This window comes from Thamnophis elegans, chromosome 4 (genome assembly GCF_009769535.1).
Source record: "Thamnophis elegans isolate rThaEle1 chromosome 4, rThaEle1.pri, whole genome shotgun sequence".
Classification (NCBI taxonomy): Eukaryota; Metazoa; Chordata; class Lepidosauria; order Squamata; family Colubridae; genus Thamnophis; species Thamnophis elegans.
Window position 1 is genome coordinate 53714273 of NC_045544.1, and position 288358 is coordinate 54002630.

Consider the following 288358-nt stretch of genomic DNA (forward strand, 5'->3'; position numbering starts at 1 on the left):
AAATAAAGCTGACTTATACAATACACTAGAATTTTTTATTCAAAGGTATGTATTATTAACCAAGCAGAAACATTGGATACTTTAGATTATATTGGGCTTTAATAGCAACCTTGTAAAAATTTATTGCATTTTCTGGCTTTTGCAGACACCAGCACAATGTGCATGCCATTGACCTGGCCTACTAAAACAGAGTGACGTTGGAATTATTATTTTAATCACTTGTCAGTTTTCATAGGAATATTGATTGATTTGTATAGGGCTTGGATGGAAAAACCATTATTTGGTTGTTGGCTTGTGTGTTATGGAAAAAACATGAACTAGTCCAGGTTAGTGAACAGCTGCTTTTTTAAACTGTTGTTCAATGTGATTTGTGATCTGAACTTAAAAGGTGATAATCAGGTAGTCTTATGTATCACTAATCATGTTTGGGAAGAAAATGCTACACTTGCTTATATAAATATGTTCAGTATTCACTATAAAAATCTTCTACTACATGGACCATTGGCATGCTTCCAGATTGAAGTTTCTACCTAAGAAATGTAGTGAAGATATGTATGTATGTATGTATGTTTCCTTTAATGGCTGTATTTTGACATAATAATGAACCATAATAGTTACCAGGACTTTGCTGTATCATAATGAACTACTATATTGACAACTACTATGTTGTCCTTAAGATACAAAGTATATCAATTAATTAATATGCAGTATTATATCTGTATTGAAAAACATGTTTTCTTCCTTTAAAGTACAAATAAGACCCAAATTATGGTTTACAAGGGAAAAAACTGGTCCTACCAATGTCTTTTTCCCTACACCTTTCAGGCCTTTAACATTGAAACATAAAACATAACATAAAACTTCACCATCAGTTATCATTTGCAGAGATCAGATAGATCAGAGAGAGATAAGCATCTTGGTATTAAGGGAATCAGTTGGAGGGGGGGCGTCATCTAAGTTTTGGTGATACTGAAATCCAAATTATTTTAAAGATTGGCACATAATGTAATACATTGCTGAATAGACATTTTGGAAGAAAATCCATTTTATAAGATTATCATTGGCCAATCTGAAGTCCTTGAGGAAGTCAACAGAAGCTGCCCACACATGGAAGAAGAAAAAAGTACAAATAGATCAGGGCTCCAGCAACATCAAGAGCATAAAGAATTCCCTGCAGCACTTTACAAGCAGACTGCCATTTTAGAGGAAAACTTGTGCCAGCATTTGTTTGTAATCAACTGAGACCATGAGTAGTCTGGATAATGCAGGTAGTGCTTGAACTGTCAACATTTCCAGAACAATAGGAATTACTCCATGATACTTGCTACAAAATTGGAACAACTGTCTTGCATTTGGAACATTGTGTATACCCTTTCACTTTTTGTTTTTGTTCAACAAGGGCTTTATCATATCCTCTTTAAAACATGTAGAAAGTACTCCTTCCTGTATTGACTCATGTATTACTTAAATTAGTTATTCCAACAATCCATCTTTGGTTATTCCTATATCCAGGATTGGCAAAGATTTGTACACATGTAATGGGACTCTTCCAAACTAATACCAAAAATACATTTACTGAAAATGCTTGAACTGTAACATCAAAGTCAGAATGATAATAAACAGTTATATTTACCAAATTCCTTACAGACTAATCACAACACTCATCGAGGAGCTTTGCTTCTCTTTCCTTTGGGGGCTGAATTACAAAACAAGTCTTCCTATTTAGAACCATTCTGGTGATTGGTTCCAAATAAGTTGTAGTGGAAAAATAAAACCTATTTATCACAATCATTGCCAGAAATTGTGTCAGGTGTGGCCATTGTAAGTTTGATTGTTCTCATTTCCCACCAACTCTTCCTTGTCATACCCACCTCTTCCTGCAAGCATGATGCTAGTCTACCTTATGATGAGATTCGGCATAATCTCATTAACAGCTATATCCCAGACCCAGCAGTCCAGCAAGATGTATCAGGTTGTCTTAAATAAACAGAGGATAAACACGATCTACAAGTAGGTTCAAACCTATCAGCTTCCTAAGGAAGACCATCCTAGTATTTCTTTCATGTCTGCAAAAAATTGCAATATTAGAAAGCCTAAATTTGACTAAAGCATGCATTTTGCTTTGTTGCAATTATGGATCACTTTTTCACAGGAAAAGGCTGTTTATCAATAGCCATGGATATTACTTTCCCCTCCAGTTTTATCCTCCTAATATTCCCATAATCATGTTGGGCTGAAAACCATGACCAGTCTAAAATGGCTGGGAAGGGACTCGAACCCCTCTCTCAATTGGTTTTATCTCTTCTATTGCAGAGAGTTTCTGTTATTAAGTCAGCTTTAAAAGAATATTACGAGAAACAATGAAGTTCTCCTTAACATTTCATGAAAAGTGTCGCCTTTAGTTTTCTAACATTTGATATGAGAGGTTAGTAATAGAATGAATGGTCTCTCCTTGATCCCCGAGAGAATTAAAATGCTGCAGAACTGTAAGTATAGAAGAATTTTCCCAACAGGCTTCATTTTTCTTTAAAGCTTCCTTTCCTACTGAGGCCTGCAGTGATGGCTGCCTGCCAGCAGTGGTATCCAAGCTGCAGCTTTAATATCTGAATGGGAGGGTTGGCTCTTACTGAGTTGTTAATTGTGTGCTGAACACCTTTTACTCAACAGCAATTTATGTGGCTTGTTTGTTTGTTGGGAGGGGATCTGTAGGAGATTAGCCTCCTGTTTCTGCTCTCTTTTTGATATTTAAATGCTTTTACTTCACTTTGCAGATGCATTTTCTAGACAGCCGCATCTCTGTGTGTGAGTGAATGCCCAAGAGCAGCCTTAAGCCAATTACTATTTGTAGAATGAACAATTGATTTTAATAGTTTATGTGTAGCCTTAACAATTCAGCCTTAGGGGGTGGGGAAATGAGCTTGTTTGTTGAAGAGGAAACATATGTAGGGTAAGCGTCTTTGGATTCTTGATGGCTCTTCTCTATTTTCTAATGTTTATGCATTTGTATGTGTAGAAGTCTTATATGTTTTATGTATATAATTGTCATAAAGAATTTGATATATTCTACCTGAAAAATGAATAACATTCTATTCAGTGAATATGGTTTTAATCTCTTTTCATACTGTAGTTTATTATTATCATTATTCTGTGCATGCTTATTCAAGAGAAAGTCTTAGACATCTCACTTGGAATTGCTTAGAAGGACAGTAGGAATAAGGAATAGACTGTGCATGTGTGAGAATGTCCTTGTCTTGCTCTTATAAAAGTACAGGTTGAAACTCACTCTACCCTTTTTTTGCATATAAAAGGATTTGGATTGGCTAAACTGTAGAAGAAAAGCAAGATTTTATTTTAAAAAAGCTATTGGTATTTCAGTCCTCAGGTAATAAGATTTTGGAAGCTTATAGAAGAAGCATTACTTTGGAAGTTGAAATCTTCTTCCGGTGTTTGTGTGTATGTGTGTATTAATTGTATATAACTATCCTCATCATTATGGTTTACCTCTGGGCTATTATACCCAAAAAAGAATCACAAACTGAATTTAGGATGGGAGCATCATTTAACTCCTTTTGACTTCACATTTTCTGTATATTAACTAATTTACTGAAGGAACTGTTGTAGCCAAAAGAGAAGTGGCTTGTTGATCATGATAAATTAAGGAGTTGTAAAACCTCCTCAAGGCACCCAATTTTCCCCTAAATTAATTACATCATGTATTCATCAGGATGTAGCACATAGTCCACCTTTGCTGCTCTCTCTCTCTCTCTCTCTCTCTCTCTCTCTCTCTCTCTCTCTCTCTCTGTGTGTGTGTGTATGTGTGTGTGTATGTGTGTGTGTATGTGTGTAAATCTGGCACTAGAATGATGGGGAATATCTTAAGCATCCCAGAGGAATAGGATGGGGAGTTGAACAAACCCCCTAGAAAAAGCCACTGTAAACTGTATTGCATATCTCCTGTTTGCAACTCCAACTATGCAATCAATAAAAGTCAACTCAAGGGCATCTTCTCATTTTTAAACATTCATCTTATTCAACCCAATTGCCTTTCATTAATTTATGAACTCAGAATTAATTTAACCTCCCATCCTGTCTCTCAAATTACAAAATCCACTTTTTAAAAAATTACTTCTTGCTGGCTGAGAGGTGGAACCAATTTACCCTTTTCTAGCTATAGTGCAATATGAAGCATCTGTCTAGTGCCCCATCAAACTGCTGGCAGATATTTTTGCTGTACTTTGCATTCTTATAAGGGAAAAGTGCTACTACAAAGACAGGCAGGAGTTAATCCTTTTCACTTTCTGTTCTGTGGTAGGAGTTAATCCTTTTCACTGTATTACTGTCCTGAGGTGCAGATAATTGCTACAGAAAAAGAAAATGCACATTGATTTTTCTTCCTTAATTTTCTTTTCTGAATTGCAGTTTGGCACCTACTGCTCCCTCTAAAAGCAGCTGCCAAAGCCACACTCCTGAAGACTAAAACGTTTCAAAATAGAAGTGCAAATGTTTACAATTTTCTGTTTTTAAAACTGCAGGAAAGCAACTTGAGTTAGTAAGGCCTAAATCTATAATAATGGCACAAGGACTGATGATCTATAGAAAATCTTTCTCCAAATGTGAGCTTGCTGTTTACAAGATTTCTTTGGTTTGCAGTATTCCATTGGAGCAAGTATCTTTTGCCAATAAGATTGAAATGCGTTTGCATTTCAGTTGGGACATGGAGCTGGAAAGAATTGCTCAGAAGTCATCATTTTTAGAAGGCAGCCTTCATGAATGAAGTTAACAAGAAGCAGATGGAACTACATTCCATGATTGCTTGTGCTGCTAATAAATTCTGACTGAAGCCAAAAGCTCTGGCATTAGAAGACCGATCTGTAATCCTTCTGTCTAGTGCTTTCCACAGTCTTTTCAAACATAATAGGATGGCATTTTTTGCTTCCAGACAAAGCACTTCTCCACTAGGCCCAACGCAGTCAGAAAAGTTCAAATGTTACATTCCAATCTTTATTTCCTATGTATTTTATTATATTTCATTGTTTTGTTATTTATCGGTGCCAGTAAGAAGCACAGTATTTTACACAAAGAAAACAAATTCCTGCCCCAAGGAGTTTATCATCTAAAATCTGATACCAAGGAATTGGACAGAGGAAGCAACATAAACAAGAATGTATTAATAATATGAGTTTCACTTGTTGAGGCTTAGTTACATAAAGACAGAATAATACCATTAGTATTTACACAGATATAATTCTTAATGTGTTCAGTGGGGCTTACGTTTTGGTAACTATCTTTATATAATGCCTATTATCTTCGGGAAGTTACAGTGCATTTAATAATGTAGTCTGTTACATTATTCTGGATATTAAAATAGTTCTGGAACTTTTTTAATAATTCTAGTGTGCTCAAGTTAACCAATCCATTACGAAGTCAATTAATTGGTAATATATTTTAAAACTAGTAGGTATATAGCCCTGATAATGCTATAAACATTTTAATTCTAATTTAAAGCTGTCCATCAACATCCCCTTCAGTCACAAAAAGTCAATGAGAAATATATGAAAAAACTAAAGTTTTTATAGTAGATATATTACTCTTTTGTATATTGCATTTTGTTCTATTCTAGATGAAGACAGGAGACCAGGGATGTCAAACTCAAGGCCCAAGGGCCAAATCTGGCCCATGGGGTGCTTAGGTCGGGCTGACCTAGAAACAGCAAAGGATCAGTCTGTGGTGCCTCTACCAGTGAAAACAGAGCCTGGGAGGGTTGCATGCAGCCCTCCCAAGCCCCATTTTCACTGGCAGAGGATTGCAGGTGGCCGTTGCAGCTGAAAAGAGAGCTCTGGAGCCCTTTTTTGCTGGCAGAGTGTTCAGGCCACCATAGGTGCCCCCAACACGAGTGATGTTGTGCTGGCCATGCCGACCCTGGCCATGAGAGGTCAAACAGAACCCTGATATGGCCCTTAATGAAATCGAGATTGACATCCCTGCAGTAGACCAACACAAGTTATTTAATTTGCTGGCTTGGACTTATATACCGCTTCATAGTGTTTTACAACCCTCTCTAAGCAGTTTACAGAGTCAGCATATTGCTCCCAACAATCTGGATCCTCATTTTATTGATGTCAGAAGGATGGAAGGCTGAGTCAGCCTTGAGCCGCATCCAGATCAAGCTGCCGGCAGTCAGCAGAATTAGCCTGCAACACTGCATTCTAACCACTGTGCCACCACAGCTCTTTTTATGTTTTCATAGTTTTATCATATTACCATGAGTAGTCAAAATGGTTTCTTCAAAATAAGCAATTAAGCAGTTAAGCAATTTCCAAAGTTGGCAAAGAAATGATGCTCGGCAAACCTTGTGTCCATATAGGACATATTATGACTATGAGCTTGGGTAGAATTCCTTGACTCCTAGCTGCTCATGTCAGAAGCTGATTGCAAAAACTTTAATTATTGCAGTTTACTCATGAGAATCAGTTGTCCAGAGTACATGTAGGCAATCTTACATCTCTCCTTTTTCTGGAGAGACTTTGGCAGCGCATTTACTGTCTGGCCATCAGTCTCCACTGCAATGCCATCCCTATTCCTTCAGGTACATCTGATTCACCATGAACCTTCACTGTAAGTGTCAACAACAGGCCATTGTTACTGAGCAAATATTAGGCTAAAATATTTAAAAACTAAATAAAAATTCCTCAGCTACTCCTTTGAGTAGTTCTGTAGCAGATCACCAGCATTTGGTTTTGAGAAGAATACTATCTTGACTCTGCATGGTGATATCTTATTTTGGCATAACTAGTCTAACTAGTAGAGTTTACTTAAAAGACTTATATGATCACCTGTGGTATGTAGCAAAACTCTGGGTGGCTTAAAAAAACAAACAAACAGTAAAACTAGATTCTAGGGTTTCAACCAAAATTTTCTAAACCCCACCAGATAAAATCCCCCCAGATCCAACTTCACACTATCTCAGTACTTGCTAGCTTTTTACAGTTTTTGGAAGGCAAAAAGGCTGGATACCTGTCAGATCCCAGGGGGTGTGTCCATAGGACAGGGGCAACATTGAAGGAAGGAACCTGGAGCTTGTCCATCCTATGCAACCTGGTGGAACATTATTGCACATATCTTCAGGAGAGGCAGTGCTGCAGATAACATGGTCCAGTTCCATGTAGGGCTTGAAAGGTAATAATCATCACCTTGAATTGCTGAAAATGATTTCAGCCTGGTAACTGGCTCTGTTGTGGTTGAAATACAGCATATCATTGTATCTCTTTCTTCTTACAAGGGTTGTTTTCATGTCACTAGGTAAAGGTAAAAGTTCCCCTGCACATGCGTGCTAATCGTTTCCGGCTCTAGGGGCAGTGCTCATCTCTGTCTCTAAGCTGAAGAGCCAGCGCTGTCCGAAGACTTCTCTGTAGTCATGTGGCTTGCATGATTAAACGCCAAAGGTGCACAGAACGCTGTTACCTTTCCACCAAAGTGGTCCCTATTTTTCTACTTGCATTTTTTACATGTTTTCAAACTGCTAGGTTGGCAGAAGCTGGGACAAGTAATCGGAGCTCATTCTGTTACGCGGCACTAGGGATCTGAACCGCTGAACTGCTGACCTTCTGATTGACAAGTTCAGCGTCTTAGCCATTGAGCCACTGTGTCCCTCTTTCATGCCGCTACAAAACCTTTAAAAAGATGCAACCAACCAATTGTGTTCAAGATTAAAATGAAAAAGCCTCTCTGCAAATGACTGTGAAACAAGCTTTTTTAAAGTTATTGTACACTACTAAAAAAAGAAGTTGCCTTCTGGTTTCATGAGTGGGACCATTACCAACCTTAGTAGTTTATAGGATAAATGCTACATTGTGCCTGGAAAACAAAGAAACAAACAAAAATAATAATTTTGAATGTAGCTCCTGATAACAGATTTTTACCCAAGATATTGTCCTAATATTTGTGAACCCTTTATTTGCACAAAAAATAGATTAGTATTAATTGTATAAAGCAAGAAAAAAAACCTGCACATTTTATATTTGTTGGAAAAAATCTGATTCTATAGACAATAATGTAGACAAACAATGAGAACAGGTTGACCTTTTTCTCCAGCTCATTCTTCCTCTCTGTAACAGGCTTTCTTGTACCCACCTAGAACAGAAGGGAAATTCTGTAGATCTGATTTGTAGCAAGTTCAGGAAAATAGAGAAAACTTTTAGTAAATGTGCTAACAATTCATTAATAAAATAAATAATAGCAATAGCACTTAGACTTATATAATGCTTCATAGCCCTCTTTAAGTGGTTTACAGAGTCAGCATATTGCTCCCAACAATCTAGGTCCTCATTTTACTAACCTCGGAAGGATGGAAGGCTGAATCAACTTTGAGCCAGTCAGGATTGAACAACTGGCAGTCGGCAGAATTGAACTGCAGTATTGCATTCTAATCATTACATCACCAGGGCCCATAAACAAACAAACAAACAAACAAACAAAGTATTGTTCTCTCATAATTCCCTATTGCACAGGTGGTTTTTTTTTCAGATTTACACACTTCTATTTTCTTAATATCTTCCAATCTCAAAGAAACATATTGTGCAAAAACAATGCATTCAGAAGTGTGGTTTTCCTCTATACTGCTCTGAAATGAGACCAACATATCTGGAAAAATATTGGTCTTGTATAGCAATGTGTCTCTGGGCCTTCTCAGATTAAGCCAGTGGGTTATATTTTTGGCTACACTCTTTTCAAACTTGGTATCCTTTTTCTTTTAAGGATTTACTGGTATATTTGGAGGAGCTAGTATATATTTTTTGGAAGATACAAAAGAACTGAAGCCTAACTTTTGTGACTTAACAGCTCCCTTCCCAACCTTCTGGCATATATAGTAACATAATGTGTATTGTATATTTGTTATAACTAATTTATTTTATTTTATTTATTTTATTTATTTAGTTTGTCAAACATGTACAAGATAACAGGTATAAATATAAACATGGACATGAACAAAGGAAATGAGTACAAATAAATGGGACAGTAGGACAGGGAAGGAAGGCACCCTGGTACGCTTATGCATGCCCCCTTTATGGACCTCTTAGGAATGGGGTGAGGTCTACGGTAGACAGTTTAAGGTTGAAGTTGTGGGTGTTTGAGGATGTAACAATAGAGTCAAGTAAAGCATTCCAGGCTTTGACCATATTTTTTCCAAGCAATTTTGTTAATGAAGTGCTAAAAGTACAATGGGAATTTAGTTGACTTAGTTACAGTTATGCACATCAAGAAAAAAGGTCATTTGTTAATTTCAAAACCAAGCTTTTGGGATGTTTTTACCTTGGTCTTTAAAACCAATCACTCTTTTCCAACAAACCTTCCCATTGCCCCCTCCTACCATATTTAACTTCCCAAAACAACAAAGAGATGATAGCTATACATCTCTGGATTCATTTGGATGAAACTCATTACAACTTGTCTTACAATCATTCATTTAGTGACTGAAGTTACAACGGCACTGAAAAAATGACTTACGATTGTTTTTCATACTTATCACTGTAACAGCATCCCTGGAGGTCATATGATCAAAATTCGGATGCTTGGTAACTGGCTCTTACTTATGACTGTTGCAGTGTCTCAGAGTCATGCAACCTTCTGACAAGCAAAGTCAGATTCACTTAACAACTGCGTTATTAACTTAACAGCTGCACTGATTCACTTAAAAAGAATGGCAAGAAAGGTTGTAAAATGGGGGGGAATCACTTAGCAATGGAATTTTTTGGCTCAATTGTGGTTATAGGTCAAGGATGATCTGTATTTCCATTTTCCACCAATTTTAATCAGGATTTCGCTCAAAATATGGTACTGAGATTGTTTTGTGGGTAAGGGGATGCAGCTATGCTGTTACTCCTTGATCTCTTAGTAGCTTTCAGTATTTTTGACCAAGATATTTTTCTGAATTGATTGAGAAGGTGGCTTTTGGAGAGCACTCTTATGGAGTAGTTCTGAACCCTGGAATTTATTGTAGACAATAAATATGACTTTTCAGAATATTTGTATTATGAATGAGAAATGCTATCCATTTCTCAACACATGCCTGAATTGCAAGCTCGCCGTTTTTACAATCTACACTATATTGCCAAAAGTATTCGCTCACCCATCCACATAATCAGAATCAGTTGTGAGCGAATACTTTTGGCAATGTTTTAATGACATTAGAATGTTCAAGCAATGAGGTTTTCTCTCTGTTTCTGAATGTATGTGATAATTGTACAGAATGTTTGGCACCTTCCACTACAGCTTCTCCAAATGTGCTTCACTCATCATATTAGCTCAAAAGGAGAGGCCCACCTTTCAGGAACTTTTCAAAATGAACTGGATGTCTCTGTTGAGTATTTATGGAAGTGACTGCATCTTGCCCGAAGCTAGAAAGTTAATGAACTGGAAATATCAAGGTTTGTAAATCATTTTATATTTGAAACAGGGCTGTGCAACTTATCTTCTGAAAGTTTTATCTTGTCCTGTTTGGTTACTGAGAATGGGAAGGCTGAAGTAACAATAGAATACCCAGCCCAGGTGCTATTATTTGTCAAAGAGGCAAGCTACTTCCCAAGATAAATCTTGAAGTTAAACTTAAAAAAGTTGATCAGTAGAAGAAATGGGTAAGAATTAAAAAAAAAACACCCTGAAGTAACATTGAGAAAATTGAATGCTTATTGTAGGTAAAAAATATTTTTTATAAGAAGTCTTGAGAGTGGCTACCTATTTTTGTTTCACGTTGCAAAGGAGAAGAAATCTATGATAAAAAGGACCAGGTTGTTGCCCCTTGTGAGGCAAGGAATCTATCTCTCTCTCTCTCTCTCTCTCTCTCTCTCTCTCTCTCTCTCTCTCTCTCTCCTCTCTCTCTCTCTCTCTCTCTCTCCTCTCCCTCCCTCCCTCCCTCCCTCCCTCCCTCCCTCCCTCCCCTCCCTCCCTCCCTCCCTCCTCCCTCCCTCTCCCTCCCTCCCTCCCTCTCTCTCTCTCTCCCTCTCCCTCCCTCCCTCCCTCTCTCTCTCTCTCTCTCTCTGAGAGAAATATATTTTACAGCTCTGAAGGAACATAATGATTAACCAAAAAAGTATACTGTGCAATTAATAGAATAATTACTGAAGATGTAGGCATTTGCTGAAAAGTTCTATCAAGGTGTTTTGATGTACCTGTGTTCTCATGTATCAACAACAGATAAGGATGAAAATGTTTTATGTAGGAGTATCTGCAGCATGATGCATAGATTCAGTCATCATGTACTGCATTGCAGAGGATTATTAATACATCATCCTGTATTTTGAGGAAGAAGATGTTCCAATGTCCTTCAGAAGATCTGACTATAGTTCATTTATGTGTTATTAAGTAAACTGAAGAAAGAAATGTAATACTTGCAAGTCATGAAATTTAGACCACAATGTTCCATCAGTCATTTACAATTGGTTTATTTTAGGAAGCTAATTTTTTCATCAAAGCACTCCGACTGTAAATTTATTATATTGCAAACCAATAACTCCAACAAGTATGGAAACAAGCAAACCTGATATGCCACTTAAAAACAAAAACACAAACTGCTTGTTATGTCATAAACTGTCTCTTTATTAGATAATCTTCCAAAGGGCCACCTTTCTCCTCTCCTTGTCTCCCTGTTCTGTGAATTATCTGAAACTATTTCAACAATTTTATTCTTGAAATAAGGATAAAATGTTGTGACAACTACCTTTTGGTGACACAATCATGTTCTAAGAAAATTAGAACATAGCCTCAATAAAGATTTTGGATACTGTCACTATCTATCTATCTATCTATCTATCTATCTATCTATCTATCTATCTATCTATCTATCTATCTATCTATCTATCTATCTATCATCTATCTGCTTCCACTAAAAATAATCCCAAACTATAATGCTATAAAAACCCAGTAGTAATAAACTTTAGTAATAAAGCAATACCAAATTATAGGCTTTAGAAATGTGGAACAAGATTATGACAACAGTGATAGAAGTACCCTAAATGACACAATAGCATGAATCCAGGAGTAACCAGAGACCAGCTTGTGAAAATTTATGAGGAAAATTGTTGAAATGTATGTTGTGGAATAAATTACAGGATAGGATTAACTATCTATAAGATTAAATAGCAATGCAGAACACCTAAAATGAATTTGGGAAGGTATGTGTGTAAGTATGTTAAGGATCTAAGATTCCCATGTTTTCAGTTACCGTAAATAGTAATAATTTCAGTTTATAATTTAGTTTTAAATGGTTTTGGTTCTTGAAATATATTAATACATTCAAAAATGATTATGAAGCTTTCGGTGGAGGATGAGAAGTAAAGTATTTAGTCTATAACTTCTAAGTATATGGTCTTTGCCATATTTGTAGTTGTTGAAGCAAATACTGTTTAGTTTGTGTGGATGACAGAAGCAAAGGTTTAGGATTAGGGTAAAAAGCAGATTTTATGTGTGCTTTTTGAGGTTTGTAAGAATGTTGATTTCAGATAGATTTCTGTTCTGTTCTCTTGAGTTAAAGACAAGGAGTTGGTGTGAAATTGATTAGGAATGTAAGATCTGAGATAGGCATGATATTGTCTAATAATTTCTCAAGGATGATGACTATTCAAAATGAAGTTTGGATTTTTATGATTTGTTATGTTTGGGAAATATAGGACTCTTGAACACTTGGGCCAAAATTACAGCTTATAAGTCCTGAATCAACAAATAGCAGGTGGACCATCCAAATAAGAATTGCTGAATTTATTGAACATTGAAAGAACTTTCCTCAGGACAATACAATACAACTAATATGGGGAAACAATTGACTATATATTTAGGATTGTCTGCTACAATCATAGAAGACTGTTTCTGCAGGAATTATCTACTCTTGTGGAATTATTTATGTGGAAAAAACACTTGGAGTGGTGTCTTAGGGCCTTTTTGACCTTTAAAAATTTTAAGCTTGGGACATTATGCATTAAATAGACTTACAGCTTCTCATTAAAATGTGGTAATAAAGGGCATATTCTATTCTGCTTCACCCATTAAATCAAAGTAGGAGGGAGTAGTATTGAGTTCAGCTGAGAGAGTAGGCATTTGGCCGATGTTAAATGCTAATTAATTTTGCAGTCAGTTGTGAATAGAGAGAGAAAAGCATCTGTAATTGGGAAGTTGGTGCTGACAATACACCAATTTCAAGTTTTTAATAGGCTTTTACAAGCAGTTTAGAACTACTCTGATGAAGAGCTTTGTTGAATGAAAGAGGTAATACAATTTGTGTGTATGAAACATTCATGTTGCCTGCGGCTTCCCCGTATCTCTTACCTCTCTATGTGTGGAAGCCAGAAAAGGCGTATGTCCAGAAACTATGTTTTTAGGCAAATGCTGAAGGAGAAAATGAAGAGGAACGCACTACTTTATGCATTCTCAGTCTTCCAATTTGGGGGTAAACACTGCTGGAAGCAAAAAAAAAAAAAAAAGGGGGGGGGAGAGAGAGAGATTACAAAATTTCCTTTATATGCTGTAAACTAAATTTAAAACTCCTCCGTATTACATAATTTGCTATATAAAAGTTCCATTTTAATATGCTCACCTTCCCATTGAAAGCAAAATCGTGTGTCTACTTTTATTCTTTTTGTACCAACAGATACAAAATAGATACTAGTTACTATCTTCAGTTCATATTTACTTGTGTGTTTTAACTAGGAGTGTTAACTAGGAGTGTTTTAACTGGAGTGTTTTTTCACTAGGAGTGAAGCAGTGGTTGAAGACCAAGCACAAAATGCTTAAGAATGCTCTGTAAAATGTTTTTCCTTCTCAGCTCTGCTTGAAAGAATAATTTGCAGAGGATTGCTCAGTGAAGTGTGCATTTAGTTACCACAGTAGTGTCTATTGTCCTGTTCTGAATTGAATGCTGTCATGTTTCATTTTAAGCTCTTAGCAATGCTCAGAACTGCATTTAGTGCAGGCAATGAGAAAGTTGTGAATCAGGTTCCAGGGAAACCTTTGTGTGTGAGGGGGCTAGTAGTTAAAGGCTGACTCGTGCAATATTTATTTCAAAGCAGCCATATAGACTAATAAGACTCATTTTACCTGAGGGCTCCGGGTGGTAATTTTGCAGCTGCTGGAACTGAAGGATGTCTTCCTCTTGGTTGCACAGGTAGATTATACCTCATTTTGGGTGGGAGGAGGAAAAGGAGGGAGAGAAGTTCAGTCATTGTTTAAAAGTTGGAGGCATTCCATAGTGATGAGGTAAGTGTTGCAGAAAATCTCCCTCGTAAAAGTGCTTGGGACCTCCAGGATATTCATGATATGACAGAAAACTCAAGACGGTAAGAATCTGTAAGACAACTGGATTTGCTAAAAATCTTGAATTCTTGCTCAGTTTTGGGGAGAACTGGGTGGGAGTGGAAAAGGTTACACGATGTTGGGAATTAAGGGGGAGAGTGGAGACCCTCATTTTGGATCACTTGTATTTTTCAGTGGGTTGTTGTACATCACTGTGATGTGCTAAGCTGTAGAGAGCATGTTTATGGACTATAAAGAATGCAAACTTTGTTATTTGAAAAATAGGGGTTAATTTGCTTTGTTGTTGTTGTCTAGATTAACTGAAATGGCAGGGATGTCTATCCATGGTGCTATCAGGGATATCTGTGGTGGCGTGGGGGGATGTGTTCTTGATCCAAACAGCTTGATATTTTTGTGCATGCATGTATTGATCCAGTTCTAGACCATATTGTCCTATTCAAATAAAATTTTATTAGGACATTTTCAGTCAAATGCATATGCCCTATAGCTACACAGCCTCTCCTGTTTTCATGAAATGCAACCTGTGAACACACAATTGATCGATCCAAAAATAAGAAATAAAAATGCAGGCAGTGAATTATATAATGTTTAAAACTTGTAGATGGTATAGCATGAAAATATGTATTCCTCTGAGTCATAGTGTCTAGATTAGATACTTTCATTCATTTAAGTGTATTAACCATTGATATAAATAGCTCTTTGAAACACATTATAGTATTTTAACTTTTGAAGTTCCTAGAGACAAGAGATGTTTTTGTAACTGTTGTAACAGTTAAAGGGTTAGCATTACTGAAGTCATAATCAAAAAAGCATGAACTAGTATAGTTCTTTTTAGAACTTCATATCATTTGCATTGGAAAGCTGGGTTCATATGTGTTTTTAAAATGCATGTTTTTAATTTTAGTTATCTGTGGCTGTGGAGGTAACATAGTTCTCAAACTTTCAGAGAAACTATATCTACAGTTTTGTCTGTGTGTGTATGTTTAATATTTGTTTAGAATATCAGCAAGCAGTATGTAACCTCACAGGGAGGAAGTCAGATAGGGTGGGGAACATTACTACATTTGTGGAAAGTTATGAGTGAGAAAGGATCACGTTACTAAACCACATTTCCTAGCAGTGTGTTGATAAGTGCAATTAGTTCTCTTTCTAGCATTTAGCCAAACCAAACCAACTTAACACACCTTTGTCAATTGAAGATACTAAGAAAATATGGAGAATTTGACTTTCTGACCTCTGAATCAAGTTTCAGGTTGGAGTTAAATAAGTTGTCCATGTGCCATCATGGAGATTTCATTCAAATCTACCCCACTGTAGTTTTATCTACATTTATCTCTTATCTGATAGCAAATGATATGAAGAATAGGAGAACTATTGAAATGAATTATCTAACTAATCGTCATAGATTGAAAATAACTGAGTAAAAGTTGCCACTTTGAAAGCTCTGTGTTAAGCATCATAGTTAGTCTTACTATGTTTTTTCATTGATGAGATTTTTGTAGAAATATCTTGCAGATGAGTCTTTGAGTGCCTTTAGTTTATAATAGATATTTTGGAAGAAGACATGAACTTCAAAAGATGGGATAATGCTACAAATGGATGAAGATTTTTCCCCCTGAGTTTGAAAGGGAGTTAAAGGGTGTGTCAAAATGATTGTATGGCTTAATTTATTAGTTTTTGGGTGCTTAAAATTAATACTTAATTTTTAAGATGGTTATTTACTTTTGAGATTTGAAAAGTAGTGATTAGTGGGCAATTGAAAGGCTACAAAAAAGGGAAGGTTTCAGATATTGGTTTAGTCCTGGGCTGCAGATTGCTCTTTCCTGTCATAGGATCACAGAAATTGAAGGAATCTCAAGGATAATGTGATGTATAGGATATTACTTACTAGTTTCTTCTTTTCTTTTCTTTTATTTTTTTCTTCTAGCAAAATTCCAAAGAGTGTAAAGGCTTATTTGCAGCTAGGCAGCAGTACCTAGCCATTTGAGTTATTTGTATCTTTGATGTAAGTAAGAAAATGCCAATCCTTGCCAGGTTAAAAAATAATAACATGATGAGAAAAATGTACCTTGGTATGCTGCCAATTGGTGTAGACCAGACCCGTCTAAATAGAAAATATGCTGAATTATTTTACTATATAATATTACTCTGAACTTTCTAGCTAGCATACAGCAGCAATTCTGTCAACAAGCACACTTTTCATTTTCTTTTATTTTCATGTGAATCCTGAATCTAGTCCAAAACATACATATTGTTTGCAGGCAGGGTTTGAAGAGGAATAAGAATGGGATTGCATTTACTGGTATCCCCTCATCTATCATTGGTCTCTCTCTGTATGTCTGGATTATGACATATCTTTGTGTGTATATTTGATAACAACTTATGTTCATTGATTTTTGATTTAGAGACAAAACTATTATATTCAGGTGACATCACTAGAACTGGTTTTCTCTTGTTATTTGTCAAGCTTCTGTTTCTGAAGGCTTGTGACATTAAAATCTATTACAGTTGTTTTTCATTGCATTTGGGAAGAATAAAAAGTCATAAAATTAGAATAAACACTGTTTTTCTTTTGTTAAACTGTAGGAATTCTCAGATTCTCTTTGTGTAGTGTTGACAAAGCAAATACAGTTTAGTGGTACTTTTGGGCTGTCTGTAATTGAGACAACATAGCAATGAACAGGAAGAAAGGCTATAGGATGATTGAATGAAATAGGAACTCTGTACTTCAGCTGAGATATCTAAAGCAGCTTATCAAATATACTCTATTGTATTTTATGTTTTAGCTAGATGTCTTCTGATAAATTAAAGGAAAGGTTTTCCATTTATCTCATTTACCCAGATTTCCAATCGGTCTACTACTGAAGAGTAGTTATTATTCTTTACTTTGTAATTTAAAATGTTCTTTGATCAGAAATCAAAGGAAATAATTTTTCTGTTACTTTGCTGAAGAAATGCACACTTTATTGCTTATAATAAATCTTCAGTTTTCAGTAATTATAGTGGCAACAATAATTAACTTCATATTACATAGATAAACCATAACAATGCTCTTGTATTTAAACCAACTCTTGATGCCATGCAATTCTTATGTCAGGATAATTGAAGGGGCTCACAGTTAAAGTCTTCAGGAACTAGTTTAAATAACTTGTAGACATTTCCTTAAATTAAAATGTTAAAAATAATTAAAATTCTAATTTGAACAACCCAATAATTATGGCAAACTACTATAAAAGTTATGTCTATAAATGATATTCCAGGAGAATGTAATCTAGTTAATCAGAACAACATGTCATATATCAAGATTAACCAAGAAAAGGAAAAGGGAACTGATGGTTCAACTTGACTTCATTGAGTCACAGTAATAAAAGGAGAAAGCATAAAATGTGGTACAGACAAACCTATCAGTACATTTACAGAGCCTATCAACTCACTAATATTTTTTTCTGATCTTCAAAGGTTACATTTTTCAAAACATAGGAGATTTTCAGTGCAGATCCTTCCTTTAATCAAAATATAAATGCTATCAATAATATTTCCAAGGTGTTATTTGAATAATTTATTAATATCTAGGAGTTAATGTTCATATACTATGCTGCTTTTCAGCAATAATGGTTCCAAAAGGAAGGATACATAAAGAAGACAATATGAATACTCTATTCATATAGTTTTTGTTAAACATAATTCCAAGATATAGGGATATGGCACGCTTAATAAATAAACATGAGTAAATATGGGAATCCAGCCAAACCAGACATTTCATTTCTTTTATTAATGGCTTATTAGGGTTTCCTGCAATTAAAATAGCAACATGTCCAGTAAAATATGAATTCATACACACAAGCTGGATAATGCAGTTAAGAGACCTTTGGAGTAGGCATCATAATAAATCTAATGAAGAAGAAAATGAGAAGAGAATCAATTTTTGATTGTCAATAGCTTACAGATTTTTTCAACAAAACAGCTTATACAAAGCACCATTCTTCTACAGTGAGGGCTGGGAGGTACAGTTGTTGTTAACATAATGAATTACAGGGAATAATTATGGCAACATGCAGATACATAATAGTAAAACTATTTACGTAAATGCAGCTCAAACAATTCCCGATGATTTCTGCAGCAGATTGGGCATTCTCTTTTGTTGGATATTATGATGCAGTTGATATTATGGATGCTGTTGATTCGTTGTTGATATATATGGACTCAATGGACTATTTCTCAGAAAGGCAGGAGATAAAGCCACTACAGAAATCACTCACAGATGTACTGTTGAATCTGTATATCTGTATATTATTTGTTGTTAGGAATTATAGTCTCTCCCCTGCTCACTATACATTTTTGTGTGACAGTGGTTTTCTTCGTAGTCATATTAAGTGTTGCAGTTGTTTAAGAATTTCTATATTGTTGGAATGGGTATTTCTGAACTTCTAAGTTTCTATGGATCAGAGATTAATAGTTTTGTTTATATTCAGGCAGGCAAGCTATACTAATGGATTTTTTTTTCTTCAACTTAATTTAGAATCCATTAAAGTTTTTTTTTATTTCATTCTGGGGTTCTTTTTTTTTTGCAATTTTGTCTAGGTTGGCCTAGTTATCATTTTGATCATCTACTTTAGAAAGATGTGTAAAATCAAGTGGGTTTTTTGCCGCAAATAGGGACATATGAATGCTGATTTTTTAAAAAAGCTATTTCAAATGAAGTTAAAAATAAAGAAAGATAGGAGTCCCTACTGGGTAGATTGATTCATTGGGTTGTTGTTTATATGCAGGTGTTCTGCAACAGATTCCTCCTGCTCTGCTTGTACTCATTGAAGTGTCTGAAGATGACCTTCCATATGATTACTTTTCTGTGCATAAGTAAAATGGTTTTTAATGAAATCAGTATACATGCAAAATTGATATTTATTTTTCCTCTCTCCTCAAGATGGCTACAGGTCTTAATGGGTTGCCTCCAGTAATGGTAGCACAGCTCCCAGAAGACAGGAAACAACCTACATGAGAGAAGACCGACACTTCCTGTACTGTGGAATCAAAGCGATGGAATTGTCAGACAGTGACCGACCGGTTAGCTTCAGCTCAACATCTTCCTCAGCATCCTCCAGAGATAGTCACTGTTCCTGTGGCAGGCAGAACAACCTTGGTTTCCAACAGTCATCTGGGTTTGTTCAATCAGGACAAGGAAGTGGGGGCCATAAGTTGGAGCTGCACCAACCCAACAGTTGCCCAGCAAAGAGCTAAGAAAAAATAACCCTATCAAGGAACAGCTCTCTGATGGAAATATTGGAAGAAAGCCAAATATGCCACGAAAACCTGAAACAAAGGAAAATAACAAAAATTATGTCATGTCACTGATAGTTGAGTCTACAAGTCCAAAACTCCTGTATGTTGACAGAGTGGTCCAAGAAATTCTAGAGGACTGAAAGAACATGTGCAGGATTTAAGAAGTATTGTGAAGTGTAAGTGTGTTTTCCCTCCTCATTTAAGTTCAGCCACAATGTAGAATGTATAACTGAAATTTAATAGAACAGAATACCAGGATCAAGGTTTGCAATAAATGGTTGCTGTGAGAAGCACAGGCAGCTAGAAGTTGATACATCTCTTCTGGTTGTATGAAACAACACATTTCTTATTTGCAGAGTTTATCCTTCGAGACAGACAACATGATTACTAATTAATAACTTAAAATACCTTTTGTTAAATGGTTCTTTTTCAGGTTTATTGAAGTTATTAAGGTTTTGTTTATTTATTTTATTGATCCACAAAATCTGATATTTATAATTGTACACATAGCAATGATAGTTGTTACTTTAAAGTTATCGCCATTTACACAAGGCATAGTCAGTTAGCACTATTGAGTTTGAGGATGATAAAGTGATTTTCTTTCTAGCTGCAATCTCAAGAGAAGTTGCCCATTGTATTATACTTTTTATGGGAAGAAAACACTTATTTGAACCAGGAGAGAATATAATATTGAGCCGTTCAATGTCTGCAAAATACACGTTCCCTGAACTCATTTCCGTTCCCTTCCCTTTTTGAAGTTATACTTGTAATTATGCAAGATGTACATGTACCATATATAAAGGTACTTTTTGGAAACAGACTTTACTAACTTATTTTTTGCAAGTAGGCTGGTGTTAGAGCTTTCCCATTAAATCGGGCTGGTAAAAGAAGCTTCCTGAATTTCCATTGTAACCAAGACCCTTAGACCTTTAGAAGCTGAAAACCTAAGGTTGAGTAGAATTAAAATCAGGGATTAGTGGTACCTTACTTCTACTTACACAAAAATAAATGGTGTTTATTTCTAGTTCCTGGGATATAAAATGTTAAATTTGAGACTTCATATGTTTCAAGATTTAGACTATATCACCGGTTCTATTAGTTCATGACTTTTAAACAATATTCTTACAGGTGAGGATTATTGTATTATTAATTACTTCATTTTTGTTATTTCTTTGACCTGTTAAATGTGGACATACATTTTACACATAATGTGGAAATGTTTAATGTATGGCTTTGGGCAATTTTCTTTTTAAGTACATCACTAATCAGGGAAAGAAAATACTAGTCTGATGATGCACGCAGAAGCAGACAGAGAGGCAAATCAGATTATCAGGATTGATATACAAAAGCATGTTGAAAAAGAATTAATCTGCAGAAACAAGTCTTTTCCTGCATATCTGTATTTGGTATCTTAACTGCTGATGTACAGTAAGATCCATACAGGAAAGAATTTAAATACCCTTAAACAAAACTGAAATAAAGATATAAAGCAGCAGAGCTACTGACATATTGTATAAATAAGGGAGTCATTTAAAATGTTTAGTACTGCTGACATAGTATTAAATACCTTATTCTCAGTTAAAAAATACTGCTTACTAATAAAAGTATCATATGAATTTCAACAAACATGGCAGTGTTCATTTGAAACATAACTAGAAATAATCTTGCTCAAAGAGGAAAAAAATGAAAATATCATAACGCTAGAATTTATTATAGGAAAATATTATAATTTTGTACAAATTCCTGAACGCATTAAAATATCTGAAATGCATGCCAGTTCAGTAGTAATAGATTTTTTTTTAGAAAATATTTTTAAATGTACATTTAGAAAGTAGTAAAATGGCATAAAACACTTTCTAAATAGGAACATTTTCTAACTATAGCTGATTAAAAAATCTTTTAAGCAGGCAAAGTTCTACAAATAGATCCTGAAATAGTCACTTTTTTATTTTAGAGATCTGGTGTTTCAGTATCATGGTAGATAGTGATTACTGTTTGTGATATCTATTAGTTAATTTTACTTTGACAATTGGTTTTAAGTATTTATATTCTAATCGTTTATTTAATTGGCTTCACATTATTACCTACAATTTTATCATTAATTAGCAGAAAATTAGTTTTAATAAGTAATAACATTGCAATGGTAGCTCATGCAGGTTGGGTTCTTTGCTGTTTTTCTTGAAAATGTTTCATTACCAGGCTGGGTAACATAATCACAAATAGTAGTATTAACTGTCATTTATTCCTAAAGACCAAATACCTTTTCCTTGTTTCAAGTAGGTGAATATTCTTATTTTGATGGCTAGAGTTGTTCATTTTATTTAAAATTTAAATGAAAATAGTAAGGAGATCAAAAATGCTTGAGTGAGGAGAAAAGATATCCTAGAACAAATATTAATACAATCAAAGCTACATTCATTAAGAAAGTTCTGTTTTTATAATAGAAAGTTTAATTTTCAGCAGATGTCTTTGGAGGGAAAATTGGTTCTTTTCTTTCTGGAAATTGAAAAAGGTGTTTAAGCTGTTGATATAAATAAACGGCCACTGTAATTGTAATTATTTTTGTTTACTGGATGTAAACACACTCTGATTGTTCCTTTGGTTTTTGTCAATAGTTATGCTTTTAAGTTGTTTCATTTGTTTTAAAAGAAATAATTTAAAATAAATAGCTGATGGTACAGTGAAGGGATAGAGCCTATTGGAGTAGCAACATGCAAAAAGAGGTTTTTAAACCTTTGCCCTGTCATGGCACTAATTAAAATCACTGTTTACCCAATAAAGTGCTGTTTATAATAGAAAAGATGCTCTGTTGTTGCCAATGGTAACTTTTCTTCCTCGTGAACAACAGCGAGGAAGAGTTTCCAATTAAATTTTTAGCAAAGAGAAAGGGTTGTATACTTCCCTTTAGGACAGTTCCTATTTTGGATCTTGCACATCACTGATATGCATTCATGTGTGCAGACACAAAGCAAATGACAAGACAAGCACCACATCTAGATTTGTTGCACAAAATATATTAGTATCTTAGCTTTTCTCCTTAAAAAAAAAAGCTTTCATTTTGAAAATTTGGAAAACATATTGAAAGAAGTAGAACCATTAATATACAATATGGCTATACTGAACTATGGAAAAGCATTTAAATAATTAGTATTGAAGACCTAGTTGTGAGAAATGTCTCTAATAAGTCACAGCCAAAACTGAGAAAGAGTGAACAAACTTTTATGACTGAATTGAGTTGGAGAAAAATGAGCTATGAAAAAAAATATCTGCAAATTTCATCAAGCTCATTACCTACCAGCCCACTATTATGGATGGCCACAAATATAGGTCCACAAAGGTTACCTTGGTTCTCCATGGTTTTGTATTCAAAGATTAAAAAATAATACGAAGGGAGAGTTGTATTTATTGAGTAAATAGAAGGCTGTGTTCTAAGGGATTCAAATTTTAACTCATCTTCCTTTTCACCCGCAGTGACAAATCCAAAAATTAACTTTCTGTCCCTTTAACTGATTGGATACAAGAATCTCTACAAATACTTTATATATTATTTATGAATCAATTATTTTTATGTAACTTCTAATGAATTCCAATTAATTCTAAAGTGTCAAAATCTCTTATATAGCTTGATGACGTTTCCAAGTTTTCCCTAATTTAATTAGTTGTAGGGTCTGTCAGGGCCACTGAGTTCCAAATTCCCCTAATATTTCTAAAATAAAGCACAGTATTTCATGCAATTTAAAGCTAGTGTTTACAATCCACATGAATTAGAATACAGTTTTTAAAGCATTTATTTATGTATACATGAATGTATACATCAATATTGATTAATTGTGGAAAATAAAACATCTAATAGAGCTAAATCATATTTTTCCTATGTTCAATCATGTCCAATTCTCAAGAGACTGCCTGGACCCATCCCTGCAGTTTTCTTGGCAAGGTTTTTCAGAAGTAATTACCTCCTTCCTAAGTCTGAGAGAGAACGGCTGGCCCAAGATACCCAGGAGGATTTGTGGCTAAGGCAGAACTAGAACTCACATTCTCCTGGTTTCTAATCTGATGCCTTAACCCAGGGGTCTCCAACCTTGGCAACTTTAAGACTTGTGGACTTCAACTCCCAGAATTCCTCAGCCAGTGATGCTTAACCACTACACCATGCTGGGTCTCTGGTAAATAATAAGATAAAGATTAGTTAATAAATAATGTTTATCTGATCATTGAATACCACAGGCTTCAAATTCTGTTTTACTTATCATTAATCTTTATTTATTTATTCCCCTCGCCCCAATCCACTCTTTTTTGTTTTGTTTTGTTCTGTTAACTCCTCTCTCATACTAATTGATTTCATTAGGCTGATTCTCATGTATTCTGATCTGTACTACTACCCTGTTTCCCTGAAAATAAGATCTCCCCAGGTAATAAGCCCAATTTGGCTTTTGAGCGTATGCGCTAAAATAAGCCCAGCCCCCAAAATAAGCCCAGCCCCCAAAATAAGCCCTCCCTGAAAATATTGCAAACACAGCAGCAGCTATGAAGTGACCATGCTCGCCGTCTCCTGCACCTCAAAAATAATAAGACCTCCTTGAAAACAAGGCCATAAGCGCCTTCGGAGAAACACGGTATCAGTCATCTTTTTAGTCTTTTTTCTGTTATTACAAGCTGGTTTTTTTTGTTTTGTTTTTGTTTTTATGCTGAGGGGCATATTACAACTATGAGAATGTTTATAAGTTTGTCCAGAAAATTCCCTTCTTTTTTTTGTAATTTTCTGTAGTCCAGTTCATGTGCTTAAGTAAGAAGGGGAACAACTGTGGAAGGTATAATGCTTCAGTCAGGCTCAGTATATAGAGATTTGCCACCTCTTTCTTTGTCACTAATGCCAAATGGTTCACAGATAGTTTTTAAGAAAATATATATAAAATATGTGGCTCTGTGCTATTTTTCAAGGTGTTAGCTGCACATCTACTAATGGAGTTTAATAAATGAACCATGCCTTTTTGAGGCCAATATTATACATAGTCATTAGAACAGAGAAGTTTTGTGTCAGGATTTGTTGCGTCCTCCTAACGCAGCTGGCAGCCAAGCCACACCTCACAATAACCTGATTGGCCCAGGCGCGGCTGGCTGCCGGCAGGAGAATTGCATCTCTCCCATTGGCTGGCCGCCTGACAGCTATCCATATAAATAGGGCTACGCCATCTCCGAGTTCGAGGGGCTCGCACCCAACTGGTTGATGGATTCCGCTTCCACTATTTCAGGGGGCCAGGGTAAGATGCACCTCCGCGTCTTACTAGCCGGCCGCCCTTTTCCCATGGTGCTCGATACCGGCTCCTTGAGAACCATCGTTTCCTGGGACACTCTCAAATGACTTTTCCCCCACTTCACGTGGAAACGACTGTCTTCTGCCCCTTGCCTCCTCCGGGACTACCAGGGGTCTCCTATTCCTGTCCTGGGGTGCCTCCTATTCCTGTCCTGACCGTTGCCGGTCCAGTATGGGCGGTTCCATGGTCCCTTGCCCCTCATAGTGATCAGGAACTCCTTGACCTCTCTCCTGGGGCTAGACTGTTTCCGGGCCTTCAGTTTGTCCATTGCTGGCATTAACTCCCTTTGGCTGGCTTCTGACATTGACCTGTTGGTTTCCGAGTTCGCTGATGTTTTCAGCGAGTCCCTGGGTTGTTATAAAAGCACTCCAATCTCCTTAAACCTAGACCCCCTGGTGGCCCCTATTCGCCTCAAAGCCCGCAGAGTGCCATTGGCGCTGCAGGCTAAGGTGGACGCTGAGCTAGACAAACTCATCTCCCAGGGCATCCTCGAGCCCGTGGATGATGCCCCTTGGGAGACCCTTATTGTCCTAACCCTTAAGTCGGATGGCTCCCTGAGGGTCTGTGCAGAGTACAAGGCCACTGTCAATAAAGCACTACAGGCCCAGCCCTACCCAGTCCCCGTCGTCCAGCATGTGCTGCATTCCTTGGGCCAGGGCAAGATTTTTGCAAAATTGGACCTGGCCCAGCGTATCAGCAGCTGCCTGTGGACGACGCCACTGCCACCCGCCCAGACAATCGTCACGCACTGGGGGGCGTTCCGCTGTACGCGGCCTGCAATTTGGCATCAGCGTCACCCCTGGCCTTTTCCAGGGTCTTATGGAGCACCTGCTCCATGGCATCCCTGGCGTGATGCCGTACTTCGATGACGACCTGATTGCCGCTCCAGACCAATCAGGACTCATCTCCACTCTCCGGGCCGTCCTCTCCCGTTTCCGCGCCTCAGGTCTCCACTGAAGCGCTCTAAATGTCACCTTGGGGTTCCCGCTGTCGATTTCCTCAGCTTCCCGCGTGGATACCCAAGGCATCCACCCCTCTCCCGCTAAGGTGGAAGCCATCACCAATGCCCCCACCCCTTCTAGCAAGGCGGAGTTGCAAGCCTTTCTGGGGCTCTTAAACTTTTACGCCGCCTTCATTCCCCATAAGACTCTGGTGGCAGAGCCCCTGCACCACCTCTTGGATTCCTCCGCCCCCTGGGCCTGGACCAGCCGCGAGGTGCATGTGCTCGCGGCTGTCAAGCACCTTCTGACAGCTGCCCCCATGCTTGCGCAGTAGGACGAACGCCTACCCCTCCTCCTCACCTGTGACACCTCCCCTTATGGTGTGGGTGCTATGTTGAGCCACTCTTTCCCTGATGGCTCTGAAGCACCCATCGCCTACTACTACTGAAAGAAATTACAGCCACCTGGACAAGGAAGCTCTCGCGGCCGTAGCTGGAGTGAAGAGGTTTCATCACTACCTCTACGGCCGCCCCTTCACCCTCCTAACAGACCATAAGCCCCTCCTTGGCATCCTGGTGGGGAATTGCATGCCCCCCCATCCTCTCACCACGCATGTTCCGATGGTCTGAGTTTCTTTCCGCTTACTCTTACCAGCTGCACTACCAGCTGGGTAAGCATATGGACCATGCGGATGCCTTAAGCAGGTGTCCGCTGCCTCTGCCGCTCTCCGACCCCGCCACCTCCGTGGCCTCCGGCGTCTTCCTTGTCAACGACTTGGAGCTGCCACTCTCCACCTCGGACATTGCGCACTCCACCACCTCTGACCACTTCCTCTCCCACGTTTTGGACACTGTTCGCCGGGGCTGGATGGCAGATTCTCGGGCTCCCAAGTTCCTGCCTTTCCTCTGCCGCCGCACCGAACTCTCCATTCTCCAGGGATGCCTCCTCTGGGGTTCCTGGGTAGTTGTGCCACCTTCCCTACTCCAGCTGGTGCTCCGTCAGCTCCACGAGGGCCATCCTAGGATCGTCCACATGAAGGCCCTCAGCCGTGGATATCTGGTGGCCCTCCATGGATGCCGACATTGCTGGCTGGGTGCAGCAGTGCCCTCCTTGCCAGGCTGTCTGGCCCATCCCCCCTCTTCTCCTCCCCGGGAATGGGAAACCCCCTCCTCCCCCTGGAGCCGCCTCCACACGGACTTCTTCGGCCCCGTCGATGGGCGCTCCTTCCTACTCGTTGTGGATGCCCTCTCTAAATGGGTAGAAGTCATCCACGTGCGCTCTGTCACCTCAGCTGCTACCATCCATGCCCTGAAGTGCCTTTTCTCAACCCATGGCCTCCCTGATACATTGGTGACCGACAACGGTCCCCAATTCACCTCCGCCGAATTCCGCCTCTACCTCGCCAGCCTGGGGATCCGCCATGCTCCGGTGGCTCCCTACCATCCCGCCAGCAACGGCATGGCGGAGCATGCTGTTCGCTCCGCCAAGGAAAGCCTGGCCCGCCTCAGCCCCTTGCCCTGGCCAGCCCACCTGTGTACCTACCTAAAAGCCCAGCACTCCACCGCCTGTGCCACCACCGGCAAATCCACGGCCGAGGTTCTCATGGGCCGCTGCCTCTGCACCACTCTGGACTGGCTGCACCCCCACTTCTCTCCCCTGTCTGCTTCCCTGGAGGCCACCCCCAGGGCTTTCTGTGTGGGGGAGGAGGTCTACGCCCAGAATTACTCGGGCGAGCCGAAGTGGGTCCCGGCCGTGATTCAGGAACTAACGGGACCCTGTTCCTACAGGGTCCAACTTGGTGACGGACAAATTTGGTGGCGCCATATAGACCAGTTGCGCCGCCGCGCAACAGCCCAGCCACCCAGACCGCAGAGCCTTGCCGCTCTGGCCTCTCCGCCTGACCCTAGCCTCCAACCGCAACTGCAAGCACCACGGCACACACCACCAGGCGACCTCCCACCACCAACCACCGTGACCGCTAACTTGCCTGCTAACTTCGGTGCGAGGCTAGGGGCTGGGCCTCTGGTTCCGCTCCACCTCCCGGACAGGACTCCTCCTCCATGGTCCGTCCCTCTTCGGCGACCACACCCGAACTAAGGCGGTCCCAGCGCTTGCGCAGTCGGCCAAAATACTTGGACAACTACGCATGCGCCATCCAGGGGGAAGGGGTGTTGCGTCCTCCTGACGCAGCCGGCAGCCAAGCCACGTCTCGCAATAACCTGATTGGCCCAGGCACGGCTGGCTGCCGGCGGGAGAATTGTGTCTCTCCCATTGGCTGGCCGCTTGACAGTTATCTGTATAAATAGCTTTCAGGTGGCGCTGTCCAGTGCGCGCGTTCTGAACTGTTACTTGTTCCTGACCTGTTAATAAACGTTCTGCAATTTACCTCACGCCTCGCCTCATACTTAAAAGGATTCTTAATATCCTGTGACTTAAAAGCTCCATCTCCCTCAAAATATTATTTCTTTTTATATATGGGTCTATGTTTGTGTATATGTTTCCAGAACTGAGGATAATGTTTTGCTTTGCACTTAGTTAATCCAGGAAATATTTATAAATGTATCTCTCTGTTCCAGACATTTGACAATTGAAGTCCATGCATTTAAAGTTACTGGGATTGAGAAAAACTGTTATATAAACTTTAACCTCCATGATAGACAGCCTAAACACACTAAACATTATGATACTGGTATAATCAGCCAGTATCTAATTATATGCCTAGTGGCATTTTCCATGGTGTGGTTAAAATTACTTGAGAAAGGATGAGTTGTCTCCCTTCTCACATGTTATCTATGAACACATAGATTTTTGCCTGTATTACCCTCCATTATTTACATGTGTAAATAATGATGACTTGTAAAGCTGCAAACCATTATAATGGAAAATACATTACATGGAAAAGTATTTCTATTTTCAAAGGCACCTGAAATTCCAAGATACTTACTGATAAATGTTCATGAAAAAGAAATGAATACAGATTGGTAGAAATAGGAACTAAATGCTTTATTTAACTTATTCGGTTCAATTACTAACTAAAACAGTGAAGTACATTATTAACAGCTTTCACAATAAAGCCTTACCCAAGATGTTAAATAGGTCAAAAATTTTATTTCAAACCCAGTAAAGAGCAAATCCTTGTTTATAACAACAATGGTACACATGGATGGTAGTGCAAAGTATTTTTGCTCTAATTGCTGGTCATTCATTTGAACTATTTATAGTTTGAATTTAGGACTAAACGTACGTACTTTGCATAAGTCTCCATAAAGTTCTAGAATAAAACATCTATAAAATCAAAAGATTAAAAATGAAATGCTGAACATATAGGATATAGGCATGTATATTCATGCTATTATTTGCATCCGCTACTAAGACCCCTGTATTTTCAGGAAAGCAGTTTGGATAGCGGAAGCATGTACTAACAACAAAGGATTGTGTTTTTGAAGCTGCTGACAACAGTATAAATCCAGATAGTGGCCATCTTAAAATGTATAAAATTCTTCTAACAAAGATATGTAATATGACATGCTTAGAGACATACAAACTGATCATGCTAGACCCCAGAAATCAAGAAATACTAAGCCTGTGATGATGAACCTATGACACACGTGCCACATGTGGCACACAGAGCCCTCTCTGCGGGCACAGAAGCTGTCGCCCTAGCTCAGCTCCACTGCGCATGCAGACGCGCCTCCTGACAGCCAGCTGGTTTTTAGGTTTCTGCTGTGCATGCGTGGGGGGGTGGGGCTCATGCGGGAGATATATGTGCATGTTCAGGGGGCATGCACAGGGGTCATGCGCACATGTGCAGGACAGCAGCGCACAAAGGGTTGTGTGCACATGTGCATCTGAATTCCTGAAATATTAGATGTTCAGTATTGAGTATTCCCAGTAACCTTGTTCATTGTTGGGATTTTTGCCTCTAAATTTTGTTTCAGAGTTAAGTTGGAGGAAGTTGGTTTAGTATCTGTTCTGGTTGCAATTATATAGTACTGTGTAGCCCAAATCTTTCTGAAGAAGTAGTAATAAGAAGTAACAGAGACTTCCACAACCAGTTAACTTAATTTACTTGGCTATACAAAAGTATTGAACCAAGTTTCTGAGTAGTATTTTGAACTAATAAAGTAATTTGAAATTAGGATTACTAGTTTAAATAACAGGAAAAGATAGATAGAAATAGGCAAACAATTCTTGAAATGAAAGAAGATAATGATTTTACTGCAAGGTAGGCATGCATTTTCTTGTGTTTATATATTATCTGCAAATAGGATGAACAATGAGATGTCAGGTTTGCTAATGGCATCAAATTATTTACAGCAGTTACTATAAGATCATATCCCTAAACTAGGAGCATAAGCATTAAAAAGAGAAATGATATAGAATTGAAATAAATGAGTGCTGATAAATATCTCAAGGTAGAAGTAATTGACTCCTGAAAGGCATGTTTGGCTTTTGAGTGACAGCTACACATTCATCTGAAAAGAAAAGGTCAGCAGAAGTCTCCAAGTTGTCTTCAAAAGTAGATTGATATAAAGATCATTAGTAATTTATAAGGTGACCAGACGTCCCAATTTCAGCGGGACGGTCACGCTTTATAACAATTTGTCCCGTGTCCCGGGCCGTTTTTAAAAAGTCCCGATTTTCTGGCTTCATGTTGAAAGCCCAGTGGTTTTGCTTAAGAAATCCTAACCGGGGCAAGACAAAAGACACCCTGTCTAATCCCTCTCTCTGTCTCAGTACTTTCATTGAAGATATTAAAACTTTAAAGCAAGAAAACGGACCCCCCCACGCCCCTTTTACCTCATTTTATAAGAAAAAATGACCAAGTACCATAGAGCTCCAGGAAATTCTTGGCTAGAGGGGCTGCCAGTGTTACTTCCTGGATTTTCCGGAGGGGAGGGGCACAGAGGTTGGAGGTCAGCTCGTGTGGAAGAAAAAATGGTGGCAAAAGTTTCTTTGAAAAATATTTCCCTGACTAATTTCACCATTTTAATTTGATCAGTTCTTTGTATTAACATCTACATCATTCTGGATTGACTTGTGCCTGCTGGTAAGTGAGCTGGGTTTTTTTCTTTTATTTTTTTAATGTATTTTAAAATAATATTTTATTTATTGTGCATAGGATTTTTTAAAATAGTTTTATTCTGTGTGGGTTCTTTTTTTAAATTGTCTTAGACTATTTAAAAAAAGATTCTATCCAAAATACAAAATACCAGTTACAGTTATTCACTTAAGAACTGTGGCAAGAAAAGTGGAATAGTGACCAAAGTTACAATGGCATTGAAAAAAGTGACTGATGACCATTTTTCACACTTAGCGACCATTTTCACACTTAGCGACCGTTGCAGCATCCTCATGGTCACGCAATCAAAATTTTTGATGTTTGGCAACAGATTCGTATTATGAGGTTTCAGTGTCCTGGGGTCATTTTAATTGCCTTTTGACAAAGGCAATTTGGGAAACCAGATTCACTTATGTTGCTAACTTATCAGTTGCAGTTATTCACTTAAAAAGTGTGGCAAGAAAGGTGGTATAGTGACCAAAGTTACAATGGCATTGAAAAAAGTGACTTATGACCATTTTTCACATTTGGCGACCATTTTCACACTTAGCGACCGTTGCAGCATCCTCATGGTCACGTGATCAAAATGTTGATGTGTGGCAAGAGTTACAATTTATATTTGTAAATTGTAGTTATGTTGAAATGAAAAAAATTACAATACTATTTTTGCGTTATATTTTTGTTGCTCCGTATAAAATTTTTAATCAAGGGCCTCCCCCCCCCCCCGCCCCGGTCAAAGGTGTCCCTCTTTACCAATCTGAAAATCTGGTCACCTTAGTGATTTATGACATGCAACTGAGAGCAGGTCTTTTATATATATATAAATATATATATATAGTGTTGTGCGTTCTTACCCTGAGAGTAAAGGTGATATGTAAGGGCAAGTACTTTTTAGCCTGCAGCCATCTGGAAGGAGGCTAAGCATGGAGGCTGCTTCAGGCCAAGTACAGTTAAAGAGGAAGGAATCTGTATTTCATACTATTCAACTTATTTTTTTGTTGACAAAAATGCCCAGAGCTGTAATTGATATTATGTTTATATTTCTGACCATTACCATTGAAGTCAATGCTCAATCCAAAAGTTGGAAAAAGTGAGAAAAAAGTGAGTCTATACCTACTAATGTCTATTTATAAGAATTGCCTTGTAAAAAGACCTTTACGTGAATCTTGGTTGATTGTCAGTGATTTAAAATACTTTTTAAAGGACTATAAGGAAAAACTTGCAAGAACCTGTTACAAAAAACATGAATGTGAGGTAGATAATTTATAGGTTTTGATCATATAATTTTATTGTAGAATGTAAATTAGGGGGTATCTCAGAGACTTGCTTGAAAATCTGAGTCTCTGGAGTTCATGATGTTCATGGAGAATTAGGTTCCTTTGTTTTCCATTTACTAATTCCCCAATTCCCATCCTCCAATCTCCCAGTAAATCTTGTGCTTATGGCAGAAGATAAGGGAAGAATTTTCTCCTTCTTGGTAGCAATTTGCTTCTTGCTACTCTTCAAAAATATTGTTTTGATAGAAGTTATGACCACGCTTAATAAAAAGCTGGTTGCCCAGGACAGAAATTTTTGCAACTCAGGCATGAAAATGATACTTAATTGTGATCGGATTTGAGAATGGGAAACTGCTATTATTTCTACCTTGTCTCTGTTAAAGAAACTGAACTTTTGTTCTATTCCAACAGCAGAGTAGCCAAAATATTGTGATATAAAGGTTGATACATTGTTCTGATAAAATATAAATATTGTTCAAAAAAGTGGCTAAATTTTGTGATATAGCACATTGTTAAAAACAGGTGAACATATTCATATAGTAAGTCATAAATCCTCTTAGCAATCTAGTTCTTTTTATTCACTTGGTTAATATGCCTAGTGTAGTAACCTTTTCCGAGTGAGTGTCCAAAGTGCATGCGTGAACCTGCCCAAACCCCCAAAATGCAATGTGTGAGCAGCCCCACACATGTGCCCCACACCCCGTAAATGCATGCCTCCTGCAAATGCATGTGTGTTTCCCCCACACGTGCTCCGCCCCCATGCATGCTCACAAGGGCCCCCCTCACATGTTCCAATGTCACCCAATGACCAGGTGGCCAGCGGGAGGCATGCGCACATGCACAGTGGAACAGAACTAGGGTGACAGCTCGCGTACCCACAGAGTGGGCGCTGCGTGCTACCTGTGGCATGCATGCCATAGGTTTGCCATCATGGGCCTAGAGAAATGGCTCACCTTGTGACCACAAGTGAGTCCAAAATTTCTGTTGCTAAGTGAGGCAGTTATTAAGTGAGTTTTGTCTCATTTCATGACCTTTCTTGCCACAGTTATTCAGTGAATTACTGCAGTTGTTAACACAGTTGTTAAATAAATCTGGCTTTCCCGTTGACTTTGCTTGTCAGAAAGTTGCAAAAGGCAATCCCATAACCCCAGGATACTGTGACCGTCGTAAATACAAGCCAGTTGCCAAGTGTCCGAACTTTGATTGTGGTCATGGGGATACTGCAATGAACATAACTGTGAAAAATGGTCATAAGTCACTTTTTTTAGTGCTGTTGTAACTTCGAGCGATCACTAAATGAAAGGTGGTCATCAAGAACTACTTGTACTCTGTCCCAGTATATTTCTTCAGAACAGAGCAGACAAATGTCTGCAGGATCCACAGTAAAAAGAGTACTAGAGGACCATTTGGCTCAAGGACTTCACAGAGACATCCCCACATGGACATATAGGCTGAGGTAGCAGCATATTTTTTATAATACCCTGACAGAGCTGTGTGGGGCAATATGTCCAATCTGATAAGAAGAAAGGCCATCAAAATTTCAGCACTGGGATGGGGGAAAGATATACAGTATGCCATAATATTTGATTTTATGGAAAAATAATTGCCCCATCGTATTTTCTGATATTTCACTTAACTTTCATCAGATCCTATTTATCTGTACCGTGATCATATATAAAGGAGTCTGAACAATTACACCAAAATTTAATCCTTGTTTCATATCCTCATTGCTCTAAGTTAAGCTTGTTGTCTTGTACTCTACCTGGAGATGACGTTGAAGACAACATAGAAGATAACAATTTGCTACAAAAAGCATATGGCCTGCTTGTTGGCAAGTATTATTCACCATGAGTATATTATATCTGTTCTTAAGACTGCCCAGAGAATTTCAGTTGAGAGGGCTGGTTTAATCTACAAAGCTGTGTATATTTTGTCACTCCACCTTCAACTGGTTATCTAGCTTGGTCATCAGGGGAAAAACCCTTAAACGTTTGTTGAAATGGGGGTGGGGGGGTTGGTGGAGATGAAACCAGAAGTTTCTATTATAGAATAATCTCCCCTTAGATGTTATGTTAGCCCCAACTATGGTTGCTTTCTGGAAGGTGGTAAACTGAGTTTCTTTTAGAGGGCTTTTGAGAATCTCTTATTGTATGTAGCCATGGAAGCACTGTGGCTAATATTATTACAAGTATTTAATGCTGTTAGTTAATGGATATTATTGTGGATATTGTGTAATGTATATTACTGAATTAAGGGTTCCTTTCTTTTCCATTCTGACATATTACATGATATTATCACTTGAAACTTTGGTATTATTAACTCAGGCATTCTTGTTTTGAATCAGTAGGATATTTATATGCAGAAAATCCAAAAGGGATGAAAAATGAGTGGGTTTTTGGTTGCATTTCCAATTATTTTGTCAAATTGTTGGAGCAGATATAATATGCAGACTGTAAACTTTATTAAATTAGTTTTAATTCCATGGTTGGTTTAGGAGGTTGGTCTTTTTCTTTTGTTTCCCAGCAGATACTGAGTTTGCTTTAACAATAAACAGTCTGGTGTGTTTATTGGGGATTTTCCACACTTTTTTAAAATCAGGATTTCAAACGTTCACAGCTTGCTATCATATTGTTAGTATTTTCCATTGGGCTGTTTGGGTCAAATAATTTTTAAACAGGAAAAAAATGATTAAGGCTATAAAACAAACTCGTGGTTGTGTAGCTTTGATCATTTTCCATGCAGGACAGACTGAGAGATCATGTTCCATTTTTAATGGCTTTCTAGGACGGGTTTGAGGAGCTATTAAATGACAAGGCACAATACAGAGCTCTAATTTGAAAACTCTTGAGTTATTTATTTATTGGGTTGGTTAGTTCCCATGAATTATTTTGAACATAATGATCTTCAGAAGTGGGTTTTATAGAGCTGATTTCATCTCTGTGGCTACAATCCCAGTTAAGGTTAGTTAGAAAGTCTTAGGGTGAGCTGAGTGAACAAAGTTTCATTCTCCATGATACTCATTACTTTGTATCATAAAATTTAAACATGCTGTTTTTGGCAAGATAGTTAAATTCCCATGCCAGTAGAGTTTCTATTGGACTTCTTTTTAATAAGCACTTTCAAATGGTAAGACAAAATAGCTGCATTTGGTGATACAATTGTTTGTAGCACTTGTTCTTGCCTTTAATAACTACTACTTCTTGCGTCATCAGATGTTGGCGATCATAACTAAATAACTTAATAACTAAAGAGGACATTCAGAGTTTACATGATCATTTTGGTGCTTAGGGCATAGATATACAGTACCCCATCTGCAACTTTCCAAAACTTTCAACATTTGGCATTTCAGTGCATTGAGGTACTGTTATAGCTATATACCCATGATGGTGAACCTATGGCAGCTCTTCTGGTTTCTGGCACATACATACGCACCGGCCAGCTAGTCTTCACACACGCTGGAGTGCCAGAAACCCAAAGACCAGCTGGACAGTGTGCATGCATGCGCTGGCCATCTGGTACTCTGGTGCATGCGAAGACCAGCTGGTGTGTGCGAAAAACCTGAAGACCAGGTGGACAGCATGGCATTAGCCAGTTGGTCTTTGGGTTTCCAGCTCACTGGTATGCCCACGCATGCACACACATTTCCCAGTTTGGGCACTCGATGCCAAAAAGGTTCGCCATCACTGCTATACACTATTCAAAAATAAATGACTGGATGTGAAATAAATATGTTAACAATGTTTTAGAAGGAGAAGCAGCAGCACCCTCATTTACACAGGCCTCTTTCCCAGAAACTGAACAATATTTAATTTTGCATTATAAATTTTGATAGTAATCTGAGGAAAAGTCTAGTAGTGTTAGGTTGACCTTATTTTATTGGCAAGTTCTGTACCATGATTTGCAAACAGACAGAATTCAAGTAAAATAGTTCAGCACCTTTGTTTCCAAACCCTATTAGAAAAATTAGGTTAACCATGCCAAAATCCAATTTACATTTTGATGGATTTCTTATTGTCATACTTGAGTGATCATTATCTGCAGTCCAGTTTCAATATAGTACAATACAGTTTCTGTTTCTTTGTTTTACGTAAAGAATAGAGCTATCCGTGTTTTCTGATACTTCGTTTTTTTATAATAAACGATCTTTGCTTTCACACAGTTCTCTATTTTTTCCTTTGGAAGCAGTTGTTAAACTCTTAAATGAATAGAATGAAAAACATAAAAGGCCCCCAAAATAAAAAGCAGAACCTGACAATATTCAATTAAAAAAACGCTTGTCAGTAAAATTGGATATTTGGTCCAAATGATTAATTTCAGTTTCTTGTAGGCATGATTACAATGCCTTCAAATTGGGACTAATGTGAGGAAAGAGAATTATGAATTCCTTTATAAAGTACCATTTAAAAAGTCTTATTATGCTTATCAATAGTTGAAGCTCTCTATTTTGGTTTTTAGAGCAAGCTTATTTCATGCTGGTACAACCAAATTTGTATTGTATTTCAAATTTGGAAAGATCTACCATTGTATTAGCTTATTTTTCCACTCACTGACTCAGATTCTGGGTATGTTTGTATATGTAACAATAGTTTCTCCTTTATGAGTTTCTTAATCTTTGCTACAAGGCAAAGGGTCACTGGGGATTTTCAGGAAACCCTGGGGATATTGTTACAGTGACTTAATGCAATAACATATTTAAGAGGACAGATCTTAAGAATGAGGTCATAAGATAATGTAATTGGAATGAAAAATAAAGGTGCAGAGAGTGTACACTGTAGCATTTAGATGTCATGGCCCTTAATTGTTAAAACCCTCCAGTATGTAGATATATAATTACATTTACCTAAAGTCACCTTTTTTCTTAAATGGAAGTAAAATTATAGTTTAATGAGGAAAACAGACAAAACAGTTATTTTACAGGAATAATTGATTTATGACAGTTATCTAGCAATAATTGGATAAGAATCCTTATGTCCAGGTTATTGAGCTAAAAGTTGCACTATTGTACCTTGTTTCCATGTATGAAAAGTCTTGATGTTTCAACAGGTGGCAACATATGGCTGTTAAAATCTAGGTTTGGAAAGACAACAGCAAACCATTTTCATACTCTTGTCAGGAAAACTGGATAGACATATTCATGGAGTTTGCTGTTTGAAACTGTTGGTAGAGTAGAATGCAAGTAGAAATATTGAAGTTGGGTACTCAGACTGAAAAAACAGGAAGCAGAGACCATAAAAGAACATGTAAAAGTTTTGGAAATCTACTTGTCAAGACTCAGGCTAATGCCGTGGTGGCGCAGTGATTGGAATGCAATATTGCAGGCAAATTGCCCACTGCCAAGAATTCAGTCCTGACCGGCTCAAGATTGATTCAACCCTTCTGAGGTGGGTAAATGAGGACCCAGATTGTTGAGAGCAATATGCTGACTCTGTAAATGGCTTAGGGAGTGCTGTAAAGTACTATGGAGTGGTATATAAATCTAAGTGCTATTGCTACCCTGGCAGATACTCGCAATCAGAAAAGCAGGATTTTCACTGAGTGTTCTTTAACCAAATGTATTGAAAGAATACAGAAATCTTGGCAAATGGATATGTTTACTTTAGAACTCAATTATTTTTAGCTGAATTAGGAAAGGATTTCTTGATCTTCCTAGCCACTTTTTGATATGCTAGGAAAGTAGCTATCCATTTTCTTGGTAAAAGAAAAACTGTGCAGATCTTCTGGGCTTATAATATTTTGCAAACTACCAATTTCTTTCCCAGAATATGAGAAAACCATTCCAAAAGTCCTGCTTTATTGAATATTCTAAAGATGTTTAAGAGTGTAGGGTAGTTTTGCTGCAGGAACTTTGTTCCTCTCTATGGTTTGTGACTGATGTTATCTGGTCTTCAAAACTAAACATGTCGAAATTGATGAAAAAGTAGATAGTAATACCAAAACTGCAGATTAGACTTGATGAAAAAGGCAATGGCATATCACTTCCATACTTCTACCAAGAAAATGAATGAATTCATGAAATCCCCAGTAGGTGAACTTAATTTAAGGAATTTTACTTTAATCAAAGAGGAATGAAAATGGTTATAAAAACAGTAAAGTGAGATAGAGTTCTTTTTCTTGATTCATTTATAGTTCTTATTCATCTCTCCCCAAATGCAGTCTCTATGTTCATATACTTTGCATCTGTTTGTGCAAACAAATTCCCGAGAATATATTCTAGTATACCATATTATACATTATGTGTAACTAGAGAGCTAAATAGACAGTTGAATATTCTGTTCTTTACAAGTTGACAATAATTACATTTATGTTGCCTTTTTGAAACATTAAAAACATTTATTTTGCTAGCTCTGAAATAATTACATTTTCCCCAGAAATCTGCTTAGGTTTTATGAAACCCAGGTATGTTAATAATACTGGGGTGCGGGGGAGAATTACTATAGGAAGATGTCATTGATTTTATTGGGTATTTAATGGAGATGATTAAGCTGTCACTAGGGGTGAAATCCGAATACATTTGCAACTTGAAAAACATACAGGGTATAGTCTTAGCAGCACAGTATGTTCAGTCTTTGAGAGCATTTCTTTCATATTGGTGAACAGATAAAGTATTGTTATCTCCCATAATAGAAGGCCTGTTCGGGATGGACTCACTGAAGGGATTACAGTAATATAGAGTGAAATTGATCTGGCAGAGACTCATTTTACACAGTTAAAGGTAGTTTCATTTTCTGGGGGGGAAATGAGCAGGCAACATTAAGGCACCCTTTTCATTTGTTTCATAGGATTACCTTGATTGTATCACTGACCAATCCAAGCTGTCTTTGGGTACAGAGGAGCGATCGGCTTTGTTTGGAAACATAAAAGATATTTATCATTTCAATAGGTAAGTAAATATTAAAGTGAAAGCATATGTAGAAATGATACATTAACGCCTTTCCTGCTTTTTTTTTTTCCTTTTCAGGAAGATTAAAGGATGAAAGTTGAACAAAATGAATAAAGAAAATTGGGGGAGGGCAGTACTTGAAACAGATTAACAGTATTATAATCTTCAGAGTGAGGGTAAAAAAGGGTAATAAAAGACATTTCCAGAGCTGTATCGTGTGTCCCTGTGACATTCCTTCATATTGTTAGTGATTTAAAATGTTCTTACCGTATTTTCCCCAAAATACGACATGTCCTCATAATACAGCCATGGCACATTTTCTGGTGGGCAAAAATATAACCCCCCGCCCACATATAAGCCCCCTGAACAACCCCCCACCTCCGGCCAGGCAGAGCACCGCTCACCAACCTAGCAGTACCCCCGAAGGTGCCAAGCCACGGGAACCTGGGGGGAAGGCAAAGGTGATCACGTTGTTTGGCGCCTTTGGGATACCGCTAGGTTGGTGAGTAGTGCTGTGCCCAGCTGAAGAGGGGGTTGCTGGGCAGCTGCTCTCTTGCGAACGGGCTTCAAGAGCCAGGCACAGCCTCATGGGCGAATGGCTCTCACGCTCATGAGCAGCCACCCAGCAAACCCCCTTTGCAGGAACCATTCACTGACCTAGGAAGTACCGCCAAACCGCGTGAGTGCCTGTTCGCCGCCGCTCGGCTCCTGTGGCTTGGCGCCTTCCAAATGCCAGTGAATGGCGCTCTGCATGGCTGGAGAGGGGGGTTGTGCAAGTGGCTGTTCCGCTCTGCTCACCCACCTCCTAGCCTCACGATGCATGACCCAGCTGAAAGACTCGGGTTGGAAGCCGCGGAAAAAGCCAGGCTGGGATGGTGCCAGCGCTGGCGCCCTGGCTCCGTAATGAGAGCTGGACCATGCATCGTGAGGCTGGGAGGCGGGTGAGAGAGAGCGGAACAGACGCTCGCACATCCCCCCTCTGCAACCGTGCAGAGCACCATTCACTGGCATTGGAAGGCGCCAAGCCGCGGGAGCCGGGCAGCGGCGAACAGGCGCTCACATGGCTTGGCGATACCCTAGGTCAGTGAATGGCGCTGTGCCCGGCTGCAAAGGAGGTTTGCTGGGTGGCTGCTCGTGAGCGTGGTTGCTTCATGGCTGTGGTGTTGCGCTGCTGTGACAACACAACACAGCCATTCGCCCATGAGGCTGTGCCCGGCTCTTTGGGAGCCCGCTCGCAAGAGAGCAGCCACCTGGTAACCCCAAAACAATAAACCCCCATAATAAAGCCCCAGCCATATTTTGTAGGTAAAAAGAAAATAAGACCCTGTTGTATTTTTGGGGAAACACGGTAGTTTAATTTTGAGACTGACCTGTGCATGGCCAGAAATTGGAATAAACAGAGCCACATGCCAGTGAATGTTTAGGAACATATCTGCTCCTTTTCTGATGGTCGTCTTGCCACAAAATCATCAAGGGCAATGCTTCTAGAAAATTTGTGCATAATACTGGGAAGGACTTGGGTATTTTGCAGTTTTAGTTTCTTTTATGCCTGTCATTTAATTATGCTACAAAATGGGCCTGTTTCAGAGAGGTTATCTCCACTATTAAAACATGTTTTGCTTTCATTGAAGCTGCAAAGATCCTTCTAAAATCAAATTTGAAGTTTGGGGATTTGCTTATCCAGAGAAGCACAAATGGCAGCTGGAGAGTTTATATCTATTTTAGTAAGTCACCCACAAGAAAACATATACTGGGCATCAAGGATATTTGTCCTTGTCACATCTGGACTGGATTGTGGAACATAATTTGCATTTGTATACCTTTGATAATGACTTTGATATTTCAGCTGATTTGGTTTTGAAGGAACTAAAGCAGGGCTGTCAAACTCCTGGCGCATGTGCCGGATGTGTCACGCACTGGCCATGCCCATGTTCAGTTTAGCGATGGGGGGAGGGAAGTTCCAAAAAATCACATAAAGCCACCGTGATGACATGAGTTTGACACCCCTGAACTAAAGTAAAGGTAAACTACTTCTTGGAGTGATTAAAGACAATTTTAGGCTTTTGGTTGTATATACTGGTATACAATCATTTTCAGACTATTCCAGATTGAAAATGGGAGCAGGACCTATAAATGGCTGTAACAAAGCAAACATTTAATTTAAATTGAATTAAAATTTAAATGAATTATGAAATTATGAATTTCATTTATATGGATCCTTTCCGTGTATTTAAATGATTCCTTCTCCTATCATATTAAAATCACGCATGTTGAAATTCTTGAAAACTTTGGGAAGGAACAAAAGTTGTGCTAGATGATCAGATCCTACCTCATCAGCTCTATAATTCATATAATATGAACTCATTCAGATGTGCCCTTATTCTTACTTTTGTAGATATAAAAACTGGATGTTAAATCCTTCTAGCTAGCTAAAAGCCAGAGTCATCTGAACTTCTAAAGGACAGCAGTGGGCCGGCAGGCAGAAATTATTCCTAATTATTGCCACAGAAATGTATGCCCCCTAGGTCTCATCAAATTATATAGCTTCAGGGAATTGACCTGTTACCTGGTCATTCTGCAAGAACAAGAGAGATGGACAGAAATGGTGGGAGACAGGGAGTCCCACCCATTTTTGCTGTTAAGTTTAAAATAAAGAACATACTTTTAATTGGTTGCTAAATTCACTTTTTATCTATTGCCAGAATATTAAAATTGTCTACAACTTTATCATATTTCAACTTATTTTATATAAAGAATTAAACTTCACCTCTTAAAGCAAATTAGGCAGCTGTAATAGCTGCATTGTGTCTGCTTTTCATCAACCTTCCATTTGTAAAGGCTTATTAAACTTAGCTCCCAAATATTTAATTTAAAATTAAGTATTTGTTTACCGTTTGAATTATTTCATGAACCACGTGTCATAATAATAATAAATCTTAGCTCAAACCTTTTGGCCAGGTATGCTTTTCAATAGAAATCTGTGGGATCTATGGGACCCATTTTAGATACTGCCTCATTTCCTATTTCCACTTTTGGGAGTAATAGCTTTTTAAAAATCAAAACTGGAATATTAGTTATTTTCCATTTTATTTGTGTAGCTAATATTCTGCTTGGAAAATGGGAGAGGTTTTTTTTCCCCATTTATTCTGCCACAGTGAATTTGGCTGACTTGGGTCATGAATCTAGATGTATCATAAGAACTAATATTAGCAATGCTTCTTCATAGTTACATCACAGTTACATCATAATGTGCAACTGTGTCATAATTGGGAACCTTAGAGAACTGGTCACCAAGCATGGGAGTTAAACTGAGCATGTCATAATTAAAGGTAGAAGTAGAATTAACTATAGTAATGAGAACTCTTGTGAATCTATCAATCCTGCCATATCATGAAAACAGTTGTGTAGAAATACACAAGACAAATATATTGTCCATTTCCTACCTGTTATTCATACACATCTTGTAATCAGTGTGCCATAACAATAAAGTATCAGCTTCTCAGAATCACATATATCTTCATATGTTAGAAAAGAATTTGGAGGATTATAGTAGATTAGAAAGTTTTTTTACATTGTTTCTTTATTTCCAGTTGCCAGCTCAGATTACTTTGGTACCCTCATATAAACATACATATCAGTACATATTTTGCACAAATGCAAAACTGCAAACCAGATGCGGGAGACAAAGGTTAACTGATACATAGCATGAGTAACTGAGCTTGGAAGAAACAAGCCTGTACATGCTAAATGAATAGTGAGCCACATTATCTTTGAGCTTCCAACATACATCAGATCAAATTGTAATTGGTAATTTATTCACAGATAAAGTGATGATACGGAAACTATCCAGGAGGCTGTAGCATCCTAACTATCTTCAGAATCTCAAAACTACAAGTTTATAATTTCAATTTAATTTTCCACTTTCCTAAGTTAAAACAAACATACTGTATTTTCAAAGGAAAGAACAATTTGAACATACAGTATTGCAGCATAGACAGCAAAAAGTGTTATGGTGCTTGTGAGCTGAAATGTGTTCAGTGTAGCCAAATCCAACATACCAAATGTTGTTTAAAAAGGAACCCAGTTAGTAAGTTGGTATAAATGTCTTTTATCTGATTTGAAGGGCTTCTGTACATCCCTGAATACAGAATAGCATTATGTGGATGAATGAAAAGTAGATTCATATATTGAGTGAACCTATAATGTGTTTGGTTTGGTTTCCCTTAGCGTGATACAAAAACTCTTTTAATTATGCTATTGACAAAGGGACACTTCAGAGTTGGCTTTCACTAACCGTGCATATATGATGTATCCAATAAACATGTTTTTTGAGGGGCCTGCCTGCCTCAGAGTTCTGATTTCTTTGGATGCATTACTCGGAATGCTGACATGTAGCCTATTGTAATGTATTTAACAAATTGTGTTCAAACAAACCAAGGCTTAATACATGTGAATCCACTTGAAAACCATTCAGAGCTAGTAGGCAAAAAGTCACACATGCAGCCTATTTATTACAAAACAGTTTTGCATGTGCTGCAGGAAGCTGTGTATCATTTCGCTTTCTGTTTCCTAGTATTAAGCAGCGAAAAATCCTTAAGTGCTAAAGAGATGCAGAAAAATGTATATTGGCATTGTGGGGGGAGGCAGTATTGCAATGATGCACATGTATTGTATATGTACATGTTTTTACAATCATTGTAAAACAGAGCCAGTAGTTGCTTTTTAAAATCCTTATAAAGATAGAAGCTGAAGTAGGGAAACAGTAATGCAAGCAAGCCAAACAGACATTTATTCAGAACATTAATGGAATTATAAAAAGAAAAACTGATAAGAAACCTCTAATTACTTTTTAGCATTATAGTAGGAAACACAATGAATTATGCTAGAATCTTAAATGCAGTGCCAATTTTAACTGTAGGCAGTATATATATTGGCATATGATGATAATAATTGCAGTATTGTTCTTTTTTTAACTAGTGAACTTCTGCAAGATTTGGAAAACTGTGAAAATGATCCTGTAGCTATAGCAGAATGCTTTGTTTCTAAGGTAAGTGATTATATTATCTTTTGATGTTAGATAAATACTGAAGATCTTCAGTATTTTGCATTCTCAGAATATATAAATGGAAGATCATTCCATCAGTTCCCAAATGCCTATAACAAATAAGTCATAGGATGCAAATCTTTTTTTTTTACAAATTACTGTATGGACTTAGCTTATATTACCTTTCCACTAAATTTTCCTGAATTGGGGAAGCAATATGAAAATATTCCAAGCTTAAGTCATTATTTAATTTTACTTTGGCCTTAGTCTTATATGAATTGGCTCTTACAAATCTATTAGAATGGATGAGAGTTTAGGTAAAACACATCTCTTTTTTTGAATTATTTGATTTGAAAATATGTGCATATTTGATAAAAATAACTGATTCATCTCTTTTTGCTAAAACTATATATATATATATAGTTTTATATGTATATAGAAATATAGTTTTATATACATATAGAACTGTATATATATATATGTATATACATATATATATATATATATATCGTTTTATATGTTTGTGTGTGTGTGTATATGTGTATATATTTCTTTCTTTCTTTTCTTTCTTTCTTTTAGATATTTGAACATCTTAATATTTTTCTCAATAGTTATCTTTTTCCTTTTGTAGACTGATATAATATGTAACATCATCTGTCAGCCGTACCCTGCAAAGTTACTGACTAATTATGTTTGGCAACTCCATTTTTTATTCTTAAAAAGTTATTTGGATTAATGTTACTGCATACAGACATAATATAAAAGATTAAAAATGGAACGGGGAGGATATCAAACAGCTTAAAATCAGTACTAGTTCCTATTCACCCCAACTTTGCTGTTTCTTTTCTTTTCCTTACCTACTAGATCTCTTCCTAGTATTTTGCAAATATAAAAATAAATATTACCAGATGTTGAAGAATTGCAAGGATGAATTTTTTAGTTCAATGTGGATTTCTGCTATAAGTGTCAAATACTCTCTCTGTCTCTGTCTCTCTCCCTCCCTCCCTCTCTCTCTCTCTCTCTCTCTCTCTCTCTCTCTCTCTCTCTCTCTCTCCAATTGGTTTTTCCTTTCTTCTTTCTCTCCTAGTCTGGTAAGGCTGACGGAGGCATTTAAGTCAATGACCCTGTGCATTACAGAAGCAGCAGTCTAGATTTTGTGATGGCACATCTTTGACTCTTGCTTAAAATTGGTTCTCAGTCTTTGATATGTTTATGTTTAGAAATAAGAGGACAGCTTTGTCCTTTCAGGTGGTCACCAGAGGGGAAATGTTGAAAATAGGCAAGTGTAGGCAATTTGGCTAGTCATCCCCTCCTCTTTCTTCCCTTGACAAAGGGAGTTTTTAAGCTTCACACAGTAGTTTCTACTGGCCAGACATATTTATATCTAAAAAGAAATGTATGTTGATTTGTAGTTAGTAGCTCTCTTGTTTTAAGTACTGCATTTTGCTAAGGCTTGCATGAGTTGAGGGCTGCAGATTTATGGCTGTCTGTTGGCCACTGTCCATATTACTCAGTTCACCCTGAACATCAAAGAAGCCCTTTTAGGTACTGTAATCAGGAATATATGAAAGTAAAACTAGAAGTGCAGGTTTTAATGAAACCATAAATATATTTTAATTCAAAGGTTGACAACTTTGTTCAGCAATCTGAATTCGGTATTCTTTTGCCCTGACTTATAGCCTCCTTCCTTTTATAATTTGGAAGGTAAGGGCTGTAAATACAGTAAAAGCACTACATTGCAATGGTTATGGTAGTCAAAGTACAGCTTATTAAGTTAAGTTTGTGCAACAAAATATATTTCTAGGTTGCATCAGTACAGCTACACGGTGAATATCTGATTTAAAAGGGGGCAGCACACAAATATTTTACTTTGTTTGAGTCACACAAAAATGATTTTCTCTCTCATTTTGTGAGTTTTGTGAATTCCAATTGACTTGATAACTGAATCTTAACACTGGTATGGATGCCAGAAGATGGCCATACTAATTTGTTTTCCAACACTTTACTGCTACCTCCTATTAGCACTGCCTGCTTGCAGTAAATGCTTTATTCTGATACACCCACCCTTGGCAGTGGTGCAAATCCCAGCGTTATTGGGTATTATGTTATATTCGATATTTGATGATTACATGGAAAAGGAATACTGACAGCATAGTGAACAAAAGTCTCACACAGCCAGTGCCAGAGATCATCAAATGTTGGGCAGCAAGGCCAAAGGTTCTTGTTTATGGATACTTCTAGACAGAGTCACTTTCCATTTTTTTAATTTTTAACAGTGGCTAATACAGAAATGCCAAGTATTAGTAATGGAATGGCTGCAGCAACTGAAAACAAGCAGTTTGCAGACTAAACGTTTTACAAAAGAACTGATAGCTTAAAATCCTTTTAAAAACCCAGCATTTTAAAATCAGGGGAACAGATTCATCTTCCCTCCTTTTGTATGATCCTCAAATCTCCTTCTGGTGCAGTTTCAAAGATGACCTCACCCCATTTCTAAGAGGTCCATAAGTGCACCATTGTGTCTATCCTCCCTGTCCTACTGTACCCATTTATTTGTACCCATTTCATTCATATTCATGCTTATTCTTATACCTATTATCTTGTAAATGATTGAATGAATCAAATAAATAAATAAAAAAATAGATGTAATTTGCTGATATGGTTTGCAAGAAATATGTTATAGGAGTAGAAATGTGTTTGTGTAATATTGAATGTCAGCTATTATTGATGCATTTTTATTGATGTATATCAGACTAGTTGAGATCATTTCTTAATTTTTTAAAACCTCCTTCCAGTTTGGTAAAGTATGAGAATTTTTTTAAAAAAATTCACAATTAACAAAAGGGTGTAACAATTTTTAAAATAAATGCTTTTTTTTTTTTTAAAGAGCCTTCACAGCCAGTGTTTGTGAATGTTCAGCATGGTTATATAGCGAACTTGATATTTTCTGCCTTTTGCTCATAAATGCTTACTTATGTACAGATTGGGCGTGACTTCAGTAATGAACATTTCATTTGGATGACACTGAAGAAATCCCTAACTTAATATATGCAATAACTGGAGTGATTCTACCAGCTATAATAACAGAGTGTAATGTCTCTGCTTTAAATTATGGTTAACATGATTACTACTTCATTGCAGGCGGTAGATTTCTACAGTAGTTGTTAGTTCAAAGCATTATATGTAGGCTGTGATGTAAGCTTATTATGTCTCATGCCAATGAGGGCTGCTACATGAATTTGAAGTTTAAAGATAAAATATCAGCAGTGGCTATATGGATTTTTTAAAAATTATTAGGTGGGATGGTCACAGATTAAGACAGCTTTTTGAGCTGAATAGTGTTTTTTATCACCGTATTTTTCAGAGTATAAGGCACACCTTTTTCCCTCAAAAAAGAGGCTGAAAATCTTGCCCCCTTCGCCAAAATCGCTGTGCATAGCTTCTAGGAAGCTTTTAGAGAGCTCCTGGGGCTGGGGAGGGCAGAAATGAGAAAAAAACCCCACTTTTTGTTCAATTTTACCCCCCCCCCCCAGCACTCTATTAGCTTCTAAAGGCTATCCATGCCCTTTTTAAAAAGAAAAATGGGCCCATTTTTGCGAAAAACAGGCTGTTTTTTGCTTGTTTTTGCCCCCCTCCCCAGAGCACTCTGTAAGCTCCCTAAAGGCTATTCATGCCTTTTTGGGGGGAGGAAACGGGGCAGTTTTCAGGAGGTTTGCAGAGTGCAAAAACTTTTTAAAAAATTTTCCTCTTCAAAACCTTGCTGCGTCTTATACTCCGGTGCGTCTTATACTCCGAAAAATATGGTAACTCTGAAACACTATGCAAAAAAAGATAGACATGCTATACACACTCAGATATTGTTGCATATTGAAAAAAATGTTCCATGAATGTTTATCCTTCTGTTTAGCTGCTGTTCCCCAATCAGCTTTGAGCAGTTTACACAATTTAAAGTAATTTAGTCCATTAAAACACATCTACAGCCACATATCTACGTAAACAAGGGTAAGGCCAACAGCACTTGGTAGCACCTTTTCCAGGTGCAACCATGAATGCAATTTCTGTCTAAGTTGTCATCATGAACATTGTAATCTCTCTGTTAATGCACATTGGCTACGGTTGGTTGTACTAAAAGAAGACGTCTAGATGCGCTAGTGTTAATTAACCTGAGGATTTTTGAGGAATTGGTTTAAGAGAATCTGTACAGGAATAATGCTTTTGATCATATATATTTTACATAAAATTGTTACGTAAAATTTTAAGTTAATGTAATTTAATTGTTACCTAAAAGTTAAATAAAATTGTATGTAGTTTTCTTTTCCCAAGGGTTTTCTTCAAGTTCAAGGATGTAAAACATTCTTTATAAAACATAATGTATTTTAAATTATATGATCCTTATGGAGGTCAGAGGTACTTCACTGTTTTTAAAAAATAATCTAATAGGTTGGTGGGATGCTTATTTGTAGCTGAAAACCATCTTTCATATACCTTTTTAACTATTGGAATAAATAGATGGGTGAAAGCCTTCAGTCACTCATTTTGGAATGGAATGGATTGGCTTTGAAAACATGCTTAATCTCTGGGACTGGCCAATATCATTTTATTATGTCAATGTACTGCCTTCTGTGCTCATTACTGATTGATTTCTGGCTGCTTCAAATTAAATCTAGTTAGTCATGTTATCTTATTTTTCTGTGGACCTTCTGTCAAATAGATGTTTCCAGGTTCTAAATAAATCTTTCAATTTGTTTATGTACAGAGTGAAGATTTCCACATATATACACAGTATTGTACCAATTATCCAAGGTAGGAGCAACTTTGTGTGTGTGTGGCTGTCTGTCTGTCTGTCTGTCAGTCAGTCAGTCTGTCTCTATATCACTCTGTTTCCCATTGTATATTTTCAAAAGATAATATTTGTTAGGGCTGTAGAGCACTTTGAAACTGAAGGCAAACAGGTGCATGGGTCTGGGTATATAGCATAGGCCTATGCTTTCATGCATTTCCTTCTATAGTTGCTGCAGAATCCTTAGAAAAAATGTCCTTGGTTTAAGGAGGGCCAGAGAGGTGAAACATTTATGGACCCATGGATAGACCTTTTTACATTGGAATTCAAAGTCCTGAAAAAGCCAAATGAATATTACCTTTTTACGTTGCCTAAAATTTGAAATGATCACTTAATCAGGATTAATCTTGGAAGATTTATGGAAAATTTATGGAAAGTATGGGGAGGGGGGAATTGTAGAGAAAAGCCGAGGTGGCGCAGTGGTTAAATGCAGCACTGCAGGCTACTTCAGCTGACTGCAGTTCTGCAGTTCGGCTGTTCAAATCTCATCGGCTCAGGGTTGACTCAGCCTTCCATCCTTCCGAGGTGGGTAAAATGAGGACCTGGATTGTTGTTGGGGGCAATATGCTGACTCTGTAAACCGCTTAGAGAGGGCTCAAAGCCCTATGAAGCGGTATATAAGTCTAACTGCTGTTGCTATTGCTAAAATGGATGCTCCTTTTCACAATGATGTCTGAACATACAAATATGCTAAGCCATTATTATTTGTACAAGAAGTTAAGCAAGATTGATATACTTATTACATATAGTAATAATGAAATATTTGTGGGGTTATTTCCTAAGTTTTGACCCAATTGTTCATAAGCTGTTGCTTGGCATTCACCTGCATTTTATGCTCTTTAGTTAATAGTTAATTGTTTTAATTTGTTTTTAATGGATTTTGTTATTATGTTTGTTTATATATGTTTTAATTTTTTGCTATGTTCACTCTGTAAGCCACCCAGAGTCATGTATATGAAGTAGTTGGTTATATACATTGAATGAGAGGATAAGTAAGTAAACAAATAACTAAATGATGAATGATGAGAATGCATTGAGGCAGATAGGAGGAATCTTTAAAGTAGCATTTCTGTTAGATATTGTTTGGTTCAACTATGGTGGCTTCTTAGGTTAATATCTTACAATTGTATGGGAGTTTCCATCTTTAAAATGTCTTCCTAATTTCCTTGTCCTTCAACAAGTATGAATTAAGCTTCTGTACAGAAGATGATAGACAGCGTTTGTGTGAGGCAAATAAAAAGGAGGGAAAAAGTAAGATTCTTGCATTGATTTGCTTCTACAGACTTTTTTTTTAAAGGTTTCTGCCCTATTTTCCCCAAAAGAGAGAAGCATTGGAATGGGGTGGTGATTTTCCCCTGATGTGATTCAGAAACGATATGGTGGAATCTAATAGTTCTTCTCATTAAAAAAAAATCTAATAACTTTTTTTCTTTAAAATCCATTCTAAACAGAAAACAATTTTAGGGGGGAAAAGTCCCTGTTCAGATATGTAGACTGTCCCAAATCCATCTAGCTTATAAATTGCTGAACTGTCAGACTGAATAGCAAAAAAGCAAACGTGGTTGAATTGGTGGTTTTCTGCATAATTAACAGGTTAACAATGTTCTGAAAGCTGTGTTTGTATGCTTTACAGGTCAGTGGCTGTACTCACCGAATGCATGAGAAACAAGTCCTTAGCCAAGTTTTTCAGAGAAAGACAAGAAGCTTTACAACATTCTCTTCCTTTGGGATCCTATCTTTTAAAGCCTGTTCAAAGAATACTGAAATATCATTTACTTTTGCATGTAAGTAAAACGCTTTGTCAATGAACTTTTGTCTACACTCTATTCAACCTACAAAGGCTAAATTATACATTTATACTTTTAAAGAACTGTCTTTGAATTGGCCACTTTTATTTCACACAGAAAAAACAAACAAACTGTGATCTGTAACGTGCTGAATTTGTACTGCTCACTTCCACTTTTACCCCCTGTTGCCTGAGTTTTCTGAAAGTCCCAGTGTGGTCTGCGTCATTTACCCACAATGTTTGTAACCCCATCTCATGCTGAGTGACTGGTGTGTTTACAGTGTCCTAAGCCTTGTACAAAGAGTTCCACATAACATCTGATAGATCCTGAAATAAAAGAGTAAACAAATATTTTGAGTATATTACCAGTATTTTAGTTGCTTACATAGTATTCCATTCTGTTTCTTTGCAGTAGCTTGGGAGATTCTCATTGAAAAAATTGTTGTAAATAGTAACATATAGTCTAAAAGTGTATTTCTCTGCCTTAAAGCATGTGACTATGCATTCAAAGAACAATGTTTTTGGCATATATGTTGATTACCCCTTCAGTTTACCATTTAAACATTTTTCAAAAATCTGGGGTTATTTTTAATTCTTTTATCATATGCTTCCTATTAAGAAATTAAGTATAACTCAAAGCCCAGAAGTGTACATTTGAAGAGGGTGTATACATTTCCAATATCGGCCATGCCTAATTCTCAATGTAATTATCCCACTAAAGTTTCATAGCCAGGATTTAAATGCAAGAAAACTGCATCCAAATATTAAATGAGTGATTCATTTTGAATGTCCATAAATACGATCCAGGAAGCTGCCAGTATAATGCCACTGAGTGATGAAGTGATAACTGTAGCCTCAAGGCCATATGCATGTCCTCATAATACTGTCTCCAGATTGCTACTTTTAACTCAGAAAGATTGAAATAAAGTAATAAGAACTAAGGCTGTAAAACTGTTTTTAATTAATTAAATTAAAAACAAATGATATTTTGTTTAGGTTCCACCCATTTTCTGCAGCATAGCTTGGCTCAACCATTCAAGTGCTAATTGGTCCCCTTGACCTGGAAATATGTGCATAGCTACTCTAAGGCATGTCTGTACATTATTAAAGGATTTACAAATTAAAACACAATCTATTATCTGTGAAGAGCAGTTAACTGAAGGCAAAATAAATCATCTCCTTGATGCTTCCCACCAAGGATTGCATAACAAGGATATTTCTCACATAAAATGGTCTATTGATCTGTGTTCAGCTTTACCTAAAGTCACATACTTTACATAAGCTGGCATGCTTGTTGTGTCTTGCTAACTGATCACTGATATCAAAGGAAACATTAATGATGTTTAAGCATTTTTTGAGCCTACCCAACAGATAATTATAACATTTTCCCAGCCAACTAAGCAACTGTAATTAAGTATTTGCAGTAGTTTCATGGCTGTCAGTTCCCTCAGCAGATCCCGGTGTTCATATTAAACAGGGTCAATGATAAAAGATTAAATTTACATGTGACAAAATAGCAATCGCTTGTTACTTGATTCCCTGTGTATTCAAGACTCTGTTTTGACTTTGGTGGAAAATAGGAATTAGGACCAGAAAGTTAGAAGAAATGATTAATTCTCAAGTCCCAACATATTCTGGCTTTTACTGTTTGAACACACTGAACATAGACACGCCCAATATGAAATTTAATTTCACATTTCCTATATAGTCTAGCTTGGCCAAAACCGCTTTGATACAATTCTTATGATTTCAAAGGGGTATAAAACAACCATTTCTATCTTATCAGTTTCTTCCTGACCTATTAAGAACATCTTCATTTCAGCAACTCCACTTTTCTATTTATATCTCCAGTATAAAACCAAAAAGTCCCAACTTAAAGAATATCAAACCAGGAAAAGCATGGAGAGGAAGAGAGGCTTGAGAAGATTATACACTTCAACTGATTTCTAGTCAGGAAGTGGAGATAAAAAATCTTTTTTGTATAGTCTGCACTGTTACAGTTGAATTCTTCGGGGTACTATGAGGATACTTTTTGAGATATCTGATTTTGTAAATCCACAAAATGGGCTGCAGCCAGAATATTAATTGTACTTCTTAGACAGATCTTGTTTTCAGATGTTTAAGTGTTACAAACAACACACTCTTCAATTGATTCTTAACAGGAGATAGAAAACCATCTTGACAAGGACACTGAAGGTTATGATGTTGTGTTAGATGCCATTGATACAATGCAGAGGGTGGCATGGCATATCAATGATATGAAGAGGAAGCATGAACATGCCATTAGATTACAGGTGAGTCGAAATGCATCCTTCATCAACTGTGTTCTGTCTTTTGTTTGGATTTTGTTCATATGCTTTGGACAAATGTTTGACTCATTGAAAAGATTATTGTTTTTAGTATTTTGAACATCAAAATGCCCACTTGCTGAACCATTTCCAAAGCAATATTTAACATGTATTTGATTTATTCATACAAGCTTCTTCAAAGGCAGAATGAGAGTTGTATAGAAATGTTTGCTTCAACAATAGACTAGAAAATATATCCTCAAACAGAGCCCAAAGTTTAATTATTCCTATTTTGTACTTTGGGGATCTTGATAATAACAGGTGGTCCTCAGTTAATGACAATAATTGGGATCAGAATTTTTGTCACTAAGCAATAATACAGTCATTAAGGACAATATGTGATTGTGCCACTTAGAGGTGGCAGTTCCAGCAAGGATTGTGCAGGTTGTTAAAAGAGGACTTCACATAAGTGCAACTTTTGATTTCTTGCCAGCTTCCCCATAGATCATGTGACTGTGGGAAAGCTGTGCCAGCCACAATTTTGCAAACTGGTCTTAACTACCACTGAACTATTGTTAAACAAGGATTAAATCAAAACAAACTATAATGGTTTAGATTAGAAAATAATTATCTTAAGATATTCTAGCACACTCTGTTTTTAATGTGCTGCATCCTGCCCTCTCTTTCAGGAAATACAAAGCTTACTTACGAACTGGAAAGGCCCAGACCTTGCGAGTTATGGAGAGCTGGTGCTAGAAGGAACTTTCCGCATCCAGAGGGCCAAAAATGAACGCACGTTGTTTCTCTTTGATAAACTGCTGCTTATTACAAAGAAGAGAGACGAGACATTTACTTATAAAGCTCATATCTTGGTATGGCAAGTTGCAATTTTGGGGGAAGATTAAGGGAGTAATGAGTGTGTATCCTACAAGGGAGCGGAAGTGGGATATTTTACTAATCCTTATTGTTTCTTTAATAGAACTTCTGGGTTTTCTTTTTTTCCTCTCTTCTGTTAGTTTTCAGCAGAGATGGAAAAATAAAAGTTCCCTATAGTGTAAACATAGAAAAAATTTAAATGCAACAATAAATAAAAACAATTGACCTTATTTTTTTTAAAAAAATCATTCTGGCATATGTATAAGGATAGAGTCTGATGAAGAATGGGATATATTGTTTAGTCAGCCTTCAGCTTTTAAAAATCATTTGCTGCTTCCTTTCCCGCTTTCCTGTTTCTGACTTCATCCTTTTAATTCTTTGCTTTTCCTTTATTGCTTTTTTTTCCTGAACCTTTCTCAGGATAACTCTGAACAAGTAGCTGTTATCAAAACCCTCCACAGTTGCTCTGCTTATCAGTTTTCTTTGCTTTTCATGGTTTGTTTCTTACCTTTGCCTGGCCTCTTTTTTCCCCATTTGGTCAACTTGGTACATTTCTAAACATTCCACAATATAATTAACTTTTTTTTAAAAGAGTCTATCTGATTTTTCCTTCTGCATCTCTTGGAACTGATGGTTTTTGTTTTTGTTATAGTGCGGCAATCTTATGCTGGTAGAAGTCATACCGAAAGAACCTCTTAGCTTCAGCGTCTTCCATTATAAAAATCCCAAGATGCAGCATACCGTTCAGGTATTTTAAAATCACCGTAGACTGAATATATTAATAGATAATTAAATATTCATTAAATATAATATTAAATCTGAATTTCTCATAATTACATATCCCATGAAGCAGCACTATAATTAAATTCATAGATTTAATTCTTATCTTTATAGCTGCATGTAGTTCCTATTCCTTATTATCTAAAGTTTTTTCTCTTTTCCCTTCTTTTGGAGAGGAATATGTGATTCTACTTTAAAGTATAAAACTTAGGTTTTATAATAAAAGGCAAGGTAAAAATAAAGTTTCCCTGCAATAATATGGAAAGATGGTTTGTCATTGCCTTCTTTCCGCATGTATTTTAAATTTCCCTGTCTAGTTTGCAATTCTGAGATTGTTTGGCAATCTCTCATCCAATGTACTAATTAGAGCCCATCCTGTACAACTTTCTTACCTCAGCACTGATTAGTTTCAGGCTAGCACTTAGTTGAATCCATTTTTATCAAAGATAGAAAAATATGGATTTATTTTCAAGCGAGCGTTGTGCCTAAAATTGTCTGTGATAGTTGGTGATCTCTGTGTAACTGTGTGGCATGTACACTGTGCTTTAGTTTTGACAAACAAGAAAATTGTAATCGTTTTTTGGAAAAAGAGCCAGCTTTTCAATTTGAAGTCAGATCTTCTCCACATTCCGATAACCTTTACTGATTTTTTTTCCTTCTGGTATTTCAAGAGCTCTAATTTTTTTCTAACTGTCTTGCCCTTTTGAAATAGGCAAAATCACAACAAGATAAGCGCCTTTGGATTCTTCATTTGAAAAGATTAATTCTAGAAAACCATCCTGCTAAAATTCCAGCTAAGGTAAAACCTTTTTATCATTTTTTTTTAAAAAAGAAAGCATTTTACTTTTCTCTTGAAGGAACATCTGTGCAGCCGTGTCATTACATATAGTACTTTCATAGCATCAGTTTAATATTCCTTTGGATCAGGCCACTTCAAACAGTTTTGCCTTTGAAAATATTATTACATTACTTTATTATGATAATCGATCTTCTGCCTAATTTTTGATGAGCAAAATATTAAATTATTAAAATATTTACAGAGACCAGGACAGGGAGAGCATGATTTCTGGAACTCTTTTCAACCTCTTTACCACTTGTTATCATAGCAGGCATCTGAAATACTGAAGGAGGGATAGTGGATCTGCATTATATTGATGTGTATTTGAATGCACTGGGAAGAACAGGGTGGGCTACCTGTATTTTGCTCTGTGTCATGTGACTGGGCAGGAGGATAACTTAGAAAGAAGCACTTGGCTACTTTTTTGAACAGTTGCCTAAGTCTATCTCAGTAGTAGGTTCCGGATCCCATTGCAACTGATATGCTGCAATGGGGCCGAGCGTCCACCACGTGCACATGAAACAGCACGCGCATGCATACCCACCGTCCGCGACGCTCCATCTGTTTGGCGGAGTGTTGCCCAGGTGCCTTACTCTCCGTGCACTTGTAAAAATGCCCCGGTTGGCTCAAATAGTGGTAAGGAGAATGGGTGGGCGAGTGGGCCCTCCAGAACACCGTACAGGAACGGTACCTGGTGCTCCCAGCAGGCACCGGTATGCCCATACCGGGGCGTACCGGTTGTATCCCACCACTGGTCTATCTCCCCCTCCACACAATGCATTGGGGAACATGTTCTGCATTTTTGTTGTTGTTGTTGACAGTCTAATCAAGGCCATTTTCAAACTCGCTGGCTTCACCTGCCAGCCCAGATTTGATCCCATTCTCTCATCATTTTGTACTAACATATATGGTCTCTTCACTGTTTCAATTGGGAGTGTTTCCCTATCATATTTAGAGATGTCTATATTTCTCTACTGTTCTGCATGCCAGTAGTGATCTTCCAAGGACCATCCTTTCATTATCAATCTATTCTTGCAATTCTGGAAGAAATGCAGATTGTTTTTTACTCATTAAATATACTGCAAAATGAATGCAGTTTGAATAGTAAGGTAAAGGTAAAGGTTCCCCTTGCACATATATGCTAGTCATTCCCGACTTTAGGGGGTGGTGCTCATCTCTGTTTCAAAGCTGAAAAGCAGGTGCTGTCCAAAGACATCTCCGTGGTCATCTGGCCGGCATGACTAAACGCCGAAGGTTCACAGAATGCTGTTACCTTCCCACCAAAGGTGTTTCCTATTTTTTCTACTTGCATTTTTACATGCTTTCGAACTGCTAGGTTGGCAGAAGCTGGGACAAGTAACGGGAGCTCATTTCATTATGCAGTGCGAGGGATTCGAACTGCCGAACTGCCGACCTTTCTGATCAACAAGCTCAGCGTCTTAGCCACTGAGCCACTGTGTCCCTGAATAGTAATGTGCAGTTATTCTGTACCGAACCAGTAATAATATTTTTTCTACAAAACTATCCAAAGATTTCATGGGACACTTTCTGTCTCCAGAATAGGAAAATCTACTCTTTTTTTAAACCAATTTGTATTCTATTCTCCTATCTTTTATTTGGCTTTGACTTCTGCTTACTTCACTGCTGCTATTTCAGCCAAGCAATACTGAAACATCAGAAGCAGCATTTTCATTCATGGAGTCTGTCTCTAGGCCTGTAATACTTAAATAGTCTAGAGTCTTTACTTTGGCAATATGTACATTGAACAATCCTTGGAAGCTTATCCATGTCAAATTATTTATTCTTTTAGTATTTTTATCTTGTTTTCTGTAACGGAAAAATGCTCCCCGGTAACAAACAAGAAAAATAAGTTTTTACTATGCCAAGTGGATGGTGTTCAGGTCTTGGAAGGATATATTCCAGGAAATGAAAGAGTGATTTAAGGTGATTTAAATATAAATTCGACGTTCATACAGCAAAATCTGAAATGACTGATTTGTACAAAATCTGGGGAGGGAAAGGGATGAGTTTCTATTTCTTATCAGTTACCAATACACACACACACACAGACACAGACACACACACACCCTTTTCTAATGTCTTCATTATTACATTTTAAAATTAATCCTTTTTTAAGGATGGAAGAAAAGAATAAGTTGATAAATTCTTAACTGAACTGGGATCTGATTCCATTTCTTTTCCCTAAAAATCATTTTTTTCATTTGTTGAATTGATCCGCATATTGATTATACAACCTTGGATATAATTACAACTTTTCCACATTAGAGGCCCTTCTACTTGTTTAAGAAGGGGCATCTGCTTTTTTGATGATGTCTTTCAAACAGATTTGATTCAGCCTTTGACAATGTATCTTAAATATTCCAAATGTTATTCTAACCCTCAACTTCTTTTCAGATGGAATGATAGTATTAGATAGGTACTGGTACAGGCTGCGTATTTGAATTTCATGAGTAGGAGTCAGAATTGAATCAGGAGGAGGTGGCGCAGTGGTTAGGGTGCAGTACAGCAGGCCACTTCAGCTGACTGTTATCTGCAGTTCAGCGGTTCTAATCTCACCGGCTCAAGGTTGACTCAGCCTTCCATCCTTCCGAGGTGGGTGAAATGAGGACCCAGACTGTGGGGGCGATAGGCTGACTCTGTAAACCGCTTAGAGAGGGCTGAAAGCCCTATGAAGCGGTATATAACTGCTATAACTGCTATCAATGCAGAATGTTTATTTGTGCACTTCAAATATATTGACACAGATGTTGTCACCTTTGTTCTCTGACAAATAGTATTTCCTAGGACACAATGAGGAAGCACTAAATAGCAATAGCACTTAAACTTATATACCGCTTCACAGTGCTTTATAGCCTTCCCTAAGCAGTTTACAGAATCAGCATATTGCCCCCATCAACTTGGTCCCCTCATTTTTCTGACCTCAGAAGAATAGAAGGCTGACTCAATCCTGAGCTGCTCAGAATTGAACTCCTGGAGTGAGCAGTGAATTAGTCCTACAACACTGCTGGCAGGCCAAAGATTCTTAAAGGAACCTGTGTACTGCATTCTAATCACTGCACTACCATGGCTCTGAAACAATAGAGATGAAATTAATAATTATGCCAAAACATTTATATATTAGAAAGATGAATTCATAATCAGCTATAATTGTGTATTTGCTGTACGACTATAAGACTTGGCTAAATGGCAGCAATCATATATGTGGAAAGCAACTATGCTGTGAGAAACTATTCTTTTTAATGCATTTTATTTATTGATATGTCACATTTAAAATTAAATATAAAATAAATATAAAAATAAATTGCTCAGTTTCTTCAGATAATACTAGACTATAATTCATATCATTTCTGACTATCCACTAGTTTGTTGGTTGTGAGATGATTTTGAGTTTTACAGTATTTAGAGGATCACCCATACCTGGTACATGCCATCATTTTCATAAACCAAATGTTAGCATATATTTTTTGAGTGAGATAACATTTTGTAGAGAAAATAATAAAGGGTTTTTATGAAGTTACTGTAGTTATAGGTTGGTCTTTACATTTGAGGTTGTACACTTGCTACACCTAGTGGACAATAGCTGAAGTACTCCTTTAATCTTGCAGATTTATTGTATACAATTTTGCCATGTGAAAACAATGTAGGGTGCATTTTTCCCATCAACATGTTTTTTTTAAAATACACACACACAGGGTAAAAACAAAATGCAGGTTTCTTTGTTTGGGTTTGGTGTGTTATCATTGGGTGAGAGAGAAATTCTTCATACTTTTTAATCTGGTGATCCTTGACAGCAATGTCTTTCTAGGTCGTTCTTTATATTATTTTACTATAAAATCAGAAATAAGACTGACTGATCAGAAAATAGTCATGAATGAAGCATTTGGAGTGCGGGGAAGGGGCAGGAAGGGATTGACTCGCTTGTTTCTAAAAGTATCGCTCTAAACTACATATTGGTTTGTTGAACACTGTGTTGGGGCATACATATTTGTCAAGATTAATCTCTGGTTTATCAGAGAGTCAGAAATTTATATGATGATTATATTCTGCTTTTCCTCCTAGACCAAAATGCAATGCGATCTAATTAATCTTAAAGTTATCACATTACTTTAAGTGTCATAACTGAGTAGGGATTTAAATTGGATCTTTATAATCCCTTTCCAATCTTGTGATAATTCAATTTTTGCTAATTGATCATTCAATTCAATATTTCTACCACAATTTCAAATTTTGTTAGTAGCCTTGAAAGCCTGCAAGAGCAGGGAAGGCATGATATAAATCAAATAAATAATTTGTATCCAATATTTCTTTTTCAGGCCAAGCAAGCAATTCTTGAAATGGATGCAATTTGTAAGTATATCTTGTTTAAATAATTAAACTGCATTTCTATTTCTAAAGATGGGAAATAAATATTGAGAGATGAAGATATTTAATGAACATAGTTGATGCTAGCTGTCACTAGGTTTCTGAGGGCTATGTAAGGTCTGTTGAATAACTATGTGAGACACATGTACGTCTCCCTTAAAATGTTGCTATTATGCAAACTCACAAATGATACCTGGCTCACTCTGTTTCCAGACAATCTGACTTTTGTAGGTGTCCTATTTGTAATGTAGGACTGCAGATCAAGTTGCTTAGCTGCCCATGTAACATAATAAAATTTCCACAAGCATCCTTATGATATTTTCTTTTTAACTTCCTCTTATATACAATAAAAAGTTCTTGGTGGATGGGTGTGCATTTGTGTATATTATCTGTCTGTGTCTGTACATATGGGGAGCTTTTATAGTTCAGAGACATTGTGCTTCCTGAGAAATAAGGTCAGATTATAGCTATGCTTAACCTCTATATTTTATTTTTCCCTGTATATGTGAGTGGGATTAAATTTACTTAAAGACCCTTTTAAATAATATTTTTTGTATTCTTGTATTGATATGTTCACAATCCACTGTGTTATATAATGTGTGTGTGTATGTGTGTATAGGTGTAGGAAGAGTTGTGCTATGATGTGGCTTGTTTGCATCCAGTATATGTCAGATGATCAAAAATATTATGTGATACTGTTGTTTTTATGTTCATTTTTTATTATACCCTGCCAATCATCTGTTAAGGCTACATGTGAATTCCTTCAGCATGCCTACTTTACCAAGAGCTGTGAAACTTGCCTAAAACGATTGGGTCATCTCTGGAGAATTATTATTATTATAAGAAAGAAAATTAAAGGGTTTTCTTGAAGGGGACAAATGAATCCTATTCTGATGTGTTGTGATTTCTGCCTTTAGCTGCATGTACCTATATAAATCTCAGCATGAATCCTATTTCTGGATCGTACTCCATTGTGGCAGATCATTCAAAAGTGTAGTTGTGGCTGAATCTTATACATAAAGCATTACTTTCAAAATCAAAAAACTTTTTTTTTAAAATAGATCACCCAGGGTTCCATTACAGCCCAGAAGAAATGAAAGCTTCAAGTAACTCTAAAGAGGGCATCACTCCACAAAGGATGAGAAGGAAATCAGGTAATACATTTTGCTTTAGGTATGCTTATATTTACAATTAGGGACGCAGTGGCTCAGTGACTAAGGCGCTGAGCTTGTCAATCAGAAAGTTCGGTGGTTTGAATACCTAGTGCTGCGTAACGGAGTGAGCTCCCATTACTTGTCCCAGCTTTTGCCAACCTAGCAGTTCGAAAGCATGTAAAAAATGCAAGTAGAAAAATAGAGACCAGTTTGGTGGAAAGGTAACAGCGTTCTGTGTGCCTTCATTGCTTAGTCATGCTGGCCACATGACCACGGAGACGTCTTTGGACAATGCTGGTTCTTCGGCTTTGAAACAGAGATGAGCACTGGCCCCTACAACTAGCACATATGTTTCAAATTTCATAGGAATAAAATACAGATTTAAGACTGAAAATAAAAGCAATATAAAAGTTATAATGTGAGCCACAGTAGGAATGATCTTTAAAGAATTCATATATTCATACAAGTGGTGGGTTTTGGCTCTTGTTGCAATCAGTAAGCTGCAATGGGATCTGAGCATGCACCACGCACATGCATGTGCACTCACCACCTGCAACACTCCAGCTGCTCAGTGGAGTGTTGCGCAGGCGCCGTACGCTGTGCATGTGTGCACAGATAGCCCGTTTCCTTCAAATATAGGTAAGGAACGAGGGCGGGCGGGTGGGCGGGCCCTCCAAAGCACCGTTCTAGTATGGTGGCTGCTGTTTCTGTCAGGCACCAGTACACGCATACCGGGGCGTACCGCCTGCAACCCACCACTGATACATACTGGCCATATTATGGTAGAAATATACTTTAACTTCACAATTTAGCAGTAGCTTGCGATTACACTCAGTAGTGGGGTTTGTTACTGAATAGCCACATGAGGTTGCACTGCAAATAACCTCTTTGAGCAGATTTGTCTCTCTCATGAATCCACACTTCATTTTTTAAATAATCTACATATGTGATATTTTTATGTGGAGATATAAAAAGTATACAACAGATACCTCTGTAACATACTCATCTTTATAAAATACAAAATATGATACATTCATCATTTCTGGTTGAATTCACTAGTCTCCAAAAATTGTTGCTTTTCCTGGTGGAAGAAATGGACATGAGATAGACTGAAATAAATGGCTCCTTGCCCTGTGCCCTACATAAACGCTGATTATACCAAATAAAACAAGTCACCTTTTCCACATACAATTTCAGAGGCCTCAAACCCACCTCTATTGGTATCCATGCAGTAATTGCTTTGTCTGCCCTCAACTGCCTTGTGCCTTCTCTTTTTAGAAGAGTGGTGTCAGGCCCAAACAACCAAGTTCCCACACAATTACTGTATTTTTCAGAGTATAAGACGCACCAAGGTTTTGAAGAGGCAATTTTACGCACCAAGGTTTTGAAGAGACAAATTTTAAAAAAGTAGGTAGATAGATAGAGGGAGAGAAAGAAAGATAAAAACAGTAGGTAGGTAGGGAGAGTGAGAGAGAAAGTGTGTAGGTAGGTAGGTAGATAGAGGGACAAATTTTACAAATTTTTAAAAAGTAGGTAGATAGATAGAGGGAGAGAAAGAAAGATAAAAACAGTAGGTAGGTAGGGAGAGTGAGAGAGAAAGTGTGTAGGTAGGTAGGTAGATAGAGGGATAGAGAGAGAGAAATAGAGAAATACAGGAGATAGGTAGAAAGAGAGATAGTAAGGTAGGTAGATAAAGGGATAGAGAGAGAGAGAAATAGAGATAGAGAGATAAATACAGTAGGTAGGTATGGAGAGAGTGAGTGTGTGTGTAGAGGTAGGTAGAGAGAGAGATAGACAGAAATAGGAAGAGTTGGAGAAATACAGTAGATAGGTAGGGAAAGAGAGAAAGAGTAGGTAGGTAGATAGAGGAGGGGAGAGAGAGAGAAATACAGAAGTTAGATAAGGAGAGAGAGAGTAGGTAGGTAGATAGGTAGGTAGGTAGGTAGGTAGAGGAGAGAGAAATACAGTACATTAGGTAGGGGGCAGAGAGAGAGAGAGTAGGTAGGTAGGTAAATCTTTCCAGGTGTATTTATCCATGTGCTGGAGAAGGAAATCTCTGACAATCTGCAGCACCTAAGACTTTGTTTCTGCTGACACAGCACTTGATCAATGTAATTCTCATCAATCAGTTAAAGAGCTTCCCAAAAGGAAAAAAAAAACGTTTTTGCACTCTGCAAACCCCAAAATGGCCCGTTTTTTGTGAAAACAGGCCCAGTTTTTTTTTCCAAAAATAGCTTTGTGGGGGGGGGGCTTGCAGAGTGCCTCTGGGAGGGAGTGGGGGGGGGAAAAATTAGCAAAAAAGGCCCATTTTTCACAAAAACGGTCCCGTTTTTTGTCCAAAAAATTGCATGCATAGCCTTATGGAGGCTTATAGAGTGCTGCTGTGGGCTGGGGGGGGGGCAAAAATGGCCCATTTTCTGCTCATTTCTGCCCTCCCCATTTTGGTGAAGGGGGCGAGGCTTCGGGAGGCAAAAAAATGCTGTATTCGATGTATAAGACGCATCCAGATTTTCAGCCTCTTTTTTGATGAAAAAAAGGGCGTCTTATACTCCGAAAAATATGGTAATTACTTTATTTCTCATGCCTGTTTCAGAGGAGTCTTCCCAGACTGGTGGTTTGGGCCAGACTAGATAAGGTTCAATGACAACCAATTGGATTTTGCCTTCTTGTGTGTCTATGTACACACTAATTTTCTGCTTGACTTCTCCTCCCCACCCTCCGGCTTGGCCAGTGTCTCCAACAAACCATGAAGTGCCTGTATGGTGTTCCCACTGCAGATATGAAGCAAGGATGTCTGCAGACTTGGTTTTGGCTACCTTAGTCACTTAGCAACTTCTCTCTTCAGGTACAGCTGAGATGGAGCAGCACTTGCAGCTGCTTCTTCTGAGATACTAGAAGGGCTTTGATGCTCTAGGACAGTGTTTTTCAACCACTGTGCCATGGCACACTAGTGTGCCGTGACAAAGTGTAAGGTGTGCCGTGGGAAAAACACTTTATATATAGTCAATATAGGCACAGAGTTAATTTTTTTTAACATTTTCTAATGGTGGTGTGCCTCGTGATTTTTTTCATGAAAAAAGTGTGCCTTTGCACAAAAAAGGTTGAAAAACACTGCTCTAGGACATGGGTGTCAAGCTTGCAGCGTCACGTTCCCATCACATGATGTATCGTGACGTTCATTTTCTCCCTTCGCGGAGCTGGGTGGGCTTGGCCTGCATGTGACACATCCACCTGTTTGACACTCCTGTTCTAGGAAGATAGCGTATCTACAGGCCATTTCCTTCCTAAAGGCCAAGGAATAAAACCAAGTTGTCATTAACACTGCTTGTCAATCTTGTGCTAATGAATTCCACATTTTGAAAGCATGATAAGTTTCTCTGTAGTGCAGTTGAATGACATTGAAATATATAGTGTTTAATTCTTCCTGAAATAGATTCCTTTATTTTTCAGGTAGAGTTGTATAGGAAATCTGTTGAGGTAGTTTGGTTTCAGCAGTTACATCAAGATCTAAGAATTCCATTTCCAGGAACCTTTGTAATTTCAGCTTGGTAGTTATAAAAGCTGAATGTATCTGGGTGTAAGAGACATGTAAAATTAAATAATATACTTAACATGTTTACAACATTTAAAAATAAAAATATTAATAAATACATGTTTTCCACACAGAACCTTCTTCCAGAGTTCATAAAATCACAAAATCAAGTGGTAAGTTACATAATATCAAAATACAAGATATACTTTAGTTACAATGCATATTTAAGCATGGCACATTTCACTGAAATTATCCATGTAATTAACTTTTATATAGAATTTATATAGGAAATAACATCAAGCCTTAATAAAGATGTGTATCACAAATAATACAAAATTGTGAAGAATAGCAACTTTTCAAATGGGTAGGAAGACATTTCTAGCCCCTGAGTTTGTAAGCATTAAATGGCAAAAATGGTGCTATAGATGCCATCCATTCACCAATCCTTACAAATGTGACTGAACTAAAGGCACCCATCTGTGGTAGATTTACACTGAAGGCATCATTTACACTACTTCAGGCTGCCATGTGAGACTGCACTCTGCTGTAATTAAACTTCTGTTGTTGTTTTAACTGGATCATACTGCTATTTTTAAAAATGGGGCTGTTTTAAAGAGTTGCAGGCTGGTTTTGCATTGGTGTTCCCACACTGCCTAGCCTTAAATTACATTATTTCCTCCTCTAAATGAAAACAAGAAAACAGAGAGACGTGCATGCCTTATTAAGAGGAAGATTTCTCATTGCTTTCTTTCTTTATCTTAACCTTTTTAATTCTATTGGGCATTAAAGTCACTACAGTACTGTGCTACCTATTAGCTGTTTCTGAAGCACTTTTTCCTGCAATGAATAAATTCTATCCAATTAACTAAGCAGCTGAATAGTTTATCTACAGGAAAGAAATGTTTTCTCTTTCCCATCCTCTACCGAAACATAAATTTAAGTGTTCTTAAATTTATTTTTATTCTCCCTGGATAAAGTGGTATACTAAAAGTTAGTATAAATGCAAGTCACCATATGATACTTACGTTTGTTTTTCAATCATTTCAGAAATGGACCCAAATTTGCAAAAGGTAAACTATATTGTTTATTGAAGGAACTGGCAGCTTAAAAAAAAAAAAACAGATGATGAATATTACCCATGACATATCTATCATCTATCTATTTACGGGTAGTCCTCAACTTACAACCACAACTAAGCCCAAAATTTCTGTTGCTAAGTGAGACATTTGTTAAATGAATTTTGTCCCATTTACAATCTTTCTTACCACAGTTGTTAAGTGAATCCCTGCAGTTGTTAAGTTAGTAGCAGGGTTGTTCAGTAAATCTGGCTTCTCCATTGACTTTGTCAGTGGGTAGCAATAGGTGATCATATGACCCTGGGCACTGCAACCATCATAAATTAAGTCAGTTGCCAAGCATTTGAATTTTGATCACGTGACATTGGTGCTCAACGGTCATGTCACTTTTTTCAGTGCCGTTGTAACTTTGAATAGTCACTAAATGAACTGTTGTAAGTCAAGGACTGTCTCTCTGTCTATCATCTGTCTATGCTCTTAAATTAAAATTTTCTATCTGGAAGCTTTACCCTTTTTTCCTGTTTTGAAGTACATCGAAACAAACAATATTTTAATGTAAATATTTTAATGACCATGTTGCAAAAAAGAGGAGGAGATCAGGAACAGGAGCAAACAGTTACATGATAAAACATAGGTGATTATTATATGCAAAAACAGCAGAGGGCACACCATAGAGATCAAGAAGAGTTATAATACGAATCTTCCAAGCTAAAAGCTGTGCATATATGAGAAATGATTTAAAAAAAACAGTCTACATATGCATGCTCTGCAAAGCACACCACAATATACAAGACATATTTTTAAAGCAGGATTGGAGAATTTCAAAGGTCACCCCAATCTTTGAGCAATGTGTTGAGGGCCAGATGTGAAGACCAAGGACCACAGCAGGCAGAATCATTGAATTGTTCTTTTAAAAACCATTTGAAAAATAAAGACAAGATAAATTGTCTTTTAAAAGAGCATGATTTTAATAGCAAAGTAACATGAAGATGAAGAGCATTGTGGGCTGCTCTGGATACTCTGCTAGGCTGTATAAAAGGTGAACTGCATAACACAGAATATGGAATACTTAAATCTTTATTTTTCCCCCTCTCTATCCCTAGCGGATGAGTACTGAAGGAACCCTGCTATCTCAGACCGAGTTATTCCTCAGTCCCAGGAAGAATCATTCACTGAATTGCCAACGACTAGATTCAAATGAAGCAGCCTATAGCAGTGGTCAGGAGGATAATATTCTCACATATGTTACAGAGCAGACTGATGCTGATGATGAAGAAGAGACCGAACAAGTAAGCACCTTATTTCATGAAATGGGGAGAGAACACATTGATCCATTAATATTCAGTATCATACTATGTTTTCCTAAAAACAGTCTTTTGACTCCCGAAATAAGCACTTGGCCTTATTTTCGGGGAGGCCTTATTATTTTTGAAGTGCAGGAGGCGGCGAGTGGGGGTCACCTCATGGCTGCTGCTGTGTTGCAATATTTTCCGGGAAAGCTTTTTTTCGGGGGGAGGGCTTGTTTTAGCACATGCTCTCAAAAGCCTGATTGGGCTTATTATCCAAGGAGGCCTTATATTCGGGGAAACGGGGTATGTAGAATGGCTCCATGAATCATACTAAGCTGAATATACAACGGGGTATCCTTGCTTTAGCTTTCAGCAACCCAAATCAATTAACAGAGGAGGTTGACATTTTCACATCTGCATCCTAGCCATTGGGGGAATACAATAGGAATTTCTGAGATCTTTTGAACACTGTTGTATTCTGTCCTCTGCCATGGAGCTTAGCAATAAAGGGAGGAATTCTCTCAAAAGAATTTCCTTCCAACACCCAATAGTTATACTGAGCTAACAGAAAGAAATTTGGTAATGTGCTGAGAGGGTGAACATATGAAAGAATAAAAAATGAAAGAGAAGACTGAATAAGGGAAAAAGACTGAGAAACATGATATTAAAAAGTGAGATGCAGAAAGTATAGTTGAAGATGTAATTTCCTCTCCTTGTTGATCCCCCTTCATCCTACCAACATTCATTAATTTAACTGTGCATATATTGGTGTGTTACCAATATTTTAACATAATGACAACAGTTCCAAAAAAAATCTTGTTTGAATTTACTCCATGAGACCATCGTAGATGTCAGTGTAGATAGAAGAATCATACAAAAATAGTCTTCCATGGTATCAGATGAAATATAGCATCTACTTGTTGAAATCAGAATGTTGCTAGGCTTTACTTTGGCTGAAATTAGACATATAGTTTAATATTCGCCCATTTCCACAGAGCACTCAACATTTTCAGCAAAAACCAAAGGGAGGCCGCAAAAGATTGAATAGTCAAGTTACTGAAAATTTTGAGAAGCGAAGGACTTTTAATCTCAACATATGTGAAATTCAGGTAATTGAAAAGTTGTGAAATCATCATAACAGCACCTAACTCTGGTTGAGCTAAAACAACCATAGTAAATATGATTGGATTAACTGTTTAATATTTGGATGGGAGTTTAACAGAGAACATCAGAGATGTGGCTTAGAATAACAAGCAGAAATAATATACAAGGAAAATGAGTGCTAAACCATGTCTGTAATGATATTAAGAAATGTATGTGGACATGGATATGAACCCATTCAAATTCCAATAATTTCCTTTAAAAATATCATAGAAAACTGATTTTTTCATGTGTTGAGAGATGCAAATGAAGTAAAAAAAGGGAGAAAAATCAGAGGCTACAACACAATAATCAATAAAAACAAAAAGTTGTATGGGATCATTTAATACTGTTTGCACATCCTATTATCTATCATCCCCTTCTCTGTGACTTATCCCTAGGAAAGAAAAAAAATGTTGATAATCAATAGGTTCTACTTAATGCTAATTAAAACAAGCTTACATCTAAGTATGAGTCAGGATGAAGTAGCATTATAAGATTCGGTTCCAACTCCTGTGGACATGTCATCAACTTTCCAAATTTTGGGTTTCAAAAGGCACAAGGTGCTTATAGAAAAATATCATTTTATGTGTACAGACAAACATAAAGGTTTGCAAGCAAGCAAGAACTCTCTGGTATCCCGGTTCCTTGCATGTTATTTAGTTATGGTTTTCATAATAGAATGAACAAGAGTATACGTCTTAAACCTTAGAATACAACAGAACTATCAGTGCCTCCTTCCTATGCAATTTAAGGAATTGTCATTTTTGCTACACAAGAATCAGAAATTTTAGAACTGTTCAGGATTAGCATTGATGTAATTAGAATACAGACTAATAATATTCTATATTTGAAAACTTCACAGAACTCCAAAAAACGTACAGATGAAGCTCCTTCCCAGATGAACACAAAGCTTTCATTTTCCTGCAATGAGGATAGTCGGTTATCTGAACAATTTACTCCCCAAAACAACTCATTTGTGGCAAATATTTTGGGGAGAACAGCTGCAGTGAGAAATATCTGGACAGACCATCAAATTCGGCAAGCATTGTTCCCAAGTAGACGACCTCTGCAAGACAATATAGATGATGATGATGATGATGATTACCAAATGTTCATGCCATCAGACTCCACATCCAATTTAACTTCCATTGCATGTGAAGAAAGGACCCCATCAAACCGTCCTTGCAGTTGGCATTTAGGACTAGTCCATAAAAATGATATTTCCAACCTGAACTCCCATAGAATTATGAGGCGGGCCAGCAGCGCTGGTGAAAGTAAAACTGGAGCAAGATATAGAAAGAATTACCATGATCAAAGTGCCTCTTGGAATGAAATTAAAAACTCCAGAAGTGACATGGACAATCTTCAAGAATGTCAGGAATCTTCAGAAGAATTGACTATAGATGACATAGATCATGTCTATGACAACATAAGTTTTGAAGATTTGAAGTTAATGGGGCTGGCTCAGAGGGAAGAGTCCAACCATGCCCCACAAGGGTCAGCTAAAGATTCACTCTATGAGACATATGACGAAGACTATTCTTTCAAAAAAACTCAAGCATCTCAAAACAGGACTTGTATTCCTAGCAGAAATGAAGCCATTCCCAGGAGAGAGCCTTCACCTGTAAGGTCTTATGAGTTAAGGATTAGTGAGGAAAATATCTATGATACCATACGCCTTCCAGAAGAGTCAGTGTCAAATTTCAAAAGTGATCCCCTTAAATGTTCCAAAAAGAGAAGTTTTCTGGGTATGGAAACAGATTTTACATGCTGTAACCAGTTCCGACAATTTGTTTCTGAAGAAAGCCTCCAATTCAGTGAAGATGAAAATCCCTATCATTACGTTCCATTAGATCGTGGCTGCTTAAATTTGGCAGAGAGTTCCTCAAATTCTGATTCACACTCTCACAAGTCTGTTGCAGATAAATTATCAGAGGAAGTAGATGAAATCTGGAATGACCTGGAGAATTATATCAAGAAAAATGAAGAAAAGTCACGGGATCACGTCCTTGCGGCTTTTCCTGTCTGCAAAGATGAGGTTGATAATCAAGCATCTAGCAGAACTACTGGTGGACCAAATAAAGATGTAAAATATTCATTGACTATGTTCCCACTACCGGAAAAAGGTGTTTTGTCAAAAACTTTGCCAAACAAGGTAGCCAGGTTAAGTGAAGCCAACATTAAGTTTGAAGAGGCAACATCATATAAAGCAAATTCACTAATAGATCTCAACAGATCTTCTCTCTCAAAAGACAGATGTTTTGCTGATAGCCTTTACAAATCTCCCAATAATATATTCTGCACAGTAAATACAATAAATACTAATGGTGAACTGGATTCTGTGGATAAAACAAAGAACCGTGTTTTTATGATGGCAAGACAGTACAGTCAAAAAATCAAGAAAGCGAATCAGTTTTTGAAAGTAAAAAGTGCAGAGCAAGAACAATTTCTGAATCGGCAACAGAAATCAAAGCACAAGGACTTAGCAGCCATTTTAGAAGAGAAGAAACAAGGTGGACCTGCCATTGGTATACTTATATTTTCCCTCATTTTTTAAACTGATCTGTTGAATACTTGAACACAATGACTTATGGGTATACTTTACCCATCCATTGGTCAATATTTCTTTGAATTGACTGAAAAAGTCCAATTAATATACTTATGCTAGCATTTCTTTCATTATGAGTAAGATCTATCCCTCTGTTAATGCAGCCAACAGTGTGCAGCAGCTGCCAAAAAGCCAATACAGTTCTAGGCTGCATAAACAGAGGGATAGAATCAAGATCACGTGAAGCGTTAATACCACTTTATAATGCCTTGGTAAGGCCACACTTGGAATACTGCATCCAGTTTGGGTCGCCATGATGTAAAAAAGATGTGGAGACTCTAGAATGAGTGCAGAGAAGAGCAACAAAGATGATTAGGGGAATGGAGGCTAAAGCATATATAAAACAGGTGCTGGAATTGGGTATGTCCAGTTTAATGGAAAAAAAGAGTAGGGGGGACATGATAGCAGTGTTCCAATATTTCAGGGGCTGCCACAAAGAAGAGAGAGTCAACTTACTTTCCAAAGCATCTAAAGGCAGGACAAGGAACAACTTGCCTCCAGAAGTTGTGAATGCTCCAACAGTGTAGGTTTTTAGAAGAGATTGGACAACCATTTTCTGAAATACTATAGAGCTTCCTGCCTGAGCATGGGGTTGGACTAGAAGATTTCCAAGCTCCCTTCCAACTCTCTTATTCTGATTTGAATTTTATAGCACTGGCTTAACTAATTGGCTTTTAAATTAAGCCACATGTTTAATTTAAATCAGAAAAGCAGTACGTTTCTCAATGCATTTAAGAACATGCTTACCATAAATTCTAAACAGTTGCGTAACTTCATTTAATTAATAAAAAGGTTATGAGACAAACATATAAACATAAATGTTGTATTTTGCTTATATTTGCTTGAAGTGAGGAATGTACCAATAATATTTAGTTTTATTGTCTTCTCCAGACATTTTATTGTGGAATATATATATATATATATATATATATATATATATATATATATATATATATATATATATATATATATATATATATATATATATATATATATATATATATATATATATATTGGCTGGGGAGAATGTTAAGAGGGCTAGTTATAGTGTCATTAAAGAGTAGTGGGTTTTCATTGTGCAAATGAAGAGAGCAACCATGTTTTGAGAACAGATACACAGAAATGCCTTGAAAAATATTGTCTGATTGATTGGACGTATGTGCCTCCCATCTTATATATAATAATTCTGGTTGGCTCACACAAAAAACAGAACAGGAGTAAAAATATATATTTAAAAAAACCATTTAAAAAATCCCAAAAAAACCTCATGGTACTCAAAAACAGATTATCCTCCCTTCATTGACATTTAGAGTTGCTAGGCTCCAGCCACTCCCTAAACTAATGCTTGTGGGAAGAGCTAGTTCTTCAAGGCCTTCCAGAGGCCAAGGAGGGTGGAGGCCTGCCAGATCACTAGAGAAGAGGGTGCTCCACTGGGCAGGGATCACTGCAAAAAGGCGCACTTCCTAAATACCATCATATGACTTTACTTTGGTATCAGGAGACAGAAAACTGAGTGGATGTAGTTACAGGAATAAGTATGTAGAAGAAATGATAGAAGAAATTGTGTAGCAGTAGTTGTCAGGCATCAACAACTGGACCCTTACATGCACAGTACAAGCTAATTACTTTCTGGCTATAATACATGAATCTCCCCTGTCTGGCAGCCTACTCCTGGGAACAATTACCGTGGCATTCACAGGCCGTTTTTTGCTCAATTTTGCCCCTCCCCCCAGCCCACAGGAACACTCTATAAGCCTCCTAAAGCCTATGCATGCCCTTTTTTTGACAAAAACGGCCCATTTTTTCGCAAAAATGGACCATTTTTGTCTTTGTGCGCCCCCTCCGGCTCTACAAGCCTCCTAAAGGCAATTCATGCCCTTTTTTTGAAAAAAAATGGGCCCGTTTTCACAAAAAACAGGCTATTTTTGCTAGGTCTGCAAAGTGCAAAAACTTTTTTTTTTAATTTGCCTCTTCAAAATCTCGGTGCGTTTTATGTTCCAGTGCGTCTTATAAGCCAGTACGTCTTACGTCTTATACTCCAAAATATATGGTAGATAAGGCTTCAGGGAATTTAGGGCAGTTGACCTTAGCCCTTTTGCACTTCTGCAGAGTGACTCCAGGCTAGCGCCATGCTTGATCCCTCCTCCCTGAAGTGAGCACACTATGTCATCATGGATCTTACAGTCAGTTTGTGGTTAAAAGCATCCATCTAGAAACTGGGAACCATAAATTCTAGTGCCACGTTAGGCATGAAGCCAGCTGAGTAGCCTTGATCAGTAATTCTCAGTCCTAGGAAGTAGGCAATGTCAAATCATTTTTAAAAAGGAAACCTTGCCAAGAAAATTTCATGGATGAGTTCAAGCAGTTGCCAGAAGTCAACTTTGACTTGAAGCTAACAAAAATAAAATTAAGGGGTACATATATTATACAGATGGATTTCATTTAGGCTTCTGGTTGCATGAACTTCATATATACCCTAGTTTGCTCCAGAGACATCCTTCTTCAGAAGATGGAGGAGAAAGCATAGGAAATGGGGGAGAAAGATCTCTGTGTCTAAGATCAGATGTTCATCTATATTTTTTTTGCAGTAATAGCATGTTAAAATCTGTGACACTTGACTAAAGTTTATTTTAAAATATCCTTATTTATCAGGAAATGTTAACGCACTGGTGTTGTCATCATTATTTATTAAGGTTAGTTAAAACTTCTCTTTGTTTTTTAGGTGCAAGAATTGCTGAATATTCTCAACTATATGATCAAATTGTATTCCGGGAAACCTCACCCAAAACACAGAAGATTACTTCTCAAGAAACAAACATAAGATATTCTTCACCTGTTTCCACGTCTCACTTAGCTGCAGAATGCTTAAAAGCTGAAAATTGGCTTTTGCATTCAACATATAGTAATGGAGAACTTTCTGACTTTTCTCCTTGGCCAGAAACTCCTCACCTGAAGACAAAAAGCTCCCTTATAGAAATGGGGGGGACGCCAAATGTGAGACCTGTAACCTGCTCAGTGCCTTCCTTTCAGACTCCCCTTCGTCCACACATTCCTGCACAAAGGTGGAGTACTATTATAAATCAACCCAATAAAGAGAACTTGTATCACAGCCACCTTTATAATTCTTTAGGCAGGACAGAGAGCAGTACAAGGCCACCACCATCTAGCAGATCACAGTCCTCTTGCTCCATTGTGCTCAACAAGTCTGAAGAATCAATAAATTATCCACCTGAAATGAAGAAAAAGCATTTGCATTCCAACAAAAAATGTCTGACTGACCACTGTCAAGAATCAGTGTCTGTTGCCATCCCTGGCCATTCAACATGCAATGAGACAAAGCAGGCCTCAGAAAATGTCTCAGATGTTATTCTACAAGATTCTCAGAAAATTCTGAGAGTGAAAAGGAACTTGCCTTCAAAAGCACAAATAGCAACCCACAATTATTTTAGTAATTTCAAAGATACTGACAATGGAGAAGGAGATGATGATGACTATGTTGAAATTAAATCCGAAGATGAGGGATCTGACTTAGAGACTTTCTGTAACCAAACAAAGGACTTGGATCCCAAAGTAAATCCGCACCCTACTCATTTAGAAACTCCCAGTGGCAAATTGTTGGATCCTTCTAAACTATCAGATCCTTTCTTGACAGCATGCAATGATTCGGACAAATTGAATGATTACTTATGGAGTGTGCCATCTAGTAATCAACCGAATATTGTCCAGTCCCTAAGGGAAAAATTTCAGTGTCTCAGTTCAAGTAGTTTTGCTTAATGTTGCCTTTTCCCCAATTCCATTGTTCAGCCTTAATGTGTTATAGTATGACCACCAGTTCTTGTCTTATTGTGTGTGTGTGTGTATGTATGTATGTATGTATGTACACATACACACATACATACACCCACAAACAATTATAGGAACAATACCTTGCATTTGTGTCATTCTGTTCTAGCAACTTTAGTGTATATTAGAACTGGCCACATACACAAGAATTTCATAGAGAAACAACGGTGGAACATCTTCAGTGATTAAACTTTATGCATTCATAATTTATTTGCTTTAACACAGAAGAATGAACTGCTTTGACTCAACTGAAATGTACTAATGTGTTATATGTATGTACTAGTTACGTTGCTACACAGTTCTAATTAAGTAAAACTGCAAATGGTACAAACTAAATGGATCTTTGGGATCAAGCAACAACATTTTTCAGGAATTCTAATTTAGGAAATCCCTTTCCCCCCAATGCACTAAATAATTTATTTCTACCCCACTTCCAAGCAATCATGTTTCCAACTCACAAATTTGATACCCACAAATCAACAGCAGCCTAGGACCCACCTGCAGAGTCGTCTTACTGGCTTTGGCATCAATTTGAAGGCATCTGGGCATAAGTTGCAATCTCTGGCAACAAGTCAGAGGGCATGTATGCATGCCCTTATCAGTCTTAACATCAATCATGCAAGTGGGTCTAGAGAAAACTTTAAAATTAGGCCGACCAACTAAATAGCTTCTTCAGGTTGGCATAGGTTTCTCCCCCTTGCTTATGTTGCTGTACATACCCTTTTTGTAAGACAGCTTCAGTTTGAAACACTTGAAAAAAATACGTGAATACATCTATACAATCAAATTTCATATGAAGGAGAGTAATGATCTAAGTACCAACTGAAGTACCTTTTACTGAGCAGGATTTGCTTTCTTACATCATTCCACCAAAAGGGATAACAGCAGTCAGAATTTTTATGACATGAGTGGTGACTTGGTGATTTGGCAAAGCCATCAAATTAGCAAGTACACAATCCCTTTTACTAAAATAAGTACTGAAAGAGATATGCTCCTTGAATTACTTTGAAATTCATCATTCTGATGTTTTTTCTTAGTAGAATGCTAGTTCACTTTTATTTTTCTTGTATCAGGAAGCTGCCCCGACTTCAGTAGAAAAACTGACTGCAAATCGAAGTGTGTTTAGTAAGCAGATGAAAAATAAGTTCATATGAATTTAGGGATTTATTTAATAAAATATGTAAAATAATATAAATATAGTAATAGGAATCCAGATACAGTAACAAGGTTGTGTCTGCTTTATTATACTGGAGGATTGTTGTTAATCTTAAAAAAAATAGTGAAATATGTAACGTAGTCATATAAGGGACAAGCGTCAGTATATTTTGAGTACTTTTTAACCTTGCTGGCAGGGAATAAAAATAGCTGAATTCAATATGGATGAGCACCTAAGACATAGTTTTTGTAAAAGCAAAGGGAATGATAATGATTTTTCTGGTCTGGATGAAAAAATTCTGAGGAACTCCACCTCTAACTTTTTTATATAGTTCTTGATTGTAGATAGCTACCCCAAAATTAGACAAAAGTATTTAATTTGGGGAGGGGGGGCTGCTTTATAAAATACGTACAGTAGCCAAAATAGAAAGGAAACCATTGTTCACCTGTGTGAATATTATGTTCGCATTGGTTAGTTGAATAACGCAAAAGATCACACATTTTTCTGAAAATATTTTAAACAGATTTATTTACAGGTTCGGAAGGCTAATTCTATTCAGATTTTCAGATTGCTCCAAGGATATGTTTTTCTAAGTTCTTGTGTTTAAACAGAACAAGTAGGTGCCGTTTCATCTACAGAATGTAAGTTAACCTTTGGGTGACAAGATAGGCCTACACATTTGTTCATTAAATACGGAAAAAGTAAAAATGGTTGTTAAAATTAGAATATTGGGGGCAGAGAATATTGTATGTAAGGGGCTTGCTATCACATGTACTGTACATTCTTTGTTGTCCAGTTCTAAAGGTAGGCATATCATCTTTTTAATAATTTACAGCTCTCCTTCAAAACTTTAAAGAGATTTTAGAGGAGCCTTATTTTTATCCAGGTAATATTGTCTGTAAAAAAAGTCTAATTGTTTTTTTTTTAAATCTATTCTGTATTTACTGGTAGTACCTGCACTATACTACTGGACAAATGCAAAATGAAGTTGCTTATTCTGGGTGGATTCACACCAACTTTCCTAGTTTCAACATATCATGTGTTACCGTTTTATTCTATTGATAAGAAATAGACCCTCTGTGTTGCACTTTTACATAACTCATTTTGTAAAGACTATGTAAAAATATATGTACATGTAGAAGAGTTCTTTTTTCTCCTTTGTTATGCTTAAAAGCTGACTGTAAAGCATGTCAAACCTGTAAGTGCTGTGTAGAAAAAATAAATACTACTTGCTTGCAGCAGTTACCTCAGACATTTTATGAACTACTTTATTTAATTTTGCAGAAATAGATAGTTGCAGAGGCTCTATTTTTTTTAAGAAATAATATCTTTTAAAGCTTTTCTGTACTAACCCTTCAGCTACCTTGTTCTGCAATTATTGTCTTTTTCTGTCCATGCAGCAGCCTGGAGAAGAAAACATTAAAGCTTAAATACAAAATCAGTGCATTCAAGCCATAGCAAGAAGGTTGGGTTTCTATACCCAGTAAGCTAGTCAAAGTGACGAAAGGCCTAGGCAAAATGAATATTAATATTTTCACTCAAAATAACCTTTCCTTTCACCTGTAAGACATATTAAAATCACTACAACTAATTTGGAAAAAAGCCCTGTCTAGACTACCAGGAGTGGAATTTAATTATGAACAATTAAATTAACAGGCCAGGAGCAAAGTCTACAAAGCAAACCTACTATCAGTGTCTTTGGCCAGCTGCCAGAGCTTACTAGCAGCTACAAATGCAACAAAATCCAAAACACAAAAATGACAGCTGCCAATTCTTTTAAATAGTGGGGAAAACATTTTTCAGTTTTTGTTTGACTGCTGATGCCAACACCAATCAGTTGCAATATCCCAGGCTCATGTGAACACCTTTTGCAAGCTTCTGGCAAACAGTCAATGGGAAAGCCAGATTTACTTAGTAACTTAACACCTGCAGTGATTCACTTAACTGTGGCAAGAAAGGTCATCAAATGGGGCAAAATTCACTTAAATGTCTTCACTTAGCAATGGATATTTTGGGCTCAATTGTGAGTTGAAGACTACCTGTATTATGACTTGTGTTGGAAAGTTTAAAATGGTACCATAGTTTGTAACCAATTTAGGATGAAATCTGCTATCAGGAGTCAGTCTACATTCAAGTATAAAATATGAATTCCTAAGGCCCCACTAAAGTTATTACCTAAAAAGGAAGAATTTTCATCATTGACAAATTGAAAGAATGCCTTAAATTTGCCAAGAACATACAGGTCCTGGACTGTTGAGAAATCTAAATTATAATGGATTCAAGAAAGGTAACCAATAACCTGTCCTTGAAGTTATGACCATCACAATACCCTGACACATGACTGCAATTTGGGAGCCTGGCAACTGGCACTCACGAAGTCAAGTGATTATGATTTTAAATGACTGCTTTCACTTAACCACTTGATTCACTTAATGACTGGTAATATTCATAAAATCAGGGCTGTGCAAATTATGACTCACTTAATGACCACATCACTTAGCAATCAAAATTCTGGTCCTAACTGTGTTAAGTTGAAGACTATAGTGAATAATGGACTGGCAATTTCTGTCTAGCAACCCTATGTTCAACTTATTTTCCTCTGGGGGTAGATATAAAAAACCCCAAAATTCTCAGAATTATTTTTTTCCCTGGTAACTTCATGATCACATTTCTTAAGAAAAGTATAAGTTGCTCCAGCTTTCTCCCAGTCTGTTTTCTGATCTCCCAACTGTGCCACATTGGAACTCATACTTTCCCCTTCAAATTATAATATGGCCATAGCAACATCAGGAGTGCATTCAATACAAGGGATTTATTTTTTTAATTCATCAGTAATTTTTTAAAATTGTCTTTAGGATTTATCTCCGAATCTGCAACTTGAAAATTTTGAGTTCTACTTTTCTCACGGGGGAAGAAGCCAAGACCTCTGCTCAGTACCCAGGAAACGGGTCCCCGTCACACTTAGGATCACGCACCTCCTACCCGTTCTACTTTCTATGGAGATTCTGAGTCACCCAGGTTGTCACGGTTGTCCCAAAGGTGCTTTTTCAAGAGGCCACTGGACTTTCTGGTTTTTCTTTGAAGACGTTTCACTTCTCATCCTGACGGGACGGTGGAGAATGGAAGGATTTATACACCTTGCAGACAGCAGGTCATTAAAAGAATGCAAATGACTAGCTGTCTGCAAGGAGTATAAATCCTTTCATTCCTCACCATCCAGCCAGAGCTGAAAAAGCTTCTTGGATGAGAAGCGAAACGTCTTAAAAAAAAAAAAACCACCATCCCAAAGTCCAGTTGCCTCTTTAACAAAACACCTTCTCGTCTGCAGCCTCGCCAGCCCCCTCGCTTACCTACGAGGCCTTTATTTCTCTCCCCGCAATACGGAAAGGAAGTGGTGCAACCGACTCCCTCCGCCGAGCTTGGCTCCGCCTCGCCTCCTACAGAGGCTGGAGCCAATCCAGCGGTGTCCGGCGGCCAGTACCCTACTCCGCCTCCCTTCCAGCTGCACCGCGCGCGTCCTTCCCCAGAGCCCAGCTCCTCCTTCTCCTGCTCGCCGGGAACCACAGGGTACTCTTCGGCCGTCTTCTTTCCACGCAAAAATGAGGTTTTCTGCCTTACGCCGCCTGCTCTGCAGACCAGCGGGGCCCGCCAAGAAAAGCTTCTGCGGCTTCCCTCGCAAAAGGCTGCGCCTCGTGCCGGCCGCTTGCTCCGCGGTTCTCTCGCCCCAGAGGGGGATCAGCAGCACGCGGGGCTGCGGCGAGAAGCAACAAGGCACCGGCAGCGAAAGCGCTCAAAGCTACGCGCTGAGGTAGGCGGCTGCACCGCGCACGTTGTATTGTGTGTTGTGTGTGTATACATGTATTTATATGTAATATAAAGAAAAAGAAAAAAGTGTCGGCTGCCAAATCTCGCCACTCATTCTTTTATAACTAGAAAGTGGCCGGCCGGCCCCGCACGTGGGAGACTTCTCAAACCCCGCCTTCGCGTTGTTGGGTCTGATGCAATAAAGCCTCTAAATTGGCGTGGAGAAGGGGGAAGTGGCGGCTCTCTGAACCAATCAGCCTGAAGGAAGGGAAAGGCGCGTTCCCCCCCCCGGACACGTGACTACCCTCCTTTTTGGGGGAAAGGGGGAGGTTGCCGGCTTGTAGAGTAGAATGTTAGCGGACCGGGACTGAGTGGGAAGTTGAAAAGGTTTGCCACATACGACGGCTCTTGATCCAGCTGTTTGCATCTGCGTTAGTTGTGGTTTCGTCCGAATAGAATAAAATAGAATAGAATAACATAATCCAGGGGTTGTTCATCTTTAATTTCCTATCCATGTCACACCTGACCCGTGTGACATGGAAAGCTGCTTCAATCAGATACAGGCAGGCCTCCAAACCTACCTAAGAGCCAAGGTGGCGCAGTGGTTAAATGCAGCACTGCAGGCTACTGCTAGATCAGCAGTTCAGCGGTTCAAATCTCACCGGCTCAGGGTTGACTCAGCCTTCCATCCTTCCGAGGTGGGTAAAATGAGGACCCAGATTGTTGGGGGCAATATGCTGACTCTCTGTAAACTGCTTAGAGAGGGCTGAAAGCCCTATGAAGCGGTATATAAGTCTACTGCTATTGATATTGCTATTGCTACTCAGCTACCTCTCATATATTCTGCCAAATCTTAACAATTCACGCTGACCAAGTACTTAATATTCAACTGGATATTTCCAACTTGTCCCACAACATTCAACAAACAGATGGAAAAAAGCAATCTGACCAGTGTTGTCTATCCACAAGCAGAAAATGAGCCCCTTTAAAATCCGTGGCAATTATCACTCGAGTTTCACTTGTCCGAATGGGTTCTACGACTTTCTTGAAAAGCTGGCTGAGAGAAAAAGAACATCTTGTCTTTCCTTTGGCCTTTTATATAGTTTGTACACTCTGTGCTGGTCTTTGATAAATAAAGATGTGATTTGATTTCTACTATACTTGCCAAGTGGGGTTAACTGCCTTGTGGTTTTGAAGGGACATATCACAGAAGTGAGTACACCCCCTCACATTTTGTAAATATTTAAGAATATCTTTCCATGTGACAACACTGAAGAAATGACACTACATACTTTTATACTTTGCTACAATGCAAAGTATAATACAATACAATAGCAGAGTTGGAAGGGGCCTTGGAGATCTTCTAGTCCAACCCACTGCCTAGGCAGGAAACCCTATACCGTTTCAGACAAATGGCTATCCAACATCTTCTTAAAGACTTATAGTGTTGGGGCATTCACAAGTTCTGGAGGCAAGCTGTTCCACTGATTAATTGTTGTAACTATCAGGAAATTTCTCCTCAGTTCAAGGTTGCTTCTCTCCTTGATTAGTTTCCACCCATTTCTTCTTGTTCTACCTCAGGTGCCTTGGAGAATAGTTTGACTCCCTCTTCTTTGTAGCAATCCCTGAGATATTGGAACACTATCATGTCTTCCTTAGTCCTTCTTTTCATTAAACTAGCCATACCCAGTTCCTGCAACTGTTCTTCATACATACATACATACATACATACATACACACATACACACACACACACACACACACACACACACACACACACACACATATATAGTGAGTATACAACTTGAATAACAGTGTCAATGTGCTGTCCCTTCAAAATAACACAAAACACAGCCATTAAATAATAAGGAAAATAATGGTGGTCAAACAAAATGTTGGCCCCATTTGGACATTATCACTTAAGGGTGATAATCACAAGCGTTGCCAGCAATTTAGATATTAAAGGATGTGTGTTGCATTATTTTGAGAAGAGAGCACATTTACACTGTTATACAAGTTGCATACTCACTACTTTATAGCCAAGTGTCATTTCTTTAGTGTTGTCACTTAAATATTACAAAATGTGAGGGGGTATACTCACTTCCGTGATATACTGTATTATCTATTGCATTGTATTGCATTGTAAGGCAGTTACGATTTGGGGAAAACTTACTTTTAGAAACCAAAGGTTTCTTGTCAGGCAACATCAAAAAAATATGGAACATCAGAACTGCATGACATGGAAACTGGCAACAATAAATAGAGAAGGTTTTTACAGTTTTATAGTTTATCTTGCTAATTCTTTTTGAAATATTTTCTTCAAACTAAACACTGGTCTCTTACTTACTAAAAGTTAACCTAGATTAAGGTGCCTGACAAACAGCACTCTTCAACAAATTACAAAGAATGAACAAAAATGAACAGATAAACTCTTATGGATTATTAGTTTATGAAATTGTCTGATGATGCAACTTTAGGCTTAGTGTGGGTGGTGATGTTATGCTCAGTCAATATATAATGGTTGAAAACAATATTAACCATTAACACATTTATTATTATTTCAAGAGAAATAATTGAGACCTCAAGAAAAGCCCTGCATTTACTGAAGCAAGAACACCCTAAATGTAAGCCAACACTTTCTGTTATACAGGTAAGACAAAAATAAAATCTGCAGGATTTGAATTTCAAAAGTGGGCCGTGTTTTGTGGAAGAAAGGAATATTATGGAGTCATAATATTCATATGACTCCAACCTCTGATAAAATTGAAATCTATAAATATACAGTGGCATTAAAATCTGTGTGATAAGTGGAAAGTAGAGGTTTTGTAAGCGTTTCTGTTGCATGGTGAACAGATAGCTGGTAAGAATAGTTTATTCTTACATTTCCTTAATAGGTGGATGTAATATATTGCAATGAAATTTCAGATTAGCTTAAATTTTCATTATCCCTCAATAAGAATAACACTGCTTTGGATGTGGTGATATCCCTTCATGTGTAGCCCTCCTAAAAAAACAGGTCTAAATTGTGGATGCTGCTTTAGAACATAACACAGTATGGAGTGCCAGACAAGTTGAAAGAGGGAATTAGTACAAATGCTCCATTGGGTTTATGCCAGTGGCAGGCAGTCTGTTGCACTCCATTGTTTACGTAGTCTTAGCAGTTGTAAGAATTGAAATCCAACACATCTTTATAGAGTCAGGTGTGAAAAGCTGCACTATACCACAATGTCTTATTGTGCCATACTGTTTCATCTCCTGCTTAGGAAACCACCATGTGTGCATAATGCCATATTTGCTGCAAAAAGTCTGCCCGTATACCTTGGAGAGTCAAAAAATGCTAAAATATTCCTGTACAGATTCCTAGTCTTTTCATTTTTTGTGTGTTTTGTTTTTGCTGTATATCTGAAAATCATGCTACTATGTTTCCATCCCTTTCTGTTTTGCTTCTGTACTACTGCAAGAATATGAAAGGGTCAGACTTTGCTAAAATAATTTCAAAGATTTGCAAAGCAATTTTATATCATAGATCTTGTGAAAGATATTTGATAACCCTCCCTAAATTTGCTTCTTATATGTTAGTTATGGAATACAAGTATTTTCTATTCAGTTCAGTTAATCATAGACTCAATTTCAAATCTCTGATTTCCAACCACTTTTACTTTGGTTATTACTTGCAGACCATTGCTTTTCCAGAATATTTTATTTAGCCTCTTACAATTTTATCTTCCTTTTCTATTTTTTTCAAGGTCGGTGATGATTGTTTGGGACAAGAAATTATCAGAAAAGTTGCTAAAGAGGTAAAAGTATAGGGGAAAAAAACTTTCTCCACTAAAAAAAAATTAAGCATTGAAAGATGGTTGAATTTATTTATTCATTTTTTCCTTTTAGATTGGTGTGGATATTGTTCATATTTGTCTTCCCTATGACAGTACTGAAAACGAGGTAAACATTTTAAAAATTATACTTATTTACATGTTCTGTGTTGTTAGATTTGATATAATCTTAGAAATAATTATCTCAATCCTATGCAAGTTTGCTCTACTTTCTGAAAAGCTACAGGATTCAATGAAGTTAATGAGTAAAATAGTATTACTTGCATATTATTAATTAGTTCATAAACATATTCAATCTAAATAAAATCTCTCTGAGATAGTTAAACATGACAATTTTTAGCTCTATCCAAATAAAAACTAGTACAGTTGTTTATTTATATTTGTATTGCTATCAGAAGATACTTCGCCAATCAGAAACCAATAGCTGTTGAATGTAAATGTTCAAATGATCAAATAAAAAGTTTTCAACTCAGTACTATTTGGGGAATTATTATCAGGCTTATCATTGCAGTGATCATTTTATGTAATTTATATGTGCTAGTTTTACAATGGCATGACTACAAAATTAGCAACAACAAAAACTATCAGTGTGGCATAAATTCAAAGACTCCTTTGTGCAAAAAGAAACATTTCTACACACAAATAGTTATTTTTCTTAAATGTAGCTTTTCAAGAGATATCAAAAGCTACATCTAAAAAGATAAGCATTTCTCTATGGAAATTATCTGATCCAAGATTATAATCAAACAATAAATCAACAGGATTTCAAAAAGAAATTAAAACTATGGTGTTATATTCAATTATCTGGGAATAAGCCGTAAAATGTAATGGGACTTGCTTTTGTGTAGATATGCATACACCATTTTATATATTTTAATAAAAATGTGGATTTATGAAAAGATATTATCGAGAATTGAATGTGAATATATGTAAACATATATGAAGATCTAAATTAATACCAAGCACAGAGTTTACCAAAAATGTTTCCTGCAAGATTCCACACAAAAAAAATCTTGGTTATTAATATTGTAGTGTACGCTAAGGTTATGCTATGATTTCTGCCAGCACAGGATTATTTTCATGTTTCAATCCCTCAGATTAAACTAGACATAAACTAATAAGTGAGTCTGAAGTTTCATTACATGTTCTGGCAAGTTGGCACAGTGTAATGAACTTTATGAAAGTTTTCAGATCTGGCAAGTTGGCACAATGTAATGAAAATATAAGCCCTCTTTTGAGGTAAACTTTATTTCTAGTGCCCACATGGACATACCCAGAATGGTAATTTAGAAGTGACTCATTAGTACCTTCTTTCAGAGTGATTTCGTCAAATTACTATGCTATTCTTTCACAATGGCTTGCTGTCAACCTTACCAGGTAGATCAGAAAGGAAACATAAGCAGATAACCTAATTCTATTTTATGGAAAAGCTAACAGAATCATACAAGTCTAAAACTTGAAATCTCTCACCGTCTCTTTTTATAGCCTGATAAGTTAGGGAGAATCCTTTTTATGTTTGTTTCACTCTCCCTTATGTGGCTGTGGGCTCACCCTCCTTATCTGATTGTTCCCTAAGGAACTCTTCCTCCCCTCCTCCTCACATACCATTACACTTGCCATATTCAACCTATTCGCTTTTATCAGGATTTGCCAATGTTGTCTGAATACTGTCACTTGTAGGTTACCTGAAATGTATTTGTGCCTGTTTGTTTATAGTTCTCCAAAATACTTTTATCCCCCTGCATTCTGTTCTGAGAAGCTGAACAATAAAAGTAAGTTAAAAATATGGAGAATATGGTTATTAATAATGTCAAGTCTTAATGATTTTTAATTGCCCCCAATACTGGAGAGAGAGCCAGTTTGGTGTAGTGTTTGAGGCAGGAGCCTAGAAAGCAGGCTAGAAAATGTGAGTTCTAGTCCTGCTTAGGTACAAAGCCAGCTGGGTGACCTTGGGCCAGTTCCACTGTCTCAGTCCTAGGAAGCAGGCAGTGGAAAACTACTTCTGAAATACCTCAGCAGGAAAACTGCAGGGACCTGTCCAGACAATCATGAAGAATCATAAACGTACCCAGGGTGCATTTATGACAGAGTGTGCACACACACATACACACATACTAACAAGTACTAAAGATGGCATGCCTGAATGCCATGGGAATGCAAGTTACTGGAGGACACAAGTAAGAGAACACAACTGTGGTGTGTTTTGCCATGTGGATTTCCCAGGTTGACGCTTATAGGAAGAAAATATTGATATACACTTTTACATATAACTCCTCTTCCATTTTGTGGATACTGAGTCTTTGAAAAACAGACAGCTACTTTCTTCATGTTCTTATAATGTCCTCCCTTACCATGCTCCACTAGAGAATATTTAGGGAAGTACACTGGGCTGTGTGAGTAAGGGGGGAAAAAAGGAGTCTCCTGCTATTTTTGCAGAGATCTACTTTTGTTGTGGTCTGCAAGTCTGTCCATGACCTTTGGATTTTTCAGTGAAAACATGTTGTCCATATTCCATGTATAATATTCATTCACTTATCTGGTGTGTTGGATTTTTTCCATGCTGAAATTATGATTTTATCTTTGTTGCCTCCTTTTTACTGAATAGAACAAATGTTCCTGACAGTAATTATGCAGCTTTGCTATGGCTGCTCTTTCTGTTGACTGTGAACTTGTGGACTGCTGCAGATTCAAGCTTTGTACTGATATCTGACTCCCACACACATCTCCTTGATCTGCTTTCATGTAACCTCATTCTCATACGGTTCCTTTATCACGGAGCACCAGTCCTCAGTTGGACACTGGAATGATGTAGTTCATGTAACTGCCTATAAATGACATAAGCACAATAGGGCCATAATTGATTTTTTATGATCATAATTATGACTGTATTTTTGAAATGAAAGTGCATTTGCCATTAGTCAGCTTCTTCATATTTTAAACTTTCAATAACTTTATATACGATAACATTTTTATTGGTAACATGGCTCTTTTTAAATTTGACTCTGTTAACCTTGTGTGTTACCTTTTAGGTCATAGGTGAAATTATAAAACTCAACGAGGATCCTAGAATTCATGGACTTCTCCTTCGCCTTTATAGAGAATCATATACAAGCAAAATATTGAATGCTGTGAAACCAGAGAAAGATGTGAATGGGTAAGCTAAACTTTGTAAATTTCGTTGAGCAGATCTGGATTTTGCATCTTTAAAAAAGTTGTGCAAGCATATGGATTTCATACTTTTAAGAACAGATTAATAAGAAAAATAAGCTAGTAGTTTTCCAAAATTAAATATAAAGCTACTCTGTAAATCATGTTGGTTAGAACACAACCTTAGCATTCTGCAAATCCACAAAAGAGAGTGCTCAAATATATTAGATGTTGTTTTTAAGGCCCTTCTTAAAGTCTTTTATTCTATTCCAAGCTTCTGAAAGGCATCTGTACTGCTAAACATACCAGTAATGAGAAAAGCCAATTATTTAAACAATAAAACAAGTCAGATATATCTAATATACAAACAAATAACAGATTTCTCTCAGCTGCACCTAGATGTTTCAGGGATGTTTTTCATTCCCATCTCCTTGGGGCCAAGCAAAACAGGTGTGAAAGCTTAGGTAGCATTGGGGCAAAGGGATTAAGAGCTTTGCAGCTGCCTTTAAGAAATGTAAGCGGTGGCTCCTTCTGAATAATACTTGGAGTAACTTGTCTATCCAGTGATTTACAGAAGTGAATTTAGATCATGGGGGCCTCACTAGGCTTTGACCAGCATATAAACTGCTGTATATAAAAAGCAGACTGGGCTAGAGCTGGGGTGGGGGAGTAGTTTTAAGAGGTAGAAATTGGAACCTAGAAAAAGATTCCACAAAAAGAGCCAAAATTCTGGTTAGGGAACCCAGAGGCTAGAATAACGGCGTTAGTGGTGGAGTGCAACTTTTAGTTTCCCGATTTTAGGTCTGATTTGTAACTCCAATGTTTTTTTTCCAAATTGTATTCAGACCAGAGGTGGTATTCAGGAGGTTCTGACCAGTTCTGGAGAACTGGTAGTGGAAATTTTGAGTAGTTTGGAAAACCAGTAAATACCACCTGACTCTGGCCCCGCCCCCATCTATTATCTGCCTCCTGAGTCCCAGCTGATCAGGAAGGAATGGGAATTTTGCAGTAATTTTCCCCTGGAGTAAGGAGGGAATGGAGATTTTACAGTAGCCTTCTCTTGCCATACCCACCATACCACTCTCACAAAACCAAACCACACCCATCAAGCCATGCCCCCGAAACGATAGTCAAAAACGTTTGAATCCCATCACTGATTCAGACTAATTGCCTGGGCTATTAGCACCAGGGGTGGGAGGGACAGGGAGAATGAAGGATAGAAGACACAAATAAGATACTTTCAGATATTGAAATGATTCACTGAGAGAATTTTTTTTAACATCAGCAGATCAAGGGTAGGCAATCTAACTTCGTGGTTTAGGAGTATGCGAGGACCAAGCTTGGCAGAGCTGGACTAAGTACTTAGGATACACATGCTAATAAAAAAGATTAGCTTGTTACTGAAGCCTTTGTATTGTCCTTGTATTATGAGTTTTATTTTAAAAGCACAACCAAAGCTTTTGCTTGCATTTTCTTACATAAATTGCTGAGGACTGCCACATTCTCTGATTTTTGTTACAGAATAACAGATTTTAATTTGGCAAGATTAGTGCATGGAGACATGCGTGAATGTGTGGTTCCACCTATTGCCAGTGCTGTGATCAAACTTCTGGAAAAGCAAGGTACGATAGTAAATTATATTTAGTATCTCAGATCACTGTTCTTTGCTTGTCTTGGCTCATGTTTGACTTCCCAGTGACAACTTGTCTAAATAATTGGCCTACCTTGCAATTTCTTTGTTCCACTAGAATCAGTATTATTTACTAAAATAAGTACAAATCTAGTGTCCTATGGATTGCAATGCTCATTTGCAATGAAATTGGCAGTGGTTTCTGATAGGTCACTTATTTATATCTGAATTGCTAATGGGCATAAAATGTTAATGCTACTCAGAGAAAAAGGAAGAGAAAGCTGTTGTTTCTACCTTCCCTTTACCGTACTGACAAACAGAAAAAGAGCATATAAAAAAAAGAAATAAATTGCTCAATCCTTCTTCCTTTCTTATTGGTTTGTCTCTGAACTTCCCATTGTTTCCTGCACAATCCACTACTAATAAAATGTGGATTGTAAGTTTGTGAAGTTTATTCATGATCATTAAAATAATCACTGACAGGAAGATATGATATTTAGGTGTATGCATGTTTCAAACATGGTCTGAAGAAGCTGTTTGCTGTTTCTTAATGTCATATTTCCATGGGAGTCTGAAAAGTAGGTGCCATTTGTTAAGGTTAATGGGACTAATAAATAGCAGAAAAGTGTTTCATGCATAAATAGGCACAATATTTTTCTGCTTATTTACTTCTGCACAGTAGAGTTCTTCATGAACATCTGAGCCAGCTGTGAATTTACACATAATATGCCATTAAAAATTGGCAGAGAATTAAGAGTGTCTGATTATATTTTTGATTTTTAATATACTGTAGATAATATAGTGTTTCAAATTTGAAGTTAAAAAGAGAATTTGGAGTGGGCATAGATGCACATATAGAACCTCACCCAGTGGCATCTAGTGAAAAAAGCTGCACATTTTCCTGGGCTCATGAGTTAGCTGTGCAATCCCAAGAAAATACAGATTTGAATTAAGGAGAGGAGCATTTCCATATACACTAAAAGCATCTTATTGAACTTTGCTGGCACTTAGCTAAAAGTCCTATTTTAGCCAGGTTGGTTTTAAAGTACTTTTTCAAGTGCTGCAGATCTCTAATGTTAAAGATGCAGATTCATGCTTGGGTGATGTGCTAGAGTGAGGAAGGAAGAATCAAACTTTTGAAATCTGCACCTCAAAATGTATGTCTTTATGTGTGGAGTAGATCAGCGGTCCTCAACTTTTGCGGCTCGCCGGCCTAGCGGGGGCAGTGGAGAGAGAAACTTGGCTACACAAGCAGCGGGTGCACACACGCGTGTGCAAATCTGAACTTGTGGGAGCAGTAGGCTGGCACACGTGCAGTTTGACTTGCTCAAGTTGAGCTGCACACACGTGTGCATGTGCACTGGCCCGTTGCTCATGCAAATCGAACTGTGTGCACATGGATGCCAGCCCACTGCTCACAGGGCCTGGTTCCAAATAGCTCTCAATTCAGTAGTGGGCCGGGGGTTGGGGACCCCTGGAGTAGGGGAATGAGTGAAAGAGAGGGCATTACAGGGTATGAAAGGGTGTGATATTGAATGTCCTCTATTTAAATCACTAGGACTTCTGAGACTTTAATAGAGGGTATAGAAGTAAGAAATTGCAATTGTAAATTTTTTAAAAAATAGAATACCACATGTATCGGTTTGGCACTGGATGCAATTAAGGTGACTAAACAAGCAACATTTGTAAGTAAATATGTATTTTTAATTGAGCATAATATGTATTTTAAAAGGTGGAATAAAAATATAAATTTCAGACCTAGAACTCACAGTCCCCTGGTTTCCTAGCCAGCATTTTAAATACTACATCAAATTGGATTTCATTAATGTTGTTAATGTTGTCATTAATATTTCTGCTATTCACACCAAAACCACATTTTTTCATATATGTGCATAAAAAAAACTGCTTTTGGTGTCTCAGTCTGTCAAATTTAATTGGTGTGCTCTGTGTCACACTGATTTTGGTCATAGAAAAAATTCCTAAACTATAATGCAGGTCTAGCCTATTTTATTTTAATAGAATAGTTTTTTTTCACAACAGAGAACAGTTTAGGAACACTAAGCTTCCATTTTGTCATTTTGTTTCTCTAGTAATTTGCTCTTACTGTAGATAATGAGAACAATTGTTATCTTTTGCTTTCAGCATGTAATACCCTAGATGGAAAAAAATTATTACTTTTGGGCATCCAAGGACCATTGGAAGTTTCCTTGCAGTGTCTTCTTCAAAGAAAAGGGGTCATGACTATGAGTTTGTCATGGAACATGAAGCAACTCCAGACAATGGTAAATATATCAAGGGCATAATACTTTTCTCTCTAGTTTGTTTGCTATCTTGTCATTATGGATCATTCAGAATTTTGAATATGTCACAAAAGCATTTGTTCCTTCAAAAAAACATAGTTTAAAGAAATATAAGCAAAGTGTACATTACTTCATCTCTAGATTTACTAGCTGGGTCCACATTTCACTATGTCCTAGTTTTTAACCATTTTAATAACGTTCCATTTGGTTGAGTGCACATATTGCAGTAAAGGCATAAATTATGGATTGTGAAATTCACTGCACTGTACTGCTCTGCCTTTCTTCCATTCGTGCTCTTTCTTTATTTAGTGTTCAAGACAACATAGGAACAATCAAACACATGAATATATTGCATATATTCTCAGCTACTAGAGAGTGAAACTGCTATATAAAAAAGGGCTTTAATATCCAGCTATTAAATTATTGTGTACAAATAAATGTAGCATCTTCTTTCTTGGGTGTGGCATTTTCAAAGTGAGAGCAAGGGCAGGCTGCTGTCTTCACTCCCATTCTAGCTGGGAAGGTAAATCGGGTACATATAAGTTATCAAAAAAAGCCTCTTACATTGAAGTACATGGTGTTTTTAAAAAAATTCTGTCAGTAATAGAAACAATATAAAATCATTGATGCTAAACATTCCCAGCTTCTCACACTTTAGAGATGCCCCAAACTCTATAATCTATAAAATTTAATTTAACTGCTCCATAAAATGCTTTATATTGTAGTTTTCATTCACATCCATGATTTTATTGGACAAAACTATGTTATAAAAACCTAGGAAAGGAAAAAGTAGCATTTCAATGGAATTAAAGGCACAAGGAGAAAAGGAATCACAAGAAAAGCATCCTTTCTTCCATGACATCCATGCATGGCTTGATAGATTGCCTTTTGTTCCTTCAGTTCCCATTTCTCTTTTCAAGGAAGTCATCAGCTCCAATTAAATATACCTTTCTTAATTTTCCTCTTGATCTCATTGTATATATTTCAATTGTGTATTTGTTTTGTAATTACTGTATTTTTTGAACTATAAGTGGACCTTTTTCCCTCAAAAAAAGAGGGTGAAAATCTGGGTGCATTTTATACACCAAATGCAGCATTTTTGGCCGCCTGAAAATCTTGCCTCTTCAAAATCTTGGTGCGTCTTATACTCCGAAAAATACGGTATATCCTGATTCAGTTTCTTTATAAGATCAAAAACCCTTCAGTGTGCTTTGTTTATACTGGTCAGTAACTTTTGTATTCAGTCCACATTCATTCTTTATTTTCTCTCTTTTTCTAAGCTCACCTGCCTCTTTAAATAACCCGCTTTAATACCAGAAGGGGAAGAAACAAACTCTTGCACACAGGACATTTAGTTCAAATACCACTAGCATTCCATAGTGCACATACCGCTATCTTTCAATGGACATGCACACATACTGCATTAAACTTTCTTTACCCTTTCCCACATCATTTAGTGGATATTCTACCCAAGTATACTGTTTCATGTATGTACTTATTTTCCGATCTTTTATGTATATCTTGCTATATACAGGCAGTTCTCCTTTAGCAACCACAACTGGGACTGGCAACTTCATCACTAAGAAAAGCAGTTGCTAAATGGGAAATCACGTAACCAGAACTTGGGTTTCCTTTCCCTCATTCCCAGCTCATCCTGTGGGCACTGTGGTAACCAGCTGAAACCGACAACATTAATCAGTTTCAAACCTGCCTGGATAATGTACAAGAAGGGAATTAATCTTTCCAGAATTCATTGGAGAGAAAGGGATTACAAGTGAGTAAGCAGGCCCACAATGGAGAGTACACATCATGAGAAATACTTTGGGTCTAGCAGCCATGAAAACACTATGCAAATAGTCTAGTGAATTCCCCATTGTGAGCATCCTTGTCTTCCTCTCTATTCCATGTTGAGCCATTCACAAAGCATTTCTTTTATTTCCCTACATGCCTTGCTTCTTTCATAAACTGCACATCTGACACTCAGCAATCAACATTCAACTCCATATTTACACAAGTCGTCTTCACATGCTTTTTCTAGATCAACAAAAAAAGTTTATTTCTTTAATTCATACGTTTCTCTTAACCTTTTGAGGGAGTCCCAAGAAGAAGCACGACAATGAATACTGATTCTGTCTTTATTGTAAAGTTAGAATTGTAAGAATCTTGAAGTTGAAAGTATCTCTTCCATCCCTTGTTTTTACTCTCCCAAAACAAGGGAGGGTACTTTCTGAGATGCTTTTTCAACTTCTCATTCCGGATGCAAGTTTCATTTTTGAGACCAGGGTCTGATTACTGTTATCCCTACTAAGGAGCAAAATCTGATCTGTTCCCTACTTACTTGGTTTAAACTGCATTGCACTTGTCAATTTTTGTTCATTGTCACTGTCATACTCTATCAATCAAATATGTTGAAACACCTTCCCAAAGACTCCAAATGAATCCTCCTTGTTGATGATGATGATGTTAATTTTTAATTCATTGGCAACAGGAGCAAAGGAAGTGTCAGTGCTGATGAAGTCAAGGAAAGCTTTGTCATAATTGGCTTTTTTATGTTTTGGCCCCAGCAATTTATTTGAGGATACTGACTGCAAATTCTGGAATGCTGGAATGCAAAATAAGCATTGCAATTTCTCTGGCTCGGTTGGAATCCAGCTTCCAGTATTCCACAGATTTCCAGAAGGTGGCAGCCAAGTCAAATAGGGTGGCTGATCTTTTTCTGTTTGGAGTTCATAATTGAAACTATAAAATATGTTTTCCCTAAACTGAACAGCTGTGATGCTAAGATATGTCTCCATTGGAAAGATTCTGTTTTTACAGCTGCTGAGGTTACCGTATCATTTTGTTCATGAAAATTCGGAAAAGCATAATTGTTGTCCCCAATGTGGAAACAACCTCCTTAAATTTTAAAATTCTGGCAATTGTCCTAACTTGTTTAGTCTTCATGGCATCACATTGTATTTTGATAATTGTGCAATTATAATAAAATGATATTTTAATTTTATTACAGTAATATACAATTAAGGGTGGTGCAGTGGCTCAGCGGTTGAGATACTCGGCTTGTCGGTTGGAAAGCCGGCAGGCCAGGTTCAAGACCCGAACGCCACACGATGGGGTGAGTTCCCATTCTTTCCGCAGCTCCTGCTCAGTTCAGAAGCATGGAAATGGGAGTAGATAAATAGGTACCACTTCAGTGGGAAGGTAACAACACTCTGTGATGTCATGCTGGCCGCATGATCATGGAAATGTTTTTGAACAGTACTGGCTCAATGGCCTTGAAACAGAGATGAGCACCATCCCCTACAGTCAGCAATAATTGGCAGAGTAAAATCCACAGGGACTCCTTTATTTTACCTTTGGCCACATTAAAGGAAAAATAAAACTTGTGAAATACTATTGCAAATCCCTGCATAGTGGTGAATTTTGGTTTTGAGATTCATACCTTAAACCTAAGATTTCTTTTAATTTTTGGGTACATATCTCTTTAATATAAAGATCAACATTTGTCTTTGAATATAGTCAGTCCTAATCTGGTAATCTTCAGATATGTGGGGACTGCAAGTCCCAGAATCCCAGTCAACAGTGCCTTCACATCTGGAGGATATCTGGTGGGAGAGGCTCACGAATCCTAATTCTCAAATCAGCTTCATATCATCCTATGTTAGCCAATTGATGTGGAACTGAATAAGGATGTGGACAGCAAGGACAGACACATTGTACCTGTCAATAGGATAAGAACAAGAGTAAGCATTTCTTGATGACTCATGGAATTAGCAGGACAGCAATAACTGGGTGTACTGCTTTCTCATTAACACAAAGCCATTGTTGGAGATCCCACTGTAATAATGTTCCCAGTTTTGAAACAAGCATTCTTGTCCTGTTACGAACAGAGGAAACACCTGTGTCTCATATGCAAACATGGGGAAAAAGTTATTATTCTTTGAGTTGAAAAATTTAGATATATTGATTGATTGTACTTTTATATCTCCAGACTCCATAAAGACTCCAGGTGGATCACTACCTAAAACAGAAAAACAGAAAATCACAACATATTAATCAAGTGTGGATATAATACAAATAGGTGCAGTGCTGTCAGCTCATTCCCCAGATGCCCTCTGGAAATGTTTGGTTTTCAGTAGCTTCTAGGAGACCACAATGAGGTTCTGGTCTAACTTCAAGAGGGAAGCCATTCCATAATATGGGACCACAACTCAAAAACATTGATTGGGAACTTTTTCCTCTTTTGCCATCCAAAAGATGTTGATATCAAAAGATATTGACAGATATCTGCACTGAAATGTTCAATGCCTAAGTGTCAAGTTTCACAGGGTTTTATAGGTTTAAACTTCAATATTGAACTGTATTGGGACCCTATTCATTATCAAGGTAGTGACCATGTTATGGAACTGTGTTGATCCTGATTTGCTAATTTTTGAACTCTGGTATTTGGACAAATTGCTATTTCCCTATGTTTCAAAAACAGCCTTGGCCATAGCCTTTACTTCAATAACTAGCAACTGAGAGCCCATCTAAAAAATTCCCGTTAATTCCCATTGCTTTCAATACCTGATTGCTTTATTTCATTAACAGAAACCTGCCATTTGTCTTAAAAAACATCTTTTTTAAAATTATAATTATTTCATCCTGAAGTTTATGATGTCACTTTAAGAAATTGATGTCAACTGTAGAGGAATGCAATCTTTAGGCAGTTCTCAGTAATACGGCATCTTGATTAGGACGTACTGGTTTATAGTGCATGAATTTGTGTTGATTTAACATTTTATGCTCTTTCTGGGAATGGGAGGGTCTTAAAAGATAATATAATCTAGCATAATTCTCACTGAAGTTCTGTAATGCTATGAGCTAAAGATTCAGATTGGATTTAATCTTGTCCAGTTTGCTGGAAGAAAATGCTATTTATTCCCATGAGAATGAGCATAGGGAATCTTTCCCCACTCATGATTTTTTAAATTCACTCTTTGCAGCGTGATCTCATTAATGGATTTTAAAGCATTTTACAATGTGTAACTAGTTGTCCTTTGGATGAGTGTTCACACTTCTGTCAGTTTTCTATCACATTTGGTTTCAATTACAAATAGCATGTGTTTTGTGTTGGTTTTATGACTAATTGGAAACCATATGATGCATTTGCAAGAAAATGGGTTTCATTATTATTTTTTTCATCCTTGCTTAGTCTATGGGAGATTCTTTGTAATGTGAAATGTATACTGTTTACAAGGTGGATCAAACATTGAGACAGGTTGCTGTACTCCAATTCTTTGTGTAGTTCGGATAGTGTATTGTGGCATTCTTGGTGCTCTTTGCGCTCTGTTGTTTGCTCACAAATATTCATTATCCACTAAAGATGTTACCTAGTTGGGTAATGAAATGCCTGCAAGCAAACAACCAAGCCATAATCCTTTCTGTGTCAGGATGCTGTGTTGTACTGTCTCAAGATTAAGTACCTGACAGGCAGGTTGCACAAAAATAGCACACTGTTAGTACTGACTAGCTACCAGTATTAATTTATAAAGAGCAAGTCCTGCCAAACTAATTTTAATTATTTTTGATTGAACGTCTTAGTAGTCTGTTGGAATACTAATGAATCCTGGACAAGAGCAAGCTGATTAATAAAGCCTGGGCACTCCTTGCATTTCATTAATGAAAAAGAGGATTTGCTTATTAAATTTCAAATAACCTAAATATATTGGAATAACATAATAAAATACAGTAGTAAACTTCAGAATTATCCTAATATCATTCTGAATATCATAGGAAAACAGATCCTAAAATGTGATTGATGTTATTTGTATTATAGCTGTTAAGCTTTCAGAAACATGATAACCCTATAAACTGTCCTGATGTCAATAACCCATGTCCTTGTCACTATCTAGGTCTGCCTTTGGAGATTTTCTATAAGTTGCAGCTGTTTTAAAAAAAGCAGCAGCTAGGCTTTAGGTGGGACATATCTACCAGTGTAAAATAGCACAAATTAAATTTGGTGTATGGGTTGCCTTTAAGTTTCCAAGCCTAATCCAAATACTGGTCCTACCTGGCATAGCCCTAGAGTATATGATGCAACACTTCATCATATTTTAGTCAACTCCTTTAGTCATCTACAAAAGTCATATTGACCACCTCTGCTCCTCCTGATGTTACATTGGGTACAGACACATGACGGGTCTTGTAATGGTATGTGGGAATGACCTTGGCAGACAGGAAGAAGAGCCACAATCTAGGTGATGCTCATCTAAGAAGCTCATGAAAGGAATGTGGGCATAGCCAACATCTCAGAAGGGATCCTTCCTAGGTTGTTGGACTGTAAAGATAAGGGGAAAGAGGTGTACTTGAAAGGTTGTGATAATATAAGCCTACAATGCAAATAGAGTTAATGTTGGTCTTTTCTAATGTGCCTCGCAAGGCTAACATTTGCCTATGATAATATCCACCTTGTGGAACTCACTCTCATCAGAAAATAATGTAAACTCCACCTTGCTGACATGTGGAGAGAGTAGCCTTGAAGAACAGGAAGAAAAACTGCTACCAAGGGACAGTCAGATAAGTGGGGCTTGAGCCAAGGCCAAGAAAATAAATTGAGAAAACTTAACCATATCAGATAAGCCCTTCCCTAGCTCAGATAAAGATAAAGGAAAGGAGGGAGGAAGCACATTTAGACTTGCATGATTCTGTTACTATAAAGTTTACAATAAAAGAAATGCCTGGCCTATATGGCATTGGTCTTTTAGTCTGGTTTATCTTGTAGGACTGACACATTTCAAACACAAGTTTATTTCAGCAAGACCTTGTCCCCAATTAAAAGACTAAGTGCATCTCTTTTTGCTTTTTGCTTGGGAGTGTACTGTTAGGCTGCTCCTTTTCTTTCTTGCCATTGAAATCAGGTCAGAGACATTTGCTATGCTGTCCTTCCTTTCCTACATAAATAAGCAAAACCATGGTTGAAATCGAAGTTTGTATTAGATTTATGTTCGTATAACACTAAAATATAATTTAGCAAGGCACCCAGATTGGTCCACTGTGTTTAACAGAATTTTAATTCATTTATAAAAGAAAACCAACATTCAGCAAGGTTTAGATTTATAAAGACAACTGACATAACTACTATTTGCTCTTATTTCTCTTTTTTCCCAAGACTTTTACATAGTTTCAGGAAATACATAGGATAATTAACTAAAGTGTTGCTGTTATAACTCATTAAAATAAACCAATTTTCAACCAAGGTTTAGGAGGTTGCTTAGTTTATACATATACAACACATATTGTATATGCATATTAATTTCTCAATTATGTATTTTCTGATTATAGCTGATTAAACATTGCTCAGCACTTTGTGTTTCCAGATATATCCCATAATACAATCAAGTGTATGTTATTTTATACATCTTAGCTTCGTGATGCTGATATGATGGTCGTGGGCAGTACCAAACCTGAAGAGATCACAGTGGCTTGGAAAAATCCTGAGATCACTATAGTGGATTTTTCACAAAGCACTTTATGGGGTGAGTTTTGTTGGAGATGTAAAGTACAGTAAAAGGGTGCTAAAGCGTAACACTTGCAAGAATTAATTTCTTAATGTCAAAAAATTATGCTCTTATATCTTAAACTTTAAAATAAAGGGCAGAAAAATAAATTTTCCTTTGTCTGATACAGAAAAATCCTATGACAGTAGCATTACTTCAGAAAATGGTTCTTGCCTTTACTTTGTTACCGGCATTCCTGACTAATTATTCTTGTTGGTTGATGCATAGAGCCATTAATGCCTATGTTTCTTCTCTCTCTTTCTCTCTCTCTGGGCATTAATTGATGTGTTGAACTCTGAGCCTCCAGGTTAATAGTTGATAGATTTTCCATTTTTCAGTGTCATAATATATAGCCAGCTTGGTATAGCAGCTAAGGTGCTGACCTAGAAACCAGAGTGTTAGGTGCGACTTCATTTAATAATCAGGAAAGAAACCACTCAACTCCATTTGTTTGAAATTAAGTGTACTTTTACTAATTAGAAACGAACAGTAGCGAAGCTAAGCTGAATCTGGTTAATTAGACGCGAAAGCAAAGAATATCATGTATAATTCAATCCCCTCCCCTTGGCACCCCAGTCCATAGTCCAATGATAATTCACCCAACTGTCAGGTGGGAGATATCTTCAAAAAACATCACCAGGATGGAATGCTGGACAGTTAACCTTGGCGGGAAACTCCCTTCCTCCACATGCGCAGTAAGATGGTCAGGCAGCATCTAGAATCTTCCTCCAGCACATAATGATTCCCATCCCAAATACCATGCCCCCCCCTCCCCGTTTCAATGGCAGCCGAAGCAGCAGCAAAGCAGAGGCTGACATCCGGCCCTCCCCCAGAAAAGGGCAGTCAGACCTGCAGGAACAAAAAGAACACAAACCAACAGACAACAACACATGGAAGAGAGAAAGGGTAAGGGAGAAAAACAAAAGAAAGGAAAATTAGGAGACTGTCTAACAATCAGGGCTTGTCAGGATAGGGAGAGTAGAACTTGCGGAGCAGACAAGGTGCTCGAACATGGGATCCGTCAACCCATTCAGTGTGAGATGGAGGAAAATGCTTCCAAGCCACCAGGTACTGGACACGGTTTCGCTGCCTACGAGAGTCCAGAATCTCACGGATCTCGAAATGTTGCTCACCCTCTATCAAAAGCGGTGCAGGTGGAGGAGGGAGAGGTGTTCTCAAAGAAGAAGTGAGGAGAGGCTTCAGGAGATTAACATGAAAAACAGGGTAAACCCAGTTGAGATGCTTAGGCAACAGGGTTGATGATCTTGACAATGGGAAACGGGCCAACATATTTGGGGCCCAACGGGCCAACATATTTGGGGTGTTTGAAGAAATCTAGTGGATAAATAAACTTGATCACCAACTTTGTACTCATAGGGCTTAGTCCGTTTCTTATCAGCCTGTTTCTTATGAGCGTGGTGCGTAGCATCTAGAGTCTGGAGAGCCAAAGGCCAAACGTCCCGAAGGCGATCACTCCACTCGGACAGCGAAGACACCTGAGGTTGCTCGCAAGGAATTTCAGGAATGGGTACAAAATCTTGGCCGTACATGACACGAAAAGGGGTAAAGCCAGTACTGCGGTGCACGGAATTGTTGTAAGCCACCTCAGCGTGAGGCAACAATTCCACCCAATCATCTTGCTGGTAGTTGATGAAACAACGTAAATATTGTTCCAGTACAGAATTAGTCCTCTCACAAGCCCCATTAGTCTGAGGGTAGTGGGAGGAGCTTAACCCCTGGGCGGAGCCAATCCGCTTCAGAAACTCCAGAATAGGGAGGTGAACTGTACACCTCTGTCCGAAATGATATCGTCTAAATAGACCATTACGCCTTTGTAAAGATGGTCATGTAAAACCTCATTAATTAACTGCATGAAGACCGCTGGCGCCCCCTGGAGGCCAAATGGCATTACCCGAAATTGGAAACAACCAAGGGGGCATCCATCCCAAATACCATGCCCCCCCTCCCCGTTTCAATGGCAGCCGAAGCAGCAGCAAAGCAGAGGCTGACACAGAGGTTTGTGAGTTGTAGGCCTCCCTAAGAAAATGAAAGCTAGCAGGGTGACTTTGGGCCAGTCACATTCTCTCAGGTCAACCCACCTCACAGGACTGTTATTGTGTAGAAAATAGGGGGGTGGGGAGAAAGCATATTAGATATGTTTGCGTATAAGATATATCTATCTATCTATCTATCTATCTATCTATCTATCTATCTATCTCTCTCTCTCTCTCTCTCTCTCTCTCTATATATATATATATATATATATATATATATATATATATATATATATATATATATATATATATATATATTCCAGCCGCTCAGGCTGGAAGACAAAAAAAAAAAAAACCCGGTCTGTGCCTCTGCCGATCGTTGGACCTCCCAAACAGGAGACTTTGGGAGAGAGGAATCCAGAGTGTCCAGAGGGCTGCCTGCTGGAGAGACATTCTTGGGCGCCTTGGGACGAGCCTCGGCGGTGTCGGACTGTGTGGGACGGCCTTCGGGCGGCGTTCCCCCCCCCCCCGCGGATGGTGGCTTCTTAACCGACAGGCAGCGTTTTTTTGCTAGCGTGGAGCGAGAGAGGCAGCGTTTCCACCGGGGAGAGCGGCGTTTTCATCTGGAGGGAAACTGCTTTGGTGGCCTGATAATTTCTGGTGGGGAGCGACTGCTAGGCACCCCCCCCTCGCTGCACCACCCCCCTCGCCACATGAACAACAGAGGCGCCTTCTTTAACGAGGCCAGCCTGCTGATTAAGAAAGTAAGGGTGCCGTTTGGAGGGCGCTGCGACCCAGTTTTGGTCGGAGACGTTGGGTGATGCCATTTAGGAGCTTTTATGATCCAGCTTCTACAATCCAGCTGGCCTGAGGGAGCTTCGACCCTCTCTAACTGCTGGCTGAGAGAGCCTCAGTACTGGGAGAGAATGGGAGGCTGTTTTCATCTGCTGCCATTGCAGCTCGTTCGGACACCCCCCCTCCCTCTCCCTTCGGCTTGGCCTCTCCTTTCGGTGCATTCTCCCCCCCCACCTGGCCGCCGCCGCTGCAGGGCCTTCTGCTGTTTGACACCTGACTCTTTCTTGAGCGCGGCTTTTGGACTGCATTTCCATCTGTCACGGCCATCGCTACCTGATACCGCCCTGGACTTGTTGCCTCAGAGAGCGCCATTACCAGATGAGTGGGGGTGCTCACAGTATGTAAGAAAGCCCTCTGCTTCCCTCAACTACCCTGGACTTTTTGGACCTTCCCAGAACTTGCACTTTTTTTAAACAGCTGCGCAATTTTCTTTCGCTCTTTTTCTCTCTCTTTCTTTTTTCTCTCTTTTGTATGGGATATGCATGGGATATACACGTGATTGAGTGAATGATCCCACTTTTTATTGACCTATTATTGTTGTATTTTGTGTGTTTTAATTATTACGTGGGGACTGCTTGGGTGAACGAATGAGTGTGTTTGATTCAGAGGACCTGCCGAGGAATGCGGGGGTCGTTGGGGTGGTTGAGGGAATTACGGACACGGGAGTGGGCCGGAGCATTACGGTCGTAACAGGGAGGGGCAGATATGGCGGGGACTTTAGGGCTGGCCATTACCGGGGAAGGAGGGCTCGCTACGTTATAGAGATCCCTCCTTCTGGCCCTATGAGTCCCACTCCGAGGCCAGATGGCACGAGTAATCAGGACCCTGGTCTCAGGCTGTTGTCGCTAAATGCCAGGTCTGTAGTTCATAAGGCTCCCCTCGTCCGGGACTTAATTTTAGACGAGAGGGCAGACCTGGCATGTATTACTGAAACCTGGCTGGGCCCGGAGGGAGGAGTCCCCCTCGTTGAGATGTGCCCAGAAGGATTTCAGGTGCTCCATCAGCCGAGAGCTCAGGGAAGGGGTGGGGGTGTGGCTACTGTTATCTGAGAGTCTCTAGCACCTCGTAGGATCCCTGCTCCGGAGCTTGTCGGGTGTGAGTCCCTGCTGGTGAAGTTGGACCTCAAGGGTCAAGTGGGTTTGCTGTTAACGTACCTGCCTCCCAACAGCGTTGCAGCAGCCCTCCCCTCGCTCCTCGAGTCGGTAGCTGAGCTGGCAATTGAGTTCCCCAGGCTTATGGTTCTGGGGGATTTCAATTTGCCTTCGCTCGGTGAACACTCTGATGGGGCGCAGGAGTTCATGGCTTCCATGACAGCCATGGGCTTGACCCAAGTAATTCGGGGCCCAACCCACTCAGCGGGTCACATGCTCGACCTCGTATTTCTCTCGGAGCAGTGGACTTGTGATCTTGGTCTGAGGGGTAGTGAGATCATACCCCTGTTGTGGTCAGACCACTGCCTACTGAGGCTTGACTTTCGGAAACCAAACCCCCACTGTAGGGAGGAGGAACCGACCAGATGGTTCCGCCCCAGGCGACTTATGGGCCCCTTGAGGTTCCAGACGGAGCTTGGGGTTATTCCTGATACCCTCGCCCACAGTCCGGTGGAGACTCTGGTTGCTGCCTGGAATTCGGCAGCGATGGAGTCTCTTAACCGGATTGCGCCACTACGGCCGCTCCGAGGCAGTGGATCCAGGAGGCCTCCTTGGTTTACCGAGGAACTCCGGGAGAGGAAGCGCCGGAAGAGACGCCTAGAGCACTTATGGAGATCCAATAAATCCGAATCGAACCGAGCACTTCTAACATCTTGCATCAAGGAATACATCAGGGCAATTAGGATGGCGAAAAGAACTTATATTGCCACCTTGATTGCCTCCGCTGAGTCGCGCCCAGCCGCCCTTTTCAGGATAACCCGTTCCCTCCTAAATAGGAGGGATACGGGGGATCCCCTGCAGGGTAAGGCTGAGGATTACGTCCAGTTTCTAGCGGACAAAGTTGCTCGGTTTCGGTCGGACTTGGACTCCGATTCCGCAGATCCAGCCGAGGCACAAGGGGATAATCTGGTAGACCATCGCTGGGTTGAGTTTCAGGATGTTGCCCCTGAGGACGTGGACAAGGCCATGAGAGCTGTGAGTGCCTCCACATGTGTACTGGACCCGTGCCCCTCCTGGCTGGTTGCTAACAGCAAGGAGGTGACACGGGGCTGGATCCAGGCGGTTGTTAGCGCCTCCCTTCGGGAGGGGGTCTTTCCCCCCGCACTTAAAGCGGCGGTGGTGAGACCCCTCCTGAAGAAACCATCTTTGGATCCAGCCGTTCTTAACAATTATCGTCCAGTCTCCAACCTCCCCTTTGTGGGGAAGGTTGTTGAGAAGGTGGTGGCCTTTCAGCTCCAACGGTCCTTGGAGGAAGCTAGTTATCTTGACCCATTCCAGTCTGGCTTCAGGCCTGGCTACAGCACAGAAACCGCTTTGGTCGCATTGACCGATGACCTCTGGAGAGCCAGGGACGGAGGCTACGCCTCCTTCCTGGTTCTCCTTGACCTCTCAGCGGCTTTCGATACCATCGACCATGGTATCCTTCTGCGACGACTGCGGGAGGTGTGGGTGGGAGGCACTGTTTTGCGGTGGTTCTCCTCTTACCTCTCGGACAGGTCGCAGTCGATGTTAGTTGGAGGACAGAGATCGACCCCTAGGCCCCTAACATATGGGGTGCCGCAGGGTTCGGTCTTGTCCCCCCTACTTTTCAACATCTACATGAAACCGCTGGGCGAGATCATTCGGCGGCACGGGATAAAATGCCACCAGTATGCGGACGATACTCAGTTGTATCTGTCCGCCCCGTGCCAACTCAATGAAGCAGTGGACGTGATGAACCAGGGCCTTGAAGCTGTTAGGGACTGGATGAGGGCTAACAAACTCGTGCTCAACCCAGATAAGACCGAGTGGCTGTTGTGTTTCCCTCCCACTAATTCGGCACGTATTCCATCTCTCAGGCTGGGGGGTCAAACACTACGCCCCTCAGATAGGGTCCGCAACTTGGGAGTCCTCCTGGACCCACAGCTGACTTTTGAACACCATTTTGTCAGCTGTGACCAGGGGGGCATTTGCCCAGGTTCACCTGGTGCACCAGTTGCACCCCTACCTGAACCGGGAGGCTCTCACAACAGTCACTCGTGCCCTTGTGACCTCTAGGCTGGAGTACTGCAACGTGGTCTACATGGGGCTGCCCTTGAAGAGTATTCGGCGACTTCAGCTAGTCCAGAATGCGGCCGCGCGAGCGATTGTGGGTGCACCTCGCTTCACCTACATAACACCTATCCTCCGCGAGCTGCACTGGCTACCTGTCGATCTCCGGGTACGCTTCAAGGTGCTACTTGTCACCCATAAAGCCCTTCATGGTAGTGGATCTGGGTACTTGAGAGACCGCCTACTGCCAATCACCTCCACTCGACCTATTAGATCCCATAGACTAGGCCTCCTCCGAGTTCCATCTGCCGGTCAATGTCGACTGGCAACCACGCGGAGGAGAGCCTTCTCGGTGGCAGCTCCGACCCTATGGAACGATCTCCCCATGGAGATTTGTACCCTCACCACCCTCCAGACCTTCCGCACAACCCTCAAAATCTGGCTATCCCGTCAGGCCTGGGGCTAAAGACTGTAACCCACCCGAATGGTACGAATGTTGTGTTTTTTAATGACGTATTGTCCTATGTGTTAAATGTTTGTTTCCCCCCCCCCTTTTTCGAGTTGTAAGCCGCCCTGAGTCCCCCCAGGGAAAAGGGCGGCATATAAATAAACTTCTCAATCTCTCAATCTCAATATATATTTACAACCCCCGGTATGCCCAAATATGGGAGGAAGATCACTACTTCTATTCTCTGTCCTTCGGCTCATCACAAGACAGAAACCCGATATTTTTACTGTTGCCTTTTTGTTACATTTGTTGTATTTGTGCCTTTATTTATCAGCACAAATACAACAAATATATATGTGTGTGTGTGTGTGTTTGTGTGTGTTTATTTTTATTTTTATTTGTGCTGATAAATAAATAAAGGGAGACTAGTATAGATCTATTTCAAGCTATTTAGCTCTCATCAGCTAGCCATACCCTAGCTGAGAGCTAAATAGCTTGAAATAGATCTATACTAGTCTCCCTTTATTTATTTATCAGCACAAATAAAAAAAACACACAAATATAACAAAGGCAACAGTAAAAATATTGGGTTTCTGTCGTGATGGACTCTTGTGACGAGCCGATTGACAGATGATGGAAGCAGTTAGCTTCCTCCCATAATTGGGGCTTACCAGGGGTTGTAAAAATCTAATATATATATATATATATATATATATATATATATATATATATATATATATATATATATACACACACACACACACACACATATATATATATAAAATACAGGATAACATTAGAATAGTAGGTATAATAATGGCCTGCACTGTCACATATTGTTGAGCAACTGAATAATGGAGAAACTTAATTCAGAGCACAGAGTACCTTTCCATAGAACGGCATAGCTTGCAAGTGTAAAGGAATGAGATAGAATCTCCTCATGCCTTCAGACACAATATTTTTCAGTGGACTCCATTCATACAAGAATGCTCCACTCTGTTACTCCTGGCATCAAATCAGCTGCTCCAATTTCCAATCAGGGCAAATTCTGAAACTCAACTACATATTATCTCTGCTCCAATAAAAACAGTTATATGAAGCCAAATCAAACAATCTGAAGAAGCACAGAAGTTTAAGTAAAGAGGAGAAAAGAATCACATTTGGCCTCTCTTGTTTCTTATTGTTTTGGCTGAGATCCTAGCAGGATTTCATTGTGACAGTCATCGATTTATGGCTAGGGTAGACAGAGTTTTCACTTCCAGCAAAACATTCTCCACTTCTAATCTAAATTGACGTTTCAAGACCGATCTTGAAGAACGAAGTGTGAACACAATGAAAGCTGTTTTATTCCCCACCCCTTTCTTGAGTGTTTAGGGTTCAAATTATAATCTTCTTCATGACTCCTTTATGGCTTTATCAAAACTTAAACAAATTGCGATCTAGTGATATTAAAGTTGCATTGCAAGTTATACAGTATTTTTTAAAAAATCAGATGAAGCTAGGGGTTTCTATGGTTGTGCAGGGTTTTGAATTCAAAGGTTTAAAAGAGATGCTTGGAGCATGCAAGGATACTCAAGCAGACATCTTTCTGCTTTCTTCTAAATATGAAGTTGTGTCGAGTTTTTTTCAATATTAAGTTTGCCAGTTTTCAATTAAATTTCATGGCAACAAGTTTCACTGAGTCGCAACTTCATATTTCCAAACTTGAAGAGGCCTGGGAAGATGGATCAATGGGATGGTGGTCAGAAGTGAAGTGAAACAGATAAGTATGTTTCTTCTTGCAGATTCCTGGCTTATGGAGGGAGACAGGAAAAAGCTATATACTTGCATTTATGTCTTTTCACCATTTTAAAAAAAATGTATATGGATATTTTATTTTCATAATTATATATACAGCTTGAAGATCCAGAGACGGAACAAAGAGGATTTCCAGGCACCTCATTGGATATACTATATTATATGATGAAATGATATTATATGATCCATTGTGCTTACTGTATTTGTTGGAGTATAAGATGCACCAAGATTTTGAAGAGGCAAATGTTAAAAAAAGGTTTTTGCACTCTGCAGACTTCTCAAAAATGGCCCTTTTTCGCGAAAATGGGCCTGTTTTTTGTCAAAAAAGGGGGGCATGTGTACCCCTTAGGAAGCTTGTAGAGTGTTCCTAGGAACGGGGCGGGGGGGAATGGCTTGTTTTTCGCTCATTTTTATCCTCCCCAGCCCCCAGGAGCACTCTGAAAGCCTCTTAAAGGCTATGCACAGCCATTTTTGCAAAGGGGGTGCGGTTTCAGGAGGCCAAAAATGCTGTATTCAGTGTATAAGACGCACCCAGATTTTCAGCCTCTTTTTTTGAGGGAAAAGGGTGCATCTTATACTCTGAAAAATATGGTAATTATGGCATAATTAAAAGGAATTATCAGTAGGACAAAACAGGAAAAGCAGGACTCTGATCCATTCTACATATAGCTAGTCGTCAACTTACAACAGTTTGCTTAGTGAAGTTACAGTGGTACTGAAAAAAGTGACATGATCATTTTTCACACTTGCAATCATTGCCACATCTCCATAATGATGTGATCAAAATTCAGATGCTTTGGCAACTGATTCATATTTTGGATGGTTGCAGTGTCCCAGTGCAGTGTCCCAGGGTCATAAGATACAGATAATCTTCGACTTATAACAATTGAGCCCAAAATTTCTGTTGCTAAGCGAGACAATTATTAAGTGAGTTTTTGTATCCTTTTCATGACCTTCTGACAAGCAAAATCAATGGGTAAAGCAGATTCATTTAACAACCCTGTTACTATCTTAACAAATGCAGTGATTCACTTAAAAACTGTGGAGAGAAAGGTCGTCAAATGGGGCAAAACTCCCTTAACAACTGTCTCACTTAGTAACAGAAATGTTGGGCTTGATTGTGGTTGTAAGTCAAGGAGTACCTGTATCTTACACATTCCTTTACTTCTTGTAGTACAAGCAAAATAAATAAGAATAAAAATGCGCAAAATGATTTATCTGGCCGTTTTTTGTATTTTAACAGTACTTATATATACAAAATAGTTTCCATTTACATCAGCCCCATGAGGCAGTTTGCAAGCTGAGAGATACAAGTTTTTCCCCCAGCAGTTTAGTCATGTATGCCTGGATAAACAGGGAATGAAGCTTGGCCTTGTTACACACATTTCATTCCTGTTACATGTGACTGAATTGGTCTTTGCAGATAGTAGATTTTATATTAGGCAAAGGTGAACTGAATGATGATTGATATTTTATATTTTCCTCGGTCACAATACGGATGTACCTGAAAGATGACTAGCTGACTTCATTACAGTTACAAAGCAGTTCCAATACATATATATGTATACATACATATACATATATATTCCATAAGCGTGGCAAGCAAATAGGTCTATGTATCATCTATGTATTTTGCAGATAAACTAGATAGTGATCAGTTATTGAATTAATACATGGCAAAAAGAAAGGAAAATATATCTGTGCTATGACATATTTTAAATTATTTCATGACAACACTGGAAATAATTCCTTTATCCAAAACTATTCCAAGTAAAAGTCTTGCTGGTAGTGATGAGAATTTGGATGGGGCCCATGGACGAGAGGATTGATTTTCCTTCAGAGACCCTCTAAAAACTTCCAGTTTAATTGTAACTGTTAAGGTGGCAGGAGGGAGAAATTGTAAAAGCACAGAAAGTACTCATGTTACAGGAATGGTATTTAGCGCAGCTGTGCAAAGCGTTCAGAAAACGTGTGTCACACAATATGTCAATGCAATCCTTCAGAGCATGTTAGTAACAGTTGTACCATTTCTGTTTTGATTGCTGCTTTCAGTAGGAGGAGAAGCAGATCCAGATAGTACAGATTGACTCGAGGGTTGGAATTTCTGTTGTAAGTCATGATGGCCATAAGCTGAGGCACCCACATGACCAAACCTGATTTTATGATTTTTATGTGGCGACTGTTAAGCAAACGCCATAATTATCAATAGATGCAAGTATGGACATTATTACTGGAAACTGACAGAAAAGATTAGAAACCAGCAAAAAAGCATTATAAATTGCAGTCACATGATCAGGGAGCCCTTCAACCAGTTGAACCAGTTGCCAAGCACCCAGGGTGCAGTCATGTGACTGTGGAGATGTGTGCAGTTATCAAAACTACAGAACTGGGTCATAAGTAGCCTTTTTTTTTAGGGGTGGGGGGTTTTCATCATAACTTTGAACGGTTGCTAAGCAATCAGTTGTTAAGTGAGGGCTACCTATACTGGGGAGGTGAAGTTCTGAAGTGCTGACAGAAGGCAGAATTTGCTTCTAAGCCTACAAGCTTCTCTTGATTCTTTCCAATTATCTCTGCAAGGTTAAATCATGCAAATCTTTATGTGAGTTTGTCAGCACCTAACGATTTATTGTTACTGTTAAGTGGCTGAAAAAAACTTCTCCGCCAAGTTAATGTAAGAGAAGTTCCAATAATTATATATTCACTCTATACAGTATTTCACCCCACTTTTGTCTATTTGTATTGTATCTATTTATTTGCATGTTGATGTGTTTCTATGCTTTCTATAATGCATATGGCACCTTTGTTCAGCAGTAATTTAGCTAATAGTGTCAATTATCTTCTTGCAGCTTTTTCCCAAAGATCTTCCTACAAGAAGAGGCTGCTGGATTCATGGGTGCAATTGTTTTTCATTTTCAGGACAGAATGCTTTTCGTGGACATCCAACAAGAGGCAATGATTGCAATCTAGGTGAGGCTGTAGAACATCTGGCATTGGCAATATGCATGCAGGTTAGTAAGTTCCGTGGTGACTCTTTACATAACAGGAACAAAACAAAAGGCAGGTTCACGGTTCAAGCATTCAACCAGCATGGAAGGTAAAGGATAAGGAAAGAAAGATATCCAAACCCAGGTTAGGATTAAAAATACTAATAAAATACTTATGGTCTGAATTTGTCTGGGTACCAGTGATAATTTCTGCTTATGTGCATTTTTTTACAAGATTCTTTTTGCATTTCCTCCCCAGATTCAATACCAGCCTTACAATGGTATTAAGATGCCTTTTTTGTGCTGAGTCTTAACACTGTGCACTGAGGAATAGTAATAACATGGTAGAAAAAAAGATATGTAAATTGAAAACATGGCAAAGTGCCTCAAATTTCAAAGGGATTATAAAAGTCAGCAGGCAAATGGAACAGACTTGGAGGGTACAAGTGAGTCCTTCTTGCTTAGGCTTCCTCCCCAATAAAATATCTTTCATATCCTCCAGTTGTGAAGAAAAAAATAGTATCTGGAAGTATGTATCTCAAAAAGTGAGATTGAAACTATATGTTGCAATTGTACTAAAGCAAAGTATTTTTATCTCTTTTCTTCTTGAAAGAACTTGGTAAAACTCAGTGAGCTACAGATAATAGCAGCCCAGCAGTCTAAGGAATGGAATCTCAGTTGCTTGAATCTACAGCCCGTTTCACCTGTTCCCAGGTAGGAACCGCATAGCAAATTATTTCCCAGCAAGGCTCTATGTATTAAAGCAAAACATTTGCTAAATTGTGAGTATAATGTGCTTGTCTTGTTCAATTTATTCTAATTTCTCTCTGCTGAAACAAAACCCTAAGGCAGACAAGATGGCATTAGTCAAGTCATTAGTAGTTGCCTTCAGTTTTTAATCTGGCAAAATTGTATTCTTTTTATAAATGTGGACTAACCAGCACCTATCCAACCCTGAGTGATCTTTAAAAAGCTGCAGGATTGAGCCTGGTTATTATTTTAATTGGAATCACTAGGAATTCCCAGGACTACAGATTAGATTGGAAAATTAGAAGAAGAGCTCAATAGCAAACCACTTCCATATTGTTGCAAAGAAAATTATAGGGTCATTTCATGAAGTCATCAGGAGTCAAGCTGAACTTGAGGGAGATTTTGCTTTTATGCATGAGAACTGCATATTTGTGATAATTTACATACATACATAGTTCTTTTTGTCTCAAGTTTCAGGCTGTGGTTCAGGACCTTCATAGTTGGACGGAGGAAGCTCAGGAAAAGAGTATATGGTCTACATGCAATAGTTCCCAACTTCAGTCTTTAGAATTCCTGCCTGAAATCTTAGAAACGTGCTGCCAGTGTCAGTCACATGACATGGGCCAATAGTCTGATTAGGTGAAGACAGCTCCCTATCTTCGTGTGATTGTGGGCTCATGTTGCATTGATCTACACTCTTCCTCAGAACAAGAAAGTACAGTGAGAAAGTTGCAAATTAAAATTATGCATTTTAGGTTAGACTAATGCAAGAAGGAATATGAATAGAGGAGCCCATTTCACACATAGCACTTTGGCAAGTATAATAAAAGGAGACAGAAGGGTACAATCAATATGTGCTTTGCTTAAACATAGAGGAAACTTTCTTCTTTAAGCAATTATGTATGTATGATTGTATCACATGAACATAAAGTATTTATTATTCTCTAGCGGAATTGATATGAACCAGGCTGGAGGGAATCTAATATAATTTTTCTTAGTGGGAAATGTCAAATGGGAATGTTGAGAATTTCTTCAGATAGTTGGCTTAGTTTTGTTTTCTTAATACAGAAACCTAGTACTCTTGGAAATAACTACATTCTCTCTTTTTTTTAAAAAAACACCATTTTCTGTAGCATAACAGCTTCCTATAAGTACATTCATTTCCAGATGATTATAGAAGTCTTGAAATTGCTTCTGATGTAATAATTGTATTATCAAAAATGGAAAGCATACCAATTTTGAAACATGAATCCAAAATGTGTTTGTGTGTGCACAACACTGGTGACCAGATGTACAATACACAGCACAAAGTTGATTCTTCTTATTTGCAAATTTGCCTATTTGTTAAAATTTATTTGCAGTCCCAAAATCAATATTTGCGCTAGGAAGGCTGGTTGGGAATATTGACTACGTTTAGCTTGAAGAAAAGAACATTTCAGGGAGACAAGTTTCCTTCAAGTATTTAAAGGCTGTCAGTAAAAGATAGAGCAAATTTGATCCATGATTCCAAAAGAAAAGATAAGGAAAAATTAATGTTAAACTTCAGGGAAGTGTTTTTTGGTTGGACATCAGGAAGATTTTCTTAATGATAAAATCTGTCTAGTAATCAAAGAAACTGCCTTGGTCACTTTGGCTTGGCTTTTAATGTGTGGTTGGGTGGTCTTCTGTCGGCGTGGTTATAGTAGTAGATCCCTGCACTAGGCAGGAGGTTGCATTAGATATTTTTCTAAATGTCTCAGAGAAACCAAACTTACGTGTAAAGAAAGTCCACTGAAAACTTTCCATCTTGATTAACCAGCAGTGATAATCAAGAGAGAAGCAAATGACAAACCTATGTAAGCAGCTTTAGAATTCAGTTCAGCCACAGGACAAAGAGTTCTTTAGCAACTCAATATATTGTTTCTTCAACATTCCTGGAGCACAAAGAACTTCCCCCAAAATCATTTCCACCAAGGTAAACTGAAGGTAGAAGATGATTTGAAAGATCTAGGTGTAAATGTACGTTCTTTATGGCCAATTGTACATCCACCTATGTATACATACCTATTTTTGATTTGTTTGCTTTTGCAGTGATATTGAAATTTCCAGGGGACAGGCTCCAAAACATATCCATATTCTTGCCAAAGAGATAGGATTGCTCACAGAAGAAATTGAAATCTATGGCCAAACCAAAGCCAAAGTACGTCTTTCTCTGCTGGAAAGGTTGAAAGATCAGCCAGATGGAAAATATGTACTGGTTGCTGGGTAAGAAATAGTAAATGTATTCCCCTTACTTTTGCTTAGATAACAAAATGTAGCTTGTATTTTCATTTAGATGGTTCCGTCTGCAACATTTAAAACTTTTTTCTTTTCTCTTCACATGCATTATTAATGTATGTGAATTATCCTGAGCACCCTTGCATTTCTTTCATTCATTGATAGGAATGTTTGCCACCATTCATATTTATTACTTATTTGTGTGTCTGCCTTTTGTTTAGTAGCTTAAGAAGGCAAACATACAGTGGAGCTCCACTTTCCATTTTTCCTCACAACAATACCCCTGTGAGGTACTGGCCTAAAATCAACCACTGAATTTAGGTAAATGAAGATAGATTATAACCCGAGTCTCCCTGGCAATAGTCCACCATGCAATGCTTGGTCTTTAAAGCACATGTTAAATTCGCTACTTATAAGTTAACTGCAAGTTCTCTGAGGAGCAATTCTGGATAGTTAGTTACCTCTCCCTGAGACAACAGTAATTACGGATTACTGTGATTGCTCTTATCAGCTCTCCCAAAGCAGGAGCTTGGGTCATGCCGTGAAGACCTAATTTGTCTCTTTTACAAGTCAAACCATACAATATAATGTAAGAAATAAAGAACTTACATTAATGGATGTTTACATTCAGTTTAAATGTCTCCAGTTATCAATAGATTCTTTGCAGTATTTATTAACTTAGAGCTTATTTTGGTTCCAGTCACCCAGGTAATTAGCAACACATGCTAAATAGCTCTGCTTTGAGAATTCGGACTCCATACCAGAGTTGCATCTTTTGTTGTTCTCCTTTGTTTTCAACTATACACCCTCCTGTCCTGTCTCATTGCTGTAATTATTAAAGCCCATTGTTACAACGCTTTATATTTATATTTATTATTATTTATTTGGTATGTATGTATGTATGTGGTATGTAGGTATATATTCTATCTTGCAATGAGCTACTGTGCCTGTACTGTACTGTACCTGTGTGTGTTTGTCTCCAGATAAGTATCACATAAATTCAATAAGTATATTCATATGCTTAATTTTTCCATACATTCTATATTTAATTTTCTAGTAAGTGCTACTTATTCCATGATTGCTCCCTTTAGCAAATAAGAAAGCTGTCAAAAATTTGGCATGTCAAACTTAGGATTTTTCGGATGTGATAGGCTACCTGACCAGGTCTGCATAAACCCAGATAAACGGTAGATGGCACCAAAGTGTGCACATTTTCATTTTAGAATATTGCAGAATATTCCAAAATTCATATCTAGTTCTTTATCACCAATCAATCATAATTATAGTCATAAGTCATTGAAGCCATTAAGTGACCATGCTTGATTTTGTAACCTTTTTTGTGGCAGTCGTTAGGTGAATGCAGTGGTCGTAAATTAAACACAGCGATCATTAAGTGAATCCATTTTATGCAATGGCTTTTTTTTTTTTTTTTTTTTGCTAGAAACAAAGTAAATGCTGGAAACCAGAAAAAACATCAAAAATTGAAATTAATGGCTGAGGTACACTGCAAACAGCTGTAAAAGTGATCTGGTTGGCAAGAATCCAGAGTGCAATCATATGATTGTAGGGAACAGCTAGATTAGAAGTTCAAAATTAGATTATAAGTACCTTTTTAGGAGGCCCTCATAACTTCAAACAGCCACTAAGGGATCAGTCGTTAAGTGAGGTCTACCTGTATGCTTCTTTTTTCTTTCATGTTCTCTTTAAACTGTTGTCTTTGGTTCAGAATGCAAATATAAAATGTTACATTTACAGAAAGTTCCCTTTCCAACATGAAGAGATCGTCAGATAGATAAGCTGTGCTGAGAGATAGGAACTGAAAACAATCTCCTTCTAGGCTCCTGTAACTTGGTTCCCTTGGCCCTATTGTGAAACATTGATTTTTCTGAGCTCACAAAATTGTTATATAGGGTTTTTAAAAAAAATAACAATAGACAAAATATTCAGTTCTTTTAAAAGATAAATTAAAAACATATTTCTGATTGCATCTTTCACCCAAAGCAAATGTAGCCTACCACGGACAGCTGGACCTTTTGCAAAGTTTCTGCAGTTAAGGAAAATATGTTTCTAATTAGAAGTGGATTTCTAGCTTGAGCCTTTAGGAGGTCATGAAATAGGAGTTACCGCTTTTGGCTCACTTCTGCCTGAATGCTTGTATATCCCTGGGAATGAAAATGTAATCCGCAATGTCACATACCTTAAATAAACTACTTATTTCACTGCATTTAATAAAGTACCACAGATTTAAACAGTTAAATGTAGCATATCTTGGCAAGCATTTTCTGTTTAGAAATGGAGTGGGAATGATGTGAATGAAAATGTAATTTAGTTTTGTTTGGTTTTTAACTTGAATTTCTCTGGCTGATAAAAGAAATGCCCCAGATGAATAGCTTGGGTAGTTTTGAAATCTCTCTGCAGAAATGCACTGATTGCAGTGCAAATTTATGGTAGTTAGTGTTTTTACAGCTAAATAGAAACAGTTCCTCTTTACATGGGAATTATGGAACCGGATCTTTAACATATCTGAGCAATGGCATCCTAGAGAAGGAAGGTCTAATTCTGTTAAATAAGCACTGCTAATTTCCATAAGTGCTTTGTCAGATAGAAAAACACTTTTTTTCCCCACATATATCCCCTGCAATTTTGGTTCACCAAAATACTCTTAGTCATACAGTCATTTTTATCACTTTACACTCTGCATCATTAGTACTTTTTAAAATCTTATATTTTCTCCAAAGAAACATGGTGGTTCAGTGGCTAAGACACTGAACTTGTCGATCAGAAAGTTTGGCAGTTCAAATCCCTAGCGCCCCGTAATAGAGTGAGTTCCCGTTACTTGTCCCAGTTTCTGCCACCCTAGCAGTTTGAAAGCACGTAAAAAAATGCAAGTAGAAAAATAGGAACCACCTTTGGTGGGAAGGTAACAGCGTTCTGTGCGCCTTCGGCATTTAGTCATGCCAGCCACATGACCACAGAGACATCTTTGGACAGTGCTAGCTCTTCAGCTTTGAAACAGAAATGAGCACTGCCCCCTAGAGTCAGAAACGACTAGCAAAGATGTTTGAGGGAAACCTTTATCTTTATTTCCTCCAATTTTTTTAAAAGGTTCAGACTCAGCCTTAAATTTCCTGTTATATGTTTATAAAATCGTAGATAGGTGGCTATTTATACATTGCCTTTGAAAAAAAGAGAAGCCTACAGGCGTACCCTTGTGTTGTTGCACTTTGCTTTATTGTGCTTGCTTTCACCAGCAAAAAGATTATTATTCACTGGAGGTCAGGTGATGATTAGCATTTTTTAGCAATAAAATATTTTTTTAATTAAGGTATATATATTGGTTTTTTTTAGCTAATATTATTACACAGTAAGCTACATTATACTGTATAAACATAGCTTTTATGTACACTGGGAAAGCAAAACATTTGTGTGACTCATTTTACTATGATATTTGCTTTATTGTGGTAGTGAATTGTGAATTGTGAAAAGTTTATTTATAGGCCGCCCTTTTCCCTAAGGAGACTCAGGGCGGCTTACAACTTATGGGGAAAGGGAGTACAAACAATGACATATAAAAACAATACATAATTAAAAATAGAAACAACATTCATCATTCGGGTGGGGACGGATTACAGTCTTTAACCCCAGGCCTGACGGGATAGCCAGATCTTGAGAGCTGTGCGGAAGGTCTGGAGGGTGGTGAGGGTACGAATCTCCATGGGGAGATCGTTCCAAAGGGTCGGAGCTACTACTGAAAAGGCTCTCCTCCGCGTGGTTGCCAGTCGGCACTGACTGGCAGATGGAACTCGGAGGAGGCCTAATCTGTGTGATCCTAATAGGTCGCGAGGAGGTAATTGGCAGGAGGCGGTCTCTCAAGTACCCAGATCCACTACCATGGAGGGCTTTATGGGTGGTAAGTAGCACCTTGAAGCGCACCCGGAGATCAACAGGTAGCCAGCGCAGCTCGCGGAGGATAGGTGTTATGTGGGCGAACCGAGGTGCACCCACAATCGCTCGCGCGGCCGCATTCTGGACTAGCTGAAGTCGCCGGATGCTCTTCAAGGGCAGCCCCATGTAGAGCACGTTGCAGTATTCCAGCCTAGAGGTCACAAGGGCGCGAGTGACTGTTGTGAGAGCCTCCCGGTTCAGGTAGGGTTGCAACTGGCGCACCAGGCGAACTCTCAGCTTGAATCTGAATATTTGTATATCTCTTTGAATGCACTGAACTCACAAAAGATGTAAATTGTGTTTAACACAAGAAATTTGCGGAGGGGAACTGAATATTTATAGTCAGTTATGATATGCTGTATATTAAATTGATGTCCACTAATCCAAACCAAATTGAGTCTGGCACTTTTATTTCAAAAGGAATATACTAATTGTTGGTTTCATAATAGGCCACGATTATAACTTGACAACAACCCACTGTGATATAATTTCAGAAATGTCATATTTAGCAATGATGCCATGTTTAAAACAACAACATAATGTGTGCAGTCACATCACAATGCATATATTGCCATTTGCCCCCTTCTCATTATTGCCCACATTACTAATTGGTTGGAAGAACTGGATGAAATTTAGTTTACCTTTTAGTTTACCTTTTCATTTCTGTCTATGTAGGTTTATAACATATTTTTACTCTTTATGACATATTCATATGTTAAAGGGAGGCAGAGCTTCAATCACCTAATAGCACCTGCCATTATGAAGCTAGTGACCATCACTTCAGAAACTCCTAGGACAGTAGGCACAACATTAATATACCTCAAGCCAATTCTAAGCTGCCAGTGAATTTTGATTGCACATAATATCTCTCAACTGGTAATACTTTTAACACAAATTTTATTATTTTTGTACCATATCAACTATGTTTAAAAAGGGGAAATTGATTAAAGAAGAAAATCTCTAACCCTCATACCTTCACTGTTCATACTCAAGAAGATTATTAAGCTGTTTTCCCATATGTCCTCAGTCATCCAAGTTTCTAATCTTTTATTATCAAGAAATGCCATCCAGCTCAAAGAGATTTCATTGTATGGAAGTTTTTTTTCTGCCAGCCTTACATTTCAAAATCACTGCATCCCCCAGGATCTTAGGATTTTAAACTTTAGTTCAATTTTATTATTTAGAGCAGATTTTTCGATGATATCAGAATGATGATAAAGGTCAATCCTATATGAAGTGTAGTGCATATCCTATCTTACCGATGTTGTGATTCACTATTTTTGCTAAAATAATAATTTATAATATAAAATAATAATTTGAGTAGGAGCTATAGATGCATAGGTGTATTCCTATTGTTCACAACTTTACTACGACTCTTTAAAGGTCTAATATGATTAATTATCAGAAGTAAAGGTAAAGGTTCCCCTCGCACATATGTGCTAGTCGTTCCCAACTCTAGGGGGTGGTGCTCATCTCCGTTTCAAAGCCGAAGAGCCAGCACTGTCCGAAGACATCTCCGTGGTCATGTGGCAGGCATGACTAAACGGCGAAGGCACATGGAACGCTGTTACTTTCCCACCAAATTGGTTCCTATTTTTTCTACTTGCATTTTTTTACATGCTTTCGAACTGCTAGGTTGGCAGAAGCTGAGACAAGTAATGGGAGCTCACTCTGTTACGTGGCGCTAGGGATTCGAACCGCCGAAATGCCAATCTTCTGATTGACAAGCTCAGCATCTTAGCCACTGAGCCACCGTGTCCCCTAATTATCAGACGTAATTGTTGTCTAATTTATGTATCATCCTAGATTGTATTCTTTCTGTTTTATTCTATGATTGTCATATGTTTGTGCCTGGATTAATTTTACATAAGAATGGTAAAATATCATTGTTTGATTGAAATATCCTTATTTAGGCTAGGACCAGCAGAATTCTATTTATTGTCTTATATTGTTAGGATTACGCCGACACCTCTTGGAGAAGGGAAGAGCACTGTGACAATTGGCTTAGTCCAAGCACTGACAGCCCATCTTAAAATAAATTCCTTTGCCTGCCTGAGACAGCCTTCTCAAGGACCTACTTTTGGTGTTAAAGGTAAGCATTACTTCCTCCTACAAGAGCTGGCAGTAATTTCCCTTTGAAAATCACAGGAGGGTTGGCTGGTAACATTATGTTTGGCTGGTTGGCTGGTGACATCATATTAATAGAGTTGATAGAGCCAAAAGTTGTGGACTTTTTAACACAGGAATCCCCAAACTTGGCAACTTTAAGACTTGTGTTCTTCAACTCCCAGAATTTAAAAAAAAAATTATCAGACTATTCTCTAGGCTATGACTCTTATTCCTGTCTCTCAAAGCTATTTTCACAGCTCATTACATCACCTTAAGTTTTAGACACCCTGTTTATTTCTTAAAGTCCCCTCCCCATATGAAACGAAACCCAATTTGAAAGGAATAAATTTGTTTCATTCCTTAAATTGCTGTAGCTATAGCTTTTTAATACAATGTGTTAGTCTGGAAAGGTGTTGGCAGTCTCCTGAGTTTTGACCCTCAAATGTCTGAAATACTTCATACCCTTCCAAATTCGCCAAGCATTTACCCTGTTCCAGGGCGTTTTGAGGTATTCTCACAGACCCAAAAGATGCTGGAGACAATAGGCAATCCAAATCTGATATAAGGAAATTGAATTAACTTCCTGATCATTAATCCTGAGCTGAGTAAGGAGGGAATGTCAACTTGAAATGAGGGGAAATCATGACCTCTATTGTCCACAGTTTGCTAACATGTTCTCTTCATTGTTAGGAGGAGCAGCAGGAGGTGGATATGCTCAAGTCATACCCATGGAAGAGGTAAACACATATTTTGCCTTGGAAAATTAAATAATGCAGAGGGCCTAATTGTCCTCTGCATTAAGGAGTGATTTTTCTGTGAAATTAATTTAAATAGCACCCCAACTTTAATTTTTAAATAATGACTTGGGCCAAGATAATTTGCTCCCTGAGGTGGGGTGCACATTTCATCTTTGGTAGCATTGCAGGACATCCCAGATTCAGACACAACAAAAACTTCCAAAACAAGGGTTAAGCTAGGCAGTCCTAGAAAGAATTGACTGCCTAGTTTCTAGTGCCTTTCACCCCAAAAATCAACCTTCCTCTGTTTATACCAGGGCCATCCTGAAAATTTCATTTTGTGTACCAGTTTGCATATGATCCTAGATCAGTGATAGCTAACCCTTTCCGGACCGCGTGCCCAAAGCGCACGAGCGCAAATGCTCACACACATGCCAAAAGCCCCAAAATGCAATGTGTTCCCCCCACATGCACATGTGCATACACACGCAGCCCCCATACATGCATGCATGACTCACACACACATGCCTCCTGCATATGCACACATGCCCCTTGCCCCTCACGCTCTTGCACACAACCCCCCGCCCTCCACGCATTTATGGCAGAGACCCAAAGGCCAGGTGGCTGGCGGGAGGTGCACATATATGTGCGTCGGAGCTGAACTGGGGCAACAGCTCGTGTGCCATCAGAGAGGGCGTGCATGCCACCTCTGGCACTCGTGCCATAGGTTTGCCATCATGATCCTAGATCGTGGCTCTACTCTCAGTCACTCATGCCCTAGTCATGTCTCAGTTAGGCTACCGCAATGTACTCTACATGGGGCTGCCTTTGAACAGCATCTGGAAAATTCAGGTGGTACAAAATGCAGTGGCACAAGCAATTACCCAGTTCAAGGTGCTGGTGTTGATCTTTAAAGCCTTTATGGCATGGGACCAGGTTATTTGAGAACTGCCTCTCCCTGATTTCATCTGCCCATCTCACTAGATCTAGTAGAGAGGGCAAGTTATGGGTTTCATTTTCTAGGAAGCTACTTTTAGTGGATTGTAGACAGCGAGCCTTCTTTGAAATGGTGCCCACATTGTGGACTCTTCTCCTCCACTGAGGTGAGGTTGGCCTCCTCTCTTTGAGCTTCTGAAGGTCACTTAAGATTTGGCCTGGGGACCCAAGGTAGTGGGTGAGCTAGTGAGATGGCTGCACTATTGACAATGTCCCTTCTTCTAATTTTTATTTTAGCTTGTTTTTTTGTAGTTGTGGATGTTTTAATTGTTAATAATTGTAATAACATTTGTGGGTGCTTATTGATTGTTTTAACCTATAAGATTCACTTGTTCTGTGAGGTGTGTGGCTATATAAATTATATAGGTACATGATATACAGACAGACACATGAACAGACTCATTCATTCATTAGGTTAATTTTCTCAGGGATATTAATTAAACTTTTCAGTTAAGGAAACACATGAAAAGCTTTACTTGCCACCCAGATTTTTATTTCTTATAGAGTCTGAAGTGGATTCATACAGTTATTTTAAAACAAATGTCATTTTTGTTCCTCTTTACCCAAATCATAAATCAAAATGATCTCTAAATGGATCTGTGCAAATCACCCACAGCCTGCCACATTAAAAAAGTAATATTTTCAACTTTCCTGTATGAATTTCTGCTTAGGTCATGAGAACTAAGTTATTGAACACAGAACTGGGACCATCTATAGCGTAGTAAATCACTTCAATCACGACAGTTATGATTCCATAATATTTCAAACTGCTCATCTGAACTACTAATCCCAGAAGTGAAAGTGTTTGGATGGGTTGAATCAACTGACACTAGTTTAATGGAGTGTGCAAAAAGAATGTCTTTTTCATATTTCATTCCTATATAGTTCAACCTTCACTTAACTGGTGATATTCATGCCATTACTGCAGCAAATAATTTGCTGGCTGCTGCCATAGACGCTAGAATTCTACACGAGAACACTCAGTCTGATAAGGTAAGAATAATCCTTCACTCCACTGTAATTTTCTGTGAAATGCAATTTTGAGAATATAATAATTAAAACCATTTCAAATATTTCATCATTGACCGCTAGGAGTTTGAAGGTCTGAGACTTGTGTGGAGAAAAGAAAAGTTGGATTTTTCCCTTGCTTTCTTTTCCTTCCTTCCTTCCTTCCTTCCTTCCTTCCTTCCTTCCTTCCTTCCTTCCTTCCTTCCTTCCTTCCCATTATGAAGGAGAGGTTTTCTTTAATGATGACAGAATGATTCAAAGTTTCAAGCCCTTTCTGATCCTACCATGATTACTATTACTGGGGCTATTACTATTTTGAAAAAAAAGAAGGTAGTGCCTACTCATGCTTGTAGACATTAATTAAGGATTTCTCAGCCTTGGCAACTTTAAGACATGTGGTCTTCAACTCCCAGTATTCTCCAACCAGCATATGCTGATTGAGGAATTCTCGGAGTTGAAGTCCATATGTCTTAGTCTTACCAGAGTTGAGAAATCTTGCAAATGGATTTCTCTCCTCCAGAAGTCTGACTAGAACTTGTGCTGTAGTGGGCACAAATCCATGTACTTAGATTACCAACAAAATGATGCCCCTAAACATTTCAATCAATCAATCAATCAATTAATTAGAATAGAGCTGGAAGGGACCTTGGAGGTCTTCTAGTCCAGTCCCCTGCTCAAGCAGGAGACCCTATGCCATTTCAGACAAGTGATTATCTAGTCTCTTCTTAAAAACCTCCAGTGATGAAGCACCTACAACTTCTGAGGGCAAACTGTTAATTGTCCACACTCTTAGGAAGTTTCTCCTTAATTCAAATATTTCATCACTGACTGCTAGGAATTTGAAGATTTGTGTGGAGAAAATAAAAAGTTTTGTAATTGGGGAGAACACTGTGCTGCCCTAGAGCCTTGGTTTTGAGATTAGTCAATGAACAAAGGTATTTTGTGGTTCAGAGGCTCATCCTTTCTGCTTGTTTAATTTAAAAATTCTTTGTCATGCTCATGCCAATAGAGTTGGGCAATTATAGAAAGTTTGGATTAGATAATATAATATGAAATCTGTCATATTAAAATTGCTATCCTGGACATATGGTATATTATTAGAAATAGCTCCAAACTCTGGAGAGATGCAGAAGTCATGTTGCCCATTAAGATATTCTTATTTTGAAAAAGATACTGTAGATATGTAGCACCATTGACAGTGACCCCATGCATATACATAAATATATAAATAAATCTTTGAGCTGGAAAAGATATGCCCATGTCCTCCAGGACGGTCTTTTAATTGTGACATGCCACATTACGTATCTATAAGTTTGATGATTATACACACTGTGTTTTCTCATTTTGAAGTTGAAATAACAGTTGAAATGCCTAGAATTTAGATTACAAAATCAAAGGATTAGGCTTGGCTACATTCTTGTCTTAGATTCAAGATTATGTAAACTTTAGTTTGATTTTCCCTTTCTCCTTTTACATCTGGCTCAAAAATGAAATGGGAACTCCAGGAGAAAGTGATGGCCATCTCTCAGTTGTGGGAGTTGCAATGCAACACTTCGGAGGGAACCAAGTTGGTGGAAACTGCATTTGAGTGACTCAAAAATTAGTTCCAATCTGCTGCATAAATAAGAACAGACCTAATTTCCAGGGCCAGACTATTTAAGGTATTAGGCAAGGAAAAAATTAGATTCCCTATCATGAAACCTCCAAGGGGACCGAGGGAGGGGTGATTAAATAAATGCTGTACTTAAGGAAAGAGTTATACTAAATGTAATTCTGCCCCCTGAACCTGACACACACTGTTTTTTTCAGTTTTCAGTTCAGCTTTTCAGGGCAGTACTATGCTATCTGTCTGCCAAAGCTTTCCTTTCCCATTCATGTGCATTTTATTAATTATGACACCAACTCATTTTATAGCATCTTGCTCTGTTTCTTTTTAAAAAGAGGGAAAATTGTCTCAGAAGCTACAGTAAATAGAGGCATGTTTAGAACAGCTTTGTGACATGGATATGAAGTTTAAACAGAATTATCTATCTATAATACTTGATTGGAACAGCACTTACCTTAATGATATTTACTGTTGTATTCTTTACAGGCCTTATATAATAGATTGGTTCCATTAGTCCATGGAGAAAGGAAATTTTCAGCTATACAACTTGCACGCATGAAAGTAAGTAGTTCTTTAAGGAATATCTTAGAGAATCTTTTGGAAGACTTTGGTTTGGTTGTCCCAAAAGTGCTTTTTCAAGAGGCAACTAGAGTTTCTGGTTTTTCTTTGAAGATGTTTCGCTTCTCATCCAAGAAGCTTCTTCAGCTCTGACTGGATGGTGGGGAATGGAAGGAACCACCATCCAGTCAGAGCTGAAGAAGGTTCTTGGATGGGAAGAGAAATGTCTTCAAAGAAAAACCAGAAAGTCCAGTTGCCTCTTGAAAAGGCACCTTTGATATAACCATGACCTGGATGACTGAGAATCGCCATAGACATTGGTTTGGGCTTTTCTGTTCAAAATAAAAGAAATAAAGTTGATACAGATTTTAATGAGAAAGGAGGAGGACAAGATAAATAAAGTCTGACCTGGCTAAACACAAGAATAGGATAAAATAAATGTACCTGGGGCACGATTAAAGATGCTGAGAAACCCTCCTAAACGGACAAAGAAATATCCCACCATCTGGTTAGGACTGAGCAATGGCGGCCACATAGAAGGAAGAAACAGAGATAGAAGCAGTTGAAATCGGTTGCTTGTTATTATTGCTGACAATCCAGAGAGGAGAGCAACGCGAAACTGGCAAAGTGGGTGAGCTGAAAGAAGAAGGAGCCGGGAGAGAGGCTGTTTTTACAGTTCAATTTTGCCGAAAAGAAGCAGTACAGAGAGGCTGAGTTAGAACGGACAGGAAGGGACAGCCGGAAGAACCTAAAGATCAGCCACAGTAAGAACGAAATCCCGACATGGACTTCGGGAGATAAAATTTGCCGGAAAGATTTGGAAGGTTCAAAGAAGTGACTGCTTAATACTCGGGTTGGTAAACGGAGTTCACTTTTTTTTCTGCTTACCAGTTCTTCTGCTTCTGTGTTGAATTTTTAAGTATTTGATATTGATCTGACCAGGAGCTTGGAACAGTGCCAGAGACAAGAAATAGAGGTCTGTCTTTTGCTTCGTGGACATTAACACTGACGCCAAAGAGAGAGTGACACCTAGTGGACTGTAAATCTGAATGGTGATGCTTGATGTAAGAGAACATAGAGAGCCTAATTATTAGAACTGAATATTGAATAACCAATAAAACTGAGAGACATTTATTGATACAAGAATAGGGTGTGATATATAAATTTATGATATTTACTAATCAAATCAATTAAATAGAATATTACATAGGACTGTTTAAGTATTGAAAGGTGATACCAAAGAAGGATAATTGTTGAATTGTTGAATTGTTGTTGAATATTGGATTATACAATTATAATATATTATTGATATTACTGACAAGGTATAAATAAGGTAAAGGTTATAACCAATTGTGGGCAAGGTCAAAAAGGGGGTTAAAAATTGCAACTTCAGCAAAATTAGGGAAAAAGACCATACCCAATGTGAGTTCAGCAACACCCCCCTCCTCAAATCAAAAAACAATGGAGAGTGCGTGGGGGTTGGAGAAAGGGGAAAAGATAGCATAATCAGCGGGACCAGCACCTATGATGCAAAACATGCAATTGATCCTCCAGATGATACAGGAGACCTTGGCAAAAAGCCAAGAAGAGACAAGGAAAAATCATGAGGAATTAAAAAATGAAATGGGAGAATTGAAAGGAACTATCAAAAATGTAGAGAATGAAGTCAAAAAGATACAGAATGCCTTAGCAATCAACAAACAGAAAATCCAATGTATGGAAGAAAAAATACAACACTCAGATCAGAAGATGGGAAAAATGGAAATAGAATATAGACAACTTAATAAAGAATTAGAATTATCAATAATCCGACTTGAAAACGAAAAAGCGGCATTCTACCTAAGATTTCAAAACATACCGGAAGAGAAGGAGGAAGATCTGAAAGAAAAAATGATTAATATCCTCACTGAATTTCTGCAAAAAAAAAGAACAGGAAGTGAGAAGGGAATATTGATGAGGCTTACCGGGTGAATACTAATTATGCAAGAAGACATAGACTCCCGAGAGAAGTGCATGTAAGATTCGCTAAGAAAACTGCCAGAGATGAAGTGTACAAAAAAAACAGAGAAGAGACGATTATACTACAGAGAAAAGAGCTGACCACGCTTAAACAGATCCCACGGAGAATCCAAGAACAACGCAGGCAATACCAATTTTTAACAAACGAGTTGAATAAAAATAGAATAATGTACAGATGGCTGGTACCAGAAGGGGTTCTGGTATCTTGGCAAGGAAAAAGATATAAGATAGAGAATTTAGAAGAAGCACACAAATTCTATGAAGAACACTGTAATAGGGAAGGAGAACAAGGAAGCAAAGAGGAACTAGAATGCAGAGGTCAAGTGGAAGAAACATCAGAAGACAGCGAAAGAAGCAGGAGAGAAGAACAGAAGCAAGAAAGAGAGAGAGCAGAGAAGGAAGGCTTGAGAGAGAAAAGTCAGATACAAGCTAGAAGTAAAAGAAACAATTTCAGCTAAAGATGGATCAAGAAATATCAATTGTGTCGATAAACTTGAATGGACTGAATGCACCAAAAAAAACGAGCCCAGATGTTTAATAAACTTAAGAAATTGAAAGTAGATATAGTCTGTATACAGGAAGTGCATACTAAAAGAGAACACAGGAATCTACTGGAAAATAAAAAACTAGGGAAATTATATGCAGCATTGGCAGATAAAAAAAAGTGGGATAGCAACCTATATAAAGGAAGAAATAAACTCCAAAGAAGTTTACTCAGATGAAGAAGGCAGAATGCTAATGATTGAATTAGAGACAACAGAAAAACCGATATTATTAATAGTCATATATGCACCGAACCAGAAACAAGAGGAATTTTATAGGAAATTACTTAACAAAATAAATGAATTAGAACATGACAACATTTGCTTAATTGGCAACTATAACACAATAGTGGATAAAAAACTGGACTATGAAAGCAAAAACAAAAACATTACCCAAATCCTTTTTTGAGATAGCAAAGGAATATAAATTACAGGATATTTGGAGAGAAAGACACAAAACAAGAAAGCAATATACCTTTTATTCGAGCCCGCATCAATCTCTATCAAGAATCGACATGGTTTGGATCTCATCTGGGCTGTATAATCAAGTAGACGAAATCGAAATAGAACCAAATGAGTGGGCAAATCATAACCCAATAAAAATAAGATGGAAAGGTCAAAAAACAAGAAAAAGATGGATGATGAATTCAAGTATAATAAAAGAAACAGAATACACTGAAATGCTAGAGAAAGAATTAAAAATGTTCTTTAAAATAAACAAAAAAGAAGACACCTCAATTCAAAATCTATGGGATACCATGAAAGCATACACAAGAGGTCTTACGATTGCCTATATGGCGAGAAAAAGGAGAAAGCAAAAAGAGCAACAAGAAGCCATGCAAAAAGAACTTAGAGAAGCGGAAGAAGAACTACAGAAAGATCCATAAAACTAAAAAGGAAAAAATAGAGGTGATAAAACATAAGATCAATTTAATAACTCAAAAAGAATTAGCACAGAAAATCAAAATAGTCAGACAGAACTACTTCGAACATGCCAACAAACCAGGACGATGGCTGGCATATAGACTGAAGAACGAAAGAGAAAAAAGGATGATATATCAATTAAAGGATGACGAGGGAAGAACTCGCTTCAAAGTGGAAGAAAAGAAGAACATCATTCACAAATATTTCACAAAACTATTCGCACAAGAAAATATGGAGGAAATCAAAATAAAACAATATTTAAATTTAGAAAAGATAATCCCAATCTCAAAAGAACAAAGGGAGGCGATAAATAGACCCATAACGTTAACTGAAGTGGAATCAGTCCTGAAAAATCAAAAAAATAATAAAACACCAGGACCAGATGGAATACCGGTAGAACTTTACAAATATAACAAAATAATATTGGAAGAGCTAGGAGTGGAAATGTTTAATGAGGTTTTAGAAAAAGCCAAGATACTCGATTCATGGACTGAAGCAATAATATCCCTAATCCCAAAAGAGGAAAGAGGAAATTCAAAATTACGGCCCAATCTCATTATTAAACTCCGATTACAAAATATTTGCAGCAATTATGGCAGAAAGAATCAAACAGGTCTTAAATGAACAAATACATCCAGACCAAAATGGTTTTTTAGCCCATAGACACTTGAAAAATAATACGAGAGTTATTCTAGACATAATAGAGTACTATGAGGCCCATCCAGAAAAGCAAATGGTACTGGTTTTCCTTGATGCACAAAAAGCATTCGATAACGTAATTTGGAAATTTATAACAATACTATTGGATGAGATGAAATTCGGAGAAAAATTTACAAAAATGATAGAAAGATTTTATAGTACCCAGACAGCCAAAGTTCTGATGAACGGAGATCTAACAGAAACGATTGAAATAAAAAAAGGAGTTAGACAGGGATGCCCCCTCTCTCCTCTGCTATTTATACTAACTTTGGAAATTTTATTAAATGAAATTCGGAATGACCAGGGAATAAAAGGCTTAAGACTCAAAAATGAAGAATATAAGGTCCAAGCCTATGCCGATGACTTAGTATTTGCTTTAGAGCACACATTAGAATCTAGTTTGACATTAATTCAAAAATTAGTAGAATATGGCGAAGTGGCAGGACTAAAGATCAATAAAGACAAAACAAAAATGATAACTAAGAATATGACAAAAAAGCAAGAAGAAGAACTGGAAGCAGCAAACGGATTGCAGTTAACTAAGAAAGTAAAATATTTGGGGTTCTGGTTGTCAGCAAAATGTTCCATAATCAAAGAGGATAATTATAATAAATTAGTGATACAAATAAAGAAAGATTTAGAAAATTGGAAGAATATTCAATTATCACTTATGGGACGTATAGCATCAATTAAAATGAATATCTTACCGAGAATACTTTTCCTGTTGCAAACCGCTCCTATTAATCCAGGTAAAAAATTCTTTCAAGAATTAAAGAAATTAACTACTAGATTCATTTGGCAGGGACACAAACCAAGGATCAAATTAAAGTCAATGCAAGACAGCAAGAAGAGGGGAGGTTTAGCACTACCAAATTGGGATCTATATGCAACTGCAGTAACAATGACAATGGTGAAGGATTGGATAGAGTTAAAGAATAAAAGAATTCTGAACTTAGAAGGCCATGACCTGCAGGCAGGCTGGCATAATTTTTTATGGGATGACAAACATAAAACGCACAAATACTTTCAAAATCATTTAATTAGAAGAACTTTACTGCAACAATGGCTCAAAATCAAAAAAATCCACTATGTGAAAACCCCAAATTGGCTATCACCAACAGAAAGAATGACACACCCAAATTTACAGATTGGAACAAAATCCTAAAATACAGAGAACTAATTGACAGACAGGGAAATTTAAAAACAATTGAAGAATTGGCAGATCAGAATATGAAAGTTGATTGGCTAACTTACCCCCAAATTAAAACTAAATACAATAAAGATACTAAAATATATGGTATTAAAACAGAACCACACGAATTGGATAAAATTATTCAAAGTCCGGACAGAAAAATGATAGGGAAAATATACAAATTCCTCCTGAAGTATCAAATGGAAGAGGAAATTGTGAAAGAACAAATGATAAAATGGGCGCAGAACTTTGGCTATAACATTGAACTAAACAAATGGGAAAAATTTTGGGGAATAAATTTAAGAATGACACTATCAATCCCATACAAGGAAAACCAGTATAAAATGTTTTATAGATGGCATCTGGCATCATCAAGGTTGGCCAAAATTTCAACAAATACCTCCCCAAATTGCTGGAAATGTGATTCGGTACATGGCACATATTATCATTTATGGTGGACCTGTGAAGAGGCAAAGAAATTCTGGAAAAGGATCAAAAATTGGTTGGAAGAAATAACAAGGGTTAAATTAGATTGGAAACCTGAATTCTTTCTATTAGGAATTATACCGATGAAATACAAAAAAGAAATACAATATCTAATACTACATATACTTACAGCAGCAAGGATCGCTTTCGCCCAGAAGTGGAAAAACAAACTAACCCCAAATGAAGATGAAATAATAAGGAAAATTATGGACTGTGCCGAAATGGATAAATTAACGAAAGAAATACAGGGAAAGGAAGAATCAGAATTCTACCGGATATGGGATAATTGGTATAGATGGATGGAGCAAAGAAATAAAAAAAAGCAATGAAAAAATAGAATAACACCCAAAAATAATAATTATGAGTAAAACAAGGGGGTCATGATTGGTGAATTCAAATCAGGACGACAGCTGGAATATAGACTGTAGAATCCTAGAGAAAAAAGGAAATGATATAAAACAAAAATGGGTGTGTGGAAATACCATCCCCAAGAAAACATGAACTGGGATTTGAAAGAGACACCTATAACAATAGAAAAAGAAAGGAAGGGAAGAAGGAATGGAAAGGAGGGGAGGGTAGAAGAGAGAGGAAGAGAAGGAGAGATAGTAGGAGAGGAAGAAGAAGTGTGGAGGAGAGGTAAGGGAAGAAGAAAGAGGTAAGGGAAGGTGGGTGGAAGGGAGAGAAAAAGAAGAAGAGGAGGGAGGAAGAGAAAGAAAGAGAAGGAGAGAAGGTAGGAAGGAGAAGAAAAAGGGTAGGAGTAGGGAAGAGGTAAGGGAAGGAAGAAGGAGATGGACAGGAGGAAGGAAGGAAGTAGAGAAGGAAGGGAGGGAGAAAAAAGAAAGAGAAAACAAGGTGGTGTCTTAGCAGGTGCGAAGGATGGTAAACAAAGCATTTCAAACTATACCTTATAACCTTTCAAATGGAATAATAATAATATAAGAATGGCAAAGAAAAAGAATAATTATGTAAATGTATATCTATAACTGTATGTAAGAGAATAAATGACAGTAAAAATATAAGGCATAATATAGGTAAATAATATTTGGTCATAAGTAGCTAAGTATAAATAAATAAAGAATTGTACATAAAAATGGATAACGAATAAGGAGATTATGAATGCAAGATAGAAATGTATAGTAGGGAAAACACTAACTGCAAAGAAACCGATTCGGAACTGCGGTATGATATACGATGGAACTTATTGTTCCTATATTGTTTTTAAGTTATGTGTTTGTTTTTGTTGATGTGCTTATGTGTTTAAAATAAAAATTTATTAAATTAAAAAAAAAGGAAAAAAAAATAAAGATGCTGAGCTTGTCAACTGGAAAGCTGACAGCCCAGGTTCAAGAACTAAGTGCTGCGCAATGAGATGAACCCACCTGTTACCTGCCTCAGCTCCTGTCCATCTAACAGTTCGAAAACATGCAGATGTGAATAGATGAATAGGTACCAGTTCAGTGGGAATAGCATTCCGTGCAGCTCAGCATATAGTCAAGCTGGCCACATGACCATGGAAATATCTTAGGACAATGCTGGCTCCCTCACCTAAGAAATGGAGATAAGCATCGCCCCCTAGAGTCAGACGTGGCTGGACAGAGAAAACCTTTACTTTTACCTTTAAATGTAACTATTTGCTTCCATCATATGGAATTCTGTATGGAGTTAAGTATGGTCTAAAAGAGAACAACAGGAAGGCATTTTCGTGTGCTTTCAGCAACTCACATTTTTGCAGCTGTTAAAAAATGGTTCGTAGCTTTAAGTTACAATCCAAAGGACCTTGAAGTGAATAAAAATATTGACTTTTAAATATAGTATATATATATATATACTCTTTGGTTGTTCAACTCCAAGCAAACCACCACTTGAGGTGGGGAAAAATGATTATGTATAGACTGCCCACATCTATGCAAAAAGCAAGGTAGATTCAGAATAATTATATGCTCCAGGGTTATTTAAGAAACTGGAGAAATCTTTAAATTAATGCCACTTATTACTCGGGTGGGGAATGCTGAAAAGATATGTAGATATCTTGCTGAGATTCATTGATTTTTCTCCTTGACAGACTACAAATAGCAGACTGGAATTGTAAAACAAAGGCAGGCAACTATTTATCTTAACAGTTAAATGTCTTCTCTGGGAATTACTAAATTTGATCTTGCAGGGGAAAACAATCCAGCCATACATTTTGTATATAAAAGCACTGAATGTATTTAATTTCTGTAATCAAATGCTAAGATTACTGTAGTTGCTTAAAATGCTGACTAACATATTTTTGAAAAAGTGAAGGCAAGAGTAAGAAGTTAGTTTAGAATGGAAATTATAAGTATACAAATTCTAATACATTTGAGATCACATCTTGATTAATAATAATTGCTATGTGTTGATTACATGAGAGCTTGATTTATGGGGCCCGGATAGCACTTTTGATAACCATGGAATGGCATTGGATGGCTGCAAAGACAATACTCCAAGAGCCAAATCTTCTTTATTTTTGATTTTCAGTTGCATTTTGCACTGTCCATTTGTTCTTGAAAATAAAACAGGATAAGATGAGGTCTACATTTATATCTACTACAGAATAATACTTGGAGATACAGAATTAGGAAAGAAATTAGTCTCTTATCCCGTTCTCCATTCACAATAGCCTTATCTGCTAGAGATTAACTTAACTTTTTCATTCAAGATAGTTATTTAACATCATACGGAGATTCAATAACTGCCTCCTGTTGAGCCTCTTATTAGCAGTTCTGCTGCTAGGTATACTGGGTGTCTACAGCAGGGAGATGAGCCCTGTAGGCAGCAGGATCCAGCATATTTTGTTACATTGATTACATTGAAGAGTCTGATCCGATTAAGATCTTCCTTCTCATAATCTCATATCTAGTTTATTGTAAAGATGGCCAAACTTCAATTTTATGCTCCTCGGGGCAAACAGGACATTCAGTATCCCATAGGCATATTTGTCTTCCATTACAGTAATGTAAACTAATTACAGTAGTTTGATGGGGCTTATGATTTGTTTCATAATCTTTCAAACATTTTTGGTATGGATTGTTTCAAACTTCATTCACAAAGCATATTACTGATATTTGCTGCTGCTTTTCCTCCTCTTTCTTGTTTCACTGGAAAAGAAAATTAAAACTGGAACTTCTGTCCCATAAACCACTCCCTGCTTGATTTCTACATTAGGACCAGCTGCGCATGCGTTTAAATATTTTAGGAGAGGGATTATTTTTGGGGAAGGGATTATTTTAGCACATGCACTCAAAAGCCCGATTGGTCTTATTATCTGGGGAGGTCTTATTTTCGGGGAAACTGGACATATGCCCTGAATATGAGTACTATGGTCAGATGTGTAAATTCTATATGTGTTTCTATCTCTTTCTCGTTATTTGTTTTTAGAGGCTTGGAATAACCAAAATAGATCCTAAAACATTAATTGCAGATGAGATTAACAAATTTGTGCGACTTGATATAGACACATCTACAATAACATGGAAAAGGGGTAGGTATTAAAAAAAAAGGAGTCTCTATCTAGTCTTCTTTGCCTTTGCATAAAGTTATCAACTAGATACCGCCTGGAAAGTTTCAACCCTAACATAAACAATTACTTTTTGAAAAAAACAGAGTTTTATATGCAGTTCTTGGTAAAAGTTTCTTCTCAAAACTGATTAAGTTATTCAGTGAAAAGGAAAAAAAAATCTGTGCATTTGCTTAACTAGCTTTTGTGACTTGATAACGGGCTCTGGAAACAGAGCAAATTCTGACACTATCCTGATTAGTATTTTGGAAACATGTTTATAAGTATCGCCGTTATTTTTCCTGTATATTTTGTACTTTGAATTTTGAGAACTGGAAATATGATAAATGTTCCCCTTTCAATGATTTTATTGCTCTGGGCTAAAGACCCACAAAGACCTAACATAAAAGCAATGTAAATGTTCTTCCCATTTCTTAAGCTTTTTGCAATTCTCAGAAAATTTGTTGAATGTGAAAGATCCTGCTGTAAGAATCCCACTCTCATCCAGAATAAATGCATAGGCAATTTGTAGTGGAAAGCTGTAGTGTAACTATCTTTGATTTCCTTAGTTTTTTTATAATACCATAGAAACTGGAAATGTGAGAATGTTGGTAACAATTATAAACAATGGCTTGGTAATAGGTAAGCCAAAGAGTATAAATTGTGTGTCTTCCTCAAAAATTCATATATCCTGTTAGGATGGTGTATTTTTGTCACAGTCCACTTCTGACATTCACAGGTCCCATTTCCTGAAAAACCTGCATTTACTGTATTTTTCGGATTATAAGATGCACCAGAGTATAAAATGCACCATGATTTTGAAGAGGTAAATTTTTTTAAAAAATGTGTTTGCACTCTGCAGGCCTCCCAAAAGCTCTGCAAGCCTTGGTTTTTTGTGGGGGGGGAGGGCTTTGGGAGGCTCTTAGAATGCTCCTGGGGGCTGCCTCCCCCCCAAAACGATCAAAAATGGCCCGGTTTTTGCTCACTTTTGTCCTCCCCAGATCTCAGCAGCACTTTGCAAGCCTCCCAAACCCTCTGCATGTCCATTTTTGCAAAGGGGGTGAGGTTTCAGTAGGCCAAAAATGCTGTATTCAGTGTATAAGACTCACCCAGATTTTCACCCTCTTTTTGAGAGAAAAAGGTGCATCTTATACTCCGAAAAATACCGTAAATTGGATGAAGGGATTATAAATAACAGTGCTGAATGTTTCTCCAATAGGTATCTATTGAAGGAGCCCACAAACCTATGATTTATGTATTTTTTCTGATATCAAGAAATACAAAAGGAGAGGGTTTGCCTGAAGACATAACACCACACATTTCAGCATTTTATTCATTGCTGCATTTAGTAGAAGATATTTATGCTTCTTCCATGTAATCAAGACCCTGACTAGCCATGACTTCTGTTTGTCTAGAAGAGGCCTATGCACCTCTCCCTGTGTGTGGCCCTGTGCTGTCTGCTGTCATCAAATCTCAGGCTATATATTATATATATATTCGGCAGATAGAGTTTAGCATACTAACTAATCATAGAACAAATACATAATGCAATTTAGTAAATCTAGGTTGCACAACTTGAGTTACTTGTCCATCTATACCTCCTATCAAAAGATTATAAACTTGTCCCCGTTTGAGATGTAACATGGAACACCCCTATAAGTTAGTTATTGCTTTCTTCTTCCATGATGTTGCAAGGTGAGAATAGCTTTCCTTCCAGAATGAGTAGCACAAATCAAAAGCATCAAGAAAATATCTGTAACTCAGAGTTTTCTAAACATTCTATTTTTGTGGTCTACAAAATGTTATTTTAGAAAGCTTGTTTGATTTTTGTACATTAGTGGTGGTTTTTTCCCTATACATATTGAATTTAAATACTATCTAATGTCTTATAAACAAAAAGCCTTCCTTAAATTTCTGCATTTTTCACTGCAGTAGAACAGTATGTCCTTCCAAATTTTAATTTTATTTCTTTATTGAACAAACATATCACCCCCTCTACCAGAAGGAATTTTGGGTGCCAAATAGAATAAAAACATATTACTTAAAAAGACTATTTAGAACATGCTCATTGTTCATTTAAATGTAAAGGTAAAGCCTCTTTCAAGTCAGATTTAACATATCAAGGTTGGTTTTTTTGGTAGCAATATGGAAGTGACTTGATCTTCCTTATTCTGGGACACTTTTTTATTTTTATTTTTGTCTACAGTCTAATCTACAGTGTTGGTGTTCCCTGGAGATCTGTCATCCAAATATTATCAGAGTTTTTAAATTTATCAAATTATTCTTATTTCCAACAATTATTGGCTTCATGGATAATTTGGATTGTTTTAATTGAAAAATGAAGTTCCAATGATGAATGTTCAGAAAAATGGTCAATTTGGGGGGAATTCTAAGAAAAGGTCATTCTATCTTTGTAGTTGAAAGGTTAGGTTTTCCTATAGACAAAATTTAGAGCAGAAGGTTTTTTTCATATGATTTTGCTAAACAATATTTTGAATTGCATTTTGACTGTCTATGTTAAAATGTTAATAATTTGCACTCAGAAATGAACATTTTAAACATTTCTATAATCATCAAATTGCAAAATATGTCATTAAATGTAAAATTTTGCAGCAAAATTCAACCATGCAAAATATACTGTTGCTCTATCCTACTACAGTTCAATGCTTCCATAGCCTTTCAAAAGAATAACATACGCTTAAAATATATCTATAATATATTAACAGGGTGAACATTTCCTTCCCAATTTTGGTAGAAGAACAGAAGCTTTGATACTTTAGTAAATGTTTCAGCTATTTGTTTTCCTTTCAGTGGTGGATACAAATGATAGATTCCTTAGAAAAATAACAATCGGCCAAGCAAATACAGAGAAGGGATTTTCTCGCCAGGTAAGTAAAGTTCCAATACATTGTATGTTTGAGATTAAATTTCATGTGGACTTTATGATGCTCCGTTCCTGCTATCATGGTAACCACTGGTTACTTGTATTGATAAATTAGCTCAAAAGCGGTATGGATGAAATGGCCACCTGAAATTCCAGTATACTCTTGAGAGCACTTAAGAGCCTATTGCTAAACAAAATAAATATGAGAGAAGGATATCAGATGAAATATACAACCTCCTTCAAGCTTACTGTGATGGGCAGGTGGGCCTAGTTCTTTATATAAACATAGCTGGAGACCTAACTAGATAAGAAATTGGTCTTCCAAATAACAATAAAGGCAATGTTATCCTTTACTATGTTAAATGAGAGAATACATTATAAGCTTTCCCTAGGGCTACAGGGATCAAACCATTTAGGCACCATTCCTAGCACTCATCTAGGTACTGACCTCTTGGGATTTTATCTAGCACCATGCTGATCTTGCAGCATTATAGACCAGTAGAGGACAGTATAAAATCTCCTACAAGTAAGCTTGACATTGTGTCTAAATAAACTGAAGATTGTTTTGTTGTTTTCTTAGCAAGAATATACAAGTGGTTTCCAAGACCGTCTTCTGGATATTGTTGGGTTTTTTAAAAAAAACTTTTAAAAATTTCCCACTCTAGCTGACAGCTGTGAGACTATGCTAGGCATGTAGGGTATCTAGTTATCAACTTTGAAGGTCTATTTTCTGTATCTTTCCTCTTCTGTTCACAGACTCAGTTTGATATCGCTGTTGCAAGTGAAATTATGGCAATATTAGCACTAACCAGTAGCCTGTCTGATATGAAAGAGAGACTGGGAAAAATTGTAGTTGCTAACAACACAAAAGGGCAACCTGTGACAGCAGAAGATTTGGTGTGTATTATTTATTTATAATGTTTTCATAATGTTTCAGTGGTTGACAAGCAGCAACATAATATAAAATAGTACAGTAATCATAAAAATAGTCAATTTTATCAAACAATAATACAAGCAAACATGATAGAATCATAAAACAATACCACATGTAGCATCAGACAAAACCTCATCAGTTTCCCAGTACCTCTGCCTACACACGTCTCTGTCCTCAAATCCATGCTGGAAAAGTGATGGTACAAATCTTATAGCTGGCAGGAGTGCAGGAGCTACTCTCCTGTGGAAAACATCTTTCAAATACTATATCTTAGCATGGAAAGCAAGCACTCTCTATCTCTTTAGGTTTTGTTTAGAGTAAGTGATCTCAATCAGCCTCTAAGGCTGTGATGGCGAACCTCTGGCACTTGTGGCATGCAGAGCCCTCTCTGTGGTCACGTACACCGTCGCTACCTGGTCTTTTGGTCTCCAGCACGCACATGCGCACCGGTCAACTGATCTTTACACGTGCCGGAGCCCCAGAAACCAGAAGACCAGCTGGCCGACATGCGCATGTGCACCGGCCAGCTGGTCTTCGAGTTTCTGGGGCTCCAGTGTGTGCATGTGCGTTCTGGTTTGGGTACTCAGTGCTGAAAAGGTTCGCCATTACTGCTCTAAGGCATGTAGAAATTTAAAGGGAATCCCAACATCTTGAAATGCACTTGAAAATATATCGGAGACTGATACAGAATACATGGTGGAAGATGCCAAGACTACTGCAATTAGTAAAGAACACAGGACACTAGTTCCGACAGTATTGGTGTTTTATGACAATTTTGAGTTTTCCCTGTTAATGTGCAAAGCATTACATTTTGCATTTTTTTGTATGAGCTTTAAGCATGCAATACATTTTGAAAACTTTTTTGGGGGGGTTAGAAATACAGTGCAGGTAAGGGATAACATGCTACCTACCTATTCATGAAGCAGTTGCTCAAACAAACCAAACATTAATCTACATGCATACATTCTCCTTGCTTTTTTTTTAAAAGGACCTTGATCACTTTACTTTCCTGTTGCTTTCATCTCTTTTGGAGTGCATAACATGGGAGAGCAATTGCAAGTAACTATTTGTAGAACATTAATAAAAACATCCTAAACATTTGTTTTCAAAAAATCTTATTTTTTAAATATATTCACTTGAGTGTATATTTTGATTAATAGAAAGGTAAAGGTTTCCCTGTACAGTCATGTCCTACTCTAGGGGGTGTCAGCCTCTGCTTTGCTGCTGCTTCGGCTGCCATTGAAACGGGGAGGGGGGGCATGGTATTTGGGAGGGGAAGCATTGATGTGCTGGAGGAAGTTTCTAGACGCTGAACTGACCACCTTACTGCGCATGTGGAGGAGGGGTGTTTCCCGCCAGGGCCAACGGTCCAGCATTCCATCCTGGTGATGCCTTTCAAAGTTATCTCACACCTGACATTTGGGGGAAATATGATTGGACTGTGCACAGGGATGCCAAGGGGAGGGGAATGAATTATGCATTATATTATTAGCTTTCGCGCCTAATTAACCAGACTCAGCTTAGCTTTGCAACTGTTCATTTATAATTAGTAAAAGTACACTTGATTTCAATTCAAATGGAGTCCAGTGGTTTTCTTTCCTGATTACTGAATGAAGTGATGCTGACAAGGGGTGGGGCTTAACTCTGTTTCTTGGCTGATGGAGCCAGTGCTGTCTGAAGACATTTTCTATGGTAAAGTGGCCAGCATGTTATGTAATGTCACACAGAACACTATTATGTTCTCACTGAAGTAGTACCTATTAGTCTACTCCCATTTGCATGCTTTCGAACTACTAGGTGGGCAGGAGCTGGGAGAAGAAACAGAAGCTCACCCCATTATGCAGCGCTCGGGTCTTGAACCTGGACAGTCAGCTTTGGAACTGACAAGCTCTGTATCTTTAACCGCTGAGCCATCGTGTCCCCTCAGTTTGATTAATGTTAGCATATATTCAAATATGAATTCATTTTTTAAATTACTTTGATTTCTGTCTCTATAAAATGTTTTCATAGGTTTTTACCATTCCTAATTTAATATTCAGCCAAAACCACTAATTCCTTCTTTCTTTTTTTTCATTCGGATATGAATAATATTTAATATACCCAGCAACTCTCTTTGGTCTGAATTTCAAGAGTGCTATATCACATCTTGAGCATAGTGTAATGAAATTTAAAATACACATTGACCGATGAAAACCAGATGCTGTAAGGAATGGAGATGGGAGGAGGCAAGGGAAAGATAAATTGAATATTTAATAAACTCAGAAGCTCTTTTCAAAAGTGTAATGGTTTTTTAGAAAGCCTGCCTCAGTAATGGAACTACAGGGTTTGTTGCCAAAATATGGTGTTCAAAGTCTTAAAGACTAGATTGCAATTTGGCTGCTGTATCATAGCAAAATGTTTGATGAGTTGATGCCATATTTTCATGGTAAATTAAACTGGCACCCTCAAGATTAGTATTTCAACAACCTTAAGGAATATTAAATAAATATGTAGCTATTTATATAGTAATGGCATTTATCAAGTTACAAATCTTAGAAAAATATAGAAATGCACCTATTTAGTAATTCATTCATTTTACAAAGAATGTACAGCTAAGAATATTTCTACAACCAAAAAGTGTGAGGATCAGTCATAAGTCACTTTTTTTCAACCCCACCATAACTGAATGGTTGTTAAATGAATGGTTATAAGTTGAGGGCTCTTGCTATTTCTTTACAATGAATCTGAATTAAGATAATCTTTGAAAATTTCATTGAAAATTGAAACTCAGTTTTAATCTAAAAGACACAGTATGGGACAAATAATAAATCATCAGACAAATTAAATTATTTTTATATGAAAGCACTTGCAAATAAGTTGGGCGGCCTGGAAGTGAGTTGCAGATTTTAAAACTGAAATTGATTGATTACTTATGTGCTGTCAAGTCATTGTCATCTTTTAGTGATCACATAAATAAATTTTCAGGTTGCAAAATTCCAAAACATGGCAAACCTGGCTTTCCGATTACTACTACTTGAACAATTTTTTAGCCAGGGAGGGAGGGAGGGAGGGAGGGAGGGAGGGAGGGAGGGAAGGAAGGAAGGAAGGAAGGACGGACACTCTGATCTTGGATCTCAGCCAGTTATTTTAAAAAAACATGCAGATTAACGCAATGCCCTATTTGTCTTACAGCTTCTCAGCTAATGTTGAAAGTATGCTATTTCTATGCTTGAATTTGCATAAATCAATAGCACCCATTGAGAGAATTAATTAATTGTCTTTACTGTAAACTGTGGCAATTAATTCCATTTAATTCTGTGCTGAGTGAAAAACACCATCCATTTGTATATCCTATATTTCTTGGATGACAGTAGATTCCATCATTATAGGAGACCGAGGAATACATTTTTCCAAACTAGGTATGATTTTACTGATTCAACTGCCTTTTAAGAAAAATGATTAAAACTTGCTAGATATTTTCGTAAAGGTCCACAGTACATTCAAATTCCTCAGGCTAACCCCCGAGTTTACAAAATTACTTTTGATTTCTGCTGAGTCCAACACAATATAAGGGAGATCTTCCCCTTCTAACACTTGTAGAAACCCTGGAAAGTAATCTTGAATAATGTCAAGTTATTAAACCACTTAACACTTGACATATTTCAACATTTGGTACAAGTTACTTCTTCCAAATTATAATGTTTCGATGTTGTAAATAAGAAAATTATTTGCAGTTTATAGAAATTGAGGCCATTCTTTTTTCTTGTTTCCTCCTCCCGTGGGGAGGAGGAACCGACCAGGTGGTTCCGCCCCAGGCGACTGATGGACCCTGTTAGGTTCCAGACGGAGCTTGGGGTCATTCCAGATGCTCTCGCCCACAGTTCGGCGGAGACTATTGCTGCGGCCTGGCACTCGGCGGCATCGGAGTCTCTGGACCGAATTGCGCCACTACGGCCCCTCCGGGTCAGCGGCTCGCGGAGGCCCCCTTGGTTCACCGAGGAGCTCCGCGAGATAAAGCGCCGGAGGAGACGCCTAGAGCACCTGTGGAGGTCCGACAGGTCCGTATCGAACCGGGCACTGTTGACAGCTTGCACCAAGGAGTATATTTGGGCATTGAGAACCGCCAAAAGATCACACATTGCCTCCTTGGTAGCGTCCGCCGAGTCTCGCCCGGCCGCCCTGTTCAGGATAACCCGCTCCCTCCTAAATAGGAGGGAGACGGGGAACCCCCTGCAGGGTAAGGCTGAGGAGTATAGTCAGTTCTTGGCGGACAAAGTTGCTCGGTTTCGAGCGGAACTGGACTCCACCCCCGCAGATCCAGCCGAGACACAGGGGAATAACTTGGTAGACCATCTCTGGGTTGAGTTCCAGGATGTTGCCTCCGGGGATGTGGACAAGGCTATGCGAGCTGTGAGTTCCTCCACCTGCATACTGGACCCGTGTCCCTCTTGGCTGACTGCCAACAGCAGAGAGGTGACACGAGGCTGGATCCAGGCGGTTGTTACCGCCTCTCTTCGGGAGGGACACCTCCCCACCGCGCTTAAGGCGGCGGTGGTGAGGCCCCTCCTGAAGAAACCGTCTTTGGATCCAGCAGTTCTTAATAACTATCGTCCAGTCTCCAACCTCCCCTTTGCGGGGAAGGTTGTTGAGAAGGTGGTGGCCTTACAGCTTCAGCGTACCTTGGAGGAAGCTAACTATCTTGACCCCTTCCAGTCTGGCTTCAGGCCCGGTTACAGCACTGAAACCGCTTTGGTCACATTGACCGATGATCTCTGGAGAGCCAGAGATGGAGGCCACGCGTCCATCCTGGTTCTCCTTGACCTCTCAGCGGCTTTCGATACCATCGACCATGGTATCCTTCTGCGACGACTGCGGGAGGTGGGGGTGGGCGGCACTGTTTTACAGTGGTTCTCCTCCTACCTCTCGGACAGGTCGCAGTCGGTGTTGGTGGGGAGGGAGAGATCGTCCCCGAGGCCCCTAACCTATGGGGTGCCGCAGGGTTCGGTTCTGTCCCCCCTGCTATTTAACATATACATGAAACCGCTGGGCGAGATCATTCGGAGGCACGGGATTAAGTACCACCAATATGCGGACGATACGCAGTTGTATCTGTCCGCCCCGTGCCAACTCAATGAAGCGGTGGACGTGATGAACCGGGGCCTTGAGGCTGTTAAAGACTGGATGAGAGCTAACAAACTGGTGCTCAACCCGGAAAAGACCGAGTGGCTGTTGTGTTTTCCTCCCAAAAATTCGGCCAGCGTTCCATCAATCAGGCTGGGGGGACAAAATTTATACCCCTCAGACAGGGTCCGCAACTTGGGAGTCCTCCTGGATCCACAGCTGAGTTTTGACCACCATTTGTCGGCTGTGACCAGGGGGGCATTTGCCCAGGTTCGCCTGGTGCGCCAGTTGCGGCCCTACCTGAACCGGGAGGCTCTCACAACAGTCACTCGAGCCCTTGTGATCTCTAGGCTGGAATACTGCAATGTGCTCTACATGGGGCTGCCCTTGAAGAGCATCCGACGACTTCAGCTAGTTCAGAACGCGGCCGCGCGAGTGATCATGGGCGCACCACGGTTCGCCCATATAACACCGATCCTCCGTGAGCTGCGCTGGCTACCTGTCGATCGTCGGGTGCACGTCAAGGTTTTACTTACCACCTATAAAGCGCTCCATGGTAGTGGATCTGGCTATCTGAGAGACCGCCTCCTGCCAATTACCTCCCTGCGTCCCATCAGATCGCACAGAGTAGGCCTCCTCCGAATTCCATCCGCCAGTCAGTGCCGACTGGCGACTACGCGGAGGAGAGCCTTCTCAGTTGCAGCTCCGACACTATGGAACAACCTCCCCGTGGAGATCCGTACCCTCACCACAGTCCAGGCCTTCTGCACAGCCCTCAAGATCTGGCTATCCCGTCAGGCCTGGGGATAGGATTACTCTCACCCCGCCCGAATGTTGAGTGAATGTTGTGTTTTTATGGTTAATTTCTTTTATTCACGTTTCTTTTTCTTTTTAAGTCTTGTCTTGCACTCCCTTCCCTTCATTGTTGTAAGCCGCCCTGAGTCCCCTCAGGAAAAGGGCGGCATATAAATGTTTAATAAAATCCAAATCCAAATCCAAGCTGTGGATACCATCACAACTTAACCATAATCCATTCTAACTTTATCCGTTCTAGGTTTATTTGTTTTTACTTGATGCCTTAGGTTAGTTTGCTTGAACTTCTTAGTTTCAAATAACATTAATCTTAAAAATAAAAATCTCTTTGTTTTAGGGAGTAACTGGTGCTTTGGCAGTTTTAATGAAGGATGCAATTAAACCAACATTGATGCAGACTTTGGAGGTGAGTCTGGTCCTCTGTAATCCAAGGCTTCATTTCTTTCTTCATAAATCTAAATTGCCAGCATATGTTTTAAAGTATTGAACATTTTAAGGGTGCACTCATTGCTATTCATCCCCTAGAAAAATGGGGTTCACTCACAGAACAAATTTCCCATCCCACATAATTGCCCAATGGCTTCTGGGATCAAGAGAGGCTTGGAAATGAAAAGGAAATCTTTAAAATAAAAATGAAGTGTGACCCAAAGCTGCTTTTTCAAAAGGCAATTGGACTTCCTTTATTTTTCCTCAAAGACATTTCACTTCTCAGAAGCTTCTTCTGAAAAATGGAAAAATTCTTTTGAAGAATTCTTGAAAAATTCTGAAGAAGCTTCTTCAGTTCACTTCTTGGAGGAGAAGTGAAATGTCTTCAAGGAAAAACAAAGAAAGTCCAATTGCCTTTTGAAAAAGCACCTTTGAGACAACCATGGCCTGGATGACTGAGAATCTCGACAAGCATTCTTCAGTGTGACAAGAAAATCTGACATTTGATCACCTAGCATTAGATTATTCCTGGATGTGCAAATGATTACACTGCATGACAATACCACTTTTTAATATTTAATTTACAGCATACTAAAATTAAATTCATGGTTTTGCTTCTGTGTTTTCACAAAAGGAATTACTATGGGTACTTATTTGTAATTTTATTCATGTGTTTTTACTTTACTTTATGTTATTTACTCTTAAAAAGCTGAGCAATTGTCGGAAGCTATTTCCCCACTTTTTAAAGCATTTTTCCCCTGCCAGTCACATGACTATATAGCCACACCCACCCAGTCACATATCTCTCTCAGACACACACGCACACACAGCCATGCCAACATAACCGGTAGGCAAAACTTTTAGTTAGCCTGTACGCTGCTTGGAGAGTCCAAGCATGGGTTGAATTCTGTCTGACTGCCCTGGACTGCATTGAAAGACCTTTAGCCACGCCTCCTCTTCCGGCTCCTCAGATTTTTCAATTCAGTTCTAGCCCAATGGACATGTTTTCAGTGGTTCCAGCATATCAACAGATATTTAACCTTAACTTGGACTTTCCAACCAGATAATTTTTCCATCCTGCAAGAAAATAAGGTCTGTTTAAAGTTGCTTTTAATTTCCTGGCTTCTGCTTGTTGCCAGTGTCTGTTCCGGGCTTCTCCGGGCACGTGTGGCTTCTCTGACTTTCTGGGTGATGCGAGCCGGCTTGGGAGCTGCCACATTTGCTTTTTGTATTGGCGCAGCGGTTAGCGGCGAGGGGGCCCAGTGCTCGCGTGCGTTTAATTCTTTTGACGCAATGGTCAGTGGTGAGAGGACCCAGCCGTTCGCACCATCGCTTTTACAGATTTGAATTTGGCACTGATTTTTTCCAGGAGTAGTCATCGTGGTGGCCATTTTGAGTGAGGGAAAACGTCAGGTGGCCATTTTGTTTGCAGTTTTGCCACGTTTTTCCCCTGCACTTTGGAGTGAGCTTTGGAGAGTGGTGGCAGCATGACTTCTCTGTCTGGCCAATCGCCCCCCCCCCCCCAACTAAGTGGCAGTTGCTAAACAACTCCTTGCATTAGGCCTCCCTCCAGCTGTTCAATCTGCAGGCACTGGGAGAATCGGATCTTGAGCCAGAGATTTCCTCATGGAGACGCCCTTAATACTAATCTCAGCCAGTGACCTTTCCGCTTTTGATCCAGCAGCTGCAGCTACTCCAACTATGTTCCAGGTGGTGAGTGGTGCCCAGAATACACCTGCTCACAACACAATGGCAGACAACCCCCATCAGGAGGCAATGCACCTAGGGCCCTCTAGCAGCAGGAGCATTACCAGGCAGGCTAGCAAGGCAGCCTCAGAGGCCCTCAACAAACAGAGCCAGGTGGGGGGAAAGAAAAGATCAAAGTCACAAGATCAAGTTGCCCCCAGGAGCCAAAGAGCAACAGAGAAACAACCTGAACAAGCCCAGCAACAATCGGTGGCTAGTTCTCCGATTCCTGCTGTGGAATTACCAGAGGCCCCAACTCCTACTAAGCAGGACCCACCATGGTCGGATAGTGAGGATGAGGGCCAGGAATTTTCATCAGATGACTACTCTGAGTCAGCCAACTCCTCTAGACCATCCATGGGGGAGAATGCTGATTTGTTACAGTGCTCCTTGGAAGCAGAGGATTCCCCTCCAGTTTTATCACTGTTACCTCAACATCCTCTGCCCCGCTGGGCCACTAAGTGTAGGTGGCCTGTAGAAGACCAAGGGCCGGCCCTCTCCTCAGAAATGCAGGAGGTTATCACCAAGGCCATATCCCAGGGTATTACAGAGGGTGCTAAACGACATTGCAGGGCCAGGTCTTCTTCCTCTAAGGTCATTCCTTCAGAGGCTCCCCAGAGATCTGCCTCTCCCCATTCCTTGCTGCACAGCGAGGATTCAGTTATAGATGAGGAAATCCTTCCAGAGCAGGAGTTCTCAGGGGACAAGGGAGTGGTCACGGATAAACCAGCCTTCACTGGTTTGTTTAAACATGCTTCATTCAAGACAATCTTCAATAAGGCCAAAACAGCTACCTGTATGGGAGTAACTGCCACCGATCCGGCGACAGTAGACCCGTCAGACCCTAGCGAAGGACTCTTTGAGGAACGAGTAGTTCTCCAGGAGATTGTGCCAGTTCCTAAATTATTTTTGAACATAGTGCAGCACCAGTGGGTTCAACTGGGCACTCTAGCCACGCCTGGTAGCAAAGATAAAAAGCTCTATATGGTGGATGCTTCCCTGGAGGATTTATTAAAATTGTCTCAGGTGGATCCTCCGGTACAAGCCCTTACATCCTCCTCAGTCTTACCTCCTGACCTATCACAGGGCTTGAAAGCGGAATATAAGAGATCTGAAAGGGCTTGTCACAAGACTCATCGGGTGGCTGCCTGGGCCATTAAGACAGCCACTTCAGCGTCCTTTATGTCCAGGGCCTCTCTCCTCTGGCTCAGACAGATTTCTGCTAAGCTTCCAGCAGGGGACACCAAATTGAGGCAGGAGTTTAATAAGGTTTTAGCGGCAGCAGAATACACTGTGGATGCCACCCTCAACTCCGCCAAGTTCGCTTCCAGAGCTCTGGCTTCTAATGTCACCACCAGGCGGCTCTTGTGGCTTTGTCACTGGAACGCAGACATGAGGTCCAAGTGGAAGTTGGCCTCTTCCCCCTTTAAGGGAGGGAAACTTTTCGGGGAAGCCCTAGAATCTGTCCTAGTTGAAATCAAGGACAAAAAGAAAGTTATGCCATCTGTCACTAAGAAGACAGAGCACAAAGGTTCTGGTTATTTCAGGAAGCAATCCTTTCGTTCCTCAGAACCATCCACTAGCACCGGTCAGTACCACCATCCGTACAATCAGGGGCAGGACCGGTCACAGGACTGTCGGCCCTTTCAGGACAGGGCCAGACAACAACCCTTCTCCAAGCAGCCCTTTTGTGGCGGATCAGGCTCTAGGCCTTTCCGTTGCTATAAGTGACAGCTGACGGCTCCAATCAGAGGGCCCTTGCAACTATTTCAGGCCCATTGGGAGCAAACAACGTCAGACCAGTGTATTCTTCAGACAATCCGTCTGGGTCTGACCCTAGACTTCATTTCCCCTCCCCCTCACCACTTCATCCGCTGCCCCACTCCCTCCTCCCCTGCCAAAAGGTCCCTAATGGAGCAAGAGATTCAGCACCTTCAATAGAACCAGTACCAGCAGGTCAAGAAGGGTCAGGATTTTACTCAATCCTAGTTCCTAGTTCCAAAGAACTCAGGAGGATGGAGGGGGATATTAGATCTAAAAAGATTGAACTACCACCTAGCGTACAAATGCTTCAAAATGCAGTCTCTCCAGTCAATCTTGAGCTGCATCGGGCAAGGGGATCTACTAACATCAATAGGTCTCAGAGAAGCATATCTTCACATCCTTGTCCATAAGGCCCATCGCAGGTTCCTGAGATTCTACTATGCAGGAACGCACTATCAATACAGGGCCTTGTCGTTCAGCCTGTCATCGCCCCCCAGAACATTTACAAAGATCCTGGCAGCTGTGGTAGCATCCCTGAGGTCGCGTCCAGTGAGACTTCAAGCATACCTGGATGACATCAACATACAATCACCACCCCACCAGCAAGCGGTCAAAGACCTCCAGATAACCATGAGAGCCCTTCAAGTCCATGGGTTCTCAATCAACATGGACAAAAGCCACCTCACCCCCACCACCAGGTTGTTGCATCTCGGTGTCATCATAGACACTGTAAGTTGCCAAGTCTTTCAGTCACAGGAGCAAATCTCCAGCCTCAGACAACTGATTCTTTAGGTGAGAGCCTCACAGACCGCGCCCATAGTCCTGCTGTCGAAGCTCTTAGGCAAGGTGATCTCTTGCCTCTAGATAGTACTGTGGGCAAGACTGCACTCACAACAGTTGCAACCCCACAACTACCCCACCAAAGGACCAAGAAGAGCAACTCCCCATCTCCGATCCCGATTCCCTTCAAGGTCCAACAGTCCCTGCGGTGGTGGGACTCTCCTGTGCTGGCCAGGGACAGTCTCTTCCGCGAACCACATTGCCTAACTATCACTATGGACGCCAGCCTATTCAGATGGGGGTCACATCTGGACATTCAGGTTGCCCAGGGCAGGGGGTCTGAAGGCGATCTCAAACACAGCATAAATTGGCTGGAATTAAAAGTGGCGAGGCTAGCTCTCCTTCATTTTAAAACAACCATTCAGGGCCAACACGTGATGCTGTTGACGGACAATGTGGCCACTAAGGCACATGTCAACCATCAGGGGGGCACTCACTCCAAGTCCCTGATACGGAGGTGGAACGCCTAAGGAAGTGGGCAGAGAAACATCTGTCATCCCTTCGAGCGGAGCATATTTCCAGGGTGAGCAACATCCAGGCAGATTGGTTGAGCAGGGCCATGATCGATCATTCAGAGTGGCGCTTGCACCCGGACCTCTTCCTCAAGATCACACGGAGGTTCGGCTTTCCCTCAGTTGACCTGTTTGCCACCCTAGAGAACACCCACCTTCCTCGCTTCTCCGGGTATAAGTCCCTGAGGGCAGAAGGGGTCAACGCTCTGCTTTGCCACTGGCCATCAGGCCTTCTCTACATGTTCCCACCGCTGCCTCTCCTTCCCAGTGTCATCCGAAAGATCCTCGCAGAACAGGCGGAAATTCTTCTCGTAGCACCATTTTGGCCCAGACGGACCTGGTTTGCCGACCTCATGAGCCTCTCCATCACCAAGCTGTGGAGGATTCTTCCAGAGGAGGTCTCTCTCAGCCAGGGGGCCTTATCACATCCGGAGCCCCAATGATTGCAATTGGCCGCTTGGCACTTTAGAGGGACCTCCTAGAGAGGGACAGGCTCTCTTCAAAGGTCATCCAAACCATCCAGGCAGCTCGTTGACCATCTACTACCAGAATTTACGAGGCCACCTGGTCAGCCTTCGCAAAATGGTGTGTACCTAAGGAGATAAACCCCTCTTCAGCCTCTATTCCACAAGTTTTGAACTTTTTGCAAGAAGGATTGGACCAGGAATTGGTGGCCAACATGTTACATCACCAAGTTGTGGTGCTGTCCACCGTCCTTGCTCCCAGTGACCATCTATCCCTAGCATGTCATTCCAAGGTCCACAGCTTCCTGAAGGGAGCTTCCAACTTGCGGCCCCGGTTGTTCATCGATACCCGACCTGGGAGTTGAATGTTGTGCTTCGGGCTCTAGTCGAGGCTCCCTTTGAGCCGATTCGTACCTGTGACCTGAAGCACCTAATCTTCAAGACAGTATTCCTGACCACGATCACCTCTGCACTTAGGATTTCGGAGATGGCGGCGTTGTCAGTCAGGGAGGACTTGTGTGTCATACATATGGACAGGGTCGTTCTCCACTTGGATCCGTTTCTTTCGAAGGTCAATTCTTGTTTTCATTGGAGCCAGGAAGTCATCCTTCCAGACTTTTGTCCTCCCCCAAGACATCCTACGGAACGCAGCTGGCACAAGCTTGATGTGCGTCGAACCATTCGCAAATACATCAAGCACCCCGCAGTGTTCAGGCGGTGGAATCGCTTTTCATTTCTTTTCAACCTGCTACCATGGGGCGCAAAGTCACTTCCGCCACTATCAGCCGATGGTTGCGTGCTTGCATCACCCTTGCCTATCAGCTCCAGTCTAAACAGGTACCACGACGTATCACGGCCAATTCTACAAGGAGCGCCGCATCCACAGCAGCCTGGGCAACACAAAAGCCCATAGAAGAGATCTGCAGAGCGGCTACATGGGCTTCATCATCCCAGTTTGTCTGAGCTTACAAATTGGACAAGTTTGCATCAGCAGAAGCAGCCTTTGGGAGACGAGTCCTTCAGTGTATTCATTTCTGTTGTGACCCCCCTCGTTCCACACCAAAGCACACTCCGAGCCAAATATAAGTTACGGCATTTAATTAACAGACAGACAGGTCCTTGGCAGCAAACCGGCACAGACAAGCTTGGGCAGCAATAAACACAGATAAGGCTTGGCAGCAATACAGCCTGCCAAGCTCATAACAATGTTCTCTGACATTTGATCCTGCGTTGACTTCTGCAAGAGGGGCATGTGCACAAGTAATCTTTTTATAGTCTGGAGAGGAGCCTAATGACCACCAGCTGAGTGCAATTACCTCCTGTAACTGCGCAACTGTTCCTGACGCCTATTAGCTCTTCAGTGCCATGCATCCAGGAACAACTCACTACTGGCGTCCGGCTCACTCTCCCTTCTCTCCTCCCCACTGGTCCAAGGCTCAAGTGCCTCCTGGTGGCCAACCAGCCTCTCTGCGCCCTGCTCAGAGTCGGAACCCTGTCCAGGGTCCTCCACATCCTCCAGAGCCGACTCATAGGGCCTGTCGGAATCTGATGGCAGCTCCAACGGCTCCTGCTGGGCCACAACACATTCCATTGGAGAGACCATTGAATCAGGTTCTTCCCGCCCTACTGACATTTAGATTGGGTATGTCCCATGCTTGGACTCTCCAAGCAGCTTACAGGAAAATAACCATAGGCGTACCTGAAGGGTCCTTTTCTGTACGCTGCGAGGAGAGTCCAACCCAGCCCTAGGGTCTCTCTCTCACAGCTTCCATTTGTATACACATTGCATTTTTTGATGTGGATTTGTGACTTTATTACCGGACTTGACTTATACATTCTATCTTGACTTGAACTAAGATCAGACTCAATGGAACCACATTTGAATAGTGTTATAGGTCCACGCCTTCATCGAAAAATCTGTGGAGCCGGAAGAGAAGGCGTGGCTAAAGATCTTTCAATTCAGTCCAGGGCAGTCAGACAGAATTTAACCCATGCTTGGACTCTTCTCGCAGCGTACAGAAAAGGACCTTTCAGGTAAGCCAATGGTCAATTTCACTACTGGTTGAAACTGAGCAAATTTTATTGGGATATTGATCCAAAGAGTGAGGGCAGTTACTGTATATTGAAAATGACTACTTCAAAGGCCTGACAATTGACTGTCTCATACAGATGGGATCAGAAAGGAATTGAATCTATTTAATCTGATTGGAAGAGCAGATAAATACAGGAGAAGATGGTCCAGATCCAGAGTCAAAGAGGACATTAAAAATGACAACCAGCTCTTTTAATCACACCTGACACCAATGCATTTCCTGAAGCAATGAAAAGTGAAGCATCCAAGCAATGTTTGCCCAAGCTACCATATTTTGGACTAGATATAGCTTCTAAAAGCTCTTTATAGAGCATGTTATGGTACGTGAAATGGAAGATAAGTAGGGCATGAGTGACCCTCATGGTCCAGTAATAGTTGCAAATGGCACCCAGTTTTTAGCTGTGCAAATGCCCTCCAGCCACAATTGCCATTTGTTCTTCAAGTAGAAGCTTTGAAGCTAGATGAACCTCCAGTTTGTAGATAACCCCTACTCCCCTGTGCGAGAGTATAACCCCATTCAGATGGGATTTCTCTGGGATCATATAATTCTATCTTGGAGAGATTTAAATCTGCTCCTCCCCCAGAAGAAGGATCCTGGTTCCATCCCCAAGCACAGCCAATTTGCTTTCCATGTTGTACCCCGCCTGAAACCTAAAGAGAGCTCTAGAGACAGCAAATTATTTAAGGATCTAATTAATGTGCTACTTCTAGAGTTGTCTGCAGCTGCAGTTTCTCTCAGAGGAATTTTGCATTAGTTGAATCAGTTGAAAATCCCACAGATCTAAGAGTGAAAAAGAGTTAGCAGGCACTCTATTACATTTTTACTTTCTATCTGTGAAATTCAATGTATCCACCCAAATCAAGAAGACTCATTTTATTCTGTGATGTTTACTCCCATATAAGAAGGTATACATTATAGCCTGGTGTAGATGGTTTTAAAAAGCTGAGTTAAGACAGTGAGTTGATTGAAGGAGAGGGCTTAGTTGCAGTTCACAGCAGCTCTGTGAACCAGATGGTGGTGAGGCTGCAGTTATGGATTATAGAGTAAGGTAATGAATTCTACACATTAATTATGAAATTGCTATGACGTAACTCAATAAGTGAACCTGGATTTATAACAAGAAAGTTTAATTATGTGTTTAGGGACAGTGTTTAATAACATGCCACATACTGAAATATGACACAATCATAAAATGGTATTGCTCTAGAAGATTGGTTATATTATATCAGTAAAAAGCTTGATTATATTATACCAATATACTACCTTCTTATCCATGTCAATTGTTTTACAACTTCATGTTTTAAATTTTAACATAAAACAATTGCTCTCTTGTTCTTAATGTCACGTCGATTTAAGCTTTAGTAGAGAATTCAATATATCTGTCTGTTCTTATTATTTTCTTCTAGGGTACTCCAGTTTTTGTGCATGCTGGACCTTTTGCAAATATTGCGCATGGCAGTTCTTCAGTTTTGGCAGACAAGCTTGCCCTGAAATTGGTCGGCAAAGAAGGATTTGTAGGTGAGAAAACTAATATTATTTTAGCATACTGCTGTAGGTCTGGAACAGTTTAGTCTGAAATGTATTCTTAGGAATGAATGCCCAACTATATATTATCTAACAGCATTTGTTTGTGAAATTTTCAGTTTGGTGTATTTATTTGGGATTCTATATTAAAAACATTAAAATTCTGCTGACATTCGAGACAGTAAAATTAATGACATTAAAACAGTTTTCATAGTGGGATACATATTAAAGAAGTACTTTTTAAACACTTCCATAGAGCTCCAGAGCAAACCAGATGAAAGAAGGACTGTGAATTCCACTGTTTCATGTAGTCTTAGTGAAAGGGAAGATAATATTTCTGCTTAGATAGGTGTTTTCAGTTAATGATAGATCATAGGCCTTGTTTTCTGGAAACCAAGGCATTCTCTGCTCCGTTCAGGTAAATATAGGGGTGGGTGGGAAATCACGATGAATTGGTTAGTAAAAACAGCTCTGAATCCTAGGGTCATAATATTAGGAGGGACTTCAGAAGTCATTTTGTCCAATTTCTTTCTCAATACAAGATCTGCTGACAAATTTCAGACAGGTGACTATTTAGTATTTAGTATTTATTAATACTTATAGGCCGCCCTTTTCCCTGAGGGGACTCAGAGCGGCTTACATAAAAAATGTGGGGGGGGGGGGTATACAGACAATAGACACAAACAATACATAGAAGTAAAATAGTAAGCAACATTCATTCATCATTCGGGTGGGGACAGTTATCTTTGTCCCCAGGCCTGACGGGCTAGCCAGGTCTTAAGGGCTGTGCGGAAGGTCTGGACGGTGGTGAGGGTACGAATCTCCACGGGGAGATCGTTCCAAAGGGTCGGAGCTACTACTGAAAAGGCTCTCCTCCATGTAGTTGCCAGTCGGCACTGACTGGCAGATGGAACTCGGAGGAGGCCTAATCTATGTGATCTAATTGGTCGCAGGGAGGTAATTGGCAGGAGGCGGTCTCTCAAGTAGACTATCAGTAGGCTGGATAGTCTCTCAAGAGACTATCCAGCCTCTATTTGAAGATCTATAATAAAAGGGAACATACCTACCCCACGAATGTGTGGGACCCCCCCTGTCCAGTTTTGGGCCTAGCAGCCCTCCCTGCAGCCTCCAGAGACCAAAAACAGGACATGGGGACACCACTCCCACCTCTGCCCCATTCTGGGCCTAGCAGGCCTCCCTGAAGCCTCCTGGGACCAAAAATGGGACACGGGAGGGGGCAGGATTCTGGGCCCCCATGCTCCCACTGCCGCTGCGCATGAGCCTCGCACAGGCACAGCAGAAACAAGAAAATCAGCTGGCCGGTGGGAGGTGTGCGTACATGCGTGGTGGAGCAGGCTGGGGCAGCAGCTCGTCCCGCAGAGAGGGCTCCATGTGCCACCTGCCACCTGTGGCACATGTGCCATAGGTTCGCCATCATGTCTCTAGGCTTGTCTACCAGAAGGTCGGCAGTTGGATACTTGAGCAGCTGCACAATGGGGTGAGCTCCCATTCTTGCCCCATCTAGCAGTTTGAAAGCAAGCAAATGCAGGTAGAAAAGTAGGTACCACTTCAGTGGCAAGGTAACAATGTTCTGTGCCTTGGCGTATAGTCATGCTAGCCACATGACCATGGAAATGTCTTCAGGCAACGCTGACTCTCTCAGTTAAGAAGTGAAGATTATCACTGCCCCCTAGAATTGGGCACAAATGATCAGGGGAAATCTTTACCTTACCTTACCCTAAATTTGTTTCCCTATGATTTCTTTCTGGTCCTGCCCAGAAGTCTGTTTTACAATGGATCAATGACCTGATTCTACATAATCAATTTACAATGTTTTTAATTTAAACATGGTAGATAACATCTCTGGAATAGATCTTTCCATTAGTTACTCTCCCATACACACACACACACACACACACACACCACCACCACCACCATGAAAAAACTTTCCTAGGATGCCTGATGCTTCCTGTTCTAATTCTCCCATGTTTTCTAACATCCCTTGATGCTTTAGGCTTTCAACTAGTTTTATGTCTGGTGTTTTTAGCCTCTGCTGCTTTTAGCAGCTTTTTTTAATTGACACTCTTTTATTATGTGTTTCTATTGATTTTAGCTATGTTTTACTGCATGCCACCCTGAAAGCTCATTCTATATGTATCTGCAACAATCTGTACTGATAATTTGTAGATGCCTGCTATGATCTGGGGGTTTACTTATTTTGGTGGCATAAAATATTCATTGGTTTAAGCTAAGAATGTTTGAGAAAATAATAACAAGGTAAATCATTCTGCAACCATTCTGAATTTCCAATGGATTCCTGATTTACTAAGTTGTTCTCTGGGGTTTTCCCTAACATAGTGAGATATTTCCTTATTTAAAAAAAATCAGATGAGTGGATTTACTGTGAAGCAAATACGATTAATTAATTCCTCTTTTGGAAATGAAAATAAAATGTATTGGCTCTTGGTATCCATGTTACTGAAACACTGCTTGTAGCCTTACAATTATTTCACCATTGTAAAGTCTGTTGAAATGGTCTGTAACTAAAGAATAGTGATGCCATGAATCAAGAACAGGAATAGACATATAAATGAAACCAAATAAAAACAGAGAATGAGTCACTGAATAGATAATTTACGTAACTGTATTGTATTTTGTCCTGATCTGTTTGCTTTTTATCATAAGCTTTGTCAAGGTGAATATATTACAGATTTAATTATTGTAATGTAGACTTTAATATATGAAAGGTTTTGTATTGTTTAGTATATATAAAACATACAAAGATCCAAAACTTCTCCTCTTCCCCTGCCTCCTTTGGCACACAGGCGTTTTCTGTTATTATGATAGCAGATAACTGGATAACTTTTGGCAAACTTTTTAAGCATTGTAAACAGAATCTTTATCGGCTGTCCAGATAATTTATTTGCTTTATGATACAGTTAAATTGATCATTGAAATAAAATACCTCATGGTAGTTGCTGAGCTATCTATGTAGCATGCATACGGTTTATTATACCTACCCACACTCCGAAGTCCACAGCAGGTTTATAAATTCCCTTGTAAAAAAAATACTGCAGCCTCAATGTTTAAGTCAAATGGATGCTATCCAAAATGTTTTTATAAATGTAAAGGGATTTGCTGTATTTCTTTTGTGATGGCCCTTTCTCCAAAAAAGGAAACAAAACCTCAGTTCTTTAGCTGTAAACCTCTTTTGGCAACCTAAGCACAAGTCTTAATATTTGCATTGTCCCAAATTGTTTATAGCTGTTTGTGTTTGCCTGACTTCACAGAAATTTCATTATGCGATAAGTATTCCAGAGAGAGTTACACTCAGACTCCTAGCTATAGTATATTGTGATGTACCAGTGCCTCTCTACTATTTCTTTTTCTAATTAAGAAAATATCTAATGCTTTCTTAACATTATTTTTTCTTAAATTAAGCTCTTTTCCTGGGTTTTGGATCAAATATTAATTAAGAATTGTCTGTAAGGAGAATCATTGCTCTTATTATTTAGCTGCAATTAAATCACACTTCCCATTGCATTTCAGATAATAGGTGGTATGAAAATAATACCCTATAATTTACAGAGCACTACAATTGGGCGTGCGGTGGCTCAGTAGCTAAGGTGCTGAGCTTGTCAATCAGAAAGGTCGGCGGTTCGAATCCCTAGCACCACGGAACAGAGTGAGCTCCCATTACTTGTCCCAGCTTCTGCCAACCTAGCAATTCGAAAGCATGTAAAAATGCAAGTAGAAAAATAGGAACCACCTTTGGTGGGAAGGTAACAGCATTCTGTGCGCCTTTGGCATTTAGTCATGCCGGCCACATGACCACAGAGACATCTTTGGACAGCACTGCCTCTTCGGCTTTGAAACGGAGATGAGCACCGCCCCCTAGAGTTGAGAACGACTAGCACATATGTGCAAGGGGAATCTTTACTTTTAGCACTACAATGTTGATGAAGAGTACTAACTTCCATCCAATTATAAGACACAAATGATTTTATTGATTATTAAAAATACACATAAATGTAATATATAAAAGAACCCTCAAGCTTAGAAGACTGTTTCCTTTGTCTCTATAATATGTAATGAATCTCAAGCTTAAAAAGCGGTGGACGTGATGAACCGGGGTCTTGAAGCCGTTAGGGACTGGATGAGGGCTAACAAGCTTGTACTCAACCCGGAGAAGACCGAGTGGCTGTTGTGTTTCCCTCCCAATAATTCGGCTAGTGTTCCATCACTCAGGCTGGGGGGGTCAAACTCTATACCCCTCAGACAGGGTTCGCAACTTGGGAGTCCTCCTGGACCCACAGCTGACCTTCGACCATCATCTGACGGCTGTGACCAGGGGGGCATTTGCCCAGGTTCGCCTGGTGCACCAGTTGCGACCCTACCTGAACCGGGAGGCTCTCACAACAGTCACTCGGGCCCTTGTGACCTCTAGGCTGGAATACTGCAACGTGCTCTACATGGGGCTGCCCTTGAAGAGCATCCGGCGACTTCAGCTAGTCCAGAATGCGGCCGCGCGAGTGATTGTGGGTGCACCTCGGTTCGCCCACATAACACTTATCCTCCGCGAGCTGCGCTGGCTACCTGTTGACCTCCGGGTGCGCTTCAAGGTGCTACTTACCACCCATAAAGCCCTTCATGGTAGTGGATCTGCGTACTTGAGAGACCGCCTCCTGCCAATTACCTCCTTGCGACCTATTAGATCGCATAGATTAGGCCTCCTCCGAGTTCCATCCGCCAGTCAGTGTCGACTGGCAACCACACGGAGGAGAGCCTTTTCAGTAGTAGCTCCGACCCTTTGGAACGATCTCCCCGTGGAGATTCGTACCCTCACCACCGTCCAGACCTTCCGCACAGCCCTCAAGACCTGGCTATCCCGTCAGGCCTGGGGATAAAGATCGTAATCTGTCCCCACCCGAATGATGAATGAATGTTGTGTACTATTTTTACTTATGTATTGTTTTATGTTTACTGTTTTGTACCCCCCTCCCTATATTTTGTAAGCCGCCCTGAGTCCCCTCAGGGAAAAGGGCGGCCTATAAATAATAATAAAACTAAACTAAACTAAACTAAAAGTCATTTCTACGTGACCCACAAAATTCAGGCAAAAATCCTACCCTCAAACTCCATTGATCAGACACTTGTGTCTACTGAGAGGATTTGGTTGTGAGGAGAGAGGATTGGAGAAATAAAAATAAATTCAGATTCAGAAAGATGTATTTCCCATATATTTCATTTCTCCCTGGTCATGTCCTGAGAGGCCGTCACCATTCAGGCTGCTTAAAAACCCTATTCCAGGGTTATTATAAGTTATACTAAAGTTATTTAGTATAACTTTCCTTTGGAGAAAAGATGTATTCCTATGCTCTGTAGCAACCAGTCATTAAAGCAGAGGCAGGAAATCATGTCTCCTGGTAAGACAGTAGGCTAAACCTTTTAGAAGAGGTTGGTTAAATGTATAGCCTACTTAGCTATCAGTTGTGTAGAGCTATTAAAATTGATGCCAGCCACATATATCCAAGAGAGATGGGCAATTAAAAAACATGAAGTATAAATAAATAAATAAATAAAAATTGTAAAAAGGTGGGAAATTAAAGGAATATAGAATTTATTTATTTTTCTCTGTCTATATTCTATTTTCTATCCTTATTCAAATTGTTGGTCCTTAAGAAACAATATAGTGTTGAATGGGCCAGTTTAGAAACAGTGTATCATGAAACAATAGAAAAGATTGCAAATAAAACATAGAATTTTATCTGAAGACTAGCAATTACTCATAAAGGCAGTGGTTTCTTTCCTTCTGTTTCTTTGTCATCTACTTCCCTAATAAGTCATGACCAAATATCTGCAAATAATTATTTATTTTAGGAAATAATATTTCCAGCATACAGGATTATAACTTGGAATTACATCATATTTTAAACAAAGATTTCCTAAGCAGCTTTATCTCTTCTCAGGCCAAACACCATAAAAATCTGGATTATTCATTGGAAAAAACGTTAATAACTGGGTTTCTTGAGAGACAAAAAAAGAAGGCCGTAGCTTGATGTTTCCTGTGAAAGAGTGCCCAAAGTATATTGCTATTAGCATCTAATGTTCCTATTGTATGGATTAATTTCCAGGAAAATATCCCTGGCAATCAGTGGTTACATGTAAACTTGTTTACTTAAAACATAAAATCGATCATCTCTGTTTTTAAGACTCTAAAATGTTGCTTTATTGTGGAAGTAATATACAAAGCAATAAAATTACATAAAGTTTTCATATCCTTGATGTTGCCTTAGTCCAAACCTTATACTCCGGAGTGGCACTATCGATAACAGTAACAATGCCATAACAATGCCAATGAAACCATTAGTACAGTGATGTAGAGGAAGTGAATCTTTGGGCTAATTCCCAAAAGTCTATTTCAATGAAATCTCATCTCTAAGAAATAAAATGCAAAGTCATAGATTTAAACAATATAAGGACGAAAACAACTTTAATACTATATGTATATAAGTGATTATACACTCAGCAAGTGTATGTTTGTTTACATATCTCATTTATGCTTTACTTACTTTTCTACGTATATACTGCTGTTTATAAATGAATTTAGTGGAAAAGATGAAGCTCAAAGATGAAGAAAGGCTGAGGCTCAGACTTTTTCTACACAAAGCACTTTAGGTCTTCGCACCCAGTTCCTGCTTCCTGTGTGGGTTAGCAGCGTTGTAGTACCTGCTGCCACTAGTTGTCTAGAAAACCCATCTAGCATCTTTCCACTAACCGCAGTGTGTGAGAGAGGAAGAGCCCTCAGAGTTTGTACTGCCTTCCTATTGATTGCTAGGTCACAAATACAAAGGTTGGCATTATTTTAATAATGGCCTTAATGATATTGGACTAGAGACATTTCAGCTTTTCATCCACTCCTTCGTAGACAGATCAATAGCACAAGTTATGCAAAATCAGACTTTACATATAACTTAAATAATTACAGGAAAACACAATAGCACTAGCACTTAGACTTATATGCTGCTTCACAATGCTTTACAGCCCTCTCTAGGCGGTTTACAGAGTCAGCATATTTTCCCCAACAATCTGGGTCCTCATTTTACCAACTGAGTCAACTTGAGCTTGGTGAGATTCAATCTGCCAAACTGATGGCAGCTGGCAAGCAGCAGAAGTAGCCTGCAGTACTGCACTCTAACCACCTCAGCTCAAAGTTAGTTAGTTTATGTTAAAAACCCAAAAGATAGTATACAAAAAAATCAGAAGACGACCGTCTTCAGAAAAGAAAAAATGCTATGGGGAGGAATAAGAGCAGACATACCCCAAGAGTAGAAAGTTTTTCTGGCTGAACAGCTATAAACCTAAGCCCTGCTGGTTTAAATAGGGCGCTAGGTCACACTCGGAACCTGTGAAGAATCCTGTGTTGTATTGAGGCATGAGAGTAACTTGGAAGGTCAGGACCAGTCAAATGATGCTTTTCTGGACTCAGCTTGGGGAGATAGAAAGATACTGAAAACACCTATCAGGTGACAATCACAATAATCTAGGTCTGACAGTCAAGGCATCCACGATAAAACTAAACTCTCATTTAGTCAAAGGCTGTGCGAGAAAGAAGCTGGGACCATCTAGGAGTTCTGAAGACAAATGGGGAAGACTTTGTTGAAGCTGACAGGCCCAAACAAAACAATCTTATTATTTTCAAGCAAGAAGCAAGAAGATCATCCAGGAGGTGCTAGTAAGATATGTATCAGCCTTCCTTCATTCAATAATCGGGAAAGAAAACCACCGGACTCCATTTGTTGAAATCAAGTGTACTTTTACTAATTATAAATGAATAGATGCAAAGCTAAGCTAAGTCTGGTTAATTAGGCACGAAAGCAAATAATATATTGTATAATTCATTCCCCTCCCCTTGGCATCCCCGTGCACAGTCCAATCATAATTCTCCCAAATGTCAGGTGTGAGATAACTTCGAAAGGCATCACCAGGATGGAATGCTGGACCATTGGCCTTGGTGGGAAACACTCCTCCTCGACATGCGCAGTAAGGTGGACAGTTCAGCGTCTAGAAACTTCCTCCAGCACAACAAAGATTCCCCTCCCAAATAATATGCCCCCCCTCCCTGTTTCAATGGCTGGCAAAGCAGTAGCAAAGCAGAGGCTGACATCCGGCCCTCCTCCAGAAAAAGGCGGTCAGACCTGCAGAAATGACAAAGCACAAACAAACAAACAACAAAACACGAAAAGGGGAAAAGGGAGAGGAAGAGAGAGAGAAAAGAGAACAAAATTCAGTCAGGAAAGTGGCCAAATCAGGGCTTGTCAGGATAAGTAGAATAGAACTTCGGAGTAACTGAGGGGCCCGAACATGGGACCCGTCCACCCATTCAGCGTGAGAGGGGGGAAAATGCTTCCAAGCCACCAGGTACTGGACACGATTCCGGCGTTTACGAGAGTCCAAAATCTCACGAACCTCGAAATGTTGTTCACCGTCAATCAAAAGCGGAGTGGGAGGTGGAGGAGCAGGCGGACGCAACGACAAAATGCAGACAGGCTTTATGAGGTTAACATGAAAAACCGGGTAAACCCGGTTGAGGTGTTTAGGCAGCTGCAGGCGAACAGAAACAGGATTGATGACCTTGACAATGGGAAATGGGCCAACATATTTAGGCCCCAACTTCTTCGACTTTTGTGTAGTCTGAAGAAACTTGGTGGACAAATAAACTTGATCACCAACTTTGTAATCATACGGCTTAGTCCGCTTCTTATCAGCCTGTTTTTTATGGGCGTGATGTGCAGCGTCCAAAGTGCGGAGAGCTAAAGGCCAAACGCGCCGAAGGCGATCACTCCACTCGGACAGAGTCTTGGGGCTGCTCACGAGGAACCTCAGGAATGGGCACAAAGTCCTGGCCAAACACCACCTCGGCGTGCGGCAACAAATCCACCCAATCATCTTGCTGGTAGTTGATGAAACAATGTAAATATTGTTCCAGTACAGAATTAGTCCTCTCAAAAGCCCCATTAGTCTGAGGGTGATGGGCGGAGCTTAAGACCTGGGCGGAGCCAATCTGCTTCAGAAACTCCTTCCAGAAAATGGAGGTGAACTGTACACCTCTGTCCGAAATGATGCGGTCGGGCACCCCATGTAAGCGGTAAATGTGGGAGATGAACATCTTAGCAAGAGTCTTAGCAGAAGGAATCTTGGAGCAAAGGATGAAATGGACTTGCTTGGAGAACAAGTCGGTAACAACCCAGATAACAGTGTGACCCTGACTCTCAGGAAGTTCGACGATGAAGTCCATAGAGATCTCCTTCCAAGGGGCGACAGGGCGAGCTACAGCCTGGAGCAGTCCTTGCGGTTTCCCCAGCGGGCGTTTAGAAGCAGCACAAATGGGACAACTGGCAACATAACGTTCAATGTCCTTTTTCAAAGAAGGCCACCAAAACTGTCTTTTGACCAGATGGAGCGTTTTAACGAAACCAAAATGCCCTGCCATTCGGGAATCATGAGCTCGCTGAAGAACAATTAATCGAAGAGACGCAGGAACGTAAAGTTTTGCCCCAATCCAGAGGAACTCATCCCTCATAGTACATTCATTCACGTGCTGCTGGAACCAATCATCATCAGGGAGGGCTTTTTTGAGATCGGAAAGAAAGTCCTGGGACACCTCCACTTTAGAGCGTGCCTGATTCCTAGTAACAACTGGAGCAGCGAGGCTCGTCGTGGGAAAGACAGGCTGGACCACGCTGAGTTTAGAACAGTTATACTGAGGAAGCCTGGATAAAGCATCAGCCATAAAATTCTTCCCCCCTGGAATGTATTTCAGGGTAAAATTAAAACGATTGAAATGCTGAGCCCAGCGCATCTATTTAGGAGAAATTCTCCTAGGAGTTCTCAAAGCTTCCAAATTTTTATGGTCAGTCCACACCTCGAAGGGGTGTTTGGAACCTTCTAGAAAATGGCGCCAAGTGGTTAAAGCCCAATGAACAGCAAACGCCTCCTTTTTCCCAAATGGCCCAACGTCTCTCTGGTCATCAGCTTGCGAGAGGTGTAAGTTACCTTGATCGTTGGCCTGAAGCAGTACGGCCCCCATTGCCACGTCGCTGGCGTCAGCCTGAACCACAAAAGGCGTGTCCATGTCCGGGTGTTTGAGGACAGGTTCCTCGGCAAAAAGCTCTTTTTGTCCCACACCGAAAGTCCATCTGGGACGAACAACTGGCTCTTCCACCCTTAGCCCAGTCAGCCTTTCAGTTAAAGATGGTCCTGCCATCGCCCCCTCATCTTTTTCTTGGTCACTCACATGCAAAGACATTTCTTATCTTCTTGTAAGGGCACCCCCCTCGGTAGGTTGTAGCTCCAGGTGGGGTGGAAATCAGACAGCTTATTGTCAGCATTTCTTCATTCAATAATCAGGAAAGAAAACCACCGGACTCCATTTGTTGAAATCAAGTGTACTTTTACTAATTATAAATGAATAGATGCAAAGCTAAGCTAAGTCTGGTTAATTAGGCGCGAAAGTGAATAATATATTGTATAATTCATTCCCCTCCCCTTGGCATCCCCGTGCACAGTCCAATCATAATTCTCCCAAATGTCAGGTGTGAGATAACTTTGAAAGGCATCACCAGGATGGAATGCTGGACCGTTGGCCTTGGCGGGAAACACTCCTCCTCGATATGCGCAGTAAGGTGGACAGTTCAGCGTCTAGAAACTTCGTCCAGCACAACAAAAATTCCCCTCCCAAATACCATGCCCCCCCTCCCCGTTTCAATGGCAGCCGAAGCAGTAGCAAAGCAGAGGCTGACAATATGTATTGTTTCAGCTGACTATGAATTGTTAATGAAGGTTTCCAGAAAAACCCACAAATTTGAGCATTATGATTGTAATCATAATAACAAGATCTGATCCTGAATCAAAACATCCCAAGAATATAAAAACAATATAACGGATTTCATCCTATATGAGGCTTTCTAGGATAGATCCACCTTTGGAATTGTGCCAGAGAAAAAATAAGTTCTGTTACTGTAGTACAGGCTGCACAATAATAGACAAATTGGGTTTGTTTCACAGTTTAGTCTCCTGTGTGAACATTTTTCAAAGTGTACAACAACAGCTGTTACATTCCCTGCCAGCTTGCAAAGATGTACGCTGCATAAAAAGAAGCAAAGTCACAAGACAGAAGGGTTTTCCTAAAATTTAGCGGCATTCTAGCATATGCCAAGTGTTTTAAAAACCTCTTGAAGTTTGTCATATATAAGAATAAATTACCTTCTTCTTTTCAATATTTGTTTCACTTGTGACCTTTACAAGTGTCAGAGTGTGAATATTCTACTCTTGGTCTGGTACCAAATATTGATCATCACCATATTTCATAATTTATAAACTTAATATTCAACACTTCAGATTTTCCACATAGCAAAATCAATTTGTCTGTCTGTCATCTGCTTTATATAGCGTCATTAGAAGTACCTCTGGGCAGTCTACAAAAAAAAAAATGGGAAATATTATAAAAACGATCAATGTAACTGGGACCCATCAAATGTAGATCCCTTGAAGATGGTACCTGCCCATGACCTCTCTGATGAATCTAAGGAAACATGCTGATGTAATAGGGCCCTTCATCCCATGGCATGAAGGGTTTAAAAATCAAAATCAGCAACTTGCCCAGAAACAATCTGGCAGCCAGGGCAGCTCCTGGAGCAGAACTGCCAACATGCTGTTCTGGAAACATACATAACTTTCTGGACCACTGCATTCTGCATCAGTTGAAACTTAAAGAACTAAATAGAAAATAGAACTAATACAGAACTAATTGTCAGCCATAGGCAAAATATTCTAGATCCATCCATCCTTCCTTCCTTTTTTCCTTCATCAGATTTAGCATACTATCAAAAGAGCTACTTCCCATAACTCATTTTTGTCAGTTAACAAAAAAAAGGGATTCTCCAGTTCAAGTTAAATATGCAGGAGGCAGGAAATGGTAGCAGTTGGCCCTCCTCCTCCCTTGCCTGATGTGTGCAATTTATCTTCATATAATAAGCAAAAGTGAAGGAGACTATTCAAGGGCAAATCAACCATTAATTGGGAAGGAGGTAGATATTCGTGAACAAGGCTAGAGTCAGGCATGCATCTGAAATTCAATATGAACTGTCAAGACAGCAGTCTGTAGAGATTCTCAGTCATCCAGGTCATGGTTGTTCCAAAGGTATTTTTTCAGGAGGCAACTGAACTAACCATATTTTTCGGAGTATAAGACGCAACAGAGTATAAGACACACCAAGATTTTGAAGAGGCAAATTTTTTTAAAAAGTTTTTGCACTCAGCAGACCTCCCAAAAACGGCCCATTTTTCATGAAAATGGACCCGTTTTGTCAAAACAAAGGGCAGGCCCTTAAGAGGCTTGTAGAGTGCTCCTGGGGGTGGGGTGGGGCACAAACAAGAAAAAAATGGCTCATTTTTGGCTCATTTCTGCCCTCCCCAGCCCCCAGGAGCACTCTGGAAGCCTCCTAAAGGCTATGCACAGCCATTTTGGCAAAGGGGGTGGGGTTTTAGGAGGCCACAAATTCTGTATTCAGTTTATAAGATGCACCCAGATTTTCACCCTCTTTTCTGAGGGAAAAAGGGTGTCTTATACTCCGAAAAATACGGTACTTTTTTTTCTGAAGAAGCTTCTTGGGTGAGACGCGAAACATCTTCAAAGAAAAAGCAAGAAAGTCCAGTTGCATCCTGAAGAAGCACCATTGGGATGTCAAGATAGCAGTTTGCAGTTGGGAATCAGCTTTCTCATCCAACTACTTTACATTCGAGGATCATTGATTCACCTTTATGGGTAATCTCTTGGGCTCTGTAGTAACTGCTTCCATCTCGCACAAAAAGTTTATTTTTGTTATTGCAAAAATCAAATCCAGATAGCACACACAACTGATTCAGTAGGATTTGTTTACATAAGAAACGTTTTATATAAGAATATATACAATACCAACAGCAGAGAACAGTTTCATTTTTCAGTTCAATGTTGCAGACAGGCTAGTTTCAGTTTCAATTCTCAGCACAGCACTCAGAGCTGCAGGGCTAAACCACGCCCAGGCTCCAAGCTGTTTCAGCTCCCATTGGCTGACCTTGTTACTAAGCCCTATTCATTGCTGACCTTCTTACCATGTCTTTGCTGGTTCATCAATATTCTGACAATTTTTGCTTGGATAGATCTTATGATATCATTGAAAACCATTAATATTCAATCTGGGAATGTTATGATGCGTCTCATTGTTTCCTATGTTGATAAATTAATGCAAGGCTTCATTTTGCAGTTGAAACGGTAAGATATAATGATTATATGGCATAGAATAAATACTTTGTCCACATTCTTCTGCAGTAAGGGAAAAACATAGTTTACAGTAAATATATAGAGAATCTCTTGGTGTTTGGATTCCTGCCCACCCAATGGCAATTGAGCCATCAAAATATCATCCCACTTTGATTAAGTCTAAATCACATATAATTATTAATCAACCACAACACCTTTTTGACAATGAGCTATGGAAAAACTGCCTGTAATTTACTGGAATAAAATCTATCATTTTAGGTCACATATTAATCCAACTAGAAATTAACTTTGGACAAAAATTTGAAGTTATTTTTTGTATGTGTGAAAAGATAGATCAAGTGATGGTACAAAATAGTGACAGCCAAAATGATACATTGGGGTTTGTTTTTCAAGAAAAATATTTTAGGAATAATAGAACCTTTTTCAAAGTTTCTTAACTCAAAAATTGCAAAAAAAAAACAACAAACAAACAATTTTCACCAATCAAGCTCAGAGAAGGAGGAGCAAAATTGGACTCGGAGGAGCAAAATTGGACTAGAATAGGCAAACACTGGTGGTAAATCCACTACAGGTAGTCCTTGATTTACTTCCACAATTGAGCCCAACATTTCCGTTAAGTGAGACATTTGTTAAGTAAATTTTGCCCCATTTTATGACCTTTCTTGTCACAGTTGTTAAGTGAATCGCTGCAGTTGATAAGTTAGGAACACTGCAGTTATTAAATTAGTAACACTGTTAATTGAATCTGGCTTCCCCATTGACTTGTCAGAAGATCGCAAAAGGTGATCGCATGATCTTGGGACACTGCAACCATCATAAATATGAATCAATTGCCAAGCATCTGAATTTTGATGCATGGAGATACTGGAAAGGTCGTAACTATAAAAAATGGTCATAAGTCTTTTTTTTCAGTGCCATTGCAATTTAGTGCCATTGTACAGTCACTAAATAAACTAATGCAAGTTGAGGACTACCTGTATACATAATTTGAAAACAAATATTGATGTGTTAGTTACTTGAACTGCCTTCTCAATTCTGCCTCTCCCTTTTTTTCCTCCAGAATAGTTATTTTAAACCAAAAAGAGCTTCAGATGACAGTATATTTGAATGAGGAAAGGGAGTTTTGGTCCATCCTCTGTACTTCCGTACAAACACTGTCTCTCTATAGCCCAGCTGCTATTCCTGGAAAGATTTGCTCATTTATTTCAGAAAGTTGAATGGTTTGAATCATCCAACAACATTTTATAAAGATAAAGTAATACCTGTAAATTATATATATATCTTTTTTGCTTCCAGCCCAGGCTTATATGATTTAAAACATGCCTTATAGGACCACAAGCATCTGAAATATATTAGAAATTTACTGAGTAGAGCAAGTTATGGAATCATTTGGAACATGTGGAAAGATCTGAGAGTTACCACATTCCTCAATTGCTCATTTAGGAAGAGATGTGGGGTCATGTTGTAAAAACATCTAGTTCATTTACCCTTACTGTTCTAACAAAAAAATGTGGCATCATTTCAGATGGATCTTGATCTATCCTGGTTTATTTTGGCAGCTGTTGTGTTTAGCAATGTGCTCTTTTACAAGAAACACTGAGCCTTGCTTCCCAACCAAAATGCCTTGAATCCCTAGGGTTAAAGTTCATGTGCTTCTGTAACTTTGAACTCTATAGTTTCCTTGCTGACAGCTGCAGAAGGAGAGCTATGTTTACATCGTAGAATTATATGGCCACCAGCAATTCAGAATTTCCATTTCCTCTTGCATTGTTCTGGAATTTGGCGTCCACTATTCCATGTCCTATAACTTAGCCTAGTGTGCATATTTTCTAGTGCTCTCTTCCAGTGTGCTGTTTTAGTTTTTGGTGTTGACCCTAAATGCTTACTGTGCAAAGATTTGTTTTGTTGAAATCTACCTGTTTATGAGATTTTAATAGTAGATAATTTTCTTATCTCTTTCATTTTGTGTCCTTCCCCCAAAAAATTGTTTTTTTTAAAGGTCCCTTGCAGTGTTAATGTTGACTATTGGATTCAGACCTCATGGAACTGTGTTAAGCTATAGCTTAGTGGCAGCTTTCTCCTGTCTGTATTTTGTTTTGAGTTTTAGTTTATAATTTAGTAGTTTGTAAAAAAATATTTTCTAAAAGCATGTTCCATGTTAATCATTGCACCAAGAGTGTGTGGGATGTATGTCATAAATTCTGAATTGTCAGAATGCCTTGAGTTTTTTTTTTTAATTCCCCAGATAGTGTAAGTGGGATTATATGCATTCATATATGTTGTTTACTTTAGTGGAAAAAAATAAAGGCATTTCCTTAAAGACTTCTGATAACTGAGATAACCCAATGACAGGAGTCAAATGTAATTTTCATTCTTGTTACTTTTTTCATATTGAGAGAGAGCTCTTATGGACCACAAGATCCTTCTTTTGGAACTATGATTTTTATTTACACAAAGGATACTCCTTCTATTTTACAATCTACACTTGGAAACCAGAGGATAGTGTGGGAGCCAAGCTGACCTAATGGGCTTGCTTTGGTTTCTTCTCCTTATATGTAGAATTACGCATAGTATGAATGCCTGAAGAGTTTTATACAAACACAGAGCCTTGAAATAGAACATTTATTTAGTTATATCTACATAACTAGCCTCCAGAGTTACATGATTATTAAACAAAGACTAGTTGGAATCATTTTTGTCCTACTGGCCTCTATCTGGTTATGTTTTCATTGGCACTCTGATTTGCCAGCAGGAAATAATACAAAAGTGATTGTGTTGAATATTTGAGCACAAACAAGGGTCAAAGCACATGGCTTTTGCACATGGCTTTATCTTAACATTTACTCTCTGTTTTATTTCCTTTGCAGTTGGTTACCTCCATCCTAGTGGCCTTTACACCACATCCTGTTTCCTTCCTCTCCCACAAGTCAGAGTGTCTGTATTCCTGATTTTGTGTTGGTCAGACTTATGATGTTTTCAGTCCCCAGATTCATTGCATGAAATATTTCTGATGCTTTGTACCTCAGTTTTTTCCAATTTGAGATAAAGTAAATGAGGAAACAAGAAAATGGGTAATAATATAAAAAGATATAAATGTGGATTGGCTGTCTGGATTTTTTTTTTTACCCAAATCTTATATTCGTTTGTTTTCTGGAAATAACTGTATTTTGAAATGTGCATTAATAATGTTTTCTTTAAATTATATATGGAAAATAAGTAAATATCAGTTCATTTGCTTATGAACCATAAGCAAATTTTCCTTGATCATATAATGGCAGCTACTTACTTATATAGAATACTAGTCCTATGGTTCAATGTCTGATCCATGTTACTTAATTAGGTTTCAGTTGTTAAGAGCTATTTTAATCATGCTATTTTTAATCATACATTTTAAAATATATCATTATTGAGGTAGTAGATGTATTAATACAGGAATAGAGATGCAAATCAAATATTTGATTTATCTTTTAGTATATGCAGCATTAGTTTGTTTCATAATTGCTCTTTTAAAATTGATAAAAATTTCATGGACTAAATAAAGAAATCCTCATACTTACGTTTTGAGTATGACAATAAGTGACACTTATTAATGGCATAGCATATCCATACCAAATCTTTTATTCAGTATCAATTAGCCTGCTTTTAAGAGAATATAATCTTGATGAAGGAATAGGGAAGGAAAAAACAGAAACTCAGTCTGGGAAAGAATGAGAAAGAAACTTAAAATAACACTGCTTTGAATCTGCTTGGTATAAAATGGAGTGGAAAGAAAATCTGACAGACTTTCAAGATTCTGTTCTTATATCTTACAATAATAAACAACTTTCCTGTAATCTGTTTCCTGAATTGATCTGCCTTAAAAGGCTGACATTGTTTTTACGACAGTTTCTTCCTACTGCTTTCTATATATTATGCAGTGTATGAGGATTAGAATTCTTTGCATATGGGTATGGGTTGATGGGTAGGTGAGTCAAAATCGGCAAGATGGCAGATAGAGCAATCGCAGCCTATTCTGAAGTTGACACATGTACAGAAGAGGTGGGGTTTGTACTGTGATGCCTCATCTGCCATTTTGCCAATTTTGAAGCTCCCCAAAGATCACACACACACAGGTCACACACAAGAAGTCCATGATGTGGCTATAGGTAAGATTCTCTCTTGGCCACAAGCCCTCAGCGATCAATATAAGACCTTTTCAGAGCTAATGTCATGAAGTCTTTACCAAACAATAATGGGTTAGATCCTTGCTTTGAACAGATGCATTAAAATCAGTAAGCTTGTATTAATAAGTCCCAAAATTAATTTCAATAATTCTGTTGAAAACTTAACTAGATTCCAGCTGATGTGTGAGAGGTACTTTTAAGGCAGTTTATCATGTGAACATGTGAAGATTTTCCAAACTGTGTGAAGATTTTGTAAAGCCTCTGACATGTGAAAGTGGACTGAAGTAGCAACCTTTGTGCAAAAGAGCTTTCTAGTCTGGCCTTAATGATGAGTGTACTTCTTCAGGTTGTAGCTAAAGTCTGGTTTTTTTTAAAAAAAAATCACTGTGCAGCCTTGTTGTTGTAGGGGTGGGGAGGGAAAGAGAGAATAAAAATCCATATATTTTTTTCTGAAGGAAAAGGGGTTTACTCTAAGACGTAAACAACAAATAACTATTTGCACTAAGTAATTATTTGACTGTATAATACCAAAACTGCTCTAGTAACACATTAATTTTAACAGTTGGACCATTTCCCCCCTTAGGAATGGGTACATGGTATGTGGGCATTGTGTAAATGTGTATAACACAAATGTTTTTTTTAAGGTATTGATTGAAATTTCTAGCTTGGGAGAATCTCCCACTCTTCTTTAAAAATGAAAGCACTGCCTATTCCTGTGAAAACATGGTCATTCATGATGAGGTGTCTGCAGCCCTCAAATAGCAACATTTCCTGGGTTCACTGATCCACCCTAACTTAAATTAACCTTTATTCCTAATAGTAACTGAAGCCGGTTTCGGTGCTGATATCGGAATGGAGAAATTCTTCAACATCAAATGTAGAGCTTCTGGCTTGATTCCCAGTGTGGTTGTGCTTGTGGCTACAGTGAGGGCTTTGAAGATGCATGGAGGGGGGCCAAATGTAAGTGTCTCTACCTCTCAAACAAAACAGAGAATAAATCTTCAGCACTCCCTATTTTTTAAACCCCTTATCATTTGAAATAAGTATAAACATTTCAGTTTTGGAACTGGTTGAAATGACTCCTAGTGCACTGCAAGCCAATTAACAGTTCTCTTTCTCTGAATTGTCAAGAGACAATAGAGATATTTAAAGGAAGGCTCTCTATACGATTTAAGAAGTTTAGGAAATGGAATGAAATCTGCTTGATATTTTTTTACTTTTCTTTTTTTTAACCCTTGAAGTTCATCCTTCAAATTGCAATAACTGGCTCAAGGTCCCACAGTTTGAACTATCACCCACAGCTAGTTCCTAAGTCTGTTTCCTATATCTCCTTAATTATTTCCTTATTTAAGCCAACCATAGGTACATTCCAAAAAGTAGGAACTTTGATCTGTTAAATTCATTGGGAGGGAATTATTAACTGTATGGAATTTAAAAGTACTCAACTTGAATAAATTGCACCCTGTTTCTTTATCTGTTTTTAAAATAAATTTTGTTTGTAGCAATACTTTGCGGCACATATATTAGAACCTATATTTTCTGTCTTCCCTCCCAAAATTCTTGTGTTACTTTCTGTTCTCTCAGCCTGTCATCCAGGCATGCAGTCTGGCTTTTATCTTTTGATTCCTAACTTTTTCTTTCATTTAATTTTAATTTCTTGTTAGAGCTTGATCCCCTCCCCCTCCCTCCCCCCCTTTCTCAAGGTTTTTCAAATGTTTATGCCACCGAATGCTGATGATTAACTACAAGTACTAATTGTTCCAAGATTATATGCTAACTACTTTGGTTATAATCCATCACTGCCTTTATATCTACACCTTGTCTCTATTTTTGCTTCTCTTGTACTTTTTTTATTCACCCCTTCATTCTTCATTCCTAAAGCAGCTATATCTGAACTGCAAAAAGTTGGAAGATGCCAAAGAATTACAGAAAACTCTAACTCTGCTACTCTCTAATGTTTGCCCAGATTTGTCCAACTGCAATCTTTTACTTTAATACTTTAGCTTCATGCAAAAAGTACCACAAATCTTGGTTTTTGCATCCTTATTTTAAAATCTTTATTCAAATTATTTTTTCTTGATTCTTCCCTCTCCTCCCTGTTGAAAATATTTATTTTGCAAATCTGCCTGGTTGCTTCCACTTTGGGAAGTATAAAGTTCATTCAACTTGTGGCATTCAGCTGTAATATATTAATTATTCTGGGATGCAGTCTTATTATTATACTCTCTTCACTTTTTTGCAGACAGTTTAAAAATATTAATAATTCTATGCCTGACAACCCTTTTGTTTGTATGAGGAATGCATTTCTTTGAGACCTCAAGGAGACTGCACAATTGAATTTTTTTAAGTTTAGTTTCACCATTTTTCCACTAAATAAGATATTCAGTTGAAGCAAGAAAAATAACTGACCAACAAATAAGTCATAACTTAAATGTTTTCCCCTGAACATTTTCAGTTCATCTTCCAAGGATTAGTTTTCTTTCTTTTTTTTAAACCTTCCTTTCCTTTTTTTTTTCTTTTTGTATTTCCACTGAATTATTACCAGGTGTAGTTTACTAGATTTATACTTCTTAGTAATTGTTTTTGAGTAATAGGATTACTTAGGATTTGGCAAGAACATGATTTCTTAGTAGGGAACTGGAATTTATTAACTGGATTGACATATTGTAGTAATCTGTTAGGTTGATTTTAAAGGGCTTATGTCAGTCATGGCTAAACTTTTCGGCACTAAGGGCCAAAACTGGAGCGTGTGCGCGCATGCACGTGCCAGAGCACCAGAACCCGGAAGAGAGCTGGCTGGTGCACGTATGCATGACAGAACCCAGGTTCTGTCATAGGTTTGCCATCACGAGCTTATGTAAACAGAGTTAGAGACTCAGTCACACTTAGGATTAGGCTGTAATTCATAGTTTGAAGCTATGGTTTATTGTTTTATTTTCCATTACAAAGTCTGGCTTTGTGAATGAGCAAATGAAGGGATGTAGTTTGTCTCATTTGCTTTTGTACCCACTGAAACTTCTAACCACATAAGTTCACATAATATAATCAAGAGCTGAGGTTCCTTAACATTCCTTTCATATGGTTTCTCTAGCTCCGCTATATTTTTCTTAAGTTGATTTAATCACATAGGAAATCTGAAGGAAGGATGACTGACATGAATTGGAGCACAGATGGGAAGCAGGGGAGTAGTTCTCAAGGCAAAAAGAAGGATCTAAGACTTCCTCCTTCAATTGTTTCTTTTCTTCAAGTTCCCATGCAAACAGTGGGTTAGAAATATTTATTTCCTAGCACAAAAAATACAGTCAATTATTAAGCATTCAAACTTCAAAACACTTTGGTTAAAAATTAATGTATTGGAATAGCTTTATTTTCAGGTTTAAAAACTAGGTTCAGAACTTGAGTCTAGTATTATCTAGTTGTAAAATATTAATTATTTGTTTAGTCAGATATACAATAGTATCAATTTAAAGGTGGGGGAGGAGAAACACTATTCCAAAATCCCCATATTAAAATCCATATTAAAAATATGTGTACAAAGAAACATTAATGGTTTTTATATAAATATTCAAATAAAAGTTTTGCAAGGTTTCTCCATTCTAGAAATCATGAAGATCACATATTTTAGGTGTTTCTAAATATTTGTCTATTATTTAATTATTTGTTTGTAATTTCAGGTTATAGCTGGTGCACCGCTTAAGAAAGAATATACAGAAGAGGTGAGAACTTTTCGTGTCCCTTTTAAAATCCATTTTTAGAAATGTTTCCTCCAAACAGCTGTTACTAAATAGCTTTTTTTTTGTTTCAAAAGTTTTATTTTTTTAAGGCAAACATTTCATCATTCCTCAATCAGTAAGACATCGAAGTACATTTTTTTGTATGTCAAAATAATTCTAGTTTACCACCAAATTCTTGTCTAGCCTAATATATACCCCTCCCTCCCTCCGCCCTCTCCCCCAACCCCCCTCCACCTTCCCCCCCCCCGACTTCCCAGAACCCGTACATGGTATGGATTTCTAACAAACACAGTCTAAAATCTGTTGAGAAAAAAAATATAAAAAAAAATAATAACATTCTACATTGACCTTAGCTTCTTCTTGCTGAACCAACTTTAAACAATTTAAATCATTTCTGATCTTAAGCATAGGCTAACTGGAATTTCTTGGTCCCATATTTATTTTGTATATAGTCAATCCATTTTTTCCAGTCTCGTTTATATCTCTCATTTGAGTGATCTTTAAGATATGCCGATATTTTAGCCATCTCGGCTAAGTTTGTAACTTTCAATGTTACTAAATAGCTTAATCCAATATATTAAAAAATCTTTTTCTCCCAATGCCATCCAACTCATACAATGTTACCTATGGAGGCCCTCCTCATAGTTCCAGGAAGTGCAGTTCACAATGCTAAGAATGGGAATATTTGTTTTATTTGTTCAATTATTTTGTTCAGTTACATACTGCAAGCTTCCAACCATATAAAGCCGTTAACAAGAAAAAAAAATCAAACCTAATCAAACTCACCCCAAGTAACGATCATAAAATTATCAAAACCATAAACAAACAGCAAAAAATCAAAATAAGTAGAAAAGTTGTAAATAAAATTAAATATGCAATTATGCATAAATGCATAAATGCATACATGCACAAAACACATATCAGCAATAAAAATAAGTATCAAGTAGGGCTGCCATGAGGTGAAAAGTAACAGATAAAAATATATTTTGAGGTTATTTTTATTTAAAAATAAAAAGTTGTTTGAATAGACTGAACCATGCAAGGTTGATGTTATCTCTGGAGACAGTCCAGAAACTTGGACCATTAGTGGTATTTTTATTGCAAGGCTACATCAACAGAATATTAATGTGCCTTTTACAACTATGGAATATTTCTGATAATATTCACTTATAATATTATCAGTGAATATAACTTTCTTTATGTATCAGCCATAGTGGACTTGTAAGGTTTTCAATAGAAGAGGTTTCACATTCTAGTCCATATTTCAAGTATCCCCACAGTTATGGAAATTAACTGAGTGACTTCGGGCCAGTCATTGCCTCTCAGTCCAATCTACTTCAAAAGGTTGCTGCTACACACTTCTAGTGGGTAGAAAGATATAAATCTAATAATAATTATTACCATCAACATAACGGGGAAAGAAAATAATTAATATACGATTCAATTCAATTTCCCATACCTTTTTTTCCTCTTAGCACATTTTCATTTCTTTATAGGGAGTTTGACAGGCATTTCTGTAGAAGCCATAAAACTGGTTTAAGGTACTTGGACGTAAGAATTAATGTAGGTGGACAGAATTCATTGCGCTGATCCATATTATCCACAGCAATAAAACATTTTTCTATTAGAAATAAATAAGCGCATTTCTTTCATTTCCCATACAGAATCTCAAGCTAGTGTCAGATGGTTGCAGCAACTTGTTGAAGCAAATTCAAATTACCCAGCAGTTTGGGGTTCCTGTTGTTCTGGCTCTTAATGTTTTCAGGTAATATAATTTGTCTTTTCCACACCTAAGGGAGAAAAAATGAGATTATTTTTTATGTGAACTAGATGTGAATATTTATCTTTTATTTTTTTCTTCTGAAATCAAAATTTTTATTAATTAACTATTGTAAGAATTTGTATGTGGATTGGAGATAGGCTGGCAGGGTTACCTCATTAAATATAATTTCAACATTAAAGAATTGAGGGGATGTTGATATGAAAGCCAGCAGATGGGTCTAAGCAACAGATTTGACAATAGACGGTTCTACGTTTCACTCATGATTTTTTTTTGCAAATATATGTAACATTCAAAGTTCTAGCCAATGTTGACCATTATAAAGTAGACACTGTAGAATAGGATTTTTAAAGTAAACCTGTTTTCAACTTTCTCTGCTTTCTTGAGACCAATGGCATCCTCAGCATAATTCAGTTGTATCAAACTCAAGTGCAGTGACATCATTGAGCAGGGACCATCATTACATTCTAATGCCTGATGCAAGTAGATAAGGCATGGTACGGTGAACATATTGTGACTTTTAGTCTCTTGCCCATGCCCTTTCTTTTCCCCTCTCCAGAGGTGGTGTTCAGCGGTTTCTGGCCAGTTCTGGAGAACCGGTAACAGAAATTTTGAGTAGTTCGGAGAACCGATAAATACTACCTCTGACTGGTCCTGCCCTCATCTATTCTCTGCCTCCCGAGTCTCAGCTGATCGGGAGAAAATGAAGATTTTGCAGTAACCTTCCCCTGGAGTGTGGAGGGAATGGATATTTTACAGTATCTTTCTTCTGGAGTGGGGTGGGAATGGAGATTTTATGGTATCCTTCCCCTGCCACGTCCACCAAGCCCACCCACCAAGCCATGCCCACAGAACTGGTGGTAAAAAAAAAATTGAATCCCACCACTGCCCCTCCCCCTTGAATACATCCATCCTGAAATTTTTACATTTATTTCAACCGTAATATGAGAAGTATACTGAAACTGTCATATGTTGATCATCAGTCCTTTTTTACATTCTTTATTTCTTACATTTGTCATTTGTTTAATGATACCCTACAGTTTATAAAAATCATTTCTGGAAAAGGGACAACCTATCTATCTAAATTATTTGTTTAGAATTTCCCCATGTTTTAAAAAACCTGAAAGCAGCCTTGAAGGGAATGAAGCGATTGGGACTGCATTCTTCTTCGCATTCTGCTTTCATTTTTCGTAAAGCTGTTCTTTGCTATTAGTGAATGTTTATTAACTATTCAATTTGTAGAAAGAAATGGAACATTTATTTCAGGGTATGTGTGCAAATTTTTGTTTTGTTTTTTCAAGTCTGAAGATATTGCCTCCAACATCATAGACTATGCAATTATCTTGTTCTGAATTTCCTACAAAATAATTAAACATGCTGTCCTTCTGCTTGGTTTGACTATACAAATTTTTGGAATTCAGACTTGAGTAGATGTAGCTCTTTCATCCAGCCACCTGTTGAATGCATCCAATCAAATACCAGTTTTACAAGTTATTTTTGATTATACAGGTGTTGATAATCTTCTAAAGTACAGAATAGTTGTCCAAATGCGGGATGTCTCTTGTGTTGAGACATAGTTCTTATTATTAAGATAATAATATACTAATAATAATTATTAATAATATCTGAATAATAATTAGGATAATAATATACTAATATTAGTAACACCAAAATGTATAGAGAATTTTCCTTTTTAAAAGCTGATGAAAATCATGCTGAATTTATGCAATAATAATGGCAATAAAAGTGGAAATTCCAGTAATTCTATTTAAAGCTATATGATACTTGAGGCAAGAAGTCCCACCCTGTAAGTAACAATTCAGATCTTAATTTGTGCCAGACATGAGTTATATCCAGTCCTGGGGATAGGTCTATGGGGAAAAAAAGTTAAAATTGACCTGATATGATATGAGTATGTCTGTCTCATAAAGAAGTAATTATGGCAACCAGTCATATAGAGCAGTGGTCTCCAACCTTGGCAACTTTAAGACCTGTGGACTTCAACTCCCAGAGTTCCTCAGCCAGCAAAGCTGGCTGAGGAACTCTGGGAGTTGAAGTCCACAGGTCTTAAAGTTGCCAAGGTTGAAGACCACTGATATAGAGGATATGAGAAAAGGGAACACCTTCGTATTAGAGTGTATTCTTTCCTAATAAATTTGAATAGCATTATCACTTCCAATCTTAAAGCACTGAATGTAACATTTTAATTAGAGAGATTGATTGATTGATGTCAGCCCAAAAAGTTAGACCAGATTAAAAAACAATACCATATAGTTCATACTTATTTTTATTCTGACTGTGCTTCCTCCTACCTTATTCTGCCTATGATCAATGAATACTATCACAAATGAAATAATCCAATAAATATTTTGTGGGCAGAATGGACTTTCCTGCTGAAATTAATTTATTCTGTGAGATGGCCTCTTCTCTTACCTGATCATTGCCTTGATAGCAGCTCTTTCTACAGTCCTTCAAGGCTATTCTTTATTCTCTCTACAGTTATGTACCATTAAGTCAGTGTTGACTCTTAGTGACCATAAAAATAGATTTTTTTCTCGAGTATGATCTTGTCCCTAAGCCTCACCTCTTCCAGTAGTGCACTATCTTCACTGTAACTGAGTCCACTCATCTTGCTGCTGGCCATCCTGGTTTGATTTTTCCTTCCACATTTTCCATCATTAAAGCCGTAGAGTAGAGTACAGCAGAGCAGAGCTGGAAATTATCTAGGAGGTCTTCTAGTCGAAACCCCTGCTTAAGCTGGAAACACCATTCAGACAAATGGTTATCCAACCTCTTCTTAAAAACTGCCAGTGTTGGAGCATTTACAACTTCTGGAGGAAGTTGTTCCACTGATGAATTGTTCTAACTGTCAGGAAATTTCTCCTTAATTCTAAGTTGCTTCTCTCCTTGATTAGTGTCCACCCATTGCTTCTTGTCCTGCCCTAAGGTGCTTTGGAGAATATCTGGGCTCGCTCTTTTTTGTGGCAGCCATTTAGATATTGGAACACTGCTATCATGTCTCCCCTAGTCCTTCTTTTCATTAAACTAGATATACCCAGTTCCTACAATCGTTCTTCATATGTTTTAGCTTCCAGTCCCCTAATCATCTTTGTTGCTCTTCTCTGCACTCTTTCAAGAGCCTCCACATCTTTTCTACATCGTGGCAACCAGAACTGAACGCAGTATTCCAAGTGTGGCCTTACCAAGGCATTATAAAGTGGTATTAACACTTCACATGATCTTGATTCTATCCCTTTGTTTATGCAGCCTAGAACTGTGTTGGCTTTTTTGGCAGCTGCTGCACACTGCTGGCTCATATTTAAATGGTTGTCCACTACGATTCCAAGATCCATCTCACAGTTACTACTATTGAGCTATATGCTATTAATTCTTAATCAATTAGGAGGAACAGGAAAATTACTAGGAATTGGATGCTCAGATTACACAATGAGTGAGATGGAGGGTGAGGGAAAAGAGGAAAAAAACAGCTCCTGACCTTTTCAGCAAACCAGTATCTGTTGCTATGATTAATTTGTAGGTATTGGTAGATATTTGAGCTCATCGTGTCTGTGTATAAATTATTTTGCTCTTACTGGGTTTCCTTACCTGTCATGGCATTAAAAATGACATAGTACAAGGTTTGTATGCATAAGTATCCAATGACATTTATTAATAGAATTAATCTTCCCAAATCTACTGTTGTCATCCATATTCCAGCCTGGTTTAAGTATACTGGTAGTCCTCTATTTACAACTGTTCATTTACTGACTGTTCAAAGGTACAACAGCACTGATAAAAGTGACTTATGAACATTTTTCACACTTGTGACCATTGCAGCATCCCCATGGTCGTGTGATTTACTTTCAGATGCTTAACAACTGGTTCATATTTATGACTGTTGCAGTGTCCTGTGGTCATTGGATCATGTTTTCCGACCTTTTGATATGCAAAGTCAATGGGGAAGCCAGGTTCATTTAACAAGCATGTGACTTATTTAACAGCTCTAGTGATTCACTTAACAAATGTAGCAAAAAAGTTATAAAATGGGGCAAAACTCACTTAACAATTTTCTTACTTAGCAACATAAATTCCGGGCTCAATTGTGGTCAGAAGTCGAGGAGTACTTGTATGTGAGCAGGGTCCTTTTAAAGGGATCATAGCATATGGAGCTAGTCCAGAAAATGGTTCCTTTCAAGCAGAATAGCAGGCAAAAGCAAGCTATAGGCATCTGAGTTACATGCATAAAAATGAAGAGGGTACAACTGCCTGTCCATGTAGCTGGGCTTTGAGGTAGACAGGCCCACCCAGAGGCTAAGCGGAGTTTTCCTGCATGGTGAATGGTGCTGACAGCAGAACAGTCTATTCCCTCTAAAGTACACTGTCCTTCCTCCTCCTCCACCATTCTGCAGGAGTCCACCTGTGATATTACTCTAGGTTTGGCTCTAAACCTGATGTTGCATTGAAACCCCAAATTCCTTAAACCAACCCTGCCTATAATTAATGAATACCATTGCAAATGAACTAATGCAAAACTCTTTTGTTGGCAGAACCGACTCGCCTGCTGAGATTAATTTAGTCTGTGAGATAGCCAAACAGTCTGGAGCTTTTGATGCGGTCCCTTGCCGGCACTGGTCAGAGGGCGGCAGAGGAGCTATGGAATTGGCTGAAGCTGTAAGGAGAGCTGCTAACCAACAGAGCAACTTCAGATATCTCTATGACCTGGAGGTAAGCAAGGTTGCAAGAGGCAACACGTGATGGTGCCTGTAATCACTCAGTCATTATATCTAGCAGTACCTAATGTGTGTGTGTGTGAGTGAGTGCACACATGCCTTTGAGTCAGGTTTATTCCTGGTGTCTGCCTTGACAAATCCCTGCAGTTTTCTTGGCAAGCATTTTGAGAAATGGACTTGTATTTTGAGTTCGGATCCCTATTTTGAAATTAAAACACTACTATAATGGTTCAAACAGACCCCTTCAACTGTAAATAACTGTTTTGATCTCAAATGTGGCATTTCAGATTGGTAACAGTTTGAATGAAAACATTTTGCGCACCCTTTTAAGTAAATATCTTTCCACTCTTACAGTATGTAGCTCAAGTGTTTTTCTGTTTAGGATAATATTTTGGATAAGCATAAGATCTTTACCTTCCCCTTCATCCAATTGCCAAAAGTCAAAAAGAAACTTTCATTTCTTTTCAAATCCTTCTTTGATAGCAGCAATGTCATTTTAATAAGAGATTTATATAGATAGATAGATAGATAGATAGATGACAGACAGACAGAGACAGACAAGATAGATAGATGATAGATAGATAGAATAGATAGATAGATAGATAGATTTGGTACACAGATGACTTACCCTCTGGAAAAAATTACTGGGGGTAAGACACCCCTAACACCCCTCAGAGTGGGTGTTCTGTTAAGATACAGCCTGTTGTGCCTTAAAAGGCTTCTACTGAACTGTTGTAAAATGGTTTCTATTATACAGCGCAGTGGAGTTGCCATGGTAACGGCTTCACAGTACTCCACAAGGAGCTTCCTCTGGAAGGGGAAAAATCCAACATTAGGAATTATGTTTGGTCCAAACATTTCCCTCTATAAATAAATACTCAGGCAATGCTGGGCTAGTGTAAAATATTATATAATCTTAGTTTAGAAGTTGAGGGTGGGGGAGTTGCTCTCAGGCAGGAACAAAATGGAGGCACTCTGATTGAGGTTATGCTTCAAAAAACCCTGCAAGATCCTATCAGAGAAGTGGAGACTTTTCCACCTGCTCTTTCTAATGCAGCCTCTCACAGCCTCCTCAAAAGCATAAAGGTTTCTGTGATAAAGATGCATTTAAATGGAGAATTGGCAAAAAAAGAAAAAAACAACCTCTCTGTTCACGTAGGCCTAGAGTACCAACCTTCTTAATCCCAGCCAACAATTATTTCTCTCATAGAGGTCTATGTGTGTAAACATTTAAGCCTCCTCCACATGTTTTTGTTGCTGGTGTGATCTATAGTTGACATTCTTCAACTCCATGGAATTTTGTAACACAATCATCTCGTGCATTATTATTATAAGATGTATTTAAAATAGTATAGAATTCCCTCATATTACTTACTCTTCATTTTCCACGTGATAAGTTACTACTTAACAAAAGCTCATGTCACACTATTGGCTCCCAGTTTATATCGTTATCTAGCGCTTGTATGATAAGCCAGCGATGCTGTATGAGCCTTGGGAAAGCATGTTCAGCTTAGATATTATATCACTTACGTGGTAAAGGAAAAAGAGGAATTATTCTTTTCACTCTATCATTGGGTTGCCTTCACACCTTCTGACATGGGTGAATCTAAGTATGACCACACTTTCTGGAGAACTGTAGCATTTTTATCTTTTTGCTGTAGTTAGCAAAGTCCCATGAGATTGCTACAAAGAAATGATTTAGTGTGAAAATGGACTTTTAGGAGTTTTGTTAAACAGCATTCTTGCAAGAGGCTGCATATATCTATGAGTAACTACATAGGATATAAGGAAGTAGGGGATATTGAGACAAGGATATATATTCTCACCTTATGTATTCAATTTATATTCTGAAGATGAGGGAAGCTGGATTGGAAGAAAATGAGTATGGTTTCAAAATTGGAGGAAGACACATCAGTAATGTGTACTATGCTTGTGTACCGATAGGTAAACATGAAAATGATTCAGAAATTCTAGTAAAGAAAATCAAGCAGCATAGTGAAAAACATGGGCTTAAATTTAAAACCATAGAAGACCAAAGTAATTATAATAAGTACTGCCTTAGAATTGACAATGGAGATACTGAAGGGATAAATAGAAAGGAAACCAATAGTCAAAAATATGTGGCTGATAGCATTTAGAAGGGTAGCATTGAAAACCTTGAAAAGGATATTGACATATGAGGATGAGTCTATACCTACAAACATCAGTTTTTCTTCTGACCCCCAAGGAAGAAAGCAAAAGTTGAACTTTTGAAGAATCAGATCAGAAAAAGTATTGAAGCTTTTGAACCTTGGAGCAGACTCCCAAGAATAGTATGGATAGTCAAGAAAAAAAGTAGATCAACAAATCAGCCCAGGGTTCTCACTCAAGACACAAATATCCAAACCCAAACTATCCTATTTCAAAGTTTTAACTGTCTTTAAGAAGTCCATAATGTTTTGGAAAGGTGAAAGGAAAACAAACATGAGAAGTTAATGGATTCAGTTACAGTGGAGATGGATGCTCTGTTGAAAGACATAAAAGACAGATATAGATTGTCCTGGAGAAAATGTATGCATGTGATTGCTAACCGTCACTTAATCAAAATATGAGATTAATAGAAGACATCTGTAAATCTATATTGACTTTCCAAGAGGACTTAAGAGTAGGCTCACTGAAGTCATCTTATATCTTCCTTACATCTACTGTCAGGCACTGAGCAAAGACAGAACAAAATTCAAGGTGTGACACATTATCACACATTCTAGTGTGTGTGAAATTCTCTGAAGATGAGCTGCAGCTTGAGTCGGAAAGCTCAGACTAAACCTCTGGCCCTGGTGACCAACCCAGATTGGATCCTGCACCATTATGCTGGGACACGTATATTTTCCGTACTTGCAAATTTATGATTAAGACATTAGCACTTGTTAATTTCTCTCAATAATTTAGAATCAGGATTATATTTAATTTTCTTTCTAAGTTTCCAAGTTCAGTAGCCTTTGGACAAATTAAGTTGGCATATACCACTGAATTAATAATGCTTCAGTGTTAACATAATCTAAACAAATTATTTGCTGCTTTGGTATTTTCTGAATTTTTGCATATTGTTTCTATTGAATGTTATTAGAGCTTCATGTAAATCTTATTGAGAATTTGAACAAGTAATACCCAAGTTTGTTGCTTGTTTCTCATTACAGGGACAATTATATGAATACCTTATTAGACAATCAGGGCAGATTTGAACCAGCCATATCCTATATAAATCTCATTAATCTCACCAGACCTTCCAGTTCCTGAAATCTATCATAATATAGCAATAGCAATAGCAGTAGACTTATATACCGCTTCATAGGCCTTTCAGGCCTCTCTAAGCGGTTTACAGAGAGTCAGCATATTGCCCCCAACAATCTGGGTCCTCATTTTACCCACCTCGGAAGGATGGAAGGCTGAGTCAACCCTGAGCCGGTGAGATTTGAACCGCTGACCTGCTGATCTAGCAGTAGCCTGCAGTGCTGCATTTAACCACTGCGCCACCTTGGCTCTTGGCTCTGCCCTGCTAAAACAATTCTGGAGACCACCTTAAAAAGTCATTTGTAAAAAAATTACAAATTCTAAAGCTCTGAGTTTCCATCAGTTTACCATCAGAATATAGCCTTGAAATGAAGATTTGTAAGAATGGTGATTCTTCCAAAGAGTACCATATTTTTCGGAGTATAAGATGCACTGGAGTATAAGACACACCAAAATTTTGAAGAGACAAATTTTTATAAAAAAAAGTTTTGCGCTCTGTAGACCTCCCAAAAATGGCCTGTTTTTCATGAAAATGGACCTGGTTTTTTGACAAAAAAGGAGGCATGCATAGCCTTTAGGAGGCTTATAGGGTGCTCCTGGGGGCTGGGGGAGGCAAAAACGAGCAAAAAATGATCCCTTGTTCACTCATTTTTGCCCTCTCCAGCCCCCAGGAGCACTCTGGAAGCTTCCTAAAGGCTATGCACAGCCATTTTGGTGAAGGGGTCGGGGTTTCGGGAGGCCAAAAATGCTGTATTCAGTGTATAAGATGCACCCAGATTTTCACCCTTTTTTTGAGGAAAAAAAGTGTGTCATACTCTGAAAAATATGGTAGTTGGATTGTCAACAGCCTTCCCAACCTCTTCCCTTCCTTTTCTCAGTTGCTATCCATTGGTCTTTTCCTACTCTTACTCTCCCCCCACCCCACACCTCTCTTGTGATTCAGAAGACTGGATCTGGAACAAAAGAGACTTTACATGATAGCTATTATTTGTCTTTCTGAACTATTTCTTTCATGTTCTCAAGCACCAGGTGGGAAGTGGCTGGATATTACTCGATGGAAATAAATCTTTTTTTTAACCACAGGTGGAGGTGTAGATTCATGTTACAGTTAAACTTTCATGAGCTCTTTATTCCCTGTATTATGAAATCAGATCTGCCTAAGAAGGGTGCTTTGAGTGTAAGAATCTCTCTGTGATCCACATGGCTTGTAAAGTAAAAAGAAAAAGATGAAATTACAAATAGATTTATGAAAGGGTAATGGAAAAGTGACAACGAAAAGAAATGAAACCTGCAAACTGCTGAATCAGCTGCTGTTTTAGCACCAGGCCATCTCAATCCAGAGCACCTTGAACTTTGTTCTTTCTTGGCTCAGTGCCTGACAGTAGATATAAGGAAGATATAAGATGCCTTCACGGAGCCTCTGACAGGGGGCTATTTATTATTTCTCCCAGACTACATAGAAATGGAAATGGTAATTTCCAAGCTCAAGGCTATTTTACAAATGTGCATGCATGTGTATGTCCGTGTATACTCCATTCTTGTTGCTGTGATGCTACAGATTAATGAAAGAAACTTAGCAATCAAAAACAGTCAACTTCACTCTAATCAAAGAGTTTTAATTTGAAAGCATCCAGGAAGGTGCTCATATTATACAGTGATTCAGCTGTTATTCATGATATCTTTAATTTTCCTTGTGCAGAAAATAATGATTTTTTTTCCAGCACTTAGAATACTGGGATTCTATCTTTGGCCCATGTAGGGAAGGAAGTAGGAAAGGAAGCATCCAGATTTAAGGCATGTAGAGATATAATCTCTAAATCACCATAAGATTATAACAGCAGAGATTGATAACCCTCAGCCTTAAACCTGCATATGTTTTACATCTGCTCCTTTCTGGACAGCCAATAGAGGAATGCAGTGTCAAAAGGCAAAGAATATATATAATCCCATCCATGGTGCAATAAGAAAACAAATACAAATTTAATTAATTAATTAATCTCCTGTGACAAATGTTACATCACAATTCCAAAAGAAAGTAATTGGATTGAACAACATTCTTTTTCTTACACTTCAAAATATTTTTTTCGATAAAAATGGGCATTTTTTTAGAATGTAAATTTGATTAAACTCTGGTAGTGTTACCAGGGGTCACCTATAAGTGTCTCAGAGCTAGGGCTGGACTAAGAAACAGGCAGGTCCTGGTTTTAAAATGGTGAAACGTTCCTGTTTCTTCATATGTGTGTTTTTCCATCAAATAATGAAGGCAATGGTTCTTTGCTGTTGGTATTTCCTAAAAGAGCTGATGCTGTTATTGCTTATACTGCTGTGGAGCAATAAATTCTATTTATGCCTTCAATGGCTGACAGTTTGAATGAATCTGTTTCAACACAATACATACATATGGGAAAATGCATGGAAGTTAAATTGCTTTTAACCTATTAGTCTCAGTTCTTGTGCTTCAAAGTAAACTCGGAAGGGGATTATTTTTCTGCAGAATAGCACCAGGACTTAGCATCAGAACTGTGCAGGTCTGGGGAAGTTTGCATGTAATGTTAACAAGATGTCACCTGCAATTTGAACATACCTTGTTGCATGTTCAAATTTATCTGAAACACGTTCATTGATAAAACAGGCTAGAATTAGCACTATAGTACACATAAGTCAACAGTACAATCCTTAAAGCCACATCAAGTTTCCTAAATTAAGGAATTTAAAAGGAAAATGGCTGATAAATATGTAATCTTACATCAAAGACCACAAGATATAATTTTTAGAGGGTAACTCAAAACAGGGCAAGATGAGAGCTTTTGAAAACTGCATGCCATTTATTTAATTTTTTCATATATGTATATATGTGTGTGTGTGTATATACACATACATACATACATACACATATATACATACATACATACACACACACACATACATACATACACACACACAAATACATATACCAATATATATTTATACCACACACACATATATATACACAACATAAACTCTATGTCACAATACATAACTCTATGTCGCAATAATTATCCATACTGTATGCAACTCATTCATACGTCACAAGTAATTTCCGATTTACAACCTACTGAGTAATAAGGGCCATAAATTTGTCTTTCCAGTGTTGAAGGACTAATGAGAAGGTCATAATTTTTCATATTACAGTACACAGTTTTTTAAAAACTATGGACTTTGGAAAATATTAAAATTTGTCTCAAAGTCAGATTAATTTATCTAATGACTTAATAGAAGCACTTGAAAAGGAGGCAAAATCCATAGTATAAGACAAAAGCTCTACTGAAATTATTTGGCATATATACCTATCAATATGGTGAATTCCAGAACATGTCTAAATAACTGGGACAAATCAAATTTTGTTTTTGTTTGTGTTTGCCCTCATTTTCATAATTACCATGGACTTAAAATACTCTTAGTGTCAGCATTTCTTCATTCAGTAATCAGGAAAGAAAACCACTGGACTCCATTTGTTGAAATCAAGTGTACTTTTACTAATTATAAATGAACAGCTGCAAAGCTAAGCTAAGTCTGGTTAATTAGGCATGAAAGCGAATAATATATTGTATAATTCATTTCCCTCCCCTTGGCATCCCGTGCACAGACCAATCATACTTCTCCCAAATGTCAGGTGTGAGATAACCTCGAAAGGCATCACCAGGATGGAATGCTGGACCGTTGGCCTTGGCGGGAAACACTCGTCCTCCACATGCGCAGTAAGGTGGACAGTTCAGCGTCTAGAAACTTCCTCCAGCACAACAAAGATTCCCCTCCCAAATACCATGTCCCCCTTCCCTGTTTCAATGGCAGCCAAAGCAGTAGCGAAGCAGAGGCTGACATCCGGCCCTCCTCCAGAAAAAGGCGGTCAGACCTGCAGAAACGAGAAAGCACAAACAAACAGACAAACAACAAGACACGAAAAGGGGGAAAGGGGAGAGGAAGAGAGAGAGAAAAGAGAGAAGAAAACTTTGTCAGGAAACTGGCCAAATCAGGGCTTGTCAGGATAAGCAGAATAGAACTTGCGGAGTAACTGAGGGGCCCGAACATGGGACCCGTCCACCCATTCGGCGTGAGATGGGGGAAAATGCTTCCAAGCCACCAGGTACTGGACATGATTCTGGTGTCGACGAAAGTCCAAAATTTCACGAACCTCAAAATGTTGTTCACCGTCAATCAAAAGCAGAGCGGGTGGTGGAGGAACAGGCGGACGCAATGATGAAATGCAAACAGGCTTTATGAGGTTAACATGAAAAACCGGGTAAACCCGGTTGAGGTGTTTAGGCAGCTGCAGCCTAACAGAAACAGGATTGATGATCTTGATAATAGGAAATGGGCCAACATATTTAGGCCCCAACTTCTTTGATTTTTGTGGAGTCTGAAGAAACTTGGTGGACAAATAAACCTGATCACCAACCTTGTAATCACACGGCTTAGTCCGCTTCTTATCAGCCTGTTTCTTATGGGCGCGATGCGCAGTGTCCAATGTTTGGAGAGCTAAAGGCCAAACGCGCTGAAGGCGGTCACTCCACTCGGACAGAGACAATACTTGGGGCTGCTCACGAGAAACTTCAGGAATGGGCACAAAATCCTGGCCAAACACCACACGGAAAGGGGTGAAGCCAGTGCTGCTATGCACATTATTATAAGCCACCTCCGCGTGCGGCAACAAATCCACCCAATCATCCTGCTGGTAGTTGATGAAACAACGTAAGTATTGTTCCAGAACAGAATTAGTCCTCTCACAAGCCCCATTAGTCTGAGGGTGGTGGGTGGAGCTTAAGCTCTGAGAGGAGCCAATCCGCTTCAGAAACTCCTTCCAGAAATGGAGGTGAACGGCACACTTCTATCCGAAATGATGCGGTCGGGCACCCCATGTAAGCGGTAAATGTGGGAGATGAACATCTTAGCAAGAGTCTTAGCAGAAGGAATCTTGGAGCAAGGGATGAAATGGATTTGCTTGGAGAACAAGTCGGTAACCACCCAGATAACAGTGTGTCCCTGACTCTCAGGAAGTTTGACGATGAAGTCCATAGAGATCTCCTTCCAAGGGGCGACAGGGCGAGCTACAGTCTGGAGCAGCCCCTGCGGTTTCCCCAGCGGGCGTTTAGCAGCGGCACAAACGGGACAAATGGCAACATAACGTTCAACGTCCTTTTTCAAAGAAGGCCACCAAAACTGTCTCTTGACGAGATGGAGCGTTTTAACGAAACCAAAATGCCCTGCCATTCGGGAATCATGAGCTCGCTGAAGAACAATTAATCGAAGAGATGCAGGAACGTAAAGTTTTGCCCTAATCCAGGGCAACTCATCCCTCATAGTACATTCATTCACGTGCTGCTGGAACCAATCATCATCAGGGAGGGCTTTCTTGAGATTGGAAAGAAAGTCCTGGGACATCTCCACTTTAGAACATGCTTGATTCCTAGTAACAACTGGAGCAGCGAGGCTCGTCGTGGGAATGACAGGCTGGACCACGCTGAGTTTAGAACTGTTGTACTGAGGAAGCCTGGATAAAGCATCAGCCATAAAATTCTCTCCCCCTCCCCCCAGAATGTATTTCAGGGTGAAATTAAAACGATTGAAATGCTGAGCCCAGCGCATCTGTTTAGGAGAAAGTCTCCTGGGAGTTCTCAAAGCTTCTAAATTTTTATGGTCAGTCCACACATCGAACGGGTGTTTGGCGCCTTCCAGAAAATGGCGCCAAGTGGCTAAAGCCCAACGAACAGCAAACGCTTCCTTCTCCCAAATGGCCCAACGTCTCTCCGTGTCAGTCAGTTTGCGAGAGGTGTATGCGCAGGGTTGTAAGTTACCTTGCCTATTGGCTTGAAGCAATACGGCCACCACTGCCACGTCGCTGGAGTCAGCTTGAACCACAAAAGGCGCGTCCATGTCCGGGTGTTTGAGGACAGGTTCCTCTGTAAAAAGCCGCTTTAACTTCTCAAAGGCAGCTTGACATTCCATGGTCGAATCCAACGGCTTGCTAGGCTTGGGTTTCGCCCCACCTTTGGACTTCAAAAGGTTAGCTTTGGGAAGAGCTATCTTAGCAAAAGAGGGGATGAACTAGCAAACCCCCAAAATTTTTGCAATTGCCTGCGTTTACGAGGGGTTTCCCACTCAGTGACCGCTTTTACTTTAGTGAGGTCCATCTCAACACCCGCATGGGAGATACGATAGCCCAGGTAGTCAACCTTCTCCTGATGGAATTCACATTTGGACAATTTGGCATAAAGCTCCGCAGCCCGAAGTTTCTTCAGTACGGTACGAACCAGCTTTACGTGTTCCTCACGTGTTTCCGTGTAAATAAGGATATCATCTAAATATACGATAACGCCTTTGTAAAGATGGTCATGTAACACCTCATTAATTAACTGCATGAAGACCGCAGGCGCCCCCTGAAGGCCAAACGGCATCACACGAAATTGGAAACAGCCAAGGGGGCAGTTGAAAGCTGTTTTCCACTCGTCTCCCTCTTTAATCCGGACTCTATAGTATGCTTCCCTCAAGTCCAGTTTAGTGAAAGTGTGGCCCTTCCCCAGTTGGGCCAGCATGTCCTTCATCAGTGGTAATGGGTACAGGTTCTGAACTGAGATGCAGTTCAAGTTTTTGAAATTCACACATAATCTGAGGGAGCCATCTTTTCCCTGAACAGCACAGGAGCTGCCACCTTGGGTCTAGCTGGTTTAATAAAACCCCTTTCCAAATTTTTATCAATGAATCTTCTCATTTCCTCCATTTCCCTAGGGAACATTGAATATATTTGGGGCTTGGGAAGCTTCACCCCAGGCAAAATATCAATGGTGCAATCAGTGGGTCTGTGGGGGAGGGGAGTTTATCAGAAGATTTCTCACTAAACACTCCCCTTAGATCCCAATATTCTTTCAGAATTTTCTCCTCCCCTTAGATCCTCTCCTGCCCCCTGGCTGCCAATGCGGGGTTAGAATCAGCAGGATCTGGAGCCTCAACCTCCTGTTCAGGGGGTGTGCTAGTGCGAATACATAACCACCCCTTTCTCCAGTTAATGCGAGGGTTCCACTTACAAAGCCAGGGAAGTCCCAAAATAAGGGGCCTGTCCATGCCAGGTGCCACAATAAAAGTGATTAATTCTTGATGGGTCCCCATTTTCATCTCTATGGGCTCAGTAGAAAAATGAGCAGGACCACCTGCAATAGAACCATCAATCTGGCAAAAAACAATAGGGGTTTTCAAAGTCCTCAATTTTAAGCCAAGTTTCTCCACCATTTCAGGACTTATCATACAGCGAGAACAGCCAGAATCCAGGACAGCTAAAAGTTTTTCAGTCGCGCCAGAAGATGGTACTCTTAGTTCAATTGGGATAAGCATGGGGCTCCTTTTGGAACTTATCCAGCGATGAGACTGTTCCTCATCCGATTCGTCAGACGAGCTGGAGCTAACGCCTCCCTCTTCCTCTGGCTGAAAATGCTGGGGAACATTTTCAGCGGCGCACACACCTCTCTCTTCTTGCCCGGGGCCTTTATTGCCTTCCCTCTTTTCGGGGAGGGGTGGATGACGTCTGAGCCAATTTTTACGCAGCAATTCACCTCGGCGCGATGGCCTTCCTTTCTGCAGCGAAGCACGTGAAAAGGCTTGGTTTTGCCGGGAGAACTCCCTTGCCCTCCTCCTGGGGCGGGGGGGGATTTCTCCGCTTCTCCCTCCTATCATGCATTGAAAGCCTGGCTAAATCCAACTCAACGTCACCGCGCTGTTCATAACCAAGCAGTTACCGGCAGGGAATCCGTGCTGTTTATCACTGCTGGTATATTTTTTCATTCAATCCCCAGCGACTGATCAGCACCAAAGCGTCTTCCAACACCCCCCCATATAGGCTGACAACTGTTGTTGAAATTCCTGGCACCGATTTAGTTCCCTGCTTCAGAGCCATAAATTTCAGGTGCCTGCGTCGCTCGGTCCAATGGGTCATCAAACCTCCTCTTCATGGCTGCCATAAAGTCATTAAATTCCTCAGGAGAGGGAATTGCATTTTGTGTAGGCCAACCATCCATTCGGCCTGCCTTCTTCTCTAAGGACCTTAACACATCCTTACTTTCATTTCATCTGTCTCTAAATCAGGTCCATAGATTTCCATATAATTCCAGACCTGAATGATAAAAAGTCCTAACTTTTAGGGTCTCCATCGTATTTTATTGTTAAGGGAGGGACTTTTTGCCATTTGGCGTGGCCTCCCCCCCCCTGCTCTTTGAGCGGCCCTAGCTGGAGGGGGGAGGCTGGTTCTGGGTTTTCTTGTGCCCAACCCCCCTCGGCTTCTTCACCCTCCCTTAAACTATGCATCGAGTACTTTGCTCAAGATCTTCAGCCGGCTCCCTTCCACTGCTCTTTCATGGCTTTTGCGTTCAGACCAAGCTTCTTCGAGGAGTGTCATGACGTGGGAAAGCTTGTAATCCTCTTCCCCAGAGTTACCCCAATCCGCTGACTTTTTCTTGGTCTCCTTCTCGTGACTCCAGCATCCAATTCCTCCGACTCCTCTTTTTGTCCCACATTCAAAGTCCATCTGGGACGAACAGCTGGCTCTTCCACTCTTAGCCCAGCCAGCCTTTCGGTTAAAGATGGTCCTGCCGTCGCCCCCTCATCTTCTTGGTCACTCACATGCAAAGACATTTCTTTTCTTCTTGTGAGGGCACCCCCCTCGGTAGGTTGTAGCTCCGGGATGGGTGAAAATGACACTTAGCTTATTGTCAGCATTTTTTCATTCAGTAATCAGGAAAGAAAACCACTGGACTCCATTTGTTGAAATCAAGTGTACTTTACTAATTATAAATGAACAGCTGCAAAGCTAAGCTAAGTCTGGTTAATTAGGCGCGAAAGCAAATAATATATTGTATAATTCATTCCCCTCCCCTTGGCATCCCGTGCACAGTCCAATCATACTTCTCCCAAATGTCAGGTGTGAGATAATTCGAAAGGCATCACCAGGATGGATGCTGGACCGTTGGCCTTGGCAGGAAACACTCCTCCTCACATGCGCAGTAAGGTGGTCAGTTCAGAGTCTAGAAACTTCCTCCAGCACAACAATGATTCCCCTCCCAAATACCATACCCCGCCTCCCGTTTCAATGGCAGCCAAAGCAGTAGCAAAGCGGAGGCTGACACTTAGGATGTTATAGAGCTGCAAAAAAACTTTCATCAGGCACATTCAGATTACAGCAAAAAAAATCAATTTCTTAATCTGTAGTTTGTAAACTATTGTGTTTATACAACCTGCCAATAACCTGAGTCACTGAAATCTATTATCATGTTAGTTGGTGTCACATCACATTCATCTATAAATGGCCTGTTCACTATGCGTTTAATATACTGTGAAAACTCTAATGAAATCCTCTTCACCCTGTCCTGGGAGATTCCTGTAATTTAGTTAATATTTTGTTTAGAAAGGGAGCAAATGCACATTATTTCCTTCTCACAGAGGCTTAACTGATTAGTCTACTTCCGTGCAATTTTTGAACATTAGTGAAGCTTTGTTGCTGGGGCTCCTTGTGCTTGGAAAAACCCACTGCAGGCATAATTAGAATAAAGATTAGGATGCTTAAATATTTGAACAGAGCTCAACAACAACCCACGCACTTTCATTCTGGACAAAAAAATGTTAAATATAATTGAGCAGTCTCAAAATAAATCCCTTAAGAAATATATCTATTATGCTAACTGGAATTAATTTTGACATTCTGGAACTTTATAGAAAAAGTAATAGTTGTTGTCCATGTTGTCTCTGTAAACAAACATGAAGGAGGATTGGGACCTGTTCATAATGTTCACGTGGATGAAAATAGAAGATTGGTTTTAACCAGAGCAGTCTGACTCCAATTATCAGGTCATATGTTTCAGTAGCATTTGGTCCATGTTTCGATATTCTGTAGCTTGTGATATTTATTTAGCTGTTTAGAAATTAAACCAAAACAAGTTACTTTTGTCTCATTGCAATTGTTAGAATTGACACAAAATATTTTTGCATTTATTCCCATTTGAAGAACAGAAAAAAAATATAAGAGAATTTGGTTCTATGGTTATGTCAATGTTGTTTTCTATATACAGGTAATCCTCAACTTACGAGCCCCAATTTTTTGTTGCTAAGCAAGGACAGTTGTTAAGTGAGTTACAGCCTTTTAATAACTGCCACAGTTATTAAGTGAATCACCACATGGTTGTTCAGTGAATCTGGCTTCCCTGTTCACTTTGGTTGTCAGAAGTTCCCATAAGGTGTTCACATGACCCCGGGACACTGCAACCATCATAAATACACTACATGCCAGTTTCCAGGTGCTTAAAGTTTGATCATGTGACCAGGGAATGCTGCAACCATCCTAAGGGTGAAAATGATCATAAGTCACTTTTTTCAGTGCCATTATAACTTTGAATGTTCACTAAACAGATAGTTGTAAATCAAGAACTACCTGTAGTTTTCTGAACCGAAGTATATATGTTACAAAGACAACTATGCTTTGAAATATGTGTAAAATTATGGAAATGAAACAGATTTTCTTTCAGTTTATTTATTTTCTAGATAAATATTGCAGAGCCCTGAAAGTTTCATTTATACTATAAAAGCTTCTGGATTCTGTAGCTTTATTAGGCCTTGCTATTACGGTTCCCAGCCTGTTTTTACATGTATAAGAGATAGAAACTTGCTTATTGTCAAATAAATTGGGGGGGGGGGGGATAATAGGCTTAATATTCTTCTATGTGAACTAAGCAATGCTTGCAATTCTATCTCAAAAACATTTTCCTGGAAGACTTATACAATTACTTTTAAAAGTCCATCTGAACTGGAATTTGATAAAACAAGACACCAGTGAGCAGCTTTCTGCTTAAAATGTTAGTATGACCTTTTGGGGCTGCTTGAAATTCAAAATGTCAGTTCTGTTTGTAGCATTGGCCTTGTGAATCTAATGCAGTAGTACCTGTTTGATGTATGTTCTTTAAGTTTGGATATATTCAGATAAAATATCCCTCTATCAGGGAAGGAGAATACAGCCCCAAATACAGTACAATCTGAAAACATTTTCTTGTGTAACACACTTCAATGTTCAACTTTTATGGTGCATTGTCTGTAAATCAGACTGAGTTCTGTATTCCATTTATATTTTTTCTTCTATTCTTTTTTATTTGTATTTTTGTCTTTGAACTGGTTTATAGAAATCTGGATAGCTTTTGGAATTCCTTGAATATCACAAGCCCCACAGCCATGTCACTAGTGTCTCACTGGAGGATTATTATTATCATTATAATTTTCATTATGATTATTATTTGAAAAGATCTACTGCTCGATAGGTTTGTGCCATACATCTTTATATGTTATCTGGGAACAACCAGAGCAAAAAAAGAGTAGTTCTGGAAGTGAACTTTCATTGAGCCATATCAATGCAACTCTTCTAATTCTTTGGAAACTCTTTGAACAAAGTAAAAAGCTATCATCACCGAAAAGAGCTTTTTGGAGTATTTTCAAAATAGAAGAGAAACTAATAATTTACATTACTTTTGTGCTGTTGGTTGCCCCAAGTTACAGTATTTCCTTAAGGTGGATGGCCATATAAATGTTCTAAATAAATAAACAATGTAGAAAAAAAATCCTACATTAAACACGACTATATTGGAATAAAAAAACATGATTTAAAAAAAAAACTAAGTAGAGCAGAGGAACACAGCCCAATTTCAACCACCATAATTTCTACCTCTAGTAGATAAAAGACTTGGAATGCTGTAGTATCCAGGCATCAAAAGTTTCTGGAAGTTTGACTGGCATTTTTATGCAAACATCCATCTCAGCGTTTGAGGCTTAAAATATCATAGCACATGTACTGAAGTAAAAATCACGATACTGAGAGATGTAGGCCAAGGGGACAAGACTGCCCAATGAAAATACAATCATGACATAATGATTTTTAAAAAACAGAGAAGGGCCAAACATTGTTATTGTCACAGAGTGATAAATTTGTCTTGGATTTAATGTGAGGTCTAAGGTTACCTTCCTCCTCCCTTGTTTTTTTTTTAAATAAAGGAATGTGATAATAAGAATCTTTCCAGAACTGAAGGATGAGGTTGACCCTTGTTATTTGGTACCAAAGCAATGAATCACTACATTTCCGTAGCAAGTTTTGCTGCAGAGATGGCACAAAGTTAGGGCATCAAAAGCCCAGCACCACTCAATCAATGCACTATTGATTTCAAAGGCATCCTGTGGCAAAATGCCCTCTGCTCCAGGCATTTGGGATGGCTGCTTCTTAATCATAGAAGGAAATACTGTGGCAGTAGCTCTGTGTGTGTGTGTGTGTGTGTGTGTGTGTGTGTGTGCGCACGCACATGCTGAATGTGTTAATTCTGCTGTACAGATGGGGCAGGCAAGAATATTTTGGTCATTCATTCTGTCCTTATTAAAAATTTATTTTCATCGCACTCCACATCTTTCCAGGCTCCAGTGTGATTAGTACAAAATTAGCAGTGTAACTTTATACATGACCCATTATAAAAAAGATAGCTAACATTACCTCATACTTACTGAATTTCAATTGTGCAAGCCAATCTAGGACTGGACTGGGGCAGGACTTTCTACAAAGGGAACGGGGTGTGCAGAGCAGACACTTTCAAAATAAAGGATCAGCTAGCCTTATGCTTCTTTACATACCTGGCAATTGAACAGTATATTGATCATTTTGTAAAGAACATATTCTTGACTGCAATACCAAAGGGGGGAAAAAGCTGAGAGCTGTTTCTGAGGTAATCCATTAGAGGTTTTCCAGAATAGTTTCAATATATAGAAGCTTCTGTTCAGCTTGTGATAAATTTTCCAGGCCTGGTTTACTTCAGCAAGACTTTCCAAGGGCATCTACTTGCTGTAAACCTGCACATAAACTTGTAATATATTTTTGCCTTTCTTGCTAAACAGCAAAACAAAACTCTGAAATACAGGTAGTCCTCAACTTACAACCACAATGAGGCCAGAAATTTATGTTGCTAAGTTTTTATCCCACTTTCCAACTTTTCTTGCCACATTTGTAAGTGAATCACTGCAGTTGTTAAATTAGAAGCACAGTTGTTAGATGAATCTGGCTTCCCCATTGATTTTGTTGTCAGAAGCTCGCCAGAACGGTGTCACGTGGCCCCAGGATACTGCAACCATCATAAATATGAACCAGTTGTCAAGTATCTGAATATAAATCACATGTCCATGGTGATGCGATAACAGTCGTAAGTGTGAAAAATGGTCATAGGTCACTTTTTTCAGTTCCGTTCTAACTTCAGACAGTCACTAAATGAACTGTTGAGGACTATCTGTACAGTTCAGAAATGCATGACTACAGGGAAGCTGATATACATAAACTTGTTTTTTCTCTGTCTGCATTGTAGAAAAGATAAGGTTATGATGATTCTGAATGGAAGGGAATAGGGGGCATCTTGTTACATCCATGTTATTTGTTTTTAGGAAACAATGCATAACTGAATGTTTAAATAGTGTTGTACAAAATTCACTGCCAGTGAGAACTAGGCAATCCTGATTTGAAGGAAAGTATCTTGGGACTCTTCATTTAACATGCTGTGTCCTGTTTTGTTTTCACAGCTTCCCATAGTTGAAAAAATAAGAATCATAGCTCAGAAGATCTATGGAGCTGATGATATAGAGCTGTCTCCTGCAGCACAGTCACAAATAAATTGTTACACTCAACAGGTAAAAACAAGAATATGTGCAAAACAGATATATGAGAGTGCCGTTCCTATTTTAAAATATATCTGTTTAAACAATGGATAAAAAACTGCCCAGAATACAGTATAATGCTACTGTGGGCCTGGACCAATCTTTCTGTATCTGCCTTTAAATCCAAGATGTTTTCAAAATTCAACTAAACCTTTGGGATAAGCATGACCTGGATGATACCTGCCTTTCTTTTCCCATCCTATAGGGCCTGCTATTGCCGGCCCTTTCAGTGACTTGTTTATTAATATCACCAAGGTGTTTCTGAACCACAATGCTGCCTAGCCCCATAATCACGAATTTGTGGAGCCCTGAGAAAGGAAGGCTCCTGGTTAAATGACTAGAAAAGAGCATTGGACCTTCTATGCCACTTTCATATCTCAGCATTCCACAAGGCTCTGTCCTGGCTCCTTATTTGAACAAGAGCCTATGCTGATGATTATTTTCAGGGCATTCGGCTCTCTAAAGAGTACAGAGAAGAACAACCAGAATGATTAGGGACTGGAGGCTAAAACATACAATGAACGGTTGTAGGAACTGGGCATGGCTAGTCTAGTGAAGAGAAAGACCAGGGGAGGCATGATAGCAGTGTTCCAATGTTAGAGGGGTTGCCACAGAGAGGAGTGGGGTCAAGCTATTTTTCCAAGGCAACTGAAGGCCAGACAAGGAATAATAGATGGAAACTGGACAAGGAGAGTTCAACCTGGAAATAGGAGAAACTTCTGACAGTGAAAGCAATCAACCAATGGAACAATTTCCCTTCAGAAGTTGTGGGAGCTTCATCACTGGCAGCTTTCAAGAAGAGACTGGACTGCCATTTGACAGAAATGGACGTAGGGTGGGGGGTAAGACTAGATGACTTACAAGGTCCCTTCCAACTCTGTTAATCTGTATCTGTATGGTCCCATGGTCTTCCTGATGTTGTCCTGAGTACTTCCTGCAATTCTATTTGTTCCCTACTTGTTCTCTACTACCTTCAGAGTACTCTCTTTCTGTTTGTCACTCCAGAATTCAAGTCTCTAGGCCTTGAGACTCTAGTCTTAATTCCCTCCTTCCTTCATCCCTGTGAAAATTCAAAAACTTTAAAAATGATTTACCATATATAACTTTTTATTTAGTTGCCCGGTGAGTGGAAGGACTTGTTATCCTCCTTTCCTCTAATTAATCTCAGCAATTCTTAGATTAGTCCTTTTAATTATGGATGTATATGTGTTCTGTCACATCACAGGGTATCATTTTAAGCCATATGCAGTTCTGTTTGGTTTGTCTCAATATTAATACATTGTTTATTGGTTTGACTATTGAGCTGCAAATTGTTGAATTACTGGATAAGATGTTACAATTGCTCTCTGTGATCTGTACTGAGCCTTGAAGAAATTATTAATTAAGATGTATACTTATAACATCTTGCCACAATCTATTGAAGCTTGAGCCAAGACTTATTCCTAGAAGTCAGCAATGTACTGGTAATTAAAATTTAGCTTTGTTTATTGTACAGCATGCAAAACCTGTAGTGGAAACTTTTGTTATTTCAGTGTGGTATAGATACATTCTATCTCTTCTCATTTCTTTCTTGGCAGGGATTTGGGAACTTGCCCATTTGTATGGCAAAAACCCACCTGTCCCTTTCCCACATGCCTGAGAAGAAAGGTGTTCCCACTGGGTTTGTTTTGCCTATCAGCGACGTGGAGAGCCAGTATTGGAGCTGGATTTATTATCCACTGGTGGGAACGGTAAGTAGTGTCTGTCTATCGCATTTGAAAAATTTATAAAATTATATTTGGAACCCTGTGGTACAAACAGAATAAAAATAAATAATCCGACACCTCTGAGATACTTAAATGAATACCTTAAATTTCTCTGAGATGTTTAAAAGGATTTACCTCAAATACATTTTGAACCAAGTATATTGATTCAAATGTAAAGGATTCATTGTACAAACCCAAATAAGAAAGGAGTAGATTTAATGAATCCTCATACAGCAGTACCTCAAGGATGCTTCTCAAACTATGAGGAGTTCAGAGATTATAAAGACAGACCATAATTGAGCCCAAAATTTCTGTTTTAAGCGAAACAGTTATTAATGAATTTTGCTCCATTTTACGACTATTTTGCTTAACATCTTCCTATGGGAACTTAATGTACCTGTCCACGATGTTATGAGTTTGTTGAAGGCTTCCATTTGCTGTTTTAATCTTGACCTAAGTATCGTCCCTATACCTATACCAATGAATGGGTGAAATTCCTATGAAGGAGTTTAGGGCATTGGTTTCTTCCTTGTAGAGGTTGGCCACAGTGGGGGACACAGATGAACCTATGGCATAGCCGTGTTTTTGTTTGTGGAAACCGTCATTGTATTTCAAATAGATAGTGGTCAGACAGAGATCCAAGATGACATATCTGTGGTCTAGGCTGAGGTTAGTTCTCTCACGTAATGTGACTTAATGTCTCATAAGCAGTTGTTTCTTCACTACCATGACAGCTTCAGTTGTGGGAATGGAGGTGAAGAGTGGCATCATAAGAAACCATAGTTTCATCCAGATTAGATATTAAGATACTCATAATAATAACAATACTACTACTAATAATATTTTGGCTACCTAATGAGAAGAAAGGACTCACCAGAGATGAGCCTAATGCTGGGAAAGATTGAGGGCAAAAGAAGAAGGGGATCACACAGAATGAGGTGACTGAATGAGTCACCAAAGCAGTAGGTGTGAGCTTAAATGGACTCCAGGGGATGGTAGAGGACAGGAAGGTCTGAAGGAGCGTTGTCCATGGGGTCGCAATGGGTCGGACATGAGTTCGCAACTAACAACACAACAATAATAACAACTGTCCTTTCTACAGAATCTAAACACTAAGCAATCATAAGAACGTGCTCTTATAGTGTTACCTGATCAGGCCAGAGCACAGTCTGATATTCTTACATGAGCAAGATATTTGGAAATAATAGAGAGCTTCTGACTTATTGTTCTGCATTACCAGTGAAAGGGCACAAGGAAGGAAGTGAATCCCAACTAGATGTGCTTTGAGAATCCAGGAAATTCTGTCATTCTCTGGCCTTGCTGTTTGCTTTCTATGTATATAGCCAGGAAACATTCCTGTCACCAACACAAGCACAATAAAATGTCAGAATGTCAGAATGTGACTTCAACCTTTCGTGCTCTCCTGAGAGGCTTGTTAATATCTTCTGGTATATTATGAATAAGCCTAAATATAAATTGTATTTGACTCACTGAAATTATAGAGATGATATTATACAGATTGTCCTAGACTTATGACCACAACTGAGCCCAAATTTTTTGTTGCTAAGTGAGACAGATGTGTTCTTGCCTATTTTATGGACTTTCCTGCAACAGTTGATAAGTGAATCACTACAGATGTTAATAACACAGTTGGTAAATGAATCTGGATTTCCCCATTGACTCTGCTGTCAGAAAGTCCACAAAGGTGACTCCAGGACACTGCAACCATCATAAATATGAGCCTGTAAATTTGATCACATAACCATACGGATGCTGCAGTGGTTGTAAGTGTGAAAAAGCAGTTATAAGTCATTTTTTCAATGACATTTTAACACTGAATGGTCACTAAGAAAACTCTTGTAAGTAAAAGTAAACTCTTGTACATGTATGTGTTTACTTGTTTGTTATTTCATTTTGCATGGCTGACCATCTCAAATTAATAATCTGAGATCTAAACACATTAAAAGAAAATTTAAAAAAGAAAGTAGAAAAGCAAAAAGCAAGAGCATATAGAAACATCAGCCAGGGTGAAAACAGACAAATCATAAGTTAACATCAATAGTGTACAGGTTCAGTCCTACTTTTGACCTCCAGGATTGGGGTCAGCCTAAACTCTGGTCAGTAATTGGCCAACTTTGATCTCCTTTCAAATTCATACACAAGTCTGTTGTTCAGACTTTCTTTTCTACATTAGTTTGTTAGGGGAAGGGCAAAAGTAGTATGCTGCCGGTTCAGGCGAACCGGTAGTGGTGGCGTTGCGAGGCTCCACTCAGCCAACTAGACGTCATGGACCTTCTGTGCATGCGCGCATGTTCCCGCTACCGAACTGGTAGTGAAGATAATAGGATACCATTACTGGAGAAGGGGAACCATATTTGTATATTGGTTTTGAATATTTCTGTCAGAAACAGATGAAATCCTTTCTAATATTTTGAAACTCAAGTTTTATAATATATTGTTTTGCACTGAAAATTCCTATATGACTATATACCTATATCTATTTAAGGGGTGAAAACTGCACACAGCTTTTTCCAAATATTGCCATAGTTTTAGGTCATTTTGCAATAACTCTTGACTATTGTACATTCACAGGTGGGTTTGTGACACAATGACCTGATTATATGGCAAGCAGGCTGGAAGGCTTGTTAAATTGTTTAGGAAGTTGGTGAGGTCACTAGTGAGCTATGCATGGGTGGGGAATGATTGGATTGCTTGTGAGAGATTCAGACCCACCCAAAAAGTTATTGCAGCTTTGTACTTTCCCACATATTAGTTAATCTGCTTTAGTGAGAGTGCTCTGTGCGACACAATGCAGAGGAATTCCACTTTGACTTACTCCAAGGACAACAATGATTTAGAGACAATAGAGAGCTGCATTCTTTTCCTTTATACAAAGTTGAGATAAACATAATCTTATTCAGCCAGTGTTTGAAGCTTCAGGGTTTTTTATTGGTTTGTTTCTTTACAAAATGATGAACCAACCCTGTGTTTATAAATGTTAATTTCTAATTAATATTGTTTTGAATAGAAAATATTCCGATTAAAAATGTACATTATTTTAACAGTCACATACATTTTGGAATGCTGAAGGTTATTGGCTTGTTGACTCATACTCCCTAAAATATTTTCTGACCCTTAACTGAAAGTTGATGACTGAACATTTAAGTCACAACAGGGTCTTAGGCATTCCAGAAAAAAGTCTATAAATATTAATATGTCCCCCCTGCCATAAATGAATGATTTAGGGTTGCTCCCTGTTTGCAGTGTTTAACTCTTTTCATTCATATTCTGGCCTTAGCTTTCTGGATCTCTTTAGGCACCATCCATTCCAGCAGTGTTATAGAGTCTATAGGTAACCCAAGAAGGCTGGATATAAATCAAGGAAGGATTCCCCTCCCCCCTTCTCTTGTGAAGCTATAGGTGTAGGTTGTTTTGTTTTTGAAGAATGAATTATTCACTACTTTCTAGTGGTTTATTTGTTGAACAAGCATCTGTCAGTGAAGGCACTGATTGCATGTGATCTTGGATATGATCACCAGTTAAGCAGAAGTTCTGGTATTTTAGAATCAACATTTTTAGTTGTGTCATGTCCTTTTGAGTAGAAGAGATTGGCAAGCAGCAAGAGAGGTGCTCTTTCTCACTGTCACAAAACAGTGAAATAAAAGCAATTATGCACATGGTTTATGATTTCAACCTCCATCTTCATGTCACTCTTTTTCACATTTATTCTGAGATAATTTATGAGATACTCCAGTTGAAACCTTTGAGATACTGTAGATAGATGATGGATGGATGGATGGATGGATGGATGGATGGATGGATGGATGGATGGATGGATGGATGGATGATAGATTGAGGGAGGGAGGAACATATATACATGCATGATGTGGCCAATTCATGATATGGTAGATAGTTTTAAGTTTAGAATACCCTAAAGGCAACATTGGAACTATTCATCTAGATAATTCACAGCTCTAATCTAGAATAATTCACATTATTTTTGGTATGGAATGGTGGTTAAGGATGAAATTAGAAATGGTTTCCTTTGAGAGGCTACTCACTCCAATTTATATCTTATTTGGAATGGAAAAAGATCCCGATGCTGGGAAACTTCTATTTCATTAATGAATTGCAGCTGTGTGATGTTGGAGTCCTGTGGGTGCAAATGGGACAACACACAACCCCCAGGCCACAGATTACCAACCTTTCGGCTCAATAAAACTCAGTGTACATATAGTTTTTTTTTCTCCCCTTGGAATTTTGCCTGCTGATTTATCTCATTTTTAGTTTGTAATACTTTGAACAAAGTAAAAAAAGATAATAGGAAAAATTACAATTCAAGTTTTATTTTTATGGGTGAAAATGTAGTTCAAGATAAATCACAAATACAAGAGCAGAATCAACACAAGAGAGAATAGACTACACAGTACATCAGTATAATTGGATTATGAAGATAATTTGTTTTTAGTCTAATAGGTCAAGACTATTTCCTGCTTTGCATACTTGCATTCTTTCAGTTGATTCTGACAATTGGTTTTAATTATACAGTGTGTGAGGAAAGCATATATGTTTGCTATTATAATCGCCACATCTACTGTACTACCCAGGGAATTTTTTTGAGTATGTGGGGTTATATATTAAATTGTAATGGATGAGGGAAAAATCCTCAACTTGCTAACAGCACTATATAATATAACAACATTTTCCCCTTATAGCTATTTTGGCAGCTGGAAATAGTTTAATTTTGATAAGTTTGACATAAAGAATGGAATGTGTCATTTTTAGAGGCCAGAAATATATAGGATAAAAGTTTAAAAGAAAACAGAGCAATGAAACTATGAAACAACTGAGAAGTTGTTGGTTGCTTTTTCTCCAATCAATGGCAGCTATGTGCTGTTCCATTAAACTGCATTGCAAGAAAATATTACATTAATAAATGTAGGGGAAAAACTGTAGGAGAAAAATAGCTTCTGTGTTTCACTGTATCTGAAAAATGGCAGGAATCTCCAAGAGAGTTATTTTTTTTCTAGAATCACTGTTAGGTTTTTTTAAAGTGCACTGGCAAAACTTTATAACATTATTTGCCTGTTCTTTCAAATTCATCAAATGTTGGCTTCTTGAATTGTCTAGAACTTAGCTGTATCAGAAAAAGTAACAGAAAAGGTATTCAGAATATAATTCATGCTTGCTATATCAAAATCTGGATGACTTCTATCAGTAAAGATATAAATCACTTAGGCCTTCATAGCTCAGTATCTTTTTACATCTTTTATACTCCTTGTATGTATTTCTTGAAAGAATTATAGGAAGCTGAGAAGGAAATTGGGATATGCTTTTTAAAAGTTGAATCTGAGATGTAGTTTCTGTTGCAAAGTTTCCCTTCACAGAATACAATAGAAAACAGAAAATCTGAAGAATATAAATGACAACAAAAGAAAAAGAAAGCACTATCTTCCTTCAACAGATTTCATTTTAAGAGTATTTCTATGTAAAATACTTTTACATTGGGGGGGGGGGATCAGGACAAGTAGGATAGCTGTCTGCCAAAATCTTTATTCTCTGAGGTCATAACATTTCCTTTCCTATACTTCTCATATAATATAGAATAAGAAATTATGAATTCATTTCAGTCAAATGACATTGATTTCAGTGGGATCATTAAGGACGAGTAAATTACAGAACAAGTATGAGGGAGACAGAGCATGATGTAATCAATACTTTTTAAGGATGGTTCAAGTTGTCTCTCTAAATCCCAGCCAGCTACATTAGCCAATTAAGATTAATGAGACTACAAAGGCAAGGGGCAAATTGGATAAGCATATTATTTTGCTTTCGTATTAAAGTTTTTGTTTGTTTTTTTTTCATTTTAAGTGGTCTCTGATAGAAAGAATGGCTGAATCATTACAAGCTTTCATTAAAAAAAAACTCTGGGATCTTCCTGCTTTCTTCTTCTGATCATAGCTTGCTCTTTGTTCTTCTTTCTCTGCCTGCCAGGAAAACTGTCAGCTTACTCTCTTTATCTAATCCATTGCTAGGAATGTTTGGCACGCCTTCAGCAGATGGGAAAGCTTCCTTCCCCTTGAGAGTCTCTCTTCGTAATTAGTCAGCCATATTTGTTTTTATTGAGATACTCAAGGAAGAAATAGAAGAAAGGAGTTTAAAGGGGCAACTTACAGAGGTAGGCAGTAGTGAATCTAAAAAATAAATGTTTAAGAGAGGAAAATCAGATGTTCAAACTAGCATATCATATTCCACATCATTATATGATAGAGGTTCTACTTCCACTGTAATGAAATACTTTGACCCCAAAGACATGACCAATACGCATTTTCTTGTTGGTTGATTTTTAATCATTTTCTTTATTTCTTTCTTTGTTCTTTAAATATTCCATTTAGTAATAGAGGGTTTTGTATTCTCTGAGCAATGGAAGTTTCCATCGTCTTCTGCAGATTGGTATCCACAAAGGAATAAGGGAAGGAGCCTTCGTTATCCAAAAGATTGCTTTCTTTCCCCTGCCTGGAAGTATTTACTCCATTCTCTGTGCAATAGAGGAGAGAGAATTGTGTTTTCCTCCCTCAGCCTCAAAATTGCAACTTGTTTCGATGCCCTTGGAAATGTAATTGTTTGGTATTAAAACATTTAGTACTTTTTTTCTTCATCATTTACTTGCATTAGCAAATGCTACAAAGAAAATGCTTCCCCCCCCCCAAGAGATTCTAATGGGTGTCCAATTTCATAAAGGAACTTATTCCTCATGATTGGAGCACAGGTATCTCTCTCAACTGAATTCATGAGGTGAAATTCAGGAAGATAATAGCAACAGTATTGGATGTAGTTATATTATCTGCCTATGTTTTGTGGATTCAGTATGTAGAAGTACATGAAGGTGAATCTGCACCAGTGGTGGGTTTCAATTTTTTTTACAATCTCTTCTGTAGGTGTGGCCTGCTTTGTGGGAGTGGCTTGCTGGCCATGTGACTGGCTGGGAGTGGCTTGCCGGCCATGTGACTGGGTGGGCATGGCCAACTTGTAAAATGTGGTGAAACTCACTTAACAACGCTTTTGCTTAGCAACCAAAATGTTGGCTCAGAAACTCTGGTATTTGAAGCACACAAGTCTTAAAGCTGTCAAGTTACAAGACCCTTGCACCCCTAACAGTTTAGGAAAAAAAACCCAGGGGTATTCAAACTTGACAGCTTTAAGACTTGTGGACATCAACTCCCAGAATTCCTCCTCTCGCTCTTCATCTTGATGATGTGCGGATGGGCAGGGAGGGAGCTGGAACCAGTTCTAAATGGCACTGTAGATTTGTGGAACCTCTTCTATAGAAGATGCACCCCTGATCTGCACCAATGTTAGAACTGGCAGGAACCTACCCCTGTACTGCTGAGTCTCCCAAATGCTGTTCCAACTTTCATTATCAGTCTGCTTTTAGTGTATATAAGTAAAGCTTTCCTAAATTTCCAGCAGCAATATTTGTTATCTTTAGATCAGTAGTAATACATGTGGTGCTCTTTTCTTCACTCTGCAAAAACTGTCCTCACAGCTAATTGAAATATTCCAAGCACATCTTGCAAACTTTTGTTTCCACATGGTGGCACTCCAACATGGGTCTCAAATTTGCTTACCAGATGGGTGGTTCTGAATCTTCCCAGAATTAGGATCACTATGAGATAAGTTGATGTCTTTTACGATCCTCAGGTGTGTTTGTCAAACTTCTAAAAGTATCTGTTTTTTAGAGAATGTTTTGATATTGTTTATAAGAACACACAAGCCAAATAGCTCCTGTTTAGAGCATTTCTTTCAAATCTTGCAGGCTAAAGTAAGAAAAATGATATTGTAGAATATTCATATGCCAAATTCCGCTCTGCAGCACATATTGCATTTTCATGGTTTTCTCTTTTTTAAAATATTTCTATTTTGTACAGTTGATGCACTGAGTGCAATGGATGACATTAATTTTGGTCTCAAGCATGTGCCATTCATTACAGAAACATGTGAGATCAAAGTAAAAGGGCCTCTAAACACTATACATGTAATCGGGATCTTCATTTTCATCAATCCAGTCTTCCTTTTTTTGTACAAAATGGAGGAGGGACATGTGTTTGAAATGTTGGCAGCTAGGGCAGCATATGGATGAGTGCTGTTAAAAAAAAAGTATAGGACTCAGTGCTCACTAGATTCCCACCCCATTATTTCCAGGCGGACTCCTTTGAAGCTACACAATACAATGGCGGGGGGGGGGGTGGCCTGAGGATGGTAGCATTTTTAAGGTATAATTTGTTGTTCTAATCCCTCAGCTTGTCCCCTTATTGAATCTGGAAGAAAAAAACTGGCAGTAAATGGACCTTCTTTACTACCCTGTGAAAACAGATTAGGGATTTCTGAATTCAGAACTTTGCAAAATGCGTTGCACTGGGCCTCCCTCTTTTTTCCATCTTTGCTCTCATTTTAGGGATTTTTTTTTCCCTATTACATATCAGAATCTTCTCATTCTGATGTGTAAGTCGGAATGGGACAACTTGCCACAGCCAACTCATCTGGCCAATTTGCTGCAGGACAATTTAACAATTCTATTTCATTATTTAAAATATATAAAAAATATTTCAATTTTTCCATTCACATTTCACACTGTCTCTCCTTCTGCATCCTTGCTTTAATTATTCTATTACACTATTTGATATTAGTGGAACTCCTGGCCCGCAGCTAGTTGTTCTGTGGCGAGTTGGCCGTGGCGAAATGTCATAGTTATTTCCCACCACCAGTCCCAGTTCTTATCTTGGTCTGAGCTTTTGTATCCAATATAATCAATAGAATAGGGTGGTTTTTTTTTTTTTCATTTTCTTTTCACGAGTTACCCCAACTCATTTGCATACATTTCAGGAACTGGATCCCCAATTATGGAATTCTGTTTCTTGTGACTCTACCTCCACACATCATTTTAAAAGGATTTGGAGATTTACTTACAAAGCAAATGTACTGATGGGGGTCAGAATGGCAGTAGGGCTATTTTGCTATCATTCTTGTTAATAATGGTACATGATGGATGGGTTTCAAAATCTCCATAAGTTTCATATTTATGTGTTTCTCTGTATATGGATTCCTTGTGCGTACTTTTAACTGCTGTTTAATTCTTATTTTTTAAAATATTACTGTGGTTGATAGAGGGATGTCATGTAAAAGCATTTTGGTTTGGTTTGATTGTTTCTTTATTTAAATCATACAGGATTAGCAACCACTCATTCAGCTGCCATTTGAAGTTGCAAAAGTGCTGAACTAGTGGTATTTATGACCGGTCCATAAAATTCAGCCCATCTCAGCATCCATGCATTCATGTGATTGTGATCTGGCTGCCTGGCAACCATCTTGCACTGACAATTATAACATCCTGTGATAAAGTAGTCACCATTTTCAACCCTCTCTGTTGGCTTCCCACAAGCAGAATTCATGGGGAAGATGGCAGGTCATATCACAAATTAGTCCCAATAAATTGCTCTCACAGTACCCTATCTGGCAGCACCAACCCTGGCCCCACTGTACTCATGCCACCTCTCCAACCACAATCCTTGCTTAACAATGGCAACAAAGAGTGCCAAGATTGCCATCACTAAACAATGCAGTTGTGTGATGTCATGTTTTACTACCGCATTCCTTAGCAATGAAAACTGCAGTCTCAGTTACTGTTGTTAGCCAAGGAATATCTGTATATATCATATTATACATGATATGGTTGTCTAAGCACGTGTAGAGTTATAGATGCTCATTTTATTCTTTTCCCTTTAAACCGTGTAATTGTCTTCATGAGAAACACAAGTCATTAGCATTAACACAGTATAAGTAAACTTTGAGTTATCCCTATGGGAGCCATAGTGCTAGCGTTTTAGCGAGCTTTAATGCAAAACTGTACATATTTAGAGAATTTCTTTATTTAATTACATCTGGCAAAGAGATTACTTCCCCCCAAACGCATGCAGAATGTAGAAGCAATTGTAAAACGGGAAACAGCAAAGAATAGGAGAGAAAGCAAATTCTACTTTGATTCTTCAGAACTTGAATCATAATGTAGGGTCATTCTGAAACATAACCACCAATAAGCCATTAGTCCAGGGTCTACAATTACCTATCAGAATTACCGCTGCTTGAAATCAATTACATATGGCCTTTGAATGTCCTTCCAAAGGTTAATGAGAGTTAAAAACCTTTCTCCGCTGTTTAACTTGTAAAGAAAAGAAAAATAGTTTTCAAAGGATAGGAAGATGTATCTAAAGGCTTAAAAATTACATGGAATACTAAAAAGATTCACACACTATTCATATATGTCTGAACAACAGTATGAGTACTTTGAAATCCCTCATTTGAATTGGTTTGATATAAAACAGGGTTCCTGAAAGTGATCAGTATTAACACCCATGGCTTAATGGGACTATCAAAGGGGTTGATGCTAGTAATAGTAGTAATAATGCTGTTAGTTAAAATAGTATTTAATAAATCATTTTCATATAATAAATGCTGGGGTCAATGAACAATTTGAAACTCATGAAAGGATTGATGAGCTGAAGACTTTGGGAACCCCTGATGTAAAGCATATTTTAAAAAATGGACAGTATCTGTATTGCTCTAGTGATAAATTAATACAATTAATAAATTAATACTGACTTTCTAGCAGTTTGGATCTTTGATTTGTTCATTCTTATCAATGAACAATATCTTACCATGTTACATTGGCTGATCTATTAGAAAAATAAAAACACATTTAGGACAGTTCTTTGCAACCTCGATAAATGATTTATTTTAAATAGTGGGTTAGAATGTTAATCCATTTCTTGCATTAGTAATTAGTGGATCTTAGAGACAGCTTTATAGATCTAATATATCTTAATGGTATCATACTCCGTTAATTTCTTCCTCTGCTCTTCAAAGCCAATGCACCTAAAGAAATTTTACTTGCATCTTCCTAGGTCATTCTAGTAATAAAGAACATTGTCTATTTAAAGGTTCAGAACATAGAAACATCATCATCTTCACAAATCTGTTGGGGTTTTTTTGTTTAAAGATTTGGATATATACAGTAGATGTGTTCGTGAATAATAACACAGAAAATAATGGAACACTTTGGGATCTCCAATTGTTCTTAAACTCCAGCATACATTCAACAATGTTAGTTAGTTATTGATTATTGTCTGTTTATCAAAGGTATATTGAAATGTAGAGTATTTCCCTTAGTTTTTTGACATACTTACTAACTTTATTATGAAAATGAAGACAGCTATATAATTAGAACTCAGAAACTGCATTTAAACTTATTCAGAAACTAATTATAACTAATTAACTAAGTAAACTAATTATTCAGAAAATAATTAGATTTCAGCAAAATCTGTTTAGGAATGCTATACTACACTGAACCCAGCCAGTTTGAACAACTACCGTCCAGTCTCCAACCTCCCCTTCATTGGGAAGGTTGTTGAGAAAGTGGTGGCCTCGCAACTCCGGCGGTCCTTGGATGAAGCCGATTATCTAGACTCCTTTCAGTCTGGTTTCAGGCCTGGCTACAACACGGAAACCGCTTTGGTCGCACTGACCGATGATCTCTGGAGAGCCAGGGATGGAGGTCATTCCTCCATCCTAGTGCTCCTTGACCTCTCAGCGGCCTTCGATATCATCGACCATGGTATCCTTCTGCGACGGTTGCGAGAAGGGGTGGGAGGCACCGTTTTTCGGTGGTTCTCCTCCTACCTCTCAGACAGGTCGCAGTCGGTGTTAGTTGGGAAGGAGAGGTCGACCCCTAGGCCCCTGAAATACGGGGTTCCTCAGGGTTCGGTCCTGTCCCCCCTGCTATTTAATATCTACATGAAGCCACTGGGTGAGATCATTTGACGGCACGGGATAAAACACCATCAATATGCGGACGATACACAGTTGTATCTGTCCGCCCCGTGCCAACTCAGTGAAGCGGTTGACATGATGTGCCAGTGCCTGGAGGCTGTTAGGGTCTGGATGGGGGTTAACAAGCTGGTACTCAATCCAGACAAGACCGAGTGGCTGTTGTGTTTCCCTCCCAAAAACTTGGTCAATATTCCATCACTCAGGCTGGGGGGTGAAAATCTACGCCCCTCAGACAGGGCTCGCAACTTGGGGGTCCTCCTGGATCCACAGCTGACTTTAGAACACCATTTGTTGGCTGTGACCAGGGGGGCATTTGCCCAGGTTCGCCTTGTGCACCAGTTGCGTCCCTACCTGGACCGGGAGGCGCTCGCAACAGTCACTCACGCCCTCGTGACCTCAAGACTGGACTACTGCAATGCGCTCTACATGGGGCAGCCCTTGAAGAGTATTCGGAGACTTCAACTCGTCCAGAATGCAGCCGCGCGAGCAATTGTGGGTGCACCTCGGTACACCCACGTTACACCTATCCTCCGCGAGCTGCACTGGTTACCAATCAGTCTCCGGATACACTTCAAGGTGCTAGTCGTAACTTATAAAGCCCTTCATGGTATTGGATCTGGGTACTTGAGAGACCGTCTGCTGCCAATTACCTCCCACAGACCCATTAGATCTCACAGGGTTGGCCTCCTCCGGGTGCCATCTACCAGCCAATGCCACCTGGCTATTACCCGGGGGAGGGCCTTCTCTGTGGCAACTCCGGCCCTCTGGAATGAACTCCCCGCAGGGATTCAGACCCTCACCTCTCTCCAGGCCTTCCGAAAAGCCGTCAAAACCTGGCTTTGCCAGCAGGCCTGGGGGTGATGAGTTCCCTCCCCTCTCGACATGTATGGTTGTGCGACTGTTGTCTACTTTTATTATTTGTATTTTGTCTTTTATGTTCCCCTTCCCCCCCTCCTTGAATTGTTCGCCGCCCTGAGTCCTCCCGGAGAAGGGCGGCATACAAATAATAAAATACAAATACAAATACTTCCATGTCGGAAGCACCGTAGTGCTTTCATGTTAAAAGTTAAACCAGTGACATCACCATTGCCCAGGGAATGCCTAGTTGGGGGCTCCTTTCATGTCCCCATTAAGATGCCCACCAAAGTGGTAAGCCATCTATTTATTCATAGTCACCTGCTTTTGAACTGCTAGGTGGGCAGGTTCTGGAGTGAGTGACAGGAACTCCCTCACCACATGGCAACAACCAGGTCTCAAACAGGAGCCTGCCGATTTTCAGCCCAGTGTCCTAACCACATGAGCTATCATGCTCATCTGTTTAGGGAAGCAAAACAGAAAAAAGAATCATGATTATTTTAGAAATGAATAATTTCAGGGAATAAATTACCTAAAATAAGGAATGTATCTATTGACAGAGAAAGAGCATAACACATCTAAGGTTAAGATATTTAGCTTGTGGTGAAAGCCTTTAGCTTGAAGCACATAGTTCATTGAATGTTGACAGCATATGCATAAATATACTAAATATCACATTTTAATTAGCTAGTTGATTTTAATTCTCCTGAAATAGCAGTAGTGAATTTTGCCGAATTTTGGATATGATGCTTTTAAAAAGCTAGGGGGAAAGAAACTAAAATAGCTTTTTAAGAGAATGGCAAGGATGAGATGGGGTTTAAGAACAAATGCCTTGGAAGAAAATTACTGAAACAGAGGCATGTTTAGACTCTGCAGTATCTTGTGGGTATGTACACTACCACAGATACAGACAGATAATTTACAATTTTAACAATTATAAATATTAAATTCCACATATAAAAGCACAAAAATGCAAAGCACACAGTGAATGTGCAATAACCTAAAATTAATACATAATGCATATAAAAGGGCTATCAGTAAAATCATACCAAGAATTTAAGAGCAATTTTATCACCTCGGCTTTACTGTGTTCTACTGAATATTCCATTCCACTGGAGGCTCTTGATAAAGTTGAAGTTAGTTCATTTTTATTACCTTTCATTTAACCAATTTTTAGGAGAAAGCTCTGATTGCCAACACCGTATAGGAATGCATTATATAGCTGCCTAAGTAAATGCTTTACTTTCAATCTTCCTCTCCATTGTGCAGGAGCTTATAACTAAAGTATCTATTGAGTAGGGTGAGGTAAATATACTGTATGTTGACCTAAGGAAATATATGACCACCTCCCATGAAAAACTCTGCATAGCTATATTTATCAGGTTAGAACCAAATGCTGTCATTCCCAAAAGGAAAATTCTCTGCATTTTCCTCATTAAAAGAAGGGAGAATTAAAACGAATTAACATTTCATTGTCCTGGGCTGCTTTGTATATTTTTGCATTTAAATAAATGCTTTAAAATATGCTATTTGAATTATGCAGGACTTAAACGTATACAAAGTTGTTATAAAATGTGCCATGGTATACATTACTCTTTTATTAGTCATAAAACATTGAAAGGATTTAATGGAAACAAAGACAAATTAAGGGAATATTTTACTGCAAGAGCATGTAGAAACTATCAAAACCAGAGGTTGGTTTGCTTTTATACATATGCCAGGATTTTTTTTTAATGTGGACAAAATTAGTGGACAATTTAAGACAGACCATTAATGGAGATGCTTCCTGCAGTGAAAGTGCATAAAAGATGGAATATTCAGATGGATGCTATTAATGCAAATGCAGGAGAGGACATCAAATCTCAGTGGTGCAATTAGCATGGAAATGTGGTAGAATTGCAAAAATCCAAAAGCCAGAAGATGATAAGAAAAATATATAAAGTCCAACATTTTCTACCATCTACTGGTTATTAGTATTTTTTGCAACCACTCTATAGTGATTCTAGATTGACAATAATCTGCGGTGCCGTTTCTCCTGGTTAGTGCTACCATTAAGTAAAGTGTTTTGATGGAAGAAATATCCATCTGGTTCAGTTCCCAAGCTGGGAAAAAGACACTGAAACTTGGAGGCTGATTGGCAAGATGGTTTAATGGTGAAGCAGAAGCACCTGGGTGGTTCTGGGCAGTGACCACATGGAGTTCAGAGCGGGTGGCTTTTATACCTTCTCTTAGTCTTTGAACTTGAGCTTCCTGTTCCTGTATTCTATTGGCTGTTGTCAGACTCCCATAGGGCCCTGTAACGATCATGTTTGTCTGAGCTAAGATTGGTTGAAGTTTGGGCTGATGCAATGAAAGGGCTTGTTGTGCCATGTGGTAAACTCTGCTGCTAGATTGGTTAATCCTATTATGTCCTGGAGGGTAATGTCTTAATCCCATCACCCTGGAGCTGGAGGTCTTTTGTCTTGTAGATAGGCTGGCCAGTCTTCAATGTGCACAAAATATCTGTTTGTGGGGGGAGGGAGCTGGGGCTCTGAGGTTCTGTCTCCCTTAAGATTTTTCTTTTTCTTTAGGGGGAATATTTTATCCTGCCTTTTTAATATTTCTCAAAATATTTCATTCTTCTAGGGGAGGTAGCTTCCCATAGTTTAATTCAGGTGATCATTTCCTAAAGTATTCTTATTACCACTTCAGGCCCTTCCTTATATTTGATGGGTAGGTATGGCACATTTGATTGGATACCTTCTAAATTAGTCCAATGCCTTGTAGATGGAAATGCCATCTTCTGTTCGCTTCAGGCCATAAAATGTTTTTGGTTATCCCTGAGTTTGCAACCATATTCTAAGAATATTTGGTTTGGAGGAAAATGGTAAGACAAGAATTGAATAGTCACAACTCTAATTCTTGTGACTTTTAGCAAGACAATAAGCCCATACTGTTTACAACATTTTCTTCTGTTTTATTTCTTCTAATCAAAATATACCTCAAAGCAAATAGAGCATAACTGAAACTTCTGAATAGCTGTGAACTTTGTAAATTTGCCAGCAAGGCAGAGACAATAAAGTTTTAGAACTTGCTGCAAAATTTCATGTATGTCTTCATTGGGGAAATATTTTAATACGTTGATACCCAGTTTCTCCAAAAATAAGACCTCCCCGTATAATAAGTCCAATCAGATTTTTGAATACATGCGCTAAAATAAGCCCTCCCCAAAAATAAGCCCTCCCCAAACATATTGCAACACAGCAGGAGCCATGAGGTGACCACACTCGCCGCCTCCTACACCTCAAAAATAATAAGACCTCCCCAAAATTAAGTACAAGTGCTTATTTCAGGGGTCAAAAGAAAATAAGACCCTGTCTTATTTTTGGGAAAACACGGTAGTATCACCTTACTTAAAAATATTGCAGAAATCTATATATTATTGAACTATCTGTTGTTTAAGAATTGCTCAGGTGAAGTAACTTTGATTTACTTGAAAAGGGAATAAAAGAGGTGGAATTTTAAACAATATATGTCCCTGACTGAACAGTGATGCCAAAATGTTTCAGTAAAAATTAACATATTAATAAAAGAAAATTCAGTCACATTTTAGATTTGATTGTACGGCTTTGATCTTCCTAAATGAATACATTTTCTTAATCTCAGAGATCAGGAATAGACTTGGTATATATGCAATTAGAAATGATAATTAAAATGAAGCAACAAGGATACAATTTCAACTTATTTAGAACAAAATTATTCTAGGGAATAATATCATTCATAACATTAAATGTTTTGTATTCAAAATCTAAGAATTTTCATTTATCCAATTTTGAACTGCATAGGAGAGAAGCGTCTCTCCATTAAAAAAAAACCAAGAATGCAGCAAAAGTAACAGAAGCATTTAAGTATGACTCAGTTTCTCCAACTTAGTTGGACAATAACTTTTCATTGTAATCTTCAGTTTTGTTTTACACTTCTTAAGAACTATATATTGTCAAACATAAAAATATCAATATTATTGTAATATTTTAGATGTATATATGTGGAATTTTGTGTATTAAGAAGCCACATATTCAGAATATTAGATCTACATAAACTTCTTCTGTTTCAAGTTAACTCTTGTACAAACTGCCATTTGGTGATCTACCGTATTTTTCGGAGTATAAAACGCACCGGAGTATAAGACGCACCAAGGTTTTGAAGAGGCAAATGTAAAAAAAGTAGGTAGGTAGATAGAGGGAGAGAGAGAGAGAGAGAGAGAGAGAGATACAGATACAGATACAGATACAGTAGATAGGTAGGGAGAGAGAAATACAGTCGGCAGGAAAAGAAAGAGAATAGGTAGGTTGGTAGGTAGGGAAAGAGAGAGAGTACGTAGGTACATAGGTAGATGGGGAGAGAGAGAGCGAAATACAGTAGGTAGTTAGGGAGAGAGATAGAGTGTAGGTAGGTAGATAGAGGGATAGAGAGAGAGAAAGAGAGAGAAATACAGTAGGTAGGTAGGTAGGTAGGTAGGTAGGTAGGTAGGTAGGTAGGTAGGTAGGTAGGTAGGTAGGTAAAGAGAATAGGCAGGTAGATGTTTCCAGGTGTATTTTATCCATGTGCTGGAGTAGGAAATTGCTGACAATCCAGCACCTAAGACTTTGTTTCTGCTGGCACAGCATTTGATCAATCACTTTAACTAAAGAGCTTTCCAAAAGGGGGGGGGAGTTTTTGCACTCTGCAAACCTCCCCAAAATGGCCCATTTTTTTTTCAAGAAAATTGCATGCATAGCCTTATGGAGGTTTATAGAGTGCTCTTGGGGGTGGGGGTGGGTTAAAATTGAGCAAAAAAGGGCAGTTCTTTGCTCATTTATGTCCTCCCCAGCCCCCAGGAGTTCTCTGAAAGCCTCCTACAAGCTATGGACAGCCATTTTGGTGAAGGGGCGGGGCTTCAGGAGGCAAAAAATGCTGTATTCGATGTATAAGATGCACCTAGATTTCCAGCCTCTTTTTTGAGGGAAAAGGGTGTGTCTTATACTCCGAAAAATACGGTATTTTTCAAGTGATGTTGAATTAATTGCAGTATTCCTGTAAAATGGGGGTGTCAAAATCACATCGTCATGTGACATATTGTGACTTTTTTCCCTTTTGTTAAACTGGGTGTGGCCAGTGCATGACTCATCTGGGCTGCGGGCCATGAGTTTGACAATCCTGCTGTAAAACACTCTAGTAATACGTGAAGAGTGGCTTGGATCAAGCAAGAGCCTTCCATGAAACCTGATATTTTCATTGGGAAGGTGGGAATTTTTTGCTAGTTTTAGGGGGAAGGAGACTCTCCATCAACTTTTATTCTAAATGCTGGAAATGTTAACCAGTTAGTTTTCACAAGGCTTTGAAAACCATTTTCCCTAGGCTTTGGGGCCAGAAGATTAGGAAATCTCTGCTGCTGATGTGGTTTTCATAATTCAGCTTCATTATTTGTCTTGGGTATCATGGATCATTGTTTGTATGGTTTTAATCTTTCTATGCTGACCAGAGTCATCATTGTAGATAGGCAGCCATATGATATGAATGTATGTATGTTGCTGGATGTTATGAAAGGAAAGGAGAAAGCTTGGCTACCCTGCACTTCCAACACTGGAAAAATTCTGGGTACAGGTTAGGTTAGGTTGCGACCAGCAACCATTTTCAATGCTGCTGAATGAATGGCGTTTACTACTAGTCCTCAAAGTTCTGGCATCACAGCATCCCTGCAATCATGTGATTCTGATTTCTGACAATCCCTGCTGATTTCCCACAAGCAAAGGTAATGGGTAAACCACCAGGAACTGATAAATCAGGGTCAGGTGACTATGTGCTTAACAACCCAGATAGACCTTGCTTAATGAGGGCAACCAGGACTGATGGTATTGCCGTCACTAAGCAACACAGTCAAGTGATGTCATGCTTTCCAACTACATCACTTAGCAGTAATAATTCTGGTCCCAATTGCAGGGGTGAAATCCAGCAGGTTCTGACAGGTACTGAAGAACCGGTAGCAGAAATTTTGAGTAGTTCGGAGACCCGGAAAATGCCACCTCTGGCTGGCCCCAGAGGGGGGTGGGAATGGAGAATTTGCAATATACTTCCCCTAGGAGTGGGGAGGGAATGGGGATTTTACAGTATCCTTCCTGTGCCACACCCACCAAGCCACACCCACAGAACCGGTAGTAAAAAAAAATGAATTTCACCACTGCCCAATTGCCATTATAAGCTGAAGACTTACTGTCGAGCTTGTGGATATAAACAACTGAAAGACCTAGAGTAGCAGAATAGAAAAATATTGATCAAGATAGACTTGAAGATATTGTAACATAATGTAAATATGCAGAATTTTGTTCTTGGTTTCAAGCTCCTATACTTAACACTGGGAATGAATAACTTCTGTCTATGAAATGGCTTGATTATTTTGTGCCTTGTTGGTGAACTTTGTTTTTGAAGTTTGAAAGTTGTTCTCATATTGAAGATAATATTTTAATAATATTGTTTTGAATATTTAAGATTCATAATACTGTCCTGATTTCAATTGTTGATTATATTGTTTGAAGAACAGATACATTTTCTTCTCTGAGAGAATAAAATGTCCTTGTTTGTATTCAAGAAAGATTGCCTAATTTGAATAGGAGCCAGTCTTAATTGTCCATGTGCAGCCTTATCATTCACAAGATGCTATAAGCAAGTAGCAGCACATAAAGAGGAAGTAAAATGAATATATTTTTCTAGTTATGGGTATTAATAGGAAAATAATTCATGTGTGTGTTTAACATTAGCATTGCTTTTAATTTTTAAAAATCAAATTATCAATAGATTAATATCTTTTTAAAATGACATATTAACATAAACATTTAACATTGTAATTACATTTTAATTCTCATATTTATGTAAATATATAATAAATCAATATATTTTCATTAATCCATTCATCTCTAAATTTGATTTAGTGTGTTCCTAAACCATTTTTTGAGATACTGAATGTATAGATATACAGGAATTATGCCCTTGAAACAAAATGTAATTATTTGGTTTATTTTTTAAAAGACTGTTGCTGCCCAAATTTGTTCTTATTACAAAATTTAGAATGTTAATTGATCTCCAAGCTAACTCCATCTTGCCCCAGGCATCAAATCACATCAAATCTATTGCAGCCCTAAGGCCAAATATGAATAAAATATCTAATAAAAGAAGTATTACATTCTTGTACAATCTTTCCCAGACCTCAAAAAAGCCTTTCCTCATTGGAGATATTGTTCAATGGGATAACCTGGGCACCTTTCACAAGCATTGGTATCTGGTTAATTCTGCTTTTCTGTCTGTAGAGATTCTCAGTCATCCTGGTCATGGTTGTCCCAAAGGTGCTTTTTCAGGAGACAACTGGACTTGCTTGTTTTTTCTTTGAAGTTGTTTCATTTCTCATCCAAGAAGCTTCTTCTGTTCTGACAGGATAGTGGGGAGTGGAAGGATTTACATTCCTTCCAGATAGCTGGTTGTTTTCAGCCTAAAAGTTGAATAGTTTAGGATGCAAATGACCGGCTGTCTGCAAGGAATATAAATCCTTCCATTCCCCACTATCCTATCAGCTGAAGAAGCTTCTTGATGAGAAGTGAAATGTCTTCAAAGAAAAAACAAATCCAGTTGCCTTCTGCTTTTCTGTGCTAATTTAAAAAGAAATAAGTTGCAAATTGTTTATGAGTAACTGTGACATCAGTTCTGGTCTGTTAGGTTATTTGGTTTCTGCAGATTTAAACATATTTATTTTAGACAAAGACAAGCAAATGTTATGTGGGTGTACTGAGACATTATCTTTAGTAGATGGGCCACCACATTCAGTATCAGCTGTGGTTTATGTGTGGTCTTCAGCAGCAGATCCAGGTAGGGTAAATTACAGAAGTCAACCAATGCCTCTTTGTTATAGGAATGGCCATAACTGATAGACCAGTCAAGGCTGAGCAAATATTCTTCTGATCAAAGACTCTTGATCTATCAGGAATTGTGAGTCCAGAAAGACCCACATATTGTGAACCACTTCCTTTTTGGAGAGCATTTCTCTATCCAGAACAGATAAAAAATCAGCTGACCTCTAAAATAACCCCTCCCCCCAGTTGTTGAATTTCTGCTTTTAAAATATTTTTATTGCCTTTACATTTTTCAGAAGGTGATGTCCTATATCTGAACTGAAGTTTACAGATGACACAACAATCATTGGTCTCATTTGAGATGATGACGTGTCTGCATACAGATGGGAGGTAGAACAACTGGCCCTGTGGTACAGCTGGGAGAATCTGGAGCTGAACCCTCTTAAAACTGTAGAAATTATAGTAGATTTTAAGAGAAGCCCTCCTATTCAACCACCTCTTACAACATTATACAACACAGTATCTCAGTAGAGACCGTCAGGTTTCTATAATCTCCCAGGACTTGAAATGAACAACTAACATTAGAACCATCATTAAAAAGGCATAGCAATGAACTCAGGGAGACTCAGAAAGTTCAGATTGCCCAAGGATCTGCTGATACAATTCTACAGAATAATTATTGAGTCTGTCATTTGTACCTCTATAGTTGTCTGGTTTGGAACAGGAACCAAACAAGACAGCTACAGAATTCAACAGATAGTTAAGACTGCAGAAAAAAACAATAGCAACCAGCCTGCCTTCCATTGAGGACCTGTATACTGCACGAACCAGAACAAGGACTGAAAAAAATATCTACAGACACTTCACACCTGAGATAACTTCTTCAACTTCTCCCCTCAAGACACTGCTATAGGGCTTTGCCTGCCCAAACAACTAGACACAAAGATAGTTTCTTCCCCCATGCAATCATTCTGCTGAACACTTAACTCCTACAGCACTGTCTTGTGCCTAAAGATAATTTACCCATGTAAATGGCTCTATTGCTATTATCCTTGCCATGTTTTCATCCTTCTCATCTTTCTCACCTCTCATCTTTCTACTACTTTCTCCTATTGGTATATGTTGATGTATCATTTTTTGTTGTATCTTATGATTTATGATCTATGACCTATCACTTTGTTTGTATGAAGACTGAGAGCTTATGCACCAGAGACAAATTCCTTGTGATTCCAAAAACACTTGGCCAATAAAGAATTATATCTACAAGTTGCTGAATAAGGCAATTTAGGAAGGTGTGTGTGTGTGTGTGTGTGTGTGTGTGTGTGTGTGTGTGTGTGTGTGTAGAGAATGTTAATTGGATGAGCTGTTTCCAGTTTGGGAAATTGTAATGAATAATGACACAAACCTTCCTCTGTTTTCATATTTTTTTCAGATAATAAGAGTCACTAAATATGTTTTGTTGTGATTTTTGTCTTCCTGTCAGGAAGACATAAATATTTCTAAATATTAGCTCTATTAGCTCTTCCTACAATCTTTTCCTCCAGAGATTGCTTCAACTGTCACTTCTCTGTTATGTTTATGTGAATTTCCACAAAGTGCTTTACCAAAATTGGATATCCCAAACTGATATTTTCACTAGAGACTTCGTAACACTTGGAAGAGGAATTCAAATTCAGAGAATGTCATACATGGGAAAGGATTTGTGCCTTTTTCCTAGCATTGCAATTCATGATGACAAATAACATTTTGTTTAAGAATCAGAGATCTAATTGTGAATTTTTTGCCATTGTGTTTAATTAGAGTGAGATCGGCATTGTTATTTTCTTGGCAAAATGTATCTTGGCTCATTTAATGATTGCAATTTTCCTCTATGGTCTACTTGTGTCACATTTTGGGCAGGCTTGATTTGGAGAGAAAGTACCTTATAATTGGTTCTGCTTTGTAACAATACCGTCAATTCAAGCACCCTAGTTGTTCCTACCTATTGTTGGAATGTTTGTTTTCATATTTGTTGTCAGATCAGGTTGCCAGGATCCAAGAACATTTGCAATGAACTTTTGTCATGGCATTTGTTTTGTCATAGAATATAATCAGCTTATTTTAATTACATCAAGAGGGATGCTGGGCATTTCTGTCTTTTAATTAGCTGTTTATAGCTAATTCTTTTAAGAACCATTAAGTGTAAGCTGCATGGGGCTCTGTATAATTTGTGTATGTATTTAGCTTTACATAAAGCAATATATTCAAAATAGCATGCAAGTAAAGTTTTCTTTCTTCATTAAGAATCAAAAGAAAAATTCTGAGGAGAGAAAACTGGAAGTTGTTGAGGATTCCCTTAATTGTTAGTCAATAGCAGTTTACTGCATTCATGGAAATACAAGAATACTGGGAAAGGAAACAGAGAGAGAAAAGAACTGGGAATCTTATTTTTTCTTTCGCAAATCCTTGGGTTTTATGTATTATTTTATTATGGTGATCTTTTTTCTTAGAGTTTATAATAAACACTTACTGTATCTTTCTTTCACTCTTTGGAAAGAGGGACATTTGTCCTGTAGATTGGTGGAAATAGTTCAAACACTCTCCTCAGCCTGTAGAATAATATCTATAGTAGTCTTCGCCTAACCACCTTATATCCATTGCTAAGTGAAGATGTTGTTAGGCAAAAGGTCATGCACTACTTAGCAGCAGTAGTTCCTATAGACACTAGGCAAGGACAGTGTCATTAGATGAGGACCTCATGTGTCTCCTGCCCTGTTCAATCTGCTGGCTTCATCCTACTGCTTCTTCCCTAGTCAGGCCGGGCAAGCTCTCTTCAGCAGATAAGAATCCACTGCCTTGTCACAGAGTGTAGGGTGGCCAAAAGGCAGAGATGGGGTGGGGAGACAGGCAGATGGGGGGAGTTGAAGCACATGCTGCAGCCTGGGCTGGTTCTCAAGTATCCAAATTTTGATACCATGACCATGGGGTGTTACAAAGCGTGACCCGTCAAAACCGCGGTCCACTAAAGCGCGCCCGATCAAAGCGCGTACGTGACGTCATCAGCAGCGCGACAAATAAAATTAAAAATAAATTAAATTAAAATTAAAATTAAATTAAAGCAAGCCGATTCACATAAAGGTAAGGGTTAGGTTTAGGGTTAGGGTTAGGTTAAGGGTTAGGGTTAGGGTTAGGTTTAGGGTTACGTTAAGCATTAGGGTTAGGTTTAGGGTTAGGTTAAGGGTTAGCGTTAGGGTTAGGTTTAGGGTTAGGTTAAGGGTTAGGGTTAGGGTTAGGTTTGGGGGGGGGTTAGGGTAAGGTTTTCGTGTTAATTTTAAATTTACCGCTCACAGCGTGCCGTTTTCGTTGCGCTGTGATGACGTCACGTACGCGCTTTCGTCGAGCGTGCTTTAGTCTGCCGCGGATTTGTGGTGGAACCATTACAAAGGCCATAACTTTGGGGAGCAATCATAAATACCATTCTTTCAGTCCTGTTGTCACTTCAAATGGTCACCGAATGTTGTTACCAATTAGTATAGCCTTTATTGCAGTGGTGAAATTCAATTTTTTTTACTACCTGTTCTGTGGGCATGGCTTAGTTGGTGTGGCAGGGGAAGGATACTGCAAAATCTCCATTCCCACCCTACTCTGGGGCCAGCAAGAGGTGGTATTTGCGGGTTCTCCGAACTACTTAAAATTTCTGCTGCTGAATTTCACTCCTGCTTTATTGTCATTGTAGAAAATAAATACAATGAAATTGGTTACATTGTTAATTGAGGATTGCCTATTTAGAAACATATTTAGAATTTATACCCTGAAAAAGTATGAAATCAGATACTTCACTTACGTTCCATCTTTATTGGCTACAAAAATATCTGCCCAACCTTTGTAATATCCAGACTAAAATTATTTTCAATTAATTATTCAGTGTATTGCAGCAATATGATTCATGTCAAATTATTTCTGTAATCGATAGCAACCATAATTTTGGAAATGTTTTTACTACTAAATGGGTCCTAAAAATAAAAATAAATAAGCTGGTCATAACAGATTTCTGTCAGATGCAAACTACACATACATAAAGTATGGTATTTATAAAGTTTCTGCTTTCAATCCACTGTAGTTAACAATTTACATTCCATATGCATTCCTTTGCCTTATATCTCTTAGAACACAGAACATTTTTATAAGCTTAGTCCCATAAAGTTTGGGATATTATAGCCTTTTATTTCCCTTCCCAGAAATTCTTTGCAATTGTTCACGGAATTTGGTTTAGCAAAACAGCCAAGGTGGCGCAGTGGTTAGGGTGCAGTACTGCAGGCCACTTCAGCTGACTGTTATCTGCAGTTCAGCGGTTCTAATCTCACCGGCTCAAGGTTGACTCAGCCTTCCATCCTTCCGAGATGGGTGAAATGAGGACCCAGACTTTGGGGGCGATATGCTGACTCTGTAAACCGCTTAGAGAGGGCTGAAAGCCCTATGAAGCAGTGTATAAGTTTAACTGCTATTGCTATTGCTAAAAGGAACTGGAGTAGACCTGGGTTAGTTCTATCTATAGGCCATGAAGAACATTGTGGTCTTCTACTGCATCCTATCTATGTGTAGGGAGGTTTCCAGGATACAATTGTTGAAGTGTAACTCCTGGTTCTTTGATCCCTTAGATGACCACTATGCCTGGATTGCCCACAAGGCCTTGCTTTTATGATATTGACCTGGACCCTGATACAGAACAAGTAAAAGGGTTGTTTTGAAGGTTCAAGCTAAAACACAGCATCAGGTGAGTGGCTTAGAGAAATGCTACAAGTCTCTTTTTCGAGACTGTTCTGTATTTAGACTTTGCTTCAAAGCTCCTTGATAAAATAAGAAAAGGGCAAAATAAAAATATAGGCTGTATTTTCCAGATAAATACAGAGACTGTTTTAGCAATAAATATATGCTTTTTTCTTAAGTTTAATATCTCTCTCTCTCTCTCTCTCTCTCTCTCTCTCTCTCTCTCTCTCTCTCTCTCTCTCCATATATGTATGTATGTATGTATGTATGTATGTATGTATGTATGAGAGAGAGAGAGAGAGAGAGCTGTGTGTGTGTCTTTGTGTGTGCTCTAACATAACTTTGGAATGCCTCAAGCAATTTCAACCAAACTTGGTACACAGATGACTTACTCTCTGGAATACTATGGGGGTAAGACACCCATATTTAACAACTTTGGATTGCACACATGAAGTGTTTGTTTGCAAAGGAGTTAATACTTGCTAATTATTTTTACTTAGTGGTTTGTCTTATTACAAACAAACACAAAAATGATTATATATATGTGTATATGTATGTATGTATGTATGTATGTATGTATGTATGTATGTATGTATGAGAGAGAGAGAGAGAGCTGTGTGTGTGTCTTAACCATATATATATATGGTTATAAAGCAAAACTAACTTATTTATTTATGAGTCAGTCTGATTTACCAAAAGATATATTCCATATTTATGCTCTGGAGCAGGATGTACAACTAAACCGGGCAGATCCCACATCTTCCTGATGAACCACATAATATGTGATGCAGAACTATGGGGAGGGAAATCCACTTCTAATATATTAGGAGGTGGGGAGAGGGAGCATTGGCTCTCCACCTGTTCCAATATTAAGCAAGTTCCAGATGCTAAGTTTACCTCCCACAGTCCAGCAGAAGTGACAGCCCTCTCTGCTGTGGCTGCTGTTTGTTAGAATGCATGTGGCAGGCATCATTGTTTTCACCATGTTATGTATCTGCCTTCAAGATGGGTCTGTGATAACTAAGACATAACAAGGCTCAAGATATTCCAATGGATACCTTCAAATGCATCTTTGGACATTCTTAGCTGCATTCTTAGTGCTTTGTGATGAATAAAAACACTAAGTAGGTGAAGCAGAATTAAACTCTCAGGTGCTCTTGTTAGGAGGGGTAGGTAGTTAGCAATATCAATCCTACCATGACTTCCTCTTTCAGGGAAGGTGCAGAGCAACCAACAAACACATACACATTGTGAACAAACAAATGGAACAGAACTTTTCTGTTGCAATAATGTATTGATCATAGAATCATATCATTAGAAAGGACTATGTAAGATCACAGACTGGAGAGTCCATGCTTGAGTCTAAACTGAACTCTTCCTGAGAAATGGCCATCCAACATCTGCATAATTACATTCAGTGAAGGAGAGTCCACTACTCTCCAGATGACAGGTTTTACATTCAAACAGCTCTTTCTGCTGAATATGTTTCTAACAATTCAATCAGAAATTGCTTTCCTGCAATTTCAACCCATGTTTCTGGGTCTCATTCTTTGGAATGATAGAAAACAAATGTTGACCTTCTTTTCTGTGATATTCTCCCATGTATTTGAAGAGTACTATATAAATTATTGCAACCATTCTTCATTTCTTCTCTTCAGAGAGCTATAGCAATAGACTTACGTTACAAGTTGTACAGAAATATATGGTGAAAAATAACTATGTGATAATGTGAAACTTTGTTACATACAAACATGTATAAAACACATACATCCATCACTCTTAACAGTTCACAAGCCTCTAAAGCTGTCTGTGCCATTAGGCCTGAGGATCCCAGGGGACCAAGAAGATCTTACAAAGGCTTGCTTACTACAATTAATGTCATCCTTTCTTTGTTCATGTGCTCATCATAAGACACCATCCAGACAGAAACCCAATATTTTTACTGTTCCCTTTGTTACATTTGTGTTGTATTTGTGCTGATAAATCAGTCTCTTATGACGAGCCGATGGACAGAGAATGGAAGCAGTGAACGTCCTCCCATATTTGGGCATACTAGGGGTTGTGACTTTAAATATATACCTTTCTCCCTGGCTCAGCTGATAAGGAGAGGAACTCTGTGGCTCGTTAACACATCTGCCTAAGATGCAATACAGCACAGGTTCGATTCCCTGTAAGGGTATGGCTAGCTGATGAGAGCTAAATAGCTTGAAATAGATCTATACTAGTCTACCTTTATTTATCAGCACAAATGCAACACACACACACACACACACAATCACACACGTATATATATATGTGTGTATGTTGTATTTGTGCTGATAAATAAATAAAGATAAATAAATAAATAAATAATTTATCAGCACAAATACAACAAATGTAACAAAAAGGCAACAATAAAAATATTGAGTTTCTGTCTGGATGGTCTCTTGTGACGAGCCAAAGGACAGAGAATGGAAGTAGTGATCTTCCTCCCATATTTGGGCATACCGGGGGTTGTAAATCTAAATAGATACCTTTCACCCTGGCTTGGCTGATAAGGAGCCAAGCTCTGTGGCTCGTTAACACATCTGCCTAAGATGCAATACAGCACAGGTTCGATTCCCAGTAAGGGTATGGCTAGCTGATGAGAGCTAAATAGCTTGAAATAGATCTATACTAGTCTCCCTTTATTTATTTATCAGCACAAATACAACAAATGTAACAAAAAGGCAACAGTAAAAATATTTGGTTTCTGTCTGGATGGTCTCTTGTGACGAGCCGAAGGACAGAGAATGGAAGTAGTGATCTTCCTCCCATATTTGGGCATACCGGGGGTTGTAAATCTAAATAGATGTGTGTTTGTGTGTGTGTGTGTGTGTGTATACACATACACGCACACACACACATACTTAAATGCTATATAGCACCAGAGTTCTTTTTTGGCAGGTGTGCAGCCATACATATTTGATAAATGGAATAAGGAATGAATAATTAAATCAATCTTATCCATATTTCCTGAAGCATTTGTAATAAAATGGTTCTATCCATACATTTACAGTTATCCTTTGAATTTGATATTTGTTCAGTGTTTGCAACCTTAGTGCAGAATTGTATGAAATAAGAAAAATAATAATATATTTTTCCTAATCAAACAAAATGTAATACATATGTATCATTATTTTTATTATAAGCCACTCTGAAATTTTTAAAATAAGCAGTATATGAATATGCCAAATAAATATGTAAAAATTAATAGCTGGAACAGTTAAACATTTGTTTTGATTAACTGTAACACAATCATATTAACTCATAACACAATCTCATTACGGGAAGGTTAATATCTGGCATCTTTTTTAGAAAACTAAGAGATTCAATTATTTATACAATGAAAAATAAAATATTTAATGCTTTGTTTTTCCTTCTATTTTCCAGAGTCTTGAAGGGAAAATAATGCAGTTTCTATACTTCCTGAACCAAGAAACAAGAACGAATCTGAAAGACACTTAAAACTTATCTTGGAAGAATATTGTGCTAGATTGAAGCAGGATGAATAAGTTCATCTCTAAAGAATTCTATATTGAAAAACCAAAGCCAGAACAACCAAAAAAACACTGAGCTCTTTCATACAACTCATGCAATGAAATGTTTTGCAGAACATGCTGTTGCTTACGCACTAATTGTTTACTGTAGTAGATGTGGGAAATGAAAGAGGGATGTATGCATACTGATGGAGAGGGGAGTAACCACTCTTAAGATATATTTGAACCAATAGGCAAAATGTTGAGGTTAATGTCAATTAGGAATGCAAAATTACAAAATGATGCCTTTTGATATATTTCTTCCATTTCATAGCCACAATGCTAATTTTTTTTTCATTTAGTCCTGGAAATGTTATAAAAATTATGATGGAAATGTGTAACTTTGGCATTGCTACGTAAGCAGAAGTGAGAGCCGGTCAAATTAGGGTTTCAAATGAGTACAGTGCTCATAATCTCATGCCTCTCATCAGCACTGCTTTCTGTCAAATCAGTTTGGATTTCGTGCCTTGAGCTATTTTGTTTGACTCTTCTAGATATTCCAGAGGATAACAAGCATTCTTTCATTTTACAGTCAATGGAAGTAAACAACAATTTATTGTGCGGCTTCCAACTTTAAAGAAATGTGCCATAGGCTCAGTCTGTCTCCTGGTAGAAGTTTTTGCCCTTTTTTGGACAGAATTATCAACTGAGTATTTGAGATCTGAGAATAAAGACACAGAACCACACGCTGTTGAGTAAATTTAAGGAACACCAAAATTAAATGAACTGCACTGCTCTAAATAATATTTAGTGTAAGAAAAATTAAAATGCATTTCTTTATTGGAAAATATTTTTTCCCCATGCCATTTGGGGGACTGATAATCAAAATTCTTTAAGCTGCATCCAGCTCTATAGAAGTAGATGCACCATGAAGCCTGGAATGACTGAGGCTCTTTGGACAAAAAAAGTAATCCGTTCCCCTTCATTGTGTCTGTAATTGACAATACAGGTCGTGCTCAACTTATAGCAGTTCCATTAGTGACCATTTGAAGTTACAACAGCTCTGAAAAAAGTGACTTTTGACCATTTTTCACACCACCGTTGCAGCATCCCCATGGTCACGCAATCAAAATTCAGACCTGTGGCCACTGATTCATATTTATGACTGTTGCAGGGTCCCACAGTCATGTGATCACCTTTTGGAACCTTCTGACAAGCAAAGTCAATGGGGAAGTCAGATTCACTTAACAACTGTATTACTAACTTAACAACTGCATTGATTTACTTAACTAGCACAAGAAAGGTCATAAATGGAGCAAAATGTACTTAACAAATGTCTCACTTAAGAAATCAAATTTTGGGTCTCAATAGAGGTTGTAAGTTGAGGACTACCTGTATTCTTTCTGTATTGCAAAACTGCTTTTGCTGGGGATTAGTACCAAAGAGAAGCAGAAGCTTCTGTCTTATGCTTAAAGCAAATGATATTGCTTCTACGTTTACATGTCAGTTACATGCAAATAAAAGACATTTTAAATCAGAGGTGAGAAACCTCTGGCCAATGAGAAAGATGTAGCTAATAAAGCACCCACTTTTGGCTTGCAGAGGGTCTGCCTCATGCCTAGAACCCACCCTAAATTTATTCACTGTGTCCTTTCCAAAAATGGAAGAAAATATTTGCTCCACTGTTCTATACTGGTGAACGTCTGCCTTCTTTTCCCCATATGCCTAGGAAGAGAAATAAGCCAAAATTCAATTTGCTTCAGCAGATTCCTGCTGCATCATTATATAAGGATTCAATTCAATGTCCTTTGTAAACAAGGCAGAAACAACTGAACATTCATGTTTGTCACGTTGATTAAAGTTTATTTAAACAAACCAGGAATTTACTGCAGAATAAATTAAATTCTGGTTTATTCCTTTTCAAAGAATTAGAGAGGAAGAAGTCCAAGATTTCCTATGGAATCCTTTCTGTTCGTGCATATAGTTTAAAATGAATGATTTAGCATTATGTTTGTAAAAAATACTTCAGACTATAATGTATTTTAACACAGACTATTATTCCTCATTGCTGCTGATTATTATCCGAGAATACACCAAATTGCACTAGTTTTACTGTATATAGAAAAAAAACTGCATTTCCTCCAGTAAGATACTTTCCTTTTTTGTTCCATCAATGTGGAGTAGGACTTTTAACTCATTAAGTGCCTGAAAATAAATTTCTTTTAATCCTCAAAACTGCTTGACTGGCATTTCTGAATGCTGAAATACATCCATTTTGTCAATAACTTCATCTGATTACAAAAGCATAACTCTTAGTACTAATTTTACTGCTTAATATTGTATAAGAAAAGCCTTATAAAACACTAGACTTTGTCTAGTGATAATCTGTTAGTGTTTCTCAACTTTGGAAACTTTTAAGAAATGTGGAGTTCAACTCCTAGAATTCCCCAACCAGTGTGCTTAAGTTTACCAAGGTTTAAGAATGTGGTCTACAATATAATAATATGTAAATTGTATTAGAGAAATGAAAGCAGGTGTTAGATAGACTCAGGGGTGGGCTGCTGCGGGTTTGCAAGGGTTAGGGAGAACTTTTAGCTAAGATTCTGTGCATGTTCAGAGAACTTCCAAATCCTACTCCTGGCTGGCCTTGCCCGCCCCTCCCCTCCCAAGAGTCCCCACGCAGCCCCTTTTGGATGCAGGTAAATGCAGGGGCGCACGCGGAAGCTTGGTGAGGGTAAAAAATGGGCCTATCAGAAGTTTGGGAAGGCCAGAAATGGGCCTGGAGCACTGTTCCCTCTAAGGTGCACGGGTGTGCGGCTGCGCACGTGGCAACAAAACACCACGCAGCAGTTTCCAACTGCTGCCCAGTGGTTTTTGTGAGACGCCTTCCACAGTAATAGGGGAGAGCCAGCCTGGAGACAGCAATCACAAGGCAGGAAGTAGCTGAGAGAAGGGGTGTGGGGGTTGGGAGAAGGCATGGGACCGGCTCCCAGCAGTGGCTATTCAGATTTGCCATTTGAGAGAGAGGGAGGGAGGAGGAGGGGAGGGAGGGAGAGCATGAGCGTGTGTATCCCTCCTTCCTTCAGCCCAACACTCTCGCTGGCATCCCAGCCAGACAAGAAGGACTGCAGAGGGTCTCCTCGAGTCTAGGGCAGCGAGTCATTCGATGGGAAACGTACCTCTTGGAAGGAATGACCTGGCTTGGCTCTCGCTTCGTCTCTCCTGTCTCTTCGCTTCTCCGTTCGGTCGTTGGGAGGCAAATTGAAAGTGGGAGCCAAGCCGGGTCATTCCTTCCAAGAGGCAACTTTTCCACCGAATGACTCACTGCCCTAGACTCGAGGAGACCCTCTGCAGTCCCTCTCATCTATCCAGGATGCCAGCAAGAGTGTTGGGCTGAAGGAAGGAGGGATTCTCTCTCTCTCTCTCTCTCTCTCTCTCTCTCTCTCTCTCTCTCTCTCTCTCTCTCTCTCTCCCTCTCTCCCTCTCCCTCCCTCCCTCTCCCTCCCTCCCTCCCTTTAAGAGAGAGAGAGGGAGAGTTAGTTAGTTAGTTAGTTAGTTAGTTAGTTAGTTAGTTAGTTAGTTAGTTAGTGGGCAGACTTAGCACTTTGTTAAGTTTGTTTCTCTGTGTGTTGTGTATATATACATGTCTCAATGGGTGCAATTGTGCAAGCATTTTTTTTCTCTTTGAAAGAATTTTTGGATTTCTCCTCACCAAACCTTTAAGACTGAAAGAGTTAGAGTTGAAATATAAAGAGATTGTCAATCGCCATACTGTTAGATTGATAGGCAATTATGGACTATCTTGATTATATCCTCCTTAGAAAGAATATGCTACTGTATGGTTGAGAAAAAGATCAAACTTCATTCCATGGAAACCCAACAAAGTTCATAGGGAGGGTTTCTTTCTATGATGGGCTTCTTGGGGCAACGTGAATATCAGTTATCAAAAATGTAGGTAGAAAATTAAGCAGGCAATAGGCAATTACAAAAAGGGAAGCCAACTTTCTGAATCTGTTTCTGTGCACTTAGTGACATAAATAGACTAATATTCTGAAAACCTGACCTAAATTACTATATATTTTAAATAGCTGTAAAGCTATGCTGAAAAAGGTGTTCTCACGGTATTGTGATAAATTCAATAAAAAGAAGGGAATTCTTGATGAACTTAAGGAGAAATGAGAGTATTGGATAGTAAATGGACAAATAAATCAAAGAGAATATTTGCACCTCAGGGTTGAAATGAGATGTTCTCTCTTACTCTTTCCTCTTCCTCTCTTCTCTCTGTCTCTCTCATCCTCTTTCTCTTTGTCTTTCTTCTCTTTCTCTCTCCCTCTTTTCCATTCTTCTGTCACTTTCTCTCTCCTTCTCCCTTCTCTCTCCTCTTTGTCTCTTTGTCTCTTTCACCCTCTTTCTCTTTGCCTCTCTTTCTCTCTCCTTCTTTCCCACTCTTCTGTCACTTTCTCTGTCCTTCTCTGTCTGTTTCTGTCTCTCTTCCCTCTTTTTTTCTTCCTCTCTCCCACTCTTTTATCACTTTCTCTCTACTGCCCAGCCTGTCCCCATACTTATCTTCGATTGATCATGTTTGCAATAATTTACCTTCTTTCCTAAATAGGCGCAGTTCCCTTACTGGATCCCTCGCTCACTCAAACACACACACAAACGCACAAAACCATTTTTCCTCCATTCCAATTCGGATCCTATAAATCAATTGCTCTGTGAAACATCTGTGAAAAAAATTCAGGTGCTCAGGCATGAAAATGTGCTGCTCAAATACTATACTTTTCCGCACACACTGAAAAAAAATTAGAGGGAACATTGGCCTGGAGTATGGGGAGGCCATTTTTGCCTTCAGAGGCCCGAGGAAAGCCTCCAGAGCCCGGGGAGGGCAAAAATGTACTCCCCCCCACCCGTCCTGGTGCAGGAGGCCGACTAGGCTATGCCCACCATAGCCACACCCACCCAGCAACCATGCAGAGAATCCCTTGCTAAGAAATTTTGAAACCCACCCCTGGATAGAATGCAAATACCTCCTGAGCAACAATTTTTTTTAAAAAAAAAAAACCTAATATTTCACTTGCTGGTAGTTCTAACTCAAGACAGGCAATAAATCTTCACCTATTCATGCAGACAGGCAGTGATGGGGAGAAAAACAAAAATGGGAATTGTGAGCTATGCAAGCTACAGCTTGTGTCCTATGGGTAAATTGCTACAGTTGTGTGGGGAGCACCAGAGTGCATCCAGGTTGAAAAGATTAACCAGTCGACATCACAGTTGCCTGGGGAATGCCCAGTTGAGGGTTCCTTTCATGTCTCCATTGAGCTGCCTGCCAAAGTGGTACGCATTTATCTACTCACAGTTCCCCGCTTTCAAACAGATGGTTCCACAGGAGCTGGAACGAGCAACAAGCAAAGTAAAGGTGGTCCCTATTTTTCTACTTGTATTTATACCTGCTTTTGAACTGCTAGGTTGGCAGAAGCTAGGACAAGTAATGGGAGCTCATTTCATTACGTGGCACTAGGGATTTGAACCACCAAACTTCCAACCTTTCTGATTGACAAACTCAGCATCTTAGCCACTGTGTCCCTTTAAAGGGTAAAGCTGCTGTCTTAAATACACTTGTGAGAGAATGAGCACCACTAAACAAATGGGTATTTCTGAGCATATACCTTCAGCAAATTGTGCTGGTGAGGGCTACTACTACTCACTACTAAGAACCTGTAGACATGTTTAAAACAGAACTGCATCTTTAACTTCAGCTTATTGCTTACTAAATGATTACAATTAAACCATCCTGCATAATTAAAACATTTAATTTTCAGTAGGAGAATATATGAAAATTAAAATATTATTTTTCATAAAGTAGAGCCACAATGACTGACTCGTTTAAAAGTCACTCTCAGATTCCAGGCTTTTATTAAACTAATTTGTTTTCTGGTATATTCATCTACCTCACTGGTAAACAATGAAATAGCAATGTAATAGAAATAAAATAGTAACATAAATTTTGTTGCATTCAGATAAAGATTAAATTTTACCGGAGTAAAGTTAGTAAATAAGGCTACTGGTTTAGAAGCATATGGTGACAAAACAAAGGCTGTGGGACAGTTGCCTAATTGCACAATGTGAGTTTCTAGTCACTGTTTATCTAACAAATCAGCTAAAGTGAAATATTTCTGCCATCAAAGCCATAATAGCAACTCCTGGTTCTCTAATCCAAACTGTAGCATTTTTATATACACATTCAAATATGAGTGAGTTCGTGAACATTTTAAAAAGGAGGGGAGTTTTGTGCGTAAAAGGTCAAATATTTATTCAAAAAGTAAACCCGTTTTCATTCAAAGGGTTTTAAGGACATTTGGAAGAAGTTAACTTGAATAAGCTGTCATACTATAAAGAGCTTGGCAAAAGAAATTGACTTAGTAGCCTTTGAGTTTGAAAAGAAGGAAAGAGAGAAAGGATCACTTTCTGGATGAACAAAATGTTCATCCCTTACATTGCTGTCACATTATTTAATCCATAAACAGAGTCGGAATATAGCTTTCCTCTGGATTTCCAACATTCCTTACAGCTTCTGTTGTTTCACAGACTGTGTCAAAAACTTAAACCTCCAATCAACAAACAAAGCTCAACCTTTTTGAATCAAAACAAGATTTTGGAAAATCACCTTTTCTTGGGAATATCTTCTTGCTTGTCCCCAAAGGTGCTTTTTTTCAAGAGGCATCTGGACTTCCTGGTTTTTCTTTGAAGACGTTTAGCTTCTCATCCAGAAGCTTCTTGGATGAGAAGCAAAACGTCTTCAAAGAAAAACCAGAAAGTCCAGTTGCCTCTTGAAAAAAGCACCTTTGAGACAACCATGACCCGGATGACTGAGAATCTCTACAGACAGAAAAGCTGCTTTGTCTTCTTGCTTGTCCTTTAGCCTATAGGAAGCATTTCCCTAAGACACATTTGGTTAAAGTTTTTTTCACTTAAAAATCTGGAGTCTAAAGTAATCCAATGAAACTAAGTGGTAGGAGATTCAGATCGGTTGTGTGGATAGCTATAGAAGAGAAATGGGAAAAATGGAAGATAAAATTACCAATAGTTACTTCTGATGAGTATATTACTGAAAATGTACTAATGATAAAAAGTATCTTTTGGAGGGGAGGCTGTTGTAACTTTGAATGGTAGCAAAGCAAACGGTTGTAAGTCGAAGACTACCTGTATGGAAGGAAGCTAGGCTGTAAAAAGATGAGTGTGATTTTAAAACTGGACCGGGGGGGGGGGTGCCAATAATTTCCACTACCCTGATATATACTTGATGGTGAAAGTGCAAGGGATGGCAAACTCTAGTAATGAAAATCAAGGAGCATAGCAGGGGGAAATGGGACCAGAATTAAATATAAGGACCACCACAATAATGAAGCTGCTACAACAACCAGTCTTAGAACTGACAATGAAGATACTGAAGAGCTAGATATCTTCTGCCTTTTAGGATGAACAATCAATTAAAGGACCTGACAGTCAAGAAATATTCAGATGCTTGGATGAGTCCAACAAGTGGACTATAAAGATCAGGATGATTCAGGCAATGATTTTTCCCTAGAAGGCTCTCTGGAAGCGAAAGTTGAATTTTAAAGAATTAGGATTAAAAAAACGTATTGATGCCTTTGAACATTAATGTTGGTGAAAACTCCTGACAACACCACAGACAACCAAGAAAACAAAAAACTTTTTTACTGGGTGCCCTTCCCCAACTCAACGGAAGTACCAGCTGTTTTAGGATATAAATGAAGTATTTTTCCAAGAACATTCAAAAATAACACAAACAGTAGAAGTGATCTGTGCAGAGAATCTCTGCACCTGTGAACTACATGGACAGTTTGAAAAGTGGCTAAAGCTTCCATTCCAGGAACTAGCACAGAAACCCTCCCTGAACCGCTATTACAGCAACAATTGCTGGATATTTTCTTGCCTGCATGTGATACTTGGTGGGAGGAGAATTGCAGGTAGTGAAATCTACCAATCCTTGCCCTTTAAGTCCCGATGTCGAAACAGCACCAGTTCCTTACCTCATCACTGAGGTAAGAGAGGCCTTGACAACCAAGTCAGTGCAATTTATATTGATATGATTTTCTGCCTATCAAGGACTGGAAGAAAGCATATTAACAAAGTTAAATATAGTTCTAGGACAGATAGCCTCTGAGAGAATGCTATCAGGCATCTATGTTTTTCAACTGACTATAAGTCCCTGCTCAGCCAAATGCTAAGGAATGCTGGCTTCACTGCTTCTTACCTTAGATCCCAGAATGGGCTCAATCAAGGACCAACAACCTCAACTATACTGTATACAGAATGCCATTCCATCACCCAAGAGAGTAGAAGATACTGCAGAAATAAGCTTCCCCTTTCTTGTCCTGCCAATTACAGGACCTGCTTCCTCAGCTTGTAGTCAGGAGGATGCGTTGGATGTGTTTCCAGGCTTCCAAATCTTTTATGTTTCAACAGTTGAATGTGACTGCCATTTTGTAAATTATTAGAAAGGACAGCATTTCATTTAACAAAAGGGAGTAAAAGCAGCTAATAATGTATGTTGCATTACACTGGGTACTGTTTAAGATGTTACAACATTTATTGCTACTGTAAAACGGTCCTATTAAAGAAGAAAAGGGGGAAAGCTCGTAAACAATAAGCTCATAAACAATATTTTGTATACTTGCATATTTGTAGCAAATATAAATATCCCTTCACCCTAATGGCAGATTACTTTGCATGCATGCCTATATGTGTGCTAGCATGAAAATACCTGTCAGATTTAATATTTCTAAACCTTAAATAACTACAAGGCAAACTGCAGAAACCAACTGCACAATTGCTTCCTACTTTGTTTAAACTAAATGTGTATTGGCCTCAGTATACAAATGGTGGCTGTTGATATATCTTTTCAAATCAGACACTGGCATTTGTCAGATTTACACTTAAGTCATTCTACTGTATATAATTGTACAGAAACATTGAAGCTATGCCAAAATCCTGCAGCTATCACTAGTGCAAAATAAACACCCATGATAAATGGCTTGTTCACAGATAGCTACTACTGAAATGTATCATCCTTAGTAATGGATTAAAATGGAAAAGTCAAATTCTAAGTGTATAGTTATAAATTCTATAGGGGACATTACAAAAATAGTTGCATTGCTAAAATATTGTGGTTCCTGTTCTAAATGTTGGTTTAAATCTTGTTTGTTACAATTCATGTTGAAAACATTTTCCCTGATGGTACTACATTCTCTTGTGAGTTTTATTTCTCATACTCGAATCTATTTTTAATATTGTGGACCACTTTGGAGATGCTTGCAAGTGGTTATAAAAATTTAAATAAAGAAGTAAAAGAAAAGTAAAAGGCATTTGTATGAGATCTTTAAAGTTTAAAAAGTAAACTAATCTATTACTTGACAGCCAAGTATTACCATTTTAAAAGACATTTGAGAACAGGCTTAGTTCATTATTGGGATCTCACTTGCTGTTATGAGGAAAAGGCCTTGGCTCCTCCACATGAGGTAGATCCTTGAGTGGCCCTGGGAGGAGAGTAAACTGGAATACATTGATACACATGGAAAACTCCTCAAAGTTGTGAACTCATCTTTGTGAGAGGCCCATGTATGGAGAGATAGATCTATTTAATCTGGCTATTAAAAAGTTTCAGGGGGCTAAGGATGGTAACTAAATCCCTAATATGGAATGTTAAGCGATTGGATTAATTTAGCAGGAAATGGAGTGCTCAGTATTGAAGGGTATGATTTGGTATATGGCTGCTTGTTTGCTGTATAATAAAGAGGTGGATGAGAACGTTAAAGGTCATGCTCTGGGGAATGCCTTGCTATGGGTTGGGGAAAAAAACATGGTAGATTTATAAAAAGGTTAAGGTATTCTGGACACAAATATGATGGATTATGTAAAATGCTCTCTCTCAAAAAAAAATCCACCTATTCTTTGTTATGTATAATTACTGACTCTACAGCAGTAGAGATCAACTTGACTTTGCATTTGATAACTGCAGCTAGATTGTTGGTGGCACAATATTGGAAGAAATAAGATTTGTTTACTAGTTAGGAATGGATATTGAAGATCACAAATTTAGCAGAGACGGCTAAAATAGTTGCATATCTCAAGGATAACTCAAATGAGAGATATAAACCAGACTGGGAAAAATGGACTGACTATATTCAAAATAAATATGGGTCTAGGAAATTTCAGATAGTTTATGACTAAGATCAGAAACGATACAATTACTTATAGTTAGCCTAGCAAGGAGGAGCTAATATGAATTCAAAGATGTTATTAACTTTCTACGTTTTCTCGTAAGTATATCTTAAACTGTTTTTGTTAAAGATTTATACTTTGTATTGGTTCTGGGAAGTCAGGGTGGGGGAAGGTTAGGGGCTTGGGGGGAGGGGGGAGGGAGTGGAGTTTACTAAGTTGGAGGAGGGATGTTGGATGATTGTACATGTATACTGTTATTTTTTTCTTTTTTAAGTATATTGAAATGGAATTATAAATACCATCAACACAAAAGGGATTTTGCTCAGATGCCGAAACACATTAAGTGAATCAGAGGAAGAGTGGGAAGTAGAGGAGAGAAGAAAGATAGGAAGAGAGGGATAAGAGGGAGGGGGAAGGGGGAAGATGAGGTGTATAAGGAGGTGTGGTAAAGGGAGAGAAGAGAAGGAGAAAGGAAGGGGAAGTAGAGTAGAAAATGATGGAGGGAAGTCAGGATATAGAAGAGTTGGAAGTAGAGGAGAGCAGAAGATAGGAAGAGAGGGATAGGAGAGAGGGTGAGGGGGGAAGATGAGGTGTATAAGGAGTAGTGGTTAGGGGAAAGAGTAGAAAGAGAAAGGAAGAGGAAATAGAGTAGTATGGAAGCGGAAATACATCAACAAAAGGAAGAGTGGGAAGTAGAAGGGAGAAGAAAAGTGGGAAGGGATGGATAGGAAAGAGGGTAAGGCGGGAAGATGAGGAGGTTGAGGATAAGGGGGAGTGGAATGTAGAGAGAGAAGAAGGAGAAAGGAAGGGGAAACAGAGTAGGAAAGGAAGAGGGAGGGAAGATAGGAAATAAGAGAGAGGTAGAAGAAAGAGGTGTAGGGAGAGTAGAAGAGCTAATAATGGGTGTTAATCTTTTTGGGGCGTTGAGGACAAGAGGAACTGATGTAATTACTATTTAATACTATGTGATATTGGCTATGTATAGTATACATGTGATTGTATGTTATGAAATTGAAATAAAAATATGTTCAAAAATAAAAAAAATAAGAGGAAAAAAAATTTAAATAAAGAAGTAAAAGAAAAGTAAAAGGCATTTGTATGAGATCTTTAAAGTTTAAAAAGTAAAATAATCTATTACTTGACAGCTAATCACACACACCTAGACATTAAGTTGTGGACATTCATTGAAGAGTGTATAGATATGGATGTCAGGGGATTGATGCTGCAGCCCATAAACTATAGGATAAAAGGCTATCCATCCTGCCTTTATCAAAAATCAGCTCTTCCAAGATATTGAAGTTGAAGTAAAATATTTTATTTGATATTTGAAGTTTAAAAAAAAAATAATCTGAACAAACTGCTCTTTCTGTTAAACCTACAGATGGGTTGTATCCCTTCAAACTGTAGGTAATGCATCTTTCCAGGATAAACACATAAAATATTCTAGTACATAGACAAACATAAGTATTACCATTTTAAAAGACATTTGAGAACAGGCTTAGTTCATTATTGGGATCTCACTTGCTGTTATGAGGAAAAGACCTTGGCTCCTCCACATGAGGTAGATTCTTGAGTGGCCCTGGGAGGAGAGTAAACTGGCATACATTGATGCACATGGAAAACTCCTCAAAGTTGTGAACTCATCTTTGTGAGAGGCCCATGTATGGAGAGATAGATCCAAAATTTACAAATTTACGCCACCGTCAATAATTTGAACATTTTGCTAACAAGAAATCCAGGCTAAGCAAAAGGGAATTAAAATGATATTCACAATGATTTTGATCAATATTGGTGAATTTCTATCATTTTATAAAATGTAAGGAGGTCAACTCCATATTCATGATGATTATCCAAATAATTCCAGAACTAAAGGTTCTCACCCTAATTTTTATTATATAAATGTAATCCCTAGAAATTGATATTGGGACTTAATACATGGACAACTAAAAGAATTAGCAGCCTCACTGTGGCTATATTCATACAACTTGGTAGTCCATTATTTGTTTAGCTATTATTTTGTGAACCCATCTTACATATTGAATGAAGAATAGGATTGATTACAAGTGAACCTTTTAAAGATGCTATCAACCCTAGGAGCAGGACTCGCATCCTTCAAAGCCTATAATCACTTTTACTTTTGCCATCCTTGAGTTCAGGAATGAGAAAATATTTTGTTCTCACGCCTCTACAAAAGTAATACTGTTAACTAGGACTCAGGATAAACTGTATTATGTTGTAGCCTTGACAAAATTGTTTTCTCCTAAAAGCATACAAAACAAAACAGCCCTTACAATTACTTTATTATTAAAGCAATAACTTCAGTTAGGTTTTAATGGACAGGCATTTGGTTCACAAACAGAAGGTTCATGTTATAGTAATTTAAGTCAAAATAGAAGAAAAAATATATAGCAGAATAGTGTGTACATATTAGATATTTTTTTATGTACAACACCCAGAATTATTGGGAGTTGTGTATTTTAAAATCTATGTAAGCAAATATTTTTAATGCACAACACATACATTTTTAAGGTTAAATGGTAGGAAAGCAACCAACAATGACTCATGTTGTTCTATTAATTAATAAAGCTGTCATTTTAATGCTAATTAAATTTTATTGACATGGCATCTAGAAAGCATAACCTTTCAGAGCAGAGATGAATCCTGGTCCTTCTTTATTTTCTAAAGTATTTTCTATTTTCTGAAGGAGAATTAGTAAAGATATGTGTTTGGTTTATTTGCTATTGGCAGTCTTCACACTGGGGATGCATTTAATTATTAAATATCTATACCACCCATTTCACCTAACTGGCGATTTACATACATAATATAAATAATATAAAACATGACTAAAAGCACAGTTAAACATTCTGTACCAGCATGTTCACTCCCAATTAGTCTGAGAAACGCACCTGATTTGAAAGAAAATATCACCTCATGAGGTGAAGCTATATGCAGTGAATCTTACTTTTATTGGATTATTTTATTATATTTTATTTTAATCACTTTTATTAGATTACTATAGATTTTTGAATGGGGATCAGAGGGGAGGGGAAGAAACAGAGAGCATGTGAACAAAATCTGTTTGGGATTGGTTATAGCCTAATTTATGTAACATTCCTGCTTATTCCTATAGCTGATGCATGACCACTGACAAAGGGCTACTTGTGTTCTAGTTTTGAGTAAGAGAAAACAAAAGCAGTTTTTTAAAATGTTTGTTTGGAATTATAGTAGTAAAATATTTTCAGTCTTTGTAGTGGTACCTCCTAAATAATTTTTTAAACATAAAAGCTAGCCTTTTTTTTCTGGACTTAGAAAATATGGACTCTAAAATATGTTTTGTTATACCTCCATGTTTAAATATGTACCTGTAATGATAATTGATATTGAGCAGTGAGGATCAAAATGGTTGGTGGTTATGACAAGATGGTTATGGCAGAAGTACAGCCAAATTCCATCACTTTATAATGAATGAAATACCAATGCACATACAAAAATTATTGGGGCTTGGGATGGATCACACAAGCAGTCCTCAATTTAAAACCATAATTGACCCCAAAATTTATGCTGCTAAATGAGACATTTGTTAAGTGAATTTTGCCCCATTTTATGACTTTTGTTGCCACCGTTGTTAAGTGAAACACTGCAGTTATTAAATTAGTAACACTGTTAAGTTAATTTGGCTTCTCCATTGACTTTGCTTGTCAGAAGGTCACAACAGGGAATCATATGATCCCAGGACACTGCAACCATCATTAATATGAGTCAGTAGCCTCATGTGACCATGATCTTTTCTTGGCAATTTTTCAGGAGTGGTTTACCCTTGCCTGCTTTCTAAGGCTGAGAGAGTGAATGACCTAAGATCATTCAGCTGGCTTTGTGCCTAAAATGGGACTAGAAGTCAATCTCCTTATTTCTATCCTAATGACAGAACTGCTATGCCAAACTGGCTCTACTCAAAGTACTTCAATTATATATGATTTATATGATTTCAGCAGGATTTAGCAGCAGATCAAATTTTAGGCCAACATTAATTGCATGAATTGATTAGGCAAACAGAGAAGCTGGGGGTCAGGAAATTGCAATTACATGATGAATTCACAAAACAAAGGAGAAAATGCATTATGGTTCTTTCTAATGGAGACTTTGTTAAACCTTTCTTAAATTTAAATAATGCTATTAATCCGTGTAATGTTATAAACCACAAACCAGGAACTCAGACTTCATATACGGTATCAGATTACTGCACTGGACAACATAAACTCTTGGACCAATATTCAAACTCAAATCTGGTGGATTTTTGGGGGGTAGAAAAATATTAAATGTTAAGAGGTATAGAATTGTCCTTCTTCAGCCTTTGAATACATGCCTCTGAACGGGCTATTGTCCATACTCTTGATAATAAGTTTATAGATATAGATATAGATATAGATATAGATATAGAGATAGAGATAGAGATAGAGATAGAGATAGAGATAGAGATAGAGATAGAGATAGAGATAGAGATAGAGATGAGATATAGATAGAGATATAGATATAGATATATGTTGAGAATGTTGTGTTTTTAGTATTTTTCAGTTATTGCACATTTCTTTTTATGTTTTGTCTTCACTCCCCTTCCTTGTTATTGTAAGCCGCCCTGAGTCCCCTCAGGGAAAAGGGCGGCCTATAAATGCTATTAAAAATCTAAATCTAAAAAAAAAATATAGATATAGAGATAGAGATAGAGATAGAGATAGAGATAGAGATAGAGATAGAGATAGAGATAGAGATAGAGAGATAGAGAGATAGAGATAGAGATAGAGATAGAGATAGAGATAGAGATAGAGATAGAGATGAGATAGAGATAGAGATAGAGATAGATAGAGATAGAGATAGAGATAGAGATAGAGATAGAGATAGAGATAGAGATAGAGATATATAGATATAGATATAGATATAGATATAGATATATAGATCTAGATCTAGATCTAGATCTAGATCTAGATCTAGATATAGATATAGATATAGATATAGATATAGATATAGATATAGATATAGATATAGATATAGATATAGATATAGATATAGATATAGATATTTGTAGAAAACAACAAAGAAATTTTCCAATGGAATTTTCCCACTCTTTCCACTACAAGGAACATTCTGATTCAACCTTTGTTTTAAGTACTTTGTTTATAAAATAGTAACAATAAAATAGCATCTCTACAATATTTAACAGATTGCTAATCATTTTGGATTAATAATTTAATATTTCTTTCTAGAATTCACCAGACTCATATTTTGAAAATATTCACCTTTAATTGTAATATTTATTTTGCTTATTAAAAAATCTTATCAGATCTTGAGATTAGATTTTCTTCATTCTAATAAATCATTTATTCTAAATATGTTCTATTCTTCTAACTTTAAATTGTATTTATTTTTGTTAAAAAATTAGATATTGGATTTATTTATTTATTTTAGTATTGGAAATGGTTGAAGCAGATCAGCCATTTCCTAAGACCAAAATTATAATGCAGAATCATAAGAAACCCCAGCAATTTTACCATAATAACTATTTTTAATTTTCATAAATGAAACTGCTTAATTTAGAACAGCAGTACCTAAAGCTTATATATAAATCCGGGAATATCTGTACTGTTTCTAAATATATGAATAGGTTGCTAGGAATACTACAAATACAGTTCCAAATTCAGAATTGTAAGCCTTCCTTTATTAATTCAAAAGCAATACCATTCAAAATCAACCAATTTAAGGCATTCCTTATTTATAAATGTGTTTATAAAATCTGCCAAATTGTAATTTATTAATATAGGAATCATGTGGGGGGGAGGAATTAAACCTGAGTAAAGTAGTCATTTTTCCTGCATCAAATTCACCAATAGGAAGATTCTGCTCTTCCTATTTTTTTCAAAGAACCCTATTTAGTAAATATGATTGCTGCCAATTAATTGTTTGAGAACTTTAGAGATCATTCTACCCAATAATTTAAATGAGAAACAATACTATAGCAAATTAATGACTCTGAATATGAAATGGCACAAAGACAGAAAAGTCAGATATATATGAAGAGTGAAAAATCCCTTCTAATATTTTTATTAATACTGGCATTTTCCCCCCAATGTGGAGAAAAACAATAACCCAATGAGTTACAACTATATGACTTACATTAATGAACCTTACTGTGCTTTTATGTCTGTGTGATTCCTAACTGTTCAACACTAAATCCTGTAGATGAGCAGCTATTAAAAAAAAAATCTGTAGCATCCTTGAAACATTTCATGAACGGGTCGGGGAGAGGGGAGTTCTGATAAGAAGAAGGAAAGAAAATGTTGCTCTTGTTTGCTTCCTTGCTTGGGGTTAATGATCTCTTTGAAAAGTGCCCTAAAATAGAGCACAAGATATTAAATGTAATAAGTGAAAACATGATACCCCACCTACTTTGCTACTGGAAAATTGGTTAATTTCTTAAGCATGGTGTTTAGAATGATATGTAATGACTAGCCCTAATCTGATTTCCTGTTTACGGAGAGCTCTGAGTGCTAATACTCTGTTGGAGAGTTCTCACATTCTGTCTTTGATCAGTCTTAAAGTCTCATCCAACAAGAAGAGCAGCAAAGTCCAGCTTCCCTGAGCTGATTTATTCAATTCATATGCTTGATATATAATCCACAGTTCAATCAATCACTGACTGATTAATGTTTTCAGCAATAATATTAACTATTTGGGATTTTTTCACTTTGCTAGTAACTAAGAAAAGGTGATAAAAATTATTTGCATTTTTTATATTGTACTAAATCACATGCAATGAATGTTTGTGTTGTTGCAGAGAGTCTCCCCCTTTGGGGTCTTTTTGTGCGGGGCAGAGTGGGGCAGAAATGCCGACTGCTTCAGCCTCCTAGTGCGGGGCTTTGGGCAAAGGCTGGAGGGAAGTGCTGCTGGTGGCAAAGAGTTGGAGGGCCTTGTTCTGCTTGGAAAGCCTATGCTCGTAGTCCTCAGCCTCTGCTCATCCTCCTTCTCAGTCAGATCCAATTTGAACTGAGTCAGCTGTTTTGCCAACTCTTCCTCATAGTGGCTATTTAGCTCCAGCAACTGCTTCCTGCTGGGGCCGTAAGGAGTCTAGGCAGGCAGGCAAGGAGTGGCGAGTAGAGGCTGGCAGGGCGCTCCTCGAAGTGAGTGACATTGAGTTGGCCATGCCCACCCAGTCACATAATCACCTTGCAACGCCCACCCAGGCGGTCATTAGCCAGATCATGTTAGTGGTCCATGGGATTTAAAATTATGAATTTAGTGGTTCCTGAGGTCCAAAGATTTGGTGACCCCTGCCTTAGAGGAAATAGGAAATGTTTATCTGAGACCACTGGATCGTGCCCAGCAGAGTTCAAGCTAGAATGGTATTGTTATATCATAACTTATTTTTTCCCCACTAAACATGCAAGGAATGAGTATCACATTTTATCTTTATAAAAATATCACGATGTATTTCTTATAGAATATCAACAGAGAGTTCAAGAGATTGTCATTGGCAAAAGTTTTTCCCAACAAAAATGCAAAGAATGTAAATGTGCAACTGTTATTAACAACTGAGTGTGAGAAACATAAGGCAGGAAGACTGTTACACAAACAAAAATGTAGGGAAAAGTGCACTGGATTTGAATTGAGATACAGTATTTAGTCATAATTCATACCACTCAATGACTATATCAGTTGTTTGTAATGACTCTTATACCTCTTACAATAAAGGTTTAATCCCAGGCTATATTATTTGGATTTCTGAGAAACATGCTAAGTTTGTGTCAGCCTTTTAAAATTTATTTTATATTTTATTTTTCACATTTCTGGACCACCCATCTCCCTCATAGAGAGATTCCAAACTTGAGGAGTGCGGCAGTGAGCAATTTTGAAATAGCTAACAATATAAGCTAAATATATGCAGGTATGTACTGTATATATGCAGGAGTGGGATTCTACCCGTTCAGGCGAACCAGTAGCTCTGACGATCAGCTGAGAGCAAACCGGTTTGTCCCGACGATCAGATGGGCCCTCTTGCCCGCTATTTTCCTACCTTTATCTTCTCAGCTGATTCGCACAGAAAGAGAAGATTGCCGCGTGAATCAGCTCTGTTACTCCTCCAAAGAAACCCGGAAGTGAAGATTTCTTCAAACTGCGCGCGCGCATACAGCTCGAGCCAGTTGGTAAACCGGGAGGATCCCACCAAGTATGTGTGAGGGAAGGAATGGGGGAGAGGGAAAAATAGAAAGAATTTAGTGTGATTAAGAACAGTCAATCAAAAGATCAGGAAGTCTTCTCTAATTCAGGTACAAAGCCAGCTGGTACTTTTGGCTAGTCCCTTTCTCTCAGCCCTAAGAAGCAGGCAAAGACAAACTATTTTTTTAAAAATGCATCTGTCACTTCTAAAAACAAATATTTATCCTCTATAAAATGGGAGAGCCAGTTTCGTCTAGAAAGCCAGTTTGGTCTAATGGTTAAGGCACCAGGCTAGAAAGGGAGATACCATCAGTTCAAGTCTAGGGTGACCAGACGTCCCGCATCTGGCGGGACAGGCACGACTTTTCATCATTTTTCCCACATCCCGCCTGCTTCTCAAAAAACCCCGCTTTATTTTGGTGCTTGCTGGCTCCCCCGCCCATCATCAGCTGCCGCTAGCTCGCTCATTCCGTTCCCCCATCTATTCTATCTACACTAAAAATCTAAGCCAGCCCAGCCTGCCGCTCACTGATTGGCCTGGACTCCAGCTAATCAGTGAGCTGGCTGGGATGGAAAATGTGGCATGCTTAAAGTTTTCCATCCCAGCCAGCTCACTGATTGGCTGGAGTCCACTTAGCACACCGCATGAGTCTCCATTTCATTTCACCTTCACGGCCGTTTGCTTTGTTTTGCTGCTTCACTGGTGAGTAAACCGGGAATTAGTAACCTGCGCGGGGTTAGTGAAACAGCTACCGCCGCCCTCCTCCCCTTCCCTGTGTGTGAGAAAGGCGCCTGCTCTCCAAGCACTGCCACGCTGGTTCCTTCACGCCCCTCCCACCCCTCTGCCTCCTCAGCAAGAGCGGCAGTAGACCTCCACGCAAGAGCGGCGGAGCGAACAAGCGGCCACGGCCGTCGTTTTAAACGAGGCTCCGCTCGCTGCTCATCCCGCTCCGAGCTGGGAAAGGGGCGCTTTGGCAGGGCTTCCGCAGCGCCCCCAAGGACCGTTGCGTGAGGTCGTCGTCGTCGTCGGCTGCTGCTGCTGCTGCTGCTGCTGCTGCTCAGGGCCTTTAGTAACCTGCGCGGGGTTAGTGAAACAGCTGCCGCCGCCCTCTTCCCCTTCCCTGTGTGCGAGAAAGGCGCCCGCTCACCAGCCCGCGCCAGCCCGCTCACCCTTGGGCTCCGGGGGCAGCACCTTCCCAGCTCTGCCGCTGCCACGCTGCTTCCTTCGCGCCCTGCAGAGTTTTCCCTGTGTCTCCCAGGTCGCACCCATCCTGTGTGCGAGAAACTCCGCAAGGTGTGAAGGAAGGCGCTGGGGAGGTGCTGCCCCGGGAGCCCAAGGGTGGGCGGGCGGGCGGACTGGCGAGCAGGTGCCTTTCCCTGTGTCCCCCAGGTGTGGTTGGGAGGGAAAAGCACTTGGCGCGAAGAAGGACTTTCTTCCAACCAGCGGAACCCCCAATCGCCAGGGGCATCGGACTCCAAACCCCATCGCAGGAATCCCCACTCGCCAAGATCGTAGGACTCCAAGTCCCATCCCCTCCGCCCGTCCCCACCAGCGCAGCCCCTGGCGCAATCGGGCTGCGATCGGCGGGCGTCCCTGCTGCAATCCACGCCGCCCGCCGCATCAGCCGGAATCTAATTCAAGAGATCTTAATCTTGACAGCATTGTTGGGATCTGCGGGTGAAGAAATTACTTTAATCAGTGGGGTAACGTTCTTTCTTTCGCTCGCCCGAGCTCTGATGTGGGGGAAAGAGAGGACTTTCCTTACGCCCGCATCAGAGCTGGGGGGGGAGGGGGAAGAAAGGACTTTACCCCATTGATTAAAGTAATTTCTTCACCGCAGATCCCAACAACGCTGTCAAGATTAAGATCTCCTGAATTAGATTCCACTGATGAGGCAGGCGGTGCGGATTGTAGCAGGGATGACCACCGATTGCAGCCCGGCTGCGCTGGCGGGGACGGGCGGGGGGGATGGGACTTGGAGTCCTACAATCTTGGCGAGTGGGGAGTCCAAACAACGCTGTCAAGATTAAGATCTCTTGAATTAGATTCCGCTGATGCGGCAGGCAGCGCAGATTGTAGCAAGGACGGCCGCCGATCGCAGCCCAATTGCGCCAAGGGGTTTCGCTGGTTGGAAGAAAGTCCTTCTTCGCGCCAAGTGCTTTTCCCTCCCAACCACACCCCTCTCGCGTTCTTCGGCCCACTGGACCAATGGAGGCCCGGGGTAGGCGGAGCCCGGCGAGTCTCCTGGGCCGAGAAATTGGAAGGAGCGAAGTTCCGAATGCTCCGAGGAGTGAGTAAAGCGCCGCGCTCGGAGGAAGTAGCGGCACATGATTGGAGCGGGAAGAGGGGCTGAGTTGGGCCATCCTCAGCATCCCCCGGGTGATCTCCAGGCCCCCGGCTTCCCCATCTCCTCTGCTATGGGGAGACGTGCATCATAATGTTGTAAGCCGCCCGGAGTTACCTGTGTGTGAGGTGGGCTGCCCTATGCATTTGCATGTGTGCGCTGGAGAGAGAGTGAAAAAGAGAGGGAGAAATAATTATATTAATTAGATAGATCAGTGTTTCTCCACCTTGGAGACTTTAAAGTGTGTGGACTTCAACTCCCAGAATTCTGGGAGTTGAAGTCCACATACTTTCAAGTCTTCAAGGTGGAGAAACACTGAGATAGATGATAATGAGATGAGGGAGGGAGAGGGAGAGAGAGAGAGAGAGAGAGAGACCATAACTAGATAGACAAATAGGCAGGCAGATAGACGGATGGATAGAGAGAAAGAGAGAGAGATAGGTAGGCAGGCAGATAGATGGATGGAGAAAGAGAGGGGGAAAGAGGGAGAGGGATACCATAACTAGATAGACAGATAGGCAGGCAGATAGACAGACGGATGGATGGATGGATAGAGAGAGAGAGGATGCGTATAATTAAGGTGACCAGACGTCCCTAGCGAGGCCACGGGCTGGGAGTAACCGCCGCGGCCAGCTCCCTCCCCCCCCTGGGTCAAAGGTGTCCCTCTTTACCAATCTGAAAATCTGGTCACCTTATTCAAGTCCCACCTTGGTCATGAAAGCCCGTTGGGTGACTTTGGGTGAGTCACTCTCTCAGCCCAACCACCCCACAGGGTTGTTATTGTGGAGAAAATCCGAGTTTCTGAGTGTGTCAGATATGCTCTCCACCTTGAGTTATTTGTAAAATAATAATGGTGGCATACCAATAAATAAATGCAGTTAAATACATCTCCTAGGATTCCAAAAAGTATTGAAAACATGGTTTTGGTCCCAGGCCTGGAGCTGATGTTTATTGTTTGTCTAAAGCAGGGATGGGTTCCTGCCAGTTCTAACCTCTTCTACAGAAGAAGTTCCACAAATCTTCAGTGCCGTTTAGAACCGGTTCCAGCTCCCTCCCCCCGCCCGTCCGCACATCATCAAGATGAAGAGCGAGAGGAAGAATTCTGGGAGTTGCAGTCCACAAGTCTCAAAGCTGTCAAGTTTCAACACCCCTGGGGTTTTTTTCTAAAGGGTCAGGATGCAAGGGTCTTGTAACATGACAGCTTTAAGACTTGTGTGCTTCAAATGCCAGAGTTTCTGAGCCAACATTTTGGTTGCTAAGCAAGAGCATTGTTAAGTGAGTTTCACCACATTTTACAAGTTGGCCATGCCCACCCAGTCACATGGCCGGCAAGCCACTCACACAAAGCAGGCCACACCTACAGAAGAGGTTCTAAAATTTTTTGAAACCCACCACTGGTCTAAAGCTGCTGTTTTGTTGATCTTGTTTATTAGATCATTTTAGTCTGGGCTGTCCACCTGACTTGGTTTTTTAGTTGTCTGTATGTTTTTTTACTATTTAAAGTCTATTGGAGTTGGGCAACTAATAAATTTATGTAAATAAATAAGTAAAATCTGGTTTGATATAATCTACCTTTATACAAGAGGACGTGGTGGCTCAATGGCTAAGATGCTGAGCTTGTCGATCAGAAAGTCAGAAATTTAGTGGTTCGAATCCCTAATGCCACATAAGGGAGTGAGCTCCCATGACTTGTCCCAGCTTCTGCCAACCTAGCAGTTTGAAAACATGTAAAAATGCAAGTAAAAAATAGGAATTACCTTTGGTGGGAAGGTAACAGCGTTCCATGTGGAACAATGTTCCATTCAGCGTTTAGTCATTCCGGTCACATGACCACAGAGATGTCTTCGGACAGCACTGGTTCTTCGGCTTGAAACAGAGATGAACACCACCCCCTAGAGTTGGGAATGACTAGCACATATGTGCGAGGGGAACCTTTACCTTTATACAAACCAATTGCTTCTTTTGTTGTAGAAAAATGAAACAGGATAATGCAGAGGTGACTGTATTAATTCATTTCTCCTTCTCCAGTATCACCTTTTATGTGTTTCTGGAAAGTCTTCTAGCTCTCTGAAACATCTTTGATTCCCATGCTGAGGAGCAGAGAGAGAATAATATCAAAAAAAGGATAAATATCACCACCCTTCCTCCAATGCAAGGCAGAATGAACTGCACATACAATTTTACCTCAGTCCTTTCATAATTTATTCCTAATCAGGGTTAAAGGTTCATCCATGCTGGATGAGCATTAACTACCTAATAGCAGTTTAGAATAGAATTATGGATGCAGTATTTATTTTAAAAAAAGAAAGAAACATGTTTTATTGGATGATGACAACGACAATGATGGTGGTGGTGATGATGATGATGAATTTATATACTGCCCAACATCTCATGATGGCCCAAAAACCTGAAGAGGCAAAATAGTAGATACTGAGTCTAGGTATGTAATTCTCTGTACATATAATAAAAGAAGTCTTCCTGGAATCAAAGGGACTTCTCATTACCTGTGTCTGGATAACACACTAGATATTTTATTGTGTTTAATCAAATATTGTTTTGCACTGAAACCTGAAACAGTCACTTGGTGTACATTCAGATCAGACTTTGCAATATAGATGTGTTGATTATCGTGACCCGTCAAAAGCGCGAACGTCATACGCGTGCCGACAACACCGCGGCGCTAAAACCGCGATTTCAAAAGCGCGCCGACAACAGCGCGCCGACAGAAGAGCGATTTCATTTAAGGTAAGATTTACAGTTAGGTTTAGGGTTAGGGTTAGGGTTAGGGTTAGGGTTAGGGTTAGGGTTAGGATTAGGTTTAGGGTTAGGTTTAGGGTTAGGTTTAGGGTTAGGTTTAGGGTTAGGTTTAGGGTTACGTTACAGCGCGCTTCTGTCGGCGTGCTTTTGTCGGCGCGCTTTAGGGCTAATTAGTCGCTCATTCATCGCGCGGTTTTGTCACCGCGCTTTAGACACCGCGGTTTAGTCAGGCGCGCTTTTGTTGTGCGCGCATTTGTGGTGGAACTGTTGATTATAAGACACAATTTGAATTAATCTCAAAGGATGGTTGTATCTGCTTCAGATGACACCACAAAAATTGGGCTAAAGTTGAACATGCTGAGAGGCTAAGTAGATGGCATGTCCATCTCATTAATTACTTTTTGGCTTAGTATGATCAGAAACAGCATATACAAATGAAACTGATACATTAATTTCCTCTTGTACTAATAAAAATTAAAAGAGATCTTTATATTAAGCAGAAATTGGATTTTAGTGAGGCTTAGTAGCATGATGTATTCACTTTTTAAAAAAATCCTAATTATATTAGATAGTAGATGAAAGACAGACAGACAGGCAGGCAGGCAGGCAGGCAGATAGACAGACAGACAGACAGACAATATATGGTGAGGACTTTTGGACATTTACACATTAAAAAAAGCCTGAATAATATATTTCTGACTAAAGGGTGGTAGCATTTATTATCAAAGTAAGCTACAGTTCAGTCATTTGGCATCTAGAAGAAATAACTCTATAGTCATTTTGCTTATTTGGAGAAAAAAAATCAGACAAGAATCTCTCAAGATAGTCACTGACATGATATTGTTCAACAATTTGCAAACAACTATTTTTGTTTGTTTGTTTAAACTAAACACAGATTGCTACATGCAATAGATTGTTGGTTTAAATGACAGCAGTAATGGAGAAAGCTGAAAAGCCTCTCCCCACCCTAGGAACAGCCAAAGTTAGGAGTCAAGAGGGTGTTGCAATCATGAGACCGATACATCAGCAGCATCAGCCCTGTCTTATATGCATTGCAATAAAACTGGGTGAGATACTGATCACATTTTTACATCAAAGCAAATACCCCTGATTTTTTCAGTCATCAGGTTTAATGATTTCATACTCCTCATGTAGGACAGAGTTTTTCAGAGCTTGACAAATTTAAGATGTGTGAACTTTAACTCCCAGAATTCCCAAGCCAGAATGCTGGCTGAGGAATTCTGGAAGTTGAAATCCATATATCATATGACAACACATAAAGGAGGGAGTGCTTAGCCTGAAGTGGCTAAAAAAGAAATGAATAGAAATACAAGGGAAACTCTTCAGGACTAATAAGTAATTCATTACACTTATGACCATCTCAGAAGCTTTTGCTGCCTTTTATCTTATCTTTGTCTTTTGACCAGGCTGGTTGTGTTCTTTCTCTTGTCCATTTAACTAAAAGAAAAAGAACAAGGAGAGACGGATGGAGGGAATGAGGCCAATTGGAAATCAGGCCACAAAATACTCTGAATTTGAAATGGAGCTTATATATTGAGACAAAGAAATGCAGCCTTACCAGAAGACTGAATACATGAAATAAGGAAAAACATAAAATACAATTTTCTTGCTCTTCCTATTAGACATACTGTTACCTGATTTGTTGTTATTGTTGTTGTTGCAAAGTTCTGTCCGACCCACCGTGACCCCTTGGACAATGTTCCTCCAGGTCTTCCCGTCCTCTACCATCCTCTGGAGTCCGTTTAAGCTCACGACGACTGCTTCAGTGACTCCATCCAGCCACCTCATTCTCTGTCGTCCCCTTCTTCTTTTGCTCTCAATCTTTCCCAGAATTAGGCTCTTCTCCAGTGAGTCCTTCCTTCTCATTAGGTGGCCAAAGTATTTAAGTTTCATCTTCAGGGTCTGGCCTTCTAAAGAGCAATCAGAGTTGATCTCTTCTAGGATTGACAGGTTTGATCACCTTGCAGTCCAAGTGACTTGCAGGAGTCTTCTCCAGCACCATAGTTCAAAGGCTGATTTTTATACTACTTTAAAGCACGAGTTTGCTGCACCATGGATTATTGGATAAACCAAAGTGACAAAGTTCATATAATATACTAAGCTAAACAAAACCGTGTCGTGTCTTAGTGAATGATGCGAGGCAGGTTCATTTAAAGGATAGTTTCTCCAAAAATTAACAAAATGTGTATGTGTAATAAGCTTTTATCTCTTAGACTACAATTCTAAACTGCCAGTTCTCATTTGTGTTGCAGCCTCGTAAGTCCTCAGACTTACGAATGACAGCTCGGCAGCAGCCAGGCGCGTCTTAGCCAATCAGACGCGCCTGCCGGTTGCCGGGCTGTCATACGCGAGGCAATTGGTTGAATCTTTTGACAGCCGGGTATAAAAGGCTGTCAACCGCCGGAGACTACCCGGTCTACTTACTGTTGCTGTTGTTGAATGTTCTTGCTTGAATAAACGGTTATACGGTTACCTCAGACGCCTCCGTTAATTCCTAACCGCCGATCCAACACTGGCGACGAGTGGTGGGGGAACTCCGAAACTGAGCACAACCTACAACCGAGAGCAAGCAACATTTTAATAGGCGCTTAGACCGGACAACCACCGCGCCTCATTCACCTCAGCTGCCTCCAACGAATCGCCTCAGCCAATCCCTGATGGCTGGCATGCCAGCTTTCGCTCCTTTCGGAGTTGGCGGAGAGTCTTGGGAAGCTTTCTTAGAAAGATTCGAGTGCTTCCTAATTGCAAACGACAAACAGGACTACTCTGAAGCCAGAAAATGCGGGTTTTTTCTCACAGCCTGCGGCTCAGAAATGTTTGCTACTGCCAGATCATTCGCTGCCCCTAGGGCCGTTTACGACCTGTCCTGGCAGGAACTAACAGACGGGCTCCAAGCCTATTACGCCCCCACGCCTTCACAAATTGCCCGAAGATTCGCGTATCGCCGGGGAGTGCAGAAGCCTACTGAAAGTGTCAACCAATTTCTTCAGGCTCTGCGAGTCGCCACAGCTCAATGTGATTTCCCCAATCTTGAGGACAATCTCGCAGAGCAATTTGTGTGCGGCCTCAAGGACATTTTCCTGAGGCGCCGCTTACTAGGCAAGCCAAAAGTCACCTTAGTTTTTGCCATTGATGAGGCTAGGGCTGCTGAGTTAGCAGATCTTTCCTCAACTGAGATTGACCACTACCTAGCCCAAATGGCGGTTTCTCGCAATTCGCCTGCCTTGCCTGCCTTGCCTGCAACAGAACCATCTCCGCCTCACCAATCAACTTATATCACCAATCTGATTGATGAACTGGCTCCTTTGCCCGAGCATCTCCGCCCCGCTCAGGTGGATCGCCTAAGGGCTACCCCTCGCCGCCAAACGCCTCAGCAAACCCAAGCGCTAATCCGCGCTCCTGCCGCTACTTCTATTTGCCTTGGCTGCGGAGGCGCGCATCCCCGGTCTACCTGCCCCTTCAAAGCTGCTATCTGCCACCGTTGCAGCAAGAAGGGCCATCTCGCACAAGTTTGCCGGGCCCCTCTGCCTCCTCTCTCTTCGTCGGACCAACCTCCTGCATACATCCCGCCTCCGCCTCCAAAGAACCCTCCATCCCGGAGGCCATCTCAGCGCCCGGAGGAGTGTTGCAGCCTCACGGAGACCATTCAAGCCATCCCTGAGCTTCCTGATGTGGCTGTTAACCTGGCTTCCGAGGGTACTCCGAAGATTACCATAACTATCTTCATTGAGGGGCGGCCTTGCTTGATGGAAGTCGATTCTGGCTCCTCCCATTCACTCCTTTCTTGGGCTACTTTCTCTAAGCTGTGCCCTAACGTGGCCAAGTCCCAACTTTCTCCACCTGACGCTATATTACGGAACTATCAAGGGTCACAAATTTCCACTCTGGGGTGCTATGAGTTGAGGGTTACCTATGGGGCTCGTGCTGCTGTCCTTCCAGCACTAATTGTCCTTAAGCCGCTTCCCTCTATACTAGGTTTAGACTGGTTTTCTGCCCTAGGACTATCCCTTACTGGAGTCCACAGTATAGCGGACACGCCCCCTCCTGATGTAGCCACAGTCCTATCGGACTATGCTGACATCTTCGACGGGCAGCTGGGCCAATACAAGGGCAATCCCATCTCCCTCAACTTAGACCCCCAGGTTGCTCCCATCAGGTTGAAGGCCCGCAGGGTGCCTTTTGCCTTGAGGCCAAAGGTTGACGCCGAGCTTGACAAGCTTGTGGCGCAGGGCGTGCTGGAACCCGTTGACCATTCACGCTGGGAAACACTCATAGTGATTCCGGTGAAGGCCGACGGTTCCATCCGGATCTGCGCCGACTACAAGTCGACGATCAACCTTGGCCTCCAGGCAAACCCCTATCCAGTCCCTGTCATGCAGCATCTGCTCCACTCCTTGGGGCGCGTCTGATTGGCTAAGACGCGCCTGGCTGCTGCCGAGCTGTCATTCGTAAGTCTGAGGACTTACGAGGCTGCAACACTCCTTCCCCCCCAGCGATGCGCATGCGTGAGAAACTGCGCATGCGTAATCGTTTAGGTACGCTGGCCTGCGTTGGACATGCCCCGACCGCCGCAGTTGTACTGCAGGCGGATCGGGAAGGATATGTCCCTGTAAGAGCTCCTCCCTTCGGGGAGTGGAGCTCCAGGTGATGTCAGAAGGCCCTCTTGGTCGTACTGGAGGACTGGAAGGACAAGGTAGGCTGGGCGATGGGGGCGTGGCCGAGGATGTCGATGGATTACAATTAGGCCGGTAGGCGGCTTGTGAAGGAGGAGGCCTAGGCCCAAAACGGCCTGCCATGGTTGGTTGGAGGATTGCGGGCTCGGATTGAGAGGCGTTGGAACTGACAGCCCAGAGAAGAGTCCCTGTGGATGGGGTAGGCTGGCCTGCCGATGGAAAGGCTGGACGAAGTGGAATTGTGGAACTTGGCGGCGGAACTGGGGCTGGCCCATGGGTTTGGGGGCAGTTCTGAGCCATGTCCTTCCCAATGGCTCAGAAGCCCCCATAGCTTTTTACTCCCGGACACTTTCCTCCGCCGAGAGAAATTACAGCCAGATTGACAAGGAGGCTCTGGCTGCAGTGTCCGGGGTTAAAAAGTTCCACGATTACCTATACGGGCGGCACTTTACTCTCTACACCGACCACAAGCCACTCCTTGGGCTTCTGGCTGGCGATAGGCCGACCCCTCCCATTCTCTCCCCTAGGATGACCCGTTGGACGGAGTTCTTGGCGGCGTATTCATACGCCCTATGCTACCTTCCAGGCAAGCACCTAGGGCATGCAGATGCCCTCAGTCGCTGCCCCCTCCCTGGCGAGGACATCCAGTCGGTCCCTTGCCTTTCTGCCCTATCTATTGCCCAGCTGGACTTGCCTCTCTCATCCACAGATGTAGCCGCTCACTCTTGGTCTGACCCTGTCCTCTCACAAGTAATGACTTGGGTCCTAAGAGGCTGGCCTACAACTTCCACCCCTCCAGACTGCTCGGCGTTTAAATCCCGCCAGCTGGAATTGTCCCTCCACTCTGGTTGTCTCCTTTGGGGCGACCGTGTGGTCATCCCATCGGTCCTCCGTCACCAAGTGCTACAGCGGCTCCATGCTGATCATCCGGGAATAGCGCGCATGAAGACGCTAGCCCCCAGTTACATTTGGTGGCCTGGCCTAGATGCGGAGATCGAGGCCTGGGTCTCCCAATGTGTGACCTGTCAACAGTCCCGCCCATCTCCTCCCTCCTCGCCCTCCCGGGAGTGGGAGATGCCCCGTGCGCCCTGGTCCCAGATCCACATTGATTTTGCGGGCCCCTTCCACGGCCAGGTATTCTTGGTGGTCGTAGACGCGTACTCTCGCTGGGTGGAACTGGTGCTCATGCACTCCACCACAGACGAAAGTACAGTGCGGGCCTTGCGGCGGTTGTTCGCAACACATGGGTTGCCTGACACAGTAGTGTCTGACAACGGGCCCCAATTCTCATCTACGACCTTCCAAACATTCCTGGCTGTCCAAGGGGTTCACCATGCGCCGGTTGCCCCTTACCATCCGGCCAGTAATGGCCGGGCGGAAAGGGCGGTTCGATCGGCCAAGGAGGCTTTGGGCTGCATGAACCGAGGTGACTGGCAGGCAAGGGTGGATGCGTACTTAATGGCACAGCACTCCACTCCTTGCCCTCTGACTCGGAAAAGCCCCACGGAGCTGCTGATGGGCAGGCGCCTGCGGACCACCCTGGATAGATTGCATCCCCTCTATTCAGGAATTCAACCTGGCAACCTGGGGTCTCCCTCCCGTTCCTTCCTGCCTGGGGACATGGTTTGGGCTAGAAATTACTCGGGGGACACTAGGTGGGTGCCTGCCACCATCACCGAAGTAACTGGACCCGTCTCCTACAGGGCAAGACTTCCAGATGGCACCATTTGGCGGCGGCACCTGGATCAATTGAGGAGCCGCCACAACATCGCTCAGTCAACTCAATCCGACACACAAGGGCAAGCTGCCGGCGCCTTACAGCCAGCCCCAGTTCCGCCGCCAAGTTCCACAATTCCACTTCGTCCAGCCTTTCCATCGGCAGGCCAGCCTACCCCATCCACAGGGTCTCTTCCCTGGGCTGTCAGTTCCAATGCCTCTCAATCCGAGCCCGCAATCCTCCAACCAACCGTGGCAGGCCGTTTTGGGCCTGGGCCTCCCCCTTCACAAGCCGCCTACCGGCCTAATTGTAATCCATCGACATCCTCGGCCGCGCCCCCATCGCCCAGCCTACCTTGTCCTTCCAGTCCTCCAGGGCCTTCTGACGTCACCTGGAGCTCCACTCCCCGAAGGGAGGAGCTCTTACAGGGACATCTCCTTCCCGATCCGCCTGCAGTACAACTGCGGCAGTCGGGGCGTGTCCGACGCAGGCCAGCGTACCTAAACGATTACGCGTGCGCAGTTTCTCACGCATGCGCATCGCTGGGGGGGAAGGAGTGTTGCAGCCTCGTAAGTCCTCAGACTTATGAATGACAGCTCGGCAGCAGCCAGGCGCATCTTAGCCAATCAGACGCGCCTGCCGGTTGCCAGGCTGTCATACGCGAGGCAATTGGTTGAATCTTTTGACAGCCGGGTATAAAAGGCTGTCAACCGCCGGAGACTACCCGGTCTACTTACTGTTGCTGTTGTTGAATGTTCTTGCTTGAATAAACGCTTATACGGTTACCTCAGATGCCTCCGTTAATTCCTAACCGCCGATCCAACAATTTGGACCATTCCAATTGTCCATAAGAGTGAGCTGTCTCCTTTCCTTTATCTGCCACTCTGAAAACAAACTGAAGGAACATGTTTAATTTGAAAAAGACAGGACTAGAGAATTGTTCGATATTTTTCCAGAATGAAGGATTCATGCTAAGGGAAAGTCAGATTTCATATCAGTGTTAGGAGAAACATCCTGATCCTGAGAAGTGTCTGACATTTGAATAAATTACCTGTGGAGATAGTGAACTCCCATTCACTGGTGTTGTTTTAGCTTCGTTGAGATTAATACTGGAACTAGAAGGCTTGTAGGCAGAGCTCCAAGGACACAGTTGTTGATAAAGTAGGTTTATCACAGAGAAGGGATCCTTTTGAACTTCAAGTCCAGTCTAGCAAGACAGTATCAAATCATAAAGAATAAATGTATCTACTAGGATTACTAACATGTGTCCTACACTCAAAGGAATTATTCAGGTCACCCAACCTTCTGAAACAGATTGTTTTCCAACTCAGATAGGACTATTTCCTCTGTCAGTTTGGTTGCAGGGAGATTGTCATCTGTATGCATTCCGTGTTGAAGCATAACAGAAAGTAGCATCATTTTAAACTAAATTTGAAGCTGCTTGAATTAATTACATATATTAATCAGATTGGGAAACAAAGTGTAATATTTTCAGATGTACACGGAATGTAGAATGTAATATAATGTCATGCAGATAGCAATGAAAGCATTAGTAGAAAACCCACAACCCTCTGTACAAACTGGCACAATTTTGTGTGTGTGTGTGTATAGGAGTGGTGTTAATGCTTAGCTACTCAAAATGGTGAACAGCAGCTTATGATCAACTGTTTCTGTACTTCATTTGAGGACAGATATATAAGTTGTACAAAAGAAATATTACTGTACCTTCCTTCTAACATCCTGGGGAGTAAGATATTAAACCCCATTCTAGTTTTTTTGTGAGGAACACAGAATATTGCAGAAGTATTTAGGTGCAGAAAAGTCTCAAACAAAGAGACTCAGAATAGACCACTACTGTAATGGTTTAAGACCTTAGGTCTGTTTCTCTGCTGATCCAAATCAAAGACACTTTATCTGATCTCTGTAAGGCCTTTTTAGGGCTAAGAGTTATGAAGGACTGGTGTAATTTATTAAATTAGTAATTAGTTCATTAATTAAAAGTGTATCACTCAATTAAAGATTATTCATCAATTAAAAAGGATAGGCAACTCCTTTCCTCCTACCACAATGAAGCAAAAGTATCAATAAGGATGATATGAACCAAGGACCCATCCCAGAAAATGGATTTTATCCAGTATTTCAGATGGCAAATGTTCATATGGGCTTTCATTAAGATAAAGCCAAGCTCAGTGGACACACAACAGGAAATGAAGAACAGCTTTCTTAACAAAATTAGATTGGACTGAAGTTGCTTTGGAATCTAGGTATATGGTAATTGTATATTATGAATAATTCTTAACCACTAAGTTAGTGGTTACAAAATAATTCTAAAGCTATATGCCTTAACTTGAATAGAATAGAATAGAATTCTTTATTGGCCAAGTTTGATTGGACCCACAATGAATTTGTCTTTGGTGCATATGCTCTCAGTGTACATACTTTTGCTTTTACTTTTGCCTTTATTTGTATGCCGCCCTTTTCCCTAAGGGGACTCAGGGCGGCTCACAATTCAAAGGGAGGGGGAAAAAACAAACAATAGACAATACAGCATGTTAAAAAAGAAAACACAACAATCGCACAATTCGAGTGGGGCTACAATCTTAACCCCAGGCCAGCCGGGACAGCCAGATCTTTACAGCAGCGCGGAAGGATTGGAGGGTGGTGAGGGTCCGAATCTCCACGGGGAGTTCGTTCCAAAGGGACGGAGCAGCCACCGAGAAGGCTCTCCTCCGGGTAGTTGCCAGTTTGCACTGGTTAGAAGATGGAATTCGGAGGAGGCCTAATCGATGCGATCGAATCGGTCTGGTGGAGGTAATTGGCAGTAGGCGGTCTCTCAAGTACCCAGGCCCAGTACCATGAAGGGCTTTATAGGTGATAAGTAGCACCTTGAAGCGCACCCGGAGATCAACAGGTAGCCAGCGCAGCTCGCGGAGGATAGGTGTTACGTGGGTGAACCGAGGTGCACCCACAATCGTTCGCGTGGCCGCATTCTGGACTAGCTGGAGTCGCCGAATGCTCTTCAAGGGCAGCCCCATGTAGAGCACATTGCAATATTCCAGCCTAGAGGTCACAAGGGCACGAGTGACTGTTGTGAGGGCCTCCCGGTTCAGGTAGGGACGCAACTGGTGTACCAGGCGAACCTGGGCAAATGCCCCCCTGGTCACAGCTGACAAATGATGTTCGAAGGTCAGCTGTGGGTCCAGGAGGACTCCCAAGTTGCGAACCCTGTCTGAGGGGCGTATAATTTCACCCCCCAGCCTGAGAGATGGAGTACTTGCCAATTCTTGGGAGGGAAACACAGCAGCCACTCGGTCTTTTCTGGATTGAGCACAAGCTTGTTGACCCCCATCCAGTCTTTAACAGCATCCAGCCCCTGGCTCATCACATCCATCGCTTCGTTGAGTTGGCACGGGGCGGACAGATACAATTGAGTATCGTCCGCATATTGATGGTACTTTATCCCGTGCCGTCGAATGATCTCACCCAACGGTTTCATGTAGATGTTGAAAAGAAGGGGGGACAGGACCGAACCCTGAGGAACCCCGTATTTCAGGGGCCTAGGGGTCGACCTCTCCTCCCCAACTAACACCGACTGCGACCTGTCCGAGAGGTAAGAGGAGAACCACTGTAAAACAGCGCCTCCCACCCCCACCTCCCACAGTCATCGCAGAAGGATACCATGGTCGATGGTATCGAAAGCCGCCGAGAGGTCAAGGAGCACTAGGATGGAGGCGTGGCCTCCATCCCTGGCTCTCCAGAGATCATCGGTCAATGCAACCAAAGCGGTTTCTGTGCTGCAGCCAGACTGGAACGGATTGAGATAGCTGGCTTCCTCCAAGGACCGCTGGAGCTGAAAGGCCACCACCTTCTCAACAACCTTCCCCACAAAGGGGAGGTTGGAGACTGGATGATAGTTATTTAAAACAGCTGGATCCAAGGATGGTTTCTTCAGGAGGGGTCTCACCACCGCCGCCTTTAAAGCAGGAGGAAAGATCCCCTCCAGAAGAGAGGCGGTAACAACCGCCTGGATCCAGCCTCATGTCACCTCCCTGCTGTTTACAACCAGCCAGGAGGGGCACGGGTCCAGCACACATGTGGAGGCACCTACAGCTCTCATGGCCTTGTCCACATCCTCAGGGGCAACAGCTTGAAACTCAATCCAGCGATGACTTACCAGATCATCCCTTAGTGCCTCGGCTGGTACTGCAGAATTGGAGTCCAGGTCCGCCCGGAGCCAAGCAACCTTGTCTGCGAGAAATTGGACGTAGTCCTCAGCCCTGCCCTGCAGCGGATCGCCCGTATCCCTCCTATTTAGGAGGGAACGGGTTATCCTAAACAGAGCGGCTGGGCGCGACTCAGCAGACGCAACCAGAGAGGCAATGTGTGTTTTCTTAGCCGTCCTAATTGCCCGAACATAATCTCTGGTGTAGGTTGTCAAAAATGCTCGGCTCGATTCGGATTTGCTGGACCTCCATAGGTGCTCTAGGCGTCTCCTTCGGCGTTTCATCTCCCGGAGTTCCTCAGTGAACCAAGGAGCCTTCCGGGATCCACTGCCTCGGAGCGGCCGTAGAGGCGCAATCCGGTTAAGAGACTCCGCCGCTGCCAGATCCCAGGCAGCAACCAGAGTCTCCGCCGAACTGCGGGCGAGAGTATCAGGAATAACCCCAAGCTCCGTCTGGAACCCCGAAGGGTCCATAAGTCGCCTGGGGCGGAACCACCTGGTCGGTTCCTCCTCCCTACAGTGGGGGTTTGGTCTCCGAAAGTCAAGCCTCAATAGGTAGTGGTCTGACCATGACAGGGGCAAGATCTCGCTACCCCTCAGACCAAGATCACAATTCCACTGCTCCGAGAGGAATACGAGGTCAAGCGTGTGACCCGCTGAGTGGGTTGGTCCTCGGATTACTTGGGTCAAGCCCATGGTTGTCATGGAAGCCATGAACTCCTGCGCTCCATCAGAGTGTTCACCGAGCGAAGGCAGATTGAAATCCCCCAGAACCATAAGTCTGGGGAACTCAACTGCCAGCTTGGCTATCGACTCGAGGAGCGAGGGGAGGGCTGTTGCAATGCAGTTAGGAGGCAGGTACGTTAGCAGCAGACCCACTTGACCCTTGAGGTCCAACTTCACCAGCAGGGACTCACACCCGACAAGCTCCGGAGCAGGGATCCTACGAGGTGCTAGAGACTCTCGGATAACAATAGCCACACCCCCACCCCTTCTCTGAGCTCTCGGCTGATGGTGCACCTGAAAACCCTCTGGGCACATTTCTACGAGGGGGACTCCTCCCTCCGGGCCCAGACAGGTCTCAGTAATACATGCCAGGTCTGCCCTCTCGTCTAAAATCAAGTCCCGAATGAGAGGAGCTTTATGAACTACAGACCTGGCATTTAGCGCCAGCAGCCTGAGGCCAGGGTCCTGATTACTCACACCACCTGGCCTTGGAGTGGGACTCATAGGGCCGGAAGGAGGGATCTCTGTGACGTAGCGAGCCCTCCTTCCCCGGTAATGGCCTGCCCTAAAGTCCCCGCCATAAGAAGACTAAAATACATTCATCAAGAATAAAAAGATTCAACACTTAGTGATAGTCAAGGTTACTAACAAGCTATCAAATCATACTACGAAACACATAAAACAATATAAGTTGAAAGATACAAGCAACATGGTTATAGTCATAAGTGGGAAGAAATAGATACTAGGAAGGAAGAGAAGAAAAATAGCAATACAATCTTAGTAGATTATTTGACAGTGTTGTGGGAATTAGTTGTTTAGTAGAGTGATGGCATTTGGGGAAAAACTGCCCTTGTGTCTAGTTGTTCTGGTGTGCAGTGCCTTATAGCATCTAGAAGAAACTGTCTAGGAACGAAGTCTGATTGAGAAGACATTCTATCTACTAAATTGACTACGATGGTTCTATATTAATGTTCCCTAGTCAGGCACCATTTTGACATGCTGGGACTTCAAACCACAGAATTACTAACTGGGGAGATCATTCAAATTTGCAATGTAGGGACTTGGAGTCTCAACACAAATGGAAAATATATATTTAAGCCTAAAATTTAGTATCTAATTTCAGCTAGAAGCTAACATGCCTAATTCTTCGTTAACATATGCAACTGGATGGCATTGGAATGTTGTTCTACAATTAGTTTCCCTTCCTTTCAGTCTCCCCTGCAATGATAATTACGTTTTGTAGCACTGAGAGAAGAGTAATGAGATAAGAAGGTTGCCAAGGAAATGGAGGATAACCCTGTCTTCCACCCTGCCAGAAGGAAAATAATTTGCATCCCAACACATCCCTTCATGCCATATATATTTTACACTGTTGCTAATTTTATCCTGGCTTGCATTCCTAGGATTATGCATCCAGGGACCTGAAGGAGCTCTTAACTCAGCAGAAAGTTCCCATCAGAATTTGCCTTGACTGCTTTGTGAAAGAATAAATGATTTGCTCTGTAGGAGTGCCTGGCATGTTACATTTTCCACTCAGCTTGACCTCCACGTTTCTGATGTGAGGGTGATACAGTATAACTGACAGCAATAATCGCAGGCATGGGCTGGGATAATTTCATCAACCGAAACAGATCTGAACCATTGCTTGAGAGGCTCAAAGGGTCTTCGCAGGGCCCTCCTCAAGCATATTTGTTTATCTTATTCATGGGCACTGCTGAGTCAGGCTGTTTTCTAAGCTGCATGATGTTTAAATTGAACCAGGAATGAACTTAGGCCTGCTGTGCCTGGAAGAAATTAAAGAGCTTATAAAGAATATCAGTTGTGGTTAATCAGGAATTTGATGATATTCCCTTGTTGAAATGTGTGTAGATACTGAGACAACCCCTTACAGAGTAATCATGCTTTTATCTTTTCATTGTTCTTTTTCTTCAAAGTTTGATTCCCCCCCCCCCCCCCCGCTCACCAGATCACAAAGGGGCCCTGCTGAAATTCCAGTAAAGTAATAACCTCTTAGATGAAAAGTCTGTGCTAACATTAATTCCGAAAATATTCATCATCCAATCTTGGACGAATCTGCTATGTCTTTAAAGATATTTTCACGAAACAATCTGCTCAACCACCGAGGCACAAAGAAACTGGATTTGTGATTGTGGCTATCCTGCATGCATGGAAGAGTTGTGTCTCTTTGTATTAACTAGTATTTTGAGCTATTGTCTTCAAAATGACTGGAGATCAATAGTTTCTTAAGGCTCAAAAAGAACAAGATGTGAGCCAACCTTTGCATCTCAACCATAGAACAAGCTAAGTGAGGTTATCAAGTGAAATCAAGAAGAATGCCTTTCCCCTAAGTTAGCATAGACATCCCATTGGAGTCACCATTACATCATATCTGGCAATATGAGGACTTTAGAAGGACTTCAAAGGCCAAATGGAGGAGAGCCCTGAAAATGTTAATTCTATTGGATGAGTTTCTTTGAAAAACACGGCCTCAGAGTGGTTGGTAGGTACATTTCAAAGAGGATAATGTTTATAAGACCCAAAATAGGTTTGATTCATATCATAAATTTGGAAGAGTTGAAATTGACTGTTATATATTCAGGTTCCTACTGCTAATTTTGGACCGAAGCTGAGGTTCTATATTTTTCAAAATGTAAACATGAAACCATGAGTAAGAATCCACTAAAAGAAAGCAATTGATTACAAATCAAGACTGAGAATGCTGGACATTGGATAGATTGTGCCAAATCTGTGAAAGTGACCACTTAACAGATTTTATATTATTTTCTCCCATGCCTTTCGGAATAAACTGTCTTAAAATAATTTATTGTATCAGTATGTGCAATTTGCCCACTTTTATAAACACGGCACAGTCCTTAGTGTCTTTGTCAAACAGTAAGTATGCACGACTCTTACTTTTTTCCAGTACTATTCGCTACTATAATAATTGTGAGTAAAAACACAATGGGTGAATGGGGGGAAACCCAGCTGACTTAAACTGGTTACATGGGTCTTCCAGCTGAATTTCAAACACTTTCTCACATCTCCAGATTTCTGAAATGGCCTAAAAGCTTCTCTTCTCCAAGGATGGGGAAAATAATTATTATTATTTAGTTCCGTGTTTGGCAAGCTTTTTTTTAGAATGTCCTAATTTTTTCAGTTATTATATGAGAGTTAAGGGCAACTTACTTTTCAATGTCTGTTATTTTGTGTCAGCTACAGATAGAGTTATACATATCTGTAACTGCCCTTTTAACGCTCAGTATTTGAGCTAGGAAAAAAATTATGCTCAACTCTCCCTTTGCAGATAGAATTTTTTAAAATTAGGAGATGCATGATGAATGTGCCCATCCTATAGTTAGACAGTAGATTTAAACAAGTTAGAAAATGATTACAGGCACAATGTAGTAAGTGATCACAAGAGGATTCTGTTTAGGAAAAGCACATAAGAAGCTCATTTCTTATGTTTAAACCATATATAAACATTCTGCAGGGTAATTTATGAGGCATAAACAGGAGCAGCAACAAATATTCATAAAATAATGTATTAGACATGTCCAAACTAAATCTTTGAGCTTTGCTGAATTCAAAGATTGTCAAATTTGTCTACAGTTTAAAGTAACTCTTGAGACTAGTCATCTGAATCATAGATCTTTGCATAGAGTATAATATTATCAGCAGGGGACAAACAGAGGGAGTTATATGTATTTGTTACCACTAAAATCAGCAGTGGGATTCACTTACTGTACCTTCCCTACCAGTTCGCAAATGTGAGTATTTGTACTACCTATGTGCATGGCCTTCTGCATATGCACAGTGCTCATGCATTACGTTGTGGTGGGTAAGCAGAGCCTCCTGCAGCCTCCACTACTGGTTTGCCCAAACTGGAGAGAACTGGCTGAATGCCACCTCTGACTAGAATTGCAACTCATTGGTACCAGAATTCTGTTCAGTGATTCACTATGGTGAACGATTGGTTGATTCAGGGGTCCCCAACTCTCAGGCTGCATCTCCCTTCTAGGCCACAGCCTGTTTCAAATTGGGTCATGCGAGCAATGGGAAAGTGGAGCTTCATGCACAAGCACCAGTGCCCTCTGCTCAAGCACGATCCACTTGCACGAGTGGAGCTTCGCACGCAAGCATAAGGAATGGCCGTGAGCGTGAACACCATCCATTCACACCAATGGAGCTGTGTATGCTTTCATGCATCTGCCACTCAATCACACACCCAAGGTCTCCCAGGTGGAAAGGGTGGGGACCACTGCTTTAAGGAAGCATCACCTTAGAGTATTCTAATGACTTCATGGATACATGGCAATAATATGGAAATAGTTTACTATTCCCTTCTGCTGGGAAATGTTCTGATTTCCCAGCCTAGCTGACAGGCTTGGCATTCCTTAAATGTTTCCCATTCAAGCACTGAACAGGCTGACTCTCCTTAATGTCCTAAGGTGGGTAGCCAGGCTGGAACTCATTAAGATCAATATGTATGGTTACTCACAGGTAGGTAAAATCTCACTGGTTTCAGATGGAAACCTGATCTGGACATATTCTCCCCCTGCCCCCCACACACCTTCCTTTAAATCATATGCAATGACAGCGAACAAAAAGGAAAAGATCAAAAGAAATAAAAATATAAAAATCTCTGCTCTGTATTTAAAAAATTAACCTGCATATATAACTAAAATGTTATATAATTAAAAAATGAGGAGTTACAATTAAAGTGTATTTGTTAAGAAGGAAAAATAGAAATTGATCAGTTCATATTTCTGTGAACTGATAGATCTCCAAGTAGGACTTCGAATGGCAAAACATAAGAAACAGAGGGATCTTTATCATGGTATAATTGTCTTTTGGTATGTCAACTATAAATGCTTTTTATGCAGTAAAGCAAAAAAATGTTTTTACTCTAAATATACATTCTACCCAATGTTAACATTTAAGTCTCATTTATAAAGCAATACACAATACCTGCTTTTTAAGATTTTTGTTCCTTTCACACAACACTTAGAAAACAGTTATCTGACTTAGAGGAGATCAACCCTGATTGCTCTTTAGAAGGTCAAATACTGAAGATGAAACTCAAATACTTTGGCCACCTAATGAGAAGGAAGGACTCACTGGAGAAGAGCCTAATGCTGGGAAAGATGGAGGGCAAAAGAAGAAGGAGACGACAGAGAATGAGGTGGCTGGATGGAGTCATTGAAGCAGTAGGCCTGAGCTTAAATGAACTCCAGAGGATGGTAGAGGACAGGAAGGCCTGGAGGAACGTTGTCCATGGGGTCGCGATGGGTCGGACACGACTTCGCAAATAACAAAAAAAAATTCACTTAAATTTATGCCATATCCCATTCCATTAAAGGTTGAGATTAAATTCTTGCTCAGTCCAAGTTGATTATGTACCAGAAATTAACCCAAATGCATATGTGGAAGTTAAGACAGAGAAATGCTAGTCCATATACAGTACTAAATACTCAGTACTAATCAAAGTTTGCTCACACAGGTGGGAATGCTATTACTCGTATTGACTGGGAAACAAAAGGCTGTGTCCACATCCACTTGGCATCTGTAATACTGTATGAATTGTGACCTTTCCTCTTTTCTTTCGACCAAAAATGTTATATGAACTTAATTTGCAGGGAGAGTTCTTCATTTTTAATATATTACTTATTGTTTGCTTTCTTAGCATAAGCCTGAGAAAAATGCATATCCTCTCAAAATCATCTACATCAATAAACACGCTGGTGACAATCCAACTTCTACATACTATCTTCTACAACTCTATTGTGCAAACCAAGAGAAAGAAATGTTTGGGGAATTAGAAAAGTTGTTTCCTTCCGTTCTAAGCCCTGACCGTATTCACACAGAACTCCCTGAAAACGGATATTTTCTTTTCTTTTATCATTCCATTTTTTCCCCTAACAGATGACAAGGCCACAGCAAAAACAAAGGATCCATGTGTTCAGACAGAGGCAAACAAAATGTCACCTTTTATCCTTGAAATATTTTCCTTGCAATAATTTATCACGCTGGAGTTTTTCATTTGATTTGTGCCTAAACTGATGCAAGCAACACATTGCCAGAAAATTCTTTTGTGCAAGCTGCATTAGAAGGAATGAAATATGCACCAAGCTTAATTTCAGTATAAAAATTAAGACAGGTTTTGTCTCTGGGGCAAACTCCAAATTCTCAGTTGTCATTCAACCAAAACAGTTCATGAGCTGGATCTTTAATGTTTCCACCACTTGCAGTTATAATAGCTGGGCCATACTTTTATCATTTTGTTGTTAAATGCTTTTTTAAATACTTTCTATATATAAAAAAATAAACACCCCCATAAGTAAATGATGCGTCTTACTTCTTAAATCCAACCTTTCATTCAAAAGGATTAGCAGTGATTTTGAGGATCACTTAATGACTGTTGCTTCTTCTTGCAAAGTAATAAAATGGGAAAATGGAAGAATAGGATTGTTTATGGGTTACCTTTACTGTAATTTAATAAAAGCAGAAACAAACCAAATAGTTCAGCCATGTTAGGTAGAAAACTCACATCATTTTATATGAGTTCTGTTTGAAGAACAGATGTAACTTTCTGATATGATGGAAACTAGATCAGGTGAAGAAAATATATTTCATGGCCCCATATGGCTTTACCTCTCAAGCTGGCTAACATGATGACGACGTTACAGCCCTGTGCTTGTGAAAAATTATGTTCATATAATTTATTCAACAAATAAGGCACAAATTTTACCAATCGCATCGTCAAGTGATCACAGAACACAATCAGATGACAATTAGATGACTGGAGAATCCTTCAGGTGAATTGAATTGAATTGAATTTATTTCATTTATATGCCACCCTTTTCCCCGAAGGGGACTCAGGGCAGCTCACAATCCAAGTCAAGGGAAGGGGTACAAATAAGAAATAAAAAAGACAAACAGAACAATACACAATTTAAAAGCACACAACAACCATACCATTCGAGAAGGGGGGCAAAGCTCTTTAGCGCCAGGCCTGTCGGAACAGCCAGGTTTTAAGGGCTTTGCAGAAGGCCTGGAGGGTGGTGAGGGTTCGAATCTCCATGGGGAGCTCGTTCCAGAGGGTCGGAGCAGCCACAGAGAAGGCTCTCCTCCGGGTGGTCGCCAGTCGGCATTGGCCGGCGGTTGGAATTCGGAGGAGGCCTAATCTGTGGGATCTAATCGGTCTATTGGAGGACAATGGAGCAATGTTCATTTTAGCATTCATGCAAATTGTTTGAATGTTGAACTTGATGGTTGTGATGTGACTGTGCTTGGCTTATCATTAACTATATTCATTTTTTGATATAAACAATGTATAACTCAACCCAGTTAGGATTTCACAATAGTTTAAGACTGCTAAACCAGGGTACAATGATGAGGATCTATACATTGGAGTGCTACTCCTGGCCTGGCTGTCTATAATTATAGAGAAACTTTTTCATTCCTGGCAAGTGTTGCACAGTGTAGTTGCTCAGACACCCTGAGACATTTCCACGCAAAAGGAACCCAATATGCCTCATAAGGTCTTTATAAGCGAGGCCATCTCCCAGTTCCTCTATAGTATCCAAGTTGCACTTTTAAAAATCTTAACGTTTTATTCAATCAAAGATTCTTAGAGGTCATGTGACCAGAGTTCTGCAACAGTTAGAACGGTAACTGTTCAGTAAGTCCTTTTGTTCAGTGGTTTCATAATTTTGAATGAACAAGGGGTCATAATTTGAGGACTACCTTGAGCAGGGGTGGGTTCCTGCCACCATTACTACTGGTTCGGCACCTGAAAAATTAGGAACAAATTAGGAACGAAAAAAGTAGGAACCCACCTCTGATTATGAGTAGGATGTATTACCGTAACCCAGCCAAAGAAGCAGCCAAAACAGTAGGAAATAAAGCAATGTGGTTGAAATGAAGTTTTGCTTCACTCTCTATAAGCAAAGAAGCACCTTATTGAAGCATTACACTGCATTACACTGCTTTAATATGATTATGTGTCTTTCATGTGCTTTCCCCTCTATTCACTGAGCACTTATCATCAGCTTCAACAAATGCATTGGATAGCAAATAAAGGAAAATATAGGAAGGAAATAAAAAAAAAGAAATTTGAAATCTATATTAGGATCCTGCTTTATTAATCCCACATAAGAATACAAATTAGATGCAAGTTTTAAATTCTCCAAAGTTTGTATAAAGCAAAGTGAAAAAGGGGGGGAAATATAGTCAGTCACACACATTTAATCCATCCACACATCTAATCCATCTAGTAAACTGAGGTGACATAACCATTGGAAGATACACAATGTTCAGTTTGAACAAAGGAATAATATAGAATATAGAGCATAGGAAAATATCTACACTGCTCCCCCTCTTATCCATCATCTACAGCAGTGTTTCTCAACCTCGGCCCCTTTAAGACATGTGGACTTCAACTCCCAGAATTCCCCAGCCAGCTTTGTGGCTGGGAAATTCTGAGAGTTGAAGTCCACATGTCTTAAAGGGGCCGAGGTTGAGAAACTCTGATCTACAGTTTCCATAATAGAAAAGGTGTTTGGTCCACAAGTTATGAGTATGTCATATTCTTTAATATGAATCAGTCATATTCTTGTCAGATGATGCTTAATTCTGACATATTAGAATGAATTAAATCCTTCAGACGCTACCACTGTTGTAAACATCAATTTACCACGCTCTTCCGTTGCAGCCAAGAATCTGGGATTTTTCAGAATAGTTTCTTTCCAGAGTGTTTGGAATAAATACACCCTTGTTTGAAAAACTCTTTTAAAATATAATATAAAATATATTTCATGTTTATAGTTATTTTGAAAGCTTGAGAATTTTCCTCATTATATATTGAAGAACTACTGAATATTTTACTATTGAGAGCCGTTTTTAATTTAACTTGAAAGTCTCAGCATTAGCTACTAGTTGGGAACAATGTATAAAACTGAAAACCTTATCACAGTCTTAACAAATTAACAATTTACATCTGCTAATTTGTCCAGAAGCAATAACATTGTTAATAGATACATACATATTTGTTTGGCATTATTTATTTATTTTTGCCATCCATAAGTCTGTGAGGTTTTGAAAACTGGCCATATGGAAATGTCAGCTGAACATGTTTCAGGGCAGTCATTTCCATCAATAGTGTTGAGTTTGTGTATCTCTCTGTATGTGTCTAACCTGCAATATATTTTCCTTCTTCATGTGGAACATTTTCTCATTAAAGCCAACTGATCCAATGGAATGGTGGAGAAAACCTGCTTGATGTGGAAAAAAACTCACAAAATCTACAGATTTTTACAAAATCTACGAGCATTCCACAAAAGTTATTTCTAAATCATTTGTTTTGTGATTGCTGAATTGAACAGGAAATTTCATGAGTGAATGTCTGTTAGCCTTTCAATGTAAAAACCAGGGAATCAATTCAATATAGGTCAGTATTCGTTTTATTATGAAGCTATAGTAACAGAATCTTTCAAGTTCGAATATGCTTCTTCTTCCCTCTCTTTATATTAATGCCAACTAGGGAGGGCTTGTCTGAGATATTTGCCTACATTCCTTTCCTGGCATGGGCTCAGACCCCTTTTATCAGAATGTTGCCTTGGTAGCAGTTCTTCTTCCTGTCTTTCAAGGCAATCCTCTCTTCCCTATACAATGAGTGATCAAAGATAAAACATCTAATCTATGATAAAATAATATACGTACTGGAGTTAGGCGAACTTTAGAATTGTCAATTCTATAGGACAAATTTTTGTAATGTTTTTAGCTCTTGCTATTCTCTCTCCCCCTCCCTCTCTCATATCTATCTATCTATCTATCTATCTATCTATCTATCTATCTATCTATCTATCTATCTATCTATCTATCTATCTATCAACTATCTGTCTGTCTGTCTGTCTAAGGTAAAGGTTCCCCATGCACATACAGTTGTTCCTGACTCTAGGGGGCGGTGCTCATCTTTGTTTCAAAGCTGAAGAGCCAGTGCTGTCACAAAACATCTCCGTGGTCATGTGGCCGGCATGACTAAATGCAGAATGCGCACGGAATGCTGTTACCTTCCCACCAAAGGTGGTTCCTATTTTTCTACTTGCATTTTTACATGCTTTCAAACTGCTAGGTTGGCAGAAGCAGGGACAAGTAACGGGAGTTCATTCCATTACGCGGTGCTAGGGATTCAAACCGCTGAACTGCAGACCTTTCGGATCAACAAGCTCAGCGTCTTAGAGCAGGAAGCAGATGTTAATGTTCAAGCTAACCTCTTCATTACCTTAGCAAAAGTAATACAGCAATAGTGTCAATTCTCATTTTTGTTCCATTGGAAGGAAAATATCTAGTGCTCTTCTTTGCTCAGTTTCTTTTGGAAAACTATTTAGCTGAGCAAAGAAAAGCACAGTCCTATCAAATGGAGTCCCAACTGGAACCCTCACAATTGGATACTCCTGGCTCCCAATTTTCTAAGTGACCCATTAGCTGGAACCTTCTTTACATGGTCCGATCTAGTTGACAGGTTTGATCTGGGATTGTCAACTTGTTTTTAAAAAGTAAAATATACATAGAGATAGTCCTCAATTTATGACCAGATTTGGGATGAGAATTTATGTTGCCAAGCAAGGTGATTGTTAAGTGGGTCATGTCCAGGTTTATGACCTTTTTTTGCCATGGTTGCTATGTGAACACTGGAGTTGTTGAACAAATCACGTGGATTTTAAGCAAATCCAACTCTCCCCATTGGCCTTGTTTGTCAAAAGCCGGCTGGGTAGGTCACAAATGGTGATCACACGACCCGAGGATGCTGCAATTGTCATAAATACATGTCAGTTGCCAAGAACCCTAATTTTATCATGTGACTGTTGGGATGTTGGTTGTAAGCAAGAGGCCTGGTTTGTAAGTCACTATTTTCAGTGCCATTGTAACTTCAAATTGTCACTACACGAATTGTTGTTAAGTCAAGGGCTTCCTTGTATTTCACATTGCACCATTTTAAAACACTGAACTCTAATACAGCAAACTATAAAGACTCCATCTCTTGAAGTCTAAGTGGTAAAATAATCTTTCTGTTCAGTATTTCTCAAATTAAGCTGCCACTCCAGTTATTGAGGTGCTTAAATAGAAGTAGTTCTTTGCACAGATCCATTGATAACTTTATTCTGATCTCTCAGAATTGATACTACCATGTGCAGGTGAAAAGAGAAGTTAATTATGTGGGGAGGATGTAACTGCAGGAATAGACCAGTAAAAAAAAGTTTGCTCCAAGTTGTCAGTAGAGTAAATTTCACTCTTCTACAAGTTCTAATTCCTCTTTGTAGCCTAGGTGTTATAAGAAGAAAGAAGGCAACAGCTGGGATCATATTTTTACTTTCTTTGTGACTTTTCCAGTTGCCCTTAAAGCAGCAGGCCTTTCCAAGGTAGTCTGTAAAGTACTGCTATCAGATAGTCTGCCTTTTGCTAGTCCTTCCTTCCTTCCCTCCCTCCATCCCTCCCTGACATTTCTAGGCATATTTTAGGTTACAATGGAAATACAGACAACATTCATGCTATGGGTATTATAATTTCGCTTCCTCTTCCATTATAATAGAATTGCTATATTTTGGTATCATATATTTATGACAGTTGCATTGTGCCGGAGTCATGTGATCACCATTTGTGATTTTCCCAGCTGGCCTCTGACAAGCAAAGTCAATGAGTGAAGCCATTAACCACAGTATGATTCACTTAACAACTGCAGTGATTCAGTTAACAACTGTAGCAAATAAGTCATAAAATGGGGCACAACACCGTGACCCGTCAAAACCGCGGTCCACAAAAGCGCGTTCGATGAAAGCGCGCATTTGACGTCATCACAGCGCGACGAAAAAAATTAAAAATTGAAATAAAAATAAAATTAAAGCAAGCCGATTCACATAAAGGTAAGGGTTAGGTTTAGGTTTAGGGTTAGGGTTAGGTTAAGGGTTAGGGTTAGGGTTAGAGCGTTAGGGTTACGTTTAGCGTTAGGTTAAGGGTTAGCGTTAGGTTTAGCGTTAGGTTAAGGGTTAGGTTTAGGGTTAGATTTAGGGTTAGGTTAAGGGTTAGGTTTAGGGTTAGGTTTGGGGGGGTTAGGGTAAGGTTTACGCTTTATTTTTACATTTATCGATCACAGCACGATGTTTTCGTCGCGCTGTGATGACGTCACGTACGCGCTTTCGTCGAGCGTGATTTTGTCGTCCGCGGTTTTGTGGTGGAACCAACAACACACTTAACAACTGTCTTGCTTAGTAATGGAAATTTGTTGTAAGTTGAGGACTACTTCTATTGACTTCTTGTTGGTAATATTTGGTATTTCATTTTCTTAATTACCAAGCATGCATCAGCAATAATGTTTCGTGTTCCTCAGTCTCACTTAAATCTATGAAATTCATGTTTAAGCAGATATGCTACAATATTTTCCCCCCAGAATATCCCTGTCCCCACCCCAATTGCCTGTGTTGCATTTTAGAATGCAGGAATCTACATGTTGAATTGTTGTAATTCATATATTAAGAATTGTTGGAAAATATGATTGTGTTTCTTTTACTGCAACTCTGCGAGAGTTGTGTGTGAGAGAATCACCGAGTATGTTTTAACTTCTATAGCAAGTGTGTCAATAGATTTTCCATGCCTTTATCATGGCCAAAAGGCTGATAAAGCAGCATTGGAAAGATATAAATGTATGGCTCTGTTTATTTAATGAATTGAGAACTTGATTGATTTTCCATTGATGAGCTGATTGCCTATAGACATAGACTTTGTTTGGACAAATATAATGAAATATGGGACTCATTAATACAAAATACAGGAGGTTAAAAATGAAAGTTATATAAATGTATTGGAAATATATAATGAATAATAATTGCATTAGACAACAAACTATAATTATTTACTATTAAAATGACCTATTTTTTCTCAACCCTTTCTTTCTGCTTCATGTTATTCCTTCCTTCTGTTTCATTCTTATTCCTCAGTTTCATTTTCTTTTAAAAGCACTTTGTGTGTGTTTTTTTCTTTGACAATGTATGTATTTTCATTTTTATGTATGGGGGTTTCTGTTTCTTTTTTATTTTAAAAAGCAATAAAAGAATAAAATAAAAAAGTAAAAACATAGAAGCTGCAGCAATTATTTTTAGATCTACTTCACAGGAGTAACTGCTTTACAGGAACTGAATATTATAAGAGACAACCTATAGCTATATTTTAGGGAACTCTGGAACATTTTAACAGCAATTGACCATTTCCTTGACTGCAGATTACAGGAAAGGAAGCATCTGCCCCTGAATAAATGACCAGTTTATATTGAAATTAAGTTTCTCTATGTGATCAAGTACTCTTCTATGCTTGCCAAAACTGTAATGGATTAACCATCTCTCCCTCCCTCCCCCCTCTCTCTTTCTCTTTCCATTTCCTTAGTCTTTAGCTTAAATTCTTAAAGAGCTTTTCAATTTGAGATAAATATTGGTATTTGCTCCCTCCTTTCTAGTTTTCTGTTGGCCCTGCCATTACTCTTGTCATATTCCCCTTTCCCTGTGCTATCTACAAATCATGGGTGGGCTAAAGACATATTTGGATCTATGAGTAGATTGCTCTAAAATATGCAATATAACAGCAAGAGTTCCTGCCTGCCACTAGCAGTAGCATATACTAACTTTGATGGTGGCTTATCTGTTTGTTTAATCAGTGATGTCATCAAAGTAAACAAACCCCACATGATGCAGATGTCCCTGGGTCACTACTCTACCAGGATATGACGTGCATAGCCCCTTCCCCCAGTGAGGCTGGAACAAACTCTATATTGTGTCTTGTGAAAAGGAAAAAGGGCTTTGTTGGAGAAGGCGAAATGCTTCAAAATCTTTACATGTATGTGCATGCTTGATTTATCAGTTAAATTTGCAAATGTGCAGGGTGCATGTGTATTTTCAGGTAAAAATAGGCAAACAATGTTTAATTTTTACAAAAGGTACAGCAGTTTGGGAATTTCATTTCACTTAGGCCTTACTTGAATTCATATAGGATTGGGGTTGAGGTTAGGTTAATCACTTTGGGGCTGCTGTCATTTATCAGTTCTTTTTTCCTGTTGTGGGAAGTTATCATCCAGTCCTCTCCCAGAAAAATGAAATATCTTAGGAAATATTGAAAAGGCAGAATATTCATCTGGATGTGAAAAGAAAGAAACATGCTTTAAAAGACAGAATCGTTGCCTGTAGCTTCCTGTCCATCCACACTTTGTCAATAGGCCGTTGAGAAGGCCAGGCTAGCCCACTTTACATAATAAAGACTTCTCCACTGCAGCTGCAGGGGGAAGGGATATTACTCAACTCTCCACATGGCATCTGAGAACTCATCTATACCTGGATTCAAAACAGCCTAGAGAGTGGCCCCCTGCATGGCACCATGGGAGTCTGACAACCAATCAGAATACATTTCTTACACAGGAACAGGAAACAGAGAGGTGGGACTAAACAGGGTATAAAAAGTCTAGCAAGCCCCTTCCTCAGCCCTTCTCTTCTTCTTCATCAACATTGAAGCATGTGATCACCTTTTCTGTTCAGGGCTCAAGCCATGTGGCCCTGTCCAACAATAAACCATCTTTCCAAGCAGCCTCCATGTCTCCAGTTTCTTTTTCCCCACTTGGAGCTGAACCAATAAGGACATTTCTTTCAACACTGTGTTTGAGGGAATGATTTTAAAATAGCATAGAAATAAAACCTTTTAAAGAAGGCAGCAAATGCACGCTGTGGCTGCATTTTAGGGACCCCCTTTCCTGCATTCAGTGTGCTGATTTTAAAACTCCACAAAATTTAAAAGCACCATTAGGCTATTATTTATATCACAATGCACAAAATAGGGTTTGCTTTCCAAATAAACACAGCCTATATATACACCATATCATGACCTTTAGATAGATAGATATAGATATATAGATATAGATATAGATAATCAATCATTAAGGTCATGATATAAAGACACCTGCATCATATGGGGTTTATTTTTATGACATCAAACAAATAAATAAGCCACCACTATTAACAGCAATAACGGACAAGTTTTTCTCCACCCCAAAATTAGGCTGCTGCAATCTGTTTTAACTTGTAAATGCAGACTACAATATATAGCTCATAGGTAAATAGGTAATTGGCTTCTCTTTCTAAAGAATCATTTTGCATCTAGCTCCATCAGTTATTTAGCCTGTGGCTTTGGTTGACCTCAAATTTCTAGAGAAAAATCAAAGATCAAATCTGCCCACACTTTGCCCTCGGGGCAGAAACATTTTAGAAAACAGTAAGCATAATAGAGAAGTATGTTAAGTAGTAAAGTTATGTTTTGGAAGTTGCATAAATCTGTAGATCATCATTTACAACTGAGAGTAGACAACAAGTAATTAATGTAAGTTTCAGAAGTGTTTTGGTTCAGTTGTAAAATACTATAAATAGTTGATGCTGCTAAAACTAAAACAAAAGCTAGAGTAAAAAATAGGTTTACAGTGAAGATGGTTCTGGGATGGCACCTGAAAGTAAATATATAAACAAATCATCTTTATTATATTGTATTTGGGGGGATTAATGTAACTAAGAAAAAAAGATTATTAGTAGAAGCTCAAATAAGTTATATTTTGAGTGAGCTTGGTTCCTGATGACAGTCTTAATATAGTTATCCAATTTTCTAAGTTTAAAGAAATTTGATTGGAATAATTATACAGATGCATATAGCTCAAAGTGTTAATAAATTTATTTTTCTAAGCTATTAATGTACAACATTATTTGTTGTTCTCTTTCTCTTGCAATTAAAGATAGTCCATTATTATTTTGGAACACAAAGGAAGTTTTTTGAAACATGTGACTTGACAGAACTCAGTAATTACATAGGTTAGTTGATCAACAGCTAAATCAACACAAACCAGATAGTTGCTTCTTTCTGCATGTTTCTTGTATTTCAAATTAAAGAAGAGCGTTAATAAAATTTCTAGGATCCCTAGCCAAGGTAGTCAGACACATTAGCTTCTAACTGATTGGATATCAGCTACCAATGCAAATTGGTGAACATTAAAAGAAAAGCAGGTTGAAGAATTCCAGGCACAGGTTGCATCTTACTAATTCCTCTTTAAATAATCTTTATGGAACTAGAAATGACATGTTGTATTATCTCCATTTTTTTCATATACTTAACTGAGAAACTTTCAGGAATCTTCACAGTTTTTCCTATGACTTCGTTTGAAAGGTATCAGCTTTTTAAGACCTGTGGTTGTTTTTTTTTTTTTAAAGTTGAGGTTTTTTTGCAGCTATAACTATATTACGTATCCATAGATTTATACATTGGTAGGAATTAGGGCTTTACAACTAATAAATGAAATGTAAGGGTAATAGTTTTCTGATACTGCGCTTTTAAAGTATTTTTTCCAATTGTACCCACTAAACTAGAATTCACAGACGCTAGCTCTGCATGGCAACTAAAATTCATCTTTGAGTCTTCATTCTAATTAAATTGCAGCATTTTTTCCATTTAAAAGGTCTTTCAAGAGCTTTTGAAATGCAGTTATTTATCAAATACATTTAAACAAATAATTTGAAAACTGATGAAGAGATTTTTTTAAACATTTTCCAACATATAAATTGAAATAACATGCAAAACTAGCAATATTGTTCCTGTTGAACCCCATACCACAGCCTATTTAGTATTAATTGAAAATAAAAGATAGCTACCATACTTGTTATAATTATGGCAATGGGACCCAACCCAAAAAGACTTCCTTCAATATTTTCATACAGATATATATTTAAAATGTAGGAAGGACACAGCTTCAAAATCAATCATCAAGAATCCATGTATTTATTCTTCAACAATATTTTAGGAATGTTCCCTCATTTATGGACAGATCTACATTAGATCTATATTAGCACTGACTGTCAGCTACAGCTCTGCAGGATGTTTGACACAAATCTTCGATATGAACCTCTCAGGTAAAATTAGTACCTTCAATCCAGTGCTGGGAGTCAAATTTTTTTACTACCGGTTCTGTGGGTGTGGCTTGGTGGGCATGGCAGGGAAGGATACTGCAAAATCCCCATTCCCTCCCAATCAGCTGGGACTCGGGAGGCAGAGAACAGATGGGGGCAGGGACAGTCAGAGGTGGTATTTACCGGTTCTCTGAACTACTCAAAATTTCTGCTACTGGTTCTCCAGAACTGGTCAGAATCTGCTGAATGCCACCTCTGCTTCAATCACAGTAGCTTGACTGAAAACTCCTATAAACTGTTGTCAGAAGATGACTTTGAACAGCATCATATGGCACTAATATTATTATCGGAAACACAGAGATCCAGCAAAAGTAATTGTTCTTCTTTATACCAGCACTCCTGTATACCAGTTATACTATTCATCTTTTGAGTCAGCAATCTTATGCTCCTTTGGAAAGTGGATATAAAACTCAAAGCAGTCTCCATATGAAGCACTATAAAAATCTGCCTCCAGTTGCAGATTTTAAAATAGAGTGTTCTGATGAGATATTATTTATTATTTCAATTTATATAACCACTTCTTCTCAAATATATGACTCTGAGGGGCTTGCAACAATTAAAATAAAAATACTCTATACCAGTGATGGCAAACCTTTTTTGGCTGCCATGCCAAAGGTGGGGGGAGCACAGGAGGGTCGTGCGCCAGTGTGCCACACCCATAATGCTATGCACATGCACCCCCTCTGTGCAGGCACGTGATCAGTGACCTCCCCCCACTTTTGCTGCAGTTTTTTTCCGCCTCCTCAGGCTCCAGGGACTTTCTAGGAGCCTGGGGAAGGCAAAAACAGACTCCCTGGGCCACCCTCCGGAGGCTTCAAGACCTTCCCTGAAGCCTCTGGAGGGCAAAAAATGGCCTACTGGGAACCCAGAATTTGGGATTGGTGAGTTCCGGTTTGTCCGTAGGGCTGATTTTCAATCTCTGGGGCCTTCAGGAAGCTTCCCTAAAGGCTTCGGGGGGGTGAAAAACAGCCCTATGATATGAACAAACCAGAAGTGACTTCTGGTTTGTCCCTAGGGCTGTTTTTCGCCCTCCAGAGCCTTCAGGGAAGCCTCCTGAAGGTTCCGGAGGGCAAAAATCAGTCCTACGAGCAAACTGGAAGTCCGTTCCTAAACCTCTGGTTTGCCCGTATAGCTGGTTTTTTGCACTTTGGAGGCTTCAGGGAAGTCTCCGGAGGGCGAAAAATGGCCTCAAAAGAAAGCCAAAGTCAGCTGGCCAGCGCATGCATGTGTGCTGGCCAGCTGACAGGGCAATGCCTCGCATGCCCTGACAAATAGGTCCTTGTGCCACCTGTGGCACACGTGCCATAAGTTCGCCATCACAGCTCTAAACAAGCCATTTTAAAATTATAGGTTGGAGAGGACTTTGCCAGCAGAAATACTCAATCCAAGGATTTCTCTGAATATTATGGCTGGTTACTACCAGAATTTCCTGATACAACCCCTATTAGTCTATTCCAAAGAATTCTTTGAAGGAACCTTTCCTTTAACTTAGCTGCTGTCTGAAACATTAAAAGAAAGACACTTTGATATTATTTGCCCAGAGCTATAATAGCATGATTTAACATCATCTAGTAAAAAAACAAAAACATAAAAAGCAAAATGATAATTGTGTAGCTGTTAGCTCCTGCATATAAAATAGGCTTAGGAAAAACTCCCTTTTTAAACCAGTAAAATTAAATATCCAGGCTGAACAAAAGAGATTTTTTTAAAAGAACAAAACATGAAAAGAGATATTGGACAGAGAAGAAGAAAAAAGTCACAAATGAATTCCAAAAACTAAATAAAATCAGTCTTGGACCTTATGCAAAGTTAACTGCAGGGGCAATAATGTGAGTTGAATTTCACCTTCTCTTTAAATACTGTTAATTAGATTATTTAAAGGATTTTGCTTGTAAGCTGCACTGATTCACTTTTTGTGAGGCAGAAAGAGAGAGAGGGAGGGAGGGAGGGAGGGAGAGGGAGAGAGAGAGAGAGAGAGAATCTGATGCTACAACTATCCTTAGACTGAGCACTAGGATCCTTTTTATCCCAGTGCTTAAGGGAAGTGCATGGTCTTTATGGCTTTTATAGATCAAATCAGAAGATGCCTTTAAGTCAATAAAGGCAATATAAAACTCATTCTGAGAGCAGGAGATTTACTTCTCTGCTGAGCATTAGAGTATCAAATATTGATCAAGTATTATTTTTTCAGACTCTGTATTGTTGCTCTGCCAAAATACTATCTGCAACATTCAGTCTACTAATTTGCTATAAAGATGCCCAGTATACATACAGGCAACAGAATTACTGAGCAATAATATGTTAGGGTTCCCACACCCTTTTTTAAGGTAATGGGATACAGCTGGAAATGCTAGAATCTTCTGAAAAAGGAAATAAGCAATCTAAGCATGTAAAAAATATTACATTTTAGTGCCCAACAATCAATTATTGCTTTAACAACTTAAGTTTCTCCAATAGTTTTGTCTTTCTCTAACTGTAAGATGAATTTGGAGGTCTAAAATGAATATACTAAAGTCTGATACATAGTCAGTTTAGAGTAAGGCTCCATATAAAGGGATAGTACTTGGTCACTAAATGGGACATAGAAATAATCAAGTCAACCTTAGCAAAAACAGTAAAATGTGCCTCAACAGGATGTTTGAAAAACAGAAGTTGCACACTGTCAGAAAGCAGAATATTTATTTTCTTTTACTACCCTAGCAAGCTTTTGCTAACTATCATTCTGGGCTTTCAGCTTTTAATAAAGTTTAACATGATTTTTTTTAATCCTTAGTAGAAGTGGTTGAGATCACTAATTCTTTAAACTGAAGATTCTTGGGATTAAAATTGGGCAAAGTTTGCAACTGATCTGTAAGTTGTTTGGCCTTTCCCCTAAAATATAATTTTAAGCAATGTCCTTATCCTTTCAAAATAATATTTTGAAAAGCCCCTGATAGAATAAAAGAAATTGGAGCTAAGGTTGAACCGTTTATTTGATTTGTATTTATGGACCTTAAATATTCATTTCTTCATTCTTTCCTGTTAGCATATATGATTTCCACTCAAATTTAAAGGAATTGCTAAAATGACACTTAGCCCTCTCTCAGCAATTGTGTTCTCTTATCTTTGAAATATATTTGAATAGCCTTTCAGTATATCAGGCAATGTCAAAATAAGTCTAGTGCAAATTTGCTTTTGTGCACTCAACAAAGCCACCACATATCACATATAGCAATAATAACCAATGTTGAGGGAGCTCACTCCGCAAAAGCTTTTCTGTTGATTTTTTAAAAAAATGAACTCTACCCTCCAGACTGTGCAAAGTTTGGCTACATAAAATATGTAAGAGAAAGCATTGCTGCAAATATCATATTTCTATCTGCAGACAAATCCTTTTTAAAGAAATAAAGCTCTTTTCAATGAAACTGGAAATCACTTAAAGATGACTAATCAGAGAATGGCTTTGGCCAGTCTTTTTACAATATGGATTGCAATATCATTCTCAGCATAGCTTACATAGGTGTAGATAAACCATTCCTCTCCATATTGTTAGACTCTATAAGCTTATCATCACTCATCATGGACCAGACAATTGGAGTTCAATAAACATAGAAGGCTAATTGCTCAATCCTAGATGAGTTAAGATTGTTGAACAAAACCTACCTAGTGAAGTTAAGAGGCCAGGGGCAGAGGAAAATAAGCAAAAAAAAAAGATTTTTCCCCTTTCCATTGGGATATATTTTGTCATATTTCATATATTGCTGTCTGAAGCTAAACTAAATGTGATAAGCCAGACACATTTTACTAACATTTATCCCAAACACATGTACAACCTATTACTATATGACTAGAGCAAAAACCCATTTTTACATTGTGGTCTCTTACTTCAAATCATCTCTCCCCCCGCCCCCCAAAATGTCAGACATCAGAGCCAGAAAAGAAAATTGCATTAATCTTAAGTCTTGGGAACATCTCACTGGAACGCAATATTGAGAAAAAGAGAAAAACAGACCAGACAGACATAGCTCTATTCCAGAGTCTACAAAACAACAGATTAGAAAGAAGTATATTTGTATACTTACACAGTGAGTTGGAGGTTCACTGAGATACAGCATGAAAAATTCAATGTAATAGTTTCACTATATTATACACTATATTGCTGACATTAGTATAATAGTTTCTCTAATATCATATGTCAACTTATGCATTTCAGCACATTCCATTGCTCATATCATCAATCTAATATATATATATAGTATGTAGGTCTCTAGTTATTCGGGTTTTCTCCCGCGTAAAATGGAGCATTGCTCCTGGAAGCACCAAGGCTGAAGATGACGAATGAGACTTCGTCAAAACGTTGCCAAGACATCTCCAATTTTACGTGGGAGAAAACCCGAATAACTAGAGACCTACATACTAACACCCTCGAAAACCTCAGAAAACATATATATATGTTTAAAGTCACAACCCCTGGTATGCCCAAATATGGGAGGAAGGTCACACTTCCATTCTCTGTCCTTCGGCTCGTCACAAGAGACCATCCAGACAGAAACCCAATATTTTTTACTGTTGCCTTTTTGTTACATTTGTTATGTTTGTGCTTATTTATTTATCAGCACAAACATAACATATATATATATATATATATATATATATATTATATATATATATATATATATATATATATATATGTTATGCTCGTCACAAGAGACCATCCAGACAGAAACCCAATATTTTTTACTGTTGCCTTTTGTTACATTTGTTATGTTTGTGCTTATTTATTTATCAGCACAAACATAACATATATATATATATATATATATATATATATATATATATATATATATATATATATATCTTTTATATATATATTTATTTATTTATTTATCAGCACAAATAATAAAAAACACACACACATATATATATATATCTTTTATATATATATATCTATATCTTTTATATATATATATATATATATATATATATATATATATATATATATATATATATCTTTTATATATATATATCTTTTATATATATATCTTTTATATATATATCTTTTATAAAAAAAAGCTTTTCCACATCATCTCCATCGCCTTCACTTACAGCTTATATAAAATTTCATATTGTCAATCTAGTATATATAAATGTATTATTATCATTATTAATCATTTGTTTAACTATAACTATTATTATTTTATCTTATACATAATACTCAAAATTTAACTACATTTAGCTTAATTTTATTGTGACATTTCATTTCATCATCCTGTAACCTTTCAGTAGAAGTGCAGTCCAATATCTCTTGCCATTCGTAGAATCTGTATTCTAAATGTTTTCTTGATAAATCTTATGTGACCTTCTCTTGGCAACTTATTGTTCATTGTATATTTTGTAAAGACTCAAGACCCCCCATCTGTTCCTTTCATCAGCTGGGCTTTGGTTATCACTGGTGCTTCTACCAAAAATACTCTCATTTTTTCTGCCAAATTTTCTACCCTTTCTTCATCTATGTTTTGAAGCATGAGATAAGAGTTCCAGTTCGTCTACCTCTCCTTTTAGTGTTCCACATGTATCATTTCCCTCCTCTCTTGGTTTATTGTCAGCATCAACAATTTTTTCATCACTTTATTCATGTTTTTCTGCAATTTTTTGAACTCTATCTTCAAGTTTCATCATTGTTTCATCAATATTCTCAGCTATTCCCTCCATTCCTTCTGTTCTTTGTTCTATAAACTCCAGATTCTTTTCTATTCTTTCTGTGTTTATTAGGATTTTTGGAATTTCTAACATTATTCTTTGCAATGTTAATTCCTCTTCTTCTTCATGTTGCGCCATCTTTCCAAGTTGTAAACACTGCCACTAGGACATCCAAGGCTTTTTGCTAGGTTTCAAATAAATTCAGTGTAATCTTTCAAGTCAGGGCTTTCTCTTTGCTCCAAAAGAACACCTTGTATAAACAAGATGTGTTTTCTCTCTGTCCCTTTTGGTAAGCAAAGCCAATGGCCTTGAGATAACAGATGTAACCAAGCCTCCAGCCTCTAAATGGCAGTTACTTATTTTTTCTCTACTTTTAGCTCCCTCTTAAAACTCCAAGTTTAAGAATGGGAAAAAAAGTGTTTAAAAGTTCTGATCCGGCCGAGCATTTAGAGGAAAGAGATTCTTAGTCCACAAATACAAATAATGGAGAAAAATTGAAGAAGAAGGAGAGAAAGGACCAGTCCAATTTAAAAGTAAGAGGCATTTGTAAAAATTCCATCCATAGAAAAAAAATGAAAAAAAGAAAAAAAAGATAACACAAAGTTTTAATTCAAGCTAATCCACCGCTTGCTCTCTTCTATCTTCAATTTTAGTTTTACTCTAATTCTTTTTGCGTGTTCTCTTCTCTAATTATAAAATTTATCTCACCAATTCTGACATACTCTCTCTCCTGCACAGCTTCCATTGCAGGGGGTCTGTCCCAACCTTATGCAGCACTCAGCTGCTTCTCTTGTAGCCGGGGAAAAAAAGCTTCTCCTGGATCAATCAGGGGCTTTGCGATGCCCCTGAGATCAGCAGGACGTACTCTTCTCTATCACCATCTCTATGGGACAGTTTAGGTCCAAAAAGGACCGTCCAGCAACAGAGATTTCAATAGTAATCATGGAGCTCCAAGATTGCATGTTGTGTTGTAGTGACATCAGCTCCCTATAGTCCACATTCTTCATGATAGCTGAGACTTTCCCCAGGATCATAATGCTTCAGCTGGTCCCAAATAAAACTAAAGAATACAATACAAAATTCAATGGGAAAAAAATTAGGAACATATACTCTATAATACTTGGTAGCATATTAAAAATACTTAACTGAGGTACATCACCATTTCTTATTTTGTTATGCTTTCTTTTCAAAATATAGATGTAATATTTTAAATATAGCTGTTATAGAGAATTCTACATCAGGGATATGAAATTCATAGAAAATATAATATTTATATTTTCCAAGAATTGCAAAAAAAATAAACTGAAATTAATATTTTAAATGTACACATTAGAAAGACAGATGTGTTTTTGATATATTGCTGCGAATGCCTTAGATAAGGGGTGTCCAATCTTGGGAACTTTAAGACTTGTGGACTCCCAACTCCCAGAATTCCCCAGCCATTCTGGGAGTTGAAGTCCACAAGTCTTAAAGTTCCAAAGTTTGGACACCCCTGCCTTAGATCGTTTGAGGAAAAATGTTTTAACTGCTAAAGAGCATAGATGAATGTCTGTCTGCACTGTCTATTCAGGTAGTCCTTGAGCTACGACCACAAAGGAGCCATATAGGAAGAAAAATCCAGTCCGGTTCCAAACCAGGAGAAAGGTGCTGGACATAAAACAGAGGCTGACTGGCTGCAAGAAAAGAAGGTTTATTTGGTGTCCAGAAATTTCAGTGATAACAGCAATGTTTCTGGGGTGGCTGACCCCTTGGCTGGGTGAATGGATGGATATTTATAGGATTCCGATTGAGATGCTCCAGGGGATTGTGCAATGTAGTGAGCCTTTTGACTTTTGTTATTCTAATGGTGGTGGGTTAATCATATTATATCCTAGAAGTCATGCCCTGTCCTTAGAATTGTGCTGTTCTGCAAGCAGGTTACTACTATTGTGAGCCTCTGGTGGTAAGGTCCATTTTTTTAAGAAAGCTGCACAAACAAAACCTCCTTAAAAACAGAACCCCCTACAGTCTTGTGAAAATAATACTTTAAACTTTGAAAGTGGGTTGTAAATAGCTTGGGGGTGTGTGTGTTCTGTTGTAACTTCAAATGGTCACTAAGCAATCAATCGCAAGGCAAGGACTACCTATATAGTCTACATTGCTCCAATGTACCTCATTAAAGTACATATGTCTTTTTCTAATATTGTGTGTTTTCTTTAATTAATTGGAGGTTCTTTGTACTTTAATGTGCTTCACAACACCTCTTCCCAATCAAATCCAAAGTACTGCACACCTTGTTATTTCTATTTATTTCTTAATATATTTTGGAGTTGTGCCACAGGCTAAATCAAACTCTTTTTTCCATTTGCAGCCTCTGCTCTGAGAAAATAGATGTTTCAGGAAAATTGCAATTTGGGGGAACTTCAAAAAGGAATTATAAATTTAAACAATTACCAGAGACTCCTGTTCAAAGAGATTTGTGGGTTGGTGCTGTGTTGTTGTCCCTGAAAGAAAGGAAAGAAAAGCTAATGGGCAATGTATTACTGCTCTGCACAGTCTGATTAGCAGCCCTATTTGTTCAAATGATGTAATGCTTTCAACGTGGGATGTCATTGTTTAATTAAGATGCAATTTGATATCTTCCCATGGAAAAGCTTTGTTGAATTTCTTTACTTCCTTACTGACTTAAGGAATTAAAAAAGTACCTGACATTGAGCTATGTTTGGTCATCCTGAAGCCACAAAAACTCTCAAATTAAAGGGTTCTTATGTATTTTTCTTTAAATTGAACTGATAGTTTATATTAAATGCTATATTGGCACTGCTTATAGTCATCTTTAGATAATTCTATTCCTTGTTCAGCTATATTAGACAATGACACCCATGTTGCCCACACCAAGAGATAAGCAGAAACAATTGAGCCAAGTAAAAAAGGCTTTCCACATTAGGTAAAAGGCTCACATCCACAACATGACTTTAAAATGTTTTCCCATTTAAATTATTTCAGGCAAGTTAAAATAAGTTATTCAGCTATAGTGGAATAGGTCATGGATAATGACTGGCCATATCAAAAATGTATATATTTAAACTGGAAAAGATGCTTCAAAATTGTAAAGTAATTGGTTACAGATAAGACAAGATATAAAGCTTTCTTGTAGCTCTCATTTCTAATAAACATTTTAAATAAACTTTTTCAAGTGCTTTCAGCCAGCAGGGCAGAGAATTGAGGGTGCTAGTCATTCAGTCAAATAAATTGGTAGAGAAAAGTTGGACAGATATATTGTGTCTTTGAGTCATTGTCCACTCTTGGCAATAGTCTGGATTAATTCCTGCAGCATGCTTGGTAAGATTTCAGAAGTGGGTTGCCATTGCCTCCTTTCCAGGGCTGAGAGAGTATGACTGGCCCAAGGTCATCCAGCTGGATTTGTGCTAAGGTAGGGACTAAAATGCTTAGTTACCCAGTTTCTAATCTGGTGCTTTAACACCATCCTGGGAGTCATTTAAGAAATAAAATTTAATAAAAGCATTTAGTTGCTATAAAAAGGGCAATGTTTTCTTTAAGTCAGTCTTGATTTCTACTGATTTATGGCAACAAGTGGCTTGCATTTCTTTTTTCTTTTTAGTGTATTTTCCCCTTCCCACCCTAGTCTATAGGATTGAAACCATATATTTGCTTTCATTAGGAATATTAGTATATTGTCCGTGCAATTCCTTCAACTTTCTAGTGAATATATTTACATTAATCCTTTGTAATACACATATTCCCACTTGGAATACCCCAAAATCTTT

At 39.1% G+C, this 288358-nt stretch overlaps 2 protein-coding genes and 1 long non-coding RNA gene across 9 annotated transcripts; 2 read left to right on the top strand and 1 right to left on the bottom strand.

Annotated features, from left to right (window-relative positions):
- Window positions 1-17260: 17260 nt before the first annotated feature.
- On the top strand, window positions 17261-77437 carry PLEKHG1 (pleckstrin homology and RhoGEF domain containing G1). Its single transcript, XM_032215689.1, is given in 20 exon segments — window positions 17261-19422; window positions 19424-19491; window positions 19493-19713; window positions 19716-19762; window positions 38953-39053; window positions 44031-44100; window positions 48854-48900; window positions 50571-50721; window positions 52886-53017; window positions 53701-53883; window positions 54540-54635; window positions 55380-55466; window positions 59840-59873; window positions 60950-61042; window positions 64709-64747; window positions 65622-65644; window positions 66754-66939; window positions 67935-68048; window positions 68945-70610; window positions 73413-77437. Coding segments are annotated over 20 exon segments (4539 nt in total). The 5' UTR covers window positions 17261-19293; the 3' UTR covers window positions 74465-77437.
- LOC116507503 lies at window positions 19339-79119 on the bottom strand. 5 transcript variants are annotated; one of them, XR_004255220.1, is made up of 7 exons: window positions 79040-79119; window positions 65600-65677; window positions 53721-53829; window positions 50589-50683; window positions 38959-39013; window positions 37179-37327; window positions 19339-19608 (listed from the first exon to the last, which is right to left on the bottom strand). It is a non-coding gene; the product is annotated as an uncharacterized LOC116507503 (long non-coding RNA). The 5 variants fall into 5 exon arrangements; XR_004255217.1 differs by having other exon boundaries at window positions 37179-37377; XR_004255218.1 differs by having other exon boundaries at window positions 37179-37377; window positions 50589-51050.
- Window positions 79120-79190: 71 nt separating this feature from the next.
- On the top strand, window positions 79191-223456 carry MTHFD1L (methylenetetrahydrofolate dehydrogenase (NADP+ dependent) 1 like). 3 transcript variants are annotated; one of them, XM_032216815.1, is made up of 27 exons: window positions 79191-79497; window positions 82059-82143; window positions 83240-83290; window positions 83382-83435; window positions 86356-86480; window positions 87995-88095; window positions 90246-90385; window positions 97806-97917; window positions 109131-109222; window positions 109812-109912; window positions 112019-112192; window positions 118105-118241; window positions 118949-118995; window positions 120877-120984; window positions 123092-123166; window positions 132428-132530; window positions 135357-135433; window positions 136186-136326; window positions 142614-142682; window positions 151528-151639; window positions 169950-170089; window positions 172804-172845; window positions 174528-174628; window positions 179191-179368; window positions 196249-196356; window positions 197961-198113; window positions 223360-223456. In XM_032216815.1, exons 1-27 carry the CDS (start codon window positions 79289-79291, stop codon window positions 223447-223449), a joined length of 2925 nt encoding a protein of 974 aa, XP_032072706.1. In that variant the 5' UTR covers window positions 79191-79288; the 3' UTR covers window positions 223450-223456. The 3 variants fall into 3 exon arrangements, with proteins under 3 accessions (XP_032072706.1, XP_032072709.1, XP_032072708.1); XM_032216817.1 differs by lacking the exons at window positions 79191-79497; window positions 82059-82143; window positions 83240-83290 and adding an exon at window positions 85043-85098; XM_032216818.1 differs by lacking the exons at window positions 112019-112192; window positions 118105-118241; window positions 118949-118995; ... (12 more) ...; window positions 197961-198113; window positions 223360-223456 and having other exon boundaries at window positions 109131-109181; window positions 109812-109906.
- The last annotated feature ends 64902 nt before the right edge of the window (window positions 223457-288358 follow it).

Coding starts and splice junctions, on each gene's coding strand:
- MTHFD1L (XM_032216815.1), top strand. CDS start 79,289: ATGAGGTTTTCTGCCTTACGCCGCCTGCTCTGCAGACCAGCGGGGCCC. Junction 136,327..142,613: donor CTGTGACAGCAGAAGATTTG/GTGTGTATTATT, acceptor TCTTTGTTTTAG/GGAGTAACTGGTGCTTTGGC. Junction 174,629..179,190: donor CTGGCTCTTAATGTTTTCAG/GTAATATAATTT, acceptor TTTTGTTGGCAG/AACCGACTCGCCTGCTGAGA.